General features: G+C 39.1%; 30 protein-coding genes across 53 annotated transcripts; 12 read left to right on the forward strand and 18 right to left on the reverse strand.

Moving 5' to 3' along the window:
- Positions 1 to 6,036: 6,036 nt before the first annotated feature.
- RB195_012584 (uncharacterized protein) lies at positions 6,037 to 14,640 on the forward strand (the record flags this gene model as incomplete). 2 transcript variants are annotated; one of them, XM_064202019.1, is made up of 13 exons in its annotated part: positions 6,037 to 6,175; positions 6,242 to 6,334; positions 6,396 to 6,486; positions 9,127 to 9,253; positions 9,314 to 9,441; positions 9,503 to 9,620; positions 12,365 to 12,468; positions 12,536 to 12,647; positions 12,713 to 12,835; positions 13,250 to 13,342; positions 14,235 to 14,351; positions 14,420 to 14,519; positions 14,582 to 14,640. In XM_064202019.1, the coding sequence occupies 13 exons, from the start codon at positions 6,037 to 6,039 to the stop codon at positions 14,638 to 14,640; spliced, it is 1,404 nt and encodes a 467-aa protein (XP_064057899.1). The 2 variants fall into 2 exon arrangements, with proteins under 2 accessions (XP_064057899.1, XP_064057900.1); XM_064202018.1 differs by having other exon boundaries at positions 6,061 to 6,175.
- An 837-nt stretch (positions 14,641 to 15,477) lies between these two features.
- RB195_012585 (uncharacterized protein) lies at positions 15,478 to 69,703 on the forward strand (the record flags this gene model as incomplete). Of its 3 annotated transcripts, XM_064202021.1 has the most annotated exons (25): positions 15,478 to 15,544; positions 18,576 to 18,661; positions 18,725 to 18,804; positions 19,025 to 19,130; positions 20,750 to 20,842; positions 23,136 to 23,253; positions 40,736 to 40,845; positions 43,694 to 43,754; positions 46,692 to 46,782; positions 61,794 to 61,881; positions 63,984 to 64,090; positions 64,178 to 64,365; positions 64,436 to 64,593; positions 65,070 to 65,189; positions 65,561 to 65,651; positions 65,763 to 65,833; positions 66,423 to 66,542; positions 67,184 to 67,350; positions 67,924 to 68,002; positions 68,066 to 68,153; positions 68,743 to 68,895; positions 68,996 to 69,081; positions 69,136 to 69,252; positions 69,319 to 69,480; positions 69,575 to 69,703. In XM_064202021.1, the coding sequence occupies 25 exons, from the start codon at positions 15,478 to 15,480 to the stop codon at positions 69,701 to 69,703; spliced, it is 2,736 nt and encodes a 911-aa protein (XP_064057901.1). The 3 variants fall into 3 exon arrangements, with proteins under 3 accessions (XP_064057901.1, XP_064057902.1, XP_013303117.2); XM_013447663.2 differs by lacking the exons at positions 15,478 to 15,544; positions 18,576 to 18,661; positions 18,725 to 18,804; ... (1 more) ...; positions 20,750 to 20,842; positions 23,136 to 23,253 and adding an exon at positions 40,273 to 40,423; XM_064202020.1 differs by lacking the exons at positions 40,736 to 40,845; positions 43,694 to 43,754; positions 46,692 to 46,782; ... (14 more) ...; positions 69,319 to 69,480; positions 69,575 to 69,703 and adding an exon at positions 28,311 to 28,387.
- Positions 69,704 to 74,475: 4,772 nt separating this feature from the next.
- On the reverse strand, positions 74,476 to 79,185 carry RB195_012586 (uncharacterized protein; the record flags this gene model as incomplete). The annotated part of the gene is made up of 13 exons (XM_064202022.1): positions 74,476 to 74,572; positions 74,755 to 74,843; positions 74,896 to 74,994; positions 75,267 to 75,416; positions 75,476 to 75,551; positions 75,619 to 75,706; positions 75,878 to 75,969; positions 76,046 to 76,137; positions 76,197 to 76,323; positions 76,383 to 76,480; positions 77,593 to 77,732; positions 77,844 to 77,898; positions 79,168 to 79,185. 13 exons carry the CDS (start codon positions 79,183 to 79,185, stop codon positions 74,476 to 74,478), a joined length of 1,221 nt encoding a protein of 406 aa, XP_064057903.1.
- A 1,060-nt stretch (positions 79,186 to 80,245) lies between these two features.
- RB195_012587 (uncharacterized protein) lies at positions 80,246 to 86,138 on the forward strand (the record flags this gene model as incomplete). Of its 2 annotated transcripts, XM_064202024.1 has the most annotated exons (8): positions 80,246 to 80,342; positions 80,406 to 80,453; positions 80,532 to 80,622; positions 82,021 to 82,147; positions 82,201 to 82,270; positions 82,346 to 82,461; positions 82,519 to 82,569; positions 82,640 to 82,774. In XM_064202024.1, the coding sequence occupies 8 exons, from the start codon at positions 80,246 to 80,248 to the stop codon at positions 82,772 to 82,774; spliced, it is 735 nt and encodes a 244-aa protein (XP_064057904.1). The 2 variants fall into 2 exon arrangements, with proteins under 2 accessions (XP_064057904.1, XP_064057905.1); XM_064202023.1 differs by lacking the exons at positions 80,246 to 80,342; positions 80,406 to 80,453; positions 80,532 to 80,622 and adding exons at positions 81,604 to 81,782; positions 86,079 to 86,138 and having other exon boundaries at positions 82,640 to 82,753.
- Positions 86,139 to 86,674: 536 nt separating this feature from the next.
- Positions 86,675 to 91,466, forward strand: RB195_012588 (uncharacterized protein; the record flags this gene model as incomplete). 2 transcript variants are annotated; one of them, XM_064202025.1, is made up of 7 exons in its annotated part: positions 86,675 to 86,696; positions 86,919 to 87,019; positions 88,238 to 88,362; positions 89,699 to 89,865; positions 89,920 to 90,019; positions 90,448 to 90,562; positions 91,392 to 91,466. In XM_064202025.1, 7 exons carry the CDS (start codon positions 86,675 to 86,677, stop codon positions 91,464 to 91,466), a joined length of 705 nt encoding a protein of 234 aa, XP_064057906.1. The 2 variants fall into 2 exon arrangements, with proteins under 2 accessions (XP_064057906.1, XP_064057907.1); XM_064202026.1 differs by lacking the exon at positions 86,675 to 86,696 and having other exon boundaries at positions 86,906 to 87,019.
- A 469-nt stretch (positions 91,467 to 91,935) lies between these two features.
- Positions 91,936 to 94,389, reverse strand: RB195_012589 (uncharacterized protein; the record flags this gene model as incomplete). Its single annotated transcript, XM_064202027.1, has 7 exons — positions 91,936 to 91,986; positions 92,039 to 92,126; positions 92,191 to 92,262; positions 92,885 to 92,979; positions 93,427 to 93,530; positions 94,156 to 94,274; positions 94,334 to 94,389. The coding sequence occupies 7 exons, from the start codon at positions 94,387 to 94,389 to the stop codon at positions 91,936 to 91,938; spliced, it is 585 nt and encodes a 194-aa protein (XP_064057908.1).
- A 7,437-nt stretch (positions 94,390 to 101,826) lies between these two features.
- RB195_012590 (uncharacterized protein) lies at positions 101,827 to 106,944 on the reverse strand (the record flags this gene model as incomplete). The annotated part of the gene is made up of 17 exons (XM_064202028.1): positions 101,827 to 101,910; positions 102,019 to 102,144; positions 102,209 to 102,273; positions 103,076 to 103,203; positions 103,255 to 103,383; positions 103,597 to 103,700; positions 103,760 to 103,855; positions 103,952 to 104,104; positions 104,301 to 104,417; positions 104,832 to 104,950; positions 105,012 to 105,093; positions 105,254 to 105,331; positions 105,469 to 105,597; positions 105,820 to 105,936; positions 106,010 to 106,093; positions 106,636 to 106,735; positions 106,814 to 106,944. 17 exons carry the CDS (start codon positions 106,942 to 106,944, stop codon positions 101,827 to 101,829), a joined length of 1,842 nt encoding a protein of 613 aa, XP_064057909.1.
- A 3,109-nt stretch (positions 106,945 to 110,053) lies between these two features.
- Positions 110,054 to 112,231, forward strand: RB195_012591 (uncharacterized protein; the record flags this gene model as incomplete). Its single annotated transcript, XM_064202029.1, has 6 exons — positions 110,054 to 110,150; positions 110,203 to 110,247; positions 110,301 to 110,359; positions 110,432 to 110,505; positions 110,687 to 110,798; positions 112,073 to 112,231. The coding sequence occupies 6 exons, from the start codon at positions 110,054 to 110,056 to the stop codon at positions 112,229 to 112,231; spliced, it is 546 nt and encodes a 181-aa protein (XP_064057910.1).
- A 643-nt stretch (positions 112,232 to 112,874) lies between these two features.
- On the reverse strand, positions 112,875 to 125,613 carry RB195_012592 (uncharacterized protein; the record flags this gene model as incomplete). Of its 2 annotated transcripts, XM_064202031.1 has the most annotated exons (20): positions 112,875 to 113,032; positions 113,247 to 113,286; positions 113,332 to 113,457; positions 113,535 to 113,702; positions 114,719 to 114,791; positions 115,150 to 115,241; positions 116,807 to 116,896; positions 116,977 to 117,098; positions 117,194 to 117,319; positions 117,952 to 118,034; positions 118,219 to 118,325; positions 119,748 to 119,904; positions 119,964 to 120,040; positions 120,692 to 120,833; positions 121,093 to 121,181; positions 121,259 to 121,349; positions 122,143 to 122,233; positions 123,304 to 123,354; positions 124,991 to 125,074; positions 125,565 to 125,613. In XM_064202031.1, the coding sequence occupies 20 exons, from the start codon at positions 125,611 to 125,613 to the stop codon at positions 112,875 to 112,877; spliced, it is 2,016 nt and encodes a 671-aa protein (XP_064057911.1). The 2 variants fall into 2 exon arrangements, with proteins under 2 accessions (XP_064057911.1, XP_064057912.1); XM_064202030.1 differs by lacking the exons at positions 112,875 to 113,032; positions 113,247 to 113,286 and having other exon boundaries at positions 113,287 to 113,457.
- Positions 125,614 to 127,406: 1,793 nt separating this feature from the next.
- Positions 127,407 to 134,845, reverse strand: RB195_012593 (uncharacterized protein; the record flags this gene model as incomplete). Its single annotated transcript, XM_064202032.1, has 15 exons — positions 127,407 to 127,569; positions 127,639 to 127,706; positions 127,771 to 127,846; positions 128,762 to 128,838; positions 128,900 to 128,969; positions 129,377 to 129,519; positions 129,570 to 129,632; positions 129,767 to 129,871; positions 130,380 to 130,466; positions 130,533 to 130,640; positions 130,843 to 130,998; positions 131,298 to 131,392; positions 131,660 to 131,768; positions 133,034 to 133,157; positions 134,790 to 134,845. The coding sequence occupies 15 exons, from the start codon at positions 134,843 to 134,845 to the stop codon at positions 127,407 to 127,409; spliced, it is 1,500 nt and encodes a 499-aa protein (XP_064057913.1).
- A 4,270-nt stretch (positions 134,846 to 139,115) lies between these two features.
- On the reverse strand, positions 139,116 to 155,940 carry RB195_012594 (uncharacterized protein; the record flags this gene model as incomplete). Of its 4 annotated transcripts, XM_064202035.1 has the most annotated exons (15): positions 139,116 to 139,130; positions 139,222 to 139,379; positions 140,470 to 140,682; positions 140,741 to 140,844; positions 140,904 to 141,015; positions 141,663 to 141,849; positions 141,911 to 142,063; positions 148,237 to 148,365; positions 149,696 to 149,823; positions 150,385 to 150,524; positions 150,586 to 150,722; positions 150,778 to 150,858; positions 151,920 to 152,058; positions 155,733 to 155,807; positions 155,885 to 155,940. In XM_064202035.1, the coding sequence occupies 15 exons, from the start codon at positions 155,938 to 155,940 to the stop codon at positions 139,116 to 139,118; spliced, it is 1,827 nt and encodes a 608-aa protein (XP_064057915.1). The 4 variants fall into 4 exon arrangements, with proteins under 4 accessions (XP_064057915.1, XP_064057914.1, XP_013303126.2 ...); XM_064202034.1 differs by lacking the exon at positions 155,733 to 155,807; XM_013447672.2 differs by lacking the exons at positions 148,237 to 148,365; positions 149,696 to 149,823; positions 150,385 to 150,524; ... (3 more) ...; positions 155,733 to 155,807; positions 155,885 to 155,940 and adding an exon at positions 146,397 to 146,486.
- A 7,196-nt stretch (positions 155,941 to 163,136) lies between these two features.
- On the forward strand, positions 163,137 to 170,168 carry RB195_012595 (uncharacterized protein; the record flags this gene model as incomplete). Its single annotated transcript, XM_064202036.1, has 3 exons — positions 163,137 to 163,226; positions 169,976 to 170,095; positions 170,154 to 170,168. The coding sequence occupies 3 exons, from the start codon at positions 163,137 to 163,139 to the stop codon at positions 170,166 to 170,168; spliced, it is 225 nt and encodes a 74-aa protein (XP_064057917.1).
- Positions 170,169 to 171,627: 1,459 nt separating this feature from the next.
- RB195_012596 (uncharacterized protein) lies at positions 171,628 to 186,520 on the reverse strand (the record flags this gene model as incomplete). Of its 3 annotated transcripts, XM_064202039.1 has the most annotated exons (15): positions 171,628 to 171,822; positions 173,019 to 173,105; positions 180,245 to 180,383; positions 180,465 to 180,571; positions 180,634 to 180,733; positions 181,027 to 181,149; positions 181,261 to 181,520; positions 181,580 to 181,743; positions 183,314 to 183,454; positions 183,548 to 183,660; positions 184,387 to 184,475; positions 185,164 to 185,276; positions 185,749 to 185,824; positions 185,888 to 185,975; positions 186,492 to 186,520. In XM_064202039.1, 15 exons carry the CDS (start codon positions 186,518 to 186,520, stop codon positions 171,628 to 171,630), a joined length of 1,824 nt encoding a protein of 607 aa, XP_064057918.1. The 3 variants fall into 3 exon arrangements, with proteins under 3 accessions (XP_064057918.1, XP_064057919.1, XP_064057921.1); XM_064202038.1 differs by lacking the exons at positions 171,628 to 171,822; positions 173,019 to 173,105; positions 186,492 to 186,520 and adding exons at positions 178,702 to 178,896; positions 180,094 to 180,180 and having other exon boundaries at positions 185,888 to 185,953; XM_064202037.1 differs by lacking the exons at positions 180,245 to 180,383; positions 180,465 to 180,571; positions 180,634 to 180,733; ... (8 more) ...; positions 185,888 to 185,975; positions 186,492 to 186,520 and adding an exon at positions 173,170 to 173,190.
- RB195_012597 (uncharacterized protein) lies at positions 176,798 to 177,242 on the forward strand (the record flags this gene model as incomplete). The annotated part of the gene is made up of 3 exons (XM_064202040.1): positions 176,798 to 176,878; positions 177,050 to 177,169; positions 177,228 to 177,242. 3 exons carry the CDS (start codon positions 176,798 to 176,800, stop codon positions 177,240 to 177,242), a joined length of 216 nt encoding a protein of 71 aa, XP_064057920.1.
- A 1,379-nt stretch (positions 186,521 to 187,899) lies between the features above and the next one.
- Positions 187,900 to 193,495, reverse strand: RB195_012598 (uncharacterized protein; the record flags this gene model as incomplete). Of its 2 annotated transcripts, XM_064202041.1 has the most annotated exons (9): positions 187,900 to 187,916; positions 188,902 to 189,010; positions 189,561 to 189,635; positions 189,695 to 189,763; positions 189,851 to 189,907; positions 189,977 to 190,069; positions 190,711 to 190,746; positions 191,050 to 191,127; positions 192,272 to 192,328. In XM_064202041.1, 9 exons carry the CDS (start codon positions 192,326 to 192,328, stop codon positions 187,900 to 187,902), a joined length of 591 nt encoding a protein of 196 aa, XP_064057923.1. The 2 variants fall into 2 exon arrangements, with proteins under 2 accessions (XP_064057923.1, XP_064057922.1); XM_064202042.1 differs by lacking the exons at positions 189,561 to 189,635; positions 189,695 to 189,763; positions 189,851 to 189,907; ... (1 more) ...; positions 190,711 to 190,746; positions 191,050 to 191,127 and adding an exon at positions 193,434 to 193,495 and having other exon boundaries at positions 192,272 to 192,350.
- Positions 193,496 to 193,754: 259 nt separating this feature from the next.
- Positions 193,755 to 196,383, reverse strand: RB195_012599 (uncharacterized protein; the record flags this gene model as incomplete). The annotated part of the gene is made up of 7 exons (XM_064202043.1): positions 193,755 to 193,910; positions 194,041 to 194,160; positions 195,220 to 195,320; positions 195,382 to 195,508; positions 195,572 to 195,736; positions 195,838 to 195,912; positions 196,321 to 196,383. 7 exons carry the CDS (start codon positions 196,381 to 196,383, stop codon positions 193,755 to 193,757), a joined length of 807 nt encoding a protein of 268 aa, XP_064057924.1.
- A 2,214-nt stretch (positions 196,384 to 198,597) lies between these two features.
- On the reverse strand, positions 198,598 to 205,484 carry RB195_012600 (uncharacterized protein; the record flags this gene model as incomplete). 2 transcript variants are annotated; one of them, XM_064202045.1, is made up of 12 exons in its annotated part: positions 198,598 to 198,630; positions 198,684 to 198,826; positions 199,342 to 199,483; positions 199,538 to 199,663; positions 201,023 to 201,122; positions 201,598 to 201,686; positions 202,365 to 202,426; positions 202,490 to 202,556; positions 202,617 to 202,739; positions 203,194 to 203,331; positions 203,701 to 203,769; positions 205,170 to 205,484. In XM_064202045.1, the coding sequence occupies 12 exons, from the start codon at positions 205,482 to 205,484 to the stop codon at positions 198,598 to 198,600; spliced, it is 1,407 nt and encodes a 468-aa protein (XP_064057925.1). The 2 variants fall into 2 exon arrangements, with proteins under 2 accessions (XP_064057925.1, XP_064057926.1); XM_064202044.1 differs by having other exon boundaries at positions 205,170 to 205,412.
- Positions 205,485 to 209,364: 3,880 nt separating this feature from the next.
- RB195_012601 (uncharacterized protein) lies at positions 209,365 to 213,507 on the reverse strand (the record flags this gene model as incomplete). Of its 4 annotated transcripts, none has more annotated exons than XM_064202049.1 (8): positions 209,365 to 209,452; positions 209,520 to 209,603; positions 210,150 to 210,343; positions 210,413 to 210,585; positions 211,277 to 211,341; positions 212,042 to 212,131; positions 213,228 to 213,388; positions 213,451 to 213,507. In XM_064202049.1, 8 exons carry the CDS (start codon positions 213,505 to 213,507, stop codon positions 209,365 to 209,367), a joined length of 912 nt encoding a protein of 303 aa, XP_064057927.1. The 4 variants fall into 4 exon arrangements, with proteins under 4 accessions (XP_064057927.1, XP_064057929.1, XP_064057928.1 ...); XM_064202047.1 differs by lacking the exon at positions 211,277 to 211,341 and adding an exon at positions 210,776 to 210,835 and having other exon boundaries at positions 212,042 to 212,160; XM_064202048.1 differs by lacking the exon at positions 211,277 to 211,341 and having other exon boundaries at positions 212,042 to 212,160.
- A 3,375-nt stretch (positions 213,508 to 216,882) lies between these two features.
- RB195_012602 (uncharacterized protein) lies at positions 216,883 to 217,543 on the reverse strand (the record flags this gene model as incomplete). Its single annotated transcript, XM_013447679.2, has 5 exons — positions 216,883 to 216,966; positions 217,024 to 217,139; positions 217,214 to 217,277; positions 217,330 to 217,413; positions 217,484 to 217,543. The coding sequence occupies 5 exons, from the start codon at positions 217,541 to 217,543 to the stop codon at positions 216,883 to 216,885; spliced, it is 408 nt and encodes a 135-aa protein (XP_013303133.1).
- Positions 217,544 to 218,237: 694 nt separating this feature from the next.
- RB195_012603 (uncharacterized protein) lies at positions 218,238 to 223,466 on the forward strand (the record flags this gene model as incomplete). 2 transcript variants are annotated; one of them, XM_064202050.1, is made up of 12 exons in its annotated part: positions 218,238 to 218,258; positions 219,111 to 219,151; positions 219,210 to 219,274; positions 219,330 to 219,428; positions 219,506 to 219,627; positions 220,576 to 220,629; positions 220,797 to 220,941; positions 221,029 to 221,056; positions 221,688 to 221,751; positions 221,810 to 221,896; positions 223,223 to 223,321; positions 223,398 to 223,466. In XM_064202050.1, the coding sequence occupies 12 exons, from the start codon at positions 218,238 to 218,240 to the stop codon at positions 223,464 to 223,466; spliced, it is 894 nt and encodes a 297-aa protein (XP_064057931.1). The 2 variants fall into 2 exon arrangements, with proteins under 2 accessions (XP_064057931.1, XP_064057932.1); XM_064202051.1 differs by having other exon boundaries at positions 219,336 to 219,428.
- Positions 223,467 to 223,852: 386 nt separating this feature from the next.
- RB195_012604 (uncharacterized protein) lies at positions 223,853 to 228,366 on the reverse strand (the record flags this gene model as incomplete). Of its 2 annotated transcripts, XM_064202053.1 has the most annotated exons (10): positions 223,853 to 223,942; positions 224,781 to 224,789; positions 224,862 to 224,921; positions 225,005 to 225,125; positions 225,186 to 225,274; positions 225,470 to 225,619; positions 225,680 to 225,763; positions 225,988 to 226,068; positions 226,520 to 226,678; positions 228,304 to 228,366. In XM_064202053.1, the coding sequence occupies 10 exons, from the start codon at positions 228,364 to 228,366 to the stop codon at positions 223,853 to 223,855; spliced, it is 906 nt and encodes a 301-aa protein (XP_064057933.1). The 2 variants fall into 2 exon arrangements, with proteins under 2 accessions (XP_064057933.1, XP_064057934.1); XM_064202052.1 differs by lacking the exons at positions 223,853 to 223,942; positions 224,781 to 224,789; positions 228,304 to 228,366 and adding an exon at positions 227,946 to 227,999 and having other exon boundaries at positions 224,793 to 224,921.
- Positions 228,367 to 234,073: 5,707 nt separating this feature from the next.
- RB195_012605 (uncharacterized protein) lies at positions 234,074 to 246,843 on the forward strand (the record flags this gene model as incomplete). Of its 3 annotated transcripts, XM_064202056.1 has the most annotated exons (27): positions 234,074 to 234,224; positions 235,100 to 235,230; positions 235,635 to 235,754; positions 235,807 to 235,928; positions 236,160 to 236,339; positions 237,435 to 237,582; positions 237,674 to 237,768; positions 237,992 to 238,103; positions 238,183 to 238,218; positions 238,627 to 238,664; positions 238,934 to 238,973; positions 239,067 to 239,138; positions 239,713 to 239,789; positions 240,082 to 240,196; positions 241,987 to 242,028; positions 243,802 to 243,869; positions 243,902 to 243,931; positions 244,178 to 244,316; positions 244,370 to 244,468; positions 244,556 to 244,671; positions 244,727 to 244,805; positions 244,857 to 244,928; positions 245,344 to 245,443; positions 245,759 to 245,838; positions 245,901 to 246,010; positions 246,078 to 246,159; positions 246,769 to 246,843. In XM_064202056.1, the coding sequence occupies 27 exons, from the start codon at positions 234,074 to 234,076 to the stop codon at positions 246,841 to 246,843; spliced, it is 2,529 nt and encodes an 842-aa protein (XP_064057935.1). The 3 variants fall into 3 exon arrangements, with proteins under 3 accessions (XP_064057935.1, XP_064057936.1, XP_064057938.1); XM_064202054.1 differs by lacking the exons at positions 240,082 to 240,196; positions 241,987 to 242,028; positions 243,802 to 243,869; ... (9 more) ...; positions 246,078 to 246,159; positions 246,769 to 246,843 and having other exon boundaries at positions 237,992 to 238,218; positions 238,627 to 238,694; positions 238,848 to 238,973; positions 239,713 to 239,793; XM_064202055.1 differs by lacking the exons at positions 234,074 to 234,224; positions 235,100 to 235,230; positions 235,635 to 235,754; ... (10 more) ...; positions 240,082 to 240,196; positions 241,987 to 242,028 and having other exon boundaries at positions 243,828 to 243,931.
- RB195_012606 (uncharacterized protein) lies at positions 240,475 to 240,711 on the reverse strand (the record flags this gene model as incomplete). Its single annotated transcript, XM_064202057.1, has 1 exon — positions 240,475 to 240,711. One exon carries the CDS (start codon positions 240,709 to 240,711, stop codon positions 240,475 to 240,477), a length of 237 nt encoding a protein of 78 aa, XP_064057937.1.
- A 477-nt stretch (positions 246,844 to 247,320) lies between the features above and the next one.
- Positions 247,321 to 252,124, reverse strand: RB195_012607 (uncharacterized protein; the record flags this gene model as incomplete). 2 transcript variants are annotated; one of them, XM_064202059.1, is made up of 4 exons in its annotated part: positions 247,321 to 247,476; positions 248,207 to 248,345; positions 248,804 to 248,938; positions 251,979 to 252,124. In XM_064202059.1, 4 exons carry the CDS (start codon positions 252,122 to 252,124, stop codon positions 247,321 to 247,323), a joined length of 576 nt encoding a protein of 191 aa, XP_064057939.1. The 2 variants fall into 2 exon arrangements, with proteins under 2 accessions (XP_064057939.1, XP_064057940.1); XM_064202058.1 differs by having other exon boundaries at positions 251,979 to 252,019.
- A 2,588-nt stretch (positions 252,125 to 254,712) lies between these two features.
- RB195_012608 (uncharacterized protein) lies at positions 254,713 to 258,401 on the reverse strand (the record flags this gene model as incomplete). The annotated part of the gene is made up of 10 exons (XM_064202060.1): positions 254,713 to 254,785; positions 255,315 to 255,417; positions 255,477 to 255,513; positions 255,745 to 255,938; positions 256,048 to 256,162; positions 257,160 to 257,243; positions 257,323 to 257,427; positions 257,488 to 257,574; positions 258,206 to 258,330; positions 258,383 to 258,401. The coding sequence occupies 10 exons, from the start codon at positions 258,399 to 258,401 to the stop codon at positions 254,713 to 254,715; spliced, it is 942 nt and encodes a 313-aa protein (XP_064057941.1).
- A 705-nt stretch (positions 258,402 to 259,106) lies between these two features.
- On the reverse strand, positions 259,107 to 261,511 carry RB195_012609 (uncharacterized protein; the record flags this gene model as incomplete). Its single annotated transcript, XM_064202061.1, has 6 exons — positions 259,107 to 259,110; positions 259,173 to 259,337; positions 260,343 to 260,454; positions 260,870 to 261,016; positions 261,155 to 261,268; positions 261,415 to 261,511. The coding sequence occupies 6 exons, from the start codon at positions 261,509 to 261,511 to the stop codon at positions 259,107 to 259,109; spliced, it is 639 nt and encodes a 212-aa protein (XP_064057942.1).
- Positions 261,512 to 263,057: 1,546 nt separating this feature from the next.
- On the forward strand, positions 263,058 to 265,034 carry RB195_012610 (uncharacterized protein; the record flags this gene model as incomplete). The annotated part of the gene is made up of 5 exons (XM_064202062.1): positions 263,058 to 263,177; positions 263,273 to 263,378; positions 264,599 to 264,677; positions 264,748 to 264,804; positions 264,968 to 265,034. The coding sequence occupies 5 exons, from the start codon at positions 263,058 to 263,060 to the stop codon at positions 265,032 to 265,034; spliced, it is 429 nt and encodes a 142-aa protein (XP_064057943.1).
- An 876-nt stretch (positions 265,035 to 265,910) lies between these two features.
- RB195_012611 (uncharacterized protein) lies at positions 265,911 to 270,462 on the reverse strand (the record flags this gene model as incomplete). The annotated part of the gene is made up of 6 exons (XM_064202063.1): positions 265,911 to 266,117; positions 267,297 to 267,473; positions 268,957 to 269,095; positions 269,839 to 269,927; positions 270,062 to 270,254; positions 270,311 to 270,462. 6 exons carry the CDS (start codon positions 270,460 to 270,462, stop codon positions 265,911 to 265,913), a joined length of 957 nt encoding a protein of 318 aa, XP_064057944.1.
- Positions 270,463 to 273,923: 3,461 nt separating this feature from the next.
- RB195_012612 (uncharacterized protein) lies at positions 273,924 to 278,317 on the forward strand (the record flags this gene model as incomplete). Of its 2 annotated transcripts, XM_064202065.1 has the most annotated exons (4): positions 273,924 to 274,047; positions 274,572 to 274,661; positions 278,155 to 278,231; positions 278,282 to 278,317. In XM_064202065.1, 4 exons carry the CDS (start codon positions 273,924 to 273,926, stop codon positions 278,315 to 278,317), a joined length of 327 nt encoding a protein of 108 aa, XP_064057945.1. The 2 variants fall into 2 exon arrangements, with proteins under 2 accessions (XP_064057945.1, XP_064057946.1); XM_064202064.1 differs by lacking the exons at positions 278,155 to 278,231; positions 278,282 to 278,317 and having other exon boundaries at positions 274,572 to 274,747.
- A 66-nt stretch (positions 278,318 to 278,383) lies between these two features.
- On the forward strand, positions 278,384 to 278,722 carry RB195_012613 (uncharacterized protein; the record flags this gene model as incomplete). 2 transcript variants are annotated; one of them, XM_064202067.1, is made up of 2 exons in its annotated part: positions 278,384 to 278,509; positions 278,600 to 278,722. In XM_064202067.1, 2 exons carry the CDS (start codon positions 278,384 to 278,386, stop codon positions 278,720 to 278,722), a joined length of 249 nt encoding a protein of 82 aa, XP_064057948.1. The 2 variants fall into 2 exon arrangements, with proteins under 2 accessions (XP_064057948.1, XP_064057947.1); XM_064202066.1 differs by having other exon boundaries at positions 278,384 to 278,722.
- Between the last annotated feature and the right edge of the window lie 7,668 nt (positions 278,723 to 286,390).

The raw sequence follows: 286,390 nt of genomic DNA on the forward strand, positions 1-286,390 counted from the left end.
GTTTCCGACACATTTTTTAAAAATCGAGGAATAAAGCAGCCAAAGAGGCAGGAAAAATTCAATGTTTATGGAGATGCCCATATCAGTGAAAGAATAAGTCAGACACAGCAAAAAACTGATGTGAACGCAAAAAAAAAAAATTCTATTTTCTTTAAAAATTCTTGTCTACAACGCATGGTAACGATGGGAGTATATATTTATTCAATTATTTTTGTGTTTATGTTTGTTACACTAAAAAATGCAAGTAGTATAAACGTAACTAAGGAATTTTGGTGTTTAGATGTAAAAAGGCGATGGGAAACTTAACTAGAGCAACAAAATGGAAAGTCTTAAGTGTACAAATGAAAATATAATTAGTTTGAAGTTAAACGTATTACAGAAGTAAACATAGTAAGGTACTCAGTAGCTATGCACCCATATTGGGTCATCCTATAAACAATGCAGCTTTCTACTCTCCTTTTTTTTAATTTGATTCCTGCTTTTTTTTTCTTGGGATAATTGAAATGGACCATATTCGACATCTTTTGCTTCTTGTATTCATTCTAGATGATAAAGCAATGCAAACTACATACAGTAAATTTGTGTTTTATGTGAAAAACATCGAACGAATCCTTAAAAAGTTAAGGAAAGAACCAAACAGATGGAAAAAAGACACAGAACACATGATGAAAACAATGTGAGCGATCGAAAAAGCTATTGAATAATGGATTTGAGACGTTGGGATCGATAAAAGGAACAACAACGGACCAATATCCCACTAAATAATTTACAGTGGTCCTTCTTGTTAAGGAAATGGGAAAAAATGAATTCTTCCTCAACCCATGACAATTTGTCTAGCGATGTGTGATCCTTCATTGAGGCTAAAATTTTCATTTTCTGAGCGTGAAGTTCTACGGTGAGCGATATTTTCAATTATTACTCTTCCATACGGAACACTAGTATCAGTTTCAGCGGTCCTATCGTCTCTATCAAATGAAAAAAAAAATGAAATATTTGGTTATGACACTCCATTTTGATTGTTTATGAAAACAAGAGACAATAAGACTAAAAAAAACGAAGTAATTGCCAAGTAGAAGGATGAATTCTGAATTAAATGGTAAAGGATAAAAGATAAAGTGTCTGGAGTTGATCAATCCGCTTGGGATCCGTCCCCACGTTCACTTCAATTCAGAGGTTCACGACCGCGTAACTGGACTATACAATGACGTGGGAGGACTAGCCGATGCGTCAAGTCACTGTTTTTATCCTCCCAAACGGTACCAATCTATCTACCTCGGAGGGATGAGGGGCTTGGTGAGCACTAGGGCGGATTCGAACCTCTGATCGATCGTGCGGACGGTGGAATCTCTTACCAACTGCGCTACACAAGCCTAATCGTTGGGTATAGCGTTTTGTCAGTCTTTCTACTTCTAGGTGCACTTTTACGGTTTGCATTTTTTTTTTTGGAGAAAAACGACAAGAATAACTCTCCTCAACCCATTAGCTCTGAAGAATATTTTTTTTAAGTGATGGTGCAAAAAAATCTTTGGAATCATCGCTGAATAAGAGAAATTGCAAAGAGTCAGTTAACTTTTCCAAATCTATTTTACGACTTTTGCTTATAAATCTTGGAAATGAGCTAATATATAAATAATTAGCTCCTTCTCCAAAGTTAACTAGTTCGCGTGAATTTACTGAGTTAGTCGTCAGGGTTCTCAACCAGGCTTGCTTTGCTCGTTTGCTTAGGAGGCTTTGTTGAGGCTTAGTGGAAAAAAGTCCAATATAACCAATGCTTTTCAGCGTTTTCAGAATGTTATCTCGTCGATTCAAGTGCGAGCTGATTTAGATTTTAGATGAAGGTTTCATACTACAACTTATATTTATTACAACATTTATTATATTTGTTTTTATTACTATTATTTCACATTTAACTCATATTTATGCAATGTGAATAGTCTTTTATCGAGCTATTTTAGTAACTCGAAAGAATGAAATTTTGTTTCTTCACTAATTATAACCCTTTATAACTCTAACTTTACAACTCCTCAGGACTTAACAACTAATTTCCTGAGTTTTGGATGCGTTTGAGTACTAAATCATCATTGAGCGTAATAAACAAGTAAATAATAAGTAAATAAATAAATAAACAGAATGGTTTCAGAAAATGATCTACCAATCGAATTTGTGGTAAACAACACTTAATCACACTCAGTCACACTTTCCACCTATTATATTTGTTTAGAAAGAGCTTTTTTTGAGTTTCACACTTTCCACCTATTATATTTACTTATGAAGAACATTTTGTCCATCTCGAGCGTTTTCGCGAGCAAAGTGAGAACTATCGACAGCATTTTCCTGCTGCAGCGCTCTTTTTCTCCGAGAATGAGTTCGCCTAAACACCCAACGATGAAATCGTCGTCTTGCTGATTACACGTTTTCTCGGTTGTCGCTGACAGCGACAGCTCGCCGAACCCTGCGCCTGCGCCTCTCCACCTCCTCCCTCCTCTCTGCTCGTTCCCAGCCGTCCGTTACGTCATTGATTTTGACCACCACCGCCGCTGCTCCGAGACCTGTTTTCAATCGCTGCTCATTCCTTTTATCTCTGGATTTTCCCACTTCTCTTGGGCTCCCAAAGCCAATTATCAACACTGCTACTATGTCACGATAGCGTGTGATCGATTTCCGGGCAAGCTCTAGTTATAATAAGTAATTAAAGGTGAATATATGCTTTACATATGTGCAAATGACTACAAGCGCATGCATAACGCTCTCGTTTCCAGACATGACATATAGCTGCTCGACGACTTTTTCGTTATTGCCTCATTGCTGACCTCATTTTCCGCACTGCTACTTATAACACACAGAGAAAGGTCGTCCTCAGCTGGCAATGTGTGTTGTTTCTTATCTCCTGGCTGGGCAGAGTGAACCGAACACGTGGCCCCTACTGGTTATTTCCTCGATCAAAAGACAACTTAGTTGTTTTTCTGCCGATGGTGTCTGATTCAGTTGTTGTGCGGCAGTTAAATGTTTTTTGCGTCTATTTGCTGAACTCCGTCCTTCTCTGCCATTTTGCCTTATGGATTTGCAGTTTCCAGTACATTTCGCATTATCGATGGATATTCTTTGAGGATTCGGAGACGTTTCTTTCTTCTCCTTTCTTCTTATCTTCTCTTTCTGCCCTTCATTCTGAGCTGCCTCAAATTTAAAAACTCACAATTTCTCGACAATGAATCCAATACTATGCGTGTATGTTAGAAAACCGACGGTGAGTAACGGGATGGCACCGTACCGTCGCTAAGAGCTCTTAACTTGTCATAAAAATGAAATTTCATAAAAATTTGTATATCATTAGAGTACTCGTTTAGATATCTACTTCATCTATTTAATTTTGAGATCTATTTATTTTTTTAGAGATCTATTTTAGAGATCTTTTAGAGATTTAGAGATTTAAACCGGTATATCATTGAGAAAGGAGCAAAATTCGCCAAACAGCAATTATTGGAGCCGAACATAGTCTCAGATTATAGTTGAAAACATTCTCAGAGACTCAAACTTTCTCATTCCATTCTCAGACTCTCGAAAATTTGTTGAGGGCAACCGTATGAAATTGTTGGTTTTTTTTTTGAAAGATTTTTCCAATACTCATTTATTTGATTTTGAATGTTGCGTAAAATTCTGATTTGTCTTAACATTGAACGTTTGTTGCAAGAATAGAGCCTAAAAGTCTCTACCGTATCAATCCAGTTAGGATGCGCCAAACTCTGCTGTTTTACTTCAATTCGTAATCGTTGACGTTTTTGGAACGCGCACTTGGACCTATACAATGACTTTTGGGGACCGGTAGATGATCACATCAGTGTTTTTATCCTCCCAGACAAGACTGCACCAATTTAGCGACTTCAGAGAAATGAAAGGCATGGTTGCCACCAGAGCGGTTTCGAACCTTCGACCGTACAGCCACAGCGAATCTCTCGTCAACTGCGCTATACCCGCTCCCGTTCCAGGAATAGAAGTTATCAGAACAACCAATAAAATCGCGATTAAGCACGACTGTATTTGAATTTCTTCCCCATTCCATACACGTCTATCGATTTTTGGAGGGAACAAACTGTAGACATCCACATAATGTTTCCCTCCAGTGCTACAGCAATAATCACCGCTGGTACAATAGACCAGTCCTGGTTGAGGTGCGAAAATAGCCAGGTCGCGGACTCTCACAGGAAGTTAAGAGTCTCGTGTTTCGAAAACCACATCATTCAACTCAATATGCTGCGGCGAGCTGATTTTTTTAGAAAAATAATTTAAGGACTGTAGTAGTTTAAGTAGTTTAAATAATTAAAGACTATAGTATCAAGTAAAAACAAATAAGATTACATAAAATCTAGTTCAAGTTCCATCTTTTTCCTTGCTGCGGGAAATTACGAAAAGACACTTTATGATAAGTTAACGCCATTGGACGATTTGTTCAAATAAAAAAAAAGAAAGCCAAGCGAAAAAACTCGCTTTAACATGCATTTCGAATGATAGATGGTGAGTAGGTCTGTGATATCGGACGTGCAAGTTTTTTTCTTCTCAACCTCTGCTAAATCTTAGGAAAATTTCTATCCCGGGAGATTACTAATTTGTGTCAGATTAGGAGGACGCGAACAAGGGCGTCCACAAACGTGAATAATTATTTTAATTAATTTTCTAAAGCAAAAACCCGTTGGTAATTATTCTAGACGAGGATAATAGGCGTCGTTTCATCAGACCCGTCTCCTTTTATTCCACGCCTCTCCGAGAAATGTTTCCGCAGCCACAGCTGCTTTCTTCGCCATGTTGTTCGTAATGCATTTTAGTTGCTTGGCGTCTTAATGACATGCATATTTTTTTGTCCTTTTATCATTTTGCGTCTCTTGCGCTCTGCTGCGTTTCCATTATTTCCGCTATGTCACCATTTCGATTATTTTGTACAACTTAAAGCACGCTTGAGACATTAACTGTAGGAATATGAGACCCCGGTCAGACCAGAGATAGAGTTGAATTGAAAAAATTTTAAAAAAGTGAAAATTTATCTTTCTTTGTTTGAGCTCAACGGGTAGAAATTTATCTTTCCGTATAATACAGGTTTGCCAATAAATATAATTGGTTAACTTATCGCGGCCTATCTCAAATCATTTACTCATTAATTATTTTACTTTTCGTCATTTCTCTATTTATTTTTTCGCTAACTCAACCTTTCAACTGGGCACCTTCGTTTGTTGAGGACTTATTTGAAATGTTTCTTTTCAATTAATTCAATAGGCGTTAATTTTCTCTACAATCACAAAATATTAGTTTATCCAATCGTTTTCAGTCCATGCTCGTTATGTATCCATTGCTCGTTTTTTCACTTTCTTTACTCTCTTTGCTAAAATTAAAAGTTGTTTGAGGAAAAGTCATTAATCATTAAGGAAATATTCCAGAAAATAATTCCAAAAATAAGGGTGCAGGGTGGGTTCCCCTCGCCCATCACCCTCCTTTCCCACGAACTACATTTTCCGGGCAGTTACTATTTATTTGCCGTTATTCTCCCGGTCTTTTACCTGCTCTCATAAAATATCTACCTTTCAATTTTAGTGTAAAGTTTACATGAACGAGAATTTTCGTCTACGAAAACGTGACAGAATGACTTGCACGCTCTGCCAAAATTAGGGCATGCATCGTGCCAGAGTAATGGATTCTTTTAGTAGGTTACTTGAGGGCAACGTTCTCTTGGATTTTGCCAATCTTGTGAAGGCGCAAAGGTCATTTTATCGTATTTTTGCAATCCTTTTGGTGAGAAACTCGAAATTTCTCCGAGCGCCGTCGTCAAATAGGATCCCTGTTCAGTTTATTTTTTTTTGTCGTAACTAACGAATTTACTTCTGAAAATAACTGATTTTCTGGGCGTTCATTCCGAAAGTTTCCTGAACTTTTGAGAATTCCGCTGATTATCATTCTGCTCGTGTAACATATCGCAAGTTTACGATTATTTTTTCTTCGGAACTTCCGTCGGAGGAAATTCTTGGTGTTTTCCATTTAAAAGTAAATATTCACATGGATACGCTTCAGGTAAAAATCATGGTCGATCCGATCTCTCGGCTGATCTTCAGGTTACAGCCGCTAACTCGTCTGGTAGTCGTTCTCACGGGTGCCGTACTTATTCATCTCACCATAGGCACATATCATACTTTTGGTTAGTTATAGTATTCTATAACTTTCATCCTAGAATTTCCTCATTTCCTATCGTTTTTTTTTTCAGGAAATATGCTACCGTACATGGCTTCATACATGAGAAATTTCACCGACTCTTCTGTTCGAATCGAGCATTTTATGTGGGTCCCAACGTTTCAAGGTGGGTACTCGAGATATTCGTTCGATTCAGGTTGAATTGTAGTTATCTTGTTGTTGTTCAGGTTGCTTCCCGTTTTCTATGGTTATTGGTGGGACGTTGGCGCTTCACGTTGGGCCCCGTGCGGCCGCACTAATTGGTTGCACTATAGCAACGTAAGTTCATGTAGTGCGCAGTCAATTATTGCGTATTTCCTAGCGTAAATCGTATGTCGCGACGTTAGCCTGGCTTTGAACAAGAAGCGCTTCATCGACGTGAATTTTTGTTCCTATTTCAAAGAGTATGAACGCAGCATGGAAAGTATGGAAAAACTATCTGAATGTGTATTGATTCAGTCGCGACGGATCGGAGATCCTACTGGATTGAAGTGTCACGCGAGGTTATGAACAAACTATGCAGAAACGATAACATCCACACCAATTGGTGGTTATCGACTCCGAACGCCGCCACACCGCAGCCCTCGGAGCAGTCGATAATCACCAAATGGTAGTGACGCGACCGCTTCACACATCATTTTTCCAAGCACCGCTGCCAGCCTAAGTGGCGAGGAGGGTGCTTTGAGGTGCATGCATCCATGGCGGGAAATCCCGCCATCAATCGGCGCAAAAAATCGCAAGGGATCGCAAAAGAAGTGCTTCAGATTTCGCGCCCAGACTCAAATCGCGCAGCGAACGCGTAGCATCAGCCCGGTTTAGGGTGGTGCGTCGATCGACATCGTTCTGTTTTTGTTTTGTCGAAATGCTCGTTAGCTTTCAAGATCTCATTCATCTTGCAATAATACAATAGATTTCGTTCCCCTGACCCGAGGAATCCATGTCTGCCCACTACAAGAAACTCATAAAGCGCGGTAAATTGTGGGTGTAGGATCAAAAGGACATGAAACACGGTGCGTAAGCGGCTGCGCTCCACTGCGCTGCGGTGAAGCGTAGCGGTTAGGATCTTGGTGTAACCCTTGCTGCCATCACCCATCGCTGCAGCCCGCGATGGTCCCACCTCGATTCCAACCGCTGTCGCCACCATGCCGCTTCGAGCGCAACCGCTCACACAACTGGATTGTGCATCATTTCGTTTTGACCCTACTTTCCTGAACCCGTTGTTGCCACACTCTGTATTTCTTTTTATTTCTTGTCATTGTTCTCATTCTGAGCTTCCGCATTCCAGCAAGACTTGTTCATGAAACAAAAGGATGTCATAAATTTCTTTCCATTCCTTTGTCTTCCGTGTATCTTCTGAATTACCATTTGTTCGTAATATTTTCTTTCCCATCTTGTGCTAAAGAAGTCGTTATACTGCAAATATTGTCATTTTTTAATTTCGTTCTATTGCTTGTCATTTCCCTGTGTTTAGCAAAATCTCCTCATATGAATGTGATGAGATAATTTGAGCAAGTTTTATGAAATCACAGCACAAATCTCTTAGAAATGTCCACGTTTTTTTTAACCATTGAATGTACATGAATGCATTGTTTGCCTAAGGCATTATACAAGGATTGTTATCGGTGTAACTCGAGAAATCAAGGATGTAAGTCAAAAAAGTAGAGTAAACGATAAAATAATGGTAATGATGGGTATTTTTGAAATGAGCTAACTCATCCGACTTCAATTAGAACCACAGAGAACTAACAGGCAGCCTAATCGCTGACCTGTGCGAACCAACAACAGTATCATTTCGTTGTCCTTATTTTTGCAAGCAAGAATGACACTAATTTACTAACTCCAAGGAAAAATCCCAGCCTTTGCTTTATCCTGTCGATGTCGAACCATCGACAGTGCAGATGCATAAGAGCCTCCTCCCTTTACGCTAGAGAGGTCCATGTACTTAAAGTAATTCTCAGCATCTTCGACTTTGTCTTCCCCATCTTTATACTGATTCATCCAGAAAACACTGTGAGTACTATCCAAGAAGGAGAAAAGCTCTTGCCAACACAAGAAGCTATTAACTACGAGCTCTAGATTTGTGATAGTGTGCCTGCGAGGTTTTAGATGGAACCCTTTATTTGCCTGACATTTCGGCTTCTAATATAGTGCTTCTCCTTCTTCTTTCAATGTAGATGGGTTTCGGTTTCCCCTACCCTGAACGATTATCGAAACACTGACCCAGGGTAGTGTGGCACTTGACGGGATAAACGTAGCATTGCTCCAGTCATCCTCTAACTAGGTCTCCGAGGACGGCGAAGAAGCCGAAACGTCAGGCAAATAAAGGGTTCCATCTAAAAACCTCGCAGGCACACTATCACAAAACATAAACAGATTATGCTTCTGAGGTTCCAATACAAGAGAACATTCGAACTACGAGCTCTAGATTTTTAGCAATACACTGAATCACCTGAAGCTAAAATATTGTCATCAATTTTTCATTATCGCCCCTTTCGAACCTCTTCTACGGCAGAAAAAAAGAAACTGAATCTTGAGTTCTTGAGGGCTTTGACAGAGAGGTCAATCAGTTCATGCATGCTTATACTCATCATAAAAACCAATGTAATTGTAATTTTAATTTAAAGTGTAATTTTATAATTTCATGCTTGTTTAATTTTTTTTAAATAGAGGAGAGCATGGACATCTTCTTACGCAGCTTTGACATTTTTTTAACAGCATTAAAGCCACACAGGGTTCCTCTTGTGATATTTGCATTTTTGATACCAGTTACCTTCTTCTAACAGCTACGTTTGTACTTTTGTGCTTAGAAAGAAGGCAGAGCCGAACAAAATAAGTAACAGAACGCTTAAAGTGCTTTTATCCTCAATATATGTATGCTTAAAGATCCTTGGCTTGCTCGCCCGAATTTATCCTTTTCAGATCCGGTGTCGCACTTTCATTTTGGACAATAAAACACTCATTCTTCGCTTTCTTTGTCACTTATGGTCTTCTTTTTGGTCTCGGACAAGGAATTGCCTACGTCATCGCAGTGGCCACTGTAATCAACGTAAGTTACGGACGATATCTCTACTCTTGTTGGGATTGTCCGTGTATTGTTCACGTTTAGTGGGCTCCGGAAAAGGTAGGATTGGTGAGCGGAATTGTTGCAGCTGGTTTCGGCATCTCCTCCTCTGTTTTTGCTCCCATTCAAACAAAACTCATCAATCCACTAAATCTACCGTCGACGAGAGACGGGTGAGTTCTGCAAAATTTCTGTGAATGGGTGCCAAAATGAACAAATTTTTTCCTATTCTAGATATTTCCTGGACAAAGATCTGCTACTTAGAGTTCCTGATGTGTTCTTGACGTTGGCTGGAGTCTATGCAGTCATGCAGCTTATAGGACTCATTGTTATCTGCGATCCTCCTGAAAAGGTAAGAAAATTTCTATTGTCTTTTTGTTTTCATTTGTGTCTTCGTCCAACATTTGATTATGTGATATGTGTTTTCTACCTTTATGTTAATCACCCTTACATTGGGTTCGGCTGCAGATCCACAGCTCAGGACTCGGATCCATTTCTGAGTACATCAATGGAATTCGTCACGGTCGCGCAGCGATTGGGCGACAGCGATTTTCTGCTGTCTTGTATACACGGTTACCGCGTGAAGACATAACGGTACTTATGTGAAAACTGCATGTGTCTAACTGGTCAGCAAGTTCGTTCAGCTTTCTTCTGAAACGGAGCTACGCAGATTTTAAGCGCAATTTCTCGTTAAGCCACTTTCTCGCTGCACTGAGTAAAAACTTTAAAAATTAAATAAAAGGTGTGCGCAAAGTCATGATACACTTTTGTCTGGTCACAGGGAAGCAATAAGACCAGATAGAAATGTGAAATCTTCACCAAATAAAAGGAAAATCCTCCAAGTTTCCGTAGTATGATGCGCCAGCGTGTCCGCACACAGGTGATGAATGAGCGCTGCGAACTGCACAGGTAAGTGACTAGTCTCTGGAGGCTAGATAGGAAACTTGAAAAGTTTTTCCTTTGTTTAGTGAAGATTTCACATTTCTATCTTGTTTCGTTGACTTCCTGCGACCGGTCAAAAATGCATCCCGACTTTACGGGCACCCTGTATGAGATGCTAAAAAAATGAATGCTAAAAAAAATGAATGCTAAAAAACATGAAGCTTTCCAGAGGTTCTATGTATGTCTTCGTGTAGTAGCAGAGTTAGGTACGAGATAGCAATTGCATGAAAGGGTTTTCCCTCCTATAATTTCTTCAAAACACTGATTTGCCAAAAACTTATATGAAGCAAATAGTTTTTATCCCCTTTGTCGTTGAAATTGTCATTACAAAACTATGACCTAGTGTTTTCGTTTTGAATGAAACACACATTGTCCCTCCGATTCCTATATTATTTTTTTGGAGGGACTTTTGTGGTAAAACAAAAGTTGTTGTCGCAGGTGTCACTGGGCTCTTCTCCCACTTTTTATTAACGGACTAACATCACTGCAAAGATCGTGCATATTATTTACATAACTTTCGTCTCGACTGTTTATTAAAATTCTTTCTAAGCTTTGAAATTTAAATCTTGGAGAATAAATATAAATTTCAATATAAATTTTGAATATTGGACATCTAAGACGAAGTATAATCGTAAGTAAGCTAATCTTTGATTACCATTACTACCTTAACGGCCGAACAAACTTGTTGACCAGAAGGATAATGCTTGAATAGTGCTTTTGTTGGCATGTTCCTTGTGCGTTTACAAAATGTGAGCTGTTACGCTAATCGGGAAATGTGGATGTGTTGTATTTTTCCTCAGCACTTCCCTTCAAAATTACTCCGGTTGCTTTCAACGCTTCTTTGCTTCCGCCTTAGATTTCTTAGCGGAAAGAGTTAATGAAATGAATTGCCGGTTATTCCGATTTGTACTCCCTCATCAGTTATTAAAGGCAGTGCATAAGGAAATTGACGTAGGGTGGAGAACTGATGGAAAACATAGAGTTCGGAGGGTAAATTAGGAATGTAACCATGTTCCCGCTTAATTTCTCCTAATCGTCCTGAAAAACGCTTTACTCAATACGACGTGCGTTAGAACGCACCCGTTGTACACGTTACCAGCCTATTCATTGTTCTTTCATGAATATGCTGCTGAGGAGACCTCACTGATTCTGGATCGCTCGCTCGAAGACGCAGCGCACAAAGGTGGTCCGTTCTAACGTACTCCGTAGAGATTAACGCCGTTCTCCACTCCAGTTTTTAGGATAATTATGGGAAATTAGGCGTAACCATACTTATTCTCGTAGTGTACCCCATGTATTCCATCAGGTTCCCAAACTTCTGCAATTTCGTGATACGCTGCCTTTAAAGCAGATGGAATTTTTCTTTACATATGTGCTATGAAATCCCTTTTCTCTAAAAAAAAAAAACTAGGTTGAAATACTCTAGAAGAAAAGTGAAATGCTAACAAATTGAAAAAAGTGGTGAAGATCGCTTATAAAGAAGTGAGTTTAGTCTGTATGTGGACAAACATATTGGCGAATGATATATGAAATGAATTTAAAAGTTTTTATATTTTAACAACTTTCATGAGCCCTGGACTAAGAAGGACTGAACTTGTTTTCTTTTCTCTCTTGGCACATTTCTATTACTCCTTCCATTCTTCTACTCTACCCTTCTTTACTATTCTTATTTTGATAATCTTTTTATTTTCCACGGCAGTTACACTTCTTGTGGTTGTGTTTGTTTGAGTAAGTGTTGTATGCGACAGTGTTCTGTGTAGGCGGTAGATCTCCAAGCTTAACGTTTGGTTGGAATTTCCGATGTTGCGTTTTTTTTTTAAACCAGTGTAGAGAGTTCGGGATATGATTTACATATAGCACGGTGGAAATTGGAAACAACCAGTAGAAATCTGGGAGACGGATTGTTCAAGGACCCCAATCAAATCACCACAGTTTTTTTTTCCACTTGAATCGTAACGTTTAACCGGTAAAACAGCTGCAAGAAGTTGTTGTGGAGGATGAACTGATTAGTCAGTTGTTTTGAGCCATCCGATTCTTGGGTTTGTGAGGAGTGTTCAGATATTCAGCTTTTTGTGAAAAAAATCCAACGTCGAAAATTCCTGCAAACGATGTCTTTAGATGATTAGATGCCTAATATTTGTGTTTCCCTTTCAGACTCCGTCATGCGAATCGATTGTCAGGCAGCGCTCAGTGTCACGTGAATCGAATTCTGACGACGAGTCTGACCTATCTGATGTCTTCGTCAATGATCGAGCACAGTACTGACTTCTTCTTCTTAAATACTTATTCTTAGGAATAAATAAAGTCCAGACGTTCATTTTTTAGAGAAACCTCAATGCGGCCAGCAGAAATTTTGGCTTCCTCCACTTTCTACTTTCTGTTCGCTGCTTTGTTTTGCTGCTCATTTTACGCGAATATGTTCTACAATCTCTACAAGGTGACAGTTTCTTTTCTATAAAAAAAAGTGTTTTTGAACTGTTGCAACCATTTGCACTCTTGTAGACTTTCGCCGAAACATTCATCGATGACGATTTCTTTCTGGCGAGAGCATTCGCCATAGGGTCAACGGCTAATGCTATAGCACGTGTTGGATGGGGTTATCTTACCGATCGCACGAGTTTTCAGGTACTTTCGGCGTCAAAACTTCCAAGTTACCTCCTTTTTTCTCTAGTTATCTAATTTTATTTAAGATAAAAGATTTCCTAAGTATACTAGAGGAAAGTTCTCAAACACTTTCTGTAGACATAGGTTTGAGAAGAAAAATTAGAAATCTAGGGTTATTCTTCTCTCCTATGATGCAAAAGTTTTCTTTTTCTTGTCCACTGAAGAGTTGCCATGGTGTGTTTCTTCTGCAAATTCTAGGTTATGGCTTCAAGTCCATCACATTCTATTTTAGAGATGGCGTTTTCTTGAATCAAACGGCGTTCGCTCCTAGTCGATCAATATCGCTCAAAAAAGCGTGAAATATATATGAAATCATATGAATTAGCTATTCATTCCCATATCCACCTGATCATATGATCTCTGCAGTATTTTCAGACGGCTGTTTCAATAGCTACCTGTCTGGCTTCATCGCTTTTATTTACAATACCGTTGACTAAGGAACTAGGCCGTTATGCCTTCCTTCTTTGGGTAGGTAAAGCTTGACTTATTTTTGTTACTACTGTCACTATTGAGTTTTTTCACTATTATTTTATTCGTGAGCTTTTTCTTTCAAATTATGAAATTAATATAAAACTAACAAGTTTTGACAAACCATTCTGGACCATTTGATGGAGAACTTTTTGCTCAGCAAATCCTATGCATATTTTTCTATGTATTTTTTTTATACTTAAGAATCAAGTAGACACTAGCGAGCATTTTCAACCCATTTGTCTTTGATTTGGTGTATGGAGGCATCAAAAGAGCGTTGATGGAATACTGAGAAAACAGAAAAAAGCAAAAAACATGGGGAAACAATATCACGCGTCAAAAAAGCCTTGACTGATCGAAGGAACAACGACGGAGAGTAATTATTGATTAACTAGCAGCAGTTTCTTTCTCAGAACTTTTTGTTCTAGACAACTGGAAAATTACTTATTTCTTGGCACATCGACCAGCGTGTGGTCTTCTTTGATTCCAAAACTCCAATATTTAAAACAAGAACATCTCGTTGCTCTTCGCGCCTTAAAATGGGGATTTTGACATCAAAACCAGGCTGGTATTTTCGAATATTTATTTTTCCATAGCTCCATGCATATCAAATCTCCGCTTATGTGGCCTATCAACAGATTAAATGTAAAGAAAAGGCTCCGAGAAAGCTCTATTTTTAACGGACACTACATCTTGACACAAAAATAACACAAAGAATCAGAAAAAAAGAAGAAAAATTGGGACAAAACATGACTTATTTCTCAAGTCCTACATAAAATATTTGATTTGATTTTGCGCCATGACTTTTTGCAAGTCAGGAATGGGAGGTGTGAGATTAAGCAGTAGTGAGAACAATACTAACTTTTTTTTTTTAACAATCTTTTACTTACAGCTGGTCGGGATTTTCATCTGCATGGGAGCTACGCATGCGCTGTTTATCACTGCTGCAGTGAAATGTTTTGGAAATCGTTACAAAGCCGCTAACTACGGATTTCTCACCTTTTCAACGGTATATTCTCTTTTCGGAGTAGATACGCAGATTTTTCTGTTCTATTATATTCGTGTTTTTTTTATCAGACGTGCAGCGGCATCATGTTGTCAATTATTTCCCAGTACTACCTGACAACAGTGGGGTATACTTGGCTGTTCGTAATCACTGCAGTGTTTCCGTTCATAGGTACACCTTTGTGCTCGCTTTCGTTGCTTTTTCTTTGAATTCAATTTAACAAGTGGGTTTAGCTTTCCTGGTGACATCATCGATTCATCACACACCGCAAGGATCTCTTATATCAGGATGAGTGATCTTTATCAACTTAGAGAATGTGGCTGAGCTATGACATCGAGGGCTCGAAGAAGAGGATGTCAGGAGCAGTAGATGAGGTCCTTAGTTGACAGTCCTATATTTTTAGAGTACCTCCATGCCTCTTTCTTGCGCTTATAATTTGCGTAGTCTTTCTCAAAATCCCGGATGGCGTCAGAAACTCGCTAGTATTTTGATCATTTCGTTTTTGTCGTTTCCATAGAAATAAAGGCAACTGTTAACGCAGTGATGCTCAACTTTGTTTCCAAAGTTTTGCGAAATACATCCTCACCTAGTGAGATAAATAATGTATAGATAATAGTATTATATACGTTATGGATTCGGTTCGCCTTCATATCTCACTGGTTTCTGTGATAAGCTTTAGCTTTCTTCACTTTTTATTTCTTCCATGTCTGGGCCATTAAAAAATCTCACCATTTTGTTTCTTTTTGCTCTATATGTTTTGCGGGTGTTGTTAATTAAGATCAGCTTATGATTGTACGAGTTGTTCATCTCCAGCAGATGAGCTATGCATGATGAATCTTATCGCGATTGCATAAACTTTGCTCTACATTGCCCCTCAGTCTTTGCTTGGAAATTTTGTCTCATGATAAATTCATAAGCGTTGGAGGTTGCAGAATTCGATGTGCTTTTGTTCAAAGAGTAAACTATTACAATAAAGTTGTGAACTGTTTATGATGATTTTGGTCATAAACACCTGTTAATTTTAGACTCGAAGAGTTGCTAACCAGGATTTCTGCAATTTAGTCTTTTTAGAAGAATAAAAGAATGACATTTACTGGCATACGTTGCATGTTGTGAGTCAATCAGACCCATGAAAGTGAACACTAACGTTTGGTATGAGAAGAGTTCAAGTGGTTGGAAGTCCAGCCCAACCAAAGGTGAGACAAACTCGCCTGGGATTTTGAATAAGTGTCATAGAGAACCTCGGGTATGCTTAGATCTCTTTCCTTTCAATTTTAGCCTCTATCTTTTTCCTTAATGACGTTTTAAAGGATAACCACCTAAACAGAGTAATGTCGAAGGAGAGCAACCAGTATGAAAAGCGAATGTTCCTAAGCAGAAAGTCGCACAAGGACGCAGGAAAGACCAAGATATAAATTAGAATGAATAAGTAGAAGTGAATGGAAATATGATGAATGAGAGACAAAGTCCTTTTTCTTCTCTGATGAACTACACGACGTTATCGTAAAAAGTAAGGTGATTATTTAGTTTCCCTGGCTTAAAAGAAGTACATAATGTTGTGCACGAAGAGAATCGAAAAGAGGGAAGGAATAAAAAACGCAATCAATTGTCCAATGATCGATGTACACCGGAGTCAACGAAGAACCCACCACCGAAACAGTCAGGCCGCCCGCAGAGTTCACAGCAGCACGGGCGGTGCCGTCCGCATTGAGCGTACGGTCGTGAACGCTCCATGACCATCACAGCGTTCACAGCCGCGCAGAGCGCTTGACGCCAGCGCGGCTGTGAACGCTGCGGCAAGCTTCAGTGGTTTTTCGCTGACTTCTGGGTCTGAATCCAACAAAAATGAGGGATGGAAAGTGCGGCGGAGACGATGGAATTAGAGGAGAAATGCTGAAATTACGGAAACCACAAGGAACCCGCAGAGTTCGGGTTGTAGATTACGAAACCCAACCTTGCTCCACTTACTACCCCAATCGGCGTAAAAAAACGTAGTGGAAGACGTTTTTTCTTACGAGGTGAGTTGGAACGCACCACGCTATGCCCGCCCTGGTCCTAGTAGCGATCGCTCGAAGACCAATGACACGCCCTTCACCACCTTATTCAAGTGAAACCAATGAATAGGCTGCTGAGGTGACAGAGGGGTGTACAAGTTTAAGTGTTCTAACGTACCTCGTAGGAAAAAACGCCGTTCCCACGCCGTCTTTCTAGACGACAGGGGGGAATTGAGCGGAGCCACGCAAAGTCTCGTAATCTACAACCCGAACTCTGCGGGTTTCCGGACTACATCAGTCGCGTGACAGGCTGCCTTTAATCTATTTACTTGGCGTCATTCTTTTGTAAATACTAAAATATAAACTGACCACTGACCCAGGGTGGTGTGGCACTTGACGGGATAAACGTAGCATTGTTCCAGTCATCCTCTATTTAGGCCTCTGAAGATGGCGAAAAAGCCGAAACGTCAGGCAAATAAAGGTTCCATCTAAAAACCTCGTAGGCACACTATAGCAAAACATAAAAACTATACTACGAATGCAGCGCTCTTAGCAAATGATCAACGGTAGTGAAACGGGGATGCAAGAAAACTCTCAGCAAACTTGAACCTGCAGGATTTGGCTTACCTATGAAGTGTCAACAAGTCAAACAACGTTCGCGCAGCAAAGCAATTATAAAGTTCCTTGAGTAGAAGAACACTTCACCACTTTCAGAGCAGTTAATAGTCTCCTATTAGAGAGAGACAGAGTGACCTCGCCACCAGAGTGAACAATTTCTTGCATTCTATCAGGAAATGCAGCACCTCCTCAAAATTCATATTTTCGTGCATTTACTCTCTCGTTATTAGCAGTAAAGTAGTGAGGCGCTACCTACAAATGTAAGAAATAAAGACAAATTCAATTTTCTCATTATTCATTTCTCATTTTTTCACCTATTATTCTGATAGAATATGGAGAAGACTTTATGTGGACACTTACACACACCATGGGCTGTGGGTGATAACCTCGCTTGAAACTTGAGTAATTATGTCTATGAATCAGGTTTTTTATGGATTATGACATTGTTCACAATTATTCTGTGATTTCAAATTGTTGTGTCAGTAACAGCCATGAATTTCCGAAGTTTTTTTTTTCGAATAACAACTTGCGATGGAGCAGAACGAAGCAGAAAATACTAAATTTTATGGATGCTGCACGTTGCAGAAAATATGCTCTTATTTCTACATGTATCGTAGTTGCAGTGGTTTTGAAGGGATCAGTGAAGAATTGCTATTCGTATTGTTACCCTCTTCGAGCGGATCTATTAGGATGGAAGGGAAGTTTTGAAACATCCCATGGGGCAACTTTGAAATTTATTTAACTTTATTCTTTATTTATCCAAGGATCCTTGCAATATTGACGGTTAGAGTCAACAACAATACGTTCGGGGAGCTTGTGTATACCATATTTTGGGAATTTTCTCGTCGAAAAACTCTTGGATGTCGTAGTTGAGGTCCTTTTCGTCGTTGAACTGACTTTTTATTCTCTAAGTGATGGGTGAGCGAACGGAAAAGGTGAAAATCGCTTGGGAACAGGTTGAAGATCGAATAGTGTGCAAATCCACTGCAGGTGCTTTCCTTTTACCTTAAAGATACCGTCCGAGGGGATATCCAGACAGACGTAGTTCACAAAAATCACGGTAATCATAAAATTCCCCTCAGGCCACAAAGCGCTTGTTAAATCGCTCCCCGAGAGAACTCTTATAGGATGAAGACATCGTATGTGTCGTGCTAGACCAATTGAATCCTTTGCTCACCCGTTCGTAACCTGCTTAAAGGCGGCGTACGCGGAAAATTCCCTCATTAGAGCGCATAACTCATTTTGTCGGACAACTTTTAACATAGTTGATGCTGACTGATAGCTTTGAATCCATTATCCAACAATGTTCCCGGATTTATGGATATATTCATTGTCGGACATTACCTTCAATAGATCCGAGCCTCGAAAATCCCCCCGCTGACTGGCTTCGAGTAGCAGTCCGTTCTTCTCTTAAACTTTTATCATTCTTGGCTTCAGCTCGCGTTGTCGTGTATGACAAAAAGCGTTCTCCATCGGAAAGGCCCTCCGTGCTTTCATAAAATCGTCCGCGAAATCTCGAGTTCGTAGCCGCTATCGCTTGCTTGGATCTGGGGCGCTGACCTACATTCAATAACTGTCTTCCAATCTTTTTTTTTGTAGTTTAGCTACATTTTAGAAGGTCAGACTCTCCGTTCTTTAATGGCATATGTTTCTTTAAGTCATTTCTTGCCGAATGATTGTCAGAAGAAACGCAAGAAACTGGTATGTTTACCTCTGTTTTTTTTTTTCCTACGGTTTCCATCAACTTCAAACATTTTCTTCCAGCATCACCTCGGTCATGCACCCTCACGCACTTCTGTTCCATGTATGAGTACATTTCGGAAGGAGCCACTGCGTAGCTTGGGGTTTGTATGAGAAACTTTTTTTGACTTTTCTTTCTTTTTTTTTTACTTTTTTTCGTTAACATATTATTGTAAATGTATTATCGTACAAAATTTATTACTATGTAGACTTATTATTATGCATAATAATTTTTCTTATGAAGCGTTCTCTATCCCTCCGGCTCCGATACCATTAAATATGCAAAATATTGGAATGTTATTGCATTTTTTCCATTTTTTTCAGATGGATTCTTAAGGGCACTAAAGAGAATTTAAGTGAAGACTGCGAGGAACACCGTGATCAAGTGCAGCAACGGAGCGCGAAAGCTGTTCACGAAGGAGACAAAAACGTATGGTTTATTCATTCCCACTTCAATTGTTGAACGTCGACATCAAAAAGAGATTTCTTAGTTTCATGTGGACAATAGAACATTTCTTTTGAAAGTAAGCTCCATAAATTCTCTCAAAATTTGATTGAAAAAATTTCTTAAATCTTTAGAATCATAGATCTCTCAAAACTCGGATTAACTCTCTATCTCATTTATTCTTTCTTGAAAATTATCAGTTTAAATCAATCACATAGCATCATTTTTAAAATATTTCTATAGGATGTGTTTGCTTCGCTGTTTGTTTGTCCGCGCGTTCGTCCAGCTCGGTCACCTTTTGATCGATTTAGATCAGAGTTCGCTTAAGACGATTTAGAGCGATTTTCAGTTTCAAGTTTACGATTGCTGTTGGCGTGATTGTTTTGTTTATTGTATTGATTTTATTGGCTTTGACTTATCTTCGATCTGAAAGCAGTGGAAACTTTAAAATCGGCGTATTAGCATACGTTACAGAGTAGAGCATTTTCGTTATTTATCTCTCCTTGAGCGGAACTATTGATCCTACAATTTCCGATCACCTTCTCCCTGCATTTTTCCCCGATAAAACGAACGTCCTCAACCGGTGTTCTGACCACCAATTTTTTATTTGTAATAATAATAATAATAATATAAGTAAGCATATCTGTAGCATTTTTGTTCTGTCTGTCTGGGTCTTGGTTAGAATTTCCTACTAGAGGATTTTCTATGTGGAGAAAAATTGTGTTAACACTCATTCATTTTCTAAAAAGCGATAAGAGTTTAGATCGCTGGGTTCAAAAAGATAATTTTTTGAAATCTCGTCAAATTGAACTAAGAAAAAAATACTTGAGATTTTTTATAGTGACTACGTAAACTATTTTTTCTTCGAAGATTTTCAGAAATACCCCATTCAGATCGCAGAGATAGGGCTATTATGCCGGAACTAGAAAAAAAAATCGACCTTATCACCTTCACAAAAGTTGTAGTGTTGAAATAAAAGCCAGACGTTTATAAGAATCTGAGAATTTCCGTGATTTTAGTTAGAGAAATGAAGGAACACAAAAAATGAGAGCTCTCTTCATTTGCGCGTTTTTCATCATAGCTGCGGTTAGAAATTGGGGACTGCAAGGAAAATCTAATGCAATCCTCTCGGATATTCCTCGAGGAGCATTTCATTTCACATAAAAATTCAATTCAGTATTCAGCAGCTGCACCCCACATTTTCTTTTGCATTTGGGTTCGATAACCTTATTTCGTTGCGCTTAGCTTCTCGTCATCCGCTGGATCGGCTTCTCTGTAATCGCGGACATTAGAAGCTTAAAATTAGTTACTTTAGAGCTTTAAAAATTTATGGATTTCAATTAACACTCAGTTTCATCGTTAACTGTTTTTCTGGTTATCTTTTCTGAACTTTCCAATAAATTCGTCGCAGATCGTCATTAATCTGATGACCGCGATGTGCCTTTGATTGAATCAAACTAGAGAGAAAAGAGAGTGAGAGAAAGAACGTACAGTGAGGCAGACGCGTCGCGGTCATTCAGCTGAATACGTTCAGTGCCGAGTTCATTTTCTAAAACAAAAGAAAATTTTCCAGCTCATTTTCATGTTGCTAAAATCAGTTTCAGGAATTGTTGGCCTCGAATCTACGCAACTACGAGAATACCTTTAGCCTACCGCGATTTTTTGAGCCGGAAAATTTCAAGGATGCACCTATAGCGGTTCGTCTAGCTTTCACCTTTTCATCTTTTTTCTACTTGCTCATGGTTCCGTCTTTTTTTGAAAATTTGTCGGTACTTTTTTTCCTGATGAGTCAATTTAACTGGCCGCATTTATCGAGACGTCTAATGGACGTCGTCACTTCGATTTTTCTTCGAAACTAAAATTTTAAACTGATGGTTATTAGAGACCAGAGGATCCAGAGTGCAGCTGCAGTGGTTCGGTTCCTTACACAACAATATAATAATATTAATATAAACTACCTTTTTTCTCAAAGACTCATTTGATTCCAAAGGATTCCACGGGTTATTTGCCTTGTCCTCTCCTACCTTTTTTTTCTGGAAAGTGGAAAGTGAGAGAAGTAAAAAAATTGTTAAAAACAGCGCTATTTTCTCATCCCGGATGCGACGCTGCAGTTCCATGTTTTTGGCAAATTCATTTCTATTTTTGTTACAATATTTATTTATCCATTTGTATTCACACAACCCACATAAACGCTCGATTAGTTTAAACGTAGAACGGTTCCTTTGTCAGTATTAGTATTCTCTCAAAAAAGCTTTGAATATTGGATCTTCTGGATGACGTTTATAATTTGAGGTGGAGAAACTGTGTGAGACTGTTCGTCCTATCTTTATCTCCGAATTGTTAGTACTCTTAAATCACACACCCATACGATATATGCATCATCATGCACCGTTAGAAAATTAAACGTTAGATTTCAAATCAGACATTCCTTCAAAGTTTTTGGAACCATCTGAAACGCTTGAAAACTTAAATAAATGCAGATAAAAATTGGTGGATCAATCAAAACTTGATGAAAAATTTCCTCATTGGGATAGGATGTAGTTGATTTCGTGCTCATCCGCTCATATTCACCACGTGAACTTCGTGCAATGATCATTTACTTGTTTTTTTTTAATCGATTTTGGAAGGGATAATGTGAGTTGACATATAGAGAGGACTTAATTGCCGACAGTGTTTAATTATCACTTAATGTACTGTGCAGTAACTGGTATTATAATGTAACCAGTATGTTTTGTGATCCCAGGTTGATCCAAATCGCCGATCCAACTGATGTGAGGATTGGAATGAACGAATCCACGTACAAATGAACAAACAAACAGACAAATAGAAAAACAAAGAAATAAATACAGGAAAAAATCGCGAAGCTGTTAACCAGATAGATTCAAGACTAATTTTGAGAATATACGATTGGTAAAATTGGTAAAAGTGTTACAGAAAGAAAAAAGTCGTTCACATAGTTTTTCATCTCTTTTTTTTTCGACAAAGAGTCACGAGATGGCTTCATAATGACAACTATTATGACAGTAGACTCGATTGCTACTGTATTTCGCTTCGTTTTACGATAGACACTTTTTTGGTTCTAAAATTGAAGAAATTCTTATATCACTGGGTAGAAATAGTATTAAAAAGGGATTGATCATAGCAAAATCTATTTTGTACAAAGGGTCACCTTAGCAATTATTAGCAAATAATTATAACTAATAATTAATATAAAAATAATAAATAATCAGTATAAAAAATAATAGCAAATAAGATTAGATTAGCGAATAAGATCGACCTAAACATTAAGGCTTTGTTATTATTGTTGTTCTTATGATGTTAGTTCGCTCAAAAAAAAAACAAGGATCGCATAAAAATTCCGAAAGAAGAAATGAAGCATATCTTTAAGGACGACCAAGCAAATCCACCACCATGAGACTTCCTTCGAATGTTTTGATGCAACGAAAGATTGACTGCTACTTCAAAAAAAAACAAGGATCGCATAAAAATTCCGAAAGAAGAACTTCCGAAAAACATTAAAAAATGGAAATCTGTCAATCTACTATTATTGAGAAGATACTCATGGATACGAACTACGCTTAAAATTTCCTACTTTTTCCAAAGTGATGATATTGAAATAAGTTCAGGAATATGAGAATTTAAAAGAGTGATAAGTAGAATCGAAGGTCAAACGCATTTTTGCGTATATTTTTTTTTTAACCGTCCAAGGAGTAAACATCTTTATAAGCGTTTTGAGACCAAAGAATCTCTAAATATACTGTAATAGACAATCTTTAAAGGAGCAAACCTTCTGTTGGAGAATTGCTCAACTTCATACCACATAAAATCATAGAAATGGACTGTTTCCTACTGTTTCCTGGATTTCTTGTACTTCATCGATAAGAAAGTTGGATTTTCCTCATTACGTGTTTAATATAAACTTACAACTTGCATTTTTTTAGTGACAGAGACCTCGTGTCCTCTAAAACAAAGGATTCTTCCCTTATTAAGGTATGTTACACCTACTCCGATGTGGATGTGCTACTGAAACTGACAGAGAAGGACTGTAAAGTTGGCTTCTCAGTCGTAACAACATCAGAAGGATGCGAAGTGAACCATATCACTTTAGGTCGGTCATTTAGGAGTTTTTTTTTTCAGAGAGGAAGGAAACGCTGAAGCAGTTTCTATGCGGTGAATGTATGCGAATGAAGATTTTTGAGGGATTCTCCAGGGGGAATAAAGAGAGACAAGGATTGAAATATGCAGCAGTGAGGGAAAAAACTGGGACTGGTTATCTGAATGCGTTGATCAATGGCACGCGACACGAGCAGTTGACACATCACAGCCTATCGAACAACAATTGTTTGGGTTCACGATTCGCTATGACTTGATTTTATCAGATCGGATCTCGTTCCACGATGTGAGAAACTCTGGAGTCTCCGTGCTTGTTTTTTCCCAGGTTCTATACCTTTACTTCTTCTACCTTCCGAGTTCTTATGCATTTTTCCTAGGATCTGCATCAAATGATACCTAACCTGCGAATCTAATAGTCTCTTTTTTTTTCTCTAGAACCTCACTATTCCTAGATCTTTTTTTTCTCGAATTTCAATTTAACAGGTTTTCGAGAAGCAGCTGTGCTTATCTCGTTGATTGCCTGTATTCTTGCTTCTTTCTTTCCGAGCACATTTTCGTGCACTTTCAGGAATTGCAATCCGAAGCGAACGTGCATATTAACGACTTCGTTTCTTTCTTTATTCCCTCGTTGAAGCAAGAAACAAGGCGTTAATTGTTTCCCGGCGTTTAATTGAAATCGCGCAGCAGCGCTTCCCTGCGAGGTTAATTGTGTAAAAACGCTGTATCTTCGAACTCTCATTTCGAGTGAGTTCGAATGTTCCCAAATACAGTATCTGAGCTGCCCTACCTTTTTCTCGAAGGTTCCTTCCGTGCTTCCTCTGAATGAAATTCTCTGAGCTAAAAGAGTATGTTTAAATATTGCATATATACTTCATTTTAGAAAAATCGTTTGGTAAGGTAAGAATTACAACCCGGGGAACGTTTTGAATGCAAGATTGGGCCAAGGCGACTTCATTGGTTTCTACTTCCTTAAGTTCTATTCTCATTGTTCCCGAAAATTGAGGAGATAGAAAGGGTTAATGGATAAAAAGGGATTAACTGCGATGTAATAGTAATAATAATAATAATAATAATAATAATAATAATAATAATAATAATAATAATAATAATAGTAATAGTAATAATAATAATAATAATAATAATAGATGTTATAATACTAACAATAATGGCAGCAATAGTAATCCATAGTAATAATAGTAACAATGATAACAATAGCAGTAAAAGTAACAATGGAAGCTAAATTCCTAGGATTTAGCTGTTTCCCTGGAAATACATTTCATTAAGGGCAGCAATAAAACGTTGAGTTCCAATCTGAATATTTCTCACTATACTTAATGTCGTTAACACCATTAAAGAAGAATTTCTTAAAGAGAACCATTGAGGAGAACAGAATTCCTTGTTGTAATCCGCAGTTTTTTTTTTCTAAAACTTGTTCAAATTTTCTGACTAATGGCCGAATTTACACATAGGAAATTGGAGTACCTTTCGTTGGTAACTCTATCTTTGCCGTCTCATATGTGTTCCATTTCACACTGTTTTTTCGCTTCTTAAATAGTTTTATTCAACTTTCACTGATAAAAAAAATTAAATATTTTCGTTTCATGTACTGGTTTCGTAGAAATCTTCGTTTATTGCTCCTATTAGTGCCGGATTAAATTTATACCTATTACTTGATGTTACCTACTACTTGTTTTCAAAAACTCAATGTTTGTGAGATTTGACCCCTTTTACTTTAGAACTTCAGGATTGTACTTTGAGTGAAAGTTTCTCGCTTTGTACAATTCTTTGTACAAAAAAACAATGTCAGTTCCATTCTTGGCAAATATTTATTAAAAAGGATTGCGACGGCCCCGTTTGTTTGCTGAAGTGTCTCTCATTTAATCGTTGCTGTTGTATTCCCTAGTAATTCAGCCTCGCTCACCGCTTCACTCTTAATTATCCTATTTTTCTATCTACGAAAAGGGGAACTTTACTAACAAAACAACTTAATTTGTTTTTTTTAACTTAACTTTTAACTCGTTAGTGTTTTTGATATTATTCTTTTAAAATTCTTTCCTCAATACGAGTCCACCATATCATCCGAACAGTGTCTTTTTGAGATTTTATTTATTAGATTTTATTCTTAAAAAATTATGTGAAGCTCGCTAGTTCTCTGTTCTTATTTTACCTTATAACATAACGTGGCCTTCACAGGGAGGTACTGTAATTCTTAGGAGAAACAAAAAATAAAACAAAAAAATATGTCTCCTGTCGAAAAAAAAAAACAATTTTTTTCTGTTAACTATTCGACAGCAAAAAAAGTAAGTTCTTCTCTAACGAAAAATAATCAGAAGGATCTGTGAATTTTTTTTAAAGAACTAAATTTCGTCTACATATCAGTGGATTATTTTTTTTTTTGTTCACTGAGTCTCCCTAGCAAGTTTTTCGAATACGTTAAGTACAATCCTGATCTTCACAGCGTCTGCTTAAATGCCTGAAAATCATTGGGACCTACGGGCTTACTTGCTATATTTCTCTCTGGAACCTCGAAGCTTCTTAATACGTTTTATTTGTGGTTATTTGAGCCCTAAACTAGTAATTCGGACATGGTTCAGTGTGGTCCTTTAAAGTGGAATGTATGGTTATGTTGTTCACAGGCTAGATTTTTATGGATACTTTCCTTCTACGGTCCACTTCCTACGAATCAGGAATTTATTTTTACTATGATCTCGACTAAAATGTGCATACATATCAACACAGAAAATAATGAGCATCATGATCCACTACGTATGTCAAAGGCTTCATTAACGCTTCAATTTTAGAACTCTGATCGGCTGCGAGTCGAAGAAAACACGGAAATCTCATTGCCTATGGTATTTGTCAGATATCCAGTCCTTTCTGGAAAAAAAGGGGAGTGGGGCAAGTCAAGTCATATAGTCAGATGTCGGATAGAGTTTCCTTATGACATTGCCCGACCTCACGTGGCAAAGCTTACCTACTAGAAAATTGTCGAGCTTGGTTGAAAAGTTCTACCGCCTATTCTCCTGTCTTGGCCCTATCTGACTACCATTTGTTTCGGGCACTATAGCCGCATCCACGAAAGGAAACATTTGATGATCAGAAAGAGCTGAAAAGCGAAATTTCGCGCTGCTTCGACTCGCAGCCGCCAGAATTCTGGAAATCTGGGACTGATAGTCTAGTGAAGCGTTGGACCAACGTGGTGGGTCATGATGGTTATAATTTTCCTGGAAGATATCCATGGACCGTAAAGTTATAATTTTTCGAAATCGTATGCGAAACTTTGGAACCAACTCAATACATGTGTATATCATCGATAATCGAAATCAAGGTTTTTATGCAGTATTTTCGCACACTTTGATTTCTGCACTTTTATGAAGATAGCAAATAAATAAATTAAGAATTTAACAATACAATTTTGTGTCAGTAGCGTCAATCTAACGTCTGCACAAATAATTTATTGGAAGTACACAAAATGTAGATAGATCTGGAAGCAACAAATCCTGAAACGTGATGACACCAAGTATTCCATCATTGTTCGACTGCTTTGTCAACTTTTTGGTTTGATTAGAATTTAGAAAAAAATATTGGTATTTTTTTTAATTTTGAATGAGCCACTTTTAACCTGCGTGGTAATGACTTTATTTTCTACTTTTTTTCTGATTTTTTTCCCTAATTAGTGATTCAATTCACGTCTGGCATCGTTCACTGCCTTGTTACATCTACGGTTCTAAGTCCTGTAGCATCTTTCTTTCCTTCTACTGCCTACGTCTACACTTAGTCATAAGTCTACAGTTCATCCTGCTCATTCTTCATTATTGTTCATCCATTCATCTCTCTTCTTTCTGCACCATATTTTTCATCTCTTCTTAGTTCGTTCTTTGTCTCCTAACATCTGCATCACAATGGAAGTCAGAATTCCGCAATCTTTTCACGGATAAGTGGAGTCCCGATTTCTCGGACTCAACGAGGTATTTCAAACTCTTCAACTGCAATCGGCGAGCGATTAGCAAGTAGACGACCACCACCACCACGTTCTTGAATAGCGCCAGTTGGTGAGAGTAGTCCTAAGATTGCGAACAGCACAATGCCTTGCGCCGATGCATCTCCCGCCTTCTGCTATAAACACCAGGAAATTCGCGACCAGTCGATACGTGGTCTCCGGCTTTTTGTTCTGAGCCCACTCCCGATTCTCTTCGTTTTTCAAAATCTCCTTTCACTTCATATTGTTGTCGCAGCTTCCTCAGGAGATTTTCGTCGTTTCGTGAACGTGTTTGTTGATGTTTACCTTCACAGCTTTTTTTTTCTTCATGACATTCGGCAGTATTTACCTTCATCAAATGTCTATATAGTCATATATTTCGAGTATTTTGAACTAAATGGTGCCAGGTTCGATTGAAGGGCGGAATCGCTCGAGTATTTCTTCGTTCGTTGAGAGTTCTTGCGCATTAACGTTCTCTTATTCGATTAGTAAATTGTCTTGTGGTCTTTTACTATATGTAGAACACCTTTCCGTTCATTCCTCTACTAAATCCACTTAAAACAAAATTATAACGGCAGTTTGAACGAGAACAACTACAGACAATTTTTAATTCTTACTCCTAATCCTTAATATCTCAAGAAAATTCAAAACAAATGAAAATAAAAAATAAAAATAAATAGAAATAAAAAAGTCTTCGGAATGAAACTTTTAAATACTCTTTAATATAACTTTATTACAAAAATCTTTAATATAACTTTATTACAAATTTAAAACAAATGAAAATAAAAAATAAAAATAAAGACAAATAAATAAGTCATCGGGATGCAACTTTTAAATATTCTTTAATATAACTTTATTACAGTGAAGATTTGGTGCTAACCTTAAAATTTGATTTTTGGAGAGCAACTTTTAAGTTTTGCGTCAAACAGACCGGCTTAGGAAAGGAGTTCTGTGACATTCAAAGATTCTTTGTTGTTCTGGTAGTTGTAACTCCTCTAAATATGGTAAAACTAATTCTATTTATGATTTATTTATGATCTATGTTTACAAACCTTGAATATTTATTAGTATAGTGATGATCGTTCACAAACGACAGAACAGGTTGACCTCCGATATCGATACTCGATCGATACTGAAACTCGGCGGCTAGCATTACCTCCTTCTACAGCCTCCTCGGTCCTTACGTGCCCAACCATAACCGTCTTTAAATCCGCACAATAGTTGAAAATATTGAGTGATACGGTTTTTTTGCGATATTTATGCTCCGTTCTGGATGAAATTGTAATTGCTGTAAGATTTCGTACACTTTCTTCTACAGCTAGCGATGAAATTTCAGCTGATTATTGTACAAACTTCAACTTAGCCAAGTTCATCAAAGAATTACTGCCTTTCTTTCATGTTATCAGTGATTATTTACTTATTTATTTATTTATTTATTACTCTCAGTGACATGCTAAAAGGATACGGCAAAGATGAATGCAAATAAAAAATACATAGAAATAGAAAAAGAATATAATGTGCGTGGATGAGTCTCTTGTACGATGATTTATGATGTTCTTTTTTTATTTTAATGTATTTTTCTATGGTAACAAATTATTTGTGAGGATAACTCGCTACTGATTGCGACGCGTTGATTTTCTGGATAACAGCTGAACGAGCGAACAGCATTTTGTGTTACTGAAAGTGTGCACCTGGTAGGTACAATTCTAACGGATAGCGGAAACGCTGAAAAACATTTTCTCACCGAAAATCAGCTTGGACCGGGGTTTCCCTCGAACAGCGCCTCATTTTTGAGAACAATGAATTAAGCATTGCAATAATTAGATAAAAATCTACATCTTGTTGAATTCGCATCAATTCTAGTCGTATTTTTCTTCTCAATAATCTCCAGCTCTATTTTTCGTGAATCGCTGAATCTTTAAAATAGCATCAGAACCTATTTTATTATTTTATTATTATTATTTTAATATTATTTCTCTTTGTGGGATTTATGACAACTAATATGTTGGAAGTATGTCCGCGGCTCCGGGAACAACTGAGTATTGTTTAGTTTTTGGCGAACCTTGAAGTTTTACCCTCGACAAAAAAAAAAGACAAAGGATAAAGTGCACTGCGTTGTCCAATTCCTGGCGATGCGCTTACGTGTTCGCTTCAATTCAGAATCGTTCGAGGTTTACGTGGTTACGAGTTTTACGAGGTGTGCAGCCGAACAATGACTTCCAGAAGCGGATCGAGGTGTCAAATCACCTTTTTTTTTTATCCTCCCAGACATTTTTGGCACTTATTTATCGATCCCGAATGGATGAAAGACTTGGTTGTCACTAGGACCCATTGATCGACCCATAATCGATCGTGCAGCCGAACCCCTTACCGACTGTACCTACACCTGTCCTCATGTGATATACGATTTGGTTTTACTTTTATTTTTAAAGAGTATATTTTATTTTTGAGGTATTATTCAAATTTCTTATTGGAATTATGTTATTGTTGTGTTATTATTTCCTACTAAGCTTATTTTCCTCTTCGTTAACCCTCTTCTGTTACTTACATGAAAACATTGGGAACTACACCACTGAGGACCCAAGGATACTTCCAACCATAATCCATAACTTCTAATTACACATGTTAAGAATTATTTTACCACATTGTTCCCAATTCAAAAGTAATCATTTTTAAACGAGTTACCACCGGATCGACACTCTTCAATGTTCATGGATGTGGTCATAGGAATTAGATGATCTCTTGAATCTGATATCTTTCGTGGATAGGAATTCTGCGTAACATTCAACCAATCCATGATCCTAATATGATCTCCTTAATTATGGTAAAATGTCAGCTCATCTTTCTTTTTCTCCTGTAAGAATGAAAATTGTTTTTGTGACGTCCTTTTTCCTTTTTTTTCTACGAAATATTTTTCAAAAATATTTCCTGTTCTTTGAACTTTCGTAAGAGATTTTGGTTTGTGCCGTTCCTCTTCTCATCCAGAAGTGATCGATAGTGAGAATCCATCAACTTAGTTGAATAATATGTATCTCATGCGTGGTAAGATGAATGTAGCTGATCCGCGACAGCAGCGCACTCCTCACAAACAAGGCCTTGCCTCGCCACAGAGAATGCGCTTTGAGGTGGTTGATTGCGATGAAATTATTATTTATTGTTATTTATTTGATGGAAAATTTTTGGTCAGTTTATTTTTAGTTAGTTTTTAGTTAGTTTTAGTTAGAAGATATAGGAGATATAGAGGATATTATGATTTATCAATATTTTTTATGGAACTTTTTTTGTCATTAGAGGATATAAAAGGATAAAGTCACTGGCGTATCAATCCACTTGGGATGCGCCAACGCGTTTTACTGGAATTCGTAATCGATGAGGTTTTGGAACGCGTGTTGGCCCATACAATGACTTGCGGGGGCCAGCCGATGACCAAGTCAGCGGTTTTATCCTCCCGGACAAGTCTGGTACCAATTTATCGACCCCGGAGGGATGAAAGTCTTGGTGAGCATTAGGGCGGATTCGAACCCTCGACCGTATGGCTACAACGGACCTCTAATCGACTGCGCCACACCCGCCCCATTAGAGGATATACCTGCACCAAAAATACGAAAACCCATGAACATTACGGTAACCATCCTTATTTTCAGCCGTTTTCAGTCGTTCAATGATGTAATGTTCTTATGCAATTTCAATTTTTCTAGAAATCATCCTCATCCTACAAATGTAGAACTGAAATCTTTAAATTTAGCACAAGGTTGCTGAGAATAAAAATAATTACATCAATCATTGAGAGTTTGAAAAATTGTCAATAAACTTGTTTTTTTTTCTAATTATGTTTACGTTTACAACATTCAAAGAGAAAAAAGAACTCAATCTTCAATCACTAGCAAATTTTTACATTAAAAAAAGTATTGTCAGAAATGGAGAACTGATACGGTTGTCAGGAATTTTTAAAGACGTTTTTAAAGAATTTCAAGAAGTTTTCGATTTTTGGCGAATTTCTGTAGACGGCAAAAGAAATCCAGCTTAAATTATATTTGGGAATGGCCGAGATGATCTCGTTCTTACAGCATCATGAGTTTCATCACGATTTTTCAAATTCTTTTCTTTTTTGTCATTTCTTTTTGTTATTCATCACTGGATCACTTCATCTTTCTGAAACACATGACGCTGTTTCCTATATTTTGCTATAATTATTTGTGTAGTTGAGGATTTAATTACAAGTATGAAGCAGAAAACCTGATTTGGTTTCTGTTTTTTTTTTATTTTTTTTATCCGGAAGAACTGAATCTTCTCATAATTGCACGTTCTATAGTCGTTACTTCTATTCACCCGCCATTAATCTGTTAACTGTAAGTTGCCAGATTAATGGCGGGTGAAAGAGAAAATAAATGGTGGTGCTGAGAATAATTTTTTCTTCTTATTTGTGAAGGAATATGTTAGATAGGTGGAGCTGTAGGTTGTAGTTTTGTTTAGTTATAGTTGATCGCGTGGAGGAACTCGTAGAGGTCTAAACTGACCTCGAAGACTTGGAGTACAGTAACTAAATGTTCGGCCTATAACAGAACAACGAGCAAGAACCGACGAAAATTGGTTTTCGCTTTCTGAAATCGTTTGTCAGAAATTTTATCAGAAAACCGACGTAGCATGTAAACCTCAGGGAACCTATAGGGTTTGGATAGTAGATTACGGAACCCAGCGTGGCTTCGCTCAAATTCCCCTAATCGTCGTAAAAAAAGGGCGTGGGAACCGTGTTTGGTCCTACGAGGTACGTTAGAACACGTTCCCTTGTTCACTCTCTGGTCCCTTCAGCAGCTTATTCTTTGGTTTTACTTCAATAAGGTGGCGAAGATGCATCATAGATCTTCGCTCGCTGATGGACGAAATCCATGCGCAAGGTTAGGGTCCTCCAACTTACCTTGTAGGAAGGAACGCCGTCTTCCATACCGTTTTTCACGACGATTAGAGGAGGATGAGCGGGGCCAAGCTAAGTTCTGTGATCTACAACCTGGATTCTACTCTAAAAAACGAAATCGACGTAGTACGGAAACCCCAGGAAAACTCTACGGGTTCCTTGGGGTTCCCGTACCACGTCAATTTCACTAATTTCGAGATACGCTACCTTCGAGTAAGAGACAAGGTTGTTATTGATGTTTATTGATATACCAGCAAACACTCCAACATTAATGTCCTCTTCAGGGTCTGGAAAATCAGACTCTTCTATGATTTATCCTCACAATCACCTCAACCTTGGCTAAAGTTAAAACAATTCAACAGAAGCCGGCTATTTCGAGGTCGCTGCAGCTATGAGTTGCTTTATAATCACAGTGAATTTTTTAGTATTTAAAACTTTCCCTTGAAATAGTGTAAACTTTTGTATGAATTCGTTGCGTTCATGCGCTGCAAACGCATCCGTTCGAATTCTTGATGCAGTGTATACTCGTGGGATTTGTGGAAACAGACGATAACATCACTTTTTTATCCCCGTGCACTCCCAGAGAATCTTTTCTTCAGTGACATAGCTAACGATAGATTGGTCTTGACAGAAAACACTGAAAATTTATGCTCTCTTCCCCGTCCGTGCGATAGTTCACCCTAAATCGTTGCGTACTTAGCGTTGATCAATCCTTTTGAGATACGCCTATGGGTTCGGCTTCCGAATCCGAATCGTAAAGGATTATGGATGCGCGCCTGCGCTCAATGCACCACGGCCTGAGGGAGACAGCCGTCTTTATTAAGTCAGTGTCTATTCCCCCATGCCAAAGTCTGCCACCAGTTTATCGACGTCAAAAGGACAAAAAACATGGTTGCTTTCGGATGGTCTCGAACTATCGACTGTAGAAACGTGTGATGACCTTTTACCGCTGCGCTATACCTGTTGTTTGGCATAAGAGAACGTCATCAAATCGAACCCATTTCTATGAATTTAGGTCAATTTCTTTCGCATCATCTGGAAATTTCTCCTGATAACATCTAAATCGTACACGTATATAAAAGAATAAAGTGTGGAAGAAGTGTCTAAACTTTCTCACAGCTTTTCTTGTAGAGATTTAGTAATGAAAGTATGAAAAGAAACGAAAAGAAACGAAAACAACAACAGTAAAACGTTATAATCACCATTGGCGAAACTGTATTTGAATTTTCTGTATTTCTTTCACATGGAATCCGTTGACTTTACGATTAAATTCGATTTGATTTTTGGATAGAACCTGATTCCCGTTAAAATTTTAACGCCTTAGAGTTATCCGATTTCTCTGGAAGTGTACCATTAAGCTGAGTAAAGAACAGGGCCGGTGGTCGAAATCGAATGCGACGTCCCGGTCAGCTCTAGATTTTCGGATATCTGACCAAGGGATGTTCTTTCAGATTCAGAACCTGATTTCCGTCAAAATTTCAACGCAATGGAATTATTTCGTTTTAGTAGCCGTATTTCAGTTAATGTGCTGATTCTTTTCATGGTCTTCCTTGAATAAATTGGAAATTTTGGAGATTTAATGACCGATCCTGAGGCAACGACTGTGTCAAACGGCTGTAAATCGGACAAACAGCAATACTTACATACATGTTGGGGATGCTTCACGGGCTAAATGTATAGATCCTCAAACCAGTCCCTATTCTTATCCTATGGATCTGTGTATGCATCTGCAGGTTCCTGCCCAGATTAGCTTCATCTTCCCTAATGCACCTGTCGCATGTGGATTTACGTGGTTGTCTTTTTTTACAATGTTTGCATGTTTTTGAATTGTTAGGTTGTGTTTCACCTTCAAGGAAGAACCTATTTATTTACTTATTTAATTATTTATTCATTCACTGAAGATAATCCACAAAATTACGAACAACATGCGATTTAGTCTGGGAGCAAAATGAAACACCAAAAAAAAAATAGCAGTTTTATTGAACATCAATTTATAGATTTATTTATTATTTATTATTATCGAATTAAATTTATTTATTATTTATTAATTAATACCAATTTGTTTTTTGTATTTTTTTAAGATTTTTTTGGAGATTTTTCCAACCAATTATTTACAGACAATACTGGATAAAATGTGATATTATTATTGTTGTTATTTTAGGAAGTTTTTAACTGAACGTTAGCTTTTATCTTTATTTTTTAGGATATTCACGTCATACGGGATTTATGCTGTTTTTTCCCCTGCATTCAGGCTATTGTTTCCAACAACAGCGTCCATTTTAATTTTTCGTGTTTTAACCACTCTTTAAATTCTCAGCAAACTTTTCTCCGAGTTTTCCGTAATATTTCAGTTATAGTTTTGAGAAATTCATTGCTCGACAGAGTGACGATTACGCGCTTTCTACGTTTCTGCTTACGTTCATGATAATTGATGTCACTGTTTTCTGGACTCCAAGTTCCAACATTAAATTGCGGGTGGATATTTAACTTGAAGGTTGCGTATCACGAAATAAACGTGGTACGGCAACTCCGGGGAGAACGTAGAGTTTGGATTTGAAACGAGTGTGGCCCTGCTTATGTTTCCCCAATCGTCCCCTCTTTTCCCTTTGAGAACGGCGTGGAAGACGTTGTTCTTTCCTACGAAATTAGTAGCAACACGCCCGCCACGCGCCGCATCCCGGAGCGAGCGGTCGAAGATCAGTGAGGTCTCCTCATTGGTTTATTCCAATAAAACGAATACATAGCTTGCTGAGCGTACCTTGCGAGAAAAAAATTTGTAAGAACAAAGAAATTTCTAGCGTACCTCGTTGGCACCGTTCTTACTCCGCTTTTTTTTCGGAGAATTTTTTCAAGGAAAATTGTGCGGGGCCATAATCTGGTTTCCATAATCTAGTAGTCGAATTCCACGTTTTTCCTGGAATTTTTGCACTACTGAAGGTAAGTAAAACGACGGCTTGCGCCAAACCAACGGTCCTCTTCCTCGAGATGAAATTGGGCTCTTTTTTTTTGAAGGATATGTGGATCTCGTCAATTTCGTGATACGCTGCTTTTAAAAACGGGAGTCCGAAGATTTCAGGTTTTAAAAAAAATTTTTAAAGCCTATCAATAGAATCCTACCAAGATCAGATAATGGAACCCTTGGCACCGGATTTATGCTTCTTTTTGGAAATGGAAAACGTTGAAGATAGTTACGTTAAATCGGCAAAAACGCAAATTTGCAGACAAACAGGTCAGGTGTCATCGTAGACATCGAATATCTCTTCATTACATTCGATTTCTTACGCATCACTTCGGCATGGATAGCGACAACATTCCAGTTTTTTTTATGTGAGGAGATAGCTCGTAGCATATTTTCTTATGATAGATTTGCTATTTGCTAATATTTTAATAAAATAAATAAATGTTGTTATTTCACCTCAGTTAGAGCTAAATTTTTCTATGTAGTGTTTTTTTGAGAAAGCAGCACGTCTTGTAATGAGTTAAAATGTGAACTTCACGAAAAAAGGACATTTAGATATCCAGATCATTTTCGGCTTCGTAGGACCAGTTTCCGAGGAATACATTCGCAGAACAACATCACCATTAAACTTCTTGATTGAAAACATCTGAGCATGTACACATTTCGCATTTTAATGGCTTTGTTTGTTTGTTGTTGATTTCTCTGATCGAGTAAACACATTGTTTTTCTCTACGCTCTTTTTCGAAACTATTTGAAATCTGCGAAATAAAATGAAAAAGAAGAAAGATAGAAGATACCTATTCGCGAAAAGTTTTGAAATACTGAAAAATTTTGAAGTTTCTTAATAAAAAATAACGGGATCTAATAAATTTTATCTATTATGTCGTATTGATTTTTAATAAGCTGTGCACGAGGTTATCAAATAATTACAGCTTATTGAAAATCAATACGACATCTTACTATGCTGGGGTTCATTCGAAGTGGAACTTTTCGATTTTCATCCATGAGGTTGTGAGAGCGATTTTTGATCCAGGTTCAATCCAACGAAATATTAAGAGCGCCTCGTATCAGGTGTTTAGGATAAAGTTCATGTGATTGAAGTGATGTTGTGCTGCGATTGTCGTTTCGTTTCGACTCGTTCATTAATCTTCGTCGATGTTCATCAGCAACTACCCGCATAGACATTTGCTTGAGCGCATTCTGCCAGTGTACAGCATCATTGCGGCTGCTCCCGACCCATCTCCCCCTCTTCCTGCTTCCTAGCTACGACACTTGTTGTCATGTTGCTTGTTTGTTTATTTGTTTGTTTTTTCCCGCTGAGCGGACTTACTGCAACGGTAAGCGGCTCCTACAGCGCTTGGTAGGTTGGTGGTTCAAAATCGCCCAAGGCCATGTAGGCTTCGGATCCCTCGGCAGTCGCTAAGTGTGTACCAGACTTCTATGGAAGGATGAAGACGTTGACATGATAAATAGGCTCGGATGTCATCCTCACATCCGTTCCTTACTCCACACGATTGTGAACTGAAGTCGACCGCATTATAAACAGATTTGTTTACGCAAAAAGAAAAACTTTCTTTACTTTATTTGTTGGATCAAAATTGTGCCTCTCTCTGTACTTTGCAGTTGTGTATCTGTCGCAGTTCCATTGATACTGATTTATTGTGTTTGGATGGTGGTAAAAGTGCATGATGTTCCGGGCACGATCCTGATTCCTGGTTAGCTCGTCGTATTCCGCTACTATCCGTCCTTGCGGATGTTATTGACCCGCGCAACCGCAACTATAAATCTCCTCGCGAAACTGTCTTTCTCACATGCTACGACGGATGGTGCCTTTGGAAATAAATGCAAGCAAAGCCCATTCATTTTTGTTCGTAAACATTTGTGCATTTTGATAGGAGCTAATTTTTTCGTGCTTGTCCTTTTCAAAATGGTTTATTTAAGGTTAAAGCTATTTAAGGCCTCAGCAAATTTCTCTAATAGTTGCTATTTTTATTATGCATTCCATTTTTTTCTCTTTTCGGATTAATTCTATCGTTTTTCGTCTGATCGCCACCGCTACCTTGTTATTATTCACAGATGTTCACAGCATTTGCCTTCCGAGACGTAATTTTCGGAAGTAGCGAGGCCTGATCCGCAGATTTTTTTTTACGTTTCGTGCCTGAAAATTGTGGACTGTGGTTCTACATAACTATTTAATCTACAGAGTAGGTGTAGCGTAGTCGGTAAGAGGTTCCGCTGCGATTATACAGTCGATTGTTCGAAAACCCACAAATCCTGCCGAACTGTCCTTCCCCAAGGGTTGACGAATTGGTGCCAGATTTGCTTCAGAGGATAGAAAAAAACTGCTTTGATATATCGTTTTACTTTTTTTTCCAGCGCGAATGATTACATCGGCTGGACACCCGTCCATAAATCACAAATGAATTTCAATTAAAGTCGAACACGTCGGCGGATCCGAAACGCATTGATTCCCACACCATACATTTCATCCTTTGCCCACTTTATCCATTTTATGCCTTCTACCCTCAGCTTTTAAATTTCTGTACTATAGTTCAAAAAACTTATCTTAGACAACAGTAGATTACCTATTTATTTATTCGAAAACACCCATAGGTTTTCCTTCTTATTTTCCTTCTATAGGTGTTCTATAGAATAAAAATAAGAAGGAACAGAGCTCATTAGAGTTTTGCCCTAGTGTTTATGTAGAAAAGTTGTTCCTTTCTAGCACATTGTGTGGTGGGTCGGCTGGTCATTCTCCTGGAACAGGAGAAATCTTCTTACGAGATCCTTTTCGTAGATCCAGAATGCTACAATGGATAAATGGTTAACGAATTTACCGGGTGACGAATTTAACCCAAAAGGGAGTCCCAGGAGTCCGTCAGGGCTCTTGGGCGAAGCCTGAGCCCTGGGTGAGGCGAGCTCAGACGGGAAGGGTTCACTTACCTTGCAATCCTTGGACAGCTAGCCAACCCTGAGAGAAAATAAGGACCAATTGCTAGGAAGAATTTCAAAAAGAAAATAATAAGTCCAGCTAGTTAGTATTATAAAAAATAGAAAATGAAAAGAAACTAAAACTGTGAGCTAAAAATAGTGATCAACCCGATACTTATTATGGTCGTAGAAAAGGAGCTTGTTAGTGTCTCTGAAACAATAAAACTTTATACTTTAACTTCATTTTACTTTTTACTTTTTTCTTTTCTTCTACTTCTTACTTCTTTACAAGAACTTCAGCTCCTAGCTCACAACGATAAGTGAAGAGATAGAAAAAAAAACAATTTGTGAAGCGGCTATCCTCTAAAACTAAAAAAAAAACCAGAAGTTAAAATTCTAAATGATTCCACTGACCAATTTTCTATGGATAGCCACAACCAAACAGTGTTTCCAGAATCCAACAAAAGCAAATCTGACTTTTGGCTTGTGCTAACGTATTGTTTTTTTTTTTCTTAGAAATCATCGTGACGTATTTATTTCTTCTTTCACTGAAAATTTTGAGACTTGGAATTTTCTTTACATAGCAGTTATGAGAAAAACTTCCAAAAATAAATATCATTTATAAGACTGGCGACGAAGAAACCACTCTATACAAAGGGAAGAAAATCACAAAGTTTAGTCACAACATCTTAAAGTAAAAATTTTGAGCAACAATTGCCGATATACGGATAGGTTCAAAATCTCGCAAACCTGTAAAACACTGATGACTTAAAAGAAGCGTGTCACAAAATTGGTGTAGTGCGGGAAATCCAGGGAAAGGATGGAATTCGGATTTTAGATTACGGGACCCAGCTTGACCCTGCTCATTCTCCCCTATTCCTCATAAAATGGCGCTTTTTTTTCTAGGAAATTAGTTCAAAATAAAGTGATATGTTCTACGAGGTGTACAAACCTTTAAAGATGGGGGAAAAATTTAATTTCTCCTACTTCACACCGAGGTGCAACGCTGGCAATTAAATCTCCGGGGATCCGATCACTGACATCTGGATAGATGTTCATTAACATAATTTCGATCTGTTTCCACAGAGTAATCGTTTGTCAGAATTAGCGTTGTAAAACATGAGCTGTATATGATGAGAATAGAAATTTCATATCGTCTACGATAGCTACATCTATCTAAAATGAAATAAAAAAAACTACCATTTAAGGATATGATGTGAAAAATACGATAATGACGAATTAATAATAGCAGTAACGAAAAAACAACACACAAAAATGGGTGCATGTCCCCATGGCGATAACACTATCTGCAAAAAAAAACACTTTTGCTCTTATCTGGATTCTATTTCAGCACCAATATTTTTTTTTCCTCAAGAAGAGTATACTCTCGGCAAAAGGAATAAGTCACTAGCTGGTTAATTCTTATTATTGTTCTAAACTATTATTTATTATTATTATTGTTCTAAACTGATTGGTTCATTCTGTTTGTTTACTTCTTTTTCAAAACAACACAACAACAACGATATTATTGATATTCCTTGGTAAAGAATATAGTGTATTTAGCTGCATTAAGTGCCATTGCGTTTTGCACCACCTGCTTCTTAAATCCTTATATATTTCCCCAATATTTTCGTTACCAGGCTAGGTCATCCCAAGCTCTTTTTTGTTTTCTAATGTCTTTTTTTTCTTGGTCTTTTCGAGCATCTCAACTTGATGAACATAAGAAATACCATGCTTGAACAGTATCTTCAATGTTTCCCTTCCCTTTTCCTCTCTTCTTGTCATTAATGGAAATTTTTCTTCGTGTACAGTGGGACAGTGCTTTTCTGGAAGACAAATCTCATCTCCTCTTTACTCCTTCGATAGTCTAAGCACGTCACTCATTATTCAAGCCGTTCTTTGAATCCTTCAATTCTCACATGCTCAGAGTGAATATCCACCAAGTTGGAAACTTCTCCTCTTTTGAAAACTTCGTAAGCTTATTTCCCACCGAGGACTCTGGATGTCAACTTCGTTTTTTCGCGGTAGTAGCCATTTTTGCTAAGGAAGAAAATAGAAAAATAAGATAAATTAGAGAAATAGAAAGAAAATAGAAAAGAAACTAGAGAAATAGAAAAATAAAATAAACTAGAGAATTTTCTAATCGCTTTCAAATTGTTCTCCTCCTACTCGCCGTTTATTCCTCGTTGACCTCCGACTAATTTCCATTTCATCTCACAACTCTTTTAGATAGATGTCTAAATCTGTCTCGATTCCTATAGCGTTAAGTGAGCTGAAACGTTGTTCGCTAAAACGTCTCGGCTCACATAAAGAGCGCAAAGATACTACCTTGAACGGATTTGTGATTTCGATTACTGAAGCGCCGAATGGGGTGCAAGTATACGGTAAGCATTTTTTTAAAAGATAAAATATTGTGAAACAGTCGTTATACGAAACCCAATCAGCCTCTATGATTCGTTATTCCCTTGACGACGATAATGATGAGAAATTAGTGCGAATAGATGAGACAAAGTGTCCTCAGACACTCAAAAAGTGGACTTTCCCTGTCATTATGGAAACATTGCTGTTAGAAGTGTAAACAGAATCCAGAGCTGCACATATTTTCCCTTGAGAAACAGATGTGTTGTGGAGGCCGTGAGCCAAACTCGTCAGCAAACTCTATATCTTGCCTCATTCGTTGATTAGGATAATTTTAGGCACAGCAGCCGAGCGAGCCGGTCTTACCGTAGGCGATGAAATACTTGCAGTGAACGACGTTGAGATTGAGGGGAAATCTCATGAGGAGGTCGTCAAATACATACAAGAGGTACGAAAAAACTTTATAAACACTTTTTCGTTGACAGAGCTGCCTCGGACTACTCAATTATGCCCAAAAAAATATCCACACCCGCTAAGCTTAGTATTTAAGAAAGCTATTAACAGATTCCTTAAGCAAGCAAGTAATTAGAAGTTTCTTCAGTCGTATTCGGTAACATATGTATGTACTCATCGTTATTATTTTGCTGGTGTTATTTGTGCTATTCGTTCCTTGTATCCTCCATTCGTAAACACATAGATTACCATGTAAAGAATGAATAAATAAATAAATAAATGAAATTACTTGAAGATATGAAGATATCACCGAACATCGAATTTAAATTCTGAACTCGGTAAGGTTGTTTTAAATTAGGATTTTAACGTGGTGATGGGAATGAAAAATTTGGTAGTGAATGACGTTGACCAAGAGTACTTTCTAAACTGCTTTCCGATATCCTTGGTGAGCGTTTAATCCAGAGGGCTCACTCAGATCATCCTCATATTTATTTACTTATTTATTTATTTATTTATTTATTTGTTTTGAAACTGGGATCAAAAATTCAAACTGAACTACATTTATATTTTCTTGTTGTGCCAACGAGGTTTTGGCCAAACATATCTGTAGCCTGATGTTTCGACAACCTCGTCTTTATCAGAAGCCTGAAAAAGGTTTGAGGTCTTTCGAGGATATGCATATCCCATAGAACTTCTCCTCTCTCCTTGAAAAGATAAGGGATAAAGAGAGACTTCGATATAGTTCTAAGTACACCATGCAAGAACTCCAAACAGGACAGGAAACTGACCAGGGGTTGACAAACCACCATGTTCTTACAGATTATGGCTCAGGGCGAATGAGATCTACACACTGTGCAGTATCCTTAAGCACTGGCGTATGGATGGTGTTAAGGAATTGCACTCTTAAAGCTCACAGAGCGTTACGAATGCCATAAAGCTATCAGTAATGGATAAGGATTCGTTTCTGTCATTCATGGATGAATTTCTGACGAAGATCTCAAATCTGGGCACATCAGTGAATCAAGAATAGTCCTGACCTCTCGATATTGCTCGGTTTCCAGCCCGTTTTCCAGCTCGAAAATAAAAAATAAAAAAGGAAAAAAAAGTTATTGAAAAAGTGAACAGGTTAGACTCCTTAGTTCTTTTCTTGATAGTTTTTTGAACGAGGAACTAGTGATTGATTAATTTAATCCAGACAATTCCTCCTATATCCACACTCGTGTATGAGAGGAAGAAGACAGTTACTTGACACTTTCGCTGGTCCCAAAATCATTGAACAAGCCGCGTACGCGCCGGGAAAACCTCCACAATTTTGATGTCGAAGACTTTGCTTGGATTGTTCAATGACAAGCTCTTTATCCCTTATCCTTCGAGACTTTTTTTGCGGCCAAAAGTGCTTCAAGACGTGTTTCTCTAAAGTTCCTCCCACTTATGCGCTAAGATTTCAGCTAATTTAGTCGGTATTTGCGTCATACCGGCCTCTGAAGCGAATAAATGTATTAGAGAAATATTCCTTACTATAGCGAAACATTCACTGTTTATTTTTGCAAAGATCCCCGTTAAAATATGGAATATACATAATTACATTTTTCTATATTCTTCTTTATTCTTATCATCGTTACAATTTTTAAGACATTTTCTGGACAAAGCGATCAAGAAATGTCAAAAATCATGGAAAAACAGACTCTGTTTAATTGTTTTTTTTTATTTTTATGTATAAGGTATCCCTTCTTTCTGTTCTGTTTTCTTCACTGCCTCTCAAAAAATTGGCGTCTAGCTTTGAATCACCCCCGATAGCTTTGAATCACCCCCAATCCGCGGTGCCTTTGGATTTAAGTGCCTTAATCAGTAAATTGGGTGTCATCTACGGTTCCTTAGGTTATATTTCCTTTTAACTTTCTAGATTAGAAAGATTAGAAGTTTTTAGTGTTAGAATTTCCTGTTGAACTTTACGTAAAGTTTTCGTGAAAACCCCATTTTGTCACGTTGAGGATAGAAATTCATCGTTTCGCCATTGTCTTCAGTAGAACGACACTGACTATCCGTCAATTGTTGCACAATTGATACAGAGTACGGTAAGGAAGGAGTGTATTTCAACTAGGGAGGAAAGGCGCAGGCATTTCTCGATCACTTGGCTGGGGAGGCTCAGCGACAAAATCCATGTATCTCCTTTGGAACGAGCTTCTATGCACTTCTCTTTCCTACAGTATTCTATGTATATAGATCAAAATTCAGAACTTATGTCATATTTTCGTGAAAAAAAGATGATTTCTCAATCACTACTACCATCCTTATTCTATCCTTTATTGAAATCTATTGGACTTGAATTGAAATTTTGCTTTGATTATATCAATTTCAAGATCAAGCTGCCGCCTGATTGTTCGCAAAAAAAATTCCTGCTATCGTTGGAAGTTCGACTACCCAGCTTTTCGTTTCTGGAAGTTTTCTGAGCAACATCATCTTTTTACAGAGTAAAAGGAACCTACGCAATATAATTGCAGAAATTGTTTTACTCATATGCCCCCAAAATATACAGACACCTGACTGTTAATTAAAGTTAAATTGTGACCTAAAGAATTGTAAACTGACTATCAATTCCCGGAAGAACATTGGCAGAACAATTCGGTTCCTGATCCGATTGAACGGAAATAATGGATAAAGAGAAAATACTTATCCCCATTGTGCTGTCCGAACAAGAGAAATTCCCCTCCGACCTCAATGCCCTCAAAGTGTTAGCACGTGCGATTTCCGTATTTGTTTATGTGCGGTGAACTGATCAGTAAACATTAGACGGAGCTGTCGATAACTTGCAAACTAAAACAATACTATTCGTTTATTTTCAGTGTATTCGGTCAAAAAGAATTCAATTGAAAGTTCGTCGGAAATCTATCGATAAGACCCAACGTGAGTTCGTTTTTGTTATTTCACGATTCTATCTTGTATGTTTCAAATTGTTCCTTGACGCAAGAACCTCTCGAAGACTCAAAGTTTAGAATAAATTCCGTAGCCAATATATGGACCTGGTATCCAATCGTAAAATTCGATAGAATCAAATAAAAATCGAATAGTTATCAATTCCAACTTTTTCCTCCTTATCCAACCTTAAAAATTATTTCACTTTGGTATATCCAACCCTAAAAAAATATTTCACTTTGGTATATATATGTATATATATATATACATATATATGTATATATATATATGTATATATATATATATATATATATATATATATATATATATATATATAGGTATTGGTATTTGATTTTGGTATCCGATCTTTTAGCTACCCTACGATTCTAGAATGAATAGAGTTTCTAGTGAGGATTCTAGTCTAAAAATATTTCGAAAATGTTGCCAAAAGCGTCTTTGCCAACTCAAATGTAATTTCCTATTTCTGAAAAAGAATCGAAATCAAATGAAAAAGAAATCTCTGTAAGAAAGCGTTAGCGAATATAACGCAGTACAATGAGGTTTCCACTACGTCTGGAATGCCAGTGATTTGATACTGAAATCGCCGAGGATAAACTGAGCTTTTAAACCTTCTGGAATCGATAAATTGGTCCCAGATTTGCTTGGAAGGATGCGTCTTAATGGATCGGTCTCCCCGTAATTCGTTCCATAGGCCTCATACACTCATTTTAAACCTCTACGATCCTGAGTTGATTAACAACACCAAGCACTTCGGCCTCGCTAAGGAAGAAGCCATTATCATCCTCCCCTCCTCGTCCTAGTACGGTGCTTTCACGTTGAAGTCAACGCAGTCACAGCTGTGTACCGCCCACCAAACGGCGACACTCCCATTTCTACGAAGAAGCCGTTGTGCTCAATCCAGAATTTCTTTCAATTTTCCTAACTATCGCAGAGAATAGTGCACATTAAAAGTTAAGTTTAGAAACATCCATTAGAGCTAAATGAGTGGCTATTCAGAATTATTTCATAATCTTACTTTCTCCACATGTTCTTACATTGCGTCACAAAAAAATCTCCACAAAAAAGGTATGGTAAATCAGATTTCCAGGTGAACATCAACCAAAATGTTCTTTTCGGGAAGAAATTCTCAAGCACCTGCTTTAGATCTTTGTTTTACTGACGAAAACTTCTTTTTATTGAGAATTTTGATTGATGTTGAAAAAATACAGAAATTTAGAAATAGAAAATATTTTGAAAATTTGAAAAAATCTACCTGAAAAAAATACATATACACATGCGCATTTTAATTTACTCTACCTTTACTCTTTGCCACTACAGTATGCAACCACATGAGGATTCGAACCTCATATCGATCTTGCAGAAACAGCAGAACCTCTTACCGACTACGCTACATACACCCACTCCTAACTGCATTATTACGGGAATAAACCATAGTACTTCAAGTGGACAACTATGTAGTGTAGAACGTCTCCACTAAAAATTTCCTTGAATTTTTCAAAATTTTCTGGTCCTAAGAGTTAAGAATTGGTAATTTTACATGATGCATCCGGAACTGAGAGGAAAAAGAACTGTTCAATTGATTTGGAGTCATTTTACATTTAAATCGCACTCATATTATTTTCGAAACTATCACTCATATCTTTTTTCTTTTTCTAAAAAGTCTTTTTTCGTTTTTTTCCGCATCAGCAAGCTTTATTTTTATTCTCAAAGCTATGGATTTATTCGTGTTGTGAGCTCCAGACAAATTTCTTTTGCACAATAAAATAACGAAAAGTGTTTGAGGGGAAAATCAATTAAATCTTCCCATTCTCCTTGGTATGTGTCCTCCTCTGAAGCATTGATGTTACTCTTTTTTTTGCAGGGAATATCCTTCTTTCTTTTTCCTAACGATTTATTCTCGCACGCATCAGCATTTAAAGCTAACAAATGGCAAAGTTTGCATTCATCTCTCACTCCCTCCTCCTCCCCTCTCCCTCTCCCCCTCCGATTTAAGTTGGGAGCGCTTTCTTCCTAAAGTTGGTACTCGCTCAGAGGTTTTGTACGTTATGCAGACATAGTAAACTGCATATAATTCTGCATATTTTTACCTCTCTTCTCATTTTGTGATTTTTTAATAAATAATGAAGAATATTAAACCTAGATTTCGGGAGTGTATTGAATTTATAGAGATAATGCGAGATAAGCTCGCTATGTCCAATTGCGGTATAGTTCTAAAAAATTCATTTCTCTCATTTCAAGACGTCTTATTAAAAGGATTTCCCTGTCGGATAAGAGTTGCAGTTAACGAGCAAATCCAGAGGCAACATAGCTTCAGTAGATTCCATTTTGTTTGACTTATTTGTTAAATAAGTGGTGAAATAAACGTCCATTTTTCACATTAACAAGAAAAAAAATACCTCCTATACACAGCCCAAAAGGAGCGTTGAGGGAAATCTTCGCTGATTTTTTTTTCCTGTAGTAGCTAAGTTCCGGACTTCATTTCCAAATATTATTCTTTCCTAAAAGCACAAACACAAACTCATCTTGTAAAAATTTGGAAATGGGCCAAATCAAACTGATTGATTTACCCCACGGGGCATTTCTTTACATCGGTACACGTAGTTATCTAAAAGCGCTCCAGTCTAACTCACACCATCTCCTAAGAGATCAGGCCCTCTCTCTACTGATGATGAAGTAGGTCTTATTACTTGTAAAAGTGTGATTAAAAAAGTAATGTAAAAACTAATGTAAAAAGGTGATTCGTTGCGTAAACTGATCAGCTTCGAGTTCTTGATACACTCGAATTCCGGACCTAGAGGGATGTTTTATGTTTTTGTTGTTTTTTGTAAAATAGAAAACCCAACATCGAAATTTTTCCTAGTGATGCGGTTAATTTATAAATGTTGACAAATATTTTTATATATTTAGAGTCAACGTCGACTGAACCGAAAGTGATTGAAGCGTATCTCGTATCGGTGAACAAGGATCGAACCAAGGAGGTCACGAAGAGACTGAAAAAGTTAGTTTTTTTTTTCTGCAGCTAGGAGTATAACGTGAGATTCCTTTTGGCATTGAAGTTAAAAGAAACTGTAACTCACCAACTTTTCCACCGTCTTCCTTATGTCACGCCCATTTCTTCAAAAACCTCCGTCGTCCTCATCGCTTTCAAGCACTTATCACATTCTTCGCTAATGAACAAGATACTTCGCTCTAATTGAATTCTCCAGTTAGACCTAACTAGGTGCAGAGCGGCTGCGGATTTTGTTATACAGCCAGCGCCGGCTGACGTTTTTCGTCTTCAAAAGAAAAGTTGCAGAAAGCCCCAAGCAGGTGCGACTTAGATTTGAGGTGTGAGGTAAGACTGAGGTATGACTGAAGTATGAGATATGACAGAGCCGTGAGATATGAAGTGCTACTGATGTCTGACAGAGCTATGATCGAGGCATCGCGTGAAAGGTGATGGATGAGGTTGAACCAAGATGAAATATGACTAGAGGTGAGAGGTGTGAAGAACAACTGAATTATGACCCAGGGATAGTTCTTTGTTAATTAATACATTTTAATTTATATTTATTTACACTTCTTCATCTTGTGCTTATCACTAAACCACTCTAACTACCATCTAGTTATGTTCCTCTTCCTTCTGAGGAGGAGCCTCAAAGGAGACTGATAAAAAAATGGCGTCAGTTAGATGTATTTGCGCCAGAGGCAGTGAGGCAAATCCCACGGCAGCAGCGAGAAGCGCCGACGCCAGAAAACAAACAAATGCTGCGGAGTAGGTCAGACGGCGTCTGATCAGTGATCCATTGCCAGGAAACAGGGTCATGGATCGAGAAGGGTACTGGGACGTTAGTTAGTTCTTTTGGCACCAGAATACAGAGATATGGGTGCCACGGTGTCGAATTGTAGCGCTTTTACGTGCCAGATTCATATTTAATTCAAAACTGTTGAAGTGTTTTTTGTTATATTTAAATTTCTGGTAATAAAAATGATTGTAAAGAACTTAATACTCAAAAGCACTTCTTTCAAATACTTAATAGCTGGTACGAATTTAATATTCGCAGCTAATAGTAACTAATTTTGCTTGTATTTAAAAGCGAAAATCGTGGCAACGTGGTGCAAAACCTATTAAATTTATTCACTAAGCGCCAGATAAAAATCGCAACGCCAGAATACTGTTTTTATCCTTTATAGACTTTTCAAATACTAGAAATAAAATATTAAAAAATAGATTTCATTTTCAAATATTATATCAAACATTAGATTTTTGAAATATCCTTTATTTTCAATTTGACGCTACTTCCCATGAATGAATTCCCAATCAACAATTCAAGTTATATTTCCAGCTACAGGATCTTGCAATAAGTTATAGCTGTTACATATGTGCTTGTTGGATTGATCCATCATAGAGTTTTGCGGGAAAAACCGGTACATACCTCTTTATATCCTCGTCAGATCACGATTACTTCATCAAATTTACTGTTAAACTACATATTTATCCCTACAACTTTGCTTGTAACCGTCAATTTTGAGTAAATTATTGCACCCATTGATTAGCAAATAGTTTTTAATTGATTTTCTTGAGCTGTAGCCAAGATTGGTCCTGATTTTTTTTTTGATTTTTTTAAACAACAGCTAACGTTTCGGCATTATCGCCTTCGTCAGATTCTGGAAAAAATCGAAGCCATTAGTGATTTATCCTCTCAAGTGTCTCATCACTCTACAGAAAGCATCCAAACGATAGGTAAATAGTCTATTAGCGATTAGTAAAATGTGTAAACATTTGAAGTTAATTACTTTTTTAAACTAACTGTGAAAAAATGAGTGGGTTTACACCAACATAACAGGTTCTCTAATTAGGTAGAACCTGTTTTGTTGGTGTAAACCACCCATTCATTTTTCCTGCGTTCACTTTCTGTTCACAAACTATTTTCACTTTGCTGCAAACCTTCATTTGCTTCAATTCATTAAGAAGTGAGACTTTTTTTTTCTAGGAAAACTCAGAGAATTGCTGGATTTTTTTTCCATCTAGACAAATGTATTCTTACTTACTTATATTCACTTATATTCACTTGAATGTTTGTTAGAAGAGGGAGCGTACAATCCGAGTGGCTAGGATGGCAAAGAAAAAAAAACGATAACACCGTTCTCTGGAATTTTACAGTTTAAAGAATGGCAAATTTTCCGCAAACGGCCTTTCTGCATGGAACTCAAAGCGCTCACAAATTTATATGGCACCCAGTATCTTCTCTTTAATATACAAAAATGAAGAAAAAGAGAAATATAGAGGGAACAGGATGAAATTATGATTTTTTCTCCTTTACAAGTCTTACAATGCTATGTTTAGAAGAGTACAAGTAACGTAGCTAAATTTTGAGAATTTTTTTCTTTACGAATTTTACGAATAATTCAAGTCGTAGTGGAAACTATGACTTTCCCAGCCATTATTGGTCTCCTTAGTCATCTAACGTTCCTAATGAATTGCCTAAGGGATCTCTAAATGACGGGATCGAGGCTTAGGCTCTCGTTATGAATGACCTTTTACACAAGGTCAGGCGAGAGCTGTCGATCATCCGCTGCTCTTGACGTCCGCCCTGTTTTGTATGTATGTACAAGGGCGGATGCCAGCGCAACACAGCGCGGCCAAACTTCTCCTCCTATCCATCCTCAATTCTTTTTTTCGTCGAGGAACGATGAGGTTTCTCGGGAGCAAAAAAGAAGGCGCGATTCCGCTCACTTACTGTATTTTTATGCTAATTTCTTGACTATTCTCTCTTTTTTTTTGTATTCATTTCCATTTTCCACCATCTGGTTTCGTTTGCGATCACATTTTCTGTTTTCCGTGGATTCTCCGGTGAACCGATGCGGTTCCGGTTCTCCATTATGAATCGATACTGCTCGACCTTGTCGTGCCAACTATTTCCACTATTAGTTGGAGCTGGGGGGTATCGGCTACTGATTGCTGTCAGTGACACCGAGCGTTCCTTTTCCCCGATCAATCGCATTTTCAAGGTAATATTCTTCGTAATTTCGAAAACAATGCCCGAAATGAGCCATTCCGATGCGTTTAATTGCTTCCATTTATTAGTAAACATCGTCGCTTCTCATCATTTTTGTACATCGTTAGGGGATCCGCGGAAATTACCTGTTTCATAAAGTTTGTTCAAGGAAAACTGACGAATTTACGAATTTTAAAAACGTTTCCACCCATCGCGAGACGTGACCATGAAACTCTTCAAAAGCCCCCACTGATAATTTGATTCTCAGAGCAGAGCAGACTTTAAATATTAGATTTTTTGGAAAGAAAAAGTGACCGAAGCCTATTCCTATTGATTTTTGTCCATGCTAAGCATTCACGTCTGCCATGGTGATTTTTATGGATACAAAAGTAAGAATTAACTAGGTGACTAAGGCAGTAAAAAGCTTAGTTGTAGACAAGTTCAGTATGCTAGAGGCGGAAGAACTTTCCAGTCTATTAACTAAAAATTCTGTTAATAATTGACTCTGTATTCGAGACTCCTCATATCTACACGTTTCCGTCATATTTTCGTCATGTCCTCCTGGTATCTGGACCTCCTTAGTTTGATTTTTTGTAAATTTGTGCGTGATGTCCATCCTTAATTTTAATTTTCGTTATTTTTTAGCAAATTATTAGCCTCTTACGACTTTACAGGTCACAAACAATTTACTCATTGACTAAGCTCGTTCATTTTTTGGGATACAAAAGTTGTCCGGCGTCAATATTTATGGTGGCTTCGATAATAAGCCTTTTTAATTAAATTACGGCTCTTTAATTAAATATCCGCGAACCCCCCTCATAACAATGCTGTTGTTTTTCCCACTAGAAACCCTAATCATCAGGTTTTGATGGATTTAATCGAGTAATTCACTTTTGAATTGAAAATTATTGTTCCATAGAGAACATTGGAAATTTTTAGATTACATAATTAAATAAATTTTACCATGAATTTTCGGTTCCTCAAAAACAGTCGATGTCGATGAGTTTGTTTGTTGAGGTCAATGTGAGTTCACCTACTACGCGCTCTTTTGTTGTCCTTTCTACTTAAACGGTCAAGTCATAGGGCTAGGCCACCCCCTAGATCCGCAACTATCTGCGGGACGGCTGTCGACTGTGAAAATACTCCAGCAAACATTGTCCTCTTTCCTTTCTCCGCTCGTAGAGTTGTTGGAAATTCCGTCCTCAAATTGCCACTAATAACTTTAGTGAAAATATCCTTATTCTATTGAATCCGCATTGCCATCAGCCGCTGGCTCAAGGATTTCGTGCCGTTCCGCTCTGCTTCTGCAACTAATCGTTACTGGTCGTTCACAGTAATCCCTGGCCCCGTGGTGGTGGTGGCCTCATTGCAATCGTTGTTCGAGGACATTCCAATCATGGAAATGCGAAATAGCATTCCTGACACGTTGCTGAGCTTTGTGCCTTCTTTGGCTTCTTTCCCGGTCATTCATAAGAGGGTCCCATTTTTAATTGCTCCTAGCCCCATCTGAGTTATTCGGAGCATAAATCCCCAACTATCAGATATTTTAACTATATCCTTCCGTTTCTTACCGTATATCATTGCGAATTCTTCAACAAATTCTTGAAAATACCGAATAGATTTCACCTCCCTTAAGAAGTTCCTGAGAATTCTGTTCACTTCCGGAAAACCCGGGGCTCGGTTACTTCATTCCACAACCAAGTCAGGCCACTATCTAGTTCCATTTTGACCTGAATCAGCAATATATGCTTAACAGTGCAAGAATTTGTCTTGTCGTATTCTTGTGTTTTTTTCTAATAATTTTTTAAATTAATTTTATCGCTAGGAGTAAAAGTTTCTGTGAGATTCCTTAAATCCACATCCGTACTTCACAATGAGCTTTCACATTAAATCTTTTTGTATTTTTATTTATTCTGGCTAGTTTATTTTCAATTTCTTCTAGGCGATAATTCTATTTTATTATTTTTATTTATTTATTATTATTGATTATTTTTATTTATGAAGTCAACTTCGAAAAAATCTTCACATAGCTTTAAAACAGTTTGAATTTCTCGTCAGTTCTTTTTTGCTGAAATCCTTAAATTGCAAGGTTACAACCTCCCGTGAATGTCCTTCGTCCGCGAAGAATATTATCGAGTGGTGATTGCTAAGTTGAGAATTGAAATGCACTTTAGTAGAAAAAAAACCTAGGGTGTTTACTACAAACCTTCCTACGGTCTTCCCCGCTCAGTTACCCCTCGCTTTTAATTTTGTGCATATTGATCACTACAGAAATTTCTCTTTTAATTTAAATTGATTTTTTAATTTCCCTTTTCTTCTTTTCTCTTTTTTCCCTGGTTTTGATAAATCGTCTGCATATATTCTGAGGCTAGGTGGTTATTCGAGATATTAGTCTCATTTGCTCACAATTCTCATTATTTTATCCGTTATTTGCTCGAATTTGTGCACATACGAATGTGTTGTGCGCTAAAGAGTTGTGAATGATCAAAGGAATCGGTTTATGATGCAGCTGTATTTTCTGGAACTGTCCTAAAACGAGATCCAGATCACTCAGAGTTATGTTTGTGTAGAGAACACCAAGAAATACATGCTATGTGGCTAGTTTTTAGACTTCCATGTGAGTAATTACAAAATCTTTTTTTTTTTATGATTTTATGGCTAATGTTTCCCTTTTTGGGACCTCCTTGATATTTATTCCTCTAGGGCCTATCGGATCCCGAAATTATCTTCTCTTAAAAATTCCCATAAAAGTTCTCTGGCGTATCAATCCATTTGGGATGCGCCAACGCATTTTATTGCAATTCGTGATCGTAGAGGTTTTGGAGCGCGTGTTGGCCCTTGTGGGGACCAGCCGATGCGTTTTGTCAATTCAGTGTTTTTATACTTCCAGACAAGTCTGGCACCAATTTATCGACTCCAGAGAGATGAAAGGCTTTGCTCCACAATAGGCCGCAGGGCGGTTTCGAACCATCGACCCTACCACAGCGGATCTCTTATCGACTGCGCTACATCCACAGTAAATTTTCCATAGATGGAAAAAAAAATAGAATATTAAGCAATTTTGGAAAGTATCGATATATATGAGGTAGCAGTGAATAAACGCTCGATGGTTCGAAACTGTCGTAGTGTGTTCCCAAGCTTTTCCGGAATCGATAAATTGGTACCAGAGTTGTCTGGTTGGATAAAAACACTGACTTGACACATCGGATCACTTCCGCAAGTTATTGGAAGGCTGCTCATGGGTTCACTAACTTCGAATGATTCTGAATTGAAGTCGAAAGCGTGGGCGTTTCTACATAAGCGTTGATAACGCCGTTCCCCTTATCCTTTACCCATAACTGACTTAATTTCACTATTTTCTCTTTTTTCATCGCAAGTTGCTAATTTTTCGTTAGTGCACTCCCAAGTGATGCCACTAAACCTATTACTTGTGAGTGGATTGTTCCGAGGTCATGACCTCTCTATTAGCCACCGCTACGCTCGTCCGGTAATCACTTCCACTTTGTCGCAGCTGATATAAAACAACCTGAAACAAACCCGACAGGGCCCGGATGGTTAATGTCGATAAAGATATGTGATACGTCGTTAGTGTTGTGGTGAACAAAACAGGTCGTAAATTCCATCCAAAAACAAAATTTCCCCGTTGAAAGGGCGGCGGAGATATGACACGAAGGAAATAGGAATTTTGAAGAATCCTGTTTACATTTATTTATGACCTTTCTTTTTTCTGTGGAAGTACACCGATCATTCTCATAGAATGGGATTTTACCGGCTGCAAATTTATTTATTTATTTATTTACTGCACTCAAATGTCTGCCAACATATTATGAAGAAAGAAACGGTTTTGACAGAAATCGAAACCCAAGAAAAAGGAGTGATTTTCAATCAAATATAAAGAAATATAAAAGAAATAATAGAAACACATATATGAATAAATGGCTAAGAAATTAAAAAAATAGCTTTATGGTCTTGTTGTAGTCATTTGAACTTTCTTTTTGGCAGAAATTCCTCATTGAAATTTAAGAAAAAAAGACAGGAAAACTTTTTTGCGTGTCCTTCTATGCGTCCCGAAATGGCCAAGATATCTATTTTAATGGTTCTCCTGGGATAAAGGAAAAAAGAAATCGCTATCGATGAACAGATGCTGGATAATGGATGCTGGAGAATGCTCTCCAGGTCATTGTAGTTTCTACTTTTTCTTTTTGTTTTTTTTTTAAGATTGATATTTTCTCAACAAAGATATTTTTCAAAGAACATCTTTTCATAGAATCACGATTAAGAATTTGGTAACGTTTCTTTTTTTTCGGTTGCACGAATGTCCGACTGATTGATAAGATCGTCATTTCCCTCTTTTTTAAAGGATGCAACAACAGAAAATTTTGAGAGATTGCACGCAGCAGACACGATGTGAGTGCAAAACTTCGTTGTTGACTGTCCCTTATCAAACAAACACTCCTCCCTCATCCATTCATTTCGTCTCGCGTTGTCTTCTCGTATCATTTCCGCGAAGACATACGGAATTCATTCACTTTCCGCGCCACATTTCCGGGATCCATTCCCCTTGTAGAGGAATTCGTTGTAAATTTGAGGCTTATGAGTGCAAACGCTCTTTCTGTGTTTATTTTTTTTTCTCATAAACAATCTACAGAGCCTGATGCACTTTCTCCATCCCCCATTCTTTGCAGGCTTGCTAACAGGGCAGAAATGCTTTTTTTGTTTTTCTTACAAAAATGGTTCAGTTTTCGTAGGGGATCCTATTGGTGCTAAAGTGGTTAGAGGTTGATAATTGGGCGAAAACTGATGTTGAGGTCAGTGAAACCTCTTCCCGGTAATTTCAGATGTAAAACACGTATTTAAGGTTGAAATAATGTTTTTAGAAATTTAAACACAATTTTCATAGATCAAATTTACGAAAGTACACGAACTTTCCCATTTGAAAAGGCTCAGGTTAGCCTAGGGAACCAATTTTGGCTGATTTCGCTTTTTTTTTCGAAAAACGAATAGATGCCATATTGTTCTCTGCGTGTGAAATAACTCCAAAAGTAGTCTTTAATAATAATATTATAATAATGTAGAAATAAAAATAAAAATAATGCAATAATAAATAATGATGTAATTTAACATAATATAATAATAATGAATAAAAATTTCAAAAAATGAAAGAAAAATATCGGATTAGAGCTTTCCAAGTGCTTTTGCACCAATTTATCCCCTTAGTGTCAATTAGGTTAAGGTTCACTCCTATCCTCGATTTAGTGTGATTCGTATTGTTTATTTAGTGGTCCAGTTCTTTCCGCAATCGGTTGTTCTACGAACAAAAGCCCATGTTGATTGTGTCACGTTCTGTTTGCTTCATGGCGTGAAAAAAAAACGAATGTATTCAATCGTGCAATAACTCGTGCATTTATAGGATGTTTAGAACCCATTCATAAATAAAAATGTGCTCAATCTACATAAGTCACATGCAGATACGTATCATTTCAATGAATTCGATTGAATCTAGGTAGGAACCGGTCTGAATAGCAAATTTAATAGGGTTAACTCTTATAATCAAGAGAATTTAATTCTTTTTTATCAATATTTCAATTTTGATTACTTATATTACAATTTTTGTCCTTTAGTTTCGATAATCCATATTTATTTATTTCGATGTTTCGGGAGGTTAACTCACACCAGGTGAGGTTAACTCCCGAAACATCGAATTTTTTCAAATTAAAATTTTCAAGGACACATTGTATTGACACAACAGAGTCGTAGCGTACGTATCAACTGCTACGTAGCGTGAAGCAGCGCCTGATCATGTGTGAACCCCGAAACACAACAACTGCTAGTTAATATTTTTCCGAACTGGAAAATTTCCGAGTTTCCAGACATTCTTTCTGAGTATTTAAATTGCTTCGTACATATAACTATAACTATAACTGTTATTATTATTATTATTATTATTATTATTATTATTATTATTATTATTATTATTATTATTATTATTATTATTATTATTATTATTATTATTATTATTATTATTATTATTATTATTATTATTATTCACTGGAAGTGTCTCTCGGTCCACTTTGCGCGTATAAAGATTAACTGCCGAAGGTCGAAACGAAAAAATAAAAAAAAGAAAAAAGAATGGAGAAGATGCTGGGACCCGCACGTCCAGTGAAAACAGACCATCTAAGTTCTAAGTAAAAATTAACTAATGTATGTTAACGTCACGGCGATTAATGTATGCCATCCTGAACCAGAAAAAGACCATATGTGGACTTTTTTCTTTCTTGGAACTACATCTGCGACATTCAGAGATGAAACTAAAATTTTCAAGGACACATTGTATTGATCGGTGAACAGTGTGATACCGCTGTAGATTTCTGTAGAAGATGGGACGAATATCTGATCTGTCGGAATCTTTTCGTACTCGACCAATGACCAACGTGCCGACCTTTACCAATCGCTAGACGCAAGTGATTTTCGATAGCGATTATGTGTTCCGATCAAAAAACCGCCAATGGACTTAGCGATAGCGTCCGAGGGGATTTTCAATGTCCGGTTTTCTTCAGTAGGAGATCGGGTTTGGAAGGACGTTAGCGTAAAAAAACGACTAAAAATCATAGGATCCACTCTCAGGAGCTCGAAAGGCTTCAAATTTAGTAATGTTTACACCAAAATCATAGAAACGATGCAACCGTACTGAGCTTCTAATTCCATCGATACTATGATTTCTATTTCTAACAGAAATAAGATTTATCCGTAGTGTTTACTTTTTCGGATAATTTCATCATTGATTCACTTTAAATGCCTTCACATTATCATTCATACAATTGTATAGAGTAGCTTCGTTGGATGAAATGATCGGTGGCATATTTCTGAAACCCTTTTTTTTCTGTATTAGTAGGTGGTGTTTTGCGTTCTGCAGTCTATTTAATACTGAAGAGAATTCAACATAGAAAATTCCCTCAAACACTGCCTTTAAACCAACCTTCAACCTCTCCTACTTGACCTTGTGATCTAATTCCCACAAGGTTGAGCTGGTGCCTGAATCTGCTCAAATATCTAGCACTAGTTATGATGTAGGGTAGATTTTGCTCAGGTTTAGCTAGAAAAAAATATCCAAATTTTCTGAAGCGCAACAACGTAGCTCCTATTATTCAAACTGATCACTTCATTAAAATTTACTCAAATTCATTTCAAAACCAACAAAGCACTTATTGTATGAAAAATCCACACCAGTGGAGCAGGAGCACGGATTTGCAGCTTTTCAACTCCATATGAGGAACTGTTTCATACAATTGTATGAGGAATACATGAATACAGTACAGTACTAAAAAGAAAAAAAAGGAAAAAAATAAAAAAAACAATTCCTCATACAGATATGGAGTTGAAAAGCTGCAAATCCGTGCTCCTTGATCCGTATAAATTTTTCGTACAAGTGTTTTGTTGATCTTCTATTCGTTCTTTATATGTAAAATAAATAAAACAAGTAAAATAAATAAATACAAAGATAATAAATAAAATAAAAATAATAACTAATGAATAAATATAAAAATAATAAGTAAAATAAAGTTTCCCAGCACATCTCAGCACTCGTGTTGAACTCAAAATATTTCGTAGTAAGTTTCTTGAGACCGCGTAGTTCTTACGGTATTCATCGTATCAGTGGTTCCCAGAGGAGAACCTTGCTCTATGTATTCCATGAAATAATCCTAATAGCAGGGTATTAGAAAAAAGAACAGTTTCGTAGACATTATAGTACGTTTCTATAGCGTTAGAGTGCGATCTTATCCTACTTTATGTAAACAAGCTGTCTGTCAATGAATTTGCTTCCGGGTTCGGTCATCGCACACAGTCATTTGCTCCGAATTCTCGTCATCCTAGCCGAACGGACGTCGACTGCACTTAGACGCTTTCCGCCTTCCGCTTCCGCGCTGTTTCTTCTCTTTCCTGGATCCTGGATTTGAACGTTGCAGTTTCTCGATCCCTTTCGGTTCACTTGATTACATATTTATCACATCTACACTCTCCTTCAACCACTCTGCTCGCTTTTGGCTGCATATTTTTGTTCTCTGTAAACGTAGGTTCAGTTGAGCAGTTCGAATTCCATGGTTATTTTCGAAAATTTAGTCTGAAAAGATCCCAATATTTCATAAATTTTTATTATTTATATCTATTTATATTACAAATTATTGCATATATTATATATTTATTATTATTTATTATTATTATTTGTTATTATTCGTTATTGTTATATTGCTGTTAATATTTATATATAATATTATTATATTTTTATTATTATATTTATACTTTTATTTTATATATTTTCTCAGTGATCCCATGAAGAAGGTGTACAGTGATAGAGTGATGGAAAAGGTTCTCTATTATGAGCATATCTGGGTGATTCGAATGAATAAGTGAATGAATGAATGGATGAATGAGTCAATTAATTTATTAATACTAAATTCTTCGCTTTTCATTCACGTTTGGTTGTCTAAATGTCAAACAAAAAAGTAAAAATGCCATTTTACTAGTATTCCTTACGACGAAATATATAGGTTTTGATTAGGGTCTACTCAATTGTAATGAAATGCTGTTTAATGTCATTTTAATTCAAAAAAGTGCAAAAAAAGTTTATATTTACTCTTTCGCGTTTTATTATTTATTTATTTATTTATTTATTTATGCTATCCGATGTTAGTCGTTGTTAGGTGAAAACTATTCTACCTGTTTGCTTTTGATTTGTGTTTTTGAAATTTATCCAGATTTTTTTTGTAGAGGTTCTGGAGTTATATAGTACAGGAGAGCTACTATCTTATGATTTTCTTCTGACGATTGACAATAAGTGATCACGATTTTCTGTTTTTCTTCCGATTTTACGTGAATGGGACATTTTGATGGGTGTTAACTGTCAATCGAATGATGAAATGCATACTTTTAAATGATGTTGCGAATGAATCGATTGGAATTGCGAATGGTTTTGCACTATTACTGAAGGAATAGAACAAATTTCCCCTGAGATTGCAATGAATTTATCCAGAAACATAGAATTCCACGAATATGTCCAGAAATATCCCTTTCTAGCTCCCAAATGTTAATGGCGCACATTTTAAGAGTCTATTTTTCTCTTTGTTTCTTCCAGTATACAATAAAAATGACACAGTGGTATCCTTAGAACGGATTGTTGATTCAAATTGATTTGATTTTTTTTTTTGACTTTCAGCAGATCAAATAATTCTAGTAAAACTTAGGGCTCCAAGAAAAAACCGCCTATTTCAGCCGAATTGAACGTTCAGCTTCAATCCTTCCGCCTTAATTTCGATTTGGTGATATAGGATGACCATAAGAACTATTTGCTTCAGGGTTTTTTTTTGGCTCAGCAGCTATTTTTGGAACCATAAAAAACGAAGGACTAAATGCTTGGCGTTGGGTAATCCATCTGCCGAAGGCGTTTTCGCGTTCGACCTCGGATCAGAATAATATAGATTTATAAACACGTACATGGGCCGTACGTCCACTTGTGGGACCCAACCGATCCCTCAATTTAGCGTTCTTGTCCTCTCAGATAAATCTGATATCGATTTATCGATCTGGGAGGAACAAAAAGTCAGTGTTGACTTTGAGTGTTTCGGAACCATAGGGAGTGCAATGTGAGTGCTCTTACCGCTCCCGTATGTACATCCGCGCTGTGCAGACGAATCCACACATTCGTTTTGATTACAGCTTCGTGTAACCTCAGAAAATCTTTCTGGATTCTACAAGAAGATAAAAATAAATAAAGAAAATAAATAAAGACGTTAAATTGGCACAATATGTATGTGTCACTACTTTTATTACTTCAAAACAAATAGTGATTGAGTCAATTTACGAATAAAGATATCGTGGGAAAGTTTTGAGTTCATAAATTTGCTAACGCAAGCAGTAACTCAGGTGAAGAGACTTTTTGTGGCTTATACATCATTTATTTATTGTTATTATTTAGTATTTTCATGACCACAACAATATTTCTCAACAGTTTTTCATATAAATATTGACGTGGTCGCCGAATGCTATGATAAAACGATCTTTCTTTGCACATTTGCTATATTTTCCCATGTGACTGACTGTTTTTCTTTTTCGAAGTGAATCATTTCGCTTCTTCATTCTTCTCGCTTAGTTCTTTCAACAGCTCGCTATCGAAAATCCTGTTGTTGTCAGCAGAGAAGCTTTTCACGACATCCTCCCACCCAAATTCACTTAACATGTGAGAGGGAACAACGATGTTGGGTGTAACCTAATTCTGCTCATATCCATTGTTTCTCCTTTTTCGAGCGCTTCTGTTTCATCGCTGCTTCACTGAGAGAAGAAATGAGTAAAGTAAATGGGAAAAAATGATTCAAAGAACTACAAAAGAAGAAAACATTTCGGTTTGCTCTTAATTGTTCCTCGAAGCATCTTCTTTCGATGCTTTCTGATTAAAACTGAATTATTTTTTTATAGGTGTTTTTTCTCAGAAGAAACTTCTCCTAATTAACAACTTTATGATTCACTTGTTATCCCAAATAATTAATTAGAATTATAATTGTTCAAATAATATTAAAAGGAAAATTTTCTTTATTCTTTTCGAGTGCTATTTACTATCTTTTCTTTTTTTCTTCTATTTCTATTCTCCCGTGACTACTTTGGACACAACCGTACCTCTTTTTGTCTTTGGATGTTTGTCTCCTCGTTCATCTTATCAATACTAACCCTTTAGATTTTGTGCTCTGTTAGTACTGAGCAAACAAAAAAAAAACTGCGTAAACAACTAGAATATTGTGATGAGAACTAGTTTATCATGAGGAGTGGATGTGTTTGAAACCAGGTAGTAGATCTAGCACTAGCTTTTTGTTTCCCGTAATATTATTTTGAAAAAAAAACGCACTTTGTGAATCGTGCCTGCAAACTTTCAAATTCCACTCTAACTTACATTTACAGTGCACTTCGCCTCTTTCTCTGTAAATCCCTCATTTAAAAGACCGGTAGCCTCTGGAATGATGTAATTTCTACTCTTTCACTTACAAATATAAATAAAATTCGATTGGATCTGAACACGAGGTTCCGAAGTCCTAGAAGTCACAGTGGAAGTAGGCGCAAAAATTTTCCTTAAGCAAAGGGTTTTTCAGTGTGTATACCTCATTAATTCATTTCTGAGAAATGATCTGAAGTTTTAACGACAAATACCAATGCCAGAAAGCGCCTCTTTCTGCGTCGAAAATTCTGCAAGGAACGTAATTCACTCAAGCTTCTTACTAGTTAAATATTCCATGACAGTTCGTTTAACGCCATTGTGATTATCGCATCAGCACAAATTCTGGGGCAACAGTGGTTCAACCCTGAAAGAAGCTTGTTCTTCGACTCTACGGTTATTGTTCTGGAGTTTTCAGGTTGTGCAGGTTTTTTTGGGGCTTTTTCATTGTTTTCCCAAGAAATTTTAATGTACAAATGCACAAGTAATAGCGAAGCCACTTTCCTGCCTCACAATGTCCTGTCGAGTATTTTGGATATTCTTTCCCAACCAGAGGTGGAGAGCTGGATTTTGTCACTCTCAAAATCTTTGTCAAGATCCACGCACTCTTGGTTTTCATTATATTCATCTTTATATTATTTTTGTATATTTATTTATATTAATTATTTTTTAAATTTATTTTTCATATTTCTTTGTTATATTCATTATTATGATAATCAATGCTCTTTCACTTTTCTTTTCGTCCTGCAATATTTTTCTGCACAACATCCTGACATCGAATGATGCGAAATCGTCATTTGATGCCTTCCCGAATTTGTGAATTTGCATGGAAAAATGTGCTGCGTGAGTCATTCGATGGATGTTCTGAACATACTTGTTGTTCTGAACAATGTGAAGTTCTTTCTGGAAAAGAAAAACGCGTCATCGGAATCGATGCAGCCATTTTCTCTTTCTGTATTGTTTCACGGATCTCCTAGTCTGAATTTTCTAGCCTGCTTTCGCTGCCGCTTTACCTCCGTCATATTTGCAGCTTAAAATGGAATGTTTTTCTAGGAAAAATCCTCTCGTAAAAACATTCGACATGGAATCGATCGCATCAGAACCGGCTGCTTCATGTCAGGCTCCATCCACAGCATCTCAAGTGAGTAAATTATCACTTTCTCACGGAATAGAGATTGTAGAAAAGCCGTTCACGAACCGGGCGGAAAGAAATTCTCCTTGTGAAGGGAAAAGGAAGGATTTTGTTCCGAATTTTGTGGGCTTCCATGGTTTCATAATTTTAGAATTTTATCTGTTAGCTGCATAGCTATGTGCTAATTAAAATTATCAAAAATTCATTAAAAACTCATTAAAAAAAGAAATTTCCCCGTCAACAATCTAAATTGCCAGTTAGTTTAATGTCAGTGGATTTAGTTTTTCTCTTTTTTTTCCATTTCTCTTTTTTTAGTTCAGTTGCTATCTAGATATGCATATGTGTCTCACACATCTGTTTCTGGCATAAATGCACGATTTTTATTCCCATCACTTCTTTATTCCCCTAGGGACCAAAGCAATTTTCTGCTTTTCTTTTTGATATTCTTTGATAATCCCTACGTATTTGATGCGATGACAATGAAAAAAGACATCAATTTCGTTTAATGACAGATTACTGTAGGATTTCCACTGGGGCAACTTTTTTTCAGAATTTCCTCGAGCTCAGCGCAAAAAAAGTTGTGCATGAAGTGATAGTATAACCATTTGTGTTTTTTCCACATTTATGCGTCATTTTCTTCAAGGAGACGGTGTCGAACAAGTTTCGTACGCAATCCTCGATAATTTTAAAAGAGTCTGGAAAACAAGAACCTACAGATGAGAATAACACGGTTTATTGGCTTAATCAGTGGGCTTATATTACTGTTAAACGCTCTAACGCATTTAACTGTCCGCGCTTTCGCCGAGTCGCATCGTCGTTGAAGGTTGCGTGGCCAATTTTACTCCATCTTCAACGGTTGTGTCAATCCATTTATCCCTATTCCGCCTGGAACGCGACATCTTGCCGCAGTTGTCTGCCAGCAAAAAATGCGTTCAGTTTATCTTCCATCCATCAGTGCACGCTTTAGGCTTTAAGCTATTAGCCGATGCCCATAGAAACTTAGAGACATCACCCCACGAATCTGGGCTGGTACGGATAATGCCTACACGGGGTCGTAGATCGTGGGGTGATGCCTTTAAATAAAGTAACCTGATGGTCTTCTCATTTTGAGAATGACAAACGGAAACAGATCTCCTCTATTGCGTGGTAAGATGCCGACGTTCTGCGTGTGCGTACATACGTATTACATCAGGCCACTTCTAGGAAAAGTCTTCCATTACGGCATCCATAGGCTCTAGCTATGTGTTGGCGCCTTCCTGGCTGACACCCAAGGCGCATACTCAGGGCTTCTTCAAGGATCCCGTCGGAATGGGGTAGAGATGGAGCGGAGGCTCCAAGCTGAAAAAAGCTAATGGTTCAAATGGTAAAAAAAACGATTTAAGGTCACCTACGGCCTCAAACAGTTCAGACAAAATGTCACTTTTCGCGGAATACGGAACAAAAAATAGAACGAATTAATTCCGAGCGAGTTTTTTTTTTGCTGAAAATCAATCAAGTTGTGCACAGAAATGTCCTAAGAGGACAGACAGATCTCGGGGACGGCGGCCCGGTGGCGTCGCGTAATAATACCAGCCCACCGATCAAATCAGAAATCGAATCAGAATAAACCGTGAGCAGACCAACCTCCGACAGATAAAAATGAGAATCCTACAGAAGGTTTCCAAGAAGTCAACGAATTTGGTGTTCCTGAAAAGAATTAGTAAAGGTTTTCTTGAAGCGATCATTGAAATTGCGATTAAAACACTACGTACGCAAGGTTTGAGCATATTCTGTTCATTATTTTATTAATTAATTAATTTATTTATTTATTTATTACGCTCAAAGGCATTATAACTGAACGAATATACCTTGCACAGCTCTACTGTCTTTTTTCTCGTGTAAGTAGTTAAGTTCCATACTTCAAATGGGACCCAAAGGCTTTGGCTATCAACGTTGTATAGAGCATAGAATATCCTTTCAGTTTTTTCTTGCTCCTGGCGATTTTCTGTACAACTCATAATAAAAAAAAACTACTAGATAAACTATATTCTTAAAAACAAATTTATATAAACGAATATGACCATCAAATCTTAGTGGCCATCCACCAAAATTAATAAAATTATTTTTTTAAGCTTCAACTTCATCAGACTGCTAATGACCGGTTAAAATTGTATGAGTTGGACGTGAAGGCACGTTTGTCACAAAAAGCACAACGTGAAAAGGAGAACGATTTTCTAAGGTAGGCAATTCGTCTGGACAGTTAATCGCATAACCAACGTTAAACGTTCAGTTCTTATCTGAAATTACCATCATCCTCGATTTTCAGATCCTCCTTGAGACAATCGAAAAAACTACAAGCATTAGCGGCTTCAAAAGACAAACCGGTCTGCATCGACATGCCTGATTTGAATCCAACCGGCGGGAAAACTCTTAATGGATACGAGAATCAGTGTTATGATCAGGCTGATATCACTGTGAATGGAAAAATAGAAAGCAATAATAATCAGGCTATGCGTGAGTAGTGTTTCTTTTTTTCTGAAGCCTATTTTTTTTTTCGATGCACAAACGAAGGAGAGATTTTCAGCTTTGAAACAAGTTATTGTGTCTGTGGATCGAATAACGGATCATTTATCAAAAGTGGAGGGACGTGAAGAGGATTCGAAGATTTTACACGAATATTTCCATTCGGAACCCGTTCAGACAGCGATAGAAGCGATCGCTGTTCATCGGAGGAGGGACGAGGTAATTTTTAATCACTCATGTCCATGAAACTAGATCTATTAAAAATAAGAATCCATGCGAGTATAGGATTTTTGGAATTTAACGGATGAAGTGAGTATTCGATAAACGTAGAATTTGAAGCGTGTGCGATTCGGTAACTACAGGCGGATGGCGAAGTAATATTTCTCACATCAAAATTAATTTTTGAAAAAAAAATCTTCTTGTCAAAGAAGAATGTAGTCCTAGTAGTTAGGATTACAATTTCCTGAAATACGGTCATACTGCGATTCTGATCTGATTTACAAATTCAGTTCTTCGGAACTCCTCCCACAAGGCTTTCTAAGTTCGTAGAAATTCTAGAAGTCTAAAAGATCCGACACGGATTTTTTGTAACTTTCTGATTCCAGGAATTTCTTGTAACTTTCTGATTCCAGGAATTTCTTGTAGCTTTCTGATTCCACTGATTCCAGGAATTTCTTGTAACTTTCTGATTTCAGGAAATTATAGAGGATGAGTCGTCTTTTATTATAAACGGGATTGCCGCCGAATCTCCCACCAAGCCGCTTGAACCAAACGTACACGTGGTGTCGCTGTACAAAAAAGAAGACAGTTACTTGGTGAGCCGCCAACGCTCCTAACCTTAAGACCTTAAGACGTCTTTTTTTGTTGCTGAAATTTAGAACCACCGGGAACTCGTTGATGATATTTGAGAATTATTTATAAGATTTTTGCTCGGTAAGTTTCGAGTGCTGTTCACTAGGCTCATGCTTCTGTGCTCTGTTATTACTTTGCCGTGATTTTACCATTTCACACAGTTTTCAAAGATTTTCATTATATTATTATTTTTATTGCATTTGTTTCTCACCAAGGAGTGCTGTGATTGCTGATGTAAATCTTCGTGGATCTCACCTAGAAGAAGATTTTTTAGAATTAATACACAAACTTCGGATGATTAGGTTCTCCTCGTTTGGATGAGTTATTTTTTTAGGGTGCGACAGTACGAAATGAAGAGGACCGAATAGTTGTCGGGCGAGTGGTTAAAGGAGGGATTGTAGAGAAGACGGGACTGCTCAAAGAAGGTTCGGTTTGTCCCACAACGAACACTAATACAGCTAGTTCTAATACAACTACTGTAACTAGTATATAACGAATAAAAAAATTAGTGTAAAGTATGTATTTGTTGCTTTTAGGTGATGAATTACTAGAAATGAATGGTATTGATCTACGCGGAAAGAACGTCACTGAAGTGTGCGAGTTATTGGTGAGTTGAAAGAAGAAAATTACGTCAAATGGACTTAGATTGATGGGATTAAATAGTTTCCAAAATTAAAAACCTCTCAAACGAATTTTTATGCGGTCATTATGCTAGTAACGGTGGTTTTGACAGCAATGATATTTATTTATTTATATATTTATTTGAGAACACCCAGAGGTGCGCCTTAAAACAGAAGCAAGAAACAGCAGAGCTCACCAGATTTTTGCAAAATTTTTATACAGAAAGGTTGAGTCTTCGTAGGACATTCTGTGATAGGTTGTACAGATCATACTTCTGCTACGGTAGGTGAGAAATCCTCGAAATCGCTGAATACTGCAATGTGAAATATTCATATTTTATCCGAAGAAGCAGGTTGAGAATAAAACTCTCCAAATCGTCAACATTGCGTATTGTGCATCTCTTAATGAAAAATGGATATTTCTTGGAAAAAAAGAGTTTTCACAGTTTAATTTTTTTAAAATTTAAATTTAAATGTATGTCGTTAATACTTACGGTAATTCGCATCGCGGTGGGATTTTCTTATTATTTGCGGATGGCACAAGGATATGCAGGAGAGATGATGCAATTTTTGCAGCGTTCAATTTCCGGCGAGGTTCGATTTGTGGTCTCATCACCTGCTGTGAGTGAAAAGAAGACTGCGCCACCCTCTACGGGAGTGAAATACATGAGAGCATTATTCGACTATGACCCAGAGGTAAGACATATGTGGTGAATTTGGATGGACATATTGTTTAGCTGTGTTACTTTACTTCTTTTACTTTACTTGCCCTCATAAAATCAAAATAAAAACGAGTAATATATGGATCACAGACCATTCATGGATTCCACAATACTACTGAACACAATGTTTCCATTTTTCTGAGCAAAATTGTTCACGGGTTTTTGTCCAAAAATTTCTCAGCAGTCTTGTTTTATTTATTTATTTTTTTTTGGGGGGGATAGTTCTAAATAATTGCTGCTTTGGTTTGTGTGATTATATTTTCACTTTACCCCTGGCTCCAAAAATAACTATCTAGCATATTAACATTGTTTCATTTTTTGTTCGAATGCAGAAATTTACCTCTTATATATCCCCATATATCCATATGTGATCTCTAACCTGATTAGAGAAGGAAATTTGGCTTTTGAAGTCTGCTTGATGGCTACAAATACGTAACGTAATTAATGACTATTCACTCCTTCAACAACTTGATTTCTTCCTATACTTGAAGTCTAAAAATGTTTGTTCTGGTGCTGAAAGTACTCAGAGGAAAAAAAAAGCGCAGGGTGACGTTGTATGAGAACCAACCGTAATCAAATACAGAACAGCAATGTCAAGTCAACTTTTGTGTTCAGGATGACATCTACGTTCCATGCAAAGAACTGGCGTTAAAATTCCAACGAGGCGATATTTTACACGTGATGAGCACAGAAGACGAAAATTGGTGGCAAGCATATAGAGAAGGAGACGACACATCGCAATCGCTGGCAGGACTCATACCAAGTTCCAGTTTCCATCAACAGTACGTCGCTTGGTTTTTTTTTACTCTCGGTTTTTTTTTCGATCAAATTTCACATATTAATGCTGAAATCTGGGTATGAAAAAATGTGACTGTGAAAACATCACGACTCCATTATTTTTGTACTAATTTCTCTAATTTCTTTTCTCGAAAAACTAATATCGGGGAGAACACCTGAACGAATTTCCAGGAGATAAAGAAAGCTCAGCAAGCTCTGAGATTTCTTTCCTCGATTTCTATTTATTTTTTGATTTTTTTTTGAAGACCTCATGAGTTTTGTGATTTCTCTAACTACCATTGATTTCTGAAGTTCCTCTTTGTTCCTTACTATGAGGCCATGAGGTGGCTAAAACTGCTTTGGCTTTTTTCTTGCAGTTTTTCTTTTCCCTAAAATATCAAAGGAAGTCCCGATAATTTGTTTCCATAGAAATCAAGTGCTTAAGATCACTTGATACGATTCGATTACGCCTTATACAGCAAAACCGGTCTCTATGAACCGTAATTATATCACCGATACCATTTCGAGGGGAAATTGCAATGTAGAGATCCGCCAAAAGTACTGCAGTACTATTTCAGAGTTGTACTATACATGGACGAAATGGACCGTGACACTAAGCCGAAATGTAGAACAGATTCGAAAAAACGACTACAAGAGGTCGGTGAACGTAGATATTCTGGTAGTAGTCGGGTAAATGTGACGAATCCATCCTTCTTCCAGGTGATCCGTACCTTAGGCAGAAAAACTTCTAAGGAAGTCCAGCGAAGTGCCGATGAACCGGCTAACAATAGTTTTGGCTATCATTCAGGTTATTTCACATGTTTTACTGTCCATACAGTATGCGATCGCAGAGTGTACGATCGAGTAACTGTAATGGTAGTTTGATCATTGCTCGATATTCACAAATATCTCATGAATTTTCTTTTGAACAACAAAAATGTTACAAAAATAGATAGTTATTTTGGGAATGCTAGGTTGCGATGAAATTCTTGCTTCTTCTAGGACTTCAAAGTCGCCTCTATTCGTTCGATTCGATCAATCCTAGAAACGAAAGCCAAATAATTTTTTTATGTTTTTTTTAACTTTGTTATGCACCTGTAAATCTACAGAAGAAATGGTTTGAAGTGAAAGTGGAAAGTCTGAGAAAGGAATAGATATCTCTGACAAATTTTGGTCATTACTGATAGAAACGATAAAAGGCCGTACTTTGACGAAGGTAGAGGTGCGATTTTGAAATTTGAGGAGAGGACTGAGGCCTATTTACATAAGAAGAGCACCACTACCGTAGTGAACAGAGATCTTTGTATTGAAACAGTAAATCTGACGTTGCCGTTAATGTTGGGCATCTCCACTGCGTGTTTTTTTTTTGAAATCCCATACTATCCTTTCCTTTCCAGACCTCCTCACCTACGAAGAAGTGGTTTTTCATCTCGCTCGAACCGAACGTAAACGCACTTTGGTCCTCTGTGGGCCGGAAGGTGTTGGCTGCTTGGAGCTGCGACAACGGCTGCTGGAATCGGACCGGGATCGCCTTGCCGGACCCATACCCTGTTAGTTTTTTTTTCTCTCTGGTTGAAGGAATTTAACTGCGATTTTTCCGGACCTAGGTCTGAATTTCCAGAACTAACTTGAAAACTCTCACAATTCCAGATACCACTCGACCGCCAAGAGATGGAGAGGTGGATGGAGTGCATTACCATTTCATTTCGAGGCAACGATTCCTCGATGACGCAAAGGTGGGATGAGCTGCTGCTGATTCGAAATCTTGCATGAAACAATTTCCTCTTCAGGCGTCTAAATTTGTTGAATACGGAGAATTCGAGAAACACATGTATGGGACCGCAGCCGCCGATATCGTCAACGTTATCCGGAGATCAAAAACTTGTGTGCTTACACTGAAGGCTGAGGTGATTCTGAAGCCGTTTAGGAACGAATAGAAACCGAAGACACCGTTTCTATTCCTCGGTTTTCAGTCACTGATTGCTGTTCGAACGGCCGAAATCATGCCGTTCATACTGTTTGTCGCTCCTCCCTCACTTCAAACGTTACGCAGGCAAAAAGAATGTAGTGGCCAGTTCCACGTGAAAGATGACGAGTTGAAAGGGATTCTAACACAAGGAAAGAATATAGAACAGGTAATCAACGCTAGATATCGCTGTTCGCACCTCTCATGTAGACGTGCACTTCTCTTGAAGACGATTAGACGGGTAACTATTCTGGATTTTTCAGAAATTCGGACACCTTTTCGATTCGATCATTGTGAACACGGACTTTGACAAATCCTTAGCCGAGATCAAATCGATTCTAAGGCGACTCGAAATCGAACCGCAATGGGTGCCTGCGGAGTGGGTGCAATGACGCAATGAATAGAGGAATGCTCTTCATTCTCTCTACGGGCAACGTTGCGTTCTTCGTTTTTCTTTCTTTTTCTCCCACAATTTACATTGTAATTATTGTTGTACACTGAATCTTCTAAATATTCCACATTTTTTCACTGCTCCAAAATCGCTTTTGCACAATATATCACAATTTTAATGTACGCTTTTTGTGCATTTGCTAGTCGAAATGATCCCACGCTGAAGGGTATTTTTTTTTGTGATTCCATTTTCTATTTATAGACATATTTTCTGTGATCATTGTCTTAATGAACAAAGCATAAATACTTATTAAACTTCGCCCGTTCTGATAGAACAGAAGTAGTTACAGAAGTAATTGTGCGACTCCACCCTACGTACTTGGATTGGTATTTGACCAGACTTTCGACTAGTAGTAGAACTCGAATAATTAAAAAAGCTTTCTATCGCTCGGGAATCAAAATTTGAATGAAAATAAGTGGATTCCACGTAAAGTACGAAATATCTGTTGGTGTAGGTATTGCCTTTTACTCTGTAGGGTTTTACAGAGTTTCTCACCTTAGTGAATCCTTTCCTCGCATTCTTCTCCTTCCATGCCACTTCTAGATCCTTCATTCTAGACAGTGACGTGACGTTTGTTCCTGCTATCGTATCGAGGCCAAAGGCTCTTCTCCTAGTTGAAATCTGCAAAGTGCACAGATATAATCCTCAATACTCCCTGATTCCTAGACCCTTGATTCATAGACTCATAGACTTCCTTGATTCCATAGACTTATAAGGAAAGTTCGTCTTTGGTTTCTCTATAGGAAGCATTTCCCTTACTGGATACACACTGCGATGAAGTCAGAGTCATGTGGTATCGATCTCGAATGTGAGGTCAAATCCGCTGATGGAATTTCTTCCCGCATTGGTAATATTTCAGTCCTTTTATTCCCTTTTTTGGCTGTCTGCGGGTTCTAGAATCTTTTTTTAAAATGAAAAAGTTGGACGTAGTCGAATTCGATGTACAATCCAGAGAACTCCATTTTTTTTTCTAAAACGCCCCGCGGTTGGATTTTCGCTGTCAGAGAGCAGTCGAACCGGGTTTGAAAGCTGTTGTCTTTCGCTGCGCCGCTCTTCAGGCGCTTGAAGATTGCTTGTCGTCAAGTCGACAAATTCAATGTTTTTAAAATATTTTTTGATGACATATTTGATTTTTTTGAACGTGAAAGCAATGGTGATATTAGAGTTTTTGCAAAGGTGGATCAGATCATTATGATAATGTTAATCATAATAATGTTGTACTAAAGGTATGGCGACTTACTGATAAAAATCATTTTAAACTGCGCGAGTCTAAACAAGTCATTTATACCAAAACCAAAAAGGATAGGGCGAATATCATCCAGCAATCTAACCGCGGTGAACTACACCCCCTTCCTTGCTTTAACATTCTGTACATAGCTAAGAAGTAAGTATAACCGCAGCACACTAAAACTCAAAGTCAAAACTTTCCACACTTTGATGGCTTACAGCCACTATCGTATGGCTGAACATTGTTTATTTTTAGAAACACTTTCACGACTTTTCATGCAGTTTATAATGTTATGGTTTTATCATATACGTTTTAAAAGATTCGATTGGCTCATTATTCGTGCAGCTCTTAAATGAGCGTCTTTCTAACATTCAGAAAAAATGCACTTCTACATGTTCATAGCATTGTTCTTTAGATTTCCGTTCTAACAATAGTGAATTCGTTATAATTTTAGGTAGATGTGAATTTTTGTCATTTTTCATGACATAGTCAGAGTATACTTTGAGATAATTTGTTGCTACTTTAGTATGTAGGAAATAGAATGTCAACAACGCAGTGCAAAAGCAATAACTAACAGTTTTTTAGATTCTTTGAGCCAAGAAACCAACACAACCGTCGGATTCTCTAGAGTTAGTTCTGGATAAATGATAAATTGTCTGGGGTTAATCAATCCGCTTGGGATGCGCCCCCACGTTCACTTTAATTCAGAATCGTTTGATGTCTACGAACGTGTAACTGGCCTATACAATGACTTGCAGGGGCTAGCCGATGTGTCAAGTCAGTGCTTTAATCCTCCCAGACAAGTCTGGTACCAATTTATAGACCCTAAAGGGATAAAAGGCTTGGTTTGCACTAGAGCGGATTCGAACCTCGATCTGGCAGGAAGGGGAACCTCTAGCCACTACACTACACCCTCCTCGCTCTGCTACAATCTTAATTTTCTTGTACGAACATGCGAGATTGGATTTGTAGTGATGTTCAGCCATCTAACCACACATTTCCATGAACATCTAGTGACAAGTATCACTCTTCCTGTGTTTTGGGACTTTTTGAAACATATGACCATTATCTCGTTTCGGCTCTTTCTGTTCTCGTTCACATTATTAATACAATTAATGAAGCTCTTGTTTAAGCGATATCGGACCGTCACAAGAAGAACACGGAAGCTTCGAACATATATACACATACATACAGAAATTCATAAAATTCATATACGTATTTAAACACTTTCACTTCTGAAAGCACATCTTTGTCAGCGTCTGAGCGATCCAACTTATCGTGAATGAGTGCTTCTCTTTTCGTTGCAGTTGTATCCTTCCTTATTCTGTCAAAACTTTCAGGAAATCCATCTGAACATCATCTGTAACAAATCTTTTCAGTTTTGCGCGTTATGCGGAAAATTGAACAGATTTCCTACCTGTCTTCAGCGCTTTATCATGATAGATCTGATGATAGTAGGTTAAATCGGTTATTTCTCAAGGAGAAAAATTTCTACGATGGGGGTCGAAAGTCGGACAGTAGCAATGAAACATAGTTGAGTAAAATCCCGGACGTACTTTCCTATCCTCTTTATATAAAGGAAACGGATGACATGTGTCAACGTAGTGTTTGTCGGCACTCCCACATCATGTCAAGCGCAATGGACGGGATGCCCTCGTTTGTTTGCTGTCGGACCATTGGATCACGTATTGGTAAGATCTTTGGACAATCATAACCTTATAATATACTATCTGCTCTGAAGCATTCTTCTCATTTATTCAGTAGTATGATGTGAATGAATGGGGCCTTTGTGGTCCAGACAGTCGGTTACAGGTTCGTTGTAGCCACGCGGTTGATGGTTCAAAACCGCCCTAGCGCAAACCAAGCCCTTCATCCCTCTGGAGTCGATAAATTGGTGCCAGACCTCTCTGATAGGTTAAAAACACTGAATTGATGATCGGCTGACCCCCGCAGGTCATTGTATAGGCCAACACGCATTCCAAAACTCCTACGGTTACGAATTGCAGTAAAAATGCGTTGGCGCATCCCAAGTGGATTGATACACCAGTGACCTTTTATGGGAATTTTTAAGAGAAGATAATTTTGGGATCCGATAGGCCCTAGAGGAATAAAAATCAAAGAGGTCCTATAAAGGGAAACATTAACCACAAAAAAGAGATTTTGTAATTGTTCACATGGAAATCTAACTTTTATGATGTGAATACTTCCCAATCTGAAATTTCGACGAATGACAAACAATCAATACAGGATGCTCTTAGAGTAGTAATGAACTTTTTCTACTTAACAGTTTACAAAGGTACGAAACTAGTTAATCGCAATAATTTCGCAAAAACCCTTTAAGCGCCCCAATGAAATGGAAACTTAATGGCGAGTTCTTACTGCTTTATGTCATGAAGTGCACCAAAAAACAATTGTTTTTGTTCAAATGTGGGTTTACGTTCACGCTAATATAAGGCCTGAAACCATTCTGAACAATTATAGTCACGAGATCCTACGTCTTTATTCGAGCAATTATTCGAACAATAGCAATTCGATGATAACTTTGGAACGAAGACCAAATTCGAGGCTAATTTCTCCTGAAATGCTATTTTGGTGGAACTCTAAAGGCGTTCACAAAATTTCAACAAAAATAAGCTCAGAGAATACCTCCCATCTGCCTTCTACATTCTCTCCACGCCGAGCAAACGATTGAATCTAAATACTAGCCAGGAAGAATTTGTGGTCCAAGGGTTCTTCAGAAAAAGAATGGAGACAGTGCATTGCTTCTCTTCTCAGCATGAATCTTTGCGCCTTCATCCTTCAGATTATCTCTTAAGCACAATACCTAATGATCACTGATTAAATCCATGCTTGCAAATATCGGGAATTTATTAACACCCCGCAATAACTTCACAGCTTTGCTTCTACAGTCCCTTATACAATCCCTCTGTTTCTTAATGTAAACAACAATGGATCAGTATCATCTGATCAGATTGTTAGCTACTACTAGCGACGCAACTCTAACAGCCGGTGCCGGTCAGCTAAAATCACAGTTTTATGGATATCGAAGAGAGCTTCATTTTGGTCTGATTCTCTGATGTTTGTTGTTTTTGAGTTTTTGAGTTTTGTCTGATGTTGATGTTATTTTTGAGCAATCTGTTTGCTAAGTCATACCTGCTGTGGGATAATTAGGCGTTTGAGGGGTTAGATTACATGTATCTTTGATTTTCCAGGTTCTGAAACAGGCGACGATTCCAGAACGTTAGCCAGGATAGAGATCTATAAAAATCTTGATTTTGCTCAGGAAAAGTAGTGCACGATTTAACATTGGATTTACTTACAGTAATAAGAGGAGAAAAGTAGTCAGAGTAAAGGGTCAAGTCGCAACAAAACGGAAACAACCTTGCATCACAGAACAGAAAAAATCCTTTATTTGGAAAATGCTGCAATATTTTTGCGGTTACATAATAAGGCAGATACTGAGGATAATCTGTCGGAAATTTCACTCAGGCGCAAAGTCCGTTGAGAGATGAGCATTTTTTGTTGGAACCACAAGAGCTGCACGTCGTTCCTGTCTCGTAGATTTTGCCAGTTGTTAATTTGCTGAAATTGCTAGTGACAGAAATTTGTAATAAATGTTCACAAGGAAATTTTTGAGGATAATGCAAATCATTATCAACTTCTTGTTACGAAAAACAAAATAGAAAACCGGAAGACTCTTAAGTATTATTGAGAAGAAAATCTCGTTACATCAATACTTCTCCCGGAATCTAGAAATAACATACGGATCGTAGCGACAGTCAACAACGATAACTCCAGCCTTTTGGCAGGCTTTAACAGCGCAACCAACAGAAGTTGCCTTGTCATGGATCACCTGCGAAGGGAAATTTCTGTTTGCCTCTGTCAACTGAGGGAGTTCAACTCACATTTCCTAATTGTTTCGCAGGGTTAGAACTGAGGCTTGCGTAAGTTACGTCGTCACCAAGACCGCTAGTTTTTAGATAACCAAACCAATCCTCAACAGCCTAAAAAGTTGGTCGGGAAGAGTTATTCTTGCACTGGTTTTCAAAATAAATATGGAAAATTAAAAAAAAAAACCATGATAACAATCATAATGCGGATTTCTTTAATGAATTTTGCTCTGGGATATGACAGAGATTTTTCTTAGAAGTCTTAAGTTTAGAAATTCAGTTTAATGTTCTTATATCCTGAAAAACTCAGAATCAGGTAAAGCGTAAATCAAATCAACCTATGCAGGAAATATTTCACAAAACAGTAGACTAATCTTCGTACTAACCTTTTCGATAGCCTCTTCTTCAGACAATTTGTAGTCGGTACTGGTCCAGAAGTTCTCTCCAGAGTAGCCTGGATCTTCTGGAGCTGTGGGGCAATCGTTATTTTGGGTTAGATACGCATTTGCAGCAACTTCTTGCGCCTTGTCGTACGTCTGCGCAATCAAATACTAGTGGTATCTTGAACAGTAGCCGACACAACCAGAAAACCCACCAGTTGGATCATTGACTTAGCTGGCTTTGCATATTTTGACTTTGCGTCCTCAGCCCATCCAGTAGCCACCAACCCCCTGAACCCTATTCTTTCCTCAAATTCTCTTTACTGACGGAATCATGTATGTAGACTACGGTACTCACCTATAGTAATTGTGCAAGTACAATGCAGCTTCCCTGAACTTTTGAGTTGAGGGATCGCATGTAGGGCATACCGAACTCGTGAATTCAGCTGCAACCTTGCGGAATGAATTTATTACTAGCTAAAGCATACCAGATGCTCTCCCGTCAAGATAAAAACTAAGAGTACAATCTTACATTGTGAACATAGTACGACACTGGAGTAACAATGAGCGAATTTTTTTTTATTATCGCTATTAATAACCACCAAAAAGTTTCTCACCAGGATCGAATGTAGACGGGCAAAGATAGGCGGTGCAGCCCGCACAGGTACAACCGTCAGCATTTGGATCGTAGAGAGTCGCTTGTTGAGCCCTATAATCTGTAATCATTTTCGCTGTAATCATTTTATCTCAGCTCAATTAAAAAAATGAGAAAATTTCTTCCTTACTTTTTATTGTAGAAGCAGACCAGATTCAACTCTGTATTAGAAGAGCATGTGGAGTATGAACAAGCAACAGCACTGGTTTCAGCGTATGCCATCTATAAGCATCTCATTTTTTTCCATACTGCTACACAGTGTTTTTTCCCTGGAAACTTACTTGAGAAAACTTATCGTTGTTAGCAACTTTGTTCTGGTCAGTTTGCTCTTTTGCGCCATCGTCCCACCATTTCCTTATTTCCGTCTGCGTTGTAACAATAGCATCACATGATTTCTTCACAGAAATCCTTTAAAGAAGAACATTTAATGTTTTTTAATTGTAAGATTATTTTATCGAGGCCATTACTTGCTCTGAATAGATCCGTAGTTAAGCGGTGGTGTGATGGTTGCGCTACATTTTGCCGCCTCTAGTTGAGCCAGTTCTTCTGCATTGTAGTCCCAGTGCTGTTCGATGAAAGCAGACCAGTAAGAGCCGATGGTAACTTGGTAATTATGTTACAAAGGTTCAATTCTGTTTTAAAAACAACGAGCAAAAAGAAGAATTTTTTCTAATACAGTATTTTCTGACTTTAGCAGATTTCAATCTGTTGATAGTGAAAAAAAAACATGTTCTTGTTTTTTCTTTTTTTAAAACGGGTCATTTTTATGCGAACCCCGGTACAAAAACTATGGATACACATAAGTATGGTCGAGTCAAAACGGCACGATGCTCAGTGCTGTTACGTGCTCGAAGCGGTACGGTGGAGCGTAGCGGTTAGGAACGAGGTGGGACTGCAGCGATGAGTACCGCTTCGACCGCAGCCACTTACGCCACTGCACGGAAGTTCATGTCGTTTTGAACCGACTATATTTATATATGAGTGTATGTAGGATGTCGTGTTGGTCGTGTATCTGGAAAATTTGCCCAATGAACTTAAAAACCTTACAAGCTATTTCAAGTTCCCTCAAAAAAAAACCTAGCTGTTCACCTACTTTTCCAACAACTACTCCAAAAAGTTGGAAGGAGTACAAACCGCCTAGAAAAAGTCATGAGCTCCAAATAGGTTAGGTATAGGTAGACTCCGTATTTTGTCTCAATTTAGCAAAGTTCACCTGCGAGGAAGAGGAGCCCATGGAGATGGACTACAACGTCGATGCGTCCGTTGTTGTTTCGGCCTCGTATAAGAGGGTCTTCACCTCCTTACTTCGTGTTAAGCATTTTATCTCTCAGTGAAAGGAACACATGCTCCACCACAGGTGTTTGTGTTTCGACAAGAATGCCACTAGGTGTTCGTAATGTGTGGACGTTGGTAAACGCTGCAGATCTAGTAGAGTCTTAAGGTACGGGATTTTTTGGTTTTTTGGTTTTCTCCCTCATTCAGGTGACCAATTTGATAATAACGCCAAACTTCCTTACACCTTCATAGAGGTAAGCTTCATCTTGTCTTCATTTCAGCTATTTCACATGCAAGGCGATGCGAGTTCTCGAACACTCTACGTACGACTACATTCCCATTTCTATTCATTTTTCTCATTCTTTTTATGGTGTATAACACCATAAGAAGCACACTACATACCAAGGTATTGATGTTTTTAGCAGCCGTCAGTTTGCCATTTTTGCCAACTTGATCTCCCTTTGCGAGTGTTCTACGAAATTCATTGTGAAGGCTCAGAACTATGTCTCTCCATTTATCGCTAATTAGTGAATTTCTGCTACCTGAATGAGGTTGGTTAGGTAACTTATTTTCTATTTCTATTCCATCATCTCGAGAATAGTTACGATTTCTGCTTCGTGAAGAAGAACTTCCAACCAAACTATTAAACTAACTTGACATTGCAGCAGCATCTGTAGTTGTCAGGGACAAGGCACTGATAATAACACCCTGCAAAAAAAAAGATGTGTTAGTGAATACACCCAGGATAATCAATAGACTACGAATTCTTTGATGGACATCGCAATATGTGAACAGTTTGTAAAGAAAACTATTGTAATTGAGGTTTGGTTGCAAGAAACAATATTCACTATACTTAAATTGAGAAAAAATTTTAAAAATATACACCACTCCACTTTTTATTCCCCTTATTTCTTCAATATCATGATTATAAAGTGTTTGGGGCTGCCCATGTATCAAATCACTATTTTTATTTTTCCAGACGAGTCTGACCAATTCATCGACTAGAAAAGGATGAAAGCCTCGATTGGCCTGAGACGGTTTGGAACCACCGACCGTGAAGTCGCGGTCGGAGCTTTTCCCAGCTATGGTACAAATAGTCCTTTCTTATCCAGTATTTGGGATGAAAAGAATGAACAATCATTGGTTGGGAGACAAATGTCGATCACATTCGAGGAACAAAATATTCGTTCAGCTGTCTCTCAATGCATTCCCTTTTACAGTTGACGTTTGCGTGGTGGAACCATCGTTTTACATCCTGGTTAGGCCGGAAGCCAGCTCTAACTGTACAGGAATGTCATCCAGTCATCTGTGGAAAAGTTAGAAATCTGTGGAAAATTGTAACAGCATGCGTACAAACGCTTGGAATTTTGAATAGCAAACCGAACTGGTCCAAGCTTCTTCAAAGGAAAAATTTGCGCAGATTTTTGATGTTCTCCCTGGCAGATAGGACCCGCGTCATAGCGGGGGCAACAACGGCGGTGAAAGCTCTAAACGCCGCGTAACTCATCTCAATAACCTTACAAGTGGATAGGGTTGTGTCGTCACGAAAGCCTCATAACAAGAACGACACAGAGCTCCAATCGAGGGTGGCTAAGAAGAGGGTGGAGGAGCATAAGAACAAAGGGAATTCTTATTTATTATTTATTTATCTATTTATTTATTAATCTACTCAACCAACTCGGAACGAAATGCGATATATTTAAATTTAGGTCCTAATAGGATGCTGTTAAGGAATGCCACATCGGAAATCTAGGATAGAAGCGATATCCGTCATAGTCAAGCTACTTCACCGTATCTCTACTGGGCAAAGTGTTTAAGACTTCAAAGTTAGTATCCTGTTGAATTATGGAGAACAACTCATGGAACCAGGAGAATCATTTTTACAGTTGCTGTACATCCTTCACAACTCTGATCGGAAATAACTTTATACTAATCAGATTAAAGAGTACATACCGGTTGAAACTATCCGTGACTTACCAGGATAACGACCGCCATCGCTGCGAGTTGAAGTCAACTAATGGTAGAATATGCAAACGTGAGCCCGTTTTATTGAAGCACTAATAAGAAAAAAAATTGTGCATGACGCAAATCCATTCAATTTCAGTGGAGAAAATTTCGAAATTTACAATATTACTGACAAACTATTGTGTTCAGCTACAGTAAATGTGGACTTCCGTTAGGCCCATCGCCACTTGTGATTTATCACAATAGCTTCATGAATCAACTACACGTTGCGTTTTTTATTTTTCGCTTTACAACAAAGAGGGCGGATCGTTTTGGAGTCAATATTTTTTAAGTGGAAAATTTCTAATAACAGGAATTCAACAATACTCTTGTCTATTGAGCACATTTAAGGGTAAAACACATTTTTCATTTTGCATGCGCCGGTTTTTTTTTCTTGTACTTCGGATCGATCGGAGGTTCGATTCCGCCCCCGCGCATATCAGGCCTTTCATTCCTCCGGGGTCGATAAGCTGGCACCAGACTTTTCTGTGTGGACAAAAACACTGTCTTAATGCATCGGCTAGACCCCGCAAGTCATTTGTATAGGTTACCGTTGCGCGTTCGTAAACCTCAAACGATTCTGAACTGAAGTGAACGTGAGGGCGCATCCCTACGAGGTACTTTAGAACACGCCTCTAGGTACACGCTCCGGTCCCCTCACCAACCTATTCATATGTCTCCCTTGAATAGGTAGTCAAGGATAACTCACTGGCTTTCGACCGCTCGCATTTCGATGCGGCGCCTGCTGAAGGGTGACGCGTCGCAACCGAAATCCTCATAAAAAACGGCATCTTACATGCCTTCTTTTACGACGATTCAGGAAGAATGAGCGGAACCAGGTTGAGTTCCACGACCCATTACCCAAACTCTACACCTCCACTATAGTTTCCGGATCACGTCAAAGTCGTGATACGCTGCCTTCGACGTGTGTTCTACGTCTTGCCAACGTTTCGATTCTGTCCACGACACCCCAAAGAATGCTTATCTCTCAGACCTAAAGGTGAGGTTGAACTCATACTTTTCTACGAGGTTCAAGATCCTCATCATCCCAATGTGTGTCCTACTGCTGATTTGTTTTGCCATTTTTTATGCTTGTAGTGGTGCGCTGTACGATGGTGAACTCTACTACGAGAGCAGTGACGAAACAAGTATAGCACTATTACTTTTGTATTCCGTGTAAATAGTTAAGTAAATAACATTGTTATCTTCAGGGGCTGGCTGCATCTTAAAGTCCGATTTCGCTACCTACTTATATTTAGGTAATCTTGTTCATAATTAATTCTCAAATGGAATAATTTGATTATATTATTTGGGTGATCGTAGCCACACCGTGAAAGGAGAGAATTGTCTCGTGTGGAAGGAGGTTTACGAGAGCATCGTTAAGGATCTCGGCGATAAACCTGAAAAATTGCGAGACTACCAGACAAGGCAAATAATTTCTCGTATTTCTGAGGTTGATACAGTTAGTGAGTCTATGTATTTTGTATCTATGTACTTGTGTGCATTCCTGAAATATTTTCCATGCCAACTTTCTTCTCTAAAACCGAGTTATAAAAACGCTCGCCTGTACAGAAAGTGCGAAATTCTAAGCTTCCCTCCTATGATTTATTTGAAGGACGAAAAAACAAGTTGAAGAAAGGTAAACAGGGTCGAAACGAACAGTTCTCAATGCCTTGGCCATTTAGTTTCAATTAGGAACGAACATACCTCAGCCAATGATCTCTCCATTAGACATAGTAAGTCGTAAAAAGTAAGTAGTAAAGTAAGTAAGTAGTAAAAAAAAGTAGTAAAAATTTTATTTTTCGAACAACACAACCACACATGGTTAACTTATATCACATTCGCAGACGGGGAAAAAACTTCTGCAACGATTTTAAAAGTTCTTGGACTTTTTTCCTTGGAAGTCACAGTATAACTTTTAGTTTAAACGCAGCATACCACCAATCTGATGTGATGAGCGAATCCGGGGGAAAAGCTAGAGATGGAGTTGTAGATTGCTGGATCCGAGCCGTGCGCCCCATCTCTCATTAATCGTCATTTAAAAAAACGCCGTGGAAGACGCCGTTTTTCAGTACGACTTCAGTTGCAACGCGCGACCTTCGTGTACGCAGTCCATCCACACGTGTGAGCGGTCGAAGATTAATGGGACCTTTTCCGCAGCCTACTCAAGTAAAAGCAATGAAAAAGGCTGCTGAAGGGACGGGAAGGTATACAAAGATGCGCGTTGTAGAAACTAAAACGGTTTCCACGCCGTGTTTTACGACGATTAGTGAGGAATGAAAGGAGATACAGCGGATCCCGTATTCTCCAGTTTTTCCCACGGATTCCCTCACCACGTCAGATTCCTGCTATGCTGCCTCTGATAGTAGGACCAGAACCATGAGCGACTGAACACCACACGACCCCAGTATGACTGTCGACCCAATGGTTAGACTTCGTTACAAAGCGCTTCGAAGGAAAACACTCGTGCTCGTGGAGTCCTTTGTTCGGGAGAAGAACGACTACTGGGCGATCCTTACGCGTGATCAGGGTAGACGGGAGCATTGCTGTCACGCGCTTGAGCAAATCGACGAGCACCGGAAGCACAGGTGGCAGGTGACAAGGATTATGAGGACTTCTCGTTATCCAATTGTCTTATTGAACTGGGTTAAGAATAATTTGTCGTTGTGGAACGGAAAGAATCCAACCATGCAAGACCGAATTTTCCCCTAAAAGTGTTACCATCGATACTGTAACATGATGGTTCTTGCTATGTTCTAACTGAAAAATTCAATTCAAGAGGATTGGTTAATATGACCGACTAAGGCCTGACTAGGGCCTATTCAGGATTGCAAAAGCCGAAGAAGTTATGCTTCACAACAAATGTCGTCGCTTGGATCTGGCTCCTGAACATCCTCTTAAGGACATTATGAAGATGACCAATCCCGGTCCCTGGTGTTACGTTCGAAGAAAGGTTAAAAACGTTTAAATCGTAAGCTTCTTAAAACGGATGGAAAGCACATCTAGGGCAATATCGATGTTGAACGATGTTTCAAGGCATGCACAGGAACTCCACATGAAGAAAAAACCCCAACCGGTAGATAGTGAACGTCTTGGAAGTTGTAGGATTTTCTTTGTCATTTTTTTCTTTCATGCTGACATATTGCCGCAGATAAAACTCAATATGGAGCAAGAGAAATCCTTAAAAACTATAATGATCTGCTGATTGAGAATATTCGCAAATACTACATGTCTTATTCATGGGGAGACGTCAGCTACTATCGTTGGGTATGTCATGAGTTGCTAATTCTCTTATTTTCTCAACAGAAACTTTTTTTTTTCAAGAAACCATCCGACAGTGCATTTTCTGCGGAATACTTCAGGATCCGAGAACAAGTCAGTTTGAGAGTTAGCTGCTCATTTAAACTCATAACCGTTATGAAATCTGCAAGTATTTTTTAAAAAGATTTTCTATGGATGCGTGATAACCGTGGTCGTCCTCATTCTTTGGCTCCTCATGTGCGCTTATCTTCGGAAAGAAGCGGCAGCATCGCGGAGACGCAGAGAAGAAGCGCTTAAGGTGAACGTTATCTTCACTTAAGTAATAATCAGTTGAGGCTCTGAGAGTTGAGAGAGAGTATCTTCACCACGTGTAATTCCTGGATGACTTTCAAATTCCTCTTATTTTCGCTTTTTGTATAAGTGGAAGAGTACCGTTTGTCGATGTGGGTTGACAACACAACGGATATTTCACTGATGTCTCTTTTTTTACTCAAAATACAAGTATTGAGGCACTCTCTTTTGCCGTCTTTCCTGTGATTGGCCTCTGAAAAGAGAATAAGAGGATTTTCTTCACTAACACAGCATAGCAACATGTTCCGATCCGTTTTAATCGGATTTGCCAAGGTGGCCGACCACTAAATCAGATAACCTCAGCATCTTGGTTGCCAAATTCGCTGGGTTTGAATTGACTGTGCAATAAATTCATTAGAGACAACGCTCTATCTCGATGCTAGGTCCCATCTAGTAATAGGTAGAGTCCTAATGTAGTTTTAACGGACTTCGGGCACAATAACCATGTTTTTTGGGAGATTGTCCGACAATGTTGTCAAACTTTCAACGCGCACAAAAAAAAACCAAAAAATATGTGCCAGATACCCAGGAAAACCGTTTGCTCATCACTGTGTTAGGGAATGGTAACGAGTAGCAGATCAGTTATTATCCAGAATACCCAACAACGCAACTCTTTACGTCAAAAGGTTCATAAAATGAAACCCCGTAAAATGTTTAGTATTAAAAATACTGGATAGAGCAATTCTTTGCGCTCACATCACTTCTAAATGTTATATAAATAGTTCTTCGTAGTATAATATAGGGTCCCATGTGAATGTGGTCCCTAGATTTCTGAGGGGTATTTCGCGTTTTCGCTGTGGCACCTGCAACCTGCGTCTTAAGCCCCAGCGGTTGGTTATCCGAATCCTCATTTTCGTGGAAGCACTGGGTGTTATATACATTTCTACTAGGTCGTTCGGATATAAACGAGACTTTCGACTAAAACTTTCAAATATCACAATATTTTTTTATAACAAGTCTTTATTCCAAACAATATTCTCCACAACTATCAACAACGCTTAGCCATCGACCATGCAGGTTGTGGATGCCGTCCTCAAAGAATTTGGTTGGCTGTGAGTCGAAGTATGATGCGACCAAAGATCGGACTTCGTCAATGTTGTTGAAGTTTTTCTCCGACAATCCTTGATGCATCGATCGAAATAGATGGCAGCCCGAAGGAGCCAAGTCCGGACTATACGGTGGATGCGGTAAAACTTTCTAGCCCAACTCTTCGATTTTTTTTTCTCGATTTACGGACAGCTTTATTTTCATCACTCAGCTTATGAGGAACCCATTTGCCGCACTGATTTGTCTTCCCGATTGTATGTAAATGCTCGTCAATTCTCGAATTCGAACATCCGAACTCTAGGGCAAGTTTTCTTGTAGTTTTTGTCGGATCAGACTCTTCAGTTATTCGTCGTCTACCACTTGAGGACGACGTCGGCGTTTTTCGTCTTCTAAGCTCTCATTTCCATTTTCAAAGCGTTGAAACCATTTGTAGCATTGACTTCGCGAAATCACATCTTCAATAAAATAAAAATAAATAAATAAATAAAAAATAAATAAGTAAATTTTTATTTCTATGAAATAAGAAAAAATATTACAGAAATCAAAAATAAACAAAAAAGAAAGTAAAATATACAGGAAAAAGCAAGAGACAAAAATGGGACCAAAACTGTCCAAATTGCTGTTTGAAATTCGTAAAGTTTCGAAAGTCTCGTTTATATCCGAACAACATAATATATACATTAGTGGTGCTGAGAGCTTTTTATAGGCGCTGTTTTTGAAGTACAACTTTTACCAGCCCTTGGGTTCTCCGTTCTCCAGTAGTTTGAGGTTCGTGAGGGGCATGATTCAACACAAGCATGAATAACAATATTTACCAATCCGTTCTCCCGTACATTGGAAAAATCCGGAAATCTATTATCTATCTATTCAACTTAGAGTATGAGTCAAATTTTTCGCTCAAAAAGCGCATTTCAATAGTCATAAACAGGCACTTGGCTTTTTTCGTTTGCTATGTTTGCCAGATGAATCAACAACTTGATAAGAGCATGTAAAATAACTGGTCTTCCTATGTTCTCCCTGTTGGTTTATCCAGAAAAAAAGAAACGCCTGAGAGCCTCAGAAATGTAGTTACATAAGCCTGGAAAATTTTACAGGTTAATCAAATTAAGAATAAAGGATAAAGTTTATGATCAATCCCTACGAGGATGCGCCTGCGCGTTCAAGTCCAACTTAGACTCTGTTCGAGGTTTATGAACGCCAGTGCGGAACGCGGAACGGAAGTGCGTGCGGCCTTCAATGACTTGCGGGGACTGACTGAATGGAACGTAGATTAAGTCAGTGTTTTTATCCCCGCAGACAAGTTTGCTACCAATTTATCGACCTGGAGAGGCTGAAACGTTTGACTGGCATTAGGGCGGTATCGAACCTCTGATCGATCATGCAGCCACAGCGGAGCCTCTTCCCGACGGCGCTACATCGAACAAAAATGGTTTCGTGTGCATGAAATGATTGGACTGTAGGGCGAAAAAAACGTTTCTTTTCAAGAAGATTGGAGACTACGGGGATTTGCTTATCCTCGTTTGATATGCGTCCTTGGACGCGGCTTATCCAGAAAGTACCAGAAAATGAATCACGGCAGAAAATTGCTGGACAAGCAGCCGATTTTCAAACACGACACCTAAATAGCCGGGATTGTCTTTGTGAAATTAAACTTCTTTTTTACTTATGTTATCCTAAGGACACATGCGTTTACAATGCTGCAAAAGTAAGATAAAGAGATCTTCCAAAAAATCTTGTTTCCGGACGATATAAATTTTCTATAGATTTGTTAGCTAGATAAGATTGAAATTTTGATGAAACTAAGAGTTATATGGTATTATATGTCTAAATCAGTTCTTCGAGTTCGAGTCTAAAATCCTCGTTCCCTACTTGGTAATGTTGGCTAATTCTACTTCCATAACGTCCCATGGGATTCAAAGAATTACCATGAGCTGCTCAAAGAAACCATTGATGTAGCTGTTCCTTCTGCAAAGTTCTCCTGCTTTTTCTGTAGTTGAAATGAGATGCTTACATGCCTTTCGCTTATTTCCAACTCAACCTTGCCAAATAACTTTTTTTTGAATCATTATGCGTATGTAAAATAAATCCTCAGCAGAACATGAAGTGCTATAGCCACTGAGAAGACATTCTCGATCATTTTCGGAGACGTCTGGGACAAAATTCAGCCTCATTCTCAAGTACAGTATCGATAGTCATCTTTCAGCAATTCAATTTTAATTTTGCAGATCATTTTCCCACACAGGAAGATTCAACTTCACCCGATTGTCCGCCCAAATGCCTGCTAGGGCAGTTGACGATAAGAGTCGTTTGTTTGTTGTTGTCAGATTAACGATTGAATAAATTTGCAAATGTGCAGGACATGGTGAACACAACGCAAAGGACTTAATGAGTCATGTTCCTCTTGGCGTGTTTGAACGATGATACAGTATTGTGTGGAGTGAGGGCGTGAATGCGTCAAGTTTGCGCAAACAGCACGGAAGAATACCTTACACAAATCGTGGAGTACTCCGTCATACTTCTGATGATGTGCTGAGTGGCATCGATTCTTTCAACCGATTTCTCCGTACTACTCTTTTTCTCTTACAATCCAGTATAGTTGAAAGCATCCGAGCTATTACGCCATACGGTGAATGACCTCAGTGGACTGTATAGTGAATAAATGCAGCAATGCTCTTCCTAGCAGCATTTCTTTTGTGGAACTTCCGTCATGTAGATTCAATAGTTCCCATAAACGAGTTTGCGATTACTCAGCAGTCGTAGGCTTACCTCTTTTCAGCGACTCTAACACTGGCTAAACGTTTTCGATCCGTCATCGATCGTCATGGATATCGCCATCGTTACTGGTGAGCTACACTTGTATGGTTGAAGTCTTTTGGAGATAGTTTGTGAAGACATAAAGACTTAGGTCCTTGGAAAGGAAGCAGTTTCATCTCAATTTTTTGAGATTTCATATAGTGTTCCAGATTTCGTGATTCGTGGAGTTATGTGCGTAGATTCATGGCCGCTAGTCTAGAGATAATACAGATTACGATCTTTCAGTACTTTTCAAGTCATGTTCTTTGCAGCCGCAGTAATACTCACTGTCACAAATGAACAGTTTGTCGTTCCTCCTCCGGTTGGACCACAAAAGCGGTTCTCCAACGAGCCGTACTGCACAACTCCGCAGGTTAGCGGGTATTGTCTCTAAAGCCTTGTCTCAGTTATTAGTTAGTCTGTCTCATGTTAATTATTCCTCTCTATTTATTGCCTTGCCTTCAAACTTCATACCTTCAAATCTGTTTTCCCTTTTCTATTTCTTGAAAACCTCAACGAGTCATAATATCTGAGGCGGTGAAATTGGATTCAGCTCCTATGCAAAGAGAGAAATTTTCGAGACTCTGTCCTCGGTCAGACTAAAGACATCTCGATATTCTATATCCATGCTGTCCAGAACTTATCCGCAGAATAGTTGGATTTTCCGCCGAAATTTTCGGAGCTTTTTAGACCCGGGCTTCTATTGCAACTGCCAAAACGGGTTTATAGGAATATTTTTCAAGATGATATGAAGATAGTGACAGTGCCTCTGTAGTTTAACTTTGTCCCCTTCATATACAATACAGTACTACCGTTTTTCAAATTTTCACATCCTGGGCACTCGACCCTACAGTGTTCAAGGATACCTGGGCAATACCTCGGGATTTTTGCGGGTGGTCACCGTCAAACTTGAGTTTCTAATCGAATTCCCAGAGAAAAACATTTGACGTTGTATTTGGATTATGCGCTCCAAGTAGCTCGCTCAGTTTTAGTTTTGCGGCATTCTCTCCTTTTATGAACGCCCGTACGACTTACAACGACTTGCGGAGGCGAGAGCTCAACGCAGCATTTTTATCCTCCCAGATGAGTCTGCTGACAGTCTGGCATTCGTGCAGCCAGAGCCGAAGCTCTTACAGACTGTACTACACCCGCCCTCATATACATATATAGTATTTTTGACGCTTCATTCCTGAACGTCTGGTCCATCATAAACTGTACGTATTTCACCTCGTCCGTTCTTTTTCCACTGTCAAACTCGGGCTAAACTATCTCCGCAATGAGCTGAACTTTTTATGACAAAGGGAACATTTCCCTGATTCTTCATTGAATATCAACTTTATCTATTCATTTCTGCTTCTGTTAATCTTCTCCAATAGTTTGATGCGAATACTGCATCAACGTTTTCGGCACGTCATAATTCTTTTTTTTTGCAATTTGTTCTATCCATTGAGTTTCTATAGTCGGTACAAATTTTCCAAATATTTTCTTCATTCCTTGAGATTTGGACTGTACCAATCTGCTTTTCAAGGAAAAATTTGTCCAATGTTGTCTTGAAAATTCGTTCCTATTCAAATAGTTCGAAAATTTTCAGACTGTGCATGACTGTTATGTCACTTATCTTGAGAAGTATGGAATTCATTCCGGGCCTCACTACTTACCAGGATACGAACATATAGACGCACAGTTGAAGAGCATGCCTCTTGCCAATATATGCCGGTAAGGAACAAAGTACCAGCTGCCTATTTTATCTTTCATCCACTATCGCGTGCATCAGTACTAATCCCTGAAGAGTGCAACATCAGTTAATCCGCCACAAAACCGGCCTAAGTTTTTACGATATCCACTAACGTTTGTGTGGCTGGAAAGAAGGAAATTCATATGTGTTCTCGCTGACTCATGCTCTCTTTCTGGAATAGAATAGTCGTCGACGTGGTGATTGTTAGCTTAATCATCCTGGCTGGATAAGAAGGTATAATATTTAATTCGTGCGGTTGATGACATTCGAAACATTCGAAAGCGCGAATCTGCGTAAAAATATGTCAGGGGAGTATTATGTTCGTATTCACATACCGTAGGCATCATACAACATCGACGTCAACGACCGGAGTGCATTGGGGCTACAGCCTATGTGTCGTCGTTGTCCAACATTCTCAATTCAACTAATATGACTAAAATAACCTGTAGGCTGTAGAAGCTGAACAATCCTTACAATCGTAGACCTGTTTCGGTTGTCGTCGTTCTATTGCTCGTAAGAAGTTGTGTCGTTGGGGGGTCTGGGTCACACAAGTCTGTTTCACACGTTTTTGTGGGATTTCTGGGAAGAATTGCATGATTACGGTCGCATTCGCAAATTACACTCCTACTTCAATCTATTCATGGAAATTCATGAATAGATTTCAATTTCATGGAAAAATGAAAGCAGCCTATGTGGATAAACCAATGAAGGCAGCCTATCAATGAGCCTTCATTGATTTATCCACATACACCATTGTTACGCAAAAAAAAAAACAAAAAAAAAGATTACTGAGGCCCACTACTCCCACTACTGAGGCCGAATTTTGAATTTTTCCTGGGTAGGGGAAATAAAAACAATGCAGGCATAAAACATTTGTGGTGAGACAGTCAAGTCGTTATATTCTGAAAGAAAGTGAAACCTTCCCCGTACCCCAATTCAAAACGATTTGTATGAGTCTAATTCAACTCAAGACGAGGACAACTCGTTTGGGAACTCTATGCAAACAGCACTGAGAGAGGTAGCGTACATATTCTTCATTTTTAGCACTTAGTTACATCATTTCTACAATAGTTAGGCAAACTACTTTCAAAACGTATTCAATTCCAATAAGAACGAAAACAGTAGAGGTTGAGTAGCGGAAAAACTGAAAAAAACGTATTGTTCATGAACCAGCTCCATATTACCGGGTTTATATCCATCACACAACCTGTTCATGCCTTGATACCCGCTGCTTTAGCTTTAGCTTTGCTTTAACTATGCAACTATGATTGCCACCAGGATTATCTTCAAATCCAACAAGAAACAACGGTAATTCAGGGACTTCGATGAACTAATGGTTTGTCTACGACTGGTTTCCTATGACTGCATATCGATTCCAGTATTCGAGAGATTCACGCAGTGGTATGGTAAAGTGAACGAGGAAGCCGTCGCCTACGTCCAGAATCACGCATTCTTTGAATACGCTTGTGGAGCAGGCAAACCGCGTACGAGTTAACATTGGTGTCATCTTTTCTTTTTCTCTTACGCGAAATTTTAAGTCTTCCTCGCTAACCACGATTGCCTCTCGAGGGCATTCAACGCTCAACCTCTTACACAAAGAATCAACACGTGTCTACCGCCTGAACCGGATATGTGCACGTTAGTTGCGCCTCGTTCGGATAGAAGTAACTGTTAAAGGCAGCGTACCACGAATCTGAGGTGGTGCGGATTTCAGTTGGAGTATTCGTATAAGGGATAGCAGATTATGGTGTGGTTCCTATTGCCTCTCGAGAGCATTCAACGCCATTTCTTTCTAATTGCCGTAAAAAACGGCCCGGAAGATGCGGCGCGTGCGCAAGGCTGGCGCGCTCCAGTCCAATACCTTGTAGAAAATGGTGCGCCGGAACGCTCGAAGCCGTATCTTCCTGTCCGTTTTCTACGGCAATTAGAAGAAATGAACGGAATCACCCTCCTCTTCATAATCTACTATCCCGAATAGGAATACTCCACAGGAAATCCCTACCATTCCAGATTCGTGGGGTAATGCCTTTATAGTTCTTTAAGTTCTTCTTTGTTCTGAATTTCAGACGAGCTATAAAGGCAGTGGAATGCTTGAAGGAGTCTCTTAGTGCGCAGTGCTCAGTCGATGCTGGTGTAGCAGCATGTGGAGCAGCGACAAACGTTGCACAAAGAGCGCAAGAAGTTAGTCCGACATGCATCCAAGAGATGAATATTAGATGTTCAGGTTCTCTCATCTTTTCTTGTGTAACTGCTGTTATATCTTTGTGGTTTTGTTTTATGTTTTCATAATTTGTTTATAGTCTGTACACATTGTTTAAAAAAACACGAAAAATCATTTCATATCTTGATTTCCTTTGGCTCATTGGTGTCAAAAAAAGAAAAAGATTCCCGCAGTAGTTTCTTTGCAAATCGTATCTCAGATGAGTCAACTTGAAAGCACTTCAAGGAGTAGCAGTATCACGAATAACACGAAAATTCCATGAACGCGCCACACTTCAACAGAACACCTGCGAACATTTGAGTAATCTAAAATTATTTCAAGTTTACTCAAAGCGTCGCAGTAATGTTAATGACCGCTAATGTCTGAAACTCATGTCTGAAAAACGATGGCAGCTACGATATATAAAAGGATAAAGTGTCTGGCGTTAATCGCTCCGCGAAAGAAATGAAAGGCTTGGTGAGCACTACGGCGGACTCGAACCTCCGATCGATCGTGCAGGATCCGCAACCTCTAAAAGCTACACTACCCAGCTACGATATGTATGTATATACTCAGAAGAGATGAGTTAAAACCAATTCGGGATCTATCTCATTGACCGAGTGCCTATGGCCGACCCTCATCACCAACGAATTCATCGTTGAGCTTCAGCTTCTATATCACCGCTGACGGTGGACAAGACGTCTTCACTTCTTTGGTCATATCATGAGGAAATCGTCTGATTATCTTGCCACGTCGTCCTGAGGATGCTCCCAGGCATCCTGATGCTCTAGAAAAGGCCTCCTCGTTCAGAAGAAAGTTTTGGACGGAGGTGGAAAAGAAGGTCTCAGGATACTTGGTGTTACAGGCGGTTCAGTTGAGACGTGAAGTTTCCCATATTATGGAATAGCGACGGATAGATAGGTTCTATCCGAGCTCAAGCTGAAGATCGAAAAGAATGGGCTTGGATACGCTCAAAGACGTCACACCCTGACAAAGATGCGGATAATTACATTAGGCTGTCACATCCGCTTAAGTTACGTGGGTATCCTAAGGAAATTACAACATTGTCCCATTATAGCATTACAAAACATCGTTTGAATATCAAATTCTCTAGCTAATCTTAAAGCGAAGCGTATAATTTGCAGCTACCACTAAACTGACAGCGACATTGAGGGAGTTTTATTTGGAACTATCGAACAGGTGATTTCTAAAACAGTCATGCACATTCTCCGAATTTCTTGAAGTAAAAAAGAAATCGTAAAAATCTGAGGAAACATTTTAAAATGGTGCAAGCTTAGTATTCCAATATTTTATTGGTATGTAGATTTTTGATTGTTTCAATTATAGATTTAACCTATTTTCGCAGAGGTACAGTCCAGCGAGGTGTATTTTCATCTTCTTCCTTCTGAAACGAAATGTTTCGCTAAATTCTAAACAATGGGGTCGTAGTTCAATACCGAGTCAAGTCTTCCAGCCATGTCAAATACAAAGAACAAACTTTTTCCAAGTTCTGCCAGATCTTCGATTACAGCAGGAGCATAACGCCTTTGAAGTTACATGTGAAAATTCACGAATGAAAAGAAATGCTAAGAAATTATAAAACGCTAACTTGAAATCCAGTTCCATTGGGTTGCGGAACTTTCGTTGTGTGTGGTAAACACGCCCCACTGCCTCAGACTTCCTGAATATAGAACGACTTTTTCATCCCAACAGCGTCCGTATGCAACGGAATCAGCAGAATACTAGTAAAATCAAAGGTACATTTCTGAGAACTTGATCTAATCACGTCTAAAAACAACATACAGACAAAGAGGGAATCCGCGGAAGAAGCTAGAGATGAGGTTGTAGATTGCAAGATCCGAGGTGGTTCCACTCATCTCTCACTAATTGTCGTAAAATACGTCGTGGAAGATGCCGTTTTTTTAACGACTATTGCAGTCACTCTGCCGCGCCGCATCCACGTGCGAGCGGTCAAACATCGATGAGGTCTCCTCAACAGCCAATTCAACTAAAAGCAATGAATATGCTACTAAGGGGACCAGAACATGTACATAAAGGCTCATTCTAACGTTACTCGTAGGAACTAAGGTGGTTCCCACGCCGTTTTGCGACGATTAAGGAGAGAAGAGCGCAACCACTACGGATCCCGAAATCTACAACGCCATCTCTAGCTTTTCCTGCAGATTCTCTTACCATGTTATATTCGTTGTGTCCAGCCTTAAAGTAACTGCAAAGTAAGTTAAAGTTATGAAATTTATGCCTGACAGCTTGCTCCCCCCTATATCACAAAGAGCTTAACCTACCCTTTAAGCGTTTTCAATTTGCGCAACATAACGGAGAGCATATCGATTAACGTTTCGTTGTTTTTAACCTCATATTCCACAACTGAACGTTTCGTCTGAAAAAAAAAACGTTTTCCCTAAAATAACCATTACCGTGATCACTATTTCCGAAAAAGCACTACACTGACCCATCCATTGAGGATAAGGAAGATATGTCTCCAGAGTAGCGCACGACTCATGCGTAATCCGACCATCCGATCATCGCTATAGTCGGGTCAGCGGGACATGAAGTTCGGTGCAGTTGCACAAGCGGCTGCGCTCGAAACGACCGCCTACGCGCCTGTGCTGCAGTAGAGCGGAGCGGTTAGGATCGAGGGAGACACTCGATAGGACCACCCAATGCTGTAATTCACGGTGCCCCTCATTCAACGTGCCGTTTCAAGCACAACACCGTGTACACCGTATTAGGACGCTTTAATTCGACAATACAGCCGACCCGTTCACAGTTTACATCTGTTTGAAATGAGATCGCGATCGCTTCCTCAAAATAAATCAATACAAACCTTGCCATTTTCTTTGAAGTAAACCCTCAAATATATCGGTAGGACTCTTTCGATTTCATTTAGAGGAATAGCAGCCGATGAGCTGGTTGAGCCTGGTGTATCAGCTGAAAGCAGTGGCTTAAAATAATTCGAGGACAAAAGACAAGGACTAAAGATGAGGTCGGGCGGCCACCCAGTGGCGTGACATAAGCGAATGAAACGGTTTGGACGACCACAGAGTCCATCGAGCGCGTAGGTCATGTTCACCTTTGACCCACCCTGGACACGGTGCCTCCGTCTCTTCCTCACAAGAAAGGAAACCTTCCTGAGGTCTTCAGTCGACTAGGACATGTTTTGGGCCACCTTTTTTGAAAAGCACCACTCTGCTGTAGGTCACACATGCTAATTTTACGGATTTGGTTTGGCGGATGGCAAGGAATGCTACGGTCGGGCCAAATCGACATCCTCGATGCACCTTCGCAGGCGGCTGCGCTCAAAGCGATGGTGCTATTGATCCGGATCGAGAGGGGACCATCGCGACATGCAGTGATCAGTGATGCTAACAAGGATCCTACCACCGCGATCCTAACTGCTACGCTAAACCGCAACTACCCCGTCTCCATAATCTACGACCCACGGATACGGATACTCTTCCTGAAATCCGTACCCCCCAGATTCGTGGTATGCTGCCTTTAACCTCAGGTTAACATTGATGCCGCTGACGTTGCTAGTATGAATCTTTAACTAAACCTTCAGGCCTTGAGAAATTTTCAGCCGGAACGGGTGTGGGCACATATGCTCCTGCTGCACCAAGCTTGAGTTGGTGCATCGAATCTTCCACTTCGCGTGGAAAATCAGCGTTTGGATCACTATAAAAAAAGTCTTTAGTAATGGACTTTAGTAGAATAAAAACCAAAGAAGAACCAACTTCGAATCAGTGATCGAGTAGGTGTATGAGAATGATAGCAGGCGGACATTGGCCATTATGCTAGGATGACTCTCGGAATTTCCGGGAAAGTAGGAACCAGAAGTCTGTTTAGCTCCAACAAAATTATGGGAAGCACTTTAGATTTGGTTGGAATAGAATTGTTTACTCTTTTCTTGTATCATATCGTGATACTGCTTGTCTACCCATTTTTAAGGTTGCTGTTAGTTAAATCAGCAAGAGATAGTGTTTCACCCCCAGAGCAATGCAAATCTATGTAAAGTGCACAGGAAAATGGTCTGGCTGCTGTTCAGTTCACGAGATGAAATAATTAATTATTACTAATTATTACTTAATTATTACTTAATTAATAATTTGAAAGTTAGTGAGTATCTACCCATGCATGGTATATAGTCGGCTTCAAACGATACCTTGCAGTTGCGTAAGCGTAACCTAAAATAAATCCAAATTCTAGGGATTTTCTTCTCCAGATTTTACGGGAAATTCGAATCAGAAGTGATTGTTCATATTAGGAAATCGTTCTTCTTTTGCACTTTCTTGCGTTGCCTAGTTAAAAGTGATCTATGTAGTTTCCGAAAAACGGTGTAGAGGTGGAAAGCATCTTTGGATCTTCGTCGATAAACAATCCATTGGTGTAGTCTACGCAACAACGAGTATTTATCCAGTAATGAAGTGAACGCATGCTTCAGACATATTGCTCAAAATTCAATATTTAGCTGTTGTCAGTGCATGTCGATGAAGAATTTTTTTTTGTTTCGACGATTTTTATCAAAGAAGATTTGCAAATATTGAAAAACTCTGAAGATACTATTAAGATAGTTTCTTCGATGTTTTCAATGTAAACATGTTTGCGTATGTGTTCCCAACCATCTTTAAAAACGTTTTGGACGTCTTTTAGGAAAAGGGCGGTGCTGTGCGGAGAGCATGATGTTGACTTTGTGAAGCATCAGGTCGTTAGATTTACAGCATCGACCACGGCGAGGTCCGGCGAAGTGTTTACCATCATGCATTGCTATTCGATGCGTTTGAAGAGATATTCGACGTGATGATGATGACATCAGGACAAACGTTGATTCACACATTCGTGATGGTCTCGATAAGACGTGATCATCTTCGATACCTTTATAAATTAATCTCTCTAGGTTGTATATTCCAAATCAAACACCTATTTAGGACTGTTACTGGAAGAGCTACGTAATCTATTTAATTATCAAAACATTTTAGAAATTTAGTCCGATCACTTGAGCTCACTTCCTCAGTATTTATCTGCAATGGCCTGGAAACTGGAGAATGAAAGAAAACCATTACACTCAGGTCACAAAAAATCACGCAAAACTGTTTAAAACAAAATTTTACCAACTTCACGGTTTCACACAGTAACAACGGGGTCTCACAAGAAAAAGCTGCCAACTGATCCACAGTCTAAGTACGGTTTTGTTTACTACAACAATTTTTGCAACAGTTGTGAACTCCATGCGGTTCCTACATCCTCCTACTTTCATCATTCCATACTGACATCCAGACGTTCCCATAAGAGAACTTAGCAAAACCCCACAGCAATGTGAATGACCATCAAAATTCAATTAAGCAAACTTCTTCTTTTCATTTTTATTTCTTTTCTCTTCCGGTTTTTTTTTTCAAGCGCTTAAATTGAGTGACTGGAGTTCACATTTTCACTGGTAGAAGTCGAAATGTGAAGGTTCTCGCTCAATATACTAAATATTGCGTAGTTATGCCTGCCCACTGCACAAATAAATAATCCTAGAATAAAAAAAAAGATTAGCAGCTTTCCGTTTCCCATTTTTCAATAAATAATTTCTTGCAAACATGATAGGTGTTGGATGATGACAAAAACCTAATACCAAAGGAGCTAAATGCTGGATTTTTTTTTTCGAAAATTTGCCATGTTCTGAACCACGCAATCTGTTTCGGACCATCATCAGTGATGGATATATCTTTCTCTCAGAAATAGATACCAGCTTTGAAACGGGAACAGTCTCGCCGAAATATAGGTATGAAAAAGGATAAGAATGGAGAGTAAATGGTTCATCTGATCAGTTTCTATGGACATCCGCCTACAGGTTGGACATCACTTCAGAATTGTTTGGGGTTTAGGAACGCGCATCCTGCCCCGGTCCCACCGGAAGAAGGAGGGGTCAGAATCAATGGTTTCATCTTCTTAGGCAACTTTTTGCACCAATTCATCGACCCCCAAGGAATGAAAGTCTCGGTCGGCATGAGGGAAGTATTGTGAGACATCAATCCTGCAATTATAACCGCACCACCTACCGACTGTGTTATACCCGTCCTGGAATTTGCCTAAAGAATGTTGTCAATTTCTTAGCAAATGAACAAACTGCAAATATTAACCGTATATGTGGCAGGACACGTCACATTGAATGCGCTACTCGCATCGATTCCGTTTTTTTCCTAGATAATCGAGCGATAGCGATAACGGTCAGAGGGAATGCACTATCGAAGAGAACATTTCACAAACCTCTATATAGAAAGAATCTCAGTAACCATTACTGAATTATGAAAAGGTGGACTGAAGTCAGGAAGGCAAGCTTAACTCAGGAAAATCTCCAATTCCACACTTAGAACGTGTTGTTTGACTTGAAGGACTCGCTATGTAATTCTGATCGCTAATCCTTAACACCGCCCCTTATAGGGCCATGCTGTGTTTGCGTTGCGTCTTTCCATTTCGGCACCTCAACGAGCGTTTGCCAATTCACAGTACACCGTCAACTCCTTCTTTGACGAAACCCGGTCAACGTTTTCAATTCACGTCAATAAACTCTACTACATATGTACTATAATCGAACACCTGTGATCTACGTAATCTCTACGAATTTTCTGCTAAACTTGAGCAGAACTCTTAATTTCTAATAATTATTTTTGTTTGCTATTGCCACTTTAATCTCATCCGAATCCTGTTGCCTACCCGGTGCAACGAATTCGTCTGGGATTGAAGCGACTCGCAATGTTTCCCTCAGGACACTTTCGTGATAGTAAATAATAATTCGTGTTGTTTTCTACTGTTCATGTTTAGTTGACCACAAAATTTTCACATTTGAGTCGTGGATATGAAGTAGGAGGTTGAGGATAGGGATGTATGTTTAAAATTAAATATGAACGTATGCACAGCACCAAGTTCAACTAAATTAGGGAAATTGTTAAGATGCATGGCCATCTTTCGCCGTCCCCCCTTAGCTTGGAGAGTATTATTTTCGTGAAAGCACCTTAACTCTCAGCTCAAGGAATCAGAGTTCCGCGAGCTCTAACGCTTCGCCTCCTTCTCTCTGCAAACTTTTAAGTACCATAGCAATCACAGTCTGCTTTCATCATAGTAGCGAACAACTCTGTTTTGGAATACCCCTCCCTATTTTCCTCTTTTGATATTTTTTGTTTTGACTGCGCTTCATATCTGATCATTTTAGCAACAAATCAACTTCCTCGGATTTTTTAAAACGACCTAGGTTGTCTTTCTCTCGAAATTTGTTAGTAATTATGATTCTAAACGATATGAAGAAATCTTCATGGAGAAATTGATCAATTATCATCAAAAATTCTCGCTCATAATCTTTGAAAAAAAAAACTGCCAGACGTCCAATTTGAAGTACTACAAACAAAAGAAAAAATAGGAAAAAGTTGCTTTCAAACGTTTCAATGAAACTTTATAACTGAGAAAATGTTGGAAAATTGAATTAAAAAACGCCTCGCATATTTTTTTCTGTTACTTGTTCACGATTTCACGAGATGGGAAGAAAAAGAATGACACTCTTAAAATATTGGTATAGTCATTTTTTTTCGAAAGAGATTGGAAGGGGATTTTCCAAATTGTAGGGGTGAAAATATTCTCTAGCTTCGCAGAATAGCCGCAGCAGTTATTAATAATAATTATTCATTAATTTTTAATTCATATTAATTGCGAATTATTATTAATTCGTATTAATTCAGAATTGTGCGCAAATGAATGTCATGAACGAAATAGGGAAAAAAACCTTCGATATACCTTGTGGCGTCTTCATTATCAAATAATAAAATGAATGGTATGAGAGGTATTTCTAATTGTGTTTGAGTTGCTGTACTCGTTTGGAAAGGAATCCATAGGAAGCTCGTGCATGGCGCAATTTTTTTGAAGATTATTTGACACTCTCTTTCCTTTGGAGAGTATGTTTAAGAGTTTTCATCAAGATATCATCATGGGAAATTGTAAGATTATAAAAAACCTTTTCAACACCTTTGAAAATCAAAATGCATTGCTACGTGGGCACCTGCTAAAATGCGAATTTAGCGTGGCATAGCTCTCCTCTGATGGTTTAGTTTTAGTTGTTTTTTGTTGGTGCTCTTTCCAGTGAGATCTCCAAAACCAATAACAAAAAAAGCAAAAAAAAAAGGATATTTTCGCTAAAATTGGTGACTATTTTCATCATCAGCCTGTGTGAGTGCACCTATAAGCAAGGTTAAACGGAAATGGAAGGTTTTTGGGAAGTATGTTGGGGACCAAACTCCTGTTATTGCTTTGGGCTTGGAAACTCTCGGCTTGGAAAAAAAGATGGAGAACGGTAACGCTTCCATATGTCCAGGTTGCGAACATTCTCAAAGGCTATCTAAGCTCCCCCAGAAGACGAGAGGAGTGAAATATTTTTTAAGGGAGTTCCGGAAGGAATTAAGCCATCGGGAGTATTACTGTTGTGGGGTTATATTAAGCGGAGCCCAATCACTTGCCCTCCTTGTCATTTGTCAAGGATTCGTTCTGCGTGCTCGATGTTTTGTCCTTAGAAAAAACCGTGCTCTCGAAAAACCAAAAATGGTGTTACTGGTAGTCATTAACTTTGACTCCTATGTTATTCCATTTCAATTTCTGCATTACTTTCTCGATAGTAGCGCCGAATATTCTCGAATAGACTGCGTGGTCGTCAATGACTGATGTTTTTGTCCTACGATATGAGTAGCTACGATCCTCCAACGTTTAGAAGAGTGTTGCGAGGTCAGGTGGATCCCAACGCAGCTAGTAAATGCTGAGCACGGACTTAAAGGGACGTTTTTCCGCCCTGAGACGTCCGTTGATTCAGGGACTGGCTCTCTTTCTCTGTTGTTTAAGGATTGACTCATACGTTCCCAGTGGGCACATGTACGTGAATGCGTGATTGAATGTGTTTGCGTGTATAGAAAATGTACTCTACGTCTATCTGGCCAAAAACCTCCAATAAAATGAATGGAAGTTACTACGAAGGAAGGTCCAGGCTGTGCATTCAACAAATCATTTTCATCACGTCTACTCTGGAGAGAACCTCCTCAAACTATCCCTCTGACAGGCTAGCGGCTTACTCACCATAGCAAGAAAACAAGCAAATCAAATAGAAAAAAGAAGCAAACGGAGAAACAAACAAACAGAATGGATGTTTTAGTGCACTCATTTTTGTAATCCTTACCTATGCGAGGACTCCCTCACATGCAGTTTTATCATCTTTAGACCGCTAAGAAAAGAAAACGCTAGGAACCAATGAGATCGATGTAATCCAAGAAGTGTGGAGCAGAATGATTTTATAAGGAATGTGGAGCAAAATGATTTTGAATTTTCAGGCTCTAACGAAGGCGATAACGCCGAAACGTTAGCCGTTGTTTAATAAAGACGATCAATACCAATCATGGCTACAGCTCAAGGAAATCAATTAAAACCCCCGATTTTATAAGGACTTCCGCTAAACGTCACAAAACAATTGGACAAATTCATGCACAAACATGTTCTTATGCAATAGGACTACAATGTTTGGTCACGTACCCATACTCCTTAGCGTTGTTAGAGGAAGTAGACTGTGGTGTAAAAAGTTTTGCACCGTAGCGTCGATTTCGATTAACTACCGATCCAAACGTTCGCGAAGTCTATAAGCGCAAGCTTTGCAATTTTGCAAAGCTTCAATCGACGGTTACAGCTTCTTGGAACTTGTAGATGGTTAGTGCTGGTATATGTGCTATACTTACTCAATTTGAGAATTTGCAGTTTTCGAATAACTGGAGAATATCAGCAGAACTGGTTTCCTTATTCAGCGTGACTTTCTATCGCCAGTATTTTGCAAATAAAGGCAGGCAGAATCTGATGTAGTTAAGGTTCCGCGGTAAAAGCTGTAGATGGAATTGTAGATTGCAGGATTAGATGCCTTGTGTGCCAAGGGTCGCGCGGCTGCAGCTGATATCGGCGTAAAAAACCGCATCTTCAGCGCCACTAGGGAGAGACGGGCGGAACCATCCCGGATCCCGCAATCTACAACCCCGCGAACTTTAAAATTTTGGCGGGGACTATGGGACTAGGGCGTTATTTTGATCTTGCCCACATTAGTCGTACCCGTATTGTTACCCATGTCAATACTTTTGTTCTAGCCTTTTTAATGTTTCTGAGAAATTTTCTTTTTTTTTTCGTGTTATGGTCCGTGATTTGGACGGCGTACGTACTTACGTATTGTTCGACACGTACAGATGCACATAACCGTTGTTGGTTGTGCTGTTTTCACCTGGTTAAGCTGTTCGCAGAGTTCACAGCCGCTCGCCCTGCTGTGAACGTTGCGAACAGCCTTAGAGGAGTGAATTCGTATTGATGTGGTCCCTTTTCGTTCATATTTACTGGTAGTATATAGTTGTAAGTATGGCGCGAGCCCTTTCTTTATGGTTCACGATGTGGCCACGAATTACTCTGCTGTCGTTGACTATTGTTGAATGTTTAGAAAGTTGAAGACAGTTGCCAGAGCGATTGAGTATGATGAGTTCAGCAGACCACTGCTTAGAGGGCTAGTATCGGAAACAAAACCAATAAGGATAATTCTATCATAATGGAATTGTGTCGCTTACCTAGAAGCTAGCTGTTAGAAAGATAGAATGTAAAATGAATTAAATCATTCTGCAGTTTTATGGTGTTAGATAAAAGTATCGAAAGGAAGTCAAAATTTGCCTCTTTTTCTGGGAATTTTCGTCAGCAATTCAATTTTTCGTTTTTAGATCTTTCTTCGTATTGCTCGTCAGCTGATCTAGAGCAAGAGAAAAGTCCACAAATGGGTAAGCACTGGTTCAAAAAGAAATGTATTTGCAAGAAAAACTGCTTATGTAACACGAAGAGTAATGTTACTTTCTCGAAGACGTTGACGAAACTAGTATCGAAAATAATAAAAACACTAGTAAAAGAGCACTGTTTTATTTGAGAACAAATAGGAAAGGAGACAAATCTAAACAAGGGCAAAAAATAACAGAACTCGATGATGCAGAATTAGTCAGGTGATCACTTAAAATTAACCTGGAAAGAAATACAGCAAAGAATAGGCAATGTTTATTATCTTTCACATATTAGTCGTGCGTTATATTAGACAAACAACTGCAAGCAGAGGAAACGCAGAATCTATCCAATGAAGATGAAATATGTAGGACGAAAGAACAGAATCACAGGCAGAACATTAAATGTACAGAACTGAAGCAAATAAGGTTTAGTTTTCGTTGCATTCCTCATCTAAACACGATCCCTGTGATATAAACGCCTCTAATTGTCTTTCCATCCAGCCGCGCGCCTCCTGCGACAAAGTATTTTCAAATATATGTGGATGGTATAAGCCTGGTACAGAGGCAGCGAGGAATTCTATGCCATCTAAACCGTAAAATAATGGGGAAACGTCACTAACCTTCATCATGTCGAGATCACTGACAATGAGGTGAAACCTAGACAACACCTCATCCTTGATACATGATTGTTTTTCTGCCAGTATCTTAGAGAATTGTGCGTTCTCAGATTTCATGCTTTCAAGATCCTAAAGAGTCATTCTGAAGTGATCGAAATTACGGAGGCAAATGATAGGAGGACAAGTTACAAACTCGTTTCAGACTTCCAATCTCATTTCTTCTATTTTCCAGCACTTCTCTCTCGTTCTCTATACGTTCTGCAATAGTAGATATATATTAAACGAGCACCTACTAAGGTTGCACATACGACTTCGAAAATATCATCAGCACTTACTATTTACTTAGACTTGTGGCTGAAACTGCAAGTTTACCGATCAGCCCCAGGAAGCAATTCCAGTGCTCGCTTATTCGCAACTTTTTTTTTCAAAGTCTCGATAATTTTATCTATCACCACAAAACTACAAAACGTTTCATCTTATATCATCTCATCTCGTCTGATATCGCACATTTTTAATAGCTGTCTTCTCCTAGGTAACCGAGACAATTTCGTTATGATAGAATTATTCTGAGTGATAGTGTTTCCGATACTGGCCTTCTAAGCTGTGGTCTACTGAATCCACCACATTCAATCGCTTCAGAAATTTTCTTTAACTTTTAAAACGCTAGTCATAGCCAACAGTCGACGACGACAGCGGAATTCGTAGCCACACCCGTGAACCATAACATCTACAACTAGGTAGAGCGCGGATGGCTTTGTTGTTACAACTAACTATGCTGAACACAAAAAAACGGACGAAAAAGGGCCATATCAGCATGACTTCACTCCGTTAACCCTTTCGAATCCCTTTGGGCGTGTCGATCAATACTTAATTACGTACGCCACACACCAAACCACGCACCATAATACGAAAAAAAAATAAAAGCTTTCAAAAACAAGAAGAAAAGCTGAAACAAAAGTGCAGACACGGGAGAGAATGTGCCTCACGGCTAATGTGGGAAGATCCAAAAATTCCAAGCAAAAATTTAAATGGAGAAACTCATTATTAGCAGCTCACGAACCAACGTCAGCCTCCGCTGCAATCACATCCTTTTCCCATTCTTCTCTTTCGTGTTTGCGCTGTCGATCCGCCCGTGACTCTTCTCGTTCTTTGTCACGTAATATTCGGCGTTCGACGGAATCATTCTGCCTGCAACAACAGCTATGAAGGGGTATAAAACAACCTTAAATAGGCACTAACTTGATCTCTTCCGCTTGAGAGGAATTCTGTCTTATATGCTGCTCCAAATCCTGCTTTCTTTGTAGGAATGAGGACTCTGTTTCCGCTAAGAGAGCAGTAACGTCATTTAGAACAGCAGAATATAGAGCTCTGCAAAAGTGAATAAAATGCGCTAACTAGCCAGAAAATCCTGGAAATCAAACGATCATCTGGCAGTAACATGTCAAAAGAAAATATTCCTTCAAAAGGTCCCGAAATAGGCACTACTCACACAAACATCACTGTATGGGCAATCATATTAATTCATATAAACTTGCGTAAAAAAAGAAAAAGTAAAAATAATTGCTAGTAATTCAACAATACCTTGCGTCTTTTGGAGTGTCTTCACTTATGGAAGGACTTTCATTTAAAACAATCATATACAAATTCCGAATATCCGACATCAGCTTCTGGTACCGCTTCTGCTGCTGTAAAGCATGAGTCAACTTTCGCACAACGATTTTGCAAATATAATCTGCCAATTAACCTCTGCCAATGCGTCCTTGCACTTCGGAACTTCGAGCCAGTGTTGCCTGCAAAGCTCCTCTAACTCAGCTTTTAACTTTCTCATTGCGAGTTTGTTCTGAACATTGCGAGGTTAGAAACAAATAAGTTAAATTACTAGATCATACTCATTAGTCAGTAAAACAAAGAAAAACTCCGAGTAATAGTAACAAACATCATCAATTTCGGCAACTAGCGCTCGAGCATCTCTGTCACAGAGTCCCTGATTCTCTTCTTGTGCTTTTATGGCAGAATGTAGACCAGCAACACGACAACGATATTCTTCTGCTTCCTTGAGAACCGCGAGTGTTCCGCATTTTGCTGCATTCTAAAAGACTCGGATTCTATCTTTTTTTCGCAGTTTTGGTTACAAACTATTCAAACATTTACTAGTGTTACGTAATGCACGTGGGGAACTCGAATAGCTTGATCCTGATTGGAAAGTTTGATGAGTCCCTCACGCAATACATTGCGATAGTTGGAACAACATTTTTACAGTGAATTTCGTACCACTTTCGGCTTACCATTTCCACGTTTAGCTGATCCACATCATTCTCTGTCTCTTCCTTGTAGTCTATGGCCTTCTTTATATCATCATCCAAACGAATGATATCTTCTCGGATGCGTCCCACGTTCCCTTTCTAAAAAAAACAGTCTGTCCAATATTAGTGACTACACTCAACGGAGTCAACAATATTTTATGTAGAGATGGAACTGTAGTCACATCAAACCCTACGTTCAGAACACATGCAGAATGCGGAGCAAGCTACCCAAATAGGGTTTGAACAGGAGAAAAACGCTGGAGGTCAGACAGACGACATACTCCAGTTAATGAAAGAGTAATTAAAATTGAACAAAGCAGCATTAGCAACTTAGTGAACATCTTGGTGAACTGCTTTTGGTTCGCTCCCTCGGTGATGCCTTTTTTTGTATTTCTCTTTTCTCCGGGTTTCTTGTCTATAAACTAACATCAGGACCTTGAAGCTACTCAGCGTACACGTAACTTGATGAAAATGTGGTTCAATCAACATGTCAATGTCGACAGGCAAACCTACGTCAGCTTCCAATTCCGCGCAGTCTTCGCTGAGTTGATCTAGGGTCGCTTGAATAGCTTGTTGTTGAGAATCGAAATCCTCCTGCTGTTCGTGCCAGTTTCGCAGCGCACGTATCTTATCTTAACGTAGATCAGCTAAGTTACAAATCAAATAAGTCAAAACAAAACAAATAAAGGTTACCATCGAAAAAGTCTTCTCTCTTTAACGCATCCGCATTCTGAATATACTCCTTGAATCCTGCATTCAGCCAGCTGTATTTGTACTAGAAATATTGGATATGAAAACAATGACACCATCGGTCGAATTTTAAAAGAGGAACTAAACAGGGTTCTAGCCGTAGAGAAAGGTCAGTCACACAACAGAGGGAAAAGATGTAACATAAGTATACAAAATAACAAGAAGAAAGAGTGAAAGTTACTAACGGCCTTTACGGTGCCGCAAGGTTCGTCTCCACCCAGAAGAAGTTGCTGGCCACCTTGGTCTTGAAGGGAATTTTTAACCTGTAAAAAGGGAGAGTGTAAGATGAACACGTGGCATGTAAAAACAAAGAAGACACCCACAATTATCGTAAGAATAAAAGCGCAAAAACAATACTTCACAATTTCGAACTACGTGAAGAAAAATGCTAAGGACCAACGTTGACAACTTCAATCAACCATGTGAGAGCACCGAGCAAAGTTGGCCATGAATGAGACGCTCCGATGGTTTGCATCGTACTTGGCTTTATAGCAGTAGGATAACCGAGGCCACGGAAAATCATCGGCACCTATAACTAATAATTTCAATCCAAGTCTAAAAAAATCCAGAATTCCGATTTCATAGCTTCGTGAACAGCAACTTTTTGAGAAACCAGAATTTCTTGGAGATTATGTTCTCAGTAGTATCTGCGTCTTTCAAGAGAAAACACCAAACGTAGTAAATGCTACTTTGTTATTCACGAAACTATCAAAAATTCAAAAAGCAAATTCTAAATGCAAGTAGATAGCACCTCTTCAGCGACATTCTTCAGTTGAAAATCAGGATTCAAATGTTGATAAATACTCTCAAACATGAAAACAAAGTCCTGTTTGGTGGGCGAACGGATAACCTTCTCTGGTAGACAGTTCTGAAACACACTGACACATATGAAATAGTTCACTCCAATCTCACAGAACGAACTTAAAAAGAGACGTTCTCACCTCCCCATCATGCTCAAGCAAGAAATCGTAGATTGTTCTAATCATTTCGTTTTGGTACTCTTTAGAGGTAATTGGCCTAGTATCCTGCAAAAAGGCCAACTGAGAGTGTTCAAAAATACAGCTTTGCACTTTTAAAGGCATCACTCCACGAATCCGAGGTGGTACGGATTTCAAGTGGAGTATTCGTATACGGGATGGGAGACTATGGAGAGGCAGGTGATTCCGTCCATTTCTTCCTAATTGCCGTAAAAAACGGCCCGGAAGATACGGCTTCAGGCGTACTGGCGCAATATTTTCCACAGTGAGTTCGACTGGAGCGCGCCAGCCTTGTGCGGTGCCGCAACTTCCGGGTCGTTTTTTAACGGCAATTAGGAAGAAATGGACGGAATCACCCCCCTCTCCATAGTCTCCCATCCCGTATACGAATACTCCACCTGAAATCTGCACCACCTCAGATTCGTGGGGTGATGCCTTTAAGCTAGCATTTGAGTAATTACCCCTCAAGAAAAGAACGTGTAAGAAAATAACATAACACAACATAACTAGAACATGAGAAACTTGCAAAAGCAATAATATTAAAAACAGAAACAGCTTGACATAAAATGGTACGGAACAGAAAGACTCACTTTAAAACTGCTAGTAATAGATCGGAATAATGAGGCCCTACGTGCACTTGCAGGTACCGTTGTCCCCACGCTAAATCGAGGTTGACCAACACCGTAATCACTGAAGTAATGGAGAAAGTTGAAGCCTCCAATAACGATAAAAATTACCGATTAACGACACCGGCAGAATAGAACCTACTTTTTCGAAGTCGAATTTATTTGCATTCCTCCGAAAGTGAAGCGAGGTCTTGTTGGAGTCTTCATAGTTGAACTGGGAGCACCACCCCATCTATTTGCACCCATGGACTTCTTCCTATCCGTAGCTTGCATGCTTCTTGTGATTTTTTTTCTGTAGTCCTAGTTTTTAGATCACTCTCCTTCCAGGTCACTTAAAATGCTCTTTTTAAATAATAAAATAAGAAAGTGCGAAATATTGTCGGTTAACACGAAATAGATACAGAGGTACACAACTCAAGCATATGAAAACACATTTATTTCTGAGAAAATGAATTCTCAGGACATTCGAAACCTTCTTCTCTAGTGAATAAAATCATCTCCGAATTGAGTTAACAGCTAATTAGAAAACTGTTTACTGCGAAAATGTTGCATATTCTGTAATAATTAAGATTTTACGGGATGAACGATAACACACCGGACTGAAACAGTCAACAGAAAGATCCTACCAATGCATTACAGTGGTCCAGCTGAATACCCTCTTCAACTTGTTTCCACGGTGATGGAATTCAACGAAGAAAAATATCGGAAATCGTGGTTTAGTCACGTTGTAAGCCGTGGCACCATTCCTGTCGAACTGCTGCACACTACACATGTACTGCAGGAACTCCACACTTCAGAATCTCATCAAATTTTGGTTCGAGAATTTAGTTGAGACTATGAATTGAAGTAGCACATTTATTGGCGCCATGACAGTATTTTGAGCAAAATCTCTTCGAGCTCATCCCACCTACGATCAGGTTAGGTTTTCCAGAATTTCTGGAAGAACCTACAGTATCAAAAGTATTAATGCACGTTATTTCTGACATCCAGTGGTAAAGTTAACAGTTTTATAGTATGTTTTCGTTATTAGAATTGAAGAATGGGCTTTACGAAAGAAGGCTATGGATAAAAAGATTAGACGTAGGCGATGAATACGTTCACCCATGCACCTTGCTGCACGAAATGACGTTGACGTTCAGAATAAATTCAATATTCCTAATATTCGTAATCAGCATCTCAAATAATCCCACCAGACAAGGTTTGAAAGAATTCTCGGAGACAGTTCTTACAGTGCTAATACTATTACTGCACAAAAACGGTGTTATACTGCAAAATGAGTTCCTTCTTCGTGATTCGCAAAACAAAAACATTCCTGCGAATATAGTGTATTTCCGTTGTATCTCTGCTGTATCCTATAGAGCTTCTTTCCATATCCACTCTTTCTTTAGTAAAGTTTTGCCCGTATCAAAACTCTCACGAGTAAAGATATTTCAAATACTTCGCCTTCTTTTGGTTCCACTCTTAGGGAAACCCAAATAACAGTAACTCCCTCTCATAGTTTATCCACGGTACCAGCACCACTTCTGGGACGTCTTATATCAAAGTCAAAGCCATACGTATAAAGATAAGAACTATTCCCACTATTCGACGGAGAAGAGGAAACTGAACGAACTAGAGGCAACGATGGAAAGAGCGCGTACAAACAATTGCCGTTACACTTCGCAACGAGGTCGTCGCTACACTCCCATTGAAACCCATAATTAATAAGTATGGACCAGTGTGATAACAACAGAAGCAATGATGGTAACAGAACCAAAACCCGACTTCTGCTTCGGGTGAGCGACGATTTTAAATATTTCACTTTCGCGCATCTCAAAAAGATTACAGACTATGCATGCTAATGTACGACGGAAATCGCAGCTCTGACATTACCCTTGATAAGAAGGCGAATTGTGAAGGAGAGTTGATCCGTGTTCGGTGTCACTGAGTAGCATGTTGGTTTGAGAAGGCAATAGTTCATCAATCGATAGGTCATAGGCGTAAGTGAATAGCTGGATCAGTCATGATCTTAGAACCTTAGCGTTAGTCTTTGACGACTTATGTCATGTTGGATAAAGGTACCAAGAAGAAAGGATGATGGAACCGGAACTACTAAAGGTTTATTTTACCAAATTCTTCGAATAGGGCTGCTGGAGATGATGAGGTAAGTCAGTCGGGGGCCTAAAACCTGAGTTCTAGAAGATGACATCCAGACTAAAGGTACTAGGAGAATAAAGAAAGACAGAACTGAATTTACTACTGCTTCAACATCACCAAACCTTCCAAACAAGCTTACCAGAAGTTAATAGCTAAGCCGAGAATCTTCGCATGCAACAACTTTCATCCACACATTGATCTGTATGAAGTTGTGGCCTCCTTTTTTTACATGCTCCTACCCTTTACAATTTGATGGTTTCTTAATCACGCATTAATCCGTTGTCCGACGATCCCGTAGGACACTTGTTTGGCGCGTGGGACAACGTTCGACGATGTTGGGGACAGGATCAAAAAGTACTTTACGAGGAATTAGCAGATATTTAGTGGTATTCGTTTCTTTTCATGTTTTTTTTTTTTACGTTGTCCTACGATTCACTCGGACGCAAAAAAAGTACGCGTTCTGGGCACTTAATTGTTCTCTGAAGCAAGGACTGTTAAGTTCTTTCACTAGCTTCAAATCCGCTGTGTACCTGATCTTTAAGTCTCGGTCCCCCCGCCTCTCGTCCCAAGGCATTGTAATTCTCCCAGAAAGATGAAACACTGTGATAGAAACTCACACTCAGCTTGTCCTTTCAAGTTTGGTTACTTATTTTTTTTACACCCGCATACGCTTTACGGTTTCATGGCTTCTTAATCACACACTGATGATCATCTGTAGCCAAACTACAACCTGAAGGGACAACTTGACTGGGAGCGCATCGCTGTAATACAGCGAGTAGGTGACTTCCAACCGAGGGCGGAAATAAACGATTGTCCGACCAAGCGCACCTCAACATTGAGTCCGCTCGCAACATTGAGGAACACAGTACGAGACCCGCGAATTTCTAAATGGGCTCTACAGTAGACGTCTAATTTTTCCAACAGAGTGACCGTGCAGCGTCCACCACCACGTCACGAGTTATTTCTCCTTCCTGACACACGCACAACACGCTCTCTTTCGGCCCCATTTTATCCCAGAAAAGCAAATTGCTGCCAATCGGTTGAAGATATTGTGGCTAGCAGTAATTGGTCTCGTTCTTCTTGTCAGACCATTGCATGTCAATCATTTCCTATTCGTTAATAAAACACAAGCAGTAAAGTGTTTCTTGATCTTATCATCGTCTGACTCATAGAAGCTACTGGGTAAGTAAACGAGTCAGGTCCATTTTATTACTTGTTTTCATTAACGTATGGTGTCGACGTACTCATGAACGGAAATCCAGGCACAGCAATCAGTGAAAATCCGATGGGCGTTTATCGCCCACTTCCAGCTCCCAATCCCCCTCCTTCTCAGGTGGTAGAGAGTAAGTCCTGCAATAGAGCTGCTAACCTGCTCCATAATAACTCGCTTTATAGAAAAAGAGGAACTAAATACGCAAAGGATGGTTTTTGGTTTGCAGGGTGAGTAATTTCTGTTGTCATACGAGTGATACAAAAAATCCACACGATTGCAGAAGAACAAATTACTTACAGTACCGATGTGATGAATTGGACTAGAGAAGGTGGGAAACAGGTATGACTTAGCGTCGTCACTAAGCAGAATTTCGAAGATTATGAGTTTTGTGCGTTGATATTTGGTTTTTAGGCGCTCTGGGTGATGAATAAGACGTCAAAAATGATAGCGTTTAAAATCAAATGTTCCAATAATAGAGCATTTTGGTATGTTTTTGGTAACGAATACTTGGCGTCAACAAACGTTCACATAAAAGATTGAGAGGTTTTCAAACTGACACCTTTTGAATCCAACGTCTTGCAGCTAGAATTGAAGATTGATTAAAGTTTACATAGCCCAAGCACTCTTTAATTTATAGGACGGAACCAATTAAAATGTTGTTTTAAGGATTAAACCGGTCTTTGGCGTTATAGAAAGCGGTAATGGAGCAGAGATAGAAGTAAATAGGATTCCCAACATTACTCTGAAGAATGACAAGATTGTCGTCTGCTGTGCTAAGGTTCGTTAAGGTGACTTTTGATTTGATGGGCAGAAAAGCATTGCTTGACAATAAATTAGTGATAAAAAGGCCTTGTAGTCTTTTCTGTCCTAGCTTGTCCATTTACTGCAAAAAAGGGGCATAAAAATCAAGCAAGGAAAACGGTCCCAGTTCTAACGGCGCGTAAGAATTTCCTTTCGCATTTTCGGAGACAAGAACAACGTAGAATTCTGTACGTTTCGCCTGTAGCAGAGACGATTTCAACCAGAAAAAGCGTCTGAGAGGAAGGACCGCGATAACGAATGAACATCAAGAGGGAAGGAGTTTGAAAAAGGGTGGGAAGACAAGAACCCGCGAAAAGCCATGCTTTAGTAAAGCAATATAGCGGCAAGAAGAAATGATGTTCTAGTCCTCAAATTGCCAGTGAAAAGGCTGTCGGTGAAGCAAACCTTTGGATTTGGAGGGATCACTTCAAGATCTTGGTGAACCGGCAAGCGCCGTCAGCTTCTGAACTCGAGTAGACCGGCACAAGCGGATAACGAGGAACCACCGATTGCCGAGTGATCCTAGTAATCATCTCTTTGCTGCGTGTTATTTCAAGGTTTTGAAGCGGATTATTTAGAACGGACTAATTAAACAACGCGCGATGAGTAAGCCATCTTCCGTCCAGACCGATCAACGATTGGCCAGACGTTCATCGTCAGGAGAATGATCGAAACTTTGCAGGAGTATTCGAAGCCAATCCAATTAGCCTTTCCTGGGCGATCTGGGCAACGTCTACCGGTGATGGAGAGGCTTGATTGAACGGAAAGGAAGCTGCTTAGACGGTTGCTGGGGTACTTTTTGCCGAAAACGGAAGCTCTGGACTCAGGTTAAAGAGGACTTGAGAACACTCGCCATGCAGTGGCGAGGTGTAAGGTTTCGCATGATATTGAATAGCGCAAATGGATTGATTCTCTTCGAGATTCTCTTGCTGAAGAGTAGGTTGGGCAGTACTATGTTCAAGGACGACACACCTCCGTGAAGATAAAGATGCAATCGCATCAAGGGCTAATATAATTAAGTCACGCAGGTCAAAATTATATTATACTGCATATGTGTTTAGTTCAGAGTATATGTCACTAGTCTAAGAATTAAGATTAGTAAACTTAATCACCGCTCTTATTGCAATTTTTTTTTCTCTTGTGCCGACGTACATTGCCTCCAAGGTGTTGAGAGGAGAATGCTCACAACTTCGTACAGCAATAAACCTTTCTCAAATCAGTACAATCATGGCCATAAAAAATAAGTTTCAGTATTCTGTTGAAGATGGAGCACTGGAGGTCTTCTTTAAGCGACCGACAACTATCACTGAAGATAAAGTTATCCGTCAAATGGCTATAGCAGCAACCCATGAGCAATTCCCGATTGAAGCACGACAAAGCGAGAAGCAGTTAACTATAATGAAATGCTGAACAGTATTGCATAAAATATTTTTTTAATGATTGGACATTTGAGAAGAGCTAAGTGACGGAATTGTACACATACACGTACACTGAACCTAATACGTAACATATCGAACATAGTATCCTTCCTAAAAAGTCTAGTAAAAGGTACAGAATAAAGAACTGTGTGCACTAACGGCGTTGTTCTAACTGATAAACAAAACAACCGCAAGTGTATACTGGGGTGATGACGCGAAGTTGAATTTCGAACTTTGAAGCTCCTTTTCTTCTCAAAGAGTACGGTGATACCGGTGACGTCGGACTCGATTTATGTTTTTTTTTACTGCTTACAAGTTACTTTACTAATGAGGTCATGAATTCTTTTTTCTATGTAGTTTTTCTGTTCACTTCATTACCGCAGCAGTTGTGCTCGAAGTGAATGACGTCGACAGATTATACAGGTCGGTTCAATTTATAGCACGTTGTGTCCTTCTACCCGAAGGGACTTCCAGTGAAAGGGGAGTTGAGTACACATCGAGGATGCCTTTTTCCCGTTGATCCCAAATCCAAGCTCCACAGGTATATCGCTACTGCCAGAACACGGAATCGCGGTGAGTAGCGATCTGACATCTATCCGTCACAGTTGCAGAAGAAATATTCGATATCCATGCAGTCACACAAAACGATGCTTAGCATATTTATCCCAATCATTGCACACTACCAACTCTTTCACTCGGACCGACACAACGCGTCCAGCGATTGTGCGAGAATAGATCTCTTCGTACCTTGAACTTATTGCTTTTTTAGCACATCCAAAATTTCCTTTTTTACCTAAATAAACCTAATCTTCTGGAACAAATTCTACCACAACAAGAAGAATAATAAGCAAGAACGACAGTTCAAGAATTATTAGTGACATATTTTCATACTCTTCTTTATTCTCGAAAAAAAAGTAGGCGAGTTTTTAAGTTAAAACAAATTAATGAAGAAGAGAATTGAAGCACATTTTAATTTTTCATAGTTTGTACAATAGAAATCATTTCACCTTTTCTTTTAACCTTCCGTTCCTTTTGAAACCTAGGGTTCTAGAAACCAACAGCATAGTTGAACTCTTCCGGTCTTTGATCTACAGCAGCTAGGATACGTCCATTTCTGTGTCGAGATGCCGCCATTGCTTTACGATCGTGTTGCTCAAAGTAGCTGAGAATTGAAGTCGAACAATTAATTCCATGACTTGCAAGTTCGCTAAGAAATTGCTGAAATATACCGTATTATTTCGAATCTTCATACTCACTTCAATTAAAAAGATAAACGAGAGTTACTCGACACGAACATAATCTTTATTTTCACAAAAGAATGTTCGCTTCTGGAAATCATAGAAGGATGCATTGCTGTGGATTGCCTCTCCAGGATCTTCGTTGAAAAGAAGCATACGAAGAATAACAGATGCCACAGCTTCCACTGTTCGGATCGAGCCTGATGCAGTAGCGACAATTATTGGCTGAAATGGAGTTCTAGCAATTTTGAAAATCAAAAACCATTTCTGAAGGACTCTCGATTCTTTTTTTTTGCAAATTAATTAATCATCTTCATTATGGTAACTTATTAACCATTATCCTTGCCAATAGTATATGGACTTTGAGATAAATTTGAATGGGTGGAGCAGTACTAAGAGATTCCAACAGCTTCCTAGGGACAGTTCCGACGGTTAGACACCATCCAAAGCCAACAAAGCCTTCCCTAGCACTGTGTCCATAAATTGTCTAGAGGGATAAGGGGATGAATTCGTAAAAGTCTACGATTCAAGATCAAGTTTTAAATATATTCAAGGGACACTTATGACCAATTCTTTCGGGATATCAGCATATTCCAAAGAATTTGTCATACATAAATGTCCTTTGAATACTTTTATTTGCAGCAATATCCACAGTACATATTGTTGCAGAAATGAATACATCCAAGGAAATAGCTTAATAGGTAGGCGTATTCAGTGGAAGCGAATTATTCCGTGAACTCCGCCTGCTCTCAACAGCTCCATAAGGTCCCTTAACTGGGCCTATAAACGCACAAGGTGACATAATCACATTCGTCTGTCGTACTAATTCTATTCCCACCCAATGCTGGTTTAGTCGCTGCACTTGAAAGAGGTACGGATTCTCACTCAAGAAGTTGACGTTTTCTTCCAAGGTAGACACTCTTTCTTCTCGTGGATGTTCTGTTCAAGACGCTCAGGAACGCCGAGCGGGTAGTTACCCTGCTGAATCGGGAATCAATTGTACTCTAAGTGTGTGATTACTTGTGTGTTTAAACTCCGGATCGAAAATTGGGGTTCCACCACTATAATGGGAAGAAAGACCAAATATCGTTACTGTGCTACCACGATCTAAACGCACCAATTGTCCCCGAGAAGTTATCTGTAGAAAAGGAAAAGTTTTCTGGTAAGTTTTGTAGCTATTTTTTCTGTTAACACGGTTTACAGAGAGTCACTTGGTGAAATCAGTGGTGGTCTGCGCTCACCTCATCGTTATGGCTTTTGTCAGCCACTACAACACTAGCGGCAGAGGTAGTCGCGTTGGGTCGAAGCTTCTTGCTAAAAACATTTCATAAAACTTTCCCTTAAAGGTATCATAATATAAAGTACAACTGATATTGAAATGTTTGAGCCAAGACTGCTTAAATCACATTAAATCAATAATCTAGTGAATATTTCGTATGAAATATTTCTCGCTTAATCTAGATTATTAGAATTTTATGAATAGCTTGTATTCATTCTAGTTACTTGAAAAACGCGTTTCAAATACAAATTGTCGTAAATAATATAATCTATCGTTAAGAACGATCTGCTGATATAATGTGTGGTCAGCTGTGCTTCTGTGTGGGACCAGTGTAATCTATCAAGAGGGTCCTGCAGCTTCCTTAACTTCTTTAAACCGATAAAACAAACGTACCTATCGAGAGATAAACCAAGATTGAGAATAAGAATCGTCTCACGAATATTCGATCTCCAGATAACTGTGGATACCACTCGGTCGTTAATTTCCTGAGATGAAAACTTGAAAATTTACATGAAAATATATAATAAATAGATGCATTAGCGCGACTGTAAATTGTAGACTGTAAATTCATCAAAATAAATCTTGGAGAAAACGGCTCCAGAAAATGAGAAGACTAGAAAGATCTTTGGAATATAGTACTTCTCAAAACTTTCTCCTTCCTTTGGTTAAAATAGTCTGCAGTGATTCCCATTCATCTGTAACAACTGGAGCAGTGAACTGCGCTGAACTTTTGCTCTTTGTTCGTAATGTGATAAATAGCGATGCGAAAGCGGAATCAAGTGTTACATTTAAATCAAATCATTTTCATTTTCATTAAATCAATTACATTAATTCATTACACTAATTATTTTCATTAAATCTCACACCCCCAGACCCGATCGTGGAAAAGCTCTGAAGATTTTTACTTTCAATAATTATTTTTTCTCACTACGTCAATAATTGAAGTAGTCACAGTAAAAGTTGTATAGTATAGATAGTATAGGTACCCAAAACAAAATATACAAAGAAAAATGTTAGTAATTACAGCTTTTTTTGTATTTATTACTTTTATTTTTTTTGTATTTTTCAAGAGGAGTCTTTACTCGGCTATTTATCCCTCCCGTAACTGGATGGTCTTCACAGTCATTAGAATAAAAGTGTGCTTCTTGGTTTCTCGCACAAACTTAACCTCAAATGATTCTTTTATTCCGCCGCAGCTGCTTCAAAGCAATCGTGATGCGGAACGCGGACGAGACAACAATTCTGTTAACTACACAACAGCGGTAGTCTTATCGTTGAATATATTACTGGCTACTGGCTTGGAGATCTTTTGGCTTGCGAGTCACCTGTCTTTTGAATGTCTCGGGCGCTTATAATAAATTCTAATCTTCCCGCCAGTTTAAGGAAGCAGTTCTTGTGGTTTTCTACGGGTGTACATTTTCATAACAGGTATTGTTGGCCAAAACAACGTGAAGTCGGAGAGTTAGTTGTGGAATCATGTAAGCGGGTGTCCTCGAAGCGGCGCGATGAAGTCAGCAGTTGCGCTAGGACCCTCTCCAACTCCAACTGAATTTCAGAGACGAGTGGAGCCAGTGAGGGTCCCACCGCAAGTCCTGGCTCCGCTTTGAGTGCACCCAGTTGCACCAGGGATCAGCCTGTCTTGATCCGACTATATTCCCTATTAGTCACGGTCATCATTGTGTATTATTATTATAAAGCTTCTCTTTTCTTTCCTCAGCCTCACTACTAAAATTTTCATTTTTTCAATTCCTTACTGCCAAGAAAACACCTCAAGAATCGTGCGCTCGCTCTGAAGAGAGGAATTTCATGATCCCCTAGCTTTCGCCCAGTTGACTTTGGCAAAAAAAAGTGTGGCAGCTCTTCTCCGAGAGGATAAATCCCAGAAATAACAGGAATTAGCAAAGCAAATTAAATGGAAGGAAAATGATTTTAGTTCGAAAGTAAATAGTTTTAACACCTATAAAAAACTGCTCGAAACTATTCAATAATACTCTTTTGGTCGCGAATACAGAGTTGATACGTATTTAAAAGATTCACCAGTATAACATACCCGTCCTGGATTTTCTAGGTCCCGATCTGTGTTGTTGAAGTAGCTTCTGACAGCGGAAGAAAATGATTCCTTACTTAGTAGCGCAGCTGCCTGCACAAACATATATTTGAGATTTTTTGAGGCAAAAACAGGAAGTGACGGCAATATCGCAACACAACTATCAAACGTACATTAGCCTGGCGTTTGTTTGCTTCTGCGTATTTGTACTCGACGATTTTGGACGATCGCAGAAACAAACCGTAGAAACCAGAGTCCATGTAACCGCGATCAAATTTTGTGGTCATTGCTATTTCTGAAAAATTGGTTGAAAAATTCTCATTTGAACTAAACGTGAGATTTGTTCACTTTTCTTCAAGTTTTAAAGTCATGGGTGTCCTTGTCGCTTACCTCTTACAAGACGAATGATGCATGCTGATAGAATTGAAGAAATAGATCCGCAGGGAAACCATAACTCTAGATGTTGTTGTCTCGTTACAGGAAACAAAGATAGATTGCAATAGTTGTAGGACCCATCTAGAAGTTATCCAAAAGATGTTTAAGTATTTAAACATTCATGTCAATGTGCAAAAATGAAGGAAATAAATCTTATGTAAATGCAGATACTGGTCGACGTTATATGGATGCAAACAGCAAGTGTTAGAAAAAGAGAGTATAATTTTCAAAGGAGAAATCAATAGAAGGACAGAAGTTGAGAGCGAACCGCCGCCTAGTGGCGTGACATAAGCGAATGAAACGATTTTGGACCGACCCCGGAGTCCATCGAGCGCGTAGGTCATGTTCACCTTTGACCCACCTTAGACACGGTGCCCCGTCTCTTCCTCAACTACGCTCGTGGTTAAAGTCGTTTTGACTGTATAGTTGTAAAAGCAATTGCGCTTGAGGCGGCGCCGTGGAGATAGCGGTTCGAATCGGGGTGGGACCATCGCGAACTACAACGAGGAATGGTGTCAGCAGGAGCCCTCCTTGTGTAGGTTCTAACCGCTTCGAACGCAGCTGCTTGTAAGAAATGGATGGAATCACCCTTCTCTCCATAATCTACGATCCCGTATACGAATACCTGAAATCCGTACCACCTCACATTCGTTGGGTGTTGCCTTTAAAGGGTCTTAGAAAGATCCCTAATTGAGAAAAAAAAATCAACTAACTTATAAAAGTTCCATCGTTTCGCTGCCGTAAAAAGTTATTGACGAGATACTCCAACCTTGGTTCGGACAATACTACATGAGGTCTTAACAATATGGCGATTACTTCCGTATATCTTTCCACAAACAGTATCCCGAAATAGCCAATACCAATCAAAAATAATTGACTACTTCGTTGTCGTGATTAGAGAAATTAGAAATTATTCTCCTACTTCAACCCCGCCTTTTCGATTTTTTTCTCATTTTCCATGTATGTGTGAAAAAACTTACTCTGTTTCACTGTACAGCAGTTTCTTCTCCTTGTCGTTTGGACGAGATTGCATAACCGAATCGTACATCTTTGGTTTTTGGAATCTCCGCAGAAGAAGGGATCGATTCTAAGGTAGTTTTTTTTCGTAAAGTGATTAAGGTGAAAAAGCTGCGAAGAGATGCAAAAAAAAAGAAAAATTATATGAACTCGTTCTAGTCATACAGCGCAAAAAAATCTCACCGTTGTATATGGTGTTTTATGATAGTAAGAAAAAAACTGCACGTAACATTAACTACACACATGGTCAAACAATGAAGTTTGACGAATTTAAAGAGAAAAAAATCAAGTGCAAAAGTTCTTGAGCTCCCTTCTTTATTTTTATTTTTTTTTGAGGCTACAAACATGAAGAATTATCATGCTACGTAATCAGGAGGCTTAGTCTGTCACATATGTGTGTGTGTGAAACGAAATTCCAGAAAGCAATAAGAAGGGTCCCACGGCATCGAGTTTGTGCGCCAACGTCAGAAAGCCACAAAATGAAGTAATAAGAGTTCTACAATGTCGAATTGGCGCCCGCGCCAGAAAAAGCTGAGTGATTCCAGGGTATCATCGGTGCGTCGGTGCCAGGAATTGGAATCAGTGGAGTTGTCGGAAGGTAAATGAGACATTGTGAACTGTTTTATCACCGGCATTGTATCACGTCTAACAGTGAGACTACAGAGAGATATTGATGGAATCTTCTATTATTTTCATTTTGTTTTATTTTCATTTTTATTTTGTTTTTACTTTACTTTTATTTTAATTTAATTTAATTTAATTTTTATTTTATTTAATTTTTATTTTTATTTAATTTTAATTTTTATTATTTTATTATTTTATAGGCGTATAATGCCAACAAAATAGCGAAAGAAGCCTTATTAGAGAAGTAACAGCATTAGTTCTTTGGCAGAAATTTACGGGAGTGACCTAGTTTTGAAATTTTTATTGGATAATTCAAAATAAGCAAAACGAGCACCAAAAGGACCCTGAATCTGATGATACCATTGGATCACTGTCATACACTTATAATTAACATATACCTTTCATTCCTTACATGCGAAATTGTACAAATTTGTTGAGACTCTTTCAAATATGGAATAAGCTTAAAAAGCATAGCTTTCATCTTTACACTTTAGATTTTAGCTTACAGGTAGCCCCATGAAAGTATTACCAATGTAAAAGGCCAGTAAGCGGAATGGACTGCCCTACGTTCTTTGAGTGATCTCTTAATTTGTGGGATGTAATCTCTTACTTCTCTGGAATTCCTGGAGCTGATGCATTGCTAGGCTACTGTGGCGTCCTCCCGATTGAGGCAACAAAAACTCACAGCGCTACATGAAACGCATGGCGCGCTGTGTCCACAGTTCTGTGGCCACCGAACTAAAAGGGAGTACCCAAAAAGTGTTATGATCGCGTTATGAGAAGGTTCGCTCCACCCCCATTGCTGTCATCTTAAAATCACTACACTTCCCTGGCAGATCCAAAGCTTTCAACTGCCACGAATCCTTACCATATTCTTTTGATTCACTTTATCGTGATAACGACGACCGAGCCACTTTGACACCCTCTTCAAATCTATGTCGGGTGCCATCCATGCATTATTTAGATAAGAATGATTGAATGTCTTCTCTGATTCCACATAACTTCGTATTAGTTTGAGGTGATTCCTGTAGTAGTCATTTTATTATTTATATATTATATATTTCGAATTACGAAAAAACCTTACCTGATGGAACATCCAGACTTTGACTTTGGTTCACACTTTTTTGTAATTCTAAAATCACCGTCTTGATAGCTTCGTGCCTACAAAGGAAGGTTTGTGTCGGTTTTTGTTGTGAACCACTATCACGGGACAATGTCCCATTTGTCATTTCTGTTGGAAATTTGTGCTTCGTATTTCGATAAATATTGAAAAAGATTAGGAAAGAGGCGAAGCACAAGGGCAGCGACGGCGATTTATCGCGATCCATAAAACAATGCGCCAAACTCTGCTACATTATTCCAAAAATAAAATATATAATACACGGTGTCGACGAGGCTAGCAAGAAAGCAGGAGAATTAGTTCTTTTCACATCTTTATCTTTGGGGATATTTTAAAAACAGCACAAAATCCAGAATCTAGGCTAAAGCTACGCAACATGGCTTGTCACATGCTATCTTGCAGAAAATTTAAAAAATTTGCGCAGATGGAAACCATTGGAGCATTTGTATGGAAATGAAGAGAGAAGGTGTGGGAAGATTCAAGACATTCCAGGGCTAAATAACTCTTTTCCACCTTCACTTCCCAAAGTTCATTAACTCTACAAATAGTTCAGAAAAAAAGTTCGTACTGACTTAGAGATGGACGGTCTCCAGAATAATTGTGAACCTGTCAGGAATTGTAGTTTAGATAGTTTCATTTTATCTTCGTAGATAATTTACAAGTGGTGTGAACAGGGAAAATGGGAAACTCACCAAACCCTCCCTGTTTTGTTTGTAGTACATCAGCATTGTTAGAGAGGAGCTAGGATTAACCGTATACGGAACTACCAAAGCTAGACACGTCACACCGATTAACATTTGGTGCTGAACGGGGAAATTATCCAGTGCAGCTTCTCTGTAAAATGATTATTAAAGGAAACTAAAAGATGATAATATAATATAATATAATATAATATAATATAATATAATATAATATAATATAATATAATATAATATAATATAATATAATATAATATAATATAATATAATATAATATAATATAATATAATATAATATAATAATGAAAAATAATAATTAAAGAAAAAAAGGAAATCATTAAAGGAAAAAAAATTGTACAATCATTTTTTCTATCGCTGTAAATACAAAATACTTACTTGATTAGCAGACTGCAATCAAGAGAATCTGACATCACCTGCACAGCTTTTCTAGAAGATTCCATCGAAAATGTTTCATGCTGGACTTCCTTGAGAATAATTTAATGATTGAAATGCAGAGTTACTAAAATAGGCTCAAGAAAGATCGAAAACGGCTGAGAGGTACCTGAAATCCTTCACTGCGTGTTGACAGAAAAAATGTATAAACTAAGAGGAAGTCAATTGCAAATATGACCACCACAAAATTACAAAGTAGCCTGTAAACCTTTTTTTTTTGGAATTTGGCAGAACATCTCTATACTATACTTAAAAGTAGCGTCCGAAAAAAATTTCAAAGTTTCTTTGTTTCTATTAAGATGAGCTATTTGAGACGTAGTTTTCAAGAATTAGAGCGAAACACCATCTAGAAATCCAAAAATCGGAGACCTCAGGAACACTTAAGGTCTTAGGGGAACTTATCAGTTCATCCAACGACTCAGTTCTTTACACCCATAGAAATGACGAGACAAAACTATATGCAGCGGTCTCCATTACTTGAAAAATTGTTTCTTATTTCACCTGCAATCTAACAACGTAGGTAATTCCATTTAATCAGTCCTATAGGTGTTGATAAGTTGCATCGCAACGTAGAATGGTCCGTCTCTCTAGATAGGTGTCATTTTTGCATTTGAGGGGGTTTGTTCGCAGTGATACCCATAAACTACACTCAGAACCTTATCCTGGAGGGAACCTAACGTCAAAATCTCCCCCGACCTGTTTTTGAAGGGACATATAGTCATAGATAGTTTAACAAACCGCAGGCGGTAAATTTTGAGCCAAAGAAGAGAAGAAGTGAAAACTTGCTAAAATCAATAATATTGAGATTTAACACAAAATTTACTTTGAATCGACCTTTGGTTTATTATTTTAACCAACTAACTAAATGTTCGTTTATTTTTCTACATATTTTAAATACTCTAAAGTTTTTTCTTTGGAATGATTCTTCACTAACAATACTTTTATCCATCTAATGAAAATTGGCAAAAAAGCCGTAGACCAATAACGTCTTACAGATTTCCTTCCGCAAACTCGCTACGAATCTTTCGTCGAACCAATTTTGGAATTTCAATTTTCTCGAGAGATTCCGGATCAGCAGGAAATTCTGAACAGAAGAACTTCTTCCGACTGAAAAAAAGATGTCTTCTTCCGAGATTTTTCCCAGAGTTTTGAGTTGAACTATTTCGTCTATTTTGTGTGATGCTACACAAAAAAAAAGATGGAAATGGAATTCCGAGCAAGCAATAATAAACAATAGCAAAAAAAGTTGGAGCGTATCACAGAAACAGTAGTATGGCAGGTCCAGGGAACCCGTAAAGTTCGAATTGTAGTTAGGTGAACCCAGCATGGCCGCGCTCATTTCCTCCAAGTCGCCCTAAAGACGGCATGGGAACGACGCTTCTTCCTGCGAGATACGTTAGAACACGTCACGTGAGCACGCTATGGTCCCCACAGCAGCCAATTCATTCGTTTTACTTGAATGGGCTGGTGAGGACATATCATTGATCATTGACCGCTCGCTTGTGGATGCGGCGCGTCCAAATCTGTGGTACGCTCTCGGTTACCTCGCAGCAAAAAATGCTATTTTTACCGAGGATTAGGGGAACTTGAGAGGATCCACGTTGGATTCCACAACCTACAACCCGACGATTAGATAAACGACGATTAGAGGAAGTTGAGCGGGGCTATGGTGGGTTTCGTAATCTACAACCTGAACTCTACGGGTTCCCTGGGGTTTCTGTATTACGTCAATTTCGTGATACGCTGCCTTTAAGTCCTTCCTTCGCAACGTAGACGTAGCAGAGCTTTTACAATATTTCCAGATAAATAAATCAAAACAACAAGGGTAATGATACACAACTATACAATTTCCTTAAAACGGGGTGCTCTTGTCCCTCATAATATTGTTTAGCCAACTAGTTTCCTAGCTTGGATCGGAGAAACCGACACCCATTAAATGCAAATTAGTTCGACTCAAAATAAGCTGAATGACCAACTCTACCATAAATTAAGTGACATTCTTTTATGGAATACTTCTTATCAAATTTTCTTGTAATTTTAGTACAAATCGATCGTGCTCAGCTATTGTGACTGCGTGAACTCCCGATTTGCTTTCGAATCTCTGATATTTTTTGAGGGTAAATCAGCAACAAGACAGCCAAGCCTTTCACTCACGCAATTCATTCTTCTTATATCCTGTTGTTGTATTTGTAGTGTCCGAACTATCTGTAAACCATGTACAGTAGCAAAAAACGACAACGGAAAATGGATCGGTCTAGTTTACTAGTTCATGTCACAAGTCTGCGCCCAACAAAACCACTTGGGACTAACATATTTAATCGTTCTTTGGAATAAAAATCATTTAACAATTCTATAACTACTTTTCCTAACCTCGAATGTTGGGATGGAAGTGGGTGTGGCAGTAGGCAGATGAGGAAGCATATCACGAATTTGACGTAGTATGGAACACTGATGGAAATCATAAGAGTTCAGGGTGCAAATTACGAATATGGGCGAGGCACTGCCCAATTTTTCTTAACCGCACTAAGAAAAAACGGTGTTCGAACGGTCGAGAATCGATGAGGTCTCTTCAGCAGCCTATTCATGTAAGGTAATGAATAGGCTGATAAGGTAACTGGTGCGTGTGAAAGGGTGATACGTTCCAACGTGCCTCAGAGAACGCGGTTAAGGCGGTTCTGATGCCTGTTTTTAGGAGGTTTGAGGGAAATTGAGAGGGACTACGCTCATAGTCGTAATCTAGACGTCAAACTCATGCTTTCCATAAGGTTTTCACACTGCGTCAATTTCGGATTCGCTGGTTTTTTTTAACGCGACCGCACAGAAAAGTTGTTGTTTCAAGATAGTGACACATTTAATACGTAGCGATCGCACGCTTAAGACCAGCATACCAAAAAATTGACGATGTTGTGATCTCTCATGGCCGATATAACGTCTTGGGTGTGGATTTCAAGGATGAACGCGTTTGCTCTCAACTCTCCCCAATCGTTCTCAAAACGTCATGAGAAATTTCTAGGATAAGCGCCACCCTAGGAGTGTGCCGCTGGCCTTTTCCCACTCGATTTCAGGATATTGAGAGTGGATCCGCTCACACTAGTGGCCTACACTTCGTTCAAACTCACTTTTGCCCATGAGAGATCCTAGCATCGTCAATTTCGTAGTATGCGACCTTTAACTTTTCAAATTAACTGGTATTTCCTCACGGTTAGCGGTACTTCCACCTAACTACAGCACGTGTGTGCGTGTGTGAACTCATCACAGATCAAAAATTGCACCGATCGCCACTATTGCCGGATCAATATCAAATCGAGACGAAATCGCGATTAGAAACAAAGCAGGCCTATTAAGGCACTTTTCTGCGTACCCATTCATAATCGCCGGAAGTTATCCTTATTTTCCACAAGTGGTCGAGACGCTTCTGTTAGAGTGCACCTCACATATACCGTATTGAAACTACAACCTTATGACCACTCGTCCATTAAAGGATACGTAAGTGTTCCGTCACTCATATATTTGCCTGTCCGAGTTCATAGCCTTATACTTCTTATAATCTTATAATACAATAAATCTTATAATCTTATAATATAATCTTATACGTTCTACTATGGGTTCTTTCACCGATTTGGTTCTTTCACTGTTGTCTCATTTTGGTTTTTGGTCCCATGGTTCAAAAAACGGGTAGAATAGACGGATCGATCCGCTAACGTATTCATTCATTCGAAAAGTTTCAACTTTTCTTTGCGTTTCAGCGTTTTGCGAGAGTTGACTACGTCTTAATACTGAGAAAAACATTTCCATTTCATTCCTGGTTTCCGACATTGCAGTTCATTATGAGATCACTTACATGTGCTTTGTTTACGTTTCAGAAACGCTCGATGGTAGATCGATCCTGCTTTTTTCTTCTTCCCAGTTCGTTTTCTTGAACTACCTGCATCACGTTAGTACAATTATTGATGAAAAACCCAGAAGCAGTGTTTGGGGAATATTTTGGGTCTTCTTAAATAGAAAATATGGTTTAAACAGTGTTTGCAAGCATCGCACAACACTTTCCACAAATCAGGAAATCAGACGGATCAGGAGCATCAGGTTGATCAGCTTATCTAACAAAACAAGTAAAGGATTACCTCCAAGTAAAGAGATTCACTATACTGGATTCCATTTCGTTAGTCATTTCGTTATTTAGGGCATAAAGAGTTGCCCCGTTAGGTAAATTTGATGCCTCAGACGCTCTTAGTGCATTTGAATCCTGGATTTTGCAGGAAGTTTCAAAATTTTCGCTTTTTAGTACTAGCAAACTATTTTCTGACCACAACCTCTGTCTACTAGTTTTAGAGAGAACTCAAAATAGGAAATTTCTCAAGGTGCTTTCTTTAATTTTCTTCTCCATGTAATCAGAAGAGAAAAACAATAGCACCAACTCGAAAGTTCCACACCCACGCTTCTGATTCTTCTTAAATACGGCTTCATCAATATTCACTGAAGCAGGACTTCTTAAACTACAAGTGATTCAAATGAACATTACCTGTAGAACTTCATGAATAGTGGAGAATTTAAGCAGTTCAGACGTGTTCATCGTTTTGTCGATTTCCTCAACCTGTCATGCCTGAAAAATTCTAAAGGAAAATGTTGTGCTCCTTGAGTTTCTCGTGATTTTTTGTCATGGGTGGAATAACATGAATCGTGAATGGTGGATAAATAATTAGATAGAAAAATACACAACAACAACAAATAGATAAATAAATACATATATAGAAATAAATAGGTAAACAAAAACTGTGACCATAATTGATTGAAGACGCTGGTTGTAAAGCGCTCGCTCTACAAGAGGAGGCAGTAAGGCCGTCATACAATCCTGCTGATGCCTGTTGTTCTTGCTATTTGCTAGGACCTGTGTCTGTTAATCTATGGGTTTAAAGGCATCACCCCACAAATCCGAGGCGGTACGGATTTCAAGTGGAGTATTCGTATACGGGATCTAAGATTATGGAGAGGGGTGTGATTCCGTCCATTTCTTCCTAATTGCCGTAAAAAAAAGACGCCCGGAAGATGCGGCGACGCACAGGGCTGGGGCGCTCCATCCGAACTCCTCTTAGAAAATAGTGCGCCGGAACGCTCGAAGCCGTATCTTACGGGCCGTTTTCTACGGCAATTAGGAAGAAATGAACGGAATCACCCTCCTTCCCATAATCTACGACCCCGTATACGAATACTCCACCGGAAATCAGTACCACTCCAGATTCGTGGGGTGATGCCTTTAACCAAGAACTTTTCCGTTTTATCTAACAAGAGAGCAGAGAGAATGATGGTTCTAAAAAAAAGATGATTTCTCACGATAGGATATCTTTAGTTGAGTTAAAACAACTTGAAACGCAGTAAACTTGCACGAACGGTATCGCTCGAGCGGACGGCCTTTGCTAAATTTTGCTAAGTGACATTCGGATCAATATTGACCGCAATTTTTCGTTTCTTTCCATTCTTCTGGCGTTTCTTTCCGATTTTTTTATTTTTGCCTTTCTTTTTCTTGTATTTTTATTATATTTCTTGCATTTGCTTCTGGTATATAGATCGATATTGCATCTACATATCAAACTTCCTTCGAAATTGTATTTATTTCTATCTTAATGTTCTTTTTTGTTTCTTCGCCTACTTTTCCTCCCTTACAAACAAAAAACAGACCATTTACATTAAAATAAATGCAACTTTGAGACAAATTTCAAAGGCAAAACATGAACAAAAGCTGTACAATAACTTGAGGGATCTTGACTGACATCTGTACTCTCCTATCTCAATCTATCAGAATCAGTGAAAGTCTCAAAATCCGTTGTTTTTTTCTTGTTGTGTCCATATTCTCAAAAATAAGTGTCACATTCGCAATAAACATGGTGTCCAGTAGTGCCATTGTTTGCAGAATGTAGATCGCTACTTTTTTCCCGTCGCTGACTTGTAGATGACCTACTGATGTTATATTCGTCGCAAACATCATAAACAATAAATGCTCATTTCATCCGCATTTCATATGCAATTATAACCATCCTATTCCAGTCTACTCCAACAAAACCAGTGAAACAAGAAAAGAAAGTTCTCAGAAACAACAACCCTAACGAAGGTATTATTATGATTTGATATTGATTATTTTACTATTATGATTCACGGATTTTGATTTGAGATCCTGTATCTCGTGATCTTTTGTGACCAAACATGTCCGTTTTGCATCTGATTGCAAATCACAACAGAAGTTTTATCGTTAGTCTATTTTCGCGTCACGCCATACTGGCGCTGAGCGGTGATTCCTGCCTTGGGTCTTCTACGGATTCATGGTATATCGGGAGAACGTAGAATTTCCAGTTACTTCTAGGCACCAGATACGGTCGTTGCCAAAGACGCGTCACGTCCACGCATAAATGATTTTCGCCGATGGTGAACCTGAAAAAATTCTGCGTCCTATCGTTTTATTTTTGCATGAATAGAAGTTTTCTCAATGATAGGACATACCACTGAAGCAAAAGACCTGGTTCTTTTGCTGAAGGTAGATCTACATCACTTAGAAGTTGAATAGAGATCTTAAACAATACCTATGCTGAACATTACAAAGTGTTATAAACTGTGAACGATGGATAATCGTACAGTGGAGCTTCTCAGAGGCGGGATTATGACCTTCTGCGGACGGATAGAGTAGGAGTTCGGAGATGACACGAGGGCTCTGGAAGAGGATGAAGATTTATTGCATGCGTGGTTGGTCAGCAATGATTTGGAAGAGAATTCACTGGATGCATGTTTCTATCCAGTATTTTGCATTTCATTGCATAAGTATAAGCGCATACGTGCTTTATGTACTTCCAAAAATGCCGCATGGATAAATAATATTTTTCTCCAGTTTCGACCTACAGACGCTGATTTTTAAGTCTAATTTAGCGTTATAAACAAATTTTCTCTCCTATATAACACTCATTTTATACAAGAAAAATTAACTTGCCGTAACTTAGCAAAAATGTGTCCGCAGTGTTCGTTATAGATGCGGAAGATGGATAGGAGGCGGAAACCTATGTGGTTTGCAGTAATCTGCTTTTTTTATTTGGAAAGGATCCAAATGCCTGAACAAGGTGACCTTAAACAGCGTCGTATCACGTTTTCGTCATTTCGCACCACATCAAAGTCGTGATACGCTGCCTCTAAGGTTCTATGTAGTGGGATAAGCACAAGAGTTCCGGCTCCGAAAAGAACCCCGAACTGGGGTTCACAAAGTCTCAAACATAGGTCCGATAGGGAGGAGCCAGGCCCTCCTCAGGTGAAGGGGGTCTAGCCCAAGGGGTGCAGCGCAAGTGATGAGGATCCTTTCGCCAACCGACCAAAAGCAAAGGAGTCCTTTCGCCAGACGTTCAAAAATGAAGGGTCCCTTCGAAGGTCGTCCAGAAGTGAAGGGGTCGGAGCACCCGGCCCTACTATCGCTTGTATGGTCTCAAAGAAGGAAAATGAACGGCTGATCATCGGCAAAAGTGAAATTGTTTGGTGCGATGCCTCCCAGGAACCCTTTAGGTACCTATTAGCCGAATACGAGTGCATACTGAGCTGACAGGTGCATTCTTCTGGCTTTAAATAGATGATTCACCACTTTTACCTTAGCGATATCCACTCACTAGCGTGCAAGTTCTCAAGCGAAAGCACGGTTTCTGTTCTGCCGACCAAAATGAATGGCTGCAAGAGGATGTGAGCTCAAATTCAAGTGATAGCGGAAACCTGAGAGGGAACTACTTACTAAAGGTGAAATACGTAGCGCTTCTTCTTTCTCAATTGTGCTGTCCGATTTTGCTGTGTCAAGATGATCTCTGAATTAAAGAAGATTAAAAAAATGAAATAAATCTGCTTTAAAAAGAAGCTATATTGCAAACGCAACACATTTATACTGCTTTGACCCTCCACCGTGCGACTCCCATGTTAAAGGCATTATCCCACAGATCTCTGAGGTGGTACGGATTTCAGGTAGAGTATTCGTGTTACGGGATATTAGATTATGGAAAGGGTGGGGGGAAAGGAGGGAGGAGGGGGAGGGGGAGGGGGGACGTGGGTGATTCCGTAAATTTCTTCGTAATTGCCCCGTAAAAAACGGCACGGAAGATGCGGTCGAGCCGTGTCTGTGAATAAAGATCTCGAAGGATTTTCATCATAACGCATATGAAGAAAAAAAAGGATATGAGGGAAAAGCAAAAATACATAAGACAAGTAAGTTGCTCGCCTAAAACTTTCCTTGAGTGTGTTTTTTTCTGGGGATCTCACTTCATTTTTTTCAACTTCATGATAGTTGAAAATCAGAAAGAGCAGTGCTCCTTCCTGCACAAAACCCACTGCTACATATACTCCATACAACAATTTGCCAAGCTAAATTAGATTCACTTTCAATAGTTATCATTATGATTAGTTTCTCTCACCATAATTCGGAGCAATTGCTTCCCTAATTTACAATAATTGGTTCCAAATTCACGACGGTAGAGCTGCAAAAACTACTTCTATGCAGAAATTATGAACTTTTTACAAGCGTATTCGGTCAAGACAACACTAGCCGCTGTCGAACTCTCTGCTTAAATGATTTACTTAAATTAGTGCAGAGACTTGTAGTTAGACTCACTGGCGCGGTGTAGTAGACAAACAATGATAGAGGTACGATGGAGAATACTGTTGCTGCCACAGAAACGATGCTATAAGCGGTCCGAGAAATAATGCTCCGCGCATACTGAAATGCTCAAGTTGCAGAAACCCGAAACATTGCTAGAACAGATAGTACTTGAAAGGGTTATTATTCAGAAATTATTAATATATATATATATATATATATTGAATTTTGTTAAAAAGCAGAGGTCCAAGAGTGTTCTAGTCACAGGTAGCAACAGCAAAAAATTACTTGGCTGATCAAAGTCTGCTTTAACTGTCGAACTGAATCCACTGCAAACCAAGCTCTTAGCGATAGCGAAACATTATTAAATGTTACTTGCGAGAGGAGCTCTAGATTTCTTTCATTGCTTAACTTTGAGTTCATGCACCTCTTGCAAATCGAAGAACTGAAGTGAATTTATGGCGTCTATCTTTGTTGAAAGTGTAGGGAATTTTATATTTCTAATTTCAGAAATGCCGCTAACATTCTGCTCCATTTTGGAGGCCATTTCGAGCTAATAACAAGCTTGACATTCCAAGCACGCTTTTATCACCTATAGCTCATCAAATTTTACGAGGAAGTAACTGACCATAACCCGCAGTCTGTTCATATCTAGCAAGAAAAGAAGCAGAGGATAGAGACAATAAAAAAATCCAACCGAGGAAAAGGCGGTCAACTGGAAAGAGTTCGAGAAAATTTCACGTGAATGACATATAATGACAACATCAACTGAAAAACTAGCCTGGTGAATATACTGGTACTTCTGTTCGAATACACCTTCAGCATGATCCTGACATTGTGGTAATACAGGATACCACAGACATATGCAGAGCAGAACGACTATCACAACCTATATGGTATAAAAATTTTGAGAAACAAGATTGTCCACCGTTCAAAATGTTGTGTCATTGTCAACGATCGAAGGGGGTCTAGACAAAAAAGGACAACATATATAAGAACTTCTGCTAGGCAAACTTGTTCATTGGCTTACCTAAAGGACCCTTTGGAATCCTCGTCATTTTCTGTGAAAACGGTTTAGAGCGCATACTCACTTTAATTACTCCAAAATTCAGTTCAAATCGAGTGATCCTGCCGTCTTGCAATCTTTGACCGCTTAGATTCAAATCTCTTGATGATGACTCCAGTAAAGAGTATAGTAAAGCAAACGTAATGAGTACTGCGATAACACCAGCTATAAGCCCGACCACCTTAAAATATAACAGAATTCTCACAACTATTTTTCATTTCACATCGTGAGGAAAATGTAAAGTGAACGGTAGTAATTTGCTCGAAACACTTATGAACGAATTTCTAATCTCAAATAATCATGAAGTTCTAATCTCAAATAACCACGAGCTGGATTCCTAGCATAATATAGAGATGACAGTAGTCTGGTCTCTTCGTTCTTGCAAAATTACAGTTTCAGTGGGGTTCTATCGCAAGCGTACATATAGTAAAGTCAAAACGACATGATGCATGGTGCAGTTGCGTGAACGTCATTAATTACCTCATTTTTACCCAAGTTCGGAAAGATCAGATGAGGTTCCCAAAGTGAATTGCACGACTCTTTTGTCTGATGGCAGCAGCAAACACGACGTGTCCCTGTAAAAATCAAGAATGGACTGATCAGTTGCCATAATCATTGAGATGAAGATGTATAGGTTCTCAAATCCACTCTCGTTTACTTCAGGCAGCCATTAACACTGATTCTTCTTCTTTACGTAGCTCTATTTATGCGCTACTAAAGAAGGCAACACAAAAACACTTCACTGCAATCAAGGACTCCTTGCGTTGTTTTATTCACATTTCTCATAAAAGCTGTTTCAGACATAGTTCCTGAACAAAGGGTATGATTTCGAGAGCACTCACCTGTATCTATGCACGTCGAATGGTTATTCGAGAAAGACAGTGCGTTCCTGCAAACGAGAGATTTGTCAGCACTTATCGACGACAGACAACCAAGTCGAAGGATTTTGCCCTGAATAGAGAGGAATTAGAGTAGCATTTCATGTAGATCACCTTGAAATTCGGTAATCGACGGTCACCATTACGTTGAGTCCGCAGAACCAAACTAGCTCACGATTTGTATACTTTAACAAACGTCCATCTTTCTCTTATGTACACGAGGATTTTAGAATCCACAGTGATGGAAAGCGCGGTCCACAGAACAGACAATGAAGCTTGACCAAGTTTGACTACCCGCTTAGATGGCTGCTTGATGACCTCTTATCAAAGGCACGCTATCACAGAAAATAAGTGGAAATGGTGCCCTTGCTGATGGCGCGAAAAATCCGAACTCTTGCTGAAAACTGAATAGGATTGGTTCGGCTAGCATCCTATATAATAACGCGCTTAGTCCGAGTGTTTGTTTGTTTGTTTGTTTGTCTGTGTGTCACGAAAATACTCCACAATGATGCAAAACTCCACGTCGGTGAGGTGCCGAACCATCGTCACATGCATCTGATAGGCGAGCGCTTTACTTTCTCACCATTGTCCAAAGCTATTTAAACACGTATGTTGCCCTTGATAACGAAAACTAGTTCCCCTCATATGTTAGGGTAAATAAACTTTTATGTGAATGCATACTTCCAAATTAGCAAACTATCATACCATATAATAACGAACTTATTCTCCTACGTGTGTGCGTCCGTGTATGTGTGCATCTCAGTCAAGAAATTCCAAAAAGAGGAGACGGATACCAAGGCGTCGGTTTGGTGCGCAGGAGCGGTAAAATTGGGTGGGACGGGTTCCACTACGTCGGATTGGTGTGCGGGAGCCCCTAATCACATTTAAAAAAGGGACCTAGATCAGATTACACAATCGGATAGCTATCGTTAAAGCAGTAGCTTGCATGCGTGTGTCAAATTTCTGGAGGGAGGATTTGAAAAATGTGAAAACGACTAGCATAAAGAGGATAGGATATACGGAGGAACATAGCAGGGTGAAACGCTACGCATAGTCACCATGGACAAGAGACAGTCACTTTATTTTATTTAGCAAATTTGTTTGGAATTATCATTCAATAATTATTGTATTGGTGCACCAATAACTTATTCCAATTGCGTACCTGCCTGACGCCGTTTTACTCATCTCTAGTCAAAAATGCACCGAATCAAAATTGAATTCTCTACACTGCACAAAGTATTTTCGTGACACAGACACAGAAACACCACATACAGACTAATTACAGACAGCATCCAGACATATAAACCGTTGTTGGGAGTAGTGTAAATAAATTATAACCTCTTCGTGATGTATGACAAGACTGTAGCAGGCGTCATCTGAGCAATTAGGGGGAAAGGTGGTCGCACATCTTGCAGTTCTATTGTGCAGCGAACCACTGATATTGAAGCTGACTGGCGTCTTTCTAAAAGAACATTCTAAGCGTGCCTGAAAAAAAGATCTACTACGAAAGCTAAGAACAATACAACTAGTATTTTTGCCCGGCATTGAGCGTAGCCTTAACCCAACAGGTATTTCTTACTAATAGTTTCTTTCATAATGTGTGGAAGCGAATGTGAAAACACTTTTTTTGAGGTGCTCATCACCTCGATGTTGCTACAAGATGATTTATCCCGCCGGGCCATCACCGTAACCACATTTTGGCGTCAAGTGAAATGTGTTTGCCTACACATGGGATTTGACGGCAAGGTGATTAATTACTTATGCTAATACAATAATGATATAGTATTACGCCTTTATGGTATCTTTCACTATCTTCTGACGTTTGATGGTCGTATTTTCTCTTAAGGACGTTTGACATTTCTGATTCTTTTCATTCATACGTATTTTTTACGTTCATGTGTATTAGAGCAAAAATTACAATACTATAAAAAAACAACTACTACATCATGGAATCAGGGTGTAATGGAATACTCCTTCGTCATATGGGCAGGGAGACCCCTCTCCCCTCCTCCTTTACAATCATTCAGAAAAAAAAAAAACTAGAGGCGCACAGTGTAACATTTTTGGTGCTATTCTTGGCTATTCTGATACTAGCCCTAAAGGTATGAACAGAGATAGTAACTAACTGGTTTCTTTTTTTTTCATTTTTACTTCGTACAGATTTCTTTGGACCTGGGATCCATTTTTTTAAAGCCAAAACGGATTCGTTGAAGTTTTCCACGTTCAATTTTCAGAAGTAGTGGATAGTATTCGTGACATAATTTGCAAGTAGCACTTCAAAAACCGCGAAAAGAACCACAAATCGAAAAATTAGATGGCTCAAAAAATGACGGAATGAGGGCGTGGGTTACCGGCAAAATTCGTCGATGAAGCAACTTCTTCGAAAGGGATGTAGTCTGCAAGTATCAGTGGAATGAAAGCGAATGCAGTAGATTTCTTTATCCGCACGGACACCATAAAATTTACTGTGACGCTTGTAAACTACAGCCCAAATCATATCTACTATGGGAACAAGACAAAATTCAAAACTGCCTTGAACGTCGTCTATGAATCATTATAAAAATTGAACAATATTTGCAAATCTGAGCGGGTGTAGCGCAGTCGCTAAGAGTTTCCGCTATTTCCACGATCGATCGGATGTTCGAATCAGCTCTACTGCCAGCCAAGCCTTTCATCCTTCAGGGGTCGACAAATTGGTACCAGACTTGCCTAAGAGAATAAAAACGCCGGATGATTTGCTTTTTATTTGAAAATCTGAGTGGAATAAAATACTAATCCTTTAATCCTTTCTCTGCTTGTTTGAGAGCTACCCTACTTCTTCACCAACGTTTTCCCTTCCAAATAATGAAATCTATGAAATGGTTTTGTAACTGCACTGATTACATTCCGGTCAAAACGACTTGAAATCTGATACATTGCGTTGGCGACTAGGCAAGACCTCTACTCATTTTTCCTCTTTAATTGTATAGCTATTCATAGTTCAACACGAGCTCAACTCCCCACGCGATTGAACGAGGAATCAAGTTATTTTTACCCGACTGTACACATTATTCACTCGCACTATCTATGGTACAATTGGAAACAAAGATCTCACCCAGAGCAACGAGGAGAATAAAGGAGAAATGCGATTAAGTAATATGAATATGCCATACTAATCCAAGACACACGTAAAAAGTAAGACATACTCTCCGTTAGTCCTTATCATTATCGAAGTAAAATATAATCGAGTCAAAACGACATGAAGCACGGTTCAGTTCCGTAAGCGGTTGCGCTCGCTCGAACGAAGCGTTGCCGAACCTTGTACGCGCAGCCAAGAACAGCAGTTTTTTGGATCCAATAACATTATTAGATGAGAAATCAATCTCCTACTGTAATGGTGCTAAAAAGCGACAGCACTCCCTGCAAAAGGCCATCCTGACTGCTAAATCGAGAAGTGATGGTCTTTATATTATGGCAGCCAAAGGGGTTGGCATTGGAGGCTGGTTGAATAAATAATGTGGATCTTTACGTTCGAAAATTGAACGTCGTGAACACGTTTATTAGTGGTTGAAGGTAATGTAAGACGACACTGACGATGTTGGGGTCTCCGTGAGCAAACACAGAATTCGGGGTATAGATTAGGAGTACGAGCTTAACCCCACTAGATTCCACCTAATCGTTCTGAACCCGGAGCGTGCACAAGAGTCTCGCGTCTAAACTTAACTAAGGCGGTTCCCACGCCGTTTTTCAGGACTACTACGTGGGATTGAGTGGTTCCACAGTAACATACTTGCAATTTACATCCCGATCCCTTTAGTTCCCCATAGAGACTAAAACCATCAGTTACGTGATACGCTGTCTTTAAGAAGTGGATACATTTCCTATGAAACTTCTTAACGACAGCCCTAAACCTCACTTTCTATACTCATTGGGGTTGTTTATACCGACAAACATTTCTGGACGACGTGAGGATTTGCATACATGGATACTCCACTGATTATGGGTAATCGCTTTACGTGAGAATATTGGTTTTACCTAACTCTATTAAGTCTTCAGCTTAAGAAAGCCTTCGCAGGGGTTCTGATACTACTCTGGATATATGGTAGTCGTTTTCCATAGAAAGTGACAGAGGTGGATCCCACTCATATCTCCCTGCAGTCCGATTGCCGTAAGCAAGAGTTCCGCTCGATCGGAACCGCTAGCTCCACCGCTCCGGTTCGAGCGCAGCAGCTCCGGGACTCTGGTCGTTTTGATCCGAATATAACCAAGGTGTACGATACTTTTCAGTGGCAGCGTTTTGGCAAAATCTTAAATTTAAGTTTGTATATAAGAGCTCTTCCGTTCGTTAATTACGGATGATAAGCACCAGCTACTTTAATACCAACTTGTTTGCGTTTATTACCTTCTGTAGACAAGTGTGTGCCTGCAGTGTGAAAACGACGCAACTGCCTCCGTCAGCACCAGTTCAGCACAATATTAAGAAGTTTTTATTTTTAGCCTCCTACCAGCAAACAATGTCGCTTTTGCCAACTAATTACATGAATTACAATGCAGGTTCACAGGGTAGCTAGGCCAGAGTCAATTTCTTTGTCACTGCCTATCGAGGAATATCTATTGAGTTGAGCAATAACTTTTTTTCTCTTCAAAATGAAAACACACAAAAATAAGACAAGAATTCGTAGAATTTCCCAAGTATGCCATTCGATAGAATGTTCCTCAGTCCACGAAACAGTCCTATTCTGATTATTTCTTAACTATAGTTCTTCCGACTATTAAAATGGAAATGAAGTTGGCAAAGTGCAACATTTAAGTCGACTCCAGTTTTTGCAATTAATCGAGGCGATAGGGCCGCTAAAGGTGGTTATGAGATTTGCACTGTGCATAAAGGACATCGAATGAGACACGAAAAACTTGAGAAGGAACAATAAGATTAAGAAAAACAAAAATACAGAAGAAAAAAAAAACAGTAAGAGGCATCGGAAAAAACGTAGAAAATAGTTAGAGATGGTGGGGAAAAGAGTGGAGAGGGAGAATGATAGAATTCGCACCTTGCGAGAGTTCGTATTAGGCGTCGAATATTGCGTTGTCCGCAGATTACACACCTGCACAATAATTTCCGGCGTATAAAATAATATTTTCTGATTTTGAGTATTACGTCTTTGCAATCTTCCGTATGAGCCGTGAGTTCTTTTTTAAAATTATTTCTTTCGTTTATGTGTTTACATTGCTGGTTTTGAATGTTACGTCCGATTAATCTGTTGTAGTTTTTGTTTTCCTTTTTAAAAAAGTGGGAAATACTGAATTTTCTTCAATCAGCAGTAATCCGGTCGACCATGTTTTGGTCGGTTTTGAAAATCCCCGACTTTGAATTTCTACCAAAAATCAGAAAGTTCTAACATTGCTCCTTTTCCTACAAATCACTAATTTCAGCTAGGGCGACCTGATCGTCTGGATTAACTGCATGAAACAAATGGTGTTGAAAATGTTCTGTTATGTTCTCTTGATACTACACTATAGCAATCTGTAAAAAAAATCAGTAAAATTTTAAAAAAATCGGAATAATACCAAAATAAAATAGAATTCTCACAGAGTGAGAAATTCTCCTTTGAATAATGTATAATACTCTGAAAACAATTTTTATTTCTGGTGAGGATTTTTTATACTGGAAAAAATCGAGCAATGAGAATGTTTACAGAACTTTCACTTGTGTAAATTAGAATCATCAACGCAATCAATGCACCAAACAACGTGAAAGCAAACCTATAAATTCTTTTTTTTTTCCTTTTTCTAAATATAACTTTTTTCTATCAATATCACAAAACGCACAATATTCTTGTTGCCGGAACCACCAAAAATGTGAGTCATTGGAAATTTCATAATCGCAATCAATGTTTTCTATTTCTCCCAAACCGACTGACAGCACATGACTGTCATGTTTAATGGCAAATCTGTAACCGCACACTCTGAGTACAACACAATCACGGCCATTGCCTAACATTAATGGAAGCGTTTGTATCAATCCAATTCAATGCAATTACAGCATTCAAAGAACACTTTATTTTATCTAAAGCAAAAAAAAATTACATCTCATTGGCTTTAAAATAGAATTGACAAATAAATAGCACAAATTCGGATCTAGAAGAAAAAAAAAGTCATAAGACGAGTTATTTTGTTTTGCGTAAAAAAACGAGCTGCTAACTTTCTAGTGGGATCAGCATGAGTTATTTGAGAAGTGACTGTTTCATTGAATCTAAGACGATGTCACTCGTACACCACACATTCGATGGCGAAATTTTTTTTAGAAATATGGTGTAAAAGCATAGAGTTTAACAGAAATAACAGTCGCACATCTCTGCAAAAGCTAATAAGGGATGCCTACAGCTCCATTTGTTTGTTCTGTTTACTGTATAGTTGCTACTCACAGTAAGTACTATTTGACAGTTTTCCAGAGCCTCTACGCAAGAAAAGTAATGACACATATGAACAAAAGTGGAAATAACATGAAATTACGGACAGATCAGCACAAGCGAAGGTAGACAGTTATTTCCAAGCAGGAGAAAAGAATTGAGAACCTCTTAAGAGTCTGGGAAACTCCGAATAACACTAGTGAAAAATGCTCGAAAGCAAAACCAAGAACTTGTGTATAGGTTGTCATCATTCTTCTAAATCTTATTAAACTTAGCATGCGAGAAATACGTGTGCGTTATCTAAGAGTAACCCACAATTCTGCCTCCTTCCAGATAAAACTGCCTACAGACTTAACACTGAAAACCGTACATTTAATTTACATATGCACACAAATCATACACGCCCCTTCTCCCCGTAATTTTTGTAGATTTTCACGGATTTTTCTCAAAACAACACAACTAAATAATTTAAAAACAATAATAACGACAAATCAACAACGATGAGAATGGTGAGGATACGAATAAAAAAAATCAACTTAAACTGGTTTACGAGGAAAAAACCTTAGAAATCATACTTGCGATAATCGTACTTAAGAAAGAGGTTCTAAATACACGGCAGGAGTACTTATGTACAGTTAGAAACAATTAGGAAGTAGGAAATAAATTACATGGTTTCACTACTAACAAGGAAACCGCACGTCTACGAAACAAATGTGCTGAGTCTCAAACGAAATTTTACAAAAAAAAAAAAAAACTAGTGACTAACTGAAGCCAAGAAAAGGAAACACTTCCAGAGAATAATCTTTAAGAAACCCGGAAAACTCGTTACTGGAAGGTTTACTAATCCTGGCACCAAACGACTACTTGTATATAACTGCAACCTGACTACAACTTATAAAAAAAGGATAGAAAATTAATGTCCAAACCCAAAAATGCATAGAAGCTATATTTTACAGCAAAATGTTCACAAAAAGGCCGTGAGTTGCAAATCAGTGTCTAAAACTTTTCCATTCCCGTCTTCTGAAGAAATGCTCTTAATGAGTAGCAACCTGAATTTCGAATGATTGGGGCCATGCCCAATTATGAAGATGGATAGGGTGGAGCAGTCTCCCGAAATCGGGATTATTGAAACCGACTTACTTCTCTCTGCTGGCTTACTACACTTTTCCAGCGCTCCTCTGGATTGATTAAAGCTCCGTTTGTAGACAGTGATGACTTCTCTTCATCATATTCATAGTCATTTTCGTCACCGTCAACAAATCCGCTATCCTGACGGTCTGAGCGAAGGCCGGGTTTCTCTTAAAAGGCAGAGGCAATAAACAACGTTTTTCGAGATTTCTATTCTATTCTATCCTACTTTCGCATTTTGGAGTTCTCAAATGATCATTCCTCAAGACTACCAAACCAGGAATGACCAATATACGATGTTTTTACCAGACAATTGACAAAACCCTTTAAAGTCAACGTGTCACAGAACTGACGATTTTAATCCCTGCGGGTAAATATAATATTCGGGGCGCATATTACGAGAATAAACGTGGCCCCGCTCAATTCCATCTAATCGTCCTGAAAAATCGGCGTTGGCGCCTGCGAGGTACGTGAAAACGCGACACCCCTGTGCACGCCCCACATCTACGAGCGAGCGGTTGAGAATCAATGTGGTTTCTTCAGCTACCTATTCAAATAAAATAATGAATAGGCTGCTGAGGGGACCAGAACGCGTACAGCGCGTTCTAACGTACCTTGTAGAAAATAAAGCGGCTCCCACCCCTTTTTTACGACGATTAAGGAGAGAAGAGCCGATCCATCCCGTATCTCGCAATTTACAACCCCATTCCTGGTTTTTCCCACGGATTCTACGTCACTATTTCATATTCATGGTATGTTTAAGTGGATTTCTTTACTCGTATAGCTGCTAAGAGATGGTTTATGAAGCAACTTTGACATTATGCATTCCATGCGGTTTCTATTCGTTAATACCATCAGTATAAGATCACTAACGTTACTTTTAAATAGGGACATAATCATGATATGAACAATGTTAGACCATATGAACCATACAAAATAAGAACTGATATCTTCCAAAGATAAAGAAGTGTAGAATAGCTTTACGACAACTGCTGCAAGAACTAACAACACTACGTGCTGTTATCTTCAAAAAAGTAAGCAGACTGTGTGCTCTATGCTCCGAAATGCTGCTAACTTCGAAAAAAAATCTTGTAGTTTGTCAGCTGGCTTGGATAAGAGTATCTAATATGCAGTAGGACTGGATGAATATTACGGAATACTTTTACATTAGTACATTATGGAAGTAGTACCACACAAAACTTCAGTAAACTAACCAGAGTATCACTAAAAGATGACATCCAATCTCGAAACAAAACTCACCATCAGCAACGTGAGATGAGCAATCGCTACCACTGATATCCTCGTTATCTTCACTGAGGCTTCGCTGTCGCTCCTCCTTTCGTTTGCGATAGGCACGCTTTTTCTCATTTTTTCTAGCTGCGGTTAGAATACATTGCCCTACGCGAAAACGACGCTCCTGCACTTTCTCGCTGAATGAAACCCTCTTTTTTCTTTGCGTCACAGTATCCGCATCTTAAAAAATCCATTATATATGGCGACAGTCAAGAACAAGTGGAACCGCTGAAGTTACCATTGTCTGTATGCCCTTCGCTTTCACTTATCTCCGTGGTTGACTCCATTAACAACGATAGTTGTGACATGTCACCACAACAATGGTGAGACTCCGATTTGGATCTGAGTGAATAAATGCATCGTGAATTCTTTGGGATAACCAAGAAAACGCATCGATGTACCTTGAAAATCGATCGATGCGTTGAGGTTTCTTGAGAATACTCTTTAATACAATGCCATCCCAGTCACCACACTCACTTGCAGAACGCTGCCGCATTCCGAAGCGATAGTTTTCTGCAAGAGTCAAGGATGGAAATGTACAGAAATTGCACTTGAAGCAATCGAAAATTGTTTTCAAAAGCAAAAAAAAAAACATCAAAACAGCCGTTTAGTAATAATGGGTTTCTGCGGAATCAAAGTGTTTTGAACGACGACCACTAGTGATATTATTAGATAAACACGCCAAATTCCAAAAAAAAAAAGTGGAGCACGGTCGTGTACTTTCAAGAAATGTTACGCATGTTGAAACTAAGTATGCTAATTTGGACCATTTGACATCTACCAAAGGTGGAGACTTTTGCTAGAATCTCTCATAATCTCAATCTATCATAAAATGCTGCTTATCCTGTATATTTTGTGCTTAACATCCGTATAATGTTGTTGTAACGCGTTTTAATAGAAATACGTTCAATGTAGTCTAGTATATCTGCAACTACAGAAACAGAAGTGCATGAAACTGCAACCTTACACTACGACATAAAATCTATTTTATATTCATAGACAAGAAAACTGTTTTTGAACTAAAGGAAAATAATGGTGAAAAAACCAAGAATTATCGAAAAGGAACGTCAGAAGAGAATATTAATGCAAAATTTGTTACTTAAGAAGCTTGCGTGCCTCACATCTGATCACCAAATGAAATGAAAAAGGGAAAAGCACACCTGAGTTCTTGTAGAAAGATGAACATTTTCCACTACCAAATGGGGAAGTTTGGGGTGAGATGACCACACCGGAATCGGTCGAATCTGCAGGACTGGACGCTACTGCTGACAAGCCACCGCTATTGCAGCAAATTACATTCAAAGGCGATGTAGCGAGCAGTCGGTCAAGGCGAGCGTGTTCTCCAGGCTGGAAAGAGAACAGGAGAAACATGCGAAAAAGATTCGAGATGAATACTCAGAGTAATTACTTTATTGATCTCGACTATTGTCTCCTTATTGTTTTGACGAACAATATGGAGAGCTCGCGCTTTCTCTTTCTGTTGTGTGCGTTGGAACTCCGTTAACGTTTTATCCAGACGCATGCGAAGATCATTCACGCGCAAGTGACACGACTCCATCATCTACAAAAAAAAACTGAGTTAAGCTGTTAAAAAAAACAGAAAAAACAAATGTGGTGGTACAAATGGTATGCAGAGCAACAGATACATTTCAGTTGCATCATCCAGCAATAACGATCAGTACTAGCAACGGTACATAACACTCGAGCTCTTCTGATGAGGATGTTCAGACAAGTGAGAATTTCTGACAAAGGAAATACATCGGCAAGACATCCTAAAGAGCTGCCTTACGCTGAAATAAACTAGCATGGCGAATCTTGTAGACTACTATCATTCTAGCACCAGCAACATCGGCGCTCCTTATCAACTCTTCAAACAGTCCTTTAAAACTGCACTATGGTTCATCAATTTTGACCAAACTCACATCTAATACATTTTCGAGACCTTTCGCACTTCCGGTAAATTACGTATAGATACGACTACTCTAAACACCTAACTAGAGAAACTAAATCTGTACAGGTAAACGGATAAAAAACCTATCGCTTTATTTGAGTACGAGCAGAATAACATACAGCCATTGTGGGAGCTTGGTAAAAATACTTAAGACAGGAAACCTGGAGTGTTGAATTGTCTTCACTACAATGGTTTAATTATCACCAACGAGCACAAGACTTCACAGGGATGATAAGGAGAACTCTTCATTTATTGCCACTGCAGCTGTTGGCCTTCGTATAACAGCTTACACATCGCTCTGCCGCACGCACCCCTGTTTTAATCCCACAGCAAAATATCATGAGGCTGAGATGAGTGAAAAAGTGAAATCAGAAGCGTTTGGCCAGTTATCACCACTGACCACAACCCGACTAACAGGAGAATTCTTCTGCCACGCGGAAAAGCGACGCGAGCAATGAGCGTACACGACGAAAGGGGAAAACATCGCGCTTTACGATTAAAAGAATAGGAGCACTTGCACCTGGGCATGAGAGGTTGTAAATAATGGCCCATCTAATAAATCAGAGCAGTCACTTCACTGAACAATGTTATCTTATATTAAAAGTTCAAGAAAAGAAATATTGTGGAAGACGACATTATACGAAAATGTCAAGAAGATTACTACATTATAGACCGACTTGTTAAAACATTTATGTTCCATTGCCATAGTACGACGACAACATTGAATTCTGACGGATTTTTTTTTTTGATGCCCTAAGATTTAAAGCAGCCACGAATCCGACGTTATAAGGGAACCCACGGGAAAAGCTAGATATGGAGTTGTGGAATTCAGCATGAGGATCCACGGTGGTTCCGCTCATCTCTCCCTAATCGTCGTGAAGAACGACGTACAAGACGCCATTTTTAACACCGATTTCAGTTGCATCGCACCAGCCTTGTGCACGCGCCGCGTCCACAATCCAGGGGTCGAAGATTCTATGTCTTCGCACTAACCTATTCGAGTAAAATCAAAGGATAGGATGTAAAGAAGGACCGGAACGTGTACACAGAGAAGCGTTCTAGCGCACATCCTTGAACAGATGACAATCACTCTCATGAAGAATACCTAGGTCCTTCTGGAATAGTCCGAAAATTGAAGGATATTCACCGAAACACAGTAAATAGCGTGGTGAGATTACGAGAAACAACTAGCAAAGACTAGAAGTATCAATTCCAAGGATGAAAGGATAAAGGATAAAGTCTCTGGCGTTAACCAATTTGCTTGGGATGCGTCACCACGTTCACTTCAATTCAGAATCGTTTGAGGTTTAACAACGTGTAACTGGCCTATACAATGGCTTCGGGGGCTAGCCGATCTGTCAAGTCAGTGTTTTTATTCTCCCAGACAAGCCTGGTACCCGGAGGGATGAAAAGCTTGGTGAGCACTAGATTCCCGCTGATCGATCGTGCAGGCAGCGGAACCTCTTACCGACTGCGCTACACACGGCGTGACTATTTCAAAATGACACGGAAAGGTGCCGTCTAGAACTAGGAAGGAAAGAAAAATTCAATTAAGAGATAATGATTAAAAATATATTTAAGTCTAACTTTATCAACTAAGGTTTTACTGCTAGCCGACCATTTTCTTCAAAGGTGTTGACACGTCCATCGTCCATTGGCAGACAGCCTACACATTGCATCCACACATTTCACATTTAAGTTCGATATGAAACTCGGATGCTTAATGCGGTTAAAAAAAAACTAGAACCAATATAGGAAACACCTGCAGTTACTGAATGCCTGTATTTCGACGAAAAATAATGGAGTTGGATGATATGAAATCGCTTATAAAAGTTCTTAGTGACTAAAGAACAACGCGATCGTAATCGATTCTCCGGCGAGTCGGAGATACGGGAAGCAGCGTGAGATGGACCCAAATAAATGTCGTGTACAACTAGGAGGAAAACGGGAATTCAAATAAATAACAGATAACGAATAGTCCTACATTTCAAACTAACTTTACAATCCAGTGCCTTACTGCTAGCTGATTATTTTCCTTAAAAGTGTTGAGAGGTTCATCAGTAGACATCCTATACACGGCATTCACAGATTTAAGTGCGATATAAAGTCGTATGCGTTGTGTAGTTCCAAACACTTGCTGGACAACACTTGAACTTACTAGATGCCAACATTTCGACGAAAAAATAATCGAGATGCATGATATCGCCTATAAAAGTCCTTAGTGATCAAAGAACAAAGCGATCGTAATCGAGGTTATGACTAGTCGGCGATAAGAGAAGCAGCTGTGATGAAAACAGCAGATAAACACCATACAGCCTTTAGCCTCAGTTGTTCCCCTAAGATGCATACGTGTACCGCCGGCCGTCAACAATGCTGGCGACAGTGGTGGAAGAGGAGAATTGATCGCCGCGCTCCCGTTAAGCGCCAGCGCTTCGCTGCTACGAACAAGAATTACGCAGACCAGGGAAGACGTACGGTTTGGGAATGAGAGAAGAGCTGACACAAAAAAAAACATGATATTTTTAGGCCAATAATGGTGCAGATGAGCATTTGGTAAACAATCAAGAACCACCCAATCAATCCAGATGAATTTCTTCGTATGCTATTCTAGAGTATCATCTCAGCTATATCAAGACTCTGAATCTACTAAAAGTTGGAGTGCAATAGCAGCATGATTTTGTTCAAATGATCGAGAAAGATGTTCTTACAAACCACTTCTACCATATATTCCGCAAGTGGTAAAAGAAGCTAGTAAGGAAAAAAAGTTCTATTAAAAATGTTAGTAAGCAAGTAATCATTTCCGTCCGTCGACATGATCATAGGATATCTTTAGCGACGCAAGCTAAAGTTCCTATATCATTCGAAATGGAATTCTGGTGCTCCTTTAACAGAGAATCACAATTGTCGTTGAATCCAAGGAGAATTACGTTGAGAACATCTTGCCCAACACACTTCAGAAGCATTATGTACATAGATCTTTTAAAAAAACTTGTTTTCCTTCCCACTTTGAATAGCTCTGCATTTTCAGGTCTTCTTAAAATAATATTTCAGTAATTTGGGTACGAAGAGTGTTACGAGGGTAACGAAGAAACAGACGTAATATGCAACTGCTTGTGCAAAGGTTACAGCTGCTCCAACTGCAGGGGGTTTACAGCGACTGAAGAGCGAGATGTATAGTGGTGCGGAAACATAGGACTTATAGTTGACTCCGGTGTTTTTCATTCCCGCTCCGCTATAACTGCCCATCTTTTGCGATCCTATTACCAGTTAAAATCAAGGCAAGTCCATCGTATATAAACGTAGAGTAGTACATGTCTAGTTGGTGAACCTCAAAGATCGACTAATCCCCAAATCAAATAATGTTTCACGAAGATGTGATGAACTGACTGTTTAAATGAATACGTGAGCCTTAGATGTCAACAGAAAGAACAAAGATGTGCCACAGTATCCAATAGAGGAATCAAATCAGGCAGCAATTATGGCATAAACGATATTGGACTTCCAGAGAAATAAGAGAGGAAGACAGAATGGCTAACGTCTCAAAAACAATTAGGTGGTACACAGTTAAAAAAGAACATTATAGGGGAATCAGGAATGCAATGAAATAAAATCAAATATACCAGGGGATCCCCTTAACAGAATAAAATCACTCACTATCCTAGTTTAGGAGTGGTTTGAATGAACTTTCAGGAATAAAGAGCAGTATATCCGCAAAAATGGATGAGACCAACGAAAAAGAGTGACCATAGCGTTCATTAATGGATGTCGATCGGAGGGGAGGGAGGGGACGGACGGACCTCGACTAGGTCACCCCTGTGAATCGATCAATTTGGTGTCGTCAACAAACACACCACATGTAGGCAACAAACAGCACAAGTACGTTGTCGAGCAACAACAGTCGCAAGGATAATAGCACGAAAATATGAAAATCGATTAAACTGACGGATTCAGGTAGTATGGAGTGAAGATAGATGGAGTGGATAGAGGCTTGCAGAATTAGTAGTTGCAAGTCGATATCCTCTGAACTATACATGTAGTCGACCGTGTTGCAATATGTGTATCCGTACTCTGGCCCCTCTATACAGAGCGCGACAAGCCCCAGAGCTCTTTTCTTCTTATTTCTGATAGTTTTTCATTCTTTTTTCCCACGATAATCCATTAGTGGGATTACACAGTCTTAGTGAGATATTTTTTATATCGTTTGTTTTGATTCTGGGACGTCTCTAAGACCTTAGTTTGCAGAGATCTAATTTCTGCGCCGTTTTTGTGTAATTGTCCACAGTTGGGATCGTTTGTAGTCGTAGTACCAAGAAAACCCTTTTTGGTTACTGTTTCTGATTTCTACTGAACGTCACTTCACCGAATTCAATTCTCGTAATTTGGATTTCTGCCCCATTTCTCATGTAATTGTGCATATATAATGTTTTTCTCAAACGAATTTTGGGATTTCACAACGACTCCGGTAACAACAAACACTAATCATGCACAACTACAGAAAAGTGAAGCAAAAATAAGTGATTCCCAATAAACATCGATCGAAGAGGCGACCTATAAGCAAAACAACCTTGTTTTCCACCTTCCAATTTCCTTTAAGTCAGCTTGCCGTAAAAACGGCCTGAGAGACGCCTTTTTTGTACGACGATTTCAATTTTGACGCGCCACCTTTGTGCACGCGGCACATCCACCAGCGAGCGGTCGAGAAACAATGAGATGTTCTGACCAGCCTATTCAAGTAAAACCGATGAATAGGCCGCAGAGGGGCTGCCTTTGATTCACTCAAGAAAAAAACAACCACGAAAATTGTTCGCAGTATGAAACTATTACTTAAAGCTGTTAAATCAAAGTGAGTAACATAAATGTGAATAACTCAAATCGAATCTTCTCAAAACGCACCATCGCCAATGAAGTATCTCAAAATGCACTGACTATTCCATCAGCGTTATAGTTCTTGCAGGGTAAATAATCAAAAGCCAAGAAAAACCGTGTTCTTCATAACAGTTTCTATAATGATTGGGTAGTACTTTTTAAGCAGAACCAAGATTGTTATTTATCTTTATTCTGGCTAACGTTTCTTTCCAGACTCTGAAGAAGGCGACGACGCCGAAACGTTAGCCAGAATAAATATGATAATGATCAATAACAATCTTGGTTCTGCTTAAAAAGTAGTACGTAATCAAACTCTACGAGAACTCTATGCCAAAAAAGGTCGAACTTGGAACTTACTCAAGTTTCTATAATGTTAGATTGTTGTTATAAGAATGAAAGACAACATAACCTTCCACTTTCAGAGGAATTCTTCGCATCAACTGATTTCCTTAGCTGATACTGGACTGATAGTGCAAAATCTTGGAATGAAGCAAAAAACAGGAAGGAGAAAGCAGTAAAAAAAGATGAAACATGAAAGGAAACTCTGCACCACTAGTTGAGTTGGCATGCATACGCAATCTCTTTTCACCGTTGGTTAAAACAATGGAATTATTGAAGAGAAACCTCAACCCGCCACTAAGAGAGAAGCCGAACACTGACACAAAATCTGTGCTTCCAAACGCACGTTCACGATTTCGTCACACGATACTGTAAAAAACGAGAATTTCATAACACAGATTCGTTATGACAAGGGCAGATTCAGAATACGAAAGAAGAATATTATCGCAGCGATATAAATTTACATGTAATGAAGAATGTATATCAGTCGCGTAGTTGAAACAGTGGTTATCGATATGATAATACCTCTTCACGGATAACTATTTGAAGTCTTCTACAGAAAACTTTTATTCACTCACAATCTGTACTTCTTTGCCATTATCCAGAACGAAGACTTTGACTTCGCGTGGAATGGTTAAAGGAAGGTGTTCTGGTATGGTTTCAGATAAGGGAAGGCTTATGCGAAGACTGCAGTCGTTATTGGTGAGCTGAAATCCTCAACATTACCATGAAAATATTCGCAATATTCTTACATATATTTTTTTATTTATTTATTTGCTTATTTATAGTGGGCGTAAAACATATTGTATCGAAATAACGTGATGCGTCCTCGGTGAAGTCCATTTACTTCCTACCCCGCCTTTTTTTTCAAGCGCGACATACTCCTGAGAGCTCTTTTCTTTTCGTTTTCATTTCTTCTTTGTATAATACTGCATAGATATCGACCCCGCTGGATCCGTTGCACCCCATTTTACTGCTCTACGACGCCGGCGCACCATTTCGATACCGTGGGACCCGTATCACCTCCTTTTACCTCTCTACAGCGCCAGCGCACCAATTCGACGCCGGGTGATCCGTCGCACCTCCTTTTTGGAATATCGTTTCACACACACACACCCACGCAGACATACACACAAACAAACCCACGTGACAGACTAGGCTCATTATTTTATAGCGATGACATTTTTCAGTCTAGACTGAATAAAAAAATAATCGTTAATGGAGGACAGTAATATAACCGTGAACATTTGAACAGCTTTTATAGCGGTCCAAATGATTATAGCATCGGAGTAAAACGTGTTGCAACATGAAGGCGCGAATTGTTCTCGGTGAAGGCAATGACTCTCTATAGTGTGCGACAAACTCTGCGAATTATTCTCTTTTCGTTTCTTTGTGGTTTTTTTTTAATCTTTTTTTCGCACAGTAGTACATGAGTAGGATTACATAGCCTTAGTGAGGTACTTTTCGATTAGTTTCATGGCTTGCTTTGCTTATAGGGCGCTCTTAAGATTTGGGTTTGTATGGTTCTTTTGTTTCTGTCCTTTCTTTTGTGTAGTTGTGCAATACTTCATCTTTCGTATTCGTTATATGAAGAACTTTTTTTTTCTAGTTCAGAAGCTCCCAGTGGTTCCAGTGCATCTCTTCACAGAATTCACTGTTTAAGAATTGGATTTCTGTCCCATATTCTGTGCAACTGTGCGTATATAGTATTTTACTGGAACGGATTTTGAGATTTCGCAATGACTTCGATCACAACTAATGCTAATCATGAACAGTTACAAAAAAGACAGAAACTAAATCACTATAGACTGAAATCTTAAAGGCACTCTAAGAGAAAAACAAACGACGAAACTACTGGAATTGGGGTTTGTCAAGATCACGTAAGCAAACTCATGCACTATTATACGAAAAACTGTACAAAGCAAAGAGGTCGCGGAAGTATTCCGCATAATATAGAGGAAGCTCTAGGCACACCTTCACAAATGACCAAATGCATCGTATGTTACATGTTTTACGCCTACTGTAAAGGAGAACTACCTGCCAACAATCTCGAATAGTGCCAATTTCCAAGTAACTGGAAGCCGATGGTAGAGACAGTCGCAGTAGTGGCAAAACCAGGTCATCTTTTTCCAACAGCACTTCTACTTCCTGACTGATCACCGGGTCTAGAAAGTTCGTAAATTGCGACTGGTTAATGAAATTTCAATGACATATGTAAGAGCACCGCGCCTGAGCCCACATAGTATTATCGTTAACTAAGCGCTAACTTTAGAACCCGCAAAAATCGAAACGCATCTCCTCCAGTTGATCAAATAGTTTAGATTTTGCGTAATATCAATCTAATAGTATGCTGGGTTTCAGTTCGAATCCCTCTCTTCCAACATGTTCATGTCAAAATGAAGAGAAAATATATAGTTCCAGGGGAAAATGTAGTTGAGGAGGAGGAGGAACTCGGTGGCCCCCTTATTTCTCGACGCTCTAACTTACTTTTTTCTCATAGTAACTTTAGCTTGCACGTCATAGATCCTCTAAGACTAATGCCTAGGTCTTAGTCCCGATTGATTTAATTATTTACTTCAATGAATAAGGTCAGCACTGAGTGACCCCCCTCCACAACTATATTTTGCCCTGCATAAAGTTATCGTTTCCAGAAATAGATCTTGAACTGTCTTCAGTTCAACTGAAATGGATATGAAAACAAAATAAAACGTGATTTTCGTGCTTACCCATCATTTTCTTAACTTTCGCCACCATAGCTGTAACAACGGAATGATTGTGGAGCGAACTACGAGCATCCATCAGCGATTTCTCGACTTCCCCCTTAGTTGTCTGTGGTTGTGGGTGGAGTGACCAAATAAGGTTTAAACTTAAAGCAGCACGAAGATGAAAAATCGACTTTACAGAAACAAATTCGTTCATGCGAGAACCTTCTACAAGTAAAGGATAGGGACGGCTGTCGCATGAGCATGAAGCGAGCGATTCTTTCAAGATGACCAACGCGCTGATCAACGAGCTGTACAACATGACGTGTCCAGTTACTGTTTTCCAACAATACGTCGAGATACTGAAACAACCGTTCTCATTATGAAGGCAAAGAAAAAAAATTAACTTAGGTTCACCTTTAAAGCATCTTTGAGAGCGGCTTTTGTGACCGATTTGTCCGAGCGGTTCAATTCGATAAGAATAGGATGGAATCGGACCTAATAAACAATTAGTAAACAATTGTTACTAGAAAAAAGGTTTAATTGGACTTGTTTCTAGAACGCTGGTTTTTCCTATGAGTGATTCTCCTATAAGTTGCTACGTGCAAATCATATATGATTTCTAGCTACTTCAAGATGGGTTTCGTCGTGGCGCAACACCTCGTGACTACCAAATGACGTTGTGGCACATGAGCTCGCATGACTACGTTGTTTATTATGCGCAAGCGGTCTTTCCGGTGAATGAAGGATGAAAGATGTTAATTGTTCACAACGATAATGGGAAAAGGAGAGGAAGTGCAATCCACATAAATTGAAACTTTGAACGCGTTCTAGAGCGAAACAAACGACGGAACTAAACAAAAAGGAATTTACTACGACTAGATAATATTATTTCTCTACTACTACACGGAAACAAAAAGAAAAAAAAACAGTGATGGAATGATGGAAAAAGGCAAATCGCCTCCACCGAGATTTTTACAAATACACATAAGTACAAATTTCTTACTTATACCGCTGCGACTGCACGGTCGCTCGATGGTTCGAAACCGCTCTAGACCAAACCAAGCTTTTCATCCTCACTATCATGATTAATTGCAACCAGACCTGTCTCAGAGGATAAAAACACTACCCTGATACATGGACTATCTTTCGTGGATCATTCTGTAGGCTACATACGCGTTCGTAAATTCCATTACAATTCTAAATTGAAGTGACGCATCCCAAGCGGTTCCTTAGTCCTAGTACTTCCCCTTTAGTTCTGTTGTTTGTTTCGCTCCTAAAACAGGTTTAAAATATTAGTTTAAACGGATTGGATTTCTGTTCGATAAAGGAAGTCTAAGATAAATACAATCAAAAGCAAGATAAGATGCTCAAGATGCAAACAAATTAATCATCTAAAAACAAGTAGCTTTTAGCAGTGCACAGATTCTATGGACGAAGTGAAATGAAGCAAGAAGGCATCCTTCGCAGGCGTTTGTCTCTGTCCCCAAATAAAAAGACAAATATAAAAAGATTGTGAACAGAACACGAGTCACCAACAGCTACTTCGAAAAACACACCTTCACTACCTTGGCCTTTTTACTAGAAAGCCCTACAACATCGCATGGTACAGCCCAGCCGACGCCCTGTACATACCGAGGTTCTCCTACGAGTTGATCGAAATCCACTGAGACTTGCATACAACGGTTACGGACCGTCCTAAAAAATATGTCTACATTTGAGACCAGCTGGAAAAAGGTATTGTTGTCGCCAGCCTTGTGAGCGATTTGAGTTGATAAAGGAAGAACATATTGTCAATTTCGACTGTAGTAGACAACCTCCCAAGGTTAGGTAGGTAAACCGCATTTTTCAAGGAGCACCTTGTTGTTCACCTGGAGCAGTGAACAACAAGGTTTCGGTGCTAAAGCGTATTTGATAAATGGTCGAAGTTAAGTAAATGCACAACGCGAATTTCGCCTACATTTTTATTTTCCTCCTCAACCAAGAAAGTCACTTGTTTTAAGGACTCACAACTTGCAAGCACGGGTCAAAACGTTAAAACGAGGTACAGTTTTTACGCAGCTAGGTAATTTGGATCAGTTATGGTTCGTTAATCCAACACAGAATGGCTTCTAAACTTAAACACATGGAGAACGTGAAGTTCGCTGTCTTCTTCTCGCCTAACAATCCCCACAATTCTTAAAAGAATAAAATATTCTCAAAAATTGTGGTTCTTCCCATCCTACATCCTATGATGAGATAGCCATGGCGAATTTATTCTTTGCTGTTGTAGAACTGAACATCGCTGAGCGTCCTCTCTCTTCTATAGTTTCTATAGGTAGGATGCTTACGATTGCTTCAGGAACAACGATACGCGTTTGACTGAACTGGTGAGAAATACTGAGAAGATAAAAAGACCTTAGTGTATTGTATGTAAAATCTTCGCATGTAACTTTGCGCAATGACAGAACACACCAATCCTTAAGGGCTGCTGGAGCAGTGAAATCAAAAAGATTTTTAAAAAAAGCAAAAAAAAAGACCAAGAAAAGCTAATAACAAACAAGATCACTAACATTTATACGTTGCCATCGCAATACGTTGAGTTTTTGCCCGCAAGAGTATTTTCTTAATAATTGAGAAGGACAATCCATCCTTTTTTTTCAGAGAAATAATATTTTAAATTGATTTTAATATATTTTAAATAAATAGAGGAATAATTAAATTTAATTAAATCTGCATAGCTGAGTGTCCGAGTCTTTACGAAGTAGCACTAAAATGATTCAATATTGCCAAGAATTCTACTTCTACAGTAAGGACCGCTATTTTCAACAGCTGACCCCCAATTCACACTAAGGAAGCATAGGTGACCACGTTGTAAACAAATCACATCATGCTGTAGTACGAATTTGCAAGTAGAGTGCGTCGTTAAATTTATATATATATATATATATATATATATATATATATATAACAATAACAGAATTAATTGTGCTTAATTGAAGTTGCTGGTACTTCATAAAAGCGCGAAAAAATTTCATCTATTACAGGTACGTAGAGACCTAGGTCTTCCACTGCTATTCTACCATAGCTAAGCTGATATTAGTAATCCAAGTGTGTCTCAGTTCTTCATTCTCAACAAGACAAATCTTTGTCAATCCTACTGCACTGTGGTCTCCTAGCGTCAAATCCTGCGTCGTTGTCATAAAATGCTTATGTCAGCAAAGAAGTGAGTTATTGCTGAATTGTGTCACGGAGTGGCTGCGTTATTCCTGCGCGTTTCTTTTGAAATTTCGATCTAAGAACTAAGAACCTATTGCATATTACAAATCATTTCTTTTGTTTTCGTCCCTTTTCCGCAGAATACACAACATACTTTGCTGAAGTTCCTTACTGCACAGAAACGCTACCGACATTCAGTTGGGCAAATCGAAGAGAAGGGGAAGAATAGGTAATACTTGTGATAAACAAGTGCTGTTAATCACAGCAACTTACTTCGCTTTGCAAACATGTGGAGAAAGAAGAAAATGCTTTATGACCCAAATCATCTAATTTTGCAAACAAAATAACGTCAAGGTATGTAAAGGGTGGATCCTGCTTTCCAATATCGATTTCCACCCTCATTTCCTCCAATATATGTTCTTCTGAGATGCGCACACACTTCCACTCCATCCTCCCACAGGCGAAGATGCCCTGATGATGGAGTGTTGGGGAGCATCTCTAACTAGAGAAATACTCGCAGTCTGTCGGAGTCGACAGTAAACGGGCACATTACGCTGGAAGAGTTAAAATGTAGGAAGTAACATCGCTGTTCTTTTCGTTTTTATAAAGGTATTGTTTGTTCAACTTATTCAATTACTCTGCTGGTGAATCTTGAACGTATTTGTTGAAAAGGCTCGCTTCTTCCACTACTTTCATACTTTAAATAGAAAGATGGTTCGTAATAATTCGTTTTCCTCATAACTTTTTAATTTTTCATAATGGTGTGCGCTGTGAGAGTAAGACAATTATTTTAAACAATTCTTAAGTTATAGAACACAAATAAAAGAAACAGCGTTATATTAACTAATCAACCACAAATTTGCAAAGAAAAGTTTCTTCTAGCGAATAATAAGGATATAGTTCCTTTCAAAAAAGATACAATTCTAAAGGAAAATTAAGTTGTAGACATCAAAATAATGCGCCAAACGAATGCTAAGATCCATGACGACACCCACATTCGACTATCAATAAATCTTGGCACGGTGAAAAAATCCGCGTAGATTTTAATGAGATGTAGCCAAGATCGTTAATATACTTTACATGATTGGCGCTCCTGCTTTTTCAGCTTCATCCTAGCCTTTAATGTAATCCAACTAAACAAGCGAGACTTACCCCTTCCCTCAAATGCCGTCTTTTATAGAAAACCTTCAGAAGAGATAAACAAAGGAATGAAAATCAATTACTATTAACCAGCTATCTGCATTAGGCGCTGCAGAGCAGCACTTCAGTGCCCACCCTCAGCTAGAAGAGATTGAGCATAGCATAGCATAATAGACTACAGAACCTCCAATTAAAATAATTCGAAGCATTTCTTGGAAAATGACAGGATATCTTACATTCACGTCCGTTTTCTCAGGCACTTAAAAATCCGTAGAACTGTGTATTGTATGTGTTGAACGACGTTGTTGATTAATTATAGTCGGGTCAAAGCGATGTGAAGCTCGCTAGCTCTAGTGCAGTTGCGCAACCAGCGGCGCTCGTTAGACTCGAAAGTTCGGGATGGTCCTACCTCGATCCCAACCGCTAGCTCCGTTCCACTTCTAGCACAGTCGCTGACACAGCTGCAGTGAGTTTCACCTCGTTTTCACCCAACTACACATGGCAGTTCACTATTTAATCTCTTAGGAGACTATTAAGAGAACAGACAGAGTCAAGACGACATCAAGCACGGTGTAGTTGCTTGAGCTCGTAGGCGGCCTACGAGCGGTCAAAACCGTCATCCGGATCGATAATTTTCGTATTTTTGTTGCATTTGCTTTTATTATAGACATGTATATTGTATCTGTATTATTATTAAGTTATTGTATAGATTGTTCATGTTTTTCCTTTAAAATTTGGCTCAAATTTGTAATTACTTTCATGCTAACTTTCTTTTTTTCTTGTTTGTAAGGGAGGGAGGGTAGGCGAGGAAACAAAAAAAGGACATTAACATAGAAAGAAATGGAATTTCGAACCAAACTTCAAAAGCAGATACAACACAGATCTGTACAGCAACAGCAGCGAAAAAAGGAACATAAAAGACAAAAAATTGCGAAAGAGGAGCAAAAAGATGAAGACAAACGAAGAAATTCGGTCAATATCGATTACTTCAGTTGGCAAAATTTGGCAAATGTTCAAGCAATGCGGTTTCTGACCGCGTTGCTCTGGCGCGACCGCAACTGCACCGTGCTTCATGTCGTATTGTTCCGACTATACATACATTACAAGCGCTATAAGACAAACAATATGGTTTAATTTATCCAGAAAAGCGAGATGGACAACATAAACAAGTAACCAAAGAACTTACTTGTGATTTAGCTGTGCAATGATGGTACCCTTTTCAAGAACATCCTGATGACGCATTACTGACTATTTCTGAAAAAAATGATACAGGGCATCCAGGTCTTCAGCCATATATTTGCAAACACAATTCGGAGAAGGATAGGAGTCCTGACAGACGATGGACAGATGATATAGTAGAGTCGAAACAACATGAAGCATGGAGCAGCTGCGTAAACGGTTGCGCTTGAAGCGGTGCGGTGGGGCGTAGCGGTTGGGACCGGGTGGGGGCCCTTGCTACCACCGTTCACTGCTGTAGTTCGCGATAGTCCCACCTCAGTTCCAACCGCTTTCTTCACCGCGCCGCTTCGAGCGCAACCGCTTACGCAACTGCACCGTGCTTCATGTCGCTTTGACCCGACTATATGTATGCGGGTGTCTGTTACGGAAATCGGGCCAGACAGGTCTCACTGCATCAGAGTGGTGCGGCGATGCCAGAAAGAAGTGACATGGATTGATACATGTCTAGGTGGTTGCAATGAAACAGTGCTAGAAACTGGAACTAGTCTCTGGTAACGTGCCAATATCACACAACTATGCCGAACAAATCCACCAAAAAAGTATATGAGACATGAGTAACCGCTTCATTAAAAAACCAACAAACCAAAAGGATTATCCACCCGCGAAGAGAGAATCTTTCGCTTGTCCAAAGTGAGGGGATGGGGCATAGGCTCCAGCGCATGTATATGAACTGTTACTTATAAGAGCCGTTTATTTTTACCAAAATATTCCAAAAAAGATGGTTCTTCACACTCTTCACAATTTGTGAACCGCTTCCAAGCGAGGGCTGCTGCGAGCTACCGGCGGGTTTGAATCCTAGTGCAGTAGCGTAGGCGGCTGCGCTCGTTGCGCCTGTGGTAAAGGTGGCATCATCCCTAGCTATCCTCGTACTGCAGCGATGAAATCTTAAACCTTCAGTTCTAAACCGCTCAATTTACCGCCAAGCTTCGAGCGCAGCCGCTTGCGTAACTACACCGAGAATCAGATCATTTTAATTCACCTATAGATCATCTCTAACGTTTCGTTCTAAGTACGTTTTCCATGAGACATTGTAGAGCTTGGAGTAGTTTGGCTGGATTTTGCTGCTTTAAAGGACACAAATGATCAGAACTGGAAAGACCTCGCAAAAATTTGTGGCACTTCCGGGTTAATGAAGTCACGTACACTGAAATCAATGCACGAAAGTGCGAAGCGGAAGTTAGCGTGAGCTTCGAAATCAATGCACGCCTCAGTCAACGTACTCGATATCATTTCGTTGTCAACAAACAGATGCATAGAATCCATAATGGATGGTGTAGGAATATAAGAATGGGTCAATAGTTTAGTTTGATGGAGTACCCTAGATGTTCAGGGTGTTCATGGATTAAAATGTTCAGCGAATTTTTACGGAAACCAACCTAGTTTTTTTTTTTATTTGAAAGAAAAGAAAAAACTCATGGTCAAGAACTGATATCAGCCCTGACTTGAGCGGTTATCAAAACACATGTAGACGAATCACTCTCTTTAGATAGAAATGAAAAACAGATGTGATGTGGAGTTTTCCAGAAGTATAGTAAATAATCCGAATAATTCTGAATTTAGCACACTATTTATATCCGAACGCAGATACAAATAACTAAACAGAAATGCCTGTTTTTATATTCATTTATTCGGAGAGAAACAAGGAACGTTTGGTGAGGTGGACGATCCTGCGTGGCCAATCAGCAGAACATGTTTCACGTTGGGAGGGAGCGTATAAAAAGGGCATTTGTGTGGTGGTGTGAAGAGGGTGAACGACGTCATAATTGTCCGTTCTTGCCAGATTTAGAAAGAAGCGGACAGCAGTTAGATATAAAACTTCACTTACAATTTATTGGTGGAATAGAGGAAATTAAGCGTGATGTCATACTCATAAACTACACTCCAAACTCTACTGTCTACGAGAGATCCAAACATCGAAAATCTCGAGATACGCTACCTTTAACAACTAGCATAAACGGAAAAATGTAGTTGGGAGTGGGAGGCACTCAGAGGCGCCCTTCTAGAAGCTCTTCACATCTAAGAGCTCTATCCCACTCTCTTCTCTTAACTTTAGCTTACATTTCATAGATTCTCCAAGACTAATGTTTAGGCCTTAGGGCTCCGACCGATTTAGTTATTCACTTATTCACTTCAAAAATAAGAGCGCCACTGAGTGACCCCTCCTCCACCCCCGACTGTATTTCACCCTGCATAACGTTGTCGTTTCCAGAAATAGATGCTCAACTGTATTCAGCTAAAGTGAAATGAATATGAAAAATCGAGTAGTTCAGACTTAGATTTAGGTGCAATGGGTTTTGTAAAAACAGAAAAACGCCCTCCAGAAAAAACACGAAGCGAACAGCGTGCAAATACTACCCGGAGCAGTTATTCTTCCCTCCTTTTCGCACGTGAGTACTTCACTTACATAACGAACAAGCAACAAACACTGTTTTTGCAATATATTGATGAATAGTAGTTGCTAAACATCCTGGAGCGCACCTATAACCACAAATCTGGTAATAACAAATCAATAATGAGTCGACTTATTCATAAACGGATAAGGTGTTTAGCGTTGATTAATCCTCTTGGGGTACGCCCTCCCATTCGACTTCAATTTAGAGGAATGAGTGCATTATTGGTCTTAGGGGGTGCAGAACCATCCATCGTGCAGACACATTGGAACCTCTTATCAATGCGTTACACTCGACCCGTACGTAAATATAAGCATACGACATCTGGTTGGCTAGACATATGATAACGCCTTCATTAAAAGTCAACGTATAGCTAACCCTTACAGCCTATTTAATAATGGTTCAGTGATGGATTTCACGAGTAGAAGAATTCACAAGGTGCTTACCAGAACAGTAGAGTGCAGGTCACGTCCCGAGCTAAAACACACAATCAACTGCGCCATAAGGAGGGAGTCCCTGTGCCAAAGCAAATTAAAGAGGTTTGGATTGGAAACAGGAGCACGATTTATTGTATTTCAAGTAAATGGAGAACTACTTCTGGAGAACTACTTCGCTAGAGGGTTGCACGAGTAAAAAAGAAGAGGGAGTATCGAGAAATCAAACGATCTCGATATCCAGTGGAGCGACCAATGGACGTGCAGTGCCCGGGAAGAGATCGTTTCCAATCGATACCGAGGCTTTGCATCATTTCCAGCCCGCACGTTACTCTGACTGCGCGAATGTACACCCACCATATACTTTTGGCTTGCGTGGTAGTCGTTTTTTTCTGTTTCTGCAGTTTGTTTGTTGTGCTTCGAGTTACGGTGTAAACAAATATGATGTTCATATGTATCTAAACTGTAGGTAAGAGTGAGAATCTTTAGCAACGAAAGTGAAGTCTGAACAGATCTGAGTAGAACTGAGATGTGCACATATCGAACAACTTTTGACCTGATTCTATCCCTTTGGATCAACAGTAATTCACTTCTCACCGAAGTTAAGAGAGACGTGATCGTAGCAAATTAGTGCATTAATTCGTTAAACCACAGCGAACGCTTTGAAAGCTAGGAGACGTCCGGCACCTCAGTATAATCTTAAGTATAATTAGACATCTGTCACGATCGTTCTAGCATCCACTGCCTACACTGTTTGTAAACAACAACACAGGGGGTGAAGAATAGGCAGTCCTTGCATATCTGGCTGCTTCCATCTGCAAAGACCAAATGGTCGAAATCCGGAAATGCAAGCAACTCGAAACGTAAACCCTGAAGATTGGAAATTAGCTGTCGAAATCTTGTATTTGCGTTGATTCCCTGCTTTTCTTGTGATGTGACGTTGCTAAACGGCTGAGACTGCGAACCTGTTGTCGAACCACCTTCCATAAGAACAGAACACTTCGTGGTTCACAACTATTTTTTTAGTATTTCAAAAACGTCTGCATTTGCACTAATCTTTCATCTTGTGTGCAGTAGTTCTTCCATTTCATGTCGCAGCGAAGTTGTGGTGAACTTCCATGGTGAATAGAGGGAAAAAATAGAGGAAAAAAGGAAAAAGAAGCTTTTGATTTTTTCTTTTATAAATCAAATAAAGTTAAGCACTTGATAACTTTATAGTACATTTTGACGGTGACATGCTTATTGGGATAAGTTTTAAAAAAAATTATTTTCTCTATTTTCCTAAGCGCTTAGCTCGTGGATAGTTTAATGAACGAAAAGTTTGCGGTTAGGATTTGTGGTGAAAGAAAAATCATGATGACATGATCATAATTGATAATGAGTAGGAAATTGTTCAAACGCACGCTTGCTACGCGCGTTCGATTGGGGAGAGGCAGAGAAAAGTGGGTTCCTCTGTCGAGCACAGAAAATCAATGGGTGCGCCAGGCGTGTCGCCGACAGCCGGTTGCAGAAATTTGGCGCCGACTGTGCTTGTTACGACGTTTGGGATTTTCTAACGCACAAGGAAACCTCAATACCGATTTTCTGCAATATTTCATTCATACTGGCCTATTATCCAAATTAAATGTCAAATATATCCGTTTGTATTGCAAAGTTAATTAATATGAGTTTTCCCATGTTTTGTTATATTTTTGGAAGCTACTCTACAATTTATGTAGATGAATTCTCAACATTTACCCTTTGTCCTAGCTTTATTTCGGTGACTTTCCAAAAAATACTAGAATAAATTAATGTGGTCAATATATTGGTTCTATGAAAACAGTCAAAATCTCTCCTTCATGGTTTTCAGAATGTCTCTCTCTTTCACAACGTTAAAATCTAGCTACTTTCTGAAAAAAAGGAAGAAAAAAGGCAGCTAAGACTTGCAATCTTTCGTTAGCTACTCCAAAGAACACTTAGAAACGGGATCACGGACGCGCGCTCTTCGCTATCCAATACAGAAAATAGAGCGCCAAAGTGCAGACGAATGTTCCAGAAAGCGACTAAATGTGATACACATCACAGCTGGACCCCTCACTGATAAATTTGAACATTTGTCTCTCCTAAATCGAATCAGACTCCATATGGCAGCCAGACACATTCTATCAACGCTTCACTGCAAACAAAAAAGTTGTCTCCGCATCAGATAAAAGTGCATGGATACTGATAGCTGCACTTAAATTTTTCCATGAAAACGATGAATATATAGAAATGTGGATAAGAACAACAGGACAATTCTGAATGAATGAGGGAATGGGATAGCGAAAAGGAGAATAGCGACTAACACGGTTGCTGCGACCGACCGCCGCCACTACGTCTACGCCCCTTTTCTCGACGGTTCCGCGTCGAGAACGCTTTGCCGACAAGAGGTCAGTCACCGAGCCACTAATTTCGGGAATAATCGAGCAACAATGATGAAGTTAGGGTGTACGATAGGGATTTATTTGATGGATGTTACGTCGTCGTCCAAGTATGATCCATGATTGTGGAAACAGAACAGAGCATAGGGACAGCAATGGGGCGAAGACAGTGATACCAGCCGGACAAATACCGACTCGAACAGCACTGAATTAGTATGTCACTGAAGTCACTGAAGTCCAATTTCGTACTGCTCAGAGAAGTAATACTGTGTCCCTGTATCTCAGAGTAATGACAGTTTGAGATAACGTTGACAGAATTTTATCTCTATAGAAGGCCGCAGGAGTCGCAAGTGCAGTACTGTACGAATAAATAAATTTTGAATTAAACTGTCAAAACATTGGGAACGAATACTACGAATTCTTTTGCTTCTGTTCGATTGCGCCCTGCCTTAGTAAACAAACTACACTAGCACCCTTTGTTTACTTAAACACAACAAAGACGAATTGGATTAATGGGAAGTTTAGCAAGAAAAGGATTCTATAAGAGTTCGAAAAAAAAACCAAAAAAATGAAAAAAACCTAGAAATTCATAGAAACGACGGTTACGATAAGATCACATCGTAGGGAAAAATCGGAGAAACAGAAATAAGAGCTGTGATGCTCAATAGAGCAAAAAAATATTCTTCAGTTTGATCATGCGAGTATATGTAGAGATTTTTGTGGCGTGGATTCTCATCTAGTAAACATTCACTACGAAGATGTATGTAGTCTAACTAGTGAATAGCAGTAATTGTAATCAAATCAAAGTATTGATTTAGACATTTATGGATGATTTTTGACAAAGACGCAAAAAGCATACATAGCTAAAAGATAAGAACAGCAATGAACACCACTGCTCCGAAAATGTATAACACTCTTCATTCTATGGCAACAAACCATCTTGATCAGTTATTCTGGTCCTGGGTAAAGAAGTAAAAGAATCACTTCAAAATCTGACACGTCATTCTTCTGAGAAATCGAAGAAACAGAAATAAGTTTTGAGTACTTTTATGAGTGAGGAATAATGCGGAATTCGCGGGTTTTTTGCTAAAAAAAAATAATGTTTTTTGCTAATTTTCTGATCCGAATTGCACAAACATTTACGAAGACAAATTTTTGAGCTGAGAAAAGTCGTGAAACACCTTTGCACAGTAACTCGTCCTCTATAGTGCAAATGTCTCTTTACTGGATCTTACGGCTACTTTACAGTATTGTGAGCAGAGCGGGACTCCTTTATTTCTGGAATGTTGTTAAGTTTTATTTATTTATATCTATTTATTATTACTTATATTCATTCATCATTATTTATTTGTTTATTATATTTTATTTATTACCACAAAGTTTCAGTTCACGTCCGTGCAAAACACACGGAAAAACTTATGCCGAATAAATAACAGATTCCACTCAAGACCTTGTTTGCCGTTTAGGTTTTGCATAAATGTAGCGTTCTATGATTAGAATCCTAGTAGTGCAACACCATCAACACAAAAAAAAAATCTAGTTCACTATCAGCAATACTTTACTCCAAGAAATTTAAAAAAAAGTATTATTTCCCGAATATTAAAGCAGAAATGTTCCTGCAAGTACCCGTCGTCATTATTATAGCAAACAAATAGCGGTTTATACTATACTCAGAAGTTACAGAAGAGGGGCGGAGCATCGCTTGAAAGGTTTGAAGCAAAATCTGGAAATCAGAAGCCATCAGCTCCAGCTGTGTAAGAAAAAACATCCCATTCCGAATCACTGTTTCCAACTGAAAGCCTACATACTGTTTAAAAAAAACAGAGCTAAGTGTATTTCCATAACATAGGCAATCCGACATTTGAAAAAAAAAAACCGCTCAGCGGCTATTCCACAGAAGATTCGATCCCTTAAAGCTATAGCGTTCTTCATTATGCGGCAACCAATAACATTGATCATTTAATCTTCCTTGATAGATGCTTTATGCTCATGCCCTGAAAGGTCGTGACCTCAAAAAATCCTTACCACCTCGTAAGGTGGCAGTGTCAGTATATGATCCCATTGAAGTATGTATGTGGAACGACCCTACAAAAGAGCACGATTGTCGTATGAAGATTCGTTCCTAAAGTAGGGAGTGAAATCAGGAGAATTTAAAGAATCGTTCAAAATACTATACAAATAAAGTGCACAGCATTATTCCTACATATGCGGATGAAAACTTTGCTTAGAGTTATGACAGATTAGAACTACGGATCGACCGTGCAGCAACAGCCGAACTTTTCACCGATTGCGCCACATCTGCCACTCCTCGAAATTAACAAATAAAAGGAAGTTTCTAAACCGTCTAACATAAAATTTCGTCATTTACTACTATGTATCCGTGAGCAAATTCAGAGGAGAACTCAGCAGATCGATAAAGGGACCAAGGAAGGGATAAGGATAGAAGGGAACGCTACGAGCAAAGTTTCATTTTGTTCCATCCACTCAATGGAGGAAGACCCGAGGTCGGTGCTTCCCAGGGAGTCAATATTCCCTTTACCGGAGAGTATCTCTCTGTCACCCAATCTCTTATCGCTTGCGCGCACGGTAAACAGCTGTGCACTTCCTCGCGTACATTGAACTCCTCCTTCGAACCCTTCAGTTTGCTCAGCTGACCTTGAGTTGACTGCTCTTCTTCCTGTTTCGTACATCTTGTCGGCTTACTTCTATCCCGCTGTTTGATAAATTGAAGAAGATTCTTAAGTTCTGACCGGTTTTATTGCCCAAATTTGAGATAATCGAACGGTATGGAAGGATGAAGTGATTGGGGTGTAGATGGACGATCCTTTGATTTAGCAGGTATATTTCTTTATAACAACAGAATGTCAATAATATCAAAGGACCTTTAAAGCAGTCTGAAGCGATGTGACCAATGATTTAATTGCTGCTACTATACACTGCATACAGATTTCGTAGCCAGGGAATGTGTGGACCACGCTCGAGAAGTCTACACATTAGCAATAAAGGTATGGTCTCCAAGACCCTCACATTTACTGAAAATTATAAGCACAACATGATACTTGATTGAACTGAATGAGTCAATTAATATTTGATCCCACATTTTAATGCAAAGATACTTCCAGCACTTAATTTCAACAAGTAGTAATTAGTTCTCAAGCCACTGCTTGAACCAGATATTTATCCATCAGGGATCCACTAGATTTCTTTCCAGTAATGAGTCATTTATAAATAAGACAAGAGGGTTCCCTAGCTTCCGCATTTATCCATCGCATGATATCGGAACTACCGCATGACGAGGAGCTGCGAAGAGAAGTTGGAAAACTTGAAAAAAAAAAACTATGCCTACAACTTGGAAACAGTAGATTGGATCCCTTCCCGTGCAACTCTTTCAATTTCAGGCTTTTAGGTAATAGAATCCAAGAGAGAGGTATTCCTCGATTTTGCGTCTTTTTTTTATCGTTGCATTGCTATTTCCTCCAACTTCATCCATTTTTAACGAGACTAAAAATGATTGACCTTAATTTTCTAATAATATAAGACAAGTAGAGGTAATAAATGATCGGCTGAGATTAGAAGGAGAATAGGACATTTATAAAAACATTTGAGATTAATCCTCTTTCGATAACACATCCTGGCATATGGGTGGGGAGGTCGTTAGGTACCCTAGCACCCGAAAGTGCCTGCAGAAGAGGCTGTCGGTAAGCCAGAGTAGGCATATTTTAGTCCACCTGTGATCGCTAGGCCACGCCCATCCATCACCACGCCACTAAGGCCATGTGTCGTGTTTGTATTGCAGTTAAGTGATAGAGTTAACTTCTGGGAAGATTCAAAGAACGAACAGGTACCAACGTAGCAAGTGGAAAAAGACGTACACAATGAAAATACTAAAAATGAAGAAAGAACGTAGAAGATTTCTGCAAGAAAAACACAACATCAGAAAACATAAATGAAGCTGAAAATTGAAAACGTTCAAAAATAAAAGTTAAAAGGTGTAGGAACGAGAACCTGGTTTTTTTGAAAGATGTAGATTTGTGACCGAAAAAACTATATAGAAGATATAGATGTATATTTGTACTTATACAGACTATTAAATCCATGTAAGATACAGCAGTAGTTTGTAAAATTTTCGATTTATTTGTTTTACATAAATAAAACACTATTATTACATTAAATTATTTTCTTCTTCTGGAATTTTGTGTGCGATCGTTCCATGTATGTATACGTAAGCAATCGATACTCCGTATATCCGATACGGAAGCAATACCAGAGATAACGTGCTTCTGCGAGGCATGTCTCGCACTTCATCTGACGATGAGGGCCGAAGATGAACGATGTAATGGGCGGGGTGTAAGGCGAACGCAATGCAATGCTTTGGTGACGTTATTCACTGCTGCGCAGAGCAATTAACGATAGCCGTTACCAGTCGTTTCCCCTAAGGATAGGTTGTCGCGGAGGTTGCGGGTACCTAACGATACGCACCTCCTGGCATATTCGTGATCAATATATACCTTTAATACTAGTTCTCACGCTTTTTTAGAATCAGGTCGGCACTGTACGCCACGCAATAACAACAACCAACAATGGAATGTAATGAAATTGGCCAATGTTTACAACTTTGCGCCTTTTTTTCCTCTTCGCTGCATGGTAACTTTCTCCAACTGCATCCATTTCTAACGCAAACATATTCAGAATCATGATCTACTGTGCGAGTTAGTTCCCACTATAAAGTTCAAAAATCCTTGTCAAGGTTTGAGAAAAACCTTTCAGTTGCAAAAAGTGATGACATGTACATGAAGGATGAGTAAAAAAGGAGTCAAAAAGACGAGGACAGCAGAGAATACTTTTTCACAGGGTAGTCGAGGAGAAGTTATGCGACTGAGAACAGCATACTAAGGCCGGTTGGGAGAAACAAGAAATCGATGAAGGAGCCTCACACTACGGCTGAGAATCGCAGGTGATAGTAACCATACTCGAGAGGAGCAACGAAGAACTCAGGCGATACTATACTGGGACGGTATTAAAAGAACGCATGTAGAACAATAAATGACCAGTATGATCTTCATAAGAGATACAGATGAAGTACTAGAACTGTGACCATATACGAATTCGAAAAGGGATATGAAGAGAAGCAAATATATGGGTTTTGAGAGCTTTCCAGTTCTGGATTTCATCATACATTAACAGCAGAGAAATTAGTGAATACGACGTGGATACAATGTATTCAGTTGCTTACAATAAGCCCGCACAATACAGTAAAATGGTAATCACAAGTGAAGCGTCATCATAAGCGACCTCACTGCGATAGCGGGACCGAACCGTTCGTTCATTTCTGTTCCAGTCAGCGCTATTAGGGCTTGTTCTCAGGAGGGGGGGGGGGGGGAAACGCCGCATGACTTTGCTTGTATTCAGCTGCCATAGATTTCATCATGATTAGAAGCCGTCGCAAATGTCTAATCTCTTGTTATGTCACCGAGCTTAATTCAGCCTTTATGCGCTTAAAAGATTCACGGGTACGAAACAGAAACTTCCCATCAGAATAAGTCTACCCGGGTCAAATTATAAGTAAAATTATAACAATAGGGGAGTTGTTGTTGATAAAAGATATGAAAACAGAAATTATTTCTGTTCCGAACATTCCGAACATAACGATTTACGTTTTTGTCCTTATGTCCTCTTCTTGCCGGATCGTATTACGAAGGGCGACCCGCCTGTGTTCCAATTATTGCTTTTGCATACGTCGCGTATAATCGACATTTGTGAATATTTTCCCGATTCATTTTATACGTTTAACCACTGAACCAGCCATCATGTTTCTATTGAGTTGAAACCCTCCTATCGTGAACAAATGACTTCACGTGCACAATTTCGAAAAATTCTATTGGAACGAAACTGCACTCAAAAGGAATTCCACAGCTGAAGAACTAGCAAGAATATCTTAGCTGCACTCGTTCTAGGATTAGTGGACATATTAAGTTAAGTAGCAGCGTAACAAGACATACACGCGAAGTCGGGATCTCAAGAAATATTTAACACAGCATCTCGATCGCCGCTGCCGTCGACTGTGCTGAGGTGAACCCAACCATCGATTGAGATCTGACCACTTCTCACAGTCAGAGTGTAACTACGCCTCATTTTGTTAAGGTTACATGTAAACCAGACCTAACTGAAGTTCCCTGAAACTCCAGAGAGTTGGAACAGTTTTATTTCTCTGGAATGTATCTGAGTAAATAAGGTGGTATGGTAGGTAATTCGTCTAGATTCAACTAGGTATCTGAAAATTCCATTTACCTAGCGGATTGGAAACTCCAATGAAGTTTAGAAAGTGGTATTTCCTAAAGGTGGTGCGGAAACTGCGAATTCGAGAAGAGACTCATAGTCACAGAATCGAGACGATCGCGAGAAAAATTTCTACAGTCGAGTTTTTGCTGCAGAGTATTTTCATTTATGTCGTCACCTCCCTACAGTTATTTGAAGCGAATATCCCCACTAATAAGACTGAGACTGCGGCGTTGCTAGCAAATCACTCCTAAGAGTGCCCACGTTTTCGACAAACAACCCAAAGAGGGGGCAATCATTTGAGCGCATCTCTTTTTTTGGTTCCGTCGCTTTTTGATGAACATATCATTCGACATTTGAAGTTATTTATACAACGGGCAGCTGCGCAATTGCACTATAGCTCCGACAATTTTTTTTTCTGACCCCAATCCGTTCGAAAGGGAATTCTAGCAGAATTGAATACCTTTAAAATATAGTTCATACAGTAAGGCCATTTTATCCTGCAAAGAACGAACATTAATAGAGAGCTATAAATGAATATAGTAATTCATAATTATATGATTAAAAATAAATATATTCCGTTGTTGCGCAAAAAAAATAAAAATAATAAAAATAATAGATTAAAAATATTAAATTAAAAGTAAATTAAAAATTTAAAAAAGAAAAATTAAAAATAAATATATTCCGTTGTTACTATCTGTCGTATAGTTACCCATTCTATGTGCACGGACATTGAAAAAATTACTTTGTCGTTGACAATAAAAAAAAAACCTTAGAACCTTAGATTCTGGTTTTACATTCCTAATTTTCTCTTTCATAAGCATTTTAAAGAATATTTGTCAACTTTGATTCATGAGAAACATTTACATTTTATCATGTATCTTTCTCAAAATGGATTTTCCTAGAAAAAAACTTATATACACTTGTTCGGTGGACTAACTACAGAAGAAATGTGATGGAGATATCAGAGCTAGAAGGATAGAAAATATTTGGAGTTTGCAACTACAGTACAGACAAAGTGGTAAAAGAAAATGCATTCAACCAATAATTTTCGACATAATAAAAACTGATGGACACAAAGTGTTCCGTGCGCAGCTACGGGTTAGGGAGTATGTTACTAGTTCCACAAGAATCACAGTCACACGGAACCAGTCACTTGTTCCAGTTCTCTCAGTAGCAGAGTTTTAATGTGACTTTCAGCTGATTGTAATAGGGGAAATATTATTATATCATAGAATGTGCTCCTAGTTCCCTACATTCACGATCTGGACAGTGGTAATGCACAGTCATTATTTCATATCACTCCATGTGACCTGTCATTATGACAATATTGCAGAAAATGGAATGTGTTCAGCAAAAAAAAACCAAGAGATACAGACATTGAAAAAATTACTTTGTCGTTGAATTCTATTCACAAATAAGAAATTGCTGACCTTGGTTGCTGACGAGAGAGACTTGGTAACTCAGAATTCCAGGATAGCTTTTTCGAAGAAGAACACACTATGAACTATGAAACAGTGTGGAAAATGTCAGTGAAAACAAAAAGAAATAGGAAGAGTGAGCAATTTAGTGTTACTGGTTGCAGCAATGAATGTGTTCCACCCTTGTATGAAAGCAACTAGATTATTTAGAAATTCACTGGAACACTTTCTGGATAAACAATTCTGTAGAAAAGTTAATTGTTCACATATGAAATGATCCGAATAAAACAAGTTGTACAGAAGATGAACTATGACAAAAAAGGAATTCTCATCCAGTGGAATACGAGCTAGTTTTCTGTGCGAATATTGACATAAGTGATCTCTCACAAAGATGATCAAAACTGCTGCTTTAAATCAATTCAGCTCATGATTCCCTTCAACAGGAGTAACTTGCACATCATTTCTTGACCTCTTTATTTCACTAAGCTCAAAGATTTTGTATAATTGTTTCCTACATACTGTGGGCCTTCCCTATTCCAACAATAATTTGGTGTAGAGAAATTAGAGAGTTTAATCTCTGTCATGAACAAAATGAGCAGTGTATGTTGTCACGCAATTTGAGTACTAGGGAATGTTTGTCTAGCGACAACTTCTACATAGATAATCTTATATTCTCTAATCACATTCAAAAAGGCTAATATGGTTTAATATCACGTCAGCAAGATTAATCTCAAAGCATGGCATCTCTCTTTACCTCATTTATGCTGAAAATTTTCGGATATTTTCACAGAGGGCCCGGTCCTATTTGGAGTACCGCGTAGAAATTACCACACCCTAATAAGAATCACTAATCGCTACGGTTCGCGATGGTCCTACCTCGATCCTTACCGCTATCTCCATTGGATCACTTTGAGCGCAGTCGCTTACGCTTCTGCAGCGGGCTTCAGGTCGTTCCGACCCGACCATACTTTTGTTTAACCACATACAGTCGATACCGAACGCGTACCACCGGATCGCTACCACAGTCGGTTACTATAAACACACTCCTATGGTGAATCGCTGTCCCTTTCAAGCATGTAGGGCGAATCCCTTTCAAGCTGTAGCAGAATACATTTTAGAGTGTTCGGCTCTACATTTACCCGTTCACCGAGACTCACGTGCTCATTTGGTTGAGGATTCGACCGCGAAACTATGTAAACAGTATTGAATACACAATCTCACTTCACAAAAAAAGAAAGGTTGGTGTATCGATGTATGAATCATGTGATAATAGGCAGATTGTGAAGTAAATTTCAGATCGAATATTACTGATGCTACGCCGTGCTGTCTGCTCGGTGGAGAAAGTTCTAGAAGTGTACGACCATTTACTTTTCTTGTAGTGAACGCATAGAAGTAGAGTCATGTTGTGTTTTGGCGGAAAAGAGGATTTGTAGTATCTTTATAAATAGTTACTGACTGCGATAGCAGATTAGGTACTTTTAGTATAGTGGATTCAAACGGATCATGATCTACCCATGGTTCAAATTTCACTAACCGCTTGTTAGCAGTTACGATCTCGCTATGTCTGAATTTTAAAATTGAACACGTATGCTGAGAGTCCCAGAATAAAAAAACCCTCCTAAATCAACGCGTTGCCTCTAAAATCAACGCGTACGTATATTTATACGAATAAACAGGGCATGGGGGTTCCTTCGTCCAGTTATGTTCCGATCTGGGCACTACGATCCTTTACAAGAGAGACAGTACCGATGCGATACGCTGCAAAATTATGGTATAACGACCAAGTAGAACTATCTGTACAGCACAGTTACCTGTATTTGCAGTCCAATGCTAAACCCTGCAAGAATCTGATGATCCAGCAACACATTTCCTCAACTCGACCCCATTTCATCTTCTTTCTCTTCAGTTTCAATCGATGTTGCTCGATCTGCCCCGATTGAACGCATTCGATGGTGACTATATTACTTCAAATGGCCTATGAATTTGTTCTACTTTGAACCCGTATAGCGCTGATCTTTACACTTGGACTTTCAAAGATTTCAAGGGTGATGGCAGAGAAAACTGTATACACAAAGTGTTTCTGTTCGCTCCTCGTCAGACATATAAAACCTCTAGAAATGTAGCAACTTCCAAAGCATATGAAGTTTATTTCAAGTATAAGCATTTCATTGTGTGCTCAGATTCATATTTATCTACAAAATATTATCATGTTCAGGCTCACGGCCTCAAATTGATGAAGCATTAGAAATATATTGACTTCAATTGTACCCGTGAGAAAAAGTTTGCCAAGCCGCTTAGCATGACAAAAGTGTTTTCAAAGAGAGAAGTGAAATAGAAAAGTGCAAGCTGTACAAAATAAGTCATATCGTTATGATCGACACGTGCGTTCAAGTGCAATGCGTGCACATAGTCACAAGAACGCTCGCTGCTTTCTCTTATGAAACCGCTCGTCACTAAAGGTGGGCGTTGGAAAATCGTTTCGTTCATGTACACGCTGTGCTCTACCTAACGACAAAGCTCGAGCTTCTTTTAGACATAGTTCACCTGCTTGCTATGCAACAAGTGTAGAGAAAGGGACAGATAGACAGAGAAGAAAAAAGAAAAGGTGATGACAACCAAAAATAAGTGTTAGTAGGTGCAGCTATACATGCGGAACACAGCAGTCTCTTTTCCAAGATCAAGAGAGACTTCAAGTACATAATCTAACAAGAATATATGCGGAACGAATAGAATCTACCAGCATACAATGAACACGTACAGCAGAATTCGATTACAAAACCACCTCGATACCACGTTGCACAGTTTCCCAATCCACTTTCTTATAAATTCCCTTCGCTTTCACAAATCTACCGTCTTCGAAGCTTGCTAAACACATTCGATGGCATTTAGAGATCGACGGAGTTCGAGCTACCGTTGCTCTACCTGGAGCTGGATAACCAGTTGAAATTGTTGACTGATCTTTGCCCTGGAAAACAACATCTCAGTGATATGCAGAAGTTTCAAACTGCACAAAAGGGAAATATTACGGGACTTTACACCTTAATGACGATCTCTTTTCCCGAAAAACCTCGAAGAGCACGGAAATTAATAACGGTTCTTTAGGAAATGCTTCTAACCTTTGCGGGTCGCTATTCTACCCATAATAAATTGCATCATTGGGAACAAAAGTGCAACCAGGGCCATTTAATACGCCCTTTCTGGATCACAAAATGGAATTGAGCGTGATAATACTCGTGAACTACACCCATATATCTATGCAGATCCCGACATTATGAATTTCGTATGTTGCCACAAGGTTCTGTGAATAGAAATTGTCCATCTACAGATAGAGCAACTCATGTTCTTGCAGAGGATCACTTATGGCACTGCAATGATGAAAGTCGCGTGATTGAAGTTATATGATAATCACAGCAATTTTTTAGGTCGGAGTTGATGCAGAGATAGGACAACATTGAAATAGCACTTTTCTGAAGGCATCGGAGGAAGTTAGTTGGGATTCCCATTGGTTCAAGTTGAATATGCAAGCGTGGTCAATGAATGTATTATATTTGTGCAACTGGCTGCAGTGAACCACAGGTCTGTCAGTCTCAAGTGAATCTTACGCCATGATCAAGGAACTAAAACAAAGCCCAAAAAAGTTAAAATATCTGAATTTCAGAGAATGGTTTCAAAATAAAGTCCGAGTTTCAGAGAGGAAGATTTCAAAAGAGATCGGAACTGTGCTCATCTCTAGTGTCCGCTATATCGCGGATATACCTCTTCAAAGAGAGGAAGGAGGAAACTCATTTTAAAGTCTTTTTTCTTCCCATGTCTTTCCGTCGCTGCGCTATTCAAGTTGCTTTGCTCCCGCGTTGGATTTGGATATATTTTCGCTCTACATTATTCGAAAGCATCCGCCTTAGTAATGAAAATTGAGTCCTCCGGTCGATTATGACGATTATGATGGAAAGATCGAGAATAAAAAAACATATCAAAATTCCTCGAGCAATATTAAAACATTGAAAGAGTCGTTTACAAACATCTTTTGCATCAACTCCCGTATATGTTGAATGAAACTAGTTCGAACTCCATTCTTAAATTTATAAGACTTTTAGTAGATCATGGAAGTTGCCTCATCCTTAAAATCAGCTGAGTGGAGCAATTTTAAGCATATCCGCGTACCTCATCTATAATGCCATCTTCTTCTTTTATGGTCGACTTCACAGAGTTCAACATTGCATTGAGAAGTATTGTTTGACTTGAGAAGATCTGAATACCAGGAAACTTCAATAATCTGTGTTGTACTTAGTAACGTTTTTACAAAATGACTTACGTGCAAAATATTCATTTTCATGGAATACTGGGACGGTATTAAAAGAACGCATGTAGAACAATAAATGACCAGTATGATCTTCATAAGAGATACAGATGAAGTACTAGAACTGTGACCATATACGAATTCGAAAAGGGATATGAAGAGAAGCAAATATATGGGTTTTGAGAGCTTTCCAGTTCTGGATTTCATCATACATTAACAGCAGAGAAATTAGTGAATACGACGTGGATACAATGTATTCAGTTGCTTACAATAAGCCCGCACAATACAGTAAAATGGTAATCACAAGTGAAGCGTCATCATAAGCGACCTCACTGCGATAGCGGGACCGAACCGTTCGTTCATTTCTGTTCCAGTCAGCGCTATTAGGGCTTGTTCTCAGGAGGTGGGGGGGGGGGGGGGGGGAAACGCCGCATGACTTTGCTTGTATTCAGCTGCCATAGATTTCATCATGATTAGAAGCCGTCGCAAATGTCTAATCTCTTGTTATGTCACCGAGCTTAATTCAGCCTTTATGCGCTTAAAAGATTCACGGGTACGAAACAGAAACTTCCCATCAGAATAAGTCTACCCGGGTCAAATTATAAGTAAAATTATAACAATAGGGGAGTTGTTGTTGATAAAAGATATGAAAACAGAAATTATTTCTGTTCCGAACATTCCGAACATAACGATTTACAACGTTTTTGTCCTTAGGTCCTCTTCTTGCCGGATCGTATTACCAAGGGCGACCCGCCTGTGTGCCAATTATTGCTTTTGCATACGTCGCGTATAATCGACATTTGTGAATATTTTTCCGATTCATTTTATACGTTTAACCACTGAACCATCCATCATATTTCCATTGAGTTGAAACTCTCCTATCGTGAACAAATGACTTCACGTGCACAATTTCGAAAAATTCGCCAAAAAAATTCTATTGGAACGAAACTGCACTCAAAAGGAATTCTACACAGCTGAAGAACTAGCAAGAATGTCTAAGCTGCACTCGTTCTAGGATTAGTGGACATATTAAGTTAAGTAGCAGCGTAACAAGACATACACGCGAAGTCGGGATCTCAAGAAATATTTAACACAGCATCTCGATCGCCGCTGCCGTCGACTGTGCTGAGGTGAACCCAACCATCGATTGAGATCTGACCACTTCTCACAGTCAGAGTGTAACTACGCCTCATTTTGTTAAGGTTACATGTAAACCAGACCTAACTGAAGTTCCCTGAAACTCCAGAGAGTTGGAACAGTTTTATTTCTCTGGAATGTATCTGAGTAAATAAGGTGGTATGGTAGGTAATTCGTCTAGATTCAACTAGGTATCTGAAAATTCCATTTACCTAGCGGATTGGAAACTCCAATGAAGTTTAGAAAGTGGTATTTCCTAAAGGTGGTGCGGAAACTGCGAATTCGAGAAGAGACTCATAGTCACAGAATCGAGACGATCGCGAGAAAAATTTCTACAGTCGAGTTTTTGCTGCAGAGTATTTTCATTTATGTCGTCACCTCCCTACAGTTATTTGAAGCGAATATCCCCACTAATAAGACTGAGACTGCGGCGTTGCTAGCAAATCACTCCTAAGAGTGCCCACGTTTTCGACAAACAACCCAAAGGGGGGGGGCAATCATTTGAGCGCATCTCTTTTTTTGGTTCCGTCGCTTTTTGATGAACATATCATTCGACATTTGAAGTTATTTATACAACGGGCAGCTGCGCAATTGCACTATAGCTCCGACAATTTTTTTTTCTGACCCCAATCCGTTCGAAAGGGAATTCTAGCAGAATTGAATACCTTTAAAATATAGTTCATACAGTAAGGCCATTTTATCCTGCAAAGAACGAACATTAATAGAGAGCTATAAATGAATATAGTAATTCATAATTATATGATTAAAAATAAATATATTCCGTTGTTGCGCAAAAAAAATAAAAATAATAAAAATAATAGATTAAAAATATTAAATTAAAAGTAAATTAAAAATTTAAAAAAGAAAAATTAAAAATAAATATATTCCGTTGTTACTATCTGTCGTATAGTTACCCATTCTATGTGCACGGACATTGAAAAAATTACTTTGTCGTTGACAATAAAAAAACCTTAGATTCTGGTTTTGCATTCCTAATTTTCTCTTTCATAAACATTTTAAAGAAGATTTGTCAAATTTTATTTATGAGAAACATTTACATTTTATCATGTATCTTTCTCAAAATGGATTTTCCTAGAAAAAAACTTATATACACTTGTTCGGTGGACTAACTACAGAAGAAATGTGATGGAGATATCAGAGCTAGAAGGATAGAAAATATTTGGAGTTTGCAACTACAGTACAGACAAAGTGGTAAAAGAAAATGCATTCAACCAATAATTTTCGACATAATAAAAACTGATGGACACAAAGTGTTCCGTGCGCAGCTACGGGTTAGGGAGTATGTTACTAGTTCCACAAGAATCACAGTCACACGGAACCAGTCACTTGTTCCAGTTCTCTCAGTAGCAGAGTTTTAATGTGACTTTCAGCTGATTGTAATAGGGGAAATATTATTATATCATAGAATGTGCTCCTAGTTCCCTACATTCACGATCTGGACAGTGGTAATGCACAGTCATTATTTCATATCACTCCATGTGACCTGTCATTATGACAATATTGCAGGAAATGGAATGTGTTCAGCAAAAAAAAAAAAAACTAAGAGATGCAGACACCGAAAAAATTACCTTGTCGTTGAATTCTATTCATAAATAAGAAATTTCTGACGTTTCCGATTTGATGACAGTCACTAAGGCTGCTGACGAGAGAGACTTGGTAACTCAGAATTCCAGGATAGCTTTTTCGAAGAAGAACACACTATGAACTATGAAACAGTGTGGAAAATGTCAGTGAAAACAAAAAGAAATAGGAAGAGTGAGCAATTTAGTGTTACTGGTTGCAGCAATGAATGTGTTCCACCCTTGTATGAAAGCAACTAGATTATTTAGAAATTCACTGGAACACTTTCTGGATAAACAATTCTGTAGAAAAGTTAATTGTTCACATATGAAATGATCCGAATAAAACAAGTTGTACAGAAGATGAACTATGACAAAAAAGGAATTCTCATCCAGTGGAATACGAGCTAGTTTTCTGTGCGAATATTGACATAAGTGATCTCTCACAAAGATGATCAAAACTGCTGCTTTAAATCAATTCAGCTCATGATTCCCTTCAACAGGAGTAACTTGCACATCATTTCTTGACCTCTTTATTTCACTAAGCTCAAAGATTTTGTATAATTGTTTCCTACATACTGTGGGCCTTCCCTATTCCAACAATAATTTGGTGTAGAGAAATTAGAGAGTTTAATCTCTGTCATGAACAAAATGAGCAGTGTATGTTGTCACGCAATTTGAGTACTAGGGAATGTTTGTCTAGCGACAACTTCTACATAGATAATCTTATATTCTCTAATCACATTCAAAAAGGCTAATATGGTTTAATATCACGTCAGCAAGATTAATCTCAAAGCATGGCATCTCTCTTTACCTCATTTATGCTGAAAATTTTCGGATATTTTCACAGAGGGCCCGGTCCTATTTGGAGTACCGCGTAGAAATTACCACACCCTAATAAGAATCACTAATCGCTACGGTTCGCGATGGTCCTACCTCGATCCTTACCGCTATCTCCATTGGATCACTTTGAGCGCAGTCGCTTACGCTTCTGCAGCGGGCTTCAGGTCGTTCCGACCCGACCATACTTTTGTTTAACCACATACAGTCGATACCGAACGCGTACCACCGGATCGCTACCACAGTCGGTTACTATAAACACACTCCTATGGTGAATCGCTGTCCCTTTCAAGCATGTAGGGCGAATCCCTTTCAAGCTGTAGCAGAATACATTTTAGAGTGTTCGGCTCTACATTTACCCGTTCACCGAGACTCACGTGCTCATTTGGTTGAGGATTCGACCGCGAAACTATGTAAACAGTATTGAATACACAATCTCACTTCACAAAAAAAGAAAGGTTGGTGTATCGATGTATGAATCATGTGATAATAGGCAGATTGTGAAGTAAATTTCAGATCGAATATTACTGATGCTACGCCGTGCTGTCTGCTCGGTGGAGAAAGTTCTAGAAGTGTACGACCATTTACTTTTCTTGTAGTGAACGCATAGAAGTAGAGTCATGTTGTGTTTTGGCGGAAAAGAGGATTTGTAGTATCTTTATAAATAGTTACTGACTGCGATAGCAGATTAGGTACTTTTAGTATAGTGGATTCAAACGGATCATGATCTACCCATGGTTCAAATTTCACTAACCGCTTGTTAGCAGTTACGATCTCGCTATGTCTGAATTTTAAAATTGAACACGTATGCTGAGAGTCCCAGAATAAAAAAACCCTCCTAAATCAACGCGTTGCCTCTAAAATCAACGCGTACGTATATTTATACGAATAAACAGGGCATGGGGGTTCCTTCGTCCAGTTATGTTCCGATCTGGGCACTACGATCCTTTACAAGAGAGACAGTACCGATGCGATACGCTGCAAAATTATGGTATAACGACCAAGTAGAACTATCTGTACAGCACAGTTACCTGTATTTGCAGTCCAATGCTAAACCCTGCAAGAATCTGATGATCCAGCAACACATTTCCTCAACTCGACCCCATTTCATCTTCTTTCTCTTCAGTTTCAATCGATGTTGCTCGATCTGCCCCGATTGAACGCATTCGATGGTGACTATATTACTTCAAATGGCCTATGAATTTGTTCTACTTTGAACCCGTATAGCGCTGATCTTTACACTTGGACTTTCAAAGATTTCAAGGGTGATGGCAGAGAAAACTGTATACACAAAGTGTTTCTGTTCGCTCCTCGTCAGACATATAAAACCTCTAGAAATGTAGCAACTTCCAAAGCATATGAAGTTTATTTCAAGTATAAGCATTTCATTGTGTGCTCAGATTCATATTTATCTACAAAATATTATCATGTTCAGGCTCACGGCCTCAAATTGATGAAGCATTAGAAATATATTGACTTCAATTGTACCCGTGAGAAAAAGTTTGCCAAGCCGCTTAGCATGACAAAAGTGTTTTCAAAGAGAGAAGTGAAATAGAAAAGTGCAAGCTGTACAAAATAAGTCATATCGTTATGATCGACACGTGCGTTCAAGTGCAATGCGTGCACATAGTCACAAGAACGCTCGCTGCTTTCTCTTATGAAACCGCTCGTCACTAAAGGTGGGCGTTGGAAAATCGTTTCGTTCATGTACACGCTGTGCTCTACCTAACGACAAAGCTCGAGCTTCTTTTAGACATAGTTCACCTGCTTGCTATGCAACAAGTGTAGAGAAAGGGACAGATAGACAGAGAAGAAAAAAGAAAAGGTGATGACAACCAAAAATAAGTGTTAGTAGGTGCAGCTATACATGCGGAACACAGCAGTCTCTTTTCCAAGATCAAGAGAGACTTCAAGTACATAATCTAACAAGAATATATGCGGAACGAATAGAATCTACCAGCATACAATGAACACGTACAGCAGAATTCGATTACAAAACCACCTCGATACCACGTTGCACAGTTTCCCAATCCACTTTCTTATAAATTCCCTTCGCTTTCACAAATCTACCGTCTTCGAAGCTTGCTAAACACATTCGATGGCATTTAGAGATCGACGGAGTTCGAGCTACCGTTGCTCTACCTGGAGCTGGATAACCAGTTGAAATTGTTGACTGATCTTTGCCCTGGAAAACAACATCTCAGTGATATGCAGAAGTTTCAAACTGCACAAAAGGGAAATATTACGGGACTTTACACCTTAATGACGATCTCTTTTCCCGAAAAACCTCGAAGAGCACGGAAATTAATAACGGTTCTTTAGGAAATGCTTCTAACCTTTGCGGGTCGCTATTCTACCCATAATAAATTGCATCATTGGGAACAAAAGTGCAACCAGGGCCATTTAATACGCCCTTTCTGGATCACAAAATGGAATTGAGCGTGATAATACTCGTGAACTACACCCATATATCTATGCAGATCCCGACATTATGAATTTCGTATGTTGCCACAAGGTTCTGTGAATAGAAATTGTCCATCTACAGATAGAGCAACTCATGTTCTTGCAGAGGATCACTTATGGCACTGCAATGATGAAAGTCGCGTGATTGAAGTTATATGATAATCACAGCAATTTTTTAGGTCGGAGTTGATGCAGAGATAGGACAACATTGAAATAGCACTTTTCTGAAGGCATCGGAGGAAGTTAGTTGGGATTCCCATTGGTTCAAGTTGAATATGCAAGCGTGGTCAATGAATGTATTATATTTGTGCAACTGGCTGCAGTGAACCACAGGTCTGTCAGTCTCAAGTGAATCTTACGCCATGATCAAGGAACTAAAACAAAGCCCAAAAAAGTTAAAATATCTGAATTTCAGAGAATGGTTTCAAAATAAAGTCCGAGTTTCAGAGAGGAAGATTTCAAAAGAGATCGGAACTGTGCTCATCTCTAGTGTCCGCTATATCGCGGATATACCTCTTCAAAGAGAGGAAGGAGGAAACTCATTTTAAAGTCTTTTTCTTCCCATGTCTTTCCGTCGCTGCGCTATTCAAGTTGCTTTGCTCCCGCGTTGGATTTGGATATATTTTCGCTCTACATTATTCGAAAGCATCCGCCTTAGTAATGAAAATTGAGTCCTCCGGTCGATTATGACGATTATGATGGAAAGATCGAGAATAAAAAAAAATATATCAAAATTCCTCGAGCAATATTAAAACATTTAAAGAGTCGTTTACAAACATCTTTTGCATCAACTCCCGTATATGTTGAATGAAACTAGTTCGAACTCCATTCTTAAATTTATAAGACTTTTAGTAGATCATGGAAGTTGCCTCATCCTTAAAATCAGCTGAGTGGAGCAATTTTAAGCATATCCGCGTACCTCATCTATAATGCCATCTTCTTCTTTTATGGTCGACTTCACAGAGTTCAACATTGCATTGAGAAGTATTGTTTGACTTGAGAAGATCTGAATACCAGGAAACTTCAATAATCTGTGTTGTACTTAGTAACGTTTTTACAAAATGACTTACGTGCAAAATATTCATTTTCATGGAGGCCAGTCGTTCAGTTCTTCCTGAGATGTACTCGTTGCGAGACTTGACATAGTCATCATCAGGGAATGATAAGAACAACAGATGCTGATGACCCTTTTTAATTTCTTCTGGAGAACTGGAAATAAATTTTCAGAGTTATTTTTAATTTCTTTCGCAGTCATATGACGGAGGTATCTGAAGACAAAAAGAAACTAACTATATCAATTTTCTCCATGAACAGTCGCGTATTTTCTGAACGAGTATCACGTCACGTTTATTCGAGTCAATGATGGTCACAAATTCATTATTGACTCCGACGAGGACCTAAAACGACTTTGCGAATTCTCCACTACCAAAATCGTAGCAAAAACAGTGTAACTGCGCACATCAGTATCCGGTGCTCCACTCAACAGATAATTAAATACTTTTTTGATGTTGAGAGGATTGATTCCTGGACGTTCTATTAGGCCTCGGAAGAATGCTGCGCTGAAAATCGGATTAGATCAAACTTCAGATTCAATGTAGGCTTCGATTCTTCATTCTGGTATCGGTTTATTATAAGCTAAAGTTGACAATGTTCATTGGAGAGTCTCCTAAGTAGACTGAACCTTCATTTTACATGAACTACATGCCTGACCATAGATTCACAAATCACTATTTCACTTTTTATTAAAATAGATTATAAGTACTGCATTAACTACTTGCGCAAATCTCCTTGACACTTTGTATAGAAGAAACAAAAAAGGTATCTTAAAGGATAAAAATCAAAAGTAACTAGCCCATAACATGGAGTTGATTCTCGAAGCTTCGTTAGATAATGTCTGCGTACTTCGTCGAGGCCATTGGCCTTCAAGATGGTGCTGCCCCGCTTCCACGATTCAACAACTTGACTCTCAAGATCGCTGAAATGAAAGAAAATTGTCAGCGGCATAAAGTTGTAGGCAAGGCGAAAATCTACAGAGATCTACGAAATGAATAAACTTGAAGGAAGTGTTTTGAAATTATAGACCAACTTGTATCCAGTGAGTGCCTTCCCCAAAAGCATAGGTCCACGGATTACGTCAGCCATTCGAGCAGGGAGCTGATCTTCCAAATGCATCCTAAGCCAATCAACAGTATGCATTTTTTGATCATATGGACCATCTTCCATAGCAAATCCTAGCCCGGCTAGTTCAGCACATCGTTCAGGAGGCATAGGACAGCGATCAAGGAAAAGTGATGATCGTGCATCTGTTAGCAACATTTCCAAAGCTCGAGAACAAAAGGTCACGATCTGAGAATAAAACTACTCTCAAAAGGAGGAAATTAACGGCTGAAAGGTTATGATACTACCTGCTGCTCTCTTGCCTCAGACAGTTGTACGTTCCTCCGAAAATACAGTACGGGTTCATCATCTTTTTTCTTACTTTCTAGTTCCGATTCCGCAAACTTTGCCAGAACCTCTGACCATCCACGACGCATTTCATATGGTTTATGATGCGGTTTCAGCTGGACCTCTACAAAATAATGAAGTTGGGTGCTGATGCCAAACTCATGTCTAGACTGTAAATATCAGTAAAATGTAATTTAAGAAAGGAAAATGTTGTGCTGTCACACGTAAGGTGACTGCTCTGTGAAGACGAGCGTTCCTCATCCTTCCAACCGCCATAAACTAGGTGGGAGCGAAGAGCTAAGCGCACGTCGCCAAACCTTTCTGTAACCACCCATCTACGATCTGACGTTGCTAACCGATGCTGCATCTCGCAACTGCGACATCCGCCTTACGACAACGCGATGCACACTCGGAAAAAAGTTAAGAAGTTTAGAAAGACGAGATGTAATGAGACTTTTCCCAATATTTTCATATTCTTTACATTTTTACTGTACTAATGCGAAAGTATGCAAAAATTGCAAGACTTAACCACACAAACTTCTTTCGGCACCTTACTCATCAACTGTAATGGATTTCAACAACTACTTCAGCTCAAGAAGTCCACACAATCATTCCAACTCATAGTTTCTTTTCTTTTCTCAGATTTTTTTCTCATTATTCCGGTTGGCCTGTTTTATTTGAAAACGGCAAAAAATAAAAGAAATCAATATTGAGCTTCTCTCTAGGAAGCGCACTGAGTACTAATTATTGCTACAAGACAGATTTTGCACCTGTGACGTTCGTGGAAAAGCGGTCATTAGAACCATTTCTGAGGAGTTTCCCATTGGCTTTCCCAGAAACGAAGTGGAAGATACCACGGACAATAGACCCCGAGGGTTTTCAATAATGTTCTAAAACAAGGTGAACAAAGCTCGCAACCTGTCTCCCACGCTTGCGCAAGCAATTCTAAAAATTGTAAAATGACCAATAGATAAGTCGACTGTGTACTTCCTACAAACTTCATACATCCTCATTCATACAAAAATTTCACAACTGTCTGCGGAAAGGACCGCACTAGAGTCAACAGAGCTTTCTCAATCCAGTACAAACTGTGGGCTTTTTCTTGTTGGGTTCCAAATACCATATGAAAATAATCTTCCAGCAAGCGTCCAAGCGCAAATACAACGATAAAATGGTAAAGTCTCTGGCGTATCAATCCACTTTGAATGCGCCCATGCGTTTCACTGCAATCGTAATCGTTGAGGTTTTGGAACGCGCGTTTGCCTATACAACTACATATATGTATGGATGAACTGTCTAGGAGGATATAATACAATATTGCTTTGAACAACGAAGGAACCGGAACGACTACAAAGATGACACATTCTAGCGTTGAGGGAGGGTAGTAAGTTGAGAGTTGGGATCGCGCTGTGACCCAAATCTCAACTTACTACCCTCCCTCAACGATAGAACCGTGTGACGGTGAACCACAGCGGTGAGTGGTACTAACAAGGATCCTCTCCTGACAGTAACCGATATACTCCACCGCTCCACTTCGGGTGCAATCGCTTACGCAACTACACAGAACTTCATTTCGTTTTGACATTTCTGTGACACTACTCCATTACCAACCAAGATGTTTACAAAAAGAGCACTTCACACAAATTCTTGCGAACCAATATCTACCCGTAATTAACAGAAATAGACTTTCCAACCTAGCAGTCCCGAAATCATCCAAAGCGAAAATGCTTCCTTCGCTGTTGCTTTCTCAATGCCATATTCTGCACCCATCAACTCGACAATATATTCCGCGGTTGCAGTCCTCCCTCCTGGTATGTTGAATTGGATACCAGAATCTGCAAACTAGCTTCCACTTGGTTTCGTAACTTTCGTAACTAGAAAGTGATACTTCTAAACTGCAGCTGAATTGGATTTCCTGAAAAACTCACAATTACTTTCATCATCTTCAGGCGTATCCATCCGCACAAACTGAGACGTGTACACCCTCATCGACACTACATCATTTTTCTTCTTGCGATGATCCGCCGACAGAGGAATATGACTAAACATTTGAAAAAAAACTTATATATATGTATATATATGTATATAACTATATATGTATATATGTAACTTATATATATGTATATATATTGAATATTGAATTGACTGTAATGGAGGAATCTCGAAGTGATGGAAGTGATGTACACGCTCTGATGGAAATTAAGTTTGCATCTTATGGCCTCGTAGTACTCAATGCGAAGTCACCTCTGGTTAGTTCCATTCATATGCTTGCTTTGATTTACGGGGCGGGCTGTCAGCTGCCTTATAGAGACCTTTGTGACTTGTAGTTGTGGTACGTGGTGGCCCGTTGCGTTACCAGATTTAGCAAATGAGGTAAGCACAAGCCGACATGTTGTTGTATGAGTTTATCTTCATCGTTTGAATGCTTTCTGAAGGGTAATGAGGGGCTTGAGAGGAAAAATCAGGAAATTTTTGAAGCTCTGACGAAGGCGATCTTTAATAGCAGGTAAACTCTCGGTGATAACGCCTGTCCTGTTATTATTGTTAGATTTCATCCTATAGACAGGTATCGAATATGACTCTTTACAACAGCTGTTGTAAAAATCCAACACGGTTGGTCCTGCACTTCATTACGAAAACCAAAAACCTTAGGAAAAAAACACCGAAAACAAGGGTATTTATTTCGAGCTTGAATATTCCAGTACCATTTTAAACAACTTACCACATTCCAAGAAATATTCACGCATGTAAAACATTTAGAACTCACTGCAAAGTGTATCCGATCGGTGATATCGAAAGTGGTGGAGTTTTCTTCAGAGTAGCACTAGGTGGATCGGCAAAAGAGACCGTCGGTTTCTTAAAGAGATGGATTTAATCCTAGTCACTCGTGCCAGCAGTCATGTTGTTCCGTACATTAACAACGCACATAAGTAAAAAGTTGGTTGAAAGATCATCATTAACCAGTGATGCCGATGAGAGGGGATGTAGCCGAACAGTTCAAGCAAACTGGACATAGTTGAAAGTGGGAAACAAAGCAGCTACAGCTGCAAATTGCCAAACGCACGATACAAGATAAGCTTATATACCCGGTGAATTATATGTTTAGCGATTTCAAAGTGTTCTATTTTTTAAAAACCCTCTCGCCAGTCATTTAAAAGTTACTGGGATTTTGGCGTTTTATATATATAATCAAATAAAGAGGACTTTCCGTCAATCACAAACTAATTGACATTACTTATGAATGTTGTTGCACCTCAGTAGTTCACATAACTAACATGACTAGAAATGAATTTCTGCGGTGTATTAACATCCAAACGGTATTGTGGAGTTCCTCAAGCGTATAAGCAAGTTTTCATCAACATGAAGTACGGCGCTAGTGAATTGACTCAAAGTTCTCTTCTTCGCAACTAACTTGTGGAACAAAGGAAAACAAAACAAAGGCTTATACTCTCAGTTTCTCCCAATTAAAGTTCGAAAAGAAGCTAGAACAGATGAAATGTCAGCTTCGGCATTGAAAAAGTAAAAAGAAGTAAAGAAAACCCACTTCAGACATGGTAATGGTTGGCAACTTGACCTGCCGAGCCTCACTTAGCTTCCTCCTAGTTGTCGTTGGCAAAATGTCTACGGACATCGATGACGATTCCGCAACAACAGCCGCTGAAAATACTATTCAGTTCGATAGTGTACGAAACCAGAATAAACTCATGTATAGTGAGTAGCATCCCACCCGTAAACTAAATTAGGGGCGAAAATCGATTTCTAGACCAGATACGTTCGGTTTGAGCAGCAACAAAATTACGCAGTGCGCATTCCATCATTCACGGTAATACACTGGAGCATGAGAAAGAACACATATACCACATATATCAGAATAGGAATTATTCTAGGGGCGGATTGATACTGCATTTAATGCAGCGAGAAGAGACAGACATATTCAGTGCAACTCAATACTCTTTTACTGGGACATGTTGTAATAGTTGCAGGCTCAAAAAAGTTGTAGGTACGAACGGGGGCCGTTACCTATATTTACCTGACGTCCGCAAAGCGCGTTCAATAGGGTTTAGGGCAGAAAGCAGGCAGAAAGACATTCATTGTAAATATAAGTATAAATGATTAGTACTGAGCTCACCACCACCAATGGATACAGGCCTTTTTAGAACAAATACTTCTCTGTTTTCTTCATCGTCAACCGTCTCCTGCACTCCCTGCAATGATCTTTGAGTGACCTATCAGTCGATTGCAAAATGAAACATTAAAATATAACGCACACTCGGTTCTTTCTCAAGCAAACGCTCATCTTCTTTAGGTGCTGGACTCTTCTCCTGGAGACTCATAATGGAAACTGAAGGCGCACTTCTGGAATATCCAATATGATCTTCACTTTAACTGTGATTGATGTGATTCAGAGCGAACAATCAGAACCAGCCACTGAAAAATCACATGCAACAAAAAAAGAAGAAACGTCAGAAACTCCGCCACATCACATTGTCCGCCAAATTCCCAAATTACAAATGAAAACCCTTTGAACTTCATTTGCATTTCATGGGAACCGAATGAACAGCAAACAGAACATTGGTAAAAATGGATTTTCTTTTAACATGTGTCGCTTTACCATCTAGCTGTCATTCATTTTAGTTAGTCATTTTGCTACAGCTACGACATGGCTAGTACAACCACATTAAATCAAGTATACGTTACAGAACAGTAGATCAAGTGCAAGTACGGCACAGTGCAGCTCATCGCTAGAGTTAGCGATGGGACCTCGACCCCGACTACTAGCTCCACAGCGTTGCTTCGAACGCAACCGCTTACGCTACAGCACCGAGCTTCATGTTGTTTTGAACTGACTATAATCTCGCCGAATTCACTCACTTCAGCAAATCTACTTCAGGTTGCTTCATTTAGTTTTGACCACAGCTATGCAACACGTTTTATGCCACTGTAGAGTAAGATTCAAAAGAGGACGTAGTTCGTCGCGCCTAGACAACACGTTCGACGTCGACTATGTATATGTAGCAATATGGAGTTCATGTAATTCTCGAAAGTATTAGCGTCTGAAATTAAAAAAAGGATAAGGCAATTAATGGCTAGGAACTCCCATGGAACCCACGCAGCAACTCGATCTGATATATCATGCTATATAATGACGGGCTTATTCTGTCACGCATGTGTATGTGTGTGACATTCACGAAAACTCCAGAAAGCAGGAAGATGAAGAGTTGGAGCAGAAGCTCGAACGGAAAAAGTGCTCAACTTTTCTCCGCCACTACATTTTTTGCTTGAATGACACCCAGTTGGTTCCTAGGGAGCTGACGGGTAAATCTTGAAAACTGCACAAAAAATTGCACCTTTCCCGGGAATAAAAATAGCATTTGTACATTCTTGCATGAGAGGCAGACTAGTTAGGGGCTAGCTTATTAAGGATTGAAAGAGGTTCTCGACAAGTTTCCGTGGTTTAGCGAGTTGTTCTTCCGTTCCGGCTCAATTCAGGTGCCAGAATTTTCATGCATTATACACACGGAGAACCGCGTCGGCAAACATTCTGTATAACGTCCATTTTCTTGGTAAACAATCTTATCACTTGTTACCCAGGAAGAGGTCTAACAAGCAAAATTTAAAGAAACTGTATCAGGCACAACAGTGATTTTTATTGCTCTTAGAAAATGCAAAGATATATGGTTATAATTGGATGAATCCCAATAAACAAAATCAATATCAGAAATGTTGGCTTCTGTGAAGCTGTTCACAAACGTTATCACAATAGGCAAAAGTGTATCTGAGAGCGTGAGTGTACTGTAGAAGTGTACATGAGCGAGAAAGTGTTCAACGATCGTAAAAAAAAATATCGGATACTAATTTTATTACATCAGGACCAATGTAATCCCCTACTGCTTGTCGCTACTGGTAAAAAAAAACAATCGATGCTATCACGTCGACTAATTTTCAAAGGCACAATAAAAATCCTAAAAAAGTACAGTTGGGGATTTCTTCTACATGGAAATTAAATTTGGGGCACACCACAACTTTCTCCTACAATTTAAGGAGCAATGATAACAAATAAGTCATTTAGAGAATAGAAGAGCTGAGAATAACCTCAATGACGAAGATGCGCACAGCGAAGAATAAGTGAAAAGGGTGCGCTAGGCAGCGATATCGATCGATAACGAGGAGGGAACGAGTGATTCATGCAGACACCCCCGGAGAATGTAGATAACCTGAGCGAAATAAAACATTGCGGTTGCAATCGTGTGTGAAAGCATGGGAAAACCACCATCATTGATCATTGTTGTCTTTCATCTGAAAATTAGTATAAAATTATGCAATGATGTGATAGGCCTTCCGTTTTTTCTTACGGGTACCGCGTTCAGCGGCCACCTTCGGGTTATTGTAAAATTTTGTGACTGTAGAAACAGTACCTTTACAATCTTTCGTTACATACATCCTTAAAATTCAATTATAGTAAGTTTTTTTTTAGGTCACAGGTAAAACACTTACAAATGCTGACAGGGAAGCTACAATTACAGAAAAACTCATAGCTTCGTTCACACATTCCCTTCCACCTAGATGGTAACCATAATCGTAGGTGTGCCCAATAGTAGAAAATGAAAAGACAAGATTCTTGGCTGTTGAGGGGTGGATCAATCCTTTTTGAATGTAGCAGCGAATTCCTTCAGGATCGAGGTTTATGGATGTGCTTGAGGAATATTCAATGATTTTGGGGTCGGCATTACAGAACGAAATCACTTGTAATTGTCGACATTGGTATTGTATTAACAACACCACTGTGCATGAAATGAACGCGCATTTTGAAAGGGACACTCAGAAAATGTTGTTTTCTGGCTTTAATCCTAAGTTCACGATGCGACATGTACTGCACAATTCACTGCCGTGGAAATGAAAAAGAAGAAAAAAGATCAAATGAATGAAACTATGCGAAATAGAAACAGCTAAACAGTTTTGAAAGAAAGATAAAAGCATTTCATACAGTAGCTGCTTTATTGGGAATAGTCTAGCCGCATCCGTGCTATCGATCACAACAACCATGACACTTTGTGTACAATAAGACAGGCGCGAGTTTTTCAAGGTTTTCTGGCTACAGATATCTTAAATCACTAGTCATAAGTTATTTTAGTTCCAAGTTACTTGCACGTTATTGTATGCTATTTATCCACTACACCTTCTATTTCCCAGTTATACAAGGTGGTCGTTTTGTCGAAAGGGTAAAGTCCAACATTGATGTGTTCTTTACCTGACCAAAATACGTACTTTTACAAATACGTACCCTTTCGGTCCATTTTTGAGAGGACATCTTTACGTGTTCCACTAGAGCTGCACAACTCCAAAACTCGTCGCTCTACATCGAAAACATGTTGATCGGGAGCATGAGGTGCCTAAATACGACTCAATGCATAATCTCAAATATTCGATACATCAAATCCTACTCAGTTCATTATTTCCTTTTCAGTTCAAAAATACGTGCATTTGTAAGAGGAGATTTAATGGAATAAACATATATAATAAAGTGTGTGGACAAGAGATAAAGTGTCCCGCGCTAATCAATCCTTGTTAAACTTCAACTCAGAACCGCTTAAGATTTATGACTGCATCTAACCCCATCCAGGGACTTTCGGGACTAACCGATGAGTAAAGTCACGTTCTTATCCCTCAAACAAGTCTGGTATCAATTTATAAACTCCGTAGGGACGAAATTCCTGGTTGGTGATTGATTTATGGCTTCATAGAGAGGAATTTCTAGGTTGGCTTAAGGGGATTTCAGGCTATCGACATTCGCAGCTGAACCTCTTTTTAACTGCGATACACCCGCTCTATATGCTAACATTACGAAGATGAAAAATAATCACGAAATGATGTCATAAATTGTGAGGTAGAAAAATAAATAAATCAAACATAAATCTGATCGTATTAGCACAAGATCAACACCTGCTTATGAAGTGTATCTGCCAATAAAAGTGCGTATTCTATATTCGACCCTGATGGTCCCTCACTGCCGATTATCTAAATATGAAAGTTAAGATGCATGTAGAACAGGATAAGATGATATTAAAATACCCCACAGTCTGACAAATATCTTCGAGGTCAGTGGGTCCTGCATAATGCTCCCCATTACAATCTGACACATACGCCTAAATCTTCTGCAATTCTAAATCTGCAATCTCATATACCAAATATCAAAGATTTGACAGATTATGAGTACAATATTCAGTAGTTACCTCGACTTCAAATGGGTCTATAGAAGAGTCATCTGGTTTGAACAACATTTTGGTCAACTGAAACGAACTTAGGTCAGTTATCTAGACTAAACGCTGAGATAGAAAATACGATTGAACCCCACTAACGGAATAGCCAGCCTTTTCACGGAAGTCCAAGTATTGTCTAGTAGCTGCTACTTGATCTTCTGCTACTTGGAATGCCAGTCCCCAGCAATACGACTAAAGATTTGTGCAATTGTCTATTCGAGTATTCGTGGATAGGAAATACAACGATAACAGTCTCCCTTCCAATAAAGCGATATTAAACAAAGAACTAATGAGATTAGGTCCAAGAGAGCAACGTTCTTTTGGGAACTTTTCAATTTGAGGTTGAAAGGCCGGATAACTAAAGCGGAGCGTCAAACATATAGTAGAGTCAAAACGACATGAACCACGTACGCAATTGCGTACGCGGCTTCTCTCGAGGCGCTTCGGTGGAGCGTAGCGGCTAGGAGTGAGGTGAAACCCTTGCTGGCACCACCCATTGCTGTAGTTTGCGACGGTGTCAACTTTGTCTCAACTGCTGCCTCCACCGCGGCATTTCGAGCGCATACGCAAATGCACCGCAACTACACACGTGTTTTATGTCGTATTGACCCGACTATAGACACACTTCTCCTTCTTTGCTGTTTCGATCGCAAATGCACCGCTACTACGCTTGAGATTCACGTCGTTCTGACCCGACTAACTTCACAAAAATTGGATAAATGCGAAGACCGGAGGTTTCTATTGGTGCACACCTCAGTCAATTGTTTTTACCTTTGAGAAGTACACTGTAATAATACAACGAATGAAATGATTGAAAAGCAAAACTTACCTACCTTCTTATCAGGTACTAGTGTCACAGTACGGCCAGGCTGAAAAACAAAAGCAACAACTTTTACGCAACACCACAAAGGGACTAGATATTACAACTACTATTTATTAGAATTGCCAAGCTGAGGTGAACTCAATACTCAACATAGATATAGTAGTGTCAAAACTACATGAAACACGTACGCAATTGCGCGGTTTCTCTCGAGGCGTTTCGGTTTTCAGGAACGGCGAAAGTGCACGCGTTAGCCCATAAAATTTAAAAAAAAACCCTTCTATTTTTGAGCATTTTGAATGTGAGCCTATCTTTTAAGTACATACTCCAGTGTTTGAAAGCAAATCTATACCTTCTCAGGAGTTCCTCGGTGGTCAGGGCTTAACTGCCAAAATCTACGAGCATATCCGGTAACGACGCCAGGAATTTTCTGAATGTACAACTCACAGAAGCGTGAAATAGTAGTAGAAGTCTCGCCGTAGTAGAAGTCTCGTTCAAAGTCATAGTCGGCAAAAAAAATCGAATGTAGGGTTACTGTTCCTGTACTTTTACATTGAATTTAGGTAAAACCTAGGGTGGGACCTTTCTCTTTAGAGAAATCCAAGCATGATACATCTGACATTTACGCAGAAAAGAACAAACCGTAACCACACACAGTCGGCGCAAAACATGCTCTCCTCTCCTCTCTGTGAAGAATTTCTCGGACTTTTTTTAAATGTTTTTTCTTCTCCATATGATGACAAATGAATAGGATTACGTAGTCTTAGTGAAGTTAGTTCACTGATACCCAGAAAACCTTTTCATCGCCGAATCCATAAATTTTCTTGATGATAAGTCATCTCCTAAAAGACTCAGTTTGCAGGAATTGGATTTCTGCACAATGTTTTGTGTAACTGTGCGTCGTTCTCTTCTTCTTGGATAGATCTAAGGATTTTACTATGGCTTGGATTACAACAAATGTTAGTCGCTACTTCAGAAAAATGAACCAGAAATAGAGTCTCCACAAACTAAGATCTCCGGAGTGTCTAGTAGCAAAACAAACAGTAAAACCAATGGAAAATGACTTAGCCAAGACTATGTACTCCACTCACATCCTCGGTGCAAGAAAGTGAATAACCTATTCATGCATTATTATGGAAAAAGAAGCGACATAGAAAAAGAACACTACCAGATCAACGCAAGTAACAAAATTCTTCTCCTTCATCTATCTTCGAATTCTCGGTGCAAGAAAGTGAATCTAAACTAGGTGGACATGGAGGATGAATTGCTATCTCCAGCCAAGTGTAAATCAATATCAGTAGTTAATAATTATTGTTTATATTCTCATGTTTCTTAATGGACTTGGAAAATTCGAACTCATTTAGTCAAGTGAATTCTAATCGAAAAAAATCGAAAAATCCACTAGCATCTGAGATGATTCTTGCATAACAAACAAGATTATTTATAAAGTTAGCATGTTTCTAAATGCGTATTTTTCCAGTAATATCGAATTTTGGCTCGACCTCTTCAGCAGTTTTCGCAATTTGATTGTAGGCTTAAAAGAGTGACCAACAGTAGATGCAAAAGAAGCAAACCTGCACGTATGGAAAATTAGGATTCCAAAGCAAAGAACCGTAACCAAACACCCACATTGCAGGTGCAAATATAAGACTCCTGAAAAAATCGAGAAAAACTACTGAGAGAAACTACCAGAGATATTTGCGTCAGCAAATCAGAAACATTGCTTCTCCCTGTCACTTTTATATGAAATATACGATGATGAAACTCACAGATTTTTCAAAACATCTTCAACTAGAACATATTTATTACAACAGTGGCAGAAACAATAAAGCTCGATGTTGGTGTTGGTAGCTTCACTAGCAATTTAAAAACTTAGAGCTTATCTGTCGTTATACGTCAAAACTATCTCCTCTAATTCAACTGAAACACAATACGAAAACAATTCCAATGTGTTAGACATAAAGCCGCAAAAAACGTGCGCTGGCGTAAACTGTGTTGTATCCGCGTGACGTGTTGAATCCTCAATGAAGGCGTGCTCGAATCCTCTCCACATAGAGAGACAGGTCCTAGGAGTTCTCTCCTTCTAAGTTTTCCTTTTTTCTTGTATAATGCCCTATGGTCGAATTACGTAGCTGATTAGTTCTAGCAAACTCTTCCTCACTAGTTTTTTTTGTATTTGTTTTGCCCCTAAGTCGGCTGTAAGTTCTTATTTTGTGGAGATTTAATCTCTATCTCACTTCTTGATACAGTTGTGCACTGGCAACATCCTTCAGTAGTACTACTAAGAACTACTCTTTTCGCTAGTTGGAAGTTTTTTTTTTATGTAAAGATATTTCCTTGAAAAATTAAGTCTGTAGGAGTTGGATTTGTGCCCTATATTTCATGTAGTTGTACATGGTTAGCGCACTTTCAAGACAGATTTTAAGATTTTACTGCGCCCACAAATACAATAAATAATCATGGACTGTTGTACGAAGAAATGGAACGTAGATCCAATCTTTTCGAAATGTTAGATGTGTCTTAACAGCAAAACAGACGATGAAATCAATGGAAAAGGACTTTGTTACAACTACGTAATCTTATCCACGCATTATAACGACTAAAAAAAGTGATGATAAATGATGAAAAACAGGAAGAAAAGAACTCCTAGAAGCTTGTCGCCCTCTATTCAGGGAGGCAGTGCGCAGAGGAATCTCCCGGATAGAACGCGTGCGACGCAGACGTTGCACTGGTGACGACATACACAACTCAAAGAACACCGGAACAAAGTGCGAAGACATAGTGCCTGTCGCTTTCATTTTCCTTGACTAGATATTTGATCTCTCTCACCCCGCCTCTCGGAAATCGCTGAAAACCCCCACTTTTTCTTCAGTTAAGAGGGGAAACGTCTTCTGACCTAACGCTCAAAAACTGTCCCACTTGCCGCAGAGACTGGTGTTTGTCTCAGTCAGTTTTCGGTTTGAGTGTTCATCGTTATGAATACACAAGTCGAAAAAATGGCAATTTATATTCAAATTTGAGGTGTTATGTACAAAGACGAAGAATAATCTAGGTTAACTATAGATCTAGAGGCGGATCCACATCACAGGGCGTATATACTGCAAATCTGTTTCTAACGACTGTGGTGATAATTGTAGCTATCATTGTAGTGGTAGCCATAGCACCAGTGCCTGTATCGCCGCACATCAACTCTTTCTCCATTGGAGGAATTTCCTAAACACACGGCTAAAGACTAAGTTAACACATTACAGCTTTCATTAATCTGCATAACTGTGGCAAGAAATCCGCAACATGCACAGACAGAAGAGATAAACAACAAAGTAGGACGGAAAAATAAACGAACCTTATACCGGAGAAGATCCTTGAGGGTATTTCTATGTTGGAAAGTAAGTGGATTCTCCCACATCATGGTGTTCATTGCTGGTGCAAAATATAACGGCTTTCTCGGATCCCAAGCTCGAACCTTCAACGAATATAAGCAAGAAGACTCACAGTAATATCTTTGTCACACTCATTTAGAAAAAAAAAAGTTCTGGCATCTGCGAAAAGAAGGATGAAATTTGGAGTAACACAAAGAATATGCTGGACATCATCACTAACAAACCGCTGCTCTGATATCTTTGCAATTTTATATAATTTCCTCTCTGTAACATTACACTGTGCAAATTATACGCCATGAAGTACAACTTACATGTTTTCAAAATACTTCAAGGAGTTGCAGTCGTCAAGCTGTCGCAGCCCGTAATTTGGTAGATCGAGTACTTAGTGACACATCTTTGAGAACAACTATCCGTTTCGTCGCGTTGAACCGCCAGTCACGGTCGAATTCCAATAAACCGCGCTATCAAGACTCAGTCCGCCGTTTGTTACGCACCAGGAAACATACACCAGCATCGGAGACACTACCACCTACTATAGCAGGCTTCAGACCGATTCGACCCGGCTATCGTGCAGTGTTTCTGACGAGTAGAAATCCGGAGACTGAGCAACGAGAACGAGGCTGTGAAGGGCGAGTAAAGTAACCTGATGAAGTAATTTGGCTAATCGTTTAGATGCGTAATTGCGTCTGCGGGAGCTCTGAAGGATGAACGAGTGTACAACGATATCGCGCCAACGAGTTTACAAAGTACATCCGTAGTATGGTATGTATATCCGCATATAGTATATGTATAGTATATCAGTAGTATAAGTACGTCTTGGCATTTGTGAAGATAAAATGTACACTCAGCAGTGGTAACAAGACGAACTATTTGAGAAAGAAGTTCGATAATTCGTTAGGAGTTAATTCCGTGCAAAGGATACTCCATATTCTGCTTTCTGTTTCGGAGTTTCTGCGTATGAAGTTTGGTCGGATTCGATCGTTCGGATCGAAACAGGAGCGAGTTGAAGGGAAGACAAAATTACGTATAGAGTCACATACATCACGTCTTAGGTAAAGAATTGTAATGAATCCTACAGTGCCCGTCTAGAATGTGTGCCTATCAACAATGAATAACAGCTTCGAACTATGAATGAAACATACAATGGATGTGACCAAGTTATCGCTGATGCCCATAGCAATTTTCGCCAAACTGTTCGCATCCAAAGGAGCAATCACCATTGCATCCGCCCATTTGCGCAGTTCTAGAATAAAGCCAGAGGCACTTTTTTACAATTGTAAATGAAACGCATCTCGAAACCATACCTATGTGTAGTACCGGATCACCCCGTGCTCTCCACATGGACCATTCGTCTCTGTCCTCATATATCACTTCATCTATTTCGAAGTCTTGAGTCTCAAGAAGAGTCAGAGCTGACTTTGTCGCAGCTACCTAACATTGGTAGTAAATTCTCTAGTAAGTCACAGAGGTCAGCAAAACTGAAAAAACCAAGACCTTTATCATAAGTTTGTTTTCTGGGCAATTCTGATACAACTTTTGTATGAGCTCCTCTAGTTTTATAACCGCTACACTTCCAGTGACTCCAATGAGCAGGTGAAATTTCCCACCGCTTCTTTGAATTTTGTGCGACCTTGTAAACGGTGGTCGTCGGCTAATATCCTAAAAATTCTTGTTTGAAACCTCTCCTACTTCTTCCCTATGCATAGATTTGTAAGAAAAAAACACAATGGATACTTAGAAAACATGATGGAAGCTCACACCTTCGCTGAATTCTCTTCGTCGTCATCATCGGATTTGTCTTCGTTCCTACTCTTCTTAGCAAGTGGCTCGTTGACCTAAGCATGAAAAATTGCATACTATGAACATCTTCTATAGTCTCATGACTTGCTGCGAAGTATCTTCATGAACATTTCCAGATCATGATGGTACCAAGGAGATGTAGAAAAGGGTCAAAACGATATGGACTGTGCAGCTGCGGCTGCGTTCGAAGTGGCGCGGTGGAGAAAGCGGCTGGAATCGAGGTAGAATCATCGCGAACTGCAGCGAAGAATGGTGTTACCAAGGATCCTCCATCAATTCTAGCTGCTCCGAGCGCAGCCGCTTAAAGGCATCAGGGCTGAAGGCCAGAAGTTCGATTTTATACTAAATGTCCACCTCTGATCTTGATCGTCTAATAATGTCTTCTAACAAGAATGCCTTTGTTAGATGAGGAAAGAAAAGATCCGAACAAAACTGAAACTTACTACTCCATTTGATTCATTGACAACATCCACCAGATTCTGCTCCGAGTCGACGCTCGAGTTCATAATGAAAAGCCCTCAACGCTTGACTGAAATCACAAAAATAAATTAGTTCCAAAATGGTCGAAAACGTGACACCGAAAGTAGATGGACATGTAGTAGGCTTTCGAGCGCTAAGATTAGTGATCGATTGGCTATGGTCCCTGTATGAAATACTTTGACTTCCATAACGATAGCAACAGATCCACAAGAAGACATGTATTTTCTCGTTCCTACACACTCTTTACCTTCATGTTGCACTTCTGATTTTCTTTCTGAGTAGTGCACATCGACCATTAGATGAAAAATTTCAAAGTGCAAGATGGTACTCAACTTTCTGATCAGGTTTGAAATAAAAATGACTTTGAGTTTGGAGCATGAAATATAACATTTTATATAAATAAATAAATAAATAAATAAATAAATAAATAAAATAAATAAATAAATAAATATATATATATATATATATATATATATATATATACGCGTGGATCGATTAACGCCGGACACTTCATTCTGTATCCACTTTAATACTGTCATACTTTATTTGTCATGCACTTTTGCATATTTTCAGAGGAAATAATTGATTTAACTGAAACGAGTAGAGTAGCGGCCCAAACAGCGCTACGTATGCTGGCTGAACGAAATCGGACAATGCGTTGGGTAAAATTTTGTTGCTACTGCCAGATCTATAAGGGATCTATTACGGGTAACAGATTACGATGGAAACCACCCATTGATGAAAACTTACAGAACATGCAACTACTTATTTTCACTCGAGGTTTTAAGAAGAAAAAATTAAGGTACATCATTATTTAGAAACTTTACATTATTTCCAAAACAGTTATTACAATCAATGGAAGATGGGAGTTGTACCCCAAAATGTACTGGTAACCACTCACACTAAATTTCGCCGTTGAAGCAGCTAGTCCTGATATTCCTGCAGACGTTGGTTTTTATCACAGATCAAAATTCAAAAGAAAGTTCAATTACTTCTCACTTAAACATTTGATAAATCATGGAACAATCCATGCTGCTCGCTTCCCATGGAAGTATTGGCTCCAGCAATTTATTAGCCTTCACTTGCATTTGGCTTGCACTCAGTGAGAACTTTATCCCCGTTTTTGAAAATAGTTTTCTGTCGTCAGCCATTTCTACCGAGGTAAGATATCGCTCACCTTCTATTGGATGAATAAGTGCGAAAAGTACAATAACTACTGGTCCATAATGTTACAGGAGTTCATTTAGTTAATAGTTTTAATAATTTTAGTGTTAATAGTTTCTTCACACTGCGAACTACGTTGTCCGTAGATGGAATACATATTTGTCATGCACTTCTGCATATTTTCGATTTATTATTTCTGCACTGGCAATTCTTTCTTTTCTTCAGCTTAGCTGCGAGAAAAACTAATCGCAACAAGTCTCGTGTCTGTCTTCTTGAGAATCTGAACTATCCTTCAGCTAATATCCAACGTACGAAACCACATCTCTAATAAATGAACATAAGATAATCGGCGACTTTTGAAACGTTGAACAAATTGGTTACAGCTAGGCATTAATCAAAGTTTATGCGGGGAGAAATACGCCATTCATTTGGAAAGTTACAAGAAACGGTTCCAAAGATCTAGATCGTAATTTAGGAACCGGTGTAATGTACAACCGTTTACAAAATAACCAACTATTACTCAACATAGGAACCATTCAGTTCTGCTGTTTTGTTTCCTACGAGATAATTAAGCGAGATTATACAGTAAGTGGGACGTTTCATAGATGAAAATAGAACACTGAAAATCGAAAAGAAGAGAGAAGTGCAGGTGCATCCTAGTTAAGCAGAGTTGACCAAGCACTGCCAAGAGAGATTGCAAAATGACAAAGTCTCACATATGGTCGAATATGATGTACATTAATTCAGAGCGAAACAGAAACTAACAATAGCTGTAGCCATGTTAAATGTAAAAAATAAGGACTATGAAGGGATTACACTGTCTATGTTGGAATTAAAAGTATGAAACAATACGAGGAGCTATTGACACGAATCAAAAAGTTGAAAATGAAATAGCACCCGCGCGTCCGATACAAAACTTGGAAAATGGTACAAATTGTACTTTGTAAATGGCTTAACGAAGCAACCTTTAGTATTTCTTTCTTTTTTGTTTCGAAATGATAACATGGGGTGTGTATAAATTATCGGGTGACCATTCTCTTTGAGGTACAGTGACCCTCCAACTTACAAACACCGAGTTATTCGTGCTTGATTCCTTTCTCCGTCAAAGCCTGGAATGCAATGAGTACATCACCTTTAGACAACAATAGCAATTAAAACGTACTTGGTCAGCTAGCGAACGAAGCATGTGCATTGGGCCTCCGCTGTTCAAAGAAACTCTTTGAGCCAACTCTCGTAATACAAATTCAACGCTCATTTCATCATCTGGACTCCAACTCGACTTCGACGTTTCCTCCACTATCACATCTGAAAATTTGCAATGAGTTCGATATGTGTGCAGAAATATGAGAACAACTCGACTAAGCTTCTCTTAAGCAGGGTTGTAAGATAGAGTTGACATCAGGGAATAAAAAGGCATCATTACCATGATAGTTACTAGCATGTTACTAGACAAAATATTCTCATATTATTGTCATTTAAAAAGGGCAGAATGTCGTGAACATCATTCCTCCCAAAATTTGGTCCATCATTATCAAAAAACAACACATATCCCACATCACGCAATCATTTCAATTTTTCCATCATTTTTTCTCCAGAAATTGCATCGAGTAAGGCTGAGTTACCAGCTTCAAGGCTATAGTGATGGTTCCGCATCTGTGCCACGATTCTGATAACAAAATTCTGTCAGTCAGATGTAAAGCGTGGAATGTAGACTGTTCCACATGGTGATCAGTTCACGTACTACCACACACAAAATAGCAAATTAAAATAAATTATAATGAAATTATAATGAAATGTGAGGCTACAGGTTAGACATTCACCATTAATAGCAGTGAGCATCTGTGCTTTCCATGTCGCTTCAGAAGCGACCTTTTCCTTGTCTATTGATGGAGCAGCATCGAAACATACCACAATCATTGTCATGTTATCCCGCGAACCTTTGCTCAAACATGCATCCAACACCTGAACATCTTATCAAATCTCTTAAACACTTGGAGAGAAATTGAAAGAGTTTACATCGTTGCAAACTTGATTTAGATCATCACAGACATGAAGTCGGCTTTCGACAAAACGACATAACTCTTCATTTTCCATTACGTCGTAAACTCCATCACATGCTACCACAAGGAACTCGTCTTTGTCCTGCAAATAGATTGTTGAGAAAACGTTTTGTGTCCAAAAACAAATCCCTGCCAATGCAAAATGTAAGACTGAATGACTTGTCCGAATGAGCAACCTACTAGTTTCAGGAGATCAACTGGTATCACTAAAATATGATCGAGAAACTGAAGTGATTCTGTGATGGTTTGTGATAAAAAGAGGTTTTTGACGATGTGGTGGAAAAATAACAAGAATAAGGTATCCCAGGAATTATATACCGGGTACTGCAAAGCGAAAGCCTTTCCTCTCCCCTTTTTTCCGATAGAGATAAGTTTTAGTTACTCCAGGAACGGATTCTCCAACCCAAAGTCCAAATATAAAACTTAGAATTCAAGAAGCGAACTCAGTCAGGAGTAACGCAACGGCAAGTAACTACTATAACACAAATAAAAAAAAAACAGTATTAATGATTGACCACAGCGAGGCCACATAAAATTTCAGAAGCTCCCATTCTCGATACCATGAAACTGCACCCGAAAAGCAGAAATTAGTTCTAGTTATCTGCACTGGCTGCAGCGAAAATAACCTCCAAATTTAGAGGGACCATTGCTTTAAAAGCAATAGTATTAAAAGTCTTGTTGATTAGATATGTTCTCGATGATTTCACACAACATCAGAACGTTAAGAATTACGCAAGGATGGCGCCTGGTCGCGTTATCGAAGCTTTATCAAGAACAGTGAGCCAGTGATGGCGACACAAGACATTTTAGACTTCATAGATGAACTTCCAATGGAGATCGAAGAGTGAAACTGTCATAAAGTGAAAGCTACAGGACATTAAAACTATCGAAACACGAGAGCTATTGGATCAACATTAAAACTAAAACAATGTGGCCGAATTCGAAGCGCTAAATTCGCGAAAAATGAGGCGACGATTATATCAGTCGAGCATTCTCCGCAAAAATATATGCTGTTGCCACGGGAGTTTCTGAAGCTTTTATGATCTACGATGAGGTTCTTCCTGAATTCAATCACTTGAATTGACTCTGCTGTTCTGCAGATGTTGCTTGACTTGACTTATGCTTGACTGCTCATAGATGTGACTAAGAAAAAAATCTTGTCAAGGGAAAGAGAGGGATTTTTCTAATGGGCACCTAACTAACGTTCAACGTGACAAGTGGAAATGATGGAGGAATTCAACAGAGAACAAGTCCACTTCCACTCTTGCCCACCTTTGCTACCATAACTACCGGACAACCACACTGGTCAAATCTAGATGTAGCACTTAAGACTGGAAAATTGAAAGTTCTGATCTAGTTCGAATTATGGAGAAACAGAAATGTAAATGATCTCAATAAGAAAAAGAAAAACCAAACTAATCAATGAGATGAAAACCGATACCTTTTGTCTCTCCAACACGTAAACATCTGGTTCCGGAGATACCAGCTGCTTGTTTGGTTCTAAACCAGGCACATTCTTGTACTCAAAATCTCCAAAAGCCCTAGAATTCATTCAATAGTTAGTTGAATAAAACATCAAGAAGGAAGGTAGAATGGAAGTGGAAGAAAAACAGTAATAAAGAGTAAAGCCTCGAATTAGAAGCGAATTTGTTTTACAAGAGAGAAAGGGAGAAAGAAAAACACATTACAATGGATTTCTTGGGAAATATATTCAAACATCTACAAAACTGCTGCTTGGCGACAAACAATCCCAAATTAAACAAGCACTTCAAGGTCTCCAGTTTGGATCCCTTCTTTGTTTGCTTTTTTTATGAACGCAAATGTATACAGAAGTGTAGTATTTGGACCAGATATTACATAAATAAGATTATTGAAGATAGCATACGAAAAAGACTACCCAGATATTGAGTCTTCCTTCAGGACAGCGATTTTGTAGAGAACGATACCTCGTCCAAAGTGAAAAAAAAAATCCAAAGAAAAATTCGAATGAAAAGAAAGTTGTCGATTATTATTTACCTGCTCACTGCCAAACTACCATTGATCCTTTGAATCATGACCGATCCACCAGCACCAACGATTCTTTCACGCTCTTTGTCATGATAAGGCTGAATTCAAAGATATAGTCGTCAATGTTTTTGACGATGTGGTGGAAAAATAACAAGAATAAGGTATCCCAGGAATTATATACCGGGTACTGCAAAGCGATAGCCTTTCCTCTCCCCTTTTTTCCGATAGAGATAAGTTTTAGTTACTCCAGGAACGGATTCTCCAACCCAAAGTCCAAATATAAAACTTAGAATTTAAGAAGCGAACTCAGTCAGGAGTAACGCAACGGCAAGTAACTACTATTACGCCTGTGGAGTTCACAGAGCACACAGAGCCAACCAAGCAGCATGTGCACAAGATAGGTAGGAAATCATGTAAAGTTCAATTTTCGCCCTCCTTAAACTTTACTCGCTGTATCCCCTCCGCTGTCTTTGTCACAACCAGGATTTTTTGTTTCTATTTTGTTGGACGTGCGCAAATAGAAATTTTTACCTGCATGCCGATTCTACCAGCTTTTGACAACACTAACCTGACTGCAAGCCTCAAAATTTGTATAGTTTACCGAATATACGGGCTCAGAAAAGGGCGAGATGTAGCAATGAAAGTTCTAGGCATCGCTTTGAACTATCTTGCCCCCTCTAGGGATTTTTTTTATGAGGAAATAATGCTCAATTTCAACATAAATCTTGTGCTGGGTGGGCGGCTAAGATTTTGCAGCGCACTGTGGGTGAACAAACCTTGTGATCTTCTGTCCCAAAGGAGCCTTCATCTTTGCGAGAAACCACGGCACGAGAATCTCCTTCATAAATGATTAATTCAGAATTCTAAACAGCGGCAAACTTATGTTGATAGAAAGGCCTACCGAGGTTTGCGATGATTATATGTGTTGGAGTGATCATGGCACAAACAGCTGTTGAACCACTGCGATCCTGCAAAAGGCTCTCAGTTCGCATATGAAGAGTGGAAGAAGGAATGTTGATCTAACCAACCGAGTCAAGCCTCGTTCGGATGTTTTCATCCAAACTGAGGAATCCTGCCTTTATTCCATCTTCTAGCAGAGCTATAGACTTTTCACAAAGAATACCACCATTTGCTCTCAGCTCTTCGGTAACCTTAAGCGCAGAATTTATAAATACCATCAATATGAGAAGTCAAAATCAAGTAACTAACAGTAATAAAAATCCATAACTCTATTCCTCAATACTCGTCAAAAAGCTAGAAAAAATGGGTGAAGAAAAAACGGTTGTTACAATACAGTGGCTAAAAACTCGTTCACATTTTCACTGTTCCGTTTACGATAAATCGCGTGTTTCTTTTTGCGCTAGTTTGAACTACTCACTGTTTAAATAATATCAAAAGAACCATTTTGACATTTTGTTCTCTGTTTTTTCGTTCTCTTGACATCAGCTGAAGCGATACTGATGCATCGCTTCAGCTGATGTCTAGAGAATATTGCTAGGCTATCATACGAGACAAAAATAAGGTAAATTCTCTGGGACAAAATTCCCCCATGATTGTCTTGAGGTTTTTTTCCTACCGCAAAGTGAAAAGAAGAACAAATCGAACCTTCTCAAACTGAGGAGTCTCCATAAGAGTCTTCATTATGTTCTCTGCGGCATCATCTGCAGCCACATTTCCAGCATGTCCATCGAAAACAGCGAAGAACGACCAGTCTTTGTAGGGTTCGCGGTCCGCCATTGATACCTAGGGACAAATAATCATCAGACAAACAAAAACACATCATTCACCTGAGGAGAGTCCGACTCCTCTTTATCGCACTTATGGTCGATACGTAAAGCCACCTCACTTAAGGATGGACGTTACAGATGCTAAATCTGCATCTTTCTTATAACAAAGCGCAATTCTCGTCATCAAACCTGTGAAGAGTATAGTTACAGCTTTAAATAGAAATAGGGCTTCTGCAGACTTGTTTTCGATTTATTTCAGGAAAAATGATGAAACGTCACACAAAGAGTAAGTGTACAAAAGCACTTTTCTTGTTAGAAATTATTAGCACGACTTAGAAGGTCAATAAACTGCGAAATAAAAGAACAATTCTACGTGTCTACTAACCTCGACAACGTGAGCGTCTTCCATGTCGACTCTCCAACCCTGCATGCTCGCCATGGCATAGCGGAGACCCTGCAAAAATCCTGACATCTTTTGCTAAGAAATCAAAGTTCTCCAAAAGAATAACAAAGACTTCTGTTTATCGAGAAGCCCGTAAATTACGCGTAAGAAAGCGCGGTTTTGTTTTATTACATAGTTCTAGTCAACACTTCTGAAAGAGAACATCCGTGAAAAAAAAAATTATTTCGATAATCATGCTCTGTGGGCTGGTCCTAAGATGATCGGATTCCATCGAGGTAAGATTTGAAAAGTAGCTGAAAAGACCTCAACTAGGTTGTTCTTACATCGTACGATGAGGAGGAAGTAAAAAAAAATAACGATTCCACATTACCTAAAGGTACAACTTATTAAGAGTTTAACCGAAACAAGACCTCATTAAAAGATTTATATGAAGAAAATATCAAAATTTTCAACCTACTAATATCTTCGTGATTAATTCTAGTGAATGGTAACAAAATGCATCACATCTGAATATCCGACCGGAAAGTAATGTTGAAATAATACCGAGTAAAAAAAGCACAACAACAAAAATACTCCTCCCAGACAAAACTCAGGAAACCCTTTTCACTGTGTTGTCGATGTACATGCGGCATTGAAAATAGGTACTTCAAACCCACTGACGGCGACACGCTTGTTTAGCTTATTTCAGCACTTCCAAATAATTAAATTCGTTCGTTTCTGTGAAGTTGCTCGGAATCAAGAAGATCCTGGCCTAAAAGTGCGCCCGGGAACAAAAAGAAATCACTACACTTTTACCTTTTCTCTTTTTCTTACTTCAAATATTAATGAAACTAAATGAAAGAGACTGTGTCGTATGTTCAAACAGATAAGAAAAAGGAAAACGACACGAGTTTTGTGATATGTCCTGGGAAGCCTTGAATGCATATAGGTGAATGCTTGCATGGTGTTTATAATAAATAAATAGTATTCCAATAACTGCATTTTCTGCTTTATAAAATATGTCTTGGAATTAGGATAGTATTTGCAACAAAAAAGTGCTAGGGTTGCTGATGTCCATGTGCCTGACTAGAGTGCAAAGGTTAACAGTAGCTTGGAATCGAGAAGATCCTTGCCTAAAAGTGGGCCCGGGAACAAAAAGAAGCGGTCGTTCGAAGAACAAGTGGAAGTCGTACACTAGATTAGTGAAATAGATCGAATGACATCACGCGTCTGGGAACCACCGACCATACAAAGAAAGGTACTGGGAAAATCTGGGAACTGGGAAAATAAAATATAAGTACCAAAGAGTGCACCTGCACGTTTCATAACAAGACTACTATTACTACAAGATTACTGATCAGTTAGCTTAATAGGCAACCAGTGGCCAGAGTTTTCGTTACAAAAAAAAAAAAAACAACTACGTTCTTCAAAGCAGAAGAGCTGAAAATGAATGGTTTTTACAAGAAACTCACATTTCCCTGTCCTGAGCAATTTGTTTTTGCTGTCTTCGGTTTGTCAAGGAACGCCCCCATCTGAGCTCTGTTCTCTTCGGTTAGTTCCACCAATCCAGCAGAAGTGAGTCGCCACGTACGAAGAACGGGACGTTGGGCGAGGGTGATCACTGTAAGTGGCTGATCTTCTTCGGCGTTTTTGGATTGAAGCGATACGCCTAGACAAGATGACATCCCATATTCTCTGAAAAGGACCACATGCATGCGGGAGCTGAGAGCCTTTCGCCAGCAAGTGGGAGGAGATCCACAATAACACCCGTAAGTAGCCACTATCATGGGCGCGTAGAAGAATACGAAGACTTCACATCACTTCTAAGCTACTAAGGTGCACCCGTAATACAAAAACTACCAGGAAGTGAAGTCTAATTCTTAACCCTTGAACTGAATGGTGAATATCGTCCAAAAACCACAGTTCTATAGATAAGAAGAACCCTGACATGCAAACTATCCCCGAAAATTCATGTCCGAAGTTACTCCACGCCCCTACTCACTACGACATACCGCCCAACAACCACAGCTTTTAAAGATAAGAAGAATACGTCAATATGAAATTGAGTAGATGGTTCAATGTGGAAGCTAATTAATAGTAGATAGAAGAATGAGGATTCTTACTGGAACATCGGACAGGAAAGAACGAACGCTATAGAAAGAATTTTTTTGGAAAATCATCTCCACCCTAATTAACTGATTCAGAAAACACCAGATGAAGGCCGGTACTGGGAATTCACAGGTTCTTCAATTATTTGTAATGAAATGTGGAAAACGAATATCGCGAAATAACAACTGGATGAAGCGAGACAAGTAAACAGTGAGCGTCGGCGTTTAATCGCAGAAGAGACAGTGCCGCTGCTCACAAAGACCAAAGTTCCTTCAAAGACACAAAACCACTGACGTACAATCTAAGAAGCTGCAGGTAAAATGAAGTGCCGCGACGATAGGTCCTAAGCCACATAAAAATTAGTAGAAGCGGAAAAATTCTAATGTAGAGATCGCAAATCAACTAAGAAATGACTCCAGGAAGTTTATGAACACTGACATGCGTCTTATATAAAACGTCGCTTGCCAACCACACAAGATGAACTACTACCAGACTTGTAGACGTCGGCTAAAGAAGACAGAGGAAGAACAGAAGGGAAAGGGGATGTTTGAAGATGAACAGGATGACGGAATAACGCTGCTCGTGCCAAAGACAACAACCCTGGGCCCCCACCGAACTTTTGGTTCCTAAACTAGGAACTTTTGTTAGTTGTAGGACGAAATAGCTATCTGGAGGAGCTCTCTTCTTCATCGCGCATTGAAGGTTGAAGCGATGGACTGATGAACGCTAAATGGCAGGATGCCGGAACAATCCGTTTGCGAAAGCGAAAATCGACCGGGGCGCGCGGCTGCGCGACGGATTTCGACAGAATGGCGCGATTATAATCACAATAGGGCGCATATCTGCGTTCCTTATCGACGTCTGGAATACATGGATTTCAACCTGGGACAGAAGCACTCGACTATTTAATTCATACCGTTGGTTGTAAGTTAAGCGAAATTTCGCATCTGGAAATGTAGGAGAGTAGTGTCAATTTGTATCAGCGTCAGTTTGCTTACGTTTAAGTTTTTTTTCCCACAGTTTCGTTTATTTTTATCAACACTAGTAGCCAAATTATTGAGAACGGATGCGGAACTACAGCTAGTAGTGAGAAATTTGTAAAGAGAGTCAAAATACACGGGAATTCTACGTCCTGGGTTCTCTTCAGGTTAACAGGGATACGGAGACTAGATGACTTCTGTGTCTGATTACACGACGACAGTTATATAGGCATAGTCGGGTCAAAACGACATGAGGTTCGGTGCGGTGGAGCCGAACGGTTAGGATCGTGCTGGAACCCTTGCCAGCATTGCCAACGCTGCAATTTGCGGTGGTCCCACCTGGATTCCAACCGCTTCGATGTGGAGAGAGAACTGTGCCTATCAAAACGGTGCTCGCTATCCTCAAAACTCTGGCTCTGCCCGTTTTCTCCTTGTCTCACCCTGTATCATTCATATAGTCCAGTGAAAACGACATGAAGCTTGGTGCAATTACGTAAGTCACTGCGCTGGAAGCGATGCGGTGAAATGTAGCGGTTAGGACAGGAAAAGGACATGATGGCACGCATCGTTGAATTTGGTCCCACACCGCTCCTAACCGGTAGCTTCATCACGCTGCTGGGAGCGCACCCACTTACGTAAGTGCGCAAAGTTCATGTCGTTTTGACCCGACTGTACCTTGTAAACACTTATTTTTTATTATATTATAAATTATTTCATATTCATATTTTTATATTCCCATATATAATATATTGGCATATTCCCCTACTCCTTGCAAATGAAGGGAGATGTCCCAATTGCAACACTAAAATTCTATAAAGTTAGCTCGTCCACGGGGATGATGGTCACTGGGTTAGGGACGTGACCGAATTCTACATGCATTATTAACGAGCAGATTTCTTCGTGAGCTACATATTCAGGAGGGAAATCAGATGTTCATCGTGTCCCTCGCAGAAAAGCCACTAGTCAACCTTGCGTGTAATTAGAGTGGAAGCAACTGGGGCTGCTACTTGACTTTTGATAAGCAGATCGATTAGGAGATCAACATGGTTAACAGTTTGTCTTCTGAGTGCGACAGATTTCTGCAAATGATACGCTGATTAGGATAATGACGAGAATTTTACTGACACTTGTCTTTAATTTCCCCAAGTCTTGAAGAATGTGGCGACATCGAAATGTTAGCTGAAATGAATATTGATAGGTTTTGGTGTCATTTGCTCAACAAGTAATGCACCATACCTATACAACCTATACAATTCCAGGATTACCACCTATACAATTCCAGGATTCGAAAGAGGTCGAACCTTGAAATTTCAGCGTTTTTTTGTTGTGGAGATGGAAAATTTAACCAGTTGTTGACTCATATGTGGTAACTACAAACATTAAAACCACTTTAAGCGAAAAAATGTCTAATCGACTTCATTTTCAGCAGTTTCTTTCTAGGCTCAAGGAAACCTTTCTAATGAAATTTTTGGAACAAAATGACCACTAACGCGATAATTACCTTGTCTAGAAATCTAGGTCTTAGTGACTAATTTATTTTATTCAGTGTATTTTTAGGCCTAATGAGACCTCTACAAAAATAGTAGTCACTGCGCTGATGCTGAGTATAGCCAACATTCCGTACTAATACGGAAGCCGCGTAGTAAACATCTACCCCTTTTAAATACCGTATACAATAGATATAAATACCAAATAGTAAAACCAGAAAAGTTGGAGTTTTCGCGTGAAGTGATTGTGCTTGAGCAAAGTTGTTAAGAATAAACGCAAAATTTTTTTCATATGCACAGATGTTTCATGATCTTTCATCGAATTTTCGCAGTAATAATTAAAGGTTGCGTATCACTATTTTGACGTGTTCCGGAACCAATAGCAAAACCCAAGCAGTGTATTGCGGAACCCAACGTGGTTCCGCTCATCTTTCCGCGATTGTCGCATAAAACGGCGAGGAAGACACCATTTTTCACGACTACTTCAGTTGCAACGCGCCACCCTTGCACACGAGCCGCATCTATGTGCGAGCGGTCGAAGATCAATGATGTCCCTTCACTAAAACCAAAGAATGGACACCTGAGGAGACTGCAGTATGTACAAAGCTAGGTTTTCTAACGCGCCTTGGAGCAATAGAACGGTTCGCATGCCGTTCTTTTCCGACGATTTGGGAAAGACGAGCGGAACTGCGCTGGGTTCCACAACCTACTTTCTGAGCTCTACCCCTTCCTTATGGGGTCTGAATCACGTCAGAATTTTTGCACGATTTGATTGTTAGGTATTTTGTAAAATTGCTTTTTTTCTCGTACCAATACTTATGTTAAAAATTAAGGTTGTAAAACTGCAGAGATATGTTCTTAAACATTGTAAAGAAATGAAATTTGGCAATGGCAACACGGTTTAAAATGAAAGATTTTGCAACATGATTTGTTCGCAGCTCTGCCAAATTTCCGAGTAGCATTGTTGACGCGCGGCGAAACGATGCGAAGACGATCTGTTTCTGCAGAATTAATGAAAAATTCATTGCCATAGTGCTTCATAAATGTCACACGATTCCGTCCCATGTATATCTTCATTGTATCCAAATATATCACTGCTTATCTCCCAGCTGAGAAGAGTTGGAGGATCTGACATTCCCATGATGAGCAACTCGACTTTGTTCCATACGAGATCTGCTCCTAAAGAAGATGTGATGAAGCAAATCACAATAATTTTTAGTAATCTACCATGGAGCAAATAACTAACATCATAGCAGAGGGAGCTTGCGTAATTGGATCACCTTTGTTTCGTGCTCGAAGGTCACTGTAGTGAAATGGGATGAGGATTAATCTGAAAAGATGTAAAGACGCATGAATCGTCGGTGTAAGAGCATACTCTGCGCATATGTATTGCCCCGTTAGATGCTGCGTTTTCTGGTCTTATAATTGTGTTCTGGAACGGGTACCTAATCCGGTCACCACCATTGTTTAACGGCTCTTAGTCAATTTGAAGGCATCACTCCACGAATCTGAGGTGGTACGGATTTCAGATGGAGTTTTCGTATACGGGATAAGGAGAGGGGGTGATTCCGTCCATTTCTTCCTAATGGCAGTAAAAAACGGTCCGGAAGATACGGTTTCGGGCGTTCTGGCGCACTACTTTCTACAAGGAGTTCGACTGGAGCGCGCCAGCCTTGTCCACGCGACGCATCTTCCAGCCGTTTTTCACGGCAATTAGGAAGACATGGGCGGAATCACCCTCTCTCCATAGTCTACTATGCCGTATACGAGTACTCCATCTGAACTCGGTACCACCTCAGATTCGTAGGGTGATGCCTTTAAAGGGCGCTTATGTTCCATTTGTGTATACTTGTCTATGGACTAAATTCGAACTCACCCGTCGATACAATGGGTGAATTGCCAGACGAAGGATGTCGTGAAGAAGACTTTCCAATGATTAGTAACTACGTCTATTGTGTAAAATCCAGAGATGAAGTAGAAACAGGTTAATTTTATAACGAATACGCTGAACTGAAGACATGATTGCACAAAAAACTTTAGATCCTTTCGTCGGGTTTTCTTGCCTGTGTACTGGAAAAGCATCATATTTGGTCATAACAGAGAGGAACATAATTACGAAATGTTGTAAACATTACTCACTGTAATGAGCTTCCTAATTCGAAATATGGTAAATACATCGAAAATAATAATCAAGCCGAATACGGCTACTCCTGTGCCAAAATCGAGAACTTTACCAAGTATGAAACCGCAATAATTGGGTGCAAATGACCACAAGTAGTTGTTTGCGGTGAACACAACGTAGCACTCATCAACTAAAATCTCAGTGAGAAGAAATACAAGAAGAATTCAATGCAAATAAATAATAATACAAAACAAATAAAAAAGTTGTAGTCACGAAAAATAGTGAAACTGCGATCTTTTATCTATTATAAATTGGTTTGTCAAAAGCAGTCAACAGTGCTGACCAGTCAATACACGCGCGGGAAATATGATACTTGGTACCTGAGCTGAATTGATCGCTCTGCAGTTTTTGATTGATTCGCTTTTTCGTTGGGATTGCTGCTAAATTCGCTGAGATTTCTATTTACTTTGTGTTATTAGTTTATTTGTGTATGTGTATATAGTTGTTGGTACATTTGGATCACTTTTAGGAATGTCGTATTGATTTTTGATAAGCTGTACACGAAATTATTAAATAATTTTATTGGCTAACGTCCCAAAGGTAAATCAGGAGACAGCTTCAGATCCGGTGTAATCTACATGATTTCTTGCGTGAACTGTGGCGACAAATATGTTGGTGAAACCGCACGATACTGATGGTTGATGCTATATATCCGGATCAAAGAGGACGTGAATGGAAAGAATAGGCTACGAGAATGGACTCCTTGAGGTGCCCATAAAGGATAAAGGATAAAGTTTCTGGCGTTAATCAATCCGCTTGGGATGCTCCCCCACGTTCACTTCAATTCAGAATCGTTTGAGGTTTACGAAAGTGTAATTTACCTATGCAGTGAGCTGCGGGTGCTAGCCGATGTGTCAAGTCAGTGTTTTTATCCTCCCAGACAAGTCTGGTACCAATTTATCGACCTCGGAAGGATGAAAGGCTTGGTGAGCCCAGGGCGGATTCGAACCTCCGATCGATCGTGCAGGAAGCGAAGGAGGTGCCCATGGAACACAAAAACACGACGGAGCCGATTTTGAAATTAGGGTAAAGATCTTAGCGCAGGAATCGAAAGCGTTGGCTCGAAAATCGCTGGTGGCATTTTGGATCCGAGCCAAAAACCCTAAAATGAACCGCAAAGGCGGATGCCGTCGATAACGCGGGAACTCGCACCATATCTTGAATGATTCGAATGAGACGTTTGAACTATTCGCTCTCATGATCGATCAGCCAGCGGTCCATGCTAGGCGTCTCCGACCTAAGGGATCTAAGAGCATTCAGTGTAGTCGCTAAGTTGGTGATTGAAAAGTCGGCATGGAGTTTATCTGCTTAATTGTGGAGAGGTTTGGTCGTTCAAATTGTGGATTGAATTGCCATTTTATACTCTCAAGAAGACGATTTTGCCTTCTTCAAAGCAGTCTTCTGGTCTACCTGTTTGACGTTAGCCAAAAAATTTTTAGCAACCTCGTGTACAGCTTATCAGAAAATCAATACGACATCTAACTATGCCGAGGTTCATTGAAAGTCGAACTTTTCAGTTACTTTTAGGAATGTTGAGTCAATAGTAGTTTTTTTGAATATAAATTATGAAGTAGGCGCTAATTTACCTTTCAGATATGGTAAGAAATGCAAGAATCCTAGAATCCACACCATAGATATCATCAAAGTGGTGTTTCGCTGCCTCAAGAAGTTTCTGCCTTTAATTGGCCAGCTGATAATGACTAATCTGTAATAGGCAAATTAAGTAAGGTAAATTAAATGAGACATGACGCAGTATTTCGAATTTCTATCATCTTTAATGGATGTGATCGAGAGTGTAATATGTGGAACTTCACACTGCTTTCCAAAAACAATCCATAACTCTTTAAGGAACAGTTTCTAATGCAATTAGATGCGGAAAGTTTTCAGCCCGTTAGCAATCGCAATTTCTCGAGTATGGAGCCAGAGGAACTGTTAGCGAAATATGTTCCTACTAATTTTTATTTTGCAGTGAGGCTTGTAACTCTAGATTCAATTTTAATTCTAAATCTGTTTTCCACTTTTTTCTCGACAGATCCACGGCTTCTCTCTGCTTCTTCTCAAGCCAAAATGACTGGATGGCTTCTTCTCACCTGTTTATTGACGAAATAAGGTGAGAGTAGACGCATACATCCCAAATTGCCACCATAAAACCTCCAATCAGTTTGCCCACGACGGTTGTGTGGGAAAATGACGATTGTCTGAAAATAGTTCTCCCTGCTGAATAAACTATCCTAACCATTATCAGCTACTTCAGTAAGTATGAAGCTGCTTAGGTGTAATTGTGTCCTATTTTGGTAACGAAATCGTATAGGTGTTTCTCCTTAAACGCAGGGTAAAAAAAATTGACGTGTGGGAATCTGATAGAAAGCCAAAGTTCAAAGTGTAGATTACTAGTGTGAGCGTGGCCCTCTCAGTTCCTGAAAAACGTGAGAAAGGACATTTGTTCCTACGAAGTACGTGAAAACGCGCCACCTTTGTTCACGCTCCGGTTCCTTCAGCAGCATATTCATTAGTTTCACTTGAATAGGTTTTGAGGAGAAGTCACTGATTCTCGACCGCTTCTCCGTGAATGCGATGCGTGCACAAGGGTGAATGGTCTTTATGTACCTCGCGAGAACAATTATAGTTTCCCACACGGGTTTTTTCTCAGGACAATTAGGGAGAATCGAGCGAAGCCACGCACATACTCGTAACCTACACCCGAACTCTATATTTTCGCACAGGTTTCCCAACAACGTCATCTCCGTGATACGGTGCCTTTAAATTACCCACAGGATAATCATAGGTGTACAGTAGAATAGGAAGAACATCAGATCAATAGCGTTTGCAATGCAGTGAGAAAAGCAGAGCTGCTGGAACGATTGAGACAATTTTCCACCACGAATAAGTATGTACATAGCGAATCCATTCGTAGCTAAACCGAACACACCGAGCTAAAATAGGCTATGAAATGTTCTGGTTGGTAGACTTTCGTGATATGATTTAAAACACGTACTCCTCCAATTATGGATATCCCTGCAATTCTATCAGAAGTGATGTTGGCGAACTCCATAATTACCAATCTGCACCCAACAATCAGCACTTTATGAAGTGAAGTGTCGGTATTACAAAATCATACGTTCCGAGCGAGAAGTCTTTTCATAACAATGACGGAAGGAGCACTGTAAATTAAAATACAAAATGGAATAGAAAGAGACAACTCCCATTAATTCAGCAAAATCGTTGCTTCAAAACTATGCTTGCATACTAAAGTGTTCTGATTACTTCTATTCATTGATATTGGAACAAAAGATCTCGCAGAAAATCTGTTGCATTCACCTACATTTATTTAGAATGGTTTATCCACCTACTAAAAAATAGAATGTAATGGATTGAGACTAAGAATTGAATATGTATCCCCGAATGAGAGCTTCCCATTCAAGTAGAGGCATGTTCGTCACATTCTCGAAGACAAACGTTGGTATTTGTAGGAATGCAATCTCGATCCGTGAAAAAGAGGAAGAAAGAAGAGTGAAGAAGAGAGAAGAAGAGTTGCAAATATAGACACTGAAATAGGATTAGACAACATTTCAAACAAGTGCTAATATCCAGTGAGAATATAGAATGTTATCTAGGAAAAATATCCCTTTCCAGAAACTATGATCACCTTAATATCCACCGTTGTAGCTGTAATAAAAGGGTAAGATAAACGTCTAATTAACTTTCTTAAAACCTTACGAGTTCTTCTTACAAGTTTTGACATCAGTGTTGCTTTGGAATTTAATTTGGAACAGCGACCGATATACTTCACATAAAGTACTAATAGAATTAAAGTTTGAAATAATCCTCGGGTTCCGATTTCTCTTCTTGCTTAAAACTAATTTGTTATCATGGAAACAGGAAGAAACATAGAATGAATATCTTAATAAATAATTAATTTCCCAGCATAACAAATATAAAATATTAAGGAAACAGTTCTACATTTTCCTAAGGAACACTTTTATTGAAGGACATACGTAGCCTCATTAATTAAACTTTGTTTTCTGCTCGACAATGAAAGCAATTCAAGCGAACTTCTAAAAAAACTAAGCTTCTCTGGGGAATTTTTAGTAGTAATTAGAGATTCTATTAATTGACTTCTTATTATCAAGCTTCTCATGTCCTTTTCTGCTTGCTTCTATGAGTCAGAAATAGAAGCGAACCAGACAGTCAAGAAAACGAGTATGATGTACAAGTACAAGTTACAAGTATGATGACGCAGAAGTTCCTTATCATCCTTAGATTCGATGGTTCTCCCGAACCATTCGAATTACCGAAATTACCGAAATCAATAGAGACTGTACAGTTACATTCACTACTGCGTGAAAAGACACAAGTAAGGTAGAACTAAACCCGCTACAGGAAGTGCACTAGCTACCGCTCAATTTCAACCCACACGGGAATTCTTGGAGCAATCTCAGGGCGTTTAACGTGGGATTTTCGCACGATCCACGCAATTTGCAGGTTACCATATAAAGCCTTTGCAGAGTTTTCTTCCGTAATGGGAAAAAAAAGATGTGAAGATTAGTAGTTGGCACTACATCGTAATACCTTTCAGATTTTTGTGATAATAAAGATGAAGAAAGATAAATAAAAATAATAAAAAATAAAATTAAAACAAATAAAAGCAATATAGAGAATAAAAAGTAGGATATTTTTTACGTGAATTGAACTAGGTTCAGGGGAAATCAGAACTAATGTCGAATAACAGCAAGAGGTTAGCAGATAATCGTTGAAACTCATGACAATCTACAAGGTTTGCAGGGTTCCAGTTATATTTCACAGATCAGAGATTAAATGTCTTTGGGCGATAGAAAGTAAGTGTTTATTCAGGTGATTTTCAAATCTGTTGACATCTTCATTCAATCAGGTGTTGAAAGAAAATAGAAGGAAATATCTGGATACGCTTAACTTTGTTAGAAACTATGAAGCTAAATAGACATTGACGGAGGGAAGTCAAAACACGAAAGAGAAAAATGTGTTTTACACGACAGTAATTGGAATAAGTAAAGCGATTATTTAATAAAACTCATATTCTTAAAGAGAAATTTAAAGTATTCTTAAAGAGAGAACCGTTTCATGGCCGTTGGAAATGAATGTTTTGCTTTTCACCTCTATGTACTCCTCCGCACACGTTTCCTTCCTTCATCAGGATGCAGGAAAAAATTGGAAACATGCATGAAAATGGCTGCTTAAATAGTAGCTGACAGTTCACGTAATCTGAGGTTGAACCTTATCTTTGTCACTACAATGGCGGCGTTCACATCCTTTTATGTTACCAGATCATTCTGCGCTAATCGTTGGGTGAAAATGGAGAAAAAACCGATACTGATGTATTTAGGGAAAAACTACGAATTCTTTCATCAATATTTGAAATTATTTTAAAAAGAATGAAAAAGGTTGTTGTTGGAAAGAATTGATCAGATTTGATTTCATAAAAGGTCCCACTATTTATTACTTACTTACTAATTTTTATTGACCAGTGAAGGCGACTGAAAGGAGCACCACAAGAAGTCTAAAGTCCTGCCTTAAATATATAGGCGGATAGAGTGGATAAAAATAAGCTGTTCTTTAGTTTTTCGTTCGGCGCAAGTAATTACATGCAGTTACATTTGAATAATTTGTGTCTTTCATACACCAAGTGGATTTGAAAAGGATATCATTATTCTTTTCGTCTTTTTTTTCACATCTAATTGAGTTGAATTACATTTCTCTCGCTCTTCGTCAACTAGTAATCATCTGCATACACAATTGAGGCTATTTACTGCTAACACATTTGCTCCTCCCTTATTCCGTGGGCTGTATCACTTTACTTTCTATAGATTTGAATGAGGACGAGTGTAGTGAAGTGACGAAATGAGGTCCCACTGTTTAAGGGTCCCTCATACTCGTTAGATTGATACAAAACTTATCTGAATCTACAAAAACACTGATTTTATACACCTTTTGGCCGTTTCAAGTTATTGATTAGGTATAAAACTTCTCTACTCTGAATTAAAAACATCACTCCACGAATCTGAGGTGGTAGAGATTTCAAGTGGAGTATTCGTATAGGGGATCGGGCTAGCGCGCTCCAATCGAACTCGTTGTAGAAAATAGCGCGTCGGATCGCTCGAAGCCGTATCTTTCAGGCCGTTTTCCGTTTTTCCGCGTATCCGTTTGTGTGGATTGATCAACGCCAAGTAAGCTATTTTTCTCCTTTTTTTATTCTCCATTGGTGGAGACGCATGTGGTTATGGTCTTCTCCGTTTTCTATGAATTACTCTTGTAAGAAATCAGGAAATAAACATTTGGAGAGTGATGACGTCTTAAATCAACAATTTCTAATTTCCAAACATTGTTTATACATAGATAAAAACGCGTATTTCATAAATGAACCGTCACGCGCATCATAACATTGTTGAGCTTTTCATCGTTCCCCTCGCTCCATTTGTTCTCGCTTTTCTAGACGTTTAGCCCAGTGGCAATCTAGGTCATACGGTTTGTCGTCGACCTGTAAGGATAGTAGTAATCGAATTTCATAGGGAATCTGTCGACTATGATGACTTACGAGATAGTACTCTCCGTTAGGTAGCGGTCGATTACACGAAGAGCAGGCGAAGCAGCGAGGATGCCAGTGACGGTCGAGGGCGAGAAGACATGTGTCGACGAGAGTTTCCATGCACCCTAATGTATAATATATTTATCAAAGTTTCGTCAGTAAGCAACAGACATTTTTGAACGACGAATAAAATTCTTACCTGCACATTTTGGGTTGTATTTCTGAGCAAAGCAATGAACGCAGTAAGCATGACTGTCCGCAGCCTGAAAAACTCGTGAACAGCACAATGTAAAAGTGCGGAGATTTTTCCAAAACCTGGTAAGTTTGTTTAATGGGACGTTTGCATGCTGTACACGTAAAATGATCCGGATGCCATAAGCGATTCATAGCCACAACAGCCTGTGAACCATACTATATTCGACAAAGAAAACCTGGTAAAGAAAATCTCCAGAAAACAAAACCCTGGAACCTCGTCTCCAATGGAGGTGTGACATTGTCCGCACAGTCTTCGATCAGCTGATCTGTCCATGACGCCTCTCAGAGCAAGAAGCTATGAGAAAATGAACATGAACAACATCTTTTCCTTTATCTCTGAAATAACCAGGATTAGGTGTGTTTATAGTTGCAAATTCTTGTTTAGATAAGGGTGTTTAGGTCTACACACTGCTTGAAGACAACTAAAAATTTTGCTACATCCCCCACTTATGCAGTGGTGGTGACAGAATTGGTTCAAACGTTCTCGTGTCTTGGAACGTAGGCATGCTTCTATCCATATTTTCCATTAGTCTGCTTAGGTTGTTTTTTTCTTTGCGAAATAATTGGTATATCCCTGTGTTCCGGCTCGTTATCCATCTTCAGAGATCTAAGAAGAGGTTGATTCAAACGATTTTACTCTTGTCCTGTCAAGTGCCACATTACCTTAGATTAGTCGGAAATCGTATCAATTCTCGGAAATCATGAGGAACCTGATCTTCTACAGTGGCCTTACCTAGTTCCTCTGAGCTTCTATTTTTGTTTTTTCCGCCTTTGCCATCTGTTTAGTTCATGTAAATTTCCACCTAGGCGCTCTTAATATAACGGTAGGACATCATTCAATTCATTCAAAAGTAGAGATTCCACTGTAGACCGGATCGCTGGTTGATCTACTCGCATAATCCTTATCAGCGACCCAATAATATTCACATGAAGCAACGGTGAATCTCATTTGCAACTATTCGGTGCTCATGGACATACTTACTGCCGACGTCAGTTGCATATTTCTTTCAAGAACTTTCATTTAGGTAGAAAAAGAGGTATAGAGCTGGTTGAATGCTACAATATAGGTGAATTATTTCCAACTTGTACCAAGTAATTGCGAGAGCTCGTATTAGACTGTATTTCGCTGCTCTTCACGCTTTACATGATGCTTCACATTCTGAAATTATGAAAAAATTCACGATATATTCAGCTAACTTCAGCATACATTACCGCCTACCATGATTTGAAATAAAACTGGAACTTCCAGTACCGTTTTTGTCCTGATTCTTACAGCTCATACAGTGCGGAAACCTCAGGGGATCCATAGAGTTTGGTTGTAAGTTACAAAACTCGGCGTTGCTCCGGTCAACTTCCCCTGATCATCGCTTTAAGAAAAACTGCGTGGAAGCTGCGTTTGTTCCTACTAGTTACCGTAGAACATGTTCCCTTTTACATATTCTGGTTCCCTCGGGAGCCTATTCATTGGTTTCATTTGAATGAGTTGGTGAGAACGCATCATTGATCTTCCACCGCTCCTGGACATGAACAGGGGAGGTGAGTTCCAGCTTACCTCGTAGGAAGAAACGCGCTAACGCGGATACTTCCACGCCATTTCTTTCACCGATCAGGGTAAGTTGAGCGGAGCAAAATGGAGTCTGTAATCTGCAACACGAACTCTACGGGGTTCCCGGGGATTACGTACTATGTGAATTTCGTGGTACAACACCCTTTAAGGGAAGGGTTAATGTGTTGCGTTAACTGCAGGTTCAATGTTTGAAGTACCAGGATTTTAGACTGCTAATTTTTTATTTTTTATTCACCATTTTACCAATTTTACATTGTTGAGAGAAAACTTTTAGACAACCACGGCCGTCGAAGATGAACTACAGAAGCAACTGAGGTAAGAAGTGCTCAAAAATTTGTTTAACCACTCTATTCAATATTATATTATTTTCAAGTCAATTGGATAATGTAGAAACCGCAAGACAGCTTTATTCCTTTTCAACATCTCAATGTACCACAGGTGTGATAATGTATATCTTTCACCTATTTTAACCGGATTCTGACAGTGTTTCCAGCAACAGACATCTATTCAAATGAGAAATCTCGTGAAGAACTATTTCACTCAAGATTGACACCGGACAATGAGGAAGAAGTTTCGAGTTTTATTTCAAGTGGTGAGGTGAAAGTAGGGGAGAGGAAACATAGTTGACTATTGGTGCCAATGATGAAGCTATAAATCATACTGTTCCAGAGGAAACTGGTGATGAAGCGCTTGGCGACATCAGATGTTCACCACATAGACAGGAAATTAAGAAATATTCTAAGAAAGAAATCAAAAAAATTTCCATTCATCGACCGAAGCTTTGGGCAGAGGTTAATGATTCGGACTACTTTGAATGTTTCATTTTTTTCCTCATAATGATGCTGAAATCAGTTAAGTTACTTAAGTAGGTACTTAAGTTGAGCGCATAATATTCATACATAACACATAGCATTCACACGCAAAAGACTAACATTGCTACATAAGGTGGAACATGTTCATTTCAAAAGTCATCTCCAGCACCTCACTGCCATCTAGCTTTCTTTTCTTTATCTCTGCAGCTTCCCTGTGACGCTTGAGGAATTCCACGTGATCTTCTCCTGGCCTCACGTGAATTTCTTCCTTTCACGACGGAATTCGCAGGGGAAGTTTTGCCAGAGAGTGGCATTTTGTTGTGTGTTGACAAATAAAAACGAAGTATCAACCCCGCTGGAATGTTGGATACTCCCAGAGTTTGTCTCATTCCCACTGTCTGCCAATGAATCAGGATCTGGGTGTCAGTTTTTTCCAAATGCCTAACTTGGGCTATTGTCGCGTAAGGTTATATATACGTAGTCTCACATGGTATACAGGCAATTTCTATGGATTTCTCTATCACTGTCTAGAAAACCTATCTTAGGAGTGTTCAAAATCGATTCCTTGAGAATTTCCAATGTCTTAATGTACTTTCACAATGGTATACAGTAATACATTAATGTTTCTATAAAAAATAGGCAGGTTGGAAACGAAGATGCCGAATTACTGATATCTGATAATTTCATAACTTATTTAACAAAGCTAAGATAAAAACGAGGAATACGTAACCAATGAAGAGGTTCTTTTGGATAAAGTTATTTTTGAATCTGGGAAGTTTTGCATCGTTTCTAGATTTGATAAAGGCGTTAGAAGAAGACGCGTGAGCAGTAATGGTTGAATTTTTTCCTGGCTAGATATACAGATAGTCTTATTTTTGTACACTTTTTGTAAGTGCATAAGCGAAAGGAGAGAGACTTTCATTTCAGAAACAAGTGAATGGAGGAGCACTTCGTATGCGAGCCTCAACGCCAACTAAAAAGGTGATTATTCTAATATTAATACTATTATTATTTTAATATTCTCTAGCAAAAAAAAGGTTCGTCGCTTATTAATTAGCAAATTATTTCTTATCTAAACGCATTTTGTGCAGCATTAGTTTTGTATATATTTCCGAAGTATTTTATAAGAACTACAAAGGACACTTTAGTCAATTCCGCGACCAATCGAAAAAATATCCAGACGAAAGACAATTAGTCCATTCAAGAGGCAATCCTACAGTAGTCAGTACAGTTCCGATGGTCAGAAGAGCCTACCTAAGAGCATGCTAACCAAAAGCGATTATTCAATCCTCGGTTAGAGTCAGAACCCTCACGACTTTCACTTTCAACTTTAATAAATGCTATGCTACAATCAGATTCCTAAAACATGTTTGTTTTCAGTTTCTTATGACAGCTTCGTGATGCCAAGGTATGCAGATTTCACCGTAAAACCTCTTTTTTCGTTGTCACTATAAATGTATTTAACGTGAGTAGTGCTTCGCATCTTCATGAATGAAGAACACATCCAGAGAACAACCCTGACTAATCTAGGAAATAGGGTTTCTCTTACAACCACATAAAAAGATTATTATCTAATAAAAAGGGGTGAAGATCTTCAAATGAAAACTCAGGCCCACAAAAGCTAAATGAATCTTAATGTGAACACTTCATTGCACGATCCACCTATTTCTATCACAAAAACTAACAATTTTCGTTTCTTTGTTATCTTTCTGGGACTTTCTGGAACTTATAACATATAAGAACTTGTTGTTCTAATACTTTATGAGTTCAGCTTTCATGAATGTGACATTTGTGCTACAGTATATTACATACAGTAACCTTTAACTAACGAAACTTCTCTGGCTTTGAAAAGAAAGTTACAAATCCCTCTGCGAAACAGAGTGTACTAACACCTCAAGTTCCTAATAAAATTGCAATTATGTATTCTGGTTTTAGCCGCATTACAGATATCGACAAGTAAAAAATTTGTTTTTATCACAGTTACAGTGTTTTCTGAGTCAATTATTAAATTCCCAGTAGAATTCATAGATAATTTTCAGATCTTCAAAATGTTCATACACGCAAAGTCAGGAACTTTCCCGCTGGGCTTCTTTGACAAAATTGGTAACGATACGGTTCACTCACAAAAGGAGCCGAGGAGAGGAAACTTTGTATTTTTAAGGGTCGGATTCACGTTTCCCAGAACCTTGATGAGGACCTCACCGAACATGGAGTTCCCTCGTTATCAAATGCATCATCGACCATTTCTGTATGCGAACAATTTCTACATGTTTTTTTTTTAATCTTTCAAACCAGTCAAGGTTATCGCAAGTCACTGTAACCAAAGTTACCACCACTGTGAACAATTTCAAGGAATTAATTAGAAGCATCTTGTCTCTTCGTTAAAGTGTTCGGCGTTAATCAATCCGCTTGGGATGCCTAGGATTCACTTCAATTCAGAATCGCTTTAGTTTACGAACGTGTAACTGGCCCATGCAATTTTTTGCGGGGGCTAGCCGATGTGTGAAGTCAGTGTTTTTATCCTCCCGGACAAGTCTGGTACCAATTTATCGACCAAGGAAGGATGAAAGGATTGGTGAGCACTCGGGCGGATTCCAACCTCCGATCGATCATGTAGACAGTTGAACCTCTGAATCTAACTGCGCTACACCCGCCCTATCCACCTGCTATCAGCTACTATCGAGAACCCGCTTATTGTCAGTCATCTACAAGCTATTTTGAATAAGGCTGCCCATGGAGTTCAGACCCGCGCAAGCGTAGTTCGGCAGCTCTGCGGTTTTGGTGGTTATTGAGCGTACTGTTGTGAATAGTCAATAACCACCAAAGGCGCAGAGACGCCAAACCGCGCGCCCGCGTGGCTCTGAACTCTGCGGGCAGCCTAAGGCCTTCTATTCAGTATAGAAGGAAAGGATCATTGAATCGTTGGACAGTTAAGTTGTCTCTACTCGATTTATAAAGATACTTTATGAGTAAGATAACAACATCACTACCGAAATTCCCCTGTTCTACAACAGTGTCGCAATCGACGTAATGAGGGATACGACAGGTTGACGCAACCTTACCCAAAATATTCAGCACCTCTTTCGGGAACGTAATGCGATGATTAGAATGGATAACATGAAATTGAAAGTTGATGACCCGAGTTACGGCATGTTCATTTTGCTGATTACATCGCTCTGATGAAATCAAGTATGAGTCAGGCGGCTGGTCTAATTTGATGAAACGTGTTGCAAGATCGGTCCTCAGCTGTAGCTAGATAAGACGGTGTTAATGAGAAACGCATGGAACGCATTGCTTTCTAATGCCCCATTCACGCTCAGTGATTACGCGATGGTGTTAACGAATTTTTTGGAACCTTTCGAACAATACATTTAAAGATACTTGCTTTCTCCATCTATTACAACGTTTACACAGCTGAAAAATGTCCGCGCAACCATCTACGGCTAGCAACAAAGTGCACAAGCACAGCAGCACAACTTAACTAAACAATCCCAATAGATTAAAGAAATCTGGAATAGAAAAGAATAAAGTAAAGCTCTTCAGAGCAGTTGCTGAAATAATGAAACATTTTCAGGACGTTTCCTCAGTCTTATCAAACAATTTGTCATTGGGTTATGATGACCATACAAAGAACAACAGTGTTGCAGTTGTTTATGGCGAAGGGGACACACAGGTAGACGATTTAGTTTTCTCATTTTTTCACATTAACTTTCAAAGTTATTCCTATAATTGTTCCTTCACTTTTTAAGGTTCAAATTAGTTTCGGAGCAACTGTAGAAGGAAATCAACTTCATGTCGTGGCTTTGAGTTCTAGTTAGGCGTCAACAGTTTACGAGGGCAATTGTTTTCGAGCAATACAACCACATTCCTTTTCGTTTCACAGTTTCGTCAGATACTTCAGATAAATATGTAATACGTCTTTCTCAGAGAAATCACACAGTAGCAGAGGAATTTGATCCACAATATATTTGGTTAAAGAGTTCCGGGTTCCAGCATTGTTTTTACTACTTCACATCTTTATTGTGTATTTTGCACCTCCTATAAACCGGTCGGTAATGACTTTCGCGTAACCATAGTCGTCAGGGGGAATAGTTTTACTTTTTTGGACAGCAATAAGGCATATTAACAGGGGTTCAAAGATTGTAGGGAGATGACAAAAGCTTTTCTTGCTGTGTATTCGAAGATATCCATAAGAAAGGGAATCTTAATGTTTTCTACACAAATTATAGTAACGACACAGTAGAATAAAAAAAAGCAGTGCAATATTATCCACGTCGGAGTAACACCGTACATCCTAAAATTAATCGTATTTCCGCACGCTTGATTGTCCTTGTATCTAAACATGTTGAATACGTGGCTTTTTACTGATTTGCTTAAGGACAGCATATCACGAATCTGAGGTGGTGCGGATTTCAGGTGGAGTATCCGTATACGGGGTCGTAGATTATCGAGACGGGGGTGATTCCGCTCATCTCTCCTTGCATCACTGCAAACAGCCGCCTCTACAACTCTGTTTTGTGCGACGCCATCTATCACTCTACCCCTTGGGCCGCTTCCGCCCTGCGATTCGCCGAAAATCAATTCGGAGTGCCCCGAAAGGCAGTAAGGGACGCTACGCGTTCGAGAGTGGAGCGCTGCAATAGAAAGCATCGTACAAAGCAGCAATCAGGGGCGGGCTGTTTGCAGTGATTCAAGGAGAGATGAGCGGAACCACCACGGTCTCCATATTCTACTACCCCGTATACGGGTACTCCACCTGAAATCCGTACCGTCCCAGATTCGTGGTATGCTGCCTTTAAGCTGTAGCCAAGACTGGTATCGATCTTTCTTAATTAGAAGCAAACTTTCGAGGTTGTCGCCTTCGCCAGTCCTTGGAAATATCAAGGCTATCAGTGACTTATCGTTTCAAGCGCCTCATCACCCTACAGAAGGCATGTCTGGTTTCTTTAGGATGATGAGGCGATCACGCCGATACGCTATTGATAAAGAAAGATCGATGTCTATCTTAGCTACAGCCTAAGCATATCAATAAAAAGCTACGTATTCAACTGCATATATCGAAGCACTACTTTGTTATGCATTTATTCATTGGATGAAATGAGTGAAACAGCACCATAGCAGAAAACACTTACCTTAAAGGTCTTTCAGAATTTATATGTATTATTTGGATCATATCCAAGTTTGTCAAGATTAGGAATACAGGCAAAGTTAACCATTGGAGGAGGTCCACAAAGCAAAACTGCAGCATCTTCCGACGGAGGAGAGAGATGTTCCTAATTAACAAAACAACAGCTTTAATTTCCATCTATCCAAAACATTTTGAGGGAAGTGTAGAAACGCATAGCATATATCAAACCTTGATCATTTGATCGTTCACATGTCCAGTCGAAAACTTCCAGTTGGATGATGGCTGATCCACTGTATACCACACTTTGAATTTGTTACTATGCTTTGAAGCTAAATCATCTAGTTCCTTCCTGTAATAAGATAAATTAGAACATTTAAACATTGTGATGACGATAAATGTTCCTGATGACCTGCACAGGACGTCGTCATCAGACCGATTAGCGTAAAGTAGACTTATATGGGTGTTGTCGTCGTCATTTTTAAGGATGGCTGTGATAATCTTCAAACACGAAACAATTGTGATTGAAAAAATCAAAAAAGCAGAGGAAATTAGAGGAAGAGGAAGAAAAATAAATAGAATGACGAAAAAATACCGCATAAGTGTCAATGGTCCTAAGCAGTACCATTATGAAAAAAGTAGCCATCGGTTTGCTTCGATTTAGGGAAAGAATGATTTACCGTATCTAACACAAACCTGTAACATCGGAGTGATTCCAGTCCCTCCTGCAATCATCGAAATTCTCTTGAAGGTGTGTAGAATAGGGGATGATTTCTTGTCTGGCCTCACTGCAAATTTCCCATTCCCTTTGTAAACGATTAATCCTGATGGTCCACGGAAGTCAATCTAGAACATAGCCATTTTTACGTAAAGAAGACACGTAATTGCAACCAGAATTCGACAAACTGTTTCTCCAATTTTCATTCCTTCGATATACTGACTCATCTTTCCACCATTTGGAAACTTAGGATTGACTCCTCGAAAGTAGACCTGGAACGGTCACCATTCCCGTGCATTATACACACTTGGGACTTTGGGGGCTTTGAGAAAATATTCGGATTGGAATTCGGAAATATGCTACAGTTTACGACGAGAAAGGAACGACTGTTTGTAGAAGCGAAGGAACTACTCGTCCGTTTCCGCAGATATGAAAGATTGATAATGGAAATGGCGGGAATTCTCTGGAAAAAAACGAATGAGATTTGTGAACAAACCTTAATCATAAGATCAACATAGCCCAAATCGTCGTCGCTGGACACAGGCGTATAGGGACGAACAACAAGCTTTCCGTCGATCTAAAGTCAATTTCTTCCCGTCATTCGCATAAAGATAATTAGATAATAGATAATAGGTAATTGAAGTCAAATGAGGGAAGAAACCAACATTCTCATTCTGGAAAGGCAGAAAAGTAATTTCTGATCTTAATTCTATAGTCGGGTCAACAGGACATAAATCACGAGTGCAGTTGCGGTGCATTTGCGTACGCGTCCGGAACGGCGCAGTGAAGGCAGCAGTTGGAACCGAGGAGGGACCGTTGCAAAGTGCAGCGATGGGTGTCACCACGTTCCTAGCCGCTACGCTCCACCGAAGCGCCTCGAGAGATGCCGCGTACGCAATTGCGTACGCGCTTCATGTCGTTTTGACCCTACTATATGCTGAACTACTGTTTTAGCGAGAAAGAAACTGGATATTCTGAGGATTTTTTAGAAGTTGAAAATGGTTTCGGAGTAAAGGCTCTAGCGATACCTTAGCGGTTAGATAAACGTGCTGACCGACAGGAAGGCCTAGGACATGCTTCTCGGAAGGAAGACAGAAGCGGAACTTTCGTGTGTCGTGACTGATTTCAATTTTTTCCGCCAAAGGCAGAGCATATTTAGTTTCTTCATTGACCAGAGTCACAAGATCCTGAAACAACAATCGTCATACGGTTGGTTTTAGTTTACAGACAGCAAAGGACAAAGATTGATCGGAACTGATCAATCGATTTGACATAGGCCAACATTCGATTCAGATTAGATACGGATATGCAGCCTCTACAATGTCTTGCAGGACTGGCTGATGCTTCAAGTCAACTTCCAGACGACCTTCTATTAATTCATCGACTCCACAGTTGTAAAGCGTTTACTGGCCCTTCAACTCTGTCGAACCAATTATAGCGTAGACGTTGTGGGACCCTTTTTGTTCTTGGAAAAAATGCTGCCACTATCAATAAAATCAGTAGAAAATTAGTAATGGAATTGTGTTGCGTTGAGTTTCACTTCCCTGAGAAAGTAACATTGCCTGATAATAATGTTATCACGTTGCGTTCATTCAGTTAAAGGCAGCGTACCGCGAATCTGAGGTGGTACGGATTTCGGGTGGAGTATCCGTATACGGGGTCGTAGATTATGGAGACCGGGCGGAAGTGAAGGGGGTCTTTTCGCCAACCGTTCAAAAGTGAAGGGGGTAATTTCACCAACTGTTTAAAAGTGAAGGGGTCTTTTCCCTAACCGTTCAAAGGTGAAGAGGATCAGAGCACCGGCTCCGACTATCGCATGAACGCAAACAGCAAGTATGAACAAAAGAGAATCTAATGTTTAAAAGAGAAATCAATAGAAGGACAGAAGATGAGATCGAGCCGCCGCCCAGTGACGTGACATAAGCGAATGAAACGATTTTGGACGACCACGGAGTCCATCGAGCGCGCAGGTCATGTTCACCTTTGACCCACCCTGGACACGGTGCCCCCGTCTCTTCCTCATAAGAGAGGAAATCTTCCCGAGGTCTTCAGTCGACTAGGACATACTTTTGGGCCACTTTTTTGAAGAGCACCACTGTGGTCAGGTCACACATACTAATTTTGCGGATTTGGCAAGAAATGCTACAGTCAGGTCAAATCGATGTCGTCGATGCAGCTTCGCAAGCGGCTGCGCTCAAAGCGGTGGTGCTATCGATCGGGATCGAGATGGGACCATCGCATCGAGCATCGCACAAATAAATGAATAAATAATAACTTGTTCTTTTCATCAGTTCAAAGTTGAAATTATACTAATCCTCTACCTTTTCATGCACATATAGGATTGGCAAATACAGTAGCGACGAAAATCATAAAATGGACATAGTAACACAAATAACGTGGGCGATTTTATGTGCTTCTAGAACTTTTATTTTTCCTAGTAGTTATTGTAGTAACCTGAAGTCTAGCGGGCAAATAATGAGATGAACACCCCACTGCCTCCAGCGACATTTCGATTAAATGCACATTACTACAATAACAAAGTAACTGAATTATAAGTCTCGTTCTTTAATAAAGTAATGATGTGCGTGTTCTAATTTCGAGCAAAATATTCTCGTGGGAAATTTGAACACAAAAATTTGAACGTCTCCCCTTTGTTTATGAACATCGTCGTCACTGAATTGGGCTTAACTTTTAACAGTTTCGACTATTTCAGAGCACAAATATCAAGACGGCCTACACAGGGGAATCAAACGGTTACAACGTAGACCACTACTGAAAATATATAACTTTGGCCTTAAAACATGCAACCCACCATTGAGGTGTGCAGATGCCGAATGAATTGCTTGGCTGAAGAACCAGTTTGGGTTGTTGGCATTGTAATAATTGACTCTTAGGAATCAACTCCAAAAATAACAAACACTCCTGAAGGTTGTCACAATAGGAACCCAGTGGACTCTTGTGCTCTTCGAAATTACATCACTGCGTGCGCACTATTATGGTACAGAATACAAAACTTTCCGAATAACGAAAAATCAGTGAGTCTTTCCACGTAATGAATCACTTGTTATTAAAATAAAATTTATTAATTAAATCAAATTTAATAATTTAGTTAAATAAATAAAACGAAATTGAGAAATTTCGATAGTCTCCTTGTCCTTGGCCTTGGCTTTCAACGACCATTCAAACTTATGTGATGTCCTTTCCGAAGTGATAATGGAAATTGAAACTGATAGTTGATTGGAGTTGCTTATCGGAACAATTCCAGCAAAATTTTGGGGTCGATAGTGTTCCAACACTTTAAGCTTAAACATATGCATTACTTACTGTTTCATAATCTATCCAAACTTTTCGTAAAATCATTCAAGAGGAAAGCGCTTTTCTATTTCCTCCGTCAAACGGTGAAAGCGACATGGAGCATAAATAGCAACAACAGTAAATATCTTCTAACGTCTTTTGAAATTCATTAACATCTCACATTATCCGATTATTCCCTTTTTTATCAACATTAGAATATATTTGAGTGAACAAATTTTTTTAAAAACTTCTTTAGTCGCTTTTGAAATTGCAATTGAGTTTGAAGGGAGCTGATCGGATAGCGCTCACCTCCTACCTTTTTATTTGTCCTGTAATACCGGAAGCAATTGCAGAAACAGAGATACTGTTTATAATTTATTGATTTTATCCCAAACTTTGGATTGCGGAATCCGGTGTGGTTCCGCGCATTTCTTCCTTATAGTCGTAAAAAAACGGCGTGGGAACCACTGCAGATCCTACGAAATACTTTAGAACGCGCCTCTATGTACACATCTTGGTCCCCCTCTCAGCAGTCTGTTCATTGGTTTCACTTGGGCACTCTGATGGGAAGACACAATTGATCTTCAACCGCGCGCATTTGGATGCGGCGCGTGCGCAAGAGTGGCGAGTTGCAACCGAAATCGTCGCAAAGAAAAAATCGCATCAGTTTTTTTTTTCACAATGATTAGGGAGAAATGAGCAGAACCGCCCCAGATTCCGTAGTCCACAACCCCATTTTAGCATTTCTCGTGGATTCCCTCACCTGGTCAGATTTGTGGTATGCTGCCTTCAATTAACTTTGATATAGGAAGAAGCTTCTAAACTTATTTTTACCGGGTTTTCAGGTAGATAGAAATGAACTGCTACCACTAATGATAGAGCTGATAAATAAGCTAGTATGGGCAGAGCTGTGAGCCTAATGTGCGGATTAATGAAGTGGGAAAAGCTTTCTAAATCCAGAATCCAAAAATAATAAAAGAATAAGAAGACTGCTCAGTGTTTGTAAAAAACAAAAAAAAAGATAATTAGAGGTCGCATTGCAGATAGAGACAACACTCAAATAACGAAAATAAGTATTCAGTCCATCTGACCTCTCCCTTCTTACCGGAATAAACTTAAGGTGCAAAGTTGAGCTCAAGGCACTCAAATTAGCAGCACCAATGTGGCTATGTACTGCACACTGCTTTCTATTGGTGTGAATATTTCGTTTAATGGTCATCCAGGTCAATTAGCACCACAAAATGGCACAGGGAACTCTACTGTCGCGTTCCGAACACTTCACAAACGGGCACTTCTTGTACCCGCGCTGCGTTCTTCTTTTCTTTTTTTTTCTCCAGTCTTTCTACTGTACATATATTTCTTTATCTAGTCACATAGTATCTTATGTCTTTTAAAAATATATTTATTGTTTATAGTGTTTTAAAATAGATCGCTCTCAGTCTCAATGTTGAAACTTTCTGAAAATACTTCTAAAATCGATAGCTGATATATAGTTCCGCATTTTCGAAAACTTATGCACCAAAAATGTTGGAAGAAAAGAGAAGATGAAACTTCAAGTTTAAACCGCTCCAAAAGAAGTGCTCAAATTTCAGTTTCAAATTAGGTAGCCTGCAAAAACTTGACTAAGTTCTCCAAAACTGACATAATTCCGTGGTTGAAGTTTAGGAATCTACTATTTTTACCGCGTCTAAAATATAGGCTTCAGAGTACTCCTTTTTTTGAATAGACTAATCTAAGTGCCAACCAAAACTTTCCATCAAATAACTACCGTTAGAGGTAATTACTATCTACTTCTCATGAAGATCAACTTTGAGACTGTAAGGTAGGATAAAGTAGTCCAAGACGTTCTCCTTCATCTTCATTCCAGTTCAATGAAGAGCAAAAACTTCGATAATATTCTTCAAGCTAATCATATGACTTTTAGCAAAAAAAAAAAAACAATGTCTTCGAAAAAAGTCAATGCCGGTTCCATGTCTTCATAGAAGAGCAAAACTTGCAAGTTTAACTACACAAGTTTTGTTTCTTTTTTTTTTTCTACACAATTGTGGGGCTCAAAATAGCAAATATGCAGGTAGGCCAGAACGTTCATCATTTAGAGGCATCACCCCAAGAATCTGAGGTGGTACGGATTTGAGGTGGAGTATTCGTATAGGGGATCGTAGATCATGGAGAGGCGGGTGATTCCGTCCATTTCTTTCTAATTGCCGTAAAAAAAGGTCCGGAAGATGGGATATGTGCATATTACTGGCGCGCTCTAATCGAACTCCTTGTGGAAAATAGCGCACCGCAACGCTCGAAGCCGCCGTATTTTACGGCAAATAGGAAGAAATGGACGGAATAACCCCCCTCTCCTTAATCTACGACCCCATATACGAATACTCCACCTGAAATCTGCACCACCTCAGATTCGTGAGGCGATGCCTTTAAGAAAGGCCTTCATATTATAAGAGAGTAATATTGTATTCTACGAAATTCACTTTTTGTGACTGTCAGCCTCTTTGATAACTCTACCATTGAAATGTGTGTCTCATGTCGGGAAACATCCTCTACAAATCCACTGATCAAAGGCATCAGGACCATTCAAAGTTCTGAATTTACCCGACATAGGAAGTTTCCAAAACCAATGGAGTGGTGAAATCCACTTTTTTTCATGCTTTCTTTCTTTTATTTCGTCGCTCGTGAGGACTTAAAGAGCTTTCTCATAGGATAAAATGAGATTTTTAGTACTTCTGAGGTTTCTGATCCCGGGGATTCCTAGATTTGTAGAATGTGTCAGGACCACCCGAAGATTTGAATTTACCCGACATAGGAACTTTCTGCAACCATAGGAGAAGTATTGCAGTGCCACTTTCAAACTACGTCCGGAACCCTTCCAATAACTGGGTAGAACGCAAACTCCAAAAAAAAATATCCAAAATACTACTTTTAGACATCTTAGCTTTCTACTTAAGAAATTTTTACATTAAAATTTCTATCTAGAATATTATGTTTATTATTTACTATTATACTTTGAACGTTGACGCTCACACACACACTTAAACAAGAACTATAAGCTCGTCTCTTGTCAACCAGGCTACCGATAACAGAAAGAGTTCAGCTAGGTCAGCTGTTTCACTCGATCAAACACATTTCCAGCAGGAGAATATTCCGTCAGTAGCGTAACTTCAGCGACGAAGTCGCATCCCAGCTGCATGCACCTCTGTTGGGAGGTGAACAGTAACCGTGTTTGTCATAAGTTCATGGCTAGAGAGAATGCCCGCAAACTGATAGTCGTTTGCTGTCCTTATCGTTCCCGCATAATCTAAGACTACTATTCCTGGATTTAAAACAACGCTATCTTTTTATTTGTTACTCCGCTTCTATCAGAGTTCTACTTATTTTTTTCCAGACGGTACTGTAATGCGTCGAATGTTTTAAAAATGTTTCTTGAACTTGTATGTGACATACCATCAATTGTTATTAGTGATTAACTTTTTTTCTCTCTCACTACTTCATATTTTGTTTTTGTATTAACCTCGCTTCCATACTGAGGAGCCTCAAAGGAGGCTGATCCAAAAGTGGATCGTCTAAGAGCAGACGAAACAATCCACCCTTCTAATTCTAGTCTCTATCCTTGTTTTTTTTATGATATACTTCAACTAATACACGCCTAGAAGCATAACCCTTTCCGCTTTTTTCAAGCGCACCACTTTTTTGTGGTCGTATTGAAGCGGTATTCATGTTATATTTCACTAGAAAGAGTCTATTGGCATTTATGGCCTGGAAGGAGTTTATGGACCACATGTATTTAAAGTTATTAGAAAAATCCACTATTTTATTGTGTTCACTTACAAATCTAGGCTGAAATCCCCTAGAGTTCGGTGGTAAACATATGAACTTTATTGAATCTTGCTCTAAAAGTCGTAATCATGACATTATCAAACGCACATGCGAAGTTTCTAAGATTTTTGGAGCACTAATACTTGAAAGACTTCTGAAAAATGTTACTTTCACAAAATCTAAAAGATGAGCAAAAAAGTCCACTAGAAAAATCCATCACGGTTGTTACACATGTATTTGTGGCAGTATCTTTATAATAATTTTTCTTTTTTTTTCTAGATCCTAATTTGATCTGTGTTTTTGTTCATTACTAACTGAGAATTGATGCATTTGAATTTAATTTTTATTCTATCAAAGGTGCATCGACTGCCAATTACAAAATTTTGCGTATTGCTATCTTGTAAAGGCTTGAGGATATATATATATATATATATATATATTGTTTTAAAATGTACCGCCAATAGAAACACTTTTGAGCGGGTAAAAGTAATCGAAAAAAAGCGAAACGAAGCAATTTTATGAATATATGGCCGGGAATTTTCACTTTCTAGAGAACTTATCTGAAGCAGTAAATACTGAGCTTCTCACTTTCCCCTCACATAAAACAATTTCATAGATAACGCTAGTAAAGTCGTACATGTGTGAAAAATCACGAAGGGCAGAAGGTGATTGCAGAGAAATATTGGGATAGATTGATGAGAGGAAACTTCAATGAACGTTGCAGACCTCTCGTCAGTTGCGGTTTCCACAAGTGTGGTGGAGCTGCCATGTACTTAAAAATGAGAAAATATTTTTGAAAAAGAAGAAAACAAGAGAAAGATGCACGGGGCTGTTTTCTCACAACTGGAAAAAGAAGCTACACAGAATAATGACCAAGTCAGATGAGTTTAAGGTTGAGCTGAAGAAAGTCAGGAGAACCCCATGAACGAAAGTTCGAAATTGGGCTTACAGAAAAAGCGTTGGGAGGGTGTAGCGCAGTCGGCTAGAGCCGCTGCAGCCACACGGTCGAGGGTTCGAAACCGCCCTACTGCCAACCAAGCCTTTCATCTCTTCAGAGCCGATAAACTAGTAGCAGACTTGTCTGGGAGGATAAAACACTAACGTGATCCTCTCCTGACCCTCGCAAGTCATTCTATAGGCTAACACGAGTTCGAAGATATCAACGATTATGAACTGCACTAAAACGCGTTGGAGCATCCCAAGCGGATTGATACGTCCGATACTTTACCCTTATCCTTTTTTTTTAAAAAACAATGTCAAAAAACAACTGGTCCAGTTGCGCTTACACGGATCAACAACGACAACAACAATTCCCATCAACGCAGCTGTGCTGCACTTCACTGCTGCGTTCCTTGTTCTTTTCTCATCAGCAACAATTACCGAACTTTTCTATTCAGTGAAAATTTCTTCGATTGCAATTTTCGCTGTTCACTCGTTTCTCATGTCAAATAATTATTATTTCAGTGTAAATGGGAAACACTTCAGAGGTGAAAAAACCCCTAGTTCCTCATCATCTCGATGATATCGTGGTTCTTGGGAAGTACACATTTTTAGTGTGCCTGCTTACCGAACTTGCGTTTCTCTCTCAACTCTCAAACACAATGTACATGGTCTATGCAGGTGCGTGTAAACCTTAATCTGCTCCTTATCTTCCTGTTTGGTGTTAACGGAGCAAAAGTCAAGGAAGTAGAACACGTAGGAATCACGTGGCATGGAAAACAAGTAAGGGGAAGAATGCGGAGGAACATTGAAAGCCCAGATCGTCTGCACCAAATAAATTCAGAACTTGTTCAGAACTTCAGAAGTTGCTAATCATAAATGTTATAATTATAATTATATTTATTTATTTATTACGCTCAAAGGCGTGCCCAGAGTAAGAGCCAATGAATGAATACAAATAAACAACAGAAAATCCAGAAACGAGGAAAGAGTAGAATGGGAATTATTACAATTAATTATTGAATTCTCTTTGATAGTAGGTGGAATTAAGTACAAAGGGGCGTACTTTGCAAAGAGGATAATGAGAAAGACCATATCCAGGAACCAAAGCCGTCCGGAGCTCAGTTCACCCGATGAGACAACCCCTTACACCCATAGGATTGACAAAATGAGACTTGCGGACTGACCGGATTAGAACTTTTGAAGCCTTCCATCAAGCAATTAGAATAGCAAATAGAATATGGGCGAAAAAGTTGCCTAGAGGGGTAAACCGAGGATTCTGGTGCTTCTGAGACCTTTAGTTTCCTGTAAATAAAAGCTGTTTAGCGTTTTGTGATTACTGAAACTTTGTAACGAACGCTGTCTGCGGTTACAAAGAATTCAGTTATTGAAATTTCTCCGAATTCAATAGTTTTTCCTAAAAGAATATTTTCGTCAAGGGAGCAGGCAGTCTTCTCAAGAGGTCTGGTGATAATATTCAGACACACTGATCAATAATGATTGGTTTATTTAGCCCAAAGTGATCGAGATAGATCCACGTTTTTTTCTCTCTCCAGGTTCATCACCAGCTATAAAAGGATGTGGAAATTTGACATTCTCAAGCATGGATGATGCATGCGCAAATCTTCATCTATGCGAAGAAGCTCCACTTCAGCTTGAGAGTCAATTCTACTCGGTTAATGAAGAGGTAATTTTTGTCCTCTTTGCTCCCTTCATACACACTATCAAAGAAATTAATGCATCGTTCTGCGGTAGAGATATCGGCTCATGAATCATGCGGCGATTATCAGCCGTAGCCGGCGATAAAGTGAAGAATTATTGTTGGGTTCGGTGTAAAAAACTTTTTAAACTTGAAAAATTGGGAGCAGGACACTTACTTATTAATTCCTCGTTTACAAGTTTTTTTCCGAGTTCCCTGCTCAATAATAGGACAGAAAAGTCCATAATTTTCGCAGTTACATGAAAACGAGCGATTAGAATCTTTTCGAATTGTTACAGTATAACTATTAACTCCTTAAACTAAACTCCTTAAACTTAACTCCTCAATTCCTCAACTCCTTAAACTTAAACTTTAAATAACTATTGGTTTAGTGGGACATCCATTGCGAGAACAGATATCTGGAGCGACGAAGCACTTCGTTGCAAATGCTTGGCGTAATGATCGGCTCTCTGTCAGCCGGTCAAATCAGCTCCTCATTTGGACGAAAAAAAGTGAGGTAAATGAAAATTTTTTACTTCTACAATAGAATTTTCCCTATTTTAGCCATTGGTGATCTGTCTCGCTATGACTGGTGTGCTGAGTTTTGCCACCTACTTCGTCACTAACCTCATTCAATTCACTTCAATTCGTTTTGTGCTCGGACTTTTCACCGGAGGTCATTCAACGTTAGTTCTTCGAACTTTCACCATTCTCACTGACATTTTAGAAATAAATTTCCAGCAAAAGATGGGCGGCAAAAGATGTTTATGTAGTTTTTTTCCTCTATCGATAGCAATAAATTATCTGCTTGCGTATTTTTCAGCTATCTTCAATAACAATCACTTGTCCGTAGTATGAAGCCGTGGAAATTGTTCAAGTGAAAAGAATAAAGCACAAGTTTACAGTATTTTTTTCAGGGTGGTGGTTGTTTATTTACTGGAGAATATTCCTAAACGGTCGAGAATGTGGATCAACACAACGATTTCCTATTCTCCAAATGTTATTATATTTGGAGTAATCGCCTATTTCTTTCAACATTGGAGGACGTTAGCGCTGGTAACCTCAGCGCTGCATATTCCTGCAGTTGCACTAATGTTGTAAGTTAGTGATTATCCGATACTTACGAATGGATCAATGACTGGGTCTTTGATTCCAACATCATTTGAATATTCGCTCAAAACTAGTCGTATTTCATTGATTCCACCTTGATGATCATCCGATCTATTCACCATGATTGCCTGTTTTATTTTTATGGGAGGACAACAATTCTCTGAAGCCAGAAGCTGGGGCGGGAGCGCTCATGTCGTTTCGGCCACTTGCCGCCAGCCTAAGACCATTGGTTGAAAACCAATTGGCCCTTGTTCTGGCCTCTTCTCTGAAGCAAAAACTGTACAACTCTTTCACTGATCTTAAAGGCATCACCCCACGAATCTGGGGTGGTACGGGTTCCAGGTGGATTATCCCTATACCGGATCGTAGATTGTGTGGAAGAGAGTGATTCCGTCCGTTTCTCCTTGTATCAGTGGAAACGGACGATCCCGGAATGTTGTTTCTCATGACGGCTTATGTTGCAATGCACAACCTTTGCGCTCCGTCCAACCCTGCCCCGCCTGCAATTTGCGAAAACCTATTTGGACGAATCGCAGGCGGGGGGCGGCGCAAGGGTGGCGCGCTGCAGTTGAGGACGTCGTAAGAAACAATGTTCATGGGTTGTCCACTGTCCACGTTTGTCGTTTCCACTGATACTGGGAGAAATGGACGGAATTACCCTCAGATTCGTGGGTTGATGTCTTTAAATCCGCTGTTGAGCTGCTCTTCAAGTCTCAACCCCTCCCCTTCTAGCACAAGGGAATGGATGGTCTCCCAGAAAGATGCAAGAGAGTAACAAACGGCACGTGGTGAATGTATCGATGGATAATCATCAATGTGTAATTAAAAAAACTATAGAATTGTAAACATAAGGTAGGGTGTAAGGGTGTAAGAACATAAGTAGCCACTTAATACAAAATTTCGTTTGCAACTTTGTTTCTATGCTCATTTTAAGTTTGAAATAAATGCTCACTGCTTATTTCTCAATCCAATACGTTAGTTTTTCAGTTGCAAAAAATCCAGTTTTGATTCTTTGGGCGATGTTCTTAAAACTAATCTAAGTTGAATAAAAGTAATATCAAAATAACGGAATACATTTCCAGTTACCTCCACGAAAGCCCACGATGGCTTATTCATAGAGGAAAAATTCGTGAAGCTAGAAGAGTGATACTTGACATCGCCCATATTGACGGCGACAAGGCGAACATCGATGAGGGAAATCTTGATAAAATTCTCCAGCTGGAACATGATGTGAGGTCTCTTATCGAAAAATGACCAATTTTCCCCACAATCACGAGGATCATTGGAAGAATCGCTAGTTTGAAAAAAAAAAGTATTTCAGCAGTTTGAAGTGATGGGAAGAAAGAGGCACACGTACTGGCATGTCTTCAGGAAAGCCCATCTGGCGGTCCCGTTATGCATCATTGCGTTCAGTTTGTGAGTTCCATCGTATCATAATACACTAGGTGGGGGCAAATAAGAAAAGCTCCTACATTTCCCAAGTTAGTCTGAAGAATTTATAACCAGAGATAAACTACAGTATGTATCTAGCTTAATAAGAACATAATTATTCAAGTTTGACCCTTCATCAGGGGAAATATATATCTCAGAATTGTTCAAATATGATCCTTCATAATAATAATAATAATAACAAATTCAGCTTCACCAGTATGATGGTAAACTACGCAAATATGTTCAACCTTGGCAACCTCTCCGGTTCAATATATCTGAATTCAATTCTTGTCGGATCGCTAAGATATTCAACTAACTTGGTTTGCGGTCTTCTGGATTTTAAATTCGTCTGCTTCGGACGAAAAATGGCACATATTGCGTGTCAACTGCTCGTTATAGGATCACTTGTACTCTCCGCCACTATCCTATACACAGGTCAGCTTAATCAATTATTAGAACATGAAAACTCTTGCCATTTAGGGTGGTATGGTTGAATAAATCAAGAATCTTGAGGAAATATCACTTTACTGAGTAACTTTCTGTGCTTATGTTGTAGTTCTAGTTTTATAGGTCCAGTTTTTACTTCATAAACATGAGGACACATTACCTTTTGCAAAACTAATATCACAACATAAGGGAAGAAAATTCTCCTTATCAAAGCACCCTGGATCTATAGTTCAGTCGTATCAATATATAAACTCTTTAACATTCAAAGTTCACGCCAACCTTGTTCATCCGGGGTGGAGGCGAAGTGTCCGCGCGCGCGCATGAGCAGGCACAGATGGCTGTGTTCAGCTGTGACTGTACTTAATTAACAACTAAGTGCTGTAGGTGATGTTTTAGGTTATGCAGCTACGTATGGAGAAGTTATCAGGATCTGCGTTCTGATAGTTTGCGCGATGTCATCGCAGGTACATACTTCTTCATTTCACGTAAAATATGGAAAATTTCCACGTGACGCCCAAGAAACTCACATGCATTTGAGGAAATAAGACAAGTCCTTGTCGTGTCCTTCAATTTTTTCAAGGAACTATACTTTTCCTACTTTACAGTATCTCGTTCAGATAGTGATAGTCAACTCAGTGACATGTAACGAACTCTTTCCCACTTCTATACGGACCTTGTGCTACTCTTTCGTGCAGCTTTTCAGTCGTTTAGGAATTGTTGTTGCACCTCACGTTTATTCATGGGTGAGTGCGGAATTTCCCCGACAAATTCCCCAAATATTTCTTCATTTGTTTCAATTTTTCTTTCAAACTTTCCACTATTGTCGCTCAATTTAGGAGGAAATTTGTCATTATCTACCTTATACGTCACTGATAGCAGTTGCAGTACTAGATGTTATACTTTTTGAGGTGAGTATAGTTAGGAATGTCCAAAGTTGTTCAGCTGAGAAGTCGATGAAACGTTTTTTCACTGGGATAAAGATTAGCTTGAATTCAGAACATTACAATTAACGAGAAATAGAAACTTTACTATCTTTTACCGTTAGAAAATATATTAACGCTGTGATCGTTCCCTTGATAGTATTTTTCAAACACTTGGCATTCTAAGATACAATGCGATCAAACATTTGGGACCCCGTTGTGCTTCTGACGGATCTAAAGCGCCTCGTGAAAATCTCGCTTAAATACGCCTTCAGCTTGAAAAGCAGCCACTAATATAAGATTGAAAATCGCGCCAATTTGAAAAAAAAGTGATCCACGAGAGGTTAAACCACCAATCAATAAGTTTCAGGAAGCTGAACACTTAAAATATGAGAGTATCTTTTAATGAAACGCAGTTCACAATGTACTCTTAGGTTTCACCCACCGTATGCTGTGAAGGGTGTGATATGTGACAGATGTCAACAATGAAACCATAGTCGGAATTGAAAAAAAAATAGTATGATATAATATGTCAACATGTATGTGGGAAATTTTTTTTCAGATACTTCTACCTGAGACAAAAAACAAGCCTCTTGAGGACCACATAGTGAAGAAGCCAAAGAAGAATACAGGAAATGTGTGATGACCGATCTTCAGTACCTAATCCATCTCTCCATTGCCTAATAACGAATAAATTGTCCACAATTGATCTCTCTTTCTGTACAATTTCTTTTTGCGAATTTCCTCGTGTGGTTTAGTACTGACATGAAGCCTGGATTCATCATTGCAAACACCTATTATTGCTAAACGAATTGATTACTAGAACAGTTTGGTTGATTTATGGAGGAGAGGTTTAAAAGGACCTGATTGGAAACACTGATTCAGGAATACACGGTGAAAGTCGCGGAATGTTCTATAAGCTTTCTTTAAGGCAACATATTATGAAACTGACGAAGTCTAGAAACGTGTATGAAAATATATATGTCGTTCGGGGTGAGGATTACGGGTATGTGCTCGGCTCCGTCAGTTTGAAGCAACAATTGAGGGTTAGCCTACTAATTTCCTTTTTTGGTTATTGCAAAAATGTACCTTGATTTTAAATTCCTCGCGGAAAGCTACATTGATGTAGCTTCTGTTGCGCAAAAAAGCGAAACTGCTATATGATAGATGGAATGGTCACATTCTAGTCGGAACTACTATATATTGTACTGTCGGATTGTTGTTCGAGTCCCATCTTCGCATTTGCGTCGATCCCGACATTGTGCACCTGCTGGCCAGGTATTTTGGACTTCAGTCAATTCAGTTCATCATAGAACACTGTTGCCTAACTGTTGTCCTCAGCGGTTTCCGTAAGTTCGTGGGCACCTACGATCCAGAGTTTACGTTCTCTGCCATCAAGGAGTCGTACAAAGGCGCATCTAGACGACGTTGAGCCGAATTCTTCCACCAGGTTCTTGCAATCGTTCCTCACAGCTATCGCGCAGCCACCTACTTTGTTCTCATTAGCATCGCCGCAGTAGATGGTGTAATTTTCGATGCTGATGATGGGCTGATCTCTCATGCGTGTTTCTTGCAGTGCAGCAAAAGGCACACAGAGATATCGCAGAAGCCTAGATAGGGTGGTTTGTTGGTGTTCTCTCGGTAGTGTTCGGCAGTTCAGCGCGACGAAACGAATGGTTGTTGCCAAAACTCCACGCTCTCTTCAGGCAGTTGACCTTTCGGGTTATGGGCTCTGGCGGTGTGCTGGACGACAACACCATTTTGCAACGTATGGGAATCTTTTCCCATATAACAGTGCGGGTTATATAGCTCGCACGTTCGCAATGCGAACACTCGAACGCCTGATTGCGTTTAGTTAGGGCCGGGCCACCAGGTTCAGGTAACAGTCAGACTAGTATACGCGGCTCCTGTATGTACGTTTTATCATTTCGGAAAAACACCTCAAGTCTATGCGGAATTTCTCCAAGGTTGAGGTCATTTTTACCTGACTGTAAACATAGGAACGTCTCGATACGATAACATTTAGTGCAGTCCAAAGTGTATTCCGCCGCCACTTTTATCATTAGGAGCCATTCTGGGCGTGCGTGTTTACCATTCAAAAGCAGTGGATCGATTACACACAACAGGAACTGCCCGTAGATTCCACAAAGAACGCTCAGTTTTACTCTACACTGCTTTGTTTTGCACTCACCCTACCTAATCCCATTAATGTTGAAATCGAACGAGATCTCTTCTATTGTACCAATGCTAAGCTAGCATCCCACGGATTCTTAGCGCACGCAGCTTGCAACAGCTTTTCCATTTGTCAGAAGGAGCAGACATAAAGTAAATTTTGGTGTTATTTCCTCATTTAAATTTAAAGTAAGTAATCTACTGATCCAAGTAAGGTAGGAAGAAGATTGTGGAAGAATAGTGTAGGAAAAGAAAAGAAAAATCTCGTAACTGTTGCGAGTGTGGTTGGATGTTGGCGTAGTTGGCGGGAATTCGGTTGCACCCGAACTGATCTCCATTCAATCAGTTTTGGCTCTCATCCAGATATGTACGATCAGCCCCAAATGTGTTCAACCAGTTCACCGCGACGCATCATCCTTTCTCAGCTCAACATCCACTCCGTCCTCCTCCTTCTCCGACCCAATCACGAAGCGTCGCGATCACTCGATTCAACAAATTTGGTGTTATGTGTGCACTCATTTCATGATCTCTTTGTGCGTGCCAAGAGAAAATTGCTATATCTACCGCGCGCGTTTGAAATTGGCGGGCGATAGGATTGATTCATGAGACGGATTCTCTCGTAGCCATTTGCTGTACTCATATATGAGTTCGTTTCGCATTCAAGGTGTGGACGGCTGTGTGCTTTGGTCTGCTCTTCACATCCAAGGTTTGTACCCTCTTTGTAGTGCGATTACTTTCTTTTCGGGACTTCTCTACTAGCGAGGCTTTATTGAGCAACTTACGCATGCTTTATTTCTGCATAGTGCATGATCACACTCTGGATTCTTTGGTGGAACTTAAGGCACCAGTACATCGAAATATTGTAGTCTATCGAGCAGACGAGCTCAGCTTCTAAGGCGCTCGGGTGCTCTGCTGCAATACATGGCGAGGTTATATTAGAAAGACACTACTCTACTTAATTGTTCATATTTAGCGTAATCAATGTATTCTAAAACTGTTAAAGGGAACATATGCATAAGAAACTATGACAGATGAACTATGACAGAACTACGCAGCACTTCGACAACTGTTGCATAGTACAGTCAAAACAACCTGACTTTTGTTAAAATCATCACCTCACGAATCTGAGGTGGCACGGATTTCAGGTGGAGTATTCGTGTACGGGATCGTAGATTATGGAGAGTGGAGTGATTCTATCCATTTCTTCCTAATTGCCGTGAAAAACGGCCCAGAAGATACGGCTTCAAGCGTTCCGGCGCGATATTTCCTACAACAAGTTCAATTGCAGCGCGCCAGCCTTATGCACGCGCCGCATCTTCCGGGCCGTTTTTTACGGCAATTAGGAAGAAATGGACGGAATCACCCCCTCTCCATAATCTACTATGCAACATACGAATACTCCACCTGAAATCCGTACCTCCTCAGATTCGTGGGATGATGCCTTTAACTATGTAAGCGGTTGCGTTCTCAATGGGACCATGGCCCAGTGCGTAGCCTTCGAATTGGAATTAAAGGAAGTCTCACCACCTGGTCGCTTACGAAGTTCCACCACAAGTAAGGACGGAATCACCCCCCTCTCCATAGTCTATAGTCTCCCATCCCGTGTACAAATACTTCACCTGAAATCCCTACCACCTCAGATTCGTGGAGTGATGCCTTTAAAACCTTACTGCAGTCACAAGAACTCATTTATCTTAGACTGGCTGAAAAGGAGAATCAGAAAAGGCAAATGGGAGATATTTCGAAGTCGTCGTACTGTATGTATGACAGAAAACTCGATTCTATTTTTTAAAGAACTATTTTGAAAAAAACTCGACCATTGGCTGAACAACAGTAACAGTAAAATTTCGGAGATATTATGAGCGATTAAAAAGCACTGTTGAGATTGTCGTTGTGAAAGAAGTGGGAAGTTCAAATTTAAGAAAAGATCCAGTCACTCCCGAGCATTTGTTTTCTTTTTCACTTCATCGATGGGGGCTACAAAACTTCAATGACATCATTGTTCAACTGAATGGATAGCATTGGGATTTCCGAACGTTTTGCGGGCGATCAATTCACCCACTCCATAAGGTAGTTTTCAGTTGGGTTTCTTATACAATGGTGACAGTTAGGTACCGCGGTAGTTGATTTATGCGCGTTAGCGACAGTGTGCAGCTTAGCCAAAACGACTTGGACCTCAGTGCAGCTGCGCAGGCAATCCGACGTTGTGGTACCCTCCTTAGCTTCAATCGAATTGCAAAGATGAGTAAAGGTCCCATCGCGCCACCTCTAGCGCAACTACCTACGCAATCGCACTAGGCTTCAGGTCATTTTGATCCTACTGTGTGTCCTCTGGAATGTGCTTTTATGTTTTTCTGATGGACAGCATGATCCTTATTGAATTTGTAGGTTCCTACTGATTGATTAGCCTCGCTTCTCTTGTTTATTGTACGTTTGTCATGCTAATAATTAATTTAGTGCTTTGTTCTGCAAGATTCAGGCTCGGGCACTCTCTTGGAATAAACAATGCCCCGAATTGAGAATGAACCAAAGCTTGATTTCAAGGATGTGCTCCTTCGACCCAAACGGTCTACTTTGAGGAGTAGAGCTGATGTGGATCTAGTGAGAGAGTTAGTTCTGCTTCATTATTTTTGGTTTATCGCCCTCGGTTTTCTTGCCGTTTCTGAAAACATGCAAATATTTTTGATAGCACCTCATCACTACATCTCCTTTCTCGTTTCAAAAAGCATCCTAATAACAATCCGGATAATATAGTAAATAAACGAAACAAAATTATTACTAAAATAAAATATATATGTAAACAACTAATGTAAGAAAAGGTAAACAAACGAATGCATATATTCTTTATTTTTAAGGTATATCTTCCGCAACTCGAAAAAGTCCTACAGCGGAGTGCCTGTTATAGCCTCAAACATGGACACTGTTGGAACCTTCGAGATGGCTCATGCCCTTCTTGCTCATAAATTATTTACCGCTATACATAAACATTACACGGTACATTTCCATACCATTTACTGCTTCAAAGTATTTGTTTTCAATGTTTCTAGGTTGAACAATGGAAAGAATTTCATTCCCAGTTCAGAGAAACCCCTATGTTTAATAACATTGCCGTTTCATCTGGGATATCTGATCGTGATCTTGATAAGGTTTGTTGGAGAATCTGCAACAACTGACTTTACCCAACAAATTCCTGACCAAACCTATGAAGTTTCGCATACTTGCGTAAGTTTTAGTTGCGGGAGATCTGCTCTGCTGTCCCGGATTTGGACTTCATTTGCATCGATGTCGCAAATGGTTATTCTGAGTCCTTTATCGACTTCATTAGAAAAGTTCGTGAGGAATTTCCAAGGTTAGCTATCATCTTTCTATGAAGTTTGTTATTCTCATATATGCCTTTATTATAGGCATACTATAATGGCTGGAAATGTGGTAACTGGAGAAATGGTGGAAGAGTTACTACTCACAGGGGCTGACATCATCAAGGTTTACTATTAGCTACTTTATATACTTCTGTGTCAAATTATGTTTCTTCAGGTAGGTATCGGACCAGGATCTGTATGCACCACTCGGAAAAAGACAGGAGTTGGGTATCCTCAACTGAGTGCTGTAAGTTTTCTTTTCCAAATAAAGGTTAAACATTTTGCTGGAAAGGTACTTCTCAGAAATATATGCTGAGTTTCGTCTACTGTTCTACCTTTCATCTGCTTTTCCAATTTACGAAGCACATATACCATCCTGTGCATCGTTGCTCTTCTACGAATTAATGCCAGCTTATAATTCAAGAGTGTGAGAAAGTTGAACGCACTCTGAAATAACATGACGGATTTCCAGACACCTACACTGCATGTCTTCCTAGTATACATCTACTATTTGATTATTTCACATCCCAATGACTAGTGGTTTTTAGTACCTTTCGTATTATTGTGGTAACTAAACATCGCGTGGATATATGATGGTGATGAGGAAACCTGTGTTCCCTCCTGAACGTACCTCTTTGTGTTCACTATTTGATTGGTTGCAGACCATGGAATGTGCAGATGCTGCTCATGGTTTGAATGGTCATGTCATAAGTGATGGTGGCTGCACAAATCCTGGTGATGTAGCGAAAGCCTTCGGTGCAGGTGGGACCAGCATTCATTGTTATAAACACTTCCCTTCTACTCTTTTGGATAGTTCATACGGGAAAAATTGTGGTTGGTGGGCGGCACTCAGTGGCGGTCCTATTTCCCGACGCTCTAACTCACATTCCTTCGACTTGCTACTCTGTTTTCTCCAATGTTTAGACTCTCGCAGGAGGCCATATGGACACACAAGTTTTCTTTTGTTCTTTTACTTTTGCTGGTTAATATCGTTTACGTATATGTTCGGAACGTTCGTTAAAATATGGAATATGAAGGTATGTATTTTAAAAAAACCCAAGACTACTAACATCATAGGAGCTGACTTCGTCATGATTGGAGGCCTTTTCGCTGGTCATGATCAAAGTGGTGGTGAAATTATTGAAAAGAATGGAAAGGTGAGTATCGTTCGAAAATGAATGAATAATGCTGAGATCTATGCGCTAATTTTTTTTCTCAGAAGTTCAAGCTGTTCTACGGCATGAGTTCGGATACAGCTATGACTAAACATCACGGAAGTGTAGCTGAGTATAGAGCGAGCGAAGGCAAAACTATAACGATCCCTTACAGGTTTGTCAGATTTAACTTTGTAGGATACTACTGTCCCGATAGTGTACAAATAACTGCTATTTTTCAGAGGTGATGTGAATAGTACCGTGCAAGATATACTCGGTGGTATTCGTTCTGCTTGTACATACACTGGTGCTGCAAAACTCAAGGTAGTAAGAGGATGTGTTGCGTAGTCGAGTTTAAAAAAAACCTGAGCCTGGTGCGGTGATAGATTGCTACGCTCGAAGTGGTGCGATCTAGGTGGAACCCTCGCTTGTTTTCGGATTGCAAAGACAAATAAGAGTCCCATCCATAAGTGAGATAGGTAGGAGCCGGACCTTTTTCAGGTGAAGGGGGTTTAGCTTATGGGGTGCAGCTCAAGTGAGGGGGTTCTTTCGTCAACCGTCTGAAGGGGAAGAGGTAATTTCGCCTACCGGGGTACCGTCCAAACGTAATGGGGTCAGATCACTCACTCCGACTATCTCATCCTTGACTCAACTAGTTGAAAAAAAGAGCAGCTTATTCGTTTGTGTCATTATTTAACGGATTTTATAGTTATTTATTGAAATTTCCACAGCAGGTAAACAGCTTGTTTCCTTTCTACTCAGGTAGAGTCTTGCAGTGTACACTGTTATTTCGTGGATGTCATTTTTGTGGCTGCAAATGAGCATGCTATGCAAAATTTAAGCAAGAGCCATTTAGATTTTTGAATATTTCAGTTGGAGTGATATCCACTAACTCTTTCTTGCCCTCAACTTCTAGATGATAGAAGCTTTCAGGAACTTTCCAAACGGACTACATTCATACGAGTTACTCAACAAACCAACGACATGTACGTGCCATATGAGGTCTGATTTCCTCTTATTTCATAACTTATTGCTTCTTGAGGACTTCAATTCCTAGCTACCTCAATTCTTTTCTACATTTTTTGACAGTGTCCTTTGCACGTGATGAAACTTTATTTTTCACCATTTTTTTTGCCATGTGATGTATTGCCTGTTTTTGTGTTTATTCACAGAAGTACTGAACAATACCGGGATTACGCGTCATTGACTTTGTTTCCGTTATATATCATGGCAGTTATAAAAACGGGGTGGAGCGCTTTGGAATAATGTGTTAAAAACATAGCCCAAAATACAAGTGGATATGAGAAAATAAATATACCAAACCAGAAGTCCAGTGTCTTTTTCTCGGTATTGATAAACACCTAAATGATCATGACTTCGATCGAAGAATTGGAATGGTGGTGTTGGCAAGTATGTACACACACACAACAAGAGTAATAAATTATAAATGAATAAAATGGAGATCTCCACTGATGTAATGCATATCTACTGGATGAGTTCCTCTGTCACTGAGATTGTACCGGTGCCGTCCACAGCGCAAGTCCATTGAATAAAATCTAGTTTGGTGCCCCATTCAACATGAGAGTCTTGTTTTGGATAGAACTTGCTCTGTAGTTGTCGTTTCAGAAGACCGCCAGGACCCTTAATACATATGTTTCAAGCTTGTAACCATTTTGTTTAGTTTTTAGTTAATTATTAATTTGTTTTTGTCAGTATAGAAATCCATCGTCTTTACCAAGACACTTTTGGAAAAGTACGGAAATGCATGTGTTCTGTTGAAGCGCACAAAAATGAAATAAACACATTCTTCAAAAAAAAAAAAACCTTAAAAAAAGAAGAAAAGAGTTGTAATCTAACTATCCATGTTGGACAAAGAGTTGTACTTTGTGCTTACTCGACTATTGCGATATTGTAACCTAATGCATTCTTTTTTCAGTGTATTATCGTATGTGTAGATACATTTTACCTCTACTGAATCAGTCGTCAACGTAGAGTTTGAAACGCATGCGATTCAGTATCTACAAGGGGATGACGAAGTAATATTTCTTATATCAACGTTAATTTTTGAATTGTCAAAGAAGAATGCAGTCCTAGCAGTAAGGATTACAATTTTCTGAAATACAGTCGTAATGCAATCGGCTCAAATTCATTCAAAATCTGTCGACGTTGGTGTGGCAACTGCAGTGAAGCGTTGTTTTTTTCTCTTAGAATCAATTCGTATTCGTAGGCATAGAGGAGTTGTAAAAGTTATTAAAAAGGGAGTGAGGCGGGTCCCACGGCGTCAAATTGGTGTTTTTAATAAGAGGTTTGATAAGTAACTAAATTTACTAGGTGCTTTCTGAACAAGAAAGGATTGCTGAAACACAGATACCTGCAAAGTAAGACCTATATTATTCCTAGATCCTTTCTTGCAAATGTCGATACCGGTCGTATTCCACTCAGTCGAGTACTGTCCGCTCTTAGGATCGTCTGTGTGCAGCTGCAAATCGCATCCAGCCAGATGCATGTGGCTGAAATACGATTCGTTATGAATAATTGAAGACAGCTGCTACTAAGGTTTAAATTTAAAATAATTTTTTTTTCTTAAAATTTGTGATCTATTCAATTATTATGATACAATTTGCTATGAATTTTTTTCTTTCAATCAAAGGTGACAAGAATATAAAAGATAAAGTGCACAGAGTTGATCAATCCATTTAAGGATGCGCCTACGCGTTCGACTTCAACCCAGACTTCCTTTGAGGTTTATGAACGCGCATGCAGCCTTGAGGATGCCTTGAATGTCTTGAGGTGGCCAAGTCAGAGTGTTTATCCTCGCAGACAAGTCTGGTACCAATCTATTGACCCCGGATGGATTAAAGGCTTGGTTTGGACTAGGGCGGATTCGAACCTCCTATCAATTGTAGCCACAGCGGAACCTCTTACTGACTGCGCTGCACCGCTCCGATAAGACAAGAAAATAACTCACTGAAATTCCACAGGGGGCTTGCTTGTTAGAGTGATCTTATATCGGGTATTTGTAGCAAATTTCAGTGTCCTCGATCCGCCCTCAAATCGCTCTCCATCTACTTTGTATGCCACAGCATCGTCACTTTCAGCTCGACTGAAAAATCATGATAACATAGGATTTTTTTCTCATGCACCAGTTCCAACAGTTGGTAATTTTGTAAATCAATCCTTGTTTTTTTTAGAAATGTGTGTATCCCTACTGGGTTGAAGGCACTTCTCCGGCTTAGAACAATGTTTGGTGTTTATCAACCGCTTTGTGATGTGCAAACGCGTCTGAAATTTCAAGACAGAATTATAAAGATTTTATGAATGAGGATGCAGTTTACACAATGACGCGGAGACGAAATTTTGTCGCAGCTCGGTGTCATTATCCCCATAAACAAGTTTGGTAGCAATTCGTAGACCTCGAAGGGATGAAGGATTGACTCGTGTTGTTTCCGAACCATGACCTCTTAGATTTGAACTACACTAATGCTTTAAGGCAGCATACCACGAATCTGAGGTGGTACGGATTTCAGGTGGAGAGTTGCTATACGGATACGGGGTCGTAGATTATGGAGAGGAGGGTGACTTCGTCCATTTCTTTCTAATTGACGTAAAAAACGGCCCGAAAGATGCGGCGCATGCACAAGGCTGGCGCACTCTCCACCTGAATTTTGTTTTTGAAAAATTTAATATTTTGATCAACTTAAGTTTTGAATTATTCCAATTTAATTTAAATTTCAAAAATAAAATATATAATTCGGTCAAAGTGTGTATTCAACGGTATTGAAATACATATTCATGTGTCATCAAATATCATGACAAGAGACAAAAAAACATTTATTTTGAGAAATAAAAGAATGTGTACTGTAAAATGATATGAAGCCTTTACTCTGGCTGCAGTCTTCCTCAGATTTGTTTAGTGCTGGAGGCAACAATATAAATCGATTGTGGATAAAAATTCTATAGATGTGTAATGTTGTGGGAAAGCTGATCGACTTTTCAGTGCAACACTTTCTGAAAGTTAAAACTCACTTTCAAAATGTTAGATTCAAAATCAAATGATTTTTCTGCGATGATTTGTCAGATGTTTTCTATCAAATATTTGTGCTGTTCTTGTTTCTTTTTCCAGAAAAGCACTGTGATGTCAAATGACGCATTATTACTCATCCTTTCTCCTCACGGAGGGAAACCACAAACATAATGTGAAGAAAAAACTGCATTTTTCGAGGAATTACGCAGCTAATGATTCCAAAAGGCACGTGGAGATGTAGAACAATGGTCTAGGAGTCCCACGCGCCGAAATTCCATTCGCGATGCACTTTCAAAGATAAACGCGACAGAGGAGAAATGATTAAGAAGAATTTGAGCTAGAAGTGACAAAGAGTGCAATATGCCCTCTCGCGTTCAGCCCTGCCTCTCTTCTTGCTGGTGAATTTTTATCTAAAAGCACCAAAAGCAGAATTTGTTTGCTTGGAGTGTATATACCCACGAAGATTATACAAGAAAACCTGCTACTCCTATTACCTTGTTCAATCGCGTAGCTTAAGTAGCAGCTTTTAGCCGAACTATTTGGTTACTCTACTCAGAAGAAAAAAATAATGTTTTTGAAATAAATAAAAATAAAAGTAAAAATATATAGAGTTTTTTCAAGTCCTAATTTTCTTCTCCGAGTGTTTCTTTTGATGTTCCAATGTTTTTAAATGATAATAAAGAGTTCTACCAAAATACGAAACGAATTTTTAGGGAAAATTTCTATATTACATAAGGAAATATTTTTGTTCCACTATTGATTAATTTGAAAGCTATTCCTTGGCGTATACTCTGGAACTTGTAAGAATTGGCGATTTTAAGAACTAAATACTTCCGGAAAACACATATTTAAAGGGTCCATCATACATCGAAGGGATATTGCTGGAATTTTTTCCTAACACGAAAAGAGTTGTGGAATCAATATGGAAGTCATGGAAACAATATGGAAAGATTCCCATGGAACTCATTGCTTCTCTGTGAATGTTTCATTTCATCATCTGATTGCCACGAATAATAAAAAAAAAACAATGGCTGGCCGTCTGAGGCGCAAAATTGAATGGGATATCAGTCAGAGGCGAACAAATAGAACATTAGCAGTCAGGATCGAGTAAATCGTTCCAGACGCATCGGTTGCATAGCTACAGCATGTACGAGAAGTATTACAACGAGCGAGGTATTTGAAAACTTCGTATGAGCTCCTTGTAAGACTTTTTGAAGATGCCACAGCGTATTTGAACTAAGACATCGAAATTTTACACGTTTTGGCTCCTTCACGCCATCCGTATTCCAGAGATAAAGCATATTCCTAGTACCTTATTTCGAAAAACAGCTTAGATTTTTTTTTAGAATTTTACTACAGCGTTAATTCTCCTTGTTGAGATAGTATTTTGACAATATAACCTTTCCAGCGCATCGTAATTAAAATGCTCTACCTAAAATCGTCTCATTAGAGCAATTCGAGACATCTGCCAAACTCAGAAATTCATTGGGAATAAAATGTGATCTACAACTCAGATCTTTTGCAAAATATTCGAACGAATACTTCAGAATAATAAGAGGTTATTTGTTTTTTTTTTCTATCTCGCAGAAGTTACATCACGTTAATTATTAGCGATCAGTGCTAGCATGGAAACGTAGTGTGTTTACTGTCTCACGTGGATATTGAGCTCGCCTTGAGGCCGCGCACATTCCTGAATAAATGACGCTTTCGCTCTCGTCACTAACGTACTTTAAGCCGAATAATGTATGTTTAGCAATGGTGAACAAACGAAACAGCGTTAAAACTAAGGAAGAAAAAGTGTGGAAGCAACTAATTAAAGCGAATTAGTCATTAATTTAACTTACAAGAGAACTGCTGAAAAAAGGGGACTTCGAGACATTTCAAAAAACTCGAGGTACTTGAGCTCGAAAGAAAACAAACGCTAATTAAAATAGTATAAGGTGCTGTCAGACCTCTGAAATGCGCTAATAGCACTAGATCTGAGGTTGTTTGTCTCTTGGCATCTCGGTGCAGACTTTTTTTTTTCGTAGGGCAACATCATTTTGTTAATCAGCGGCTGAATTGACCTCACAAAGCACTTTAATGCCTCTAAAACCAAACCACGTAGCAAAATAATCACCTGATAGAAATACGAAGCTGAAAAGCAGCGTCGTTTGGCATTGATTCCTGGGCAGGATCGATGCTGGAAAGGGTGGGAGTGAAGAGGGATAGGGAGGATCGAGACAACGAGAGCGGAGGGTACTGAATTAAGTAGAGCTTACTCATGACTGCTTAAGCTCATAGTTGTTGTTCAGCCACTTTTCATCGGATCGGATGCCCCAACTTCACACTTGTGAGCAGTTTACGCAAAGAAATGGCACTATGCACTGCAAATAGTTCGCGTTTGGTTATAAACACTGTATTTATAAACAAACTTATCGTTTCAAAAAACAAACGGTCAATCAAGGAAGATTGCTAAAGCATCAAAGATTCAGAATGTCCCGTAAAATGTTGGTTGGCCGGCATCCGGCGCGGTTATGTACGCTTCGCTGACTTATAATCGGGGAATTGAGATGCTTAGAAAGATATTGGCTAACATCGGAAAAATGGGGTACTTCAAAAGATATTGCCACACTTTTCTTGTAAAGTCTGAGATATTCGAAACGGAGCAACAAACGAGAAGAGAATGCCAGTACGAAATTCTTGCACGCTGGTTGCGGCGTTGCAGAAAAAAGAAAATCGCAAAGAAAATTTCCTCAAAAAAAAAATCAGGAAGAGTCAGAAAAAATCATCAGCAAATGTATACGATGGAATGTTTCTATTAACTCTACTGTACTTCTTATGCGTTTGTGCCTTTTTCAGTAAATAGGTGAAACCTACATGACTTAATTCTGATTTTTACAGTGGAGGAGTGAATGGGCATACGTATTTCGTCTTATTTTAAGAGTTTCATTAAGAATTTAAGTTAGATTTATTCCATATACAAGAATAAGAACAATATACAAGGTCTTAAAAACAAGCTGGAAGACCATTGTCAGTATTGGAAATTTTTTTTACAAAAAGTCAGATCACTAAGAGCAAAGGTAGGTGAAGCTATCTCTTACCTCACTCAAGTGCAACAATTGTGGTGAGAACCTTCACTAAGATAGTAGCGATGATGCCGAGGTTAGAAGACTCAGCTTCGGGGTGAATTGAAGTCGAACGCATTGGTTCATCATGAAAGGACTGACCAATACCGAACAATTTATTCTCTTACCGTAAAGTTCATCATCATTTTTGCGCCTACTACGTACGTTCACTCATATTTTTTTCTCTGAGAAGCTACTGGTTCCTCATTAGAAGATTTTTGAGAAGAAAAATCAATGCCGAAGCATGCAAGTGAAGAGCATAACTCGTCCTTCTTCACACTACGACGACATCTTTTGTTCCATCGCTGTATGATTAAGAAGAGGGGGGAGTTCCCGATAATTCCCGATGATGTAATCGAATGTTATGAATCGTTCACTTCCTTTCACACAATAGAAATCAATCTTCTTGTATACCATATGAGTGTGCTTTGACTGCCGCCACAAAAATAATCACATCTCAATTCATCCCCTGGGAATTTTAAAACATTGATGTATTAGAAGTGGAGAAAAAGGGAATTGGATGAGATTTGAGCGGATTTTTGCAAAATCACACCTTCACTAGTGCCTAAGGAAACATTGTTGTCATAATGTGGTGCGTAACGGGTGGAATCTAGACAGGACCCTTGTTGACACCGTTCCTCGCTTTAGTTCGCGATGGTCCCACCTTCACTCGAATCGCAATCTCCATTGCACCGATTCGAGCCCAGCCGCTTACGCAACTACACCGTGCTCTATGTCTTTTTGACCTCGCTGTATAAGTCGAACGGATCTGCACATCCCACAGGGATTGATCTACGCTCTTTTTATTTTTACTTCATCTTTTTTATTCTTGCAAATCATTAACGATTTGTTTACCTAAAGGTGGATTCCGTGAAAACATCATTCTTTAACATTTGAAGATGCTGAGCATCAGCATGCATATGATAGAGGGAAAGTGTAGCGAATTTCTAAAAATGTCAAGCAAATGAATGTGGCAGTTTTTCTGTTATAAATGTGACACGGAATCCAAGATATTCCGAGATATAAGAAGATTTTAACACTCCTTGTGATCGTTTCGGTGTCATCGCCTTTGTCAGTGCCTGCAAAGTCAGAGCATTTACAGCACATACCCTTAGATCTCACGCTTCTGGATGTGACAGTGTTTTGCATATCAATGGTTGTCAATATGCCGGCTTGTTCTGCTCGTAGTCGTTTGCAATAAAGTTGCAGTCGAGGTTTCCGTCCACTTAAACACCACAGCTCAGTTTTACTTACTGAATTCTAAATTTTCTTCTCACAATGAATGAATTGAAGATAATTTGTTTGAAATGTAAAGAGGGGGAGCGGAGGAGGTATGGAAGGTGTAGAGCAGTTGTACGAGATTCCGCCGCGACTGCACCATCCGTAACCGTCCTAAGCCACCCAATCCTTTCATCGCTCGATAAATTGGTACTAGGCAATTGCAGATCGTGAAGGCCGTATTTGCGCTCATAAACGTATGAGTTCTACAAACAGAACTCATACGTTTAAGATGATGAAATGAAAGAGAGTAGGAACTGCGACGAGAACAATGGTTTATTAGGTGCACAAAGGGAGATCAATAACCAGTCAGTGATATACAGAGTACTGAGATCAAATAATAAACTTCATAGAGAAAATATAGCCATCCAAACTACCTAACTTGAACACATGTGAAATGAAAGTTTGAACAAACTGCACTACAGAATTCTGGAACACTATCAAAAACACAGAAGTTCAAAAGTAATACTAGATATTAACTAGTTTCTGAAGACGATCCTCGAGTTCATGATTCTCGTTCTTGAGAGCTTTCAATTTAACCCTAAACAAAAAGTGTTGTAATAACTTATGAATATAGAATTTGCTAAAATTCTAATACTATCCAAATCTAAATTATGGTAATAAATCATAACAGAACAAATGCAAAGTGGAAAAACGCAATATTCTTTTTCTGTGAACGTCTTTTCTTTCCTTGCATCCTTCACTGTAACCAATGAGCATAAGAACATTGTTGATTCTAGACTCAAATCTGACAACAGTTACTACCAATTCACAATCAAAATCGATCAATTTTATTGCGCATTCGGCTTCTCTTCTTTTCTTTCCCTCTGATGTGCATGCCATCAGTCTTTATGCTTTTCAAAGTGGAATTAGTTCATTAAGCAAGACTCTTTTGTTTATGAATTTAATCCTCATTCCTAACTTTAGCTTCTATTCTAACCAAAATGTGTGGCGTCCCATTTGTTTGACTTGTAGAAAATCTTTCAACTTCAGTACAAAAATATGTGGATCTACTGGTCTGCGAACTAATTTCCTTTTCCTCTTAATACCGATGTTATTAATAGATCTACCTATTCTCTTTCCTCTCTGAGGATAGCTGTTGCATCAGTAATTTTCCCTCCTCTCTTAGTGCAGCAATCAAGTGACTTTGGTCCTTCAATAACTTTTGCATCTCTAAATAGTGTGGTTAGCGAAAGGAGAATTCAAAGGATTTGAGGATGATAATAACTCACGTTCTGCATCGCATCCTTCGGAAGAACCACTTATGATCTGAAAACCCACACCATTAATGAAAACTATTTCAATGATGTTCTACTCTGGATTCGCTAAAAATTGCAAGCTGACGTAAGGTAACCTAGATATGATCTAGTTCAAGGATCTATAAGATGAAAGACAGCACCCTCCTCAAGAATTGCTGAATGAGCGCCAAAGAGTTTAAGCAGGTAAAGATTTTAATTTTGACCAGAAACATTTGAAAAACGTAACTTCAAAAGAACTAACTTTCTCCCGAAGAACAGCATTCTCTTCCACAAGGGTTGCTAACCGGCACTCAGCTATCTTGCATTCTTTCCTCAAATTAATGACTTCGACCGACAAACGGTCGCAATGAGCTTGCAAATGTGAACATCGCTGATTCGCTACCTTCAATTCACCACCAAGCTCACCCTCAATACGTTCTCGTTCGTCCTGCAGCGCTGAAACGGTAGCAAGTAATCGATCGATTAGCTTAATGTTTTAGTTTGGAATAGCGTAAACAAAGACCACCAAAGTGAATGTTGCATAAACAATGAAGAACTCGCTGACATTGGCACCTGACACGAAGCTTGGCCATCTCCTCAACAGTATCTTCTATCTTGGATGAAAGCGATGCAACTACAGACTTGTTTGAATTGTTGGATTCATTTATTTCTTCCCGCATCTAGAAAAGGGAAGATTATTCATTTCTACGGCCTTGCCTATTTGAACAGTAGGAAGACATTCAGCTGTTGCTGACGTTCTTTGGATTCCTCAGAAAGAAAAGATTGAAATGATGTATTTTACAGGACTCTTTGCTCTGAGATATATCCAAGAATGATCAGTGCCGAAAATTTTAGCCAACAAAGGAGTTGCAGAAGCAGTTCTCACTTTTCAAGTACTTCTAACTCGGTTTGTGACCCCGCGGGAACTAGGAAATGACCAATTCTTCGAGCGATTCTTTCCAAATGTATAGTCAGGATTGCGGAAAGAGATAAAACGAGAAACAAACTTATTAATAGAAAACAAGAAAACTCTTTTAACAATAGTTATAAATGCATAACTGGCTTCCGTAAATATAACTTAGCACAATTTACATTCCTTATCGTTTACACTAACTAAAAACTACTAATTTAATAGATACAAAACAAACCACAATTTTGGCAACAGAAATACGAAAATGGGAGAGAATCTACTCATCAGTTTAATAATTTTTTTTTTTGAATTCCTTTTTGATACAACAACTGAAAAAAAATGTCGAGCATCAAAAGAAACGGCTGGAGGTTTTAGGAATAAGCGTGGAAGAAACTTCAAGTAGTTTGGGATCAAAATTCACCACTGCATATGAGTAAACCAACATGATTCAAAGTTTGCACTCAACAGTGTTTATTATGAATTTCTGATCCAAACTTCTTGGATTCAGAAGAGAGCATTATAGAAAAAGTTTGAAATAATGGATCAAAAATTGAAATGTTATTCGTAATGAGAATGAACATAAAAGAATGACATGATAGATTTGTTCGAGAAGCTTCGTTTCATGGCGAGGCTTTGATTGCATACTTTTATACGCAAGAGATATTTCAGACACAAGTTTGTTACACAGAGCGGCGGTGAACATAATACATCATGAAACCCTTCAACAACAAAACATAACATTTCTTAATGAAAATTAACAAGCACACCTGATCAGTTCGAGATTTTTGGAAATCCAGATCCGTCTGAAGGCTACTACAAACACGTTGTTGACGGAGCAGTTCGAACTCGAGCTGAAGTGATTATTCAAGTGATCATAGGTGGAAAGAGTATAGAACTCTTCTTAGCCAAAGAAACATTTTAATTAATCACCTCTTTTATTCTATTACGAAGCTGAATGACAGAAGCAACTGGTTTATCTTCTTCAAGTTTTGCATTTATCTCCGTTAGCTCTTTCTCAAGCTTCTGCTTTTCAGCCTATGCGACACTAATAAAGAACTATGGAATATTTCAAACAAAAAATAATCAAACGGGTACCTGGAGCTGTTCAACCACTGCTAGTGCGCTGTTGACTTTTTCTTGTGCGACGGCAACGAGTTTATTCGCCTCTTGTTCCGATTCTTGCTGAAAAAAAGGAACTGAAACCACTCAGTAGCACAGTACATTCGCTAACTATTCCATTGCACATCTTTGTCCTATTCGAGGTAGGAACTCAGGAACCTCAGGTTCTCGTATACACTATTCAAGAATATGAATATGATAATCATTTTGCACGAAGACAAGAAACATGATTTTACCGATTTTTTTTTTAAATTTTATTCTCTTTTGGGTAAGAGACTAAATGAAATCAAGTCTCCATGACTCACTGGTTACGAATACGACTTTCACGAAACATCCTCCACGTCACTTTACATCTACAGCGTCTAAGATTAGCTTATTTTAAGCGCTTTCTTTCGTTGACCACATCCGACATGCGGAACAGAAGTTCGTCAAGTTCTGTTGGAAGAAAATCCTCAAAAAGTTCAGTAAATTATCATATCAAAATCAAAAGTTATCACCGAGCGACGCTAGCTGTGCCAGTGACTAGTACTACAGCGAAATCTAACGAAACTGATCTAATCTTGCATTTACAAAAGAAACGAGAAAGATTTCTACTCGTTACGTTCTCTTGAAATACTCTGAGAGAGTTCCAAAAGAAAAAGAACTCATATCTAGCAATAATAATCTGTAACAGCCTTCTCTGCCAGCAACTCACCCTCTTAAGTTCGGCTTCACGAAGTAATTTGATCTGATCTTGACACATTTCCAACTTCTGCAATAAACAATCCATCATCATGTCCTGCTTCTCAACCAATTCCAACAGCTCTTCGGGAGCAGGTGCTGAGAAATGCATGAGAGAAAGGTTCCTATCTTTCAAAAACTTGTATTGTACCATTGTCTCTATCCTCCATTGATGTGATGTTGACAGTACGCTTTCGTGGCGGATTGTTCACATCCTATAGCTACAACTTATGATACAATATAAGATGGAAATGATACACTACAAACAACTAGTACGTGTCGCCCAATAAAAACCGTTCAACGCAAAGAACAAACAACTAATAAACAAGGAAAGTATATTTATTCTCTACATATCACAAAACTTGAAGATGTACAACATTATAGCATTTGGATCGTACATCACAAAGGCTACAAAAAGAGAAATATATAAACACGAACTAAAATTAAATATATAAATAGTAATAACGTTCAACCATCCCGATAGCTGTTCCCTTCAAAAACCATTTTAACGCTCATTATTTGAGTGCAACATGCGGAATTAATGAGATTATGCCGGATTCCAAGCGAAACGGAACAAAGTGGAGGATGGTAGGGTAGCGATGAAAACCGCAAGCCAAAAGATGTTATTCAGGGATTTTCATGAGAAAATCATCGGAAAGCTGTGCGGCTTTCTGCAATCACATAATCACATCACAACGTAACGAAACTACTTCTCGCGAGAAAGAAAAAAATACATATAGATGGTGAGAGAAACGATACTACTTAGGAATAAGGGAAATACATTATATTTGAAGTGAAATTACAACAAAAAAGCAAGAGCACAGCAATGTAGACACAGCGCACAGTACATAGAATCTCTTTTCTTCTAAAGTATCTTACCTGCAAGGAACAACTCCCATGAACAACACTCCTAACTTAATTGTTGTTGTACAGAATCTTACTTGTGTTGTTGGTCTTTGAGATGAAGCAGCAAACTCTTCAGGCGACTGACGTCTTTTCCTCCTTTCTGTTGAGCTTTAGCTTCGCACAGCCGAGCGATTTCTTCCCACTGGGCCCCTTCTCCTTGTTCACGGCCGAAAGCAGCTAGATGCTCTTCTTCCGCTTTTCTGTAGTGCAAGAGTAAGCAGAAAAAAATGGATTCACATAGAAAACTAAACGTAAATGCAAGCTACTTCACAAGTGAAGCACGTGTTAAAGTTCAATTATGACAAATTCATTAGTGTAATAAATAAACCCTTCCCAATTTCAGCATTACAGGATTGCAATAATTTTGAAAAATTTGTTCGAAAATTGACCCCTTGTATGTGGAACTAGTGGAAGCGATGCGCGAAATATGGAATCACAATTATGGTTCCTCTTTGTAAATAAATGTGTGCATTGTTTAAATGGGCATTTTGACTTCTCAGTGAGCTTCTTAGTGACAAGGATACGTGCATATTCTATTCTTTTTGGTGTATTTTCTGTATTTATTGGTATTCATCCCTGAATCATCTTTTTGACACGCTATTAGAATTATTATACGTCGGACTTTTCTATTTTCTGTAGAAATTAGTAAAGTCCGTTAAACGTAAAGATCCTATCTATTATCTACCTATAACTTTGTTTTTAAAATAAATAATTTGAATAAAGTGTTGGAGGTTTGTAGGGAAATTCGCGCACTTCTGTCATTAAAGGACCTGTAATCTGCGCGCTTCGTTGACGTTTCTTCTCCTTCAACAAGAATGCTCATTCCTACCGAAAGAGTAGTTGCTTTCGAAAAAGAATGACTGGGCACAGAAAACCTTTTCATCTTTCTAAACATTGCTCTGCAGAAACATAAACACCGAAATGTGTTCAACCATTTAATAACATAACTATGAGAAATAAGTATGAACATTCCACGGGGGCACAGTTAGGTTTCAGGGCCCCGATCGACTAAGTTATTTACCCTCAAAAAAAAGTTCGCCACTGAGTCCTCCCCTAACTACATCTTATCCATTCGTTTTTTTGTTCATGAAATTGTAATGGAAAAACCGCGAGGATGAAAATGGTGATGAACATAAGAAAAGTGCATTGAATAGTGACGGAACTGAAAAAGATTTCTTAATACTAAAAAAAGGACTACTGCGCACCTATTCGCCTCCTTTGTTAATTTCAAAGCAGCATCTCGCTGCTTGTACCATTCTTCCAGCTCCTTCTTTGCTGCGCTGCGAAGCTCATTTTTCTTCTTTTCTTCAGCTTCATCTGAAACAATCACTGATCACTTAAAATTTTGTAAAATAAAAAGAAATAGGGCAAAAATGAGTTGCAGTACAGAACTGTAGCGAAGCTGCATATTTAATCTGGATGTATTTAGCACTACAAATATGATGAGCAAGCGATAGCAGCAATCCCTAGCGAGGCTTCAATGTGCCTTCGGCTAGAAGTCTCGCTACTAGAAACTGTCCTAGCAAAAGTCATACAAGTTCTAGTCTCTAGGTCTTTAGGCAATCATTAAACGACACAACTAACATGTACAACGCATCCATTTTAATAGGCAATGACTAAGTGTTAACCCCAACATCTGTCCCTCACTCCGGTAATATCTATTAGGAGTGAAGTCGCATCTCCAGCTATGTTAAATAACGGCAACATTCATTATTCATAAGGTGTCGTTTACCTTTCTTTTCCAGGAGAACCTTCTGCTGTTCGCGCCACCTGCGAATGTTCTCAGCCTCAATGCGTGGCACTGCAGGAACAGGTGATGGTCCTTTTGAACTTGCAGCAGAATGATGACTACTGACACCGTTTCCGTTGACCAGCGGCACTAAAAACTAGGGATGATTGCGGCTTATCGAATTGCTCTTAATCTACGATTCAAGGTATAAACTACAGCGCGTACTACAACAAAATATCTGACAGGTAGCAAAACACTGTACGTTTTCATACAACAACAAAATCCTACCGGGTGGTGTTGGCTGATAATCCATCCCGGCAAGATCAACTCCAGAGTCTCCACCTCCAACAGAAGGAGGATCCATCATCATCGCACCAAAATCATCAGCGGGTTCATGCACAGCTATAATCATACATTTTTTCTGACACTTCCAACTATATTCTGGTAGAACTAAAATTTTTAGATGAATAAATGGAATGAACATATGACGTTCTGGAACATCCAATGAACTACAACCTTGTGAGAATAAAAGATGTTTGGAAACGTACCAGCAGGTGCAGGAGGAGGACCTCCAACAGGAGCTCCTTCGATTTCAGCGAATAAATCTTGCTCCCTAGCCAAGAAATCCGCCACTGGATCTGCCATCTTAAAAATCTGAAATACGAACTCTCCACGCGTTCGATGGCTACCACAAGAGAGAAAAACAACAAATCTCAGTTGTAGCTAATGACTAACAGTGGACGAAAAAGAGGAAACTTGTGAAACCAACACCTATTCACCTAATACCATGCAATATCACAATGCTACTTGCAGAAATTACCACTAAACTGAAATAAATCAGGAATGGACACAGATCCGGAAGGCATTGGGTGACAGCACAGCCGCACCGCAGCCGCGTTGCTGACTTTTCCCTGAATCAGGGAGGCTGCCGCCAAAGAAGATTTATTCGGATGTCTGGGGCGATGTTCAAAAGGTTGTGGATGGGTGGAAAGACAATGGTGTCGTGTTGAGTTTTTATTTTCTAGGACTGCTGTGGATCAGTTCTACGTATTGATCCGGGGAACTGGGGGGGGGGGGAATGGTATTCAACCGTGCTCTTACTTCTGAAGGCACTATCTTCCTTTTTTTCTCTTAGTAGCTTTAGTTTTCATGTCATTGTCATGTCATTTGTCATGATCCTCTAAAACTAATATTTAGGTAAAGACGAGAGCGTGAATGAAGTCCCCCCTCCCTCCCTCCCTAACTACACTTTCCTTAATCCGTTCGCGGGGAAGTCAGTTCGGTCTAATATGTAAGTTTTTGGCCCTAATTGTGCATCTTCTTAGAGACGTCAACCTAAATAAGATTTGGAAGAGATTAATATTAGCTTTTCAAAATGAAGTGATGGAAGAAAAGAACTTTCGGTGGTAAAATCGGAGAAAAATGATAATTTCGGGGAAACTGAGGTTGTAGGAAGCGTCGTTTCAATGTTAATGGACCTAAATAAATACCGGTTTTGAGCAGCAGCTATGTACACAAGAAGGAAGGGTCAAAGACACCAGAAACTCATGGGCGGGAATATGCACGGTGTTGTAGTCTTCGGTTCCAGCTTTAAAGGCATCACCCCACGAATCTGAGGTGGTACGGATATGAGATGGAGTATTCGTATACGGGATAGTAGATTATGGAGACGGGTGATTCCGTCCATTTCTTCCTAATTGTCGCAAAGAACGGTCCGGAAGATCGGTGTGCACAAGGCTGGCGCGCTCCAATCGAACTCGTTGTAGGAAATAACGCGCCTGATCGCTCGAAGCCGTGTCGTCCGAGCCGTTTTTTACGGGAATTAGGAAGAAATGGACGGAATCATCCCCACTCTCTTTAATCTACTATCCCGTAAACGAATACTCCACCTGAAATCCGTACCACCTCAGATTCGTGAGGTGATGCCTTTAAGCTGCGTTCATAGTTTACCCGATACGAGAGGAGTAAGAAAGCATCTAGGCGGAGCAGCAGACATTCTCTCTACATCAAAATACGCAACAAGTGTTTGAACCCCCCTTTCTGCACACAATCATGCTAAAGTCGGGTCAAAACGACCTGAAACACGGCGCAGTTGCGTAAGCGGCTGCGTTCGAGCCGTTGCAGTTTAGCGTAGCGGTTAGGATCGCGGTGGAGGGATCCTTGTTAGCATCGCTGATCAGTGCATGTCGCGATGGTCCCACCTCGATCCCGATCGATAGCACCACCGCTTTGTGCGCAGCCGCTTGCGATGTTGCATCGAGAACATCGACTTGACCTGACTGTAGCAGTTCTTGCCAAATCCGCAAAATTAGTATGTGTGACCTGACCACAGTGGTGCTCTTCAAAAAGGTGGCCCAAAAGTATGTCCTAGTCGACTGAAGACCTCGGGAAGATTTCCTTTTTTAGGAGGGAGAGACGGGGCACCGTGTCCAGGGTGGGTCAAAGGTGAACATGACCTACGCGCTCGATGGACTCTGTGGTCGTCCAAAATCGTTTCATTCGCTTATGTCACGTCACTGGGCGGCGGCTCGCTCTCAACTTCTGTCCTTCTATTGATTTCTCTTTTAAATATTAGACTCTCTTTTGTTCAAACTTGCTGTTTGCGTTCATGCGATAGTCGGAGCCGGTGCTCTGATCCTCTTCACCTTTGAACGGTTAGGGTAAAGACCTCCTTCACTTTTAAACGGTTGGTGAAATTACCCCCTTCACTGCCATGGGCTGAACCCCCTTCACCTGAGGAGGGTCCGGCTCCTCTCTATCGCACCTAGGGTTTCACTATGACCCTAACTGCTGCGCTTCACCGCACCACTTTAAAGGCAGCATACCACGCATCTGAGGTGGTGCGGATTTCAGGTGGAGTGTTCGCATACGGGAGAGTAGATTACGGAGAAGGGTGTGGTTCCGTCCATTTCTTCCTAATTGCCGTAAAAAACGGCCCGGAAGATGCGGCGCCGCACAAGGCTGGCGCGCTCCAGTCGTACTTCTTGTAGGAAATAGTGCGCCAGAACGCCGATGCCGTATCTTCCGGGCCCTTTTTTGCTTCAATTGTTAAGAAATGGGCAGAATCACTCCCCTCTCCATAATCTACGATACCGTATGCGAATAAAAGGATAAAGGATAAAGTCGTTGGCGTATCAATCCACTTGGGATGCGCCAATGCGTCTTACGGGAATTCGTAATCGTTGAGGTTTTTTGGAACGCGTGTTGGCCTGTATGCGAATACTCCACCTGAAATCCGAACCACTCCAGATTCGTGGGGTGACGCTTCTAAGTTTGTTCAAGGTAGCTCGTCTGTCCACTCCCCCCTCCCTTCTCCATCACAAGCCAAAGAATCCAAGAGATCAGAAGTGCTCAGAGCAATCGCATGACGTGTAGGAAAAAGCGTTCGGCAAAATGACTTGTGCGTTCACAAAATGAGGGCATCGTGGTAACGCAATAAAATCTTTTGCTAACGTGTTGGTAACTTGCTTAACACATTGATGACCGCATGAACCAACCCTGGGTCACGGATTATGGGACGCGCACGACTTTGTGACCCATCTATAAACCGCGCTCTTTTGATCGCACGTGTTACGAACTTTCTAGATACTTTTTTTGGATGTATTCAGTAAACGAATTGGCTAAAGACAGGACTTATACGAGCAGTGATTCATGAGCATTTGATTTACTTAGTGCATTATAACAGAACTGAAAACGCATTGGTGAGGAAGCCTTTTTGTTGTTGTTGTGAAGCTTCGGAACATCCTGATTCATCACATCTCGCGGAAACTTTGCAACAGAATGTACAAAAATTAGGAACACCTTCAACAAGGTACATATTTTTATTGTGAAACCTTTGAAACCAGTTCTAAATATAATACCTCAGTCACTACCTGTTGCAGAGGGATCCCAACCTTGAGGATTTTTTCTAACACAGCCTTCAAGAAGAAAATAATGCAGTAAGTCAGTCAAACATTTGTCGTAGTTTGGATTAGCATATGTTTGAAGTTGGTCATAATCTTATTGTTCTGGCCTGTTTATCACGTAATGGATAATCATGGTACGGTTCTCTGATTTCTCTTTCCGAGTTTAATTGTCATTGGCTCAGATCAGAACTTTCAGGATCAAGGCAGAAATAGCAGAAATGTTTCTAATAATCTCGTGCCACAGTCTGTATTTGCATAAATGATCCTAACCGCCTTTGGAACTGCAGATTCACTGAAGGTAAGTGACATCTACTAATGCTTTGTACCACTTGGTTTTTTCAGTGGGAATGGGGAAAATTTATTTCCACAGCAGTCACTTTTCCGTCTTCAGTGGACAATGTAAACAGTGTTTCAAATGCTGAATAAGATAAGAGTAGAATAAGAGAATAAGGTGCAACTAGAAGCAGTACATTTTTTGACATCTGTTGGTAATTTCTTATCATAGCGTGCAATTTTCAACACACATCAAACTTTGCCCTCGAATAGATAGGGGTTTTGACTACAGACCAGCACCAGCTCCTGCTTCCTTAATCCGTAGATCACATGAAATAGGACGGGACAAACGGAGTTCTATAGGGTGTTTGAGAAGATTTTAAGCACTTATTTTAATGTAACTGTTGTAATTTTTCACTCAGCAGATGTTACTGCATTATGCTACTGACAGATATGAACTTTTTGTTGGATCGAGGAATACATGAGCATTTTTTCGAATTTATTTTCACATTATTGATGTGAATAGCAGTTAGAAGGCGCCTCTTCTCTGAAAAACTCTTAAATGAGGGCTGATAGCCTTTTTTCTGCTTAAAAAAACTAAGTCAGCCTTTATTCGCTTATCTTTCAATGACTTCGTACAAACAAAAAACATCCAGTCAACACGTAAAACATCAAAGCAAAGTTACACAATGTAACATCGCCCAAAACAACTAAACGGCAATTAAAATGCTCTGTATTGGAGCATAAAAGAAAAAAAAACAACAATAACATGGATACCCGTACATGAGATTAAAAAACACTACACCAACTTTGGTTCGAGATGGAATCTAGGCGAGGGTGCGTAGATGTGCTACCGCACGCTCTGTTCAGGAAGTGAATGCCTCCTCTTTGATCAGATTGAAGGCAATTCGTGATGGGCCTCGGGCGATTTGTACACGTCTCGAATTGAAGTCGTCGCTTACAAAAATGGTAAGTCCGGAGATCGACATCATTGAAAACAATTGTCCTTCGGCGCCGTCTCGTGGTAGGATACGACCGAAATCCCAGTCGACGAACACTTCATCAGCAAGCCCCTTCAAGGATAAGCTATAACTATTAATGTTTTCCGTCAGAGAAAAGCCTCATTTCACTACTTAGGGATCATTTTTGCAAACATTAACTTTTTCTTAAGTTTGTCCAAAGTAGCTCGTCGAAAACAAGCTCTTGTAGGAGTTTCTGCTGTTGTGTACTGCCCAGAGTTAGACTGCATCCAGGACGTGGTTTACAAAAATCGCGACAAGAACAGGAAGCACTCCTTTCAAGTTCAGAAATATGAGCCAGAGTGCACGGACTAACTATCTGCGTGACGGAACAACTCCTAGGACCGGTACGAGTGGTCAGTTGAAATCTCCTGGAGTGAGTTTCATCAGTTATATGGGTGTAAAGAGTTGTATTGGCGCATAATTTCCTTAGTAGTTCACCTCACTCATTTTCAACTCACTTTGTGATACAGCGTAATAAATAGAGCCGTCTGATAAAGTGATCAATCTGATGTTTCTGTTGCGTTCTGAGCCTCAGCTACTACTGGAGAGCATTCAACCTCAAGAATTAACCCGAACGCTGGCTTCATGGTACAATATACAGTGTAACGCGCAAATTCACTAGGTTCCGAAAATCAGTAAGAAGTTAGGCTGGGAGAAGTTTTGCGCATAAGTTCCTATGTTCCTGATGTGAACGCTAGTCTTCTTCAGCTGCTATGGATTCTTGCGGACTTTCGTAACGCTAGATCAACAGAGCACGAAGGAAACGTCAACGCAATGATTTTTTGAAACTCTTGGATAGAAACTTTTTTATCAAAGTGTTTATACGCAACTAAAATGTGCTTTCTTATTTGTTATTACTTATTCTCAGGTCTAATGTAAAAGTAAAGGGGCTTCAGGGGCACGTATTTATTACAGGCTGTTAAAATACTGTACGTCTGTTGCAGGAAGTGCACTATTTTACTAACCACATGTGTACCAAAATTAATCTCACTTTTTTAATAAGCCATTTTTTGCCTAACTCTCATATTCTGAAGTACTTTGTGATTTTAAGCTGGCATATTATCGGTGCACTTTTAGTTGATAGGAATGATAATTTGTCAGTTACGGTAAAAACTAGACAAATACGAAAAGGAATGACTCGCTATACGATGTACCGTAACCCCACCGTACTTTACTAGTTCAATTGATTGTAAAGGTCCTCTTTTCCTGTAATATAGTTGGTAAACACACCTTAATCACTTCGACAATTCCTCGCAACGTGAAATTGCTGGCACAGTTGTAAAGCGCTATGGTAGTGGGCGGTGACGAACTCCATCTCTTTAATGTCGTATCCGTCAGTTGGTGGAGAAACACGGTGGAACGTGGTTGAATACGCAAACATCGCATACTCGACATAGCGTTGACCACCTGCAAAGCTGCGGATTCGTCAAGAAAATCCCAACTGTTTCTTTTTTTTTACTAGCACGCATGTTTGTTGGTAAATTCAAAGTGTCGAGTACAACCGGACGATTTTCTGTCGGGCTGTCGCGCATGCCACACACGTGGTGACAGTCTGTCCTGCGGCCGCCGACACATATGATGTGTTTTCGTACTGACAAGCCAGTGACAGCCATCAGAACCATCAATCCACGATCAGCACGCGTTCCTCTCATATAATAAGTTCAGGAACTTGCGTGGATCTACGTATCTCACTTCGCACTGGGCTTTTTTTTGACGGGAACGGTTTCTTGTATAGGGAATCAAGTATATGAAGTATATATGGTTATGGGATCCCTAGATGTTTGGATCACTGTGGCTTCGAAACTTTTCTTTGAGATTTGAACTTTGATGGAACCAGGACCGCCTCAGTTCCCTTAATTATAAAGTTCTCACACAAATAATGCGGGTTCTTTCAACTATATTTCTACTTCATCTTTCCTTACGGAATTTTGAAGGGGCACAGAATTTTTACTAAAATTTTTAAAGGAAGAATTTTTACAATTACGGAGGGGCACAGAATTTTTACTGAAAAGATGGGAAATGATTTTGAAAAATAAGGGAGAATATTTGAAATTCGAAAAAAATTGTATTTTTCAATTTTGTGAAATAAAAGTAGAATTGCATTATTTATGGGATGACCTAGTCTGTACTGAACTATAGTCAACGCTCAGGAAACGTAAAAAATAATGTGTTTTACATATTAAATTGTCCATACACATAAATCTATCCTATGTGGGACCAATTCACCTTATGTTTGTAGTGTATACTTACGTTCGTGCTCTAATTTAGATGACTCTTTAGATTGTATTCGCAGAGGGATCTACTACATTTTAGGACAGTGAGGTAAGAAGTTCGAGCTGTCTGTACCGGGAAGATGCATCACACTCAAACATCCGATGTGAAATTCTTTTCAAAAATGTGACAAGCAAAGCAGCTGATGCATTTCAGCAGATATGATCTGCCGGAAGCTTTATTTTATTGCGTAGAGCACCAATGTTCAATCTTGCTTCACTGTCAGTGGGTGCTTAGAGCGAATCGCAACTTTAATTCAATTCAGTCCTTCAGAATTTTTGCTTGCTTTCTAGGCAGCGTATTGGGGACTCCCTCATCCAACTTCTAAAAAAAGCAACTTTTTCGTTGCTGCAATTCCAACAAAAGGATTTTTCCTGATTGTATCACTCAGGTTTGCTGAATTCCTTCCCTTAAGTTCCATATTACTTGTGCAGCTCGTTTTTACGTCGCTTCTATAAAACATTACTTCATAAAACTGCCAGAAAAAAGTCGTCATGTTCGACGGAAAATGAGGAGATGCAACGAGAGCTACTATCGCCTAGGTTGCTTGGAATTGCTTTCAAGCAAAATGAGAACACTACGTGCAATCTTCACTGAGCATAGGGCATTTGTGACCTACCTTGTCACTAATGATGTCTTGCTCGAAGTGACAGAAATCAAGCGTGAGCGAATGACAAGCGGTTCGTGTAAGTAGCGATAGCATCTGTTCTTCGGAGAATTTCAGGTGACACAGAGTGAACGACAAGCTTTGAACGAAACTGAAAAAAGAAGAAACATGAGAGGCCGCCAAGAAACACGGAAAACATTGCTTCGAATTCTTGAGCGACAGGCAGAGAGCGATTTGTCGGACTTGTTGACATCGAAGACAATGTCAGAGAGATGTAGTGACATGCTTTTTTTTGGATATCACTTCTTCTACATATTGAAACGCTTGAACACTCCAAGATACGTTCCTTTCTGTGAAAGAGAAGAAATAAATCTTACTGCTAAAAAGCAAAGTGGTGTTCAGCGTTTTAATTAGTAGAATATGTGGACTCAAGCTAAATTTTTGCAATTTTTCCATCTTGTTTTCAAAGTCGTTGAACTGAAGACATGAATAACTAGAGTGTTAGGCTCGAATCAAGCTTCTCAAGCAAATAGTTGTATCGTTTCAGCTTCTTTTCAGAGGTTACAAAGAATCCGTTTGCTCGAGAGAACACCACTTCAAACATACTTTACTAATTCAATAGCCTTCAATGGACATTAAGCATACATCTCAAAACTGGTATGGAGACTATAGAGCTACTGGAACAAATAAAATTTGAAATGGTGTTTACTCAGGTAAGTTGTTTCCCCGTAACTTCTCAAAAAGCTGTTAAAATGAGTTAAATTCGAAAAGTTTGAAGCCCAGTAAGTAGATGGTCGTATGTGTCACTTGCGAAACATTTCATATAGATCTGTTTACTTTGACCTCTCGCTTTGGTTTTTTTTTGTGCACATATTTATGTTTTTGTAAACAAACCTCATATCGTTCCACTTTGCAGTGAGCATGTTGAAGAATTCTGTATCAGCGGTAACTCCATCGAATGAGAGTCTTTCATAGAGTTGAACCTAAAAGATGGGTGAGCGGGTTTTTCACTGAGGCTACTGAGGATTTTTTTTTTGAATCAAGAGATACTGGTATGTAGCTCCATTGAGTGGATTCTGAGTAGTGAATAACGCAACAAAAGTGGTAGTAATCTCACCTTCTTCATTTCTTCCATGATCACATTTGTGCCGTTACTACAACTTGGACCGTCGAATGCTTCTTCTATGATCTGCCGACTTTTGTGCTTCCTTCTCATTGTCACTACCACTCTTCTATGCATTTTAGTAGAGTTTTTTAGTTGCAGCTTGCCAACGGGACGTGTGCGACCCAAAAAACTGCGCATTTCAACGCTAAAAATGAAGTATTTCAATGCGAGATGCAACTCATGATGGTGATGAGAGCTTACTTGAAGTCATCAACTCGAGGTTTCCCCAGGTGATTTCGTTCCACAATTCGATTCAGTTTTTTATTCAGCCTTTTCGCGACAGTAACTGTCGTAGGTGAGGACATCTTGAGCACGTTGACAAGCACTTCTTCCGGTAGGAGGGAGAAGTCCATCTAAACGTAACATATAGCGCTATTCTTCTGTCATATTCCAACGATTCGATAAGCGAAGGAGTGAAATATTCCACAGAGCGAGAAACGACGACAGTAACTGTTGTAGGTGGGTGTCTATTAACTTCTAACAAACTTTTTTAGCGGCTGATAGAAAGAACACATGGACCGTGATGCACGAACCATGAACGTGCAACACGACATCTTGAGAATATACCACTACTATGTACTTGTATCAAGCAATTATCAACTGATTTATGTAGGAAATGATGTGAAAGTTACACTAGATGAGTACATGATGAGCTGTGAAGTGATTGCCATAGGTAATATTCATCTGTGAAGTGATCCTAGACGCCTACGGGACCATCATTAGGGATAATTAGGAATGCTGAGTGCCAGCTGTTATAAATGAACTATAATTATCGAGATGTTGAATTTGAGATCGACACGAATACAGAGACGGATATGCCTAGCAGTTTCCGATGGAATTAAAACATACAACGTTGTTGTTTGCAATTTTTCCATTTAGACATTTAGCCAGGTCAAGGTAATTTCTAGAAGAAAAGAAAAAAAGGAAAACACTGTTCCCTGTTAACTTAATTATTTATTCACTGTTACCATAAAAATGTTAGCCATAAATAAAGGGAAAAAAGGAAAGGAACATCGACAATAGCAGGATGTACGGTTACGATTTGAGGGTTGTTCTGAAAAGGCGATAAGAGTAGTTTGCAGAATTGACGAGATAAGTCAAATCACCTTAAAGCTAATAAAACAGAGGTGTTGTCACTGCTTTCTCTTTTTTTCATCGTTACAAAGTTTGTAGTCAGAATAAATAAGGATATTTTTGTCACTCAGTACGGTGATGCAAGTAGAGTAGGACCGCTGCGGTAAAAAAGATGATTCATGGATTTTTTCCGTAAGATAAGAAATAAGAAATAATTTCTCCTATGTAATATCTCGGAAAACCCTTCAAAATAGAATTTCGAGACGTCTCCGAAATGATCTACCAGGTTTTAAAATGTAGCTACAGTAGAATCGCTAATTTTTCGACATAATACAAAAAATACGCGGATCCACGTCTTTTCGTACATGCCGCGAAACAGTCGCGAAGAGAATCCGATTTTGTAAGAAATCAGAAGAAATACGAGTCTCTTTTGTGAAAAGTAATAGAAAAATCCATCCGTTAGTGATTTTTCCTACCGATTTGCGTTAAATGAATAGAGTTAGTTTATCTAACTGTAGGAAAAAAAAAACGTTGATGAAATTTACACCTCAATGCAGTAATGCTGAGATCGTGTGGGAGTGGCAATATTTTTAGAATAAGCAGATATCAATAGGAGGGTCTCTAGTAGTCTGCTGGCTTTTATTCCATGCGCTACAGATGTTAACTCTGGTCAAAACTTACCTAATGGTTCTTTCTTGGGTGCGCATTTGTTAGAGGAAAAATTTTGGGGCACGGTTTCCGTGATCAAGGAGGTGATGAGTGTAGGAAGATTTGAAAAATGCACAAAAAAAAGAGAGGACGTGAAAAAATACTCGAGAAATGAATGAGTAGCGTATCAGCGATGAGCACAGTGTCGAAGTAGGAACGGAGATAAAGTACATTAACGGCAGCCCTATACTCGCACACTAGCGCTTATCACTATAACATGAATGACATGAATGGTTAGGCGACGTCACCGCCTCGTGATAGAGTCGGTCATTAAGTCGGCGCAGCCGCAGACTGACAGTCGGCACAGGAAAGGTGGATACGGTTATGATGGCGAGGTAACAATGAGAAGCTGCCAATCGAACAACGACAGGTCGTCGTCTTGAGTTGATCTTCGCTCAGAAAACACACACACACACACGCACGCATCGCGTAGGTCGCAGAATCCCTGCTGCTGGAGATTGCGGGGATCAAATGAGGACATCTGCGGGAACGTAATGTCAACATGTTTCCGAGAGGTGGTAGAGGGCGTGGCGGGCGATCGCTGTGGCGCCGCCCGCCAGCGCCACCGCCCTCTCCGTTCCCCCGTGCTTCCCCCCGTGTGTGCTGTGCTTCTCTATCTGACCAACTCGAATGAAAGGCAGGCGCCGGGTTCATGACAGATGATTGACTAAGGAGCTACGATACATACGTGTAAATGACAGCCGATTCGCTTGCAAATGATGTGTCACTCAGTGCTCCACACAAAGACGCCTGATAAACCTTCTCTCGAATCTCTCGAAATCTCTACTTCGCTTCAGTGCTCAACTGAAGCAAGGAAAACAAGCCAGGAGCAGCGCTTAAGATCCGTAGGTACTACTCGGTCTCACATTCTTAACACACTGTTTTCTAAGGAAAAATAAATGCGAAAAGTAACCAAAACGGTCATTGCAACGTGAAAACTAATTGATTCACTAATGGAATCTTGTATTGATCATATTAACCAAGTTTGTTTGCGCTTTTTTATTCGCATGACTGTATCACTTGAACTTGCAACTGAAGAAGAAAAATTTCGCTAATTGTCTATAACTTCGAGAGAGAAACTATTTCTAGCTGGTATGAGTTTTGCTATAGCTCAGGCTGCTTACTGCTTAGTGCAGTTCCTGCTGGCATATTTTTTTCAACGAAAATGGCTGCAAAAATAGTGGAACTTAGAAGAGAGAAGTAATAGGTCGGAAATCAAAGAACACATCTCCTTTTTTATTCGATTTTCATTTCGAAATGAAAGGTCACAAGCAGTCCACTTACTCTTGAAATATCGGAAGCAATTCCCTAGGTTCATTTATGTAGTGATTAATCTAAAATTCACTGTTTTCAGTGTAGAAAAATGAACTTCACAACACCACAATTTTCCTTGGAAGAATTGCTAATTAGTGCGTATTAAATTGGGATCAAGTGCGGAATCAAGGATATTTTTTTCTGACTTTTTGCGCCTTCTCACGCGCATCTGTCTTTAGAAATTCAATTAAATCGAGAAAAATTGGAATTCTATATAATAATTCTAAATATTAAACTATATTATTACTTTTACAAACTATTTACTATTACTATACTACTTACTGTTACTATTATTACTAATTATACTATATTGTTACTTATACTAATCATAATTCTAAAAGAACCGAATGCTATCTACAAGAATACTTTGAAAATTATCTTCCAACAGAGTTAACCCAAAAGCCATAGGTAATTGAAGAGAAAATTTAAAAAATTCTATTTGAGGGTGGCCAGTACTGTTTCCGAAATACATAAGGCATACCTTTCTGTTTTTCATTCCATTTCAAGACAACCAGATAGTTTTCCTTTGATAAAGCGGATTTTTACAGTACTTTTTCTATTGTTAAGCACTTTTATTGTTGCTTGTTTTCAGTTAGCGAAGAAAAACGTTGGGCGCGTTGATGAATGAAATAAATAAAAACGATAATAAGAATACTCTTTGTCAGTTGATTCAAGATTTGAAGTATATTGAAAGGAGGTTTAGTATGAAATTAGCGAAATGGATACGGCACTCGGTCCGGGACACTATCCAGAAGTGACAACAGCGGCGAGAAGCGAACGAGTCACGGGTGCATTTTCATCCAGTGCGTCGTCATGTCTTATACGAGGCGGCAGAGTGTCAGGTTCGCTAGCTGCGTTCATCCGTCTGTGCGTGTCGTTGCCAATCACTCCCGTGTCACACGCAATTCCACGTCCACGCACCGACACTCACAAGGCACACGACACCGCAGCGCATCTGACGGACGTCTGCAAGTTCACGGCCGACTAGCTGCGACGTGCTCCGCCGGGCCCACTGAGCTGATCTCGACGACGAGTCGGGGCAGATGGTGGGAGGGGTTGAAGTCCGTTTCCGTATCAGTTTCGTCGTTTGTCGAACAGAGGTGTCAGTGGTGGAAGAAAAAGCGATATGACTCATATCTTTAACTGTTTGCAGGCAGCGTGTTAGGATACTATGAAAGTTTTTTTTCTTAAAAATTGTTAAAGTTATAAATTCCATAAACGGTGCCAGGATTCAACCTGAGAATTGGATTGAAAATAAATTCTTCTTATTTGCATGACTACGTTTCCTTTGTTTGATTCAAGGAAACACATTCGCGTACGTTTGTATAAATAACTAAATAAATAAATAAAATTGGTTTTGGTTTAGGTTTGTGCTTCAGAACTGAAAATCCTACAAAGGAATCAAATGAAGATGAAGTTGAGATGAAGAATGAGGAAAGAGAAGATGAAGAAGAAGGTAAGGATGAACGAAGAAATGAATCGCCTAAAGTGTTTGCTGTAATTCTAATAACGTCACAAGCGGATTGTGTGGTACTAATCTAGGGAGACACGTCTTGAGAAAAAAAACCCACCATTGCAAAGTCCCATCTCCATGAAGACTCTATTTTTTCAGATACTAATAATACAAAGCTTTCAGATCAATGGGCAAAGTTCTAAAACAGGTAGGATTACTGTGAATGGAGCCCTGATTAAGTAATAAATAGATATTTAAGATGATTTTAAATCAATACTGTGTATCTATTAAAGGGCTAAAAAATATCTCTCACCTCTTGCCGGAAGGAGGAGTCTATTCAGAGAAATCAAAATGAAAAAAGTATGGCTTGTATTTTTGTCATTGTCATTGAGATAATTTGGGAGATTTCTCAACCCTCTCAGTCTAAAAAAAGTGCTCATCACTGTAAACGCATCCAGCGGATCATCTAGAAAAGGAATGTGTAAATAAATAGGAGGTAAGTCATTTAATAAATAAATAATCATATTAAAGACAGATGTATTGTCATTCTCTGTATAATATAAAAAAAGAAAAAAGCGTATTTTCGGAGGTTTCATGAAAATTTCGATGAAACCATTTACTTGGACTATTCTGTCTGGTGTCTCTCTCTGTCTACTTAGATTTGGACACAATACGAAAACTAAAGGATTTGTAATAATTTGTAATTATGGTGAATTAGTAGTAAAATAAAGAGAGTTGAGGAATAAAGCGTTAAAGGATTTGTAATAAAAAATAAATAAAGAAAATAAATAAATTAAATATAGTTGAGGTTTGTAATTAGATATATTCGAAGTTGAGGAATAAAGCGTGGAATAAATTAAGAAAGCAATGCTTAACATTTAAAGCACATTTAAAACAAAACTCGATCACGTATATTCTGTCGTCTTTGATGATTGTACATAAATACCGTACGCGTCGTATCCCCTAAAAGAATGTGAACAGTGACAGTAATTGGACGCACTCGACAGACCGACGAATACGCTGTGATAATTGTTGAATCAGATAGCAGAAGTCGAGACGACAAATGTGCACTGGCAGGTTTCCACCTGATTGAGCATCAGAGGTTCTCTCGCCCCCCGCTGCTGCTGCGTCGCCGCCTGTGTGTCGACGCAGCGACTGTAGTTTGTTCGCAAGTAGAGGAAAGAAGACGAATGCGTGAATGCTGCGCAACCGTATCGGTTCAGTGCCGCGTTTCGGTAAAGAAGATAAAAGGAGCTGATTGCTTACAAATCTGAATCAAGAGGTGTTGGTACCCTTTACTACGACTAAGATTTCGGTAGGTTCGAACGTTTACGGTTCTGGAAGGATCATATTTGTCATCTGCTGTCATCTTTGTATTCGTTCCTCACACTAATAATGCGGTATTCCACAACAATTTAATTCTTCAGAATCATGATAAACATTTTTTTATGTGGAGACCATATAGAGCAAGCTAATTTCTATCTATTTATTTATCTTATTATTATCTAGTATCTATTTTTTTACTAATTCTTCCATTACTTATTTATTTATTTATTCTCTTTCAATAGAAGGGGAAGAATAATTATTGATATTAATAATAATAATAATAATAATAGTAGTTTTCCAAAAGTATGAAGTGTACTCTTCCTCTCACTTTCTACAATTCATTTCCATTCAGCTGGAAGCCCCTATTCCAAGACTTAATTTTTTTGTGACGAAAAAATATGCCCCTCCACTGTGGGTTGAAAAAGAATAATCTACTCGCCAGTAGTTCACTTCCTTTCCTTTCATTCGGTGCAATAATTACGTGTTATTATTACCATACATTAATATTCATTAATTAATAATTAATCATTAATTAATATTCATTATTAACGTTCATAAGAGAGGAATAGGGAGAGGGCTTTCCTTGAAAATTTCCCGGCAAAAAGTAAATCAAGAAGCAGTAGCAAAAATAGGTACTTTTATATTATCTATTTAATTTTATTCAGTAACAAAAACAAATACTTTTATATTATCTATTTAATAACTACTAATGAGTATATTCCTAAAATTTTCTTTGTTTCACCCCACTCGACACAACATGATTAGTTTTTAGTCCTGTTATTTGCTGCCGAGCTGAGCTCAATTGTTAGTGATATTGCGTCGTACATGAACAATTCTTGAGGTTGAGCGTAAACTAACATAAAATCTAGCACTATCGACATCTCTGTTAGTTACAGTAATTTAGAGCACAGATGGACAGAAAAGGGTAATATGAGTTGAAACTTCATAATGATACGAGCTTAACCATCTTTTTTGCCCAAATTTCTAACGATTCCAAAAAATGTGAGGTTTTCTTGTGTGAAGCGTGTTCTGCTGGGTTTTTTTTTTTTTGCTAATTTTGGTTGTAGTACCCTGCAGTTTAGAAAATATTGCTTGAAATCTCTTTTAATATAAATTAGAATATAAATTATACTAAAAAATATACATATAAAATATAAATTAGAATGTTTTTTTCGTACAAGCATTTGTTTGGCAATAGTGGGTGATCTGCGCCAGGCATCTTCAGAATCAGTTACGTACTACGCTTAGATTTGGAATCACCTGTAAATGTACACATAGAACAGATTATTGATTAGTGTCAATCTCTTCGTTACATACGTCAAACTCCTTAGAGCGTTTCTTTTACTTTTGTACGAACAGATTATCTCAGGATTTTTTTTGTAAAGTTTTCTTTTAAACATTTGCTGTCCTACTTCATAAAGAATATACACATGTAAAAAGTAAAGTTTAAATATTCGACTGAAGAGCTTTTTTCTATGTGGCAATATTATACTTGACTGTAAAATATATGAAGCAAATTGCAATCAGGAAAAATAAAATTGCTCACAATATCATCAAACCCAGAAATCCGTTGATTTCAAGGTCGAAAAAGCAATACAGGGCGAGATGATTCTAATAAGATATCGTAGAGTGCGTCATAGCTGGGAATGAAAGTCGTTAGCCTAATGGAATTCGTAATTTTCTTGTTGTACAATGGGAATCTTCTAGCTAAAGCTCTTCATCCGGCTTTTTTTCCACAGAAATCTGCTTCCATTTTCCTCATTGCAAAAGTTGTCCTTGAACTGAAAAGAAAACTAAGGCGATGTCTGTAATTGCGAATGTAAAATGAGTAGTAACTATAAGGATAGCAATTTTTGATGAAGGAAAATTGAAATAAAGAGGAACGAAACAAATAAGTTTTTGGTTTTTAAAGTATATTCGTATAAAATGAACAACTAATAAAAATAACACTTTTATCTATGGAAAATAATTTTGTTTGATGTTAAAGGAAACAACTCAAAACTTATTGATCATATCTCAAATGATATATAAATGTCTTGATAACCTCTTCCTACGTGTGCTCTGAGAAAATTTCAATTATAGAAAAATTCTGCGACTAATTTGCTTGAAAATTAGTAATTAAATACACTAGATACTAATCAACCTAAATATAAAGTCCTTTAAGTTTAAGGTGTTGCAATCTATCCGGATGGTGGAATTTCTTCGATTACTCAGAAAAAGAGAAGTGAAGGATACACCTACATATTGGTAGAAAGTATTTTTTCCATGAATTCCAATTTTCCAACTCCAGAATTTAGAACCCGAATAAAATGGATGTTTGTTATGAAGCATGAAGAATTCCTGGAAAAATATGCTAGTGGCGTTCGTGGGGATGGCCTGTCTCACTCGTATTAATCACTATGCTCTGCTCGGTCTTGATACATCAACCGACACCGAATCGCCTGCATGAAGTCAGACCCAGTCAGTCAGCCAGCCAGACGTCTACGCTTACATCCAAACTAAGGGACTATGGTGACATCAATCAGGTGACAAACTGCAATGCATCACAGAGTGATGTGTGTGCGCGAAATACGCAGCAAACTGACGACGACGACGATAAACTATCACTTTTCCAGACGTATGGCATTTCATTTGAAATGAGAGGAGCTGGAGGAGCGGAGAAGAAGGATGACACCAGGAGAATGCACAGCACAATGTATGTCGCCGGAGATGTTGTCGCTGAGTGGAGTCAGACATAAAAAGACAGCTGTACTCTCGACGGCAGGTGGTCATCGTGTACGACCTGCGCATACGTACGTACAAACGCATGCGTCATCCACCACCGGTAAACACTCTAGCGGATTAACTGACGGAAACGACGAGCTCGCGTTTCAAATTACATGACATTATTGACAACACAACGAATATGCATCATCTATACGGATGTGAAAAACTGGAAAACGTGACTAACGATATTTGTTCACTTGAAAATCTAATGCTCTGCAAGTTTTTTTTTCATCCTTGGATTTGTAAAATTGCTCAAAACTAAGCAGATTCATGTGATATAAGTACACATTTCAGCTCGTTCTCTCTGAATTAGAACCGTGTACGGTACGAAGAGATAGGAGATTCCAGTTTATAATGGGAAATACCGGGCAAGTATTAATCTCGTGTTCGTAGGGGAATTTAGAGATCCTGCAACTTGTGTGAGTGTGCTCCGACTGTTATCCGGAAGTTGACCTAAGTGCTCGTAAGCCCACACAAAGGCGGTAGGTCATGTGTGGAAAAAGGCGATCCGTTAGGATACGGTTGGCACATCATGCTTCGTCCACATGGACAAATTACTACTTGTTCGTGGAACAACACCGTGATGTGAAATAAAGTAGAATTTATCGGTAATGTCGCTGGTTTGAGAATACATTATAGATTTGTGATAGATTATAGATTCTACTGGACTAATATATTATATTTAATCATTATAAGTTCGAACAAGCTAAAGTGCGATTAAAGTAATATTATTATTCATTATTAATATTATATTACCACTATTAATATTCAGTATTCAGACCACCTTTTTCTCACTTCCCAGAATTTAGAAATGATGTTTTCTATGATTAAATTTTCCAAACGAACGATAATATTCAATGAATCCACAGAGTTGATCCCCACTGAAGAAATCAGCATTGAAAACTAAGCATTAAGCTGTCAGCATTGAACTTAGTATGGTTCTACAAGAGGACAAACCATAGGAGGGTCCACTTCAAATTGTGAAGTTTTTATAACAGCGTGAATTATACATTTCATTTCGCAAAATTGTCTTTTCTACGTAGGTTGATAAACTAAAAATTTTCATGCTTTATTTTATGAGGGGAAGCTCAAATATTTTTTTATAAGTAACAGAAAAATAAGACTTTAAAATCTTATAGTATTAATATAATATCTACATGATTTTCCCAGGGAATACAAAAAAAAAACCAGAAAAAATGTTCCACTATTCGTTAGCAACCTTTGGAATTTTAGAAAAGTAGCGAAAGTGCCTTTTCCGCCGTCTCCATTTATTTTTAAAAAATCAAATAAAAAGGTCTTTTCATAATTTGCTATTACTATTACTTTATTCACTTCTTTCTTCTTTCTCCTTCTCGTTCTTTTTTTTTTAATTTCAATACTTTGCATGCACTGACATGATAACAATAAATAATAGCAGCGATATCGATTACCGTGGAACAATCTTTCTAAACCATACACAGAGGAAATCGTAACAGGCCCTCCCTTGAAAGGAAATAAACTCAGATATGGTTTGTTCTCGGTAACAATGCTATGAAGAAACCAATTTGCCAAATAAACTATTTAATGGGACCGCCAAGAGATTTTTTACTGTCGAAATAAGTGCCGATCCATTCTTTTTGACACAGTAAAGATGTAAATTTTTTGTTTAGGGAAACGATATGATTTACTTTCAGACTCAGACGTCCATAAGAATTGCTAGGGAATTTAATGAGATAGTGTAATTCGTTATGAGTTCCTTAAACGAACAAATCTTTTCCTGGCTTCCTCAGAGGAGGGAATCACTAGCTATCAATAACAAAAATCTCAACAGAGATTATTAAAATAAGGTTGATATAAATCCTTTCTACTTTACTAAATGAAATGTCCTGTTTTCTTCTAAAAGTGTAGAAAATTTTGTAGATTTTAGTATGATGAATTGATGTCGATTATGATTATGTATTTATTATGTCGAAGTCGATGTGCGTTAGATCGGAGGTACTCGGTCAGTACAACTCAGACTCAGGCTTCAGAATTAGCTTGGAGAGGAGACTCCGAGGCTTTGAATCCAAGTTTTACCAAGCGACTAAAAATGAAAGTAACGTAAAGAAAAACAATGAAAGTACGGAGTGATCCAGAGAAACCGGGAACAGCGAACAGACTGTCAGGGTGGTGCAATGGTTGCGAGTTGCATGGCCAACAGCGACGACTAATGCGATGCGACTCATCAAGATCTGATTCGATCGAAATTGCCGGATACAACACATAGACAGACACACAACTGCTTCGTGCACAAAACTTGTCAGTCATGTCGTCAGCTCGATTATCGCCGTTGACAGCAGTTTTAGTTTTAAATCATTTGTGACAAAGCGTGTACGTCACACGGCACGCACAACGATGCATACACAGACAGACAGCACACGGCGGTGATGAAGAAACAAACGGAAACAGTGCACGCGACCGGGGTGCGCTAACTGGTAGAAGTCCGCAGTCCGTGATGACCGCCGGTCCGCCTACTGAGAAAGATCGCCGGAGGAGAAGTACGGTAGTACGGGTGAACTTTGAAAAATGTCAGTCACATGGAGGGGAACAGAAGTGGAACTTATCTTAGTGAACAAAAATCATTTCTCATGCGTGGGAGAAGTGCTAGCAGCAATGTGTCACAGTAAAAACAAGAATCCCCCCTCTCCTCAGGAGATTTTGTGCGATAAATGAATAAACTGAAAAACATTGAACCAACTTCTGTGATAATTAACTAAGAACAAACACTAACTCATCATTTTTAGAGGCATTTTAAGTTACTTTGTTGTAGTAATTATTTGGCTATCTACGGCTTGCGATTAAAGGAACTGTGGCATTGTGATTGTAGATATTTTTTTGACTTTTGGAAGTTGTAGTTTTTATTGCTTACTTTACTTACTTTACTTACCTAAAATGCACCACACAGAAGCAGGTAGATAGAAATTCTTTCTCGAGTAACCTTCAAAAAATCCCTAATCACATAGTCTGTCTTTTATGCATATTTATGTCTTTTTCAAGCCTTTACGGATCTGTTACAAAATATTCTGATAATGAGATCCAAGAAAGAGGCTAAACATTCTTTATGGTTAGCGATGTCTCAAGGTTCATCTCATTTGAAGCCTTCTCGGTGCAGAGTTACCAGAAATTTTCAAAGTTTTGTAATAAATTTCGGACTTCAGAATCAGAACATAAGTGGATTTTTCCAGCTGAACAGTAATATCATCCACGCTTAGTGTGATTGCTTTTGTTTTCTTCCAGAATCTTCTTGCACAGATTGGAGGACCCAGTCACACTTGTAAAGTAGGTATATGTAGCCTCCGACACAATCGCATTTCAATTCGTAGGGCGCTAATGGAACTCTTTCGAACTGGCCCTCAGTCATCTCCGCAGCATCTGTTCGCATAATCTGGAATCGGACGAGACGAGGAGCTGTCATTCTGCTACTTATTTGATGGATATTGTCAAACAGTTGCTCTGACAGTGACTAAAGGAATGGATGCTGTTGAGTTGAGAGCGTAATGGATTACAGAGTTACTGTGCCAGGCATTTTAGGAAGAGTTGAAGTAGAAGTATATGACCGAGGAGGACTAGCGAGGCGGATAGATCACCTCAAGTCGCTGATTTATAGATTTTAGGTTCTATGGAGCCTTGCTCGATATACTTCTTACTAAATGTATTTAATAGAACAGGTTTCAATCCTCCTCGGCGACCATTTCTATCTTTTCTGGAAGTGTCGCTGCATGCACTCGTAATAGGTTCTCGGTAAAAAGAAAAATGACATAAAACAGCAGTTCTCTCGTAATTGAACAGAACGTCATAGTAATGGCAGGACGGATCGGCGGCGATCGAATGAAGGTCGTCGTCGTCGTTCGTTGTCGTTGTATGACAAGTTCTGCGTTCCCTATATAATTAGCGGTTACCGTATTTTCAGGAAATGTCGTTTGTCGCGCGCACAACAAAAACCTGGCGCGATTCCAGTGTACATCGGCGGCATCTTTTGATGATCACATTTACATATATCGTCCATGTTATGGAATGACTTGCAGGAGATAGTGAGAACGAACCAACAACGTCTAACAATGTTAAACTCCACTACCTCAAGCTCACAGACTTCTTTTCTTTTCTTCTTCTTCCTTTTTTTCCCCGGAGAAAAAGGTGAGATCATCTGCGACTAATTGCAATACGAGATGACCACCAATTATCACGGATTGCGCTTCGTGGTTGAAGTATTTGACGTTGACGTTTAGCCCCATATTATGACCATAAACGAAGGTAGCGACGCTAAGACGATAGACAGTAAATTTTTCGTTGTATATGGGGACTTTACTAGAAAAAAGGAACAGTTTGAGAATTCCTATTCAATCTATCTTCCAGAACATTCCATTAGAGAAGAGGAACGCAGTAAAATGTAACGTAACTGAGTTCGTTTGCCATACGAAGCGGTGATTCATTGCGTACATCATTTCCTTTGGCAGTAACATAATGTTTAATCTTTGTGACTCTTTCTTTACAGCTAAGTTTTGAAAGAGAGTGATTTCACTTCGAATACAGTATGATGTGCTGTGCTCCGACTCTGTGAAAATTACGACATGTCATTTCATCTTGAATTTCTTAAACGATAATTATATGAGAAGGGAATGTACGAGGAGATAGTAGGTAGTGCATCGACCTCTTTCTCAAAGTGTTTTCCATATCAAAGGTTCCTTTCGGAAAAAAAAACTTATCCAGTAGCGAAGAACGATTTTAATTTTTATTTGTGCAATCGACTATAACTGTATAAGCTGAGGTCTACATCTCTGAGTCAAAAAGAAACAAAAAATCAACGATAAATTAAGATTTTCTGCATATTTGACATATGAAACTAAGTGTAAGTGGTACTTAATTTTGCTACACAATGTTAATGTCCTTCCAATTCGCAGAAATTTGTCCTGAATTCAAAAATATCGTCGAATGGATCCACGAGCACGTCTAATCGCCTCGAATACGTGGAGCATGACAATCCCAAACTGGAGGGATGCATAAACTGTGTAAACTAACTGGTTCCTTTTCTTAAACGGTCTCTAAAATTTTGCTTATTTCACTATTTTCCATTTATGCTGCTTATTTCACTACATATTTTCCATTCACCCAATATCAAGATTTTTTGCGTCCCTATCTTTCGTCGAATGAAAACAGCTTCGATAAGAATTGGTTATGAAAATAGGATTGGGAGCAAACGAGGGATTTTTATTTTAATAAATCACAATTAGAAATAACAAATAGAGGCGTGTGTAGAACAGAAGTTGAGAGGTTCGTATGTGATTCACAATCGATCGACGATTCGAAACGTCCTAGTGCCAACCAAGTCCTTTACTCCTTGGTGGTTGAAAAATTAGCACCAGACTTATCTGGGAGGATAAACGCACTGATTTAACTCGTCGGCTACCCCCGCAAGTCATTGTCGAGGCCAGTTACACGTTCGTAAACCTCGACCGATTCTGAATTGAAGTGAACGTGGGGTCGCATCCCGAGCGGATTGATTAACGCCAGAAACTTCATCCGTGTCCACTCAAAATAGTTTTGTGAAATGTAGAGACATTTCTTTAAGAGAAATTCATCGGAAGAAATTTATAATAATATTAAATAAAGAATGTGGTTGAATGCTGAACGGATATCTAAGTAAGACGGCATGCGATGTAATTGCTAAAGGCATCATCCCACGAATCTGAGGTGGTACGGATTTTAGGTGGAGTATTCGTATACGGGATCGTAGATTCTGGAGAGGGGAGTGATTCTGTCCATTTCTTCCTAATTGCCGTAAAAACGGCCTTCGGGCATTCTGGCGCACTATTTTCTACAAGGAGTTCGATTGGAGCGCGCCAGCCCTTTGCGGCGTCGCATCTTCCGGGCCGTTTTTTACGACAATTAGGAAGAAATGGACAGAATCATTTCCCCTCTCCAGAATCTACGATCCCGTATACGAATACTCCACCTGAAATCCGTGCCACCTCATATTCGTGGGGTGACGCCTTTAATTGTGCAGTACCATAGCGTCATTCATTAGTGATTATTTTAGCCGTACCTTCCCATTTAATGTAAGTTCCATGGAGATATACAAGGTACTGTACACCGACTTTCTATTTAGTACTTTCACAGCAGTCAACTAGTAATTCTAGCATGTGCGCTGGGATTTCAAATTTCTTCGCCACGTCTTTTAGTTCTGCTCAGCTGGAGGTCACCGACATAGTCACATCTCAAACATAATGAACACAGTAATAGCTGGCAGAAATGAGCACAGACCATTTACAAGAAGTTATCCGTTATTTTCTGCTAGGCATCTATGAACAAGAAGTGAGACACTCGCTCACCTCTATCCCACAGTCTACGTAACTCAGTTGCAGTAGATTTGTAGAATGAGGAACGGTGAAGACTGCAACTTTTTAGAAGGGGTGATATGGAAGGGTGCACTGCCGGAGATGTGTCGAAATAACCGCCGGAAAGTGCAAACGTATTTGAAGAATCATCGGTCAAAAAAAAAAGCTATTTGTCTCACGAAATGATAAGGTGAACAGCTTAACTCCGTCTCCGTCGGTACCGACAACGATCTGACATCTGACAAAACTGACAGATTGTCAAAAGCCTATGTGGTAAACATTTTCATGGATGATTCTAATATGCACTTTAACGGTGAAGAAACCATCGTAAAACTGTCGAAGAAAAGTGGATTGATGGAATTAGTGAGAAATAGTGAGAGCTTCGGAACCGGGGATAGCATTTGTTGCACTGCCAGATTACCATTATTCCGAAGTTCCTTAAAGGAGCCCTGTAGATATTTAAATCATTTACAGAAAGCTTAGAAACGAAGAAAAACTGTAGTGTTGGAACTATAGCAATGTTATTCTCTATTTCCTGAAATTTTCGGAAAACACTGAAAGGAACGGCAAACGTTGAAATAGTTCTACTTTTTCTAGACCTTTTAGATACCTATACCATTGAAGCGCAAATTTGAATAACAGTGAATTCTAAATGTAATTCACTAATATATCTTAGATGTAGTAAGTCACCGAGGTTGCATTTTCAAATTCTTCGGGATTTTCTCACCCTAGGAAAATTATAGAGTAAAAAGTACGGAATATTCACTTTGTTTTAAATCTGAATCTGAACGCAGTTTGATTTTTGACGTTCAATTTAATGGAAAAGCTATAGGGAATTGATGAATTATATAAGATACTTTGACAAAATTTCAAAAGTCCCTTAGCAAACATTTACGGTAGTGATGGTAGAAATACAATCAAATGGAGACTAACTGCTTTGGACTGCTCATCCTGAACAGTATTCTCTTTCTAGCTTCTTGCTTTTTTTTTAAACCAATTTCGCCCGTAAAAATAGATCTTATGCTTTTGTGAAGTTTTCCTTCTTGTTGTGAAAAATATGAAATGAAAAAAATTTATCTTTAAAACAACTTAGTTCATGTTTGTTTTCATGTTTGTTTGTTGGTTTTCTATGTTCATAATTGTTTTATTCGAAGACGCTGCTCGAACTGTTAAATGACGGTAAGTTTCACGGAAGGGCTAGATTTTACAAATTTCATGTGAATGGGAATTCCATAAGAATGAACACAAATTCAGTAGAGAATTTTCAAATATGCTCAGGTCATCGAGTGG

Source organism: Necator americanus, chromosome V (assembly GCF_031761385.1).
Source record: "Necator americanus strain Aroian chromosome V, whole genome shotgun sequence".
Lineage (NCBI taxonomy): Eukaryota > Metazoa > Nematoda > Chromadorea > Rhabditida > Ancylostomatidae > Necator > Necator americanus.